Source organism: Myxocyprinus asiaticus, chromosome 44, assembly GCF_019703515.2.
Source record: "Myxocyprinus asiaticus isolate MX2 ecotype Aquarium Trade chromosome 44, UBuf_Myxa_2, whole genome shotgun sequence".
Classification (NCBI taxonomy): Eukaryota; Metazoa; Chordata; class Actinopteri; order Cypriniformes; family Catostomidae; genus Myxocyprinus; species Myxocyprinus asiaticus.
Genome location: NC_059387.1, coordinates 21544072 through 21787360, shown reverse-complemented (window position 1 = coordinate 21787360; position 243289 = coordinate 21544072). Strand labels below are relative to the sequence as shown.

At 38.1% G+C, this 243289-nt stretch overlaps 11 protein-coding genes across 22 annotated transcripts; 6 read left to right on the top strand and 5 right to left on the bottom strand.

Moving 5' to 3' along the window:
• Positions 1-20883: 20883 nt before the first annotated feature.
• Positions 20884-56986, top strand: boc (BOC cell adhesion associated, oncogene regulated). The gene is made up of 19 exons (XM_051686886.1): positions 20884-21327; positions 37291-37415; positions 38104-38385; positions 45872-46018; positions 46568-46711; positions 47252-47545; positions 50275-50547; positions 50850-51109; positions 51717-51882; positions 52027-52086; positions 52705-52914; positions 53257-53435; positions 53554-53653; positions 53741-53863; positions 53976-54158; positions 54567-54778; positions 55293-55381; positions 55468-55628; positions 55761-56986. The coding sequence occupies exons 2-19, from the start codon at positions 37307-37309 to the stop codon at positions 55892-55894; spliced, it is 3126 nt and encodes a 1041-aa protein (XP_051542846.1). The 5' UTR covers positions 20884-21327; positions 37291-37306; the 3' UTR covers positions 55895-56986.
• A 767-nt stretch (positions 56987-57753) lies between these two features.
• On the bottom strand, positions 57754-85697 carry LOC127434271 (basic helix-loop-helix domain-containing protein USF3). 3 transcript variants are annotated; one of them, XM_051686883.1, is made up of 8 exons: positions 85578-85697; positions 84748-84945; positions 83958-84046; positions 83802-83867; positions 83604-83635; positions 75533-75615; positions 75329-75425; positions 57754-65201 (listed from the first exon to the last, which is right to left on the bottom strand). In XM_051686883.1, exons 4-8 carry the CDS (start codon positions 83846-83848, stop codon positions 58339-58341), a joined length of 7122 nt encoding a protein of 2373 aa, XP_051542843.1. In that variant the 5' UTR covers positions 83849-83867; positions 83958-84046; positions 84748-84945; positions 85578-85697; the 3' UTR covers positions 57754-58338. The 3 variants fall into 3 exon arrangements, with proteins under 3 accessions (XP_051542843.1, XP_051542845.1, XP_051542844.1); XM_051686885.1 differs by lacking the exon at positions 84748-84945 and having other exon boundaries at positions 85578-85684; XM_051686884.1 differs by lacking the exons at positions 84748-84945; positions 85578-85697 and having other exon boundaries at positions 83958-84399.
• A 536-nt stretch (positions 85698-86233) lies between these two features.
• On the bottom strand, positions 86234-97943 carry naa50 (N-alpha-acetyltransferase 50, NatE catalytic subunit). 2 transcript variants are annotated; one of them, XM_051686911.1, is made up of 5 exons: positions 97601-97943; positions 90258-90391; positions 89994-90113; positions 89667-89733; positions 86234-87743 (listed from the first exon to the last, which is right to left on the bottom strand). In XM_051686911.1, exons 1-5 carry the CDS (start codon positions 97606-97608, stop codon positions 87566-87568), a joined length of 507 nt encoding a protein of 168 aa, XP_051542871.1. In that variant the 5' UTR covers positions 97609-97943; the 3' UTR covers positions 86234-87565. The 2 variants fall into 2 exon arrangements, with proteins under 2 accessions (XP_051542871.1, XP_051542870.1); XM_051686910.1 differs by having other exon boundaries at positions 90258-90394; positions 97601-97933.
• A 1737-nt stretch (positions 97944-99680) lies between these two features.
• atp6v1ab (ATPase H+ transporting V1 subunit Ab) lies at positions 99681-110595 on the top strand. Its single transcript, XM_051686909.1, has 15 exons — positions 99681-99914; positions 102405-102497; positions 102672-102800; positions 104912-105126; positions 105343-105480; positions 105570-105721; positions 105840-106002; positions 106090-106198; positions 107375-107497; positions 107587-107701; positions 107877-107940; positions 108092-108295; positions 109289-109383; positions 109515-109686; positions 109922-110595. Exons 2-15 carry the CDS (start codon positions 102416-102418, stop codon positions 110012-110014), a joined length of 1854 nt encoding a protein of 617 aa, XP_051542869.1. The 5' UTR covers positions 99681-99914; positions 102405-102415; the 3' UTR covers positions 110015-110595.
• A 779-nt stretch (positions 110596-111374) lies between these two features.
• gramd1c (GRAM domain containing 1c) lies at positions 111375-130691 on the top strand. Of its 3 annotated transcripts, none has more exons than XM_051687391.1 (18): positions 111375-111630; positions 115825-115923; positions 117180-117315; positions 117456-117556; positions 117704-117799; positions 117922-118002; positions 120963-121087; positions 122763-122919; positions 123032-123191; positions 123309-123455; positions 123683-123801; positions 124751-124893; positions 125002-125105; positions 126551-126715; positions 127324-127390; positions 127488-127607; positions 127727-127832; positions 129491-130691. In XM_051687391.1, exons 1-18 carry the CDS (start codon positions 111628-111630, stop codon positions 129557-129559), a joined length of 1998 nt encoding a protein of 665 aa, XP_051543351.1. In that variant the 5' UTR covers positions 111375-111627; the 3' UTR covers positions 129560-130691. The 3 variants fall into 3 exon arrangements, with proteins under 3 accessions (XP_051543351.1, XP_051543350.1, XP_051543352.1); XM_051687390.1 differs by having other exon boundaries at positions 111376-111962; XM_051687392.1 differs by lacking the exon at positions 111375-111630 and adding an exon at positions 114876-114934.
• Positions 130692-131165: 474 nt separating this feature from the next.
• Positions 131166-140270, top strand: zdhhc23b (zinc finger DHHC-type palmitoyltransferase 23b). 2 transcript variants are annotated; one of them, XM_051687343.1, is made up of 6 exons: positions 131166-131470; positions 134113-134265; positions 134710-134840; positions 135763-136458; positions 138338-138505; positions 138753-140270. In XM_051687343.1, exons 3-6 carry the CDS (start codon positions 134791-134793, stop codon positions 139024-139026), a joined length of 1188 nt encoding a protein of 395 aa, XP_051543303.1. In that variant the 5' UTR covers positions 131166-131470; positions 134113-134265; positions 134710-134790; the 3' UTR covers positions 139027-140270. The 2 variants fall into 2 exon arrangements, with proteins under 2 accessions (XP_051543303.1, XP_051543302.1); XM_051687342.1 differs by having other exon boundaries at positions 134662-134840.
• ccdc191 (coiled-coil domain containing 191) lies at positions 139481-154067 on the bottom strand. Its single transcript, XM_051687347.1, has 16 exons — positions 153990-154067; positions 153362-153400; positions 153101-153230; positions 152822-152980; positions 152224-152626; positions 150880-151015; positions 150595-150785; positions 150160-150409; positions 148159-148610; positions 147558-147649; positions 146673-146755; positions 146486-146587; positions 145984-146127; positions 143598-143750; positions 141133-141287; positions 139481-140504 (listed from the first exon to the last, which is right to left on the bottom strand). The coding sequence occupies exons 1-16, from the start codon at positions 154065-154067 to the stop codon at positions 140333-140335; spliced, it is 2739 nt and encodes a 912-aa protein (XP_051543307.1). The 3' UTR covers positions 139481-140332.
• Positions 154068-156783: 2716 nt separating this feature from the next.
• qtrt2 (queuine tRNA-ribosyltransferase accessory subunit 2) lies at positions 156784-174927 on the top strand. 2 transcript variants are annotated; one of them, XR_007896060.1, is made up of 9 exons: positions 156784-156896; positions 157371-157617; positions 158151-158206; positions 163004-163080; positions 163308-163517; positions 164050-164249; positions 166615-166766; positions 171416-171503; positions 173562-173658. XR_007896060.1 is itself a non-coding variant. In XM_051687367.1 (9 exons), exons 2-9 carry the CDS (start codon positions 157418-157420, stop codon positions 174298-174300), a joined length of 1224 nt encoding a protein of 407 aa, XP_051543327.1. In that variant the 5' UTR covers positions 156784-156896; positions 157371-157417; the 3' UTR covers positions 174301-174927. The 2 variants fall into 2 exon arrangements, 1 of the variants encoding a protein (XP_051543327.1); XM_051687367.1 differs by lacking the exon at positions 171416-171503 and adding an exon at positions 174069-174927.
• Positions 174928-194894: 19967 nt separating this feature from the next.
• On the bottom strand, positions 194895-224368 carry drd3 (dopamine receptor D3). Its single transcript, XM_051687781.1, has 8 exons — positions 224346-224368; positions 221812-222112; positions 215545-215657; positions 213358-213494; positions 210477-210670; positions 207993-208064; positions 198369-198732; positions 194895-195402 (listed from the first exon to the last, which is right to left on the bottom strand). Exons 2-8 carry the CDS (start codon positions 222097-222099, stop codon positions 195206-195208), a joined length of 1365 nt encoding a protein of 454 aa, XP_051543741.1. The 5' UTR covers positions 222100-222112; positions 224346-224368; the 3' UTR covers positions 194895-195205.
• A 1912-nt stretch (positions 224369-226280) lies between these two features.
• On the bottom strand, positions 226281-232835 carry si:ch211-161h7.8 (thiosulfate:glutathione sulfurtransferase). Of its 3 annotated transcripts, none has more exons than XM_051687782.1 (4): positions 232445-232835; positions 226964-227086; positions 226706-226868; positions 226281-226563 (listed from the first exon to the last, which is right to left on the bottom strand). In XM_051687782.1, exons 1-4 carry the CDS (start codon positions 232593-232595, stop codon positions 226512-226514), a joined length of 489 nt encoding a protein of 162 aa, XP_051543742.1. In that variant the 5' UTR covers positions 232596-232835; the 3' UTR covers positions 226281-226511. The 3 variants fall into 3 exon arrangements, with proteins under 3 accessions (XP_051543742.1, XP_051543743.1, XP_051543744.1); XM_051687783.1 differs by lacking the exon at positions 232445-232835 and adding an exon at positions 227855-229061 and having other exon boundaries at positions 226282-226563; XM_051687784.1 differs by lacking the exon at positions 232445-232835 and adding an exon at positions 227581-227847 and having other exon boundaries at positions 226282-226563.
• Positions 232207-242410, top strand: LOC127434793 (importin subunit alpha-5-like). 3 transcript variants are annotated; one of them, XM_051687773.1, is made up of 14 exons: positions 232207-232330; positions 233280-233416; positions 234229-234342; positions 234443-234542; positions 234638-234732; positions 235000-235131; positions 237629-237717; positions 237793-237892; positions 238351-238514; positions 238694-238772; positions 238898-239023; positions 239123-239250; positions 239866-240041; positions 240540-242410. In XM_051687773.1, the coding sequence occupies exons 2-14, from the start codon at positions 233291-233293 to the stop codon at positions 240725-240727; spliced, it is 1617 nt and encodes a 538-aa protein (XP_051543733.1). In that variant the 5' UTR covers positions 232207-232330; positions 233280-233290; the 3' UTR covers positions 240728-242410. The 3 variants fall into 3 exon arrangements, with proteins under 3 accessions (XP_051543733.1, XP_051543734.1, XP_051543735.1); XM_051687774.1 differs by having other exon boundaries at positions 232252-232330; positions 233283-233416; XM_051687775.1 differs by lacking the exon at positions 232207-232330 and having other exon boundaries at positions 234124-234342.
• Positions 242411-243289: the final 879 nt, after the last annotated feature.

Sequence of the window (243289 nt, the reverse complement as noted above, 5' to 3'; positions counted from 1 at the left end):
GGGGCCCAGGGCTCAGGTTACCAGGGGGGCACAAAAACATAGAGAGAGAGAGAGTGAGAGACATGGTAATAGAGAGAGAGACAGGGAGAGAGTGAGCGAAGAAGATTAAGAAAGAATGTGTGTGTATTTGTGTGTTAAAAGTGAGAAAGAGCTTGTGTGTGAGAGAAATGTGGGTTAACGGAAAAGAGGGTGGGTAGTTCTGCGGTAGGTAAATAGAGTTCTGACCCGGGCCCAGTCATTGGAACAGCAGGCCTTCTCCTCCATGGGATTTTCTCTGGGTTTTTGTTTCGTTTTTTTTTTTTTTTTCGGATTGTAGGGGGGAAAGGGGAGGTGGGGTGCAGCTATTAACGAGCACCATCGTTTTTCTAATTAGAGCATTGGGGAATATTTTCTTAAGGACTGCCGTCCCTCCCTGAAGGGCTCTCGAGAGAAAGTGTGTGTGTGTGTGTGTGTGTGTGTGTGTTGGAAGGCGAAGGGGAGAAAGATGAACTGTGCATGAACATGTGCTTGCAAATGTGTTCTTGTGTGTTTGTGCAAGAAATTCAGTTTTTGATTAAGTAAAGTTTATTTGTATAGTGCTTTTTGCAATACATAGTGTTCCATAGCAGCGTTACAGAAAACAAATAAATAAATAAATAAATAAATAAATAAAATAAAAGACAAATAAAAAAAATAAATAAATAAAAAACATCACATTTTAAAACAAGAAAGGTATAGTGGTAACACTTTACAATAAGGTTGTATTTGCTAGTGCATTAGTTGCCATGAACTATAAACTATTTTGTTGTTTTTTACAGCAATTATTAATCTTGGTTAATGTTAATTTATGAATATGTTCATTGTTAGTTCATGTTAGTTCATAATGCATTAACTAATGTTGACATATACAACTTTTAATATTAAAAATGTGCAAGTATATACTGAAATTAACATTAACATAGATTAATAAGTGCGATAAATGTATTGCTCATTGTTAGAAAATAGTCAATACAGTGTCAAAAAAGTATGTTTAGACATAGCAATGAGAAAAAGTAGGCTTGATAGAGTAAGATTATTATTATAAAAAACATTTTGTTATTTCTGCCACCGCATTTTTTGTAGCCTACCGTTTTTTGTGTGTGTCGATGCTTTGCCACTATTGTATGGCAAACATATTTATGCAGTATTTATGCAGTTTATCCATACATAAACAGACATTTGTTTCTGTTACAATACAACTTATTAAGGACACATGAGCTTAGTCATATTTCTAAGAGCACATTAGTGTTAATAAAGTTTTGGCTTTTTAATTGAGTTTTTATTTCTATTTAATATCAATCTGTCATTCCAAATTAGTTTTAATTTTCGTTAGTTTGCACAGTTTGTCTGTTAGTTTTAGTTTAGTTTTAGTTTTCTCAGTTTCAGTTTAGTTAGTTTTTATTTATTTTTATTTATTTTAGTTTTAGTGTTTTTCATGGCTGCCAAAGCAGAAGCATTTACTGTTATCATTTAAAATTGTCTAACATCATTACATTCACAGGACAGTCTTGTTGTTACCTTTATCTATTTGTATTATCGTGTTTAATTTGGATTGTAAATGTTGCAAATTTTATAACATAGGGTGAATATGGGTAAAGTGACAAAGAACATTTAAACTTGATCCCCATTGTATTCATATGAATTTCCTTAGATGATTGTAAATCATTTCTTAATTATTCTTTGTGAAGTAAACAAAGGGATAGTTCACCCAAAAATGATAATTCTCATAATTTACTCACCATGCCATCCCAGATGTCTATGACATTCTTTCTTCTGCTGAACACAAATTAAGATTTTTAGAAGAATATTTCAGCTCTGTAGTTCCATACAATGCAAGTCATCACAGTACAAAACCTTGAAGCTCCAAAAAGCACATAAATGTAGCATCCTTTTTTTACTGTAAATCTTGACATCAGCAGTCACATTGGCTTTCCTGTAGACTTCAATTGCAAGATGTACAGTGAAAAAGGATTTACATTTTGGTCTGTTCTCACCCAAAACCAATTAGATTTCTTCAGAAGACATGAATTAAACCACTTAAGGATTACTTTGTTACCTTTATGTACTTTTTAGTGCTTCAAAGCTTTGGACCCTGTGGACTCGTGTTGTATGGACCTACAGAGCTGAGATATTTCTGTAATATCTTTGCTTGTGTTCAGCAGAAGAAAGAACGTCAAACACATCTGGGATGGCATGAAGGTGAGTATATAATAAGAGAATTGTCATTTTTGGGCAAAATCTCTCTCTCTCTCTCTCTCTCTCTCTCTCTCTCTCTTTGAGGTTTTAAATTGATGATTTTTACATTGGGATATGTGACAGAGCTCATTTCATGACCACTGGTGGGAAAAGCAATGGTAAAGAAAATAACAGAAATTTGAGGTGTAATGTTTGTAAATGTTACATAATGATTTATGATGTAAAAGTGTTACAAAATATAAAAAAATAATTCTAAATACTTTGTAGATATTTTCTAGAGAATAATTTTTCCTCTGGGATTTGGTCAAAAGAGGGTCTTCAAAGGTTCTTGTGTCCTACTTTGCCCAAAACTAAAACTAAACTAAAACTGAAATGAATCCGAGATCATTTTTATTTTAGTTCATTTTGAAGTTAAGAAAAAGTATTTTCAAATAATTTCTGTTTTTATGTTTATTTTAGTTAACAAAAATGGTTTTAGTTAGTTTTTATTTTAGTTTTCATTAACTATAAAAACTGGAGCACACACACACTTCTTGATCTCATCAATAAAATCTGAATGTAAAAACACACCCGCCTAACTCTCGTCCATACACACACACACACACACACACACACACACACACACACACACACACACTGTTAGTTCATTAGGTTTTGATGGTTAAGATCCTCTCGCCTTGTGTTCTGTCGAGGAGCAAAGAATAATTTTCTTTTCTCTTTTCTTCCTTTTCCAAACCTTCTTTTCTTCTCGTTTTCTCCTTGTGCTGTTTCTTTTCAGTGAGTCTGCTGCTCTTGTCATGGCTTTGATCCCCCCCTGCCCCAACCCCCATTTGTGGGCCTCTACTGAGCTCACTGGAGCGGTTTCCTGAGTCTGCCTAGATTAATGAGCTTGTGTGTGTGTGTGTGTGTGTGTGAGATGCATAAAAAAAGTCAAAGAGAATGAGTGTATGAGGGAGAGTGTGTGTGAGCCAGTGTGTGCATAAGTGTCTGTGTTTCTCTTTTGGCTTTCCAGAGACCGCACATTATTTTTGTGAGGGTTTTTATCTTCAAAGTCACTGCGTCCACAGAGTGCCTGTGTTTGCTTGCTCGCTCGCCATTCTGAAACATTCGCAATCACAGGGCTGTTGTTGTGGATATGACAGAAATCATGCTTCAACTGTAAAAAACAAACACACTCGCTCATGCATACACACTTAAACTCACACTCTCACACACCCTCCGGCCCTCACAGAAGGCCAGTTTGGACAATGAGGTGTTTGAGTAAACAGTGTTAGTTCATAAATTTGTTGCTTTGTGTTTGTGGATACATGTTCCTTCCAAATAAATTTGAGTGCGCCTATCAGATGCTGCACAATGCGAAACATAATCAGATTCTGCAAACTGCTAAAAATAACTTTCTTATTGGAGCCATATGTGGATATGAGGGGGGACATGTTACTGCGGTGGGTCGTACAGAGTTTTTGCATGGGGGATGAATCAAACCAATGGAACAAAACAGTTTGTCTTTGCTGAGATAATAAAGCCACGTGAGCCCTGGCTGCTGCATGTTTATTTATTCTCACAACTTAGTGTGTGTACATTAATACCATACAGACACTAGACACATGTATATACAAACACACATGTTGTGTAATGCTCTTCTCACTTACACATAATTTTGCTCTTGATTACAAGCACTAATACTTTATATGCACACTCAGGTACACACACAATCTTTTGACCTTCTTTAGAATAAGTTTATTAAACTATTTCAAAGTCATGTTTATTGTGATTTTCTCTATGTAACGGGAGCCAGCTGGTGGGTAGCTGTGCAGTATGTAAACCTAACTCCCCTGGCCTCAAGAGGCGCACCCGCCTCCCATGCCGGAGATGCTGGTTCGAGTCCCGTTCGGAGCGGGTCGAGTAGGACCAGTTATATATGTCAGGGAATGCAGAGGCAGGACCCAAAGGCAGAATTAAAAAGGAGATTTATTTATATATAAAAAAAAGTTCCCACAAGGGGGAAAACAAACATAAACAACCCCGTAAGGGAAAACAAACAATTCAGGGCTAGGGCTGGGGCTAGGGCTGGGGCTGGGGCTGGGGCTGGGGCTGGGGCTGGGGCAGAGGGAACCAGGACTGACAGGGATGGGATGACGAACAAACAAGACCGACCGACTGGGAAACAAGACGAATTGGCACTGAACAGCAAACACAAGGAGACTAAAATAGGGAGAGAAATCAGGTTAACAAGACAGGGCAGGTGTGACTAATAAACTAATAATGGGCAAATAAGGAGGCGGGGTATAACGTAAGACAGAAAGACACACGGCGATACAGAAACAAAACAAAGCCACGTGCTCTCACAAGACAACAAAACACCTGAATGGCATAAGCGCACATCGCAAAGACAATGAGGCAGTATATGCCCATGCCAACCGACAAACAAGACGAGAGAATGCGTAGCAATGCCAAACAAAGCAATGCTATATATACAAACAATAGACAAATTAGGCATAAAAACAGAAAATAAAACATCCTGTAACAATGAGACACTGCAAGTAAAATAGCACAACCCTATCTTTTTTTTTTCTTTTCTTTTTTGCACATAGATATACTCTCACTCACACCAACACACACATTTGAGTAGAGAGAGTGAGAGCAGGAACTGCAAGACAGGTGTTTCTGGTTAGGGCAACTATCAGAAAAAGACGGAGAGCGGTTGGGATGGTGGAAGGGAGTCAAAAATTCTTCCTTTTTACTTTGTGGCCTGAATAGATTGAACTCCAGCCAGCTCTCCTGATAGGCTCATAAATACCTCCTCCAAACCGGCTTTCATCCCTTATCATACTGTTATTGCTCCACTGATTGCAGTGGTTACAGGGAAAAGGTCTGATACTTGTCACTCAGTGACAGCGCTGATGCATATCCTGAAGATTGTGTGTGTGTTTGGGAAAGGATTTGAAGAACCACAGTTTGTGTTAAAGGGATAGTTCACCCAAATTAGGAAAATTCTATCATCATTTACTCACCCTCATGTTATCTTAAACACATATGACTTTCTTTCTTAGATGGAACATAAAGGGAGATGCAATGAGAGATACAGTGAAAGTGTATGGTGACTGAGGAAAACTTTCTGCCTAATATCTTTTATGTCATACGGGTTATGTCAACATGAGAGTGAGTAAATTATGACAAATTTTTATTTTTGAGTGTACTATTTTTTTAAAGAAGTCTTAAAGATGTGTGTGAGGAACATGACAGAGTTTCAGAATTCTGGGTTGTATGTGTAACTTTTAAATGTTTTGACGTTGTGTTCGGGAATCCTTGTCTCTTAAGAAGGAGAAAAATCTGGACACAGTGGTGATGATTCATGCGGAGAGTTCTATGGTTAAAGAGTTGCACTGGCACATAACAATATCAACAGATGATTAACTTATTTTTATTTTTTAACTTAATTTTTTTAAATTTAATTATTGACTTTTTGGAGAACAGACAGACAGGAAAGTGGAGTAATGGTATATGACTCCAGACAGATTTGAGTCCCTATGACCACAATAGAACCCTAAATGTTTTGAGCAACACACTACCCAATGTGCAACTGCATAAAATAAAATAAAATAAATAAAAAAATTTAATTTGATAAACAAATTGCTTTTTTATAGTTTAATCATTTTAGGTTCTCTAGGCTGCTAATATCTAACCTGTGCATGATATAATATTACAAATAAGTGGAGTAATGAGGTTACAAATTAAGTAAAACCATAAATTAATATGGCTAAATGATACATTACACATTCAAACCTTATTTTGTAAAACCAAAAAACAACTTTTTGCAAATTTAAGTATAATTTTCCTAAATTACAGATACCTATGTTTCATTTATGTTACTGTTTAAAATTCCAGTGTTGGGTAGTAATGGACTACATGTAATCTGGATTACATAATCAGATTAAATTAAGTTTCTTGTAATAAGGTTACATTACATTTTAAATGTGCATAATCAGATTACAGTCTTGACTTTCAAAGAATCTTGGGTTCATCAAAACATGCAATAACTAGATTTTCATCAAAACATGCAACAAGTAATTAAAAAATAATCAGATTATATTACCTAAAGAATGTTATCTAAAAGATTATGTTACCAGATACATTTCAGAAGTAGTCTACCCAACACTGTTGATATCATATGAGTGTGAGAACTGTTTCCGTTACATATATTTGTGTGTCTATGTCTGCTTTTTCATCTGTGCTGACACCTGTATGTGTACGTGTATGCTTGAGTGTATGCACCTGGCATAGGGCTCCATTCTAACAGAATAGGCAGTCTATGAGTGTGTTTGTCCATATGGTCTTCTGTGCAGTTTTGGGGACTATGCATTCATTTGAAACACTGTACTGGAGTTAGGGGCAGAACAAGAGTGAGCACAAAAACCTGTTGTTGGACAACACATTGTAGAGCTCTGTCTGCTTATTTGATAAGAGGTCGTCTGTCTTGAAGGAAAATAAACAGCTGAGTGGTCTGCCGCTGAGCCTTAAGGAAGGAGCTGTTACCAGAGCACAACACAATATTTACATCACTGTTTACATCACATATTACACACCCCTCTCTCTCCTCCTCTCAGTCCAATTTCTGTCCTTCACATTGCTCTCTCTCACTCTCATTTTTCTCCTTAACTGTGTCTTAGAAGGGGAAATAGAACTATAATACTTGACTGACTATGGTCACACAGATATGCACATACAATGGCCCCGAAGGTATTTGGACACTTATTCACATTGCATGTTGTTGCAAAAGTGTAGTTCATTACATTAATAATGGATGTGTTCCATTAATGTTTGACAACCAGAAAATGTCCACATACTCATCTTGAATAATATATCTTTTTGTGAAAGGCTTGGTTTGATATTTTGTAATCTAATCCAATGACATTCTCACATTATGTGACTTAAGTGTTCAGTGTTCACTTCACTGTCTAGAAAAGTTGTTGGTTAGTAACTACGTTATTTAGCAGCAATAATAAATAACTGTAGCCATTATTTGTGTACAAGTTGTTTGGATGTGCAATTTCATCAGAAAAGGCTGGGATTGTTTTAATAAAAGTGACTGCATAAGAATAAGCAATGTTCGATGTATCTGATTTTGCAGCTTAAGCTTTTAAACTAATAAGCATTAATTTCCAGTTTAAAACAGTAATTGACAAAAACAAATTTGTAGGAAATTAATGCTTATTTGGACATTTAATGTGGTCTGATCATTTATTTTGCTGGCCAATCAAGCTCTACAGTGTCATTTGCCTTGTATTTGTAGCTACCTGCTCTGATAATTGCTATAAAAAAATGTGTACATTATTATGTATTATACTGAATGTGTACACTTTGTTAAGAAAGCATCCGACAAAGAACGAATGATATGAATGAATGTAAACATAATCAGTGAGAATGATAGCAAACAGAGATATTGTCATTATCTATGTGTGACAAGTCACAAACTCTCTTTGAAGGAGGAAGCGAGGGCCAGGTGAACAGTCAACGTAAATCTTTTTATTTTTAACACAGGTTGGCTTTTCAGCATAACACACATAAATAAATGCATACATCCACACTGCTGCGTGCAACTCTCTCTCTCTTTTTTTTTTGTATTTTTTTAGGGGGATTTTCTCCATTTTCTCCCCAATTTGGAATGCCCAATTCCCAATGCGCTCTAAGTCCTTGTGGTGGCGTTGTGACTCGCCTCAATCCAGGTGGCGGAGGACGAATCTCAGTTGCCTCCGTGTCTGAGACCATCAATCCCCGCATCTTATCACGTGGCTTGTTGAGTGCGTTACCGCGGAGACCTAGCGCGTGTGGAGGCTTCATGCTATTCTCCGCGGCATCCACGCACAACTCACCACGTGACCCATCGAGAGCGAGAACCACATTATAGCGACCACGAGGAGGTTAACCCAACGTGACTCTACCCACCCTAGCAATTGGGCCAATTGGTTGCTTAAGAAGCCTGACTGAATGAATGAATGTTACATTTATATAGCGCTTACCACACACCAGCTATTGGTGGAGAGGAGAGAGTAGAGTTATAGTGCCAGTTAATGGATGGGGATTATAAGGAAGCCATGATTGAGAACGGCCAGTGGGGGGAATTTGGGATGTTTAATGACCACAGAGAGTCAGGACCTCGGTTTAACGTCTCATCCGAAGGACGTGCCTTTTTACAGTATAGGGTCCCCATCACAATACTGGGGCATTAGGACCCACACAGACTGCAGGATAAGCACCCCTGCTGGCCTACCTAATGCTGAGACTGGAGTCACTGAGCACGCCCTGGATTCGAACTTGCAACTTTTACTTGCTGAGCTACCCAGGCCCCCTTGGATTACCTTTTTTAACCCTCTCCAGCTCTCACTGCAACACAGAACAGCTGTTAGAGATAATTTCCCACAGGTGTTAATCCTTACCGTTCTTCCTCTCCTGGCCTCGCTCCCTACAAACAACGCTTGGCCACGCCCCCATCACCACACTATGAATAGAGAACAAAATTGGTCCTAAGATTGAGCCCTGTGGGACTCCAGTCATCAGTTAATAGAACTGATGATAAACAAATAATTCTGGTGACAGTGTGATAAGTCAAGTTGTTTTTCTGGGAAGTTTTTTTAGCCTATTCAGCCCCTCACTCTCTCAATTATTTCCCATGTGTTCACCTAAATGCTTTGTGTGTGTGTTAATGAAAAGAGAGAGAGAGAGAGAGAGAGAGAGATGAGAGAGAGAGAGAGAGAGAGAGAGAGAGAGAGAGAGAGAGAGAGAGTTTTCATGTGTTTATTTACAATAGTGACTCTGTGCTGGTCTCTGTGACCCTGCCTCTGGCTATGAGTGACAGATAAGAGATCAGACAGGCTCTTATCAGACCAGCCGCTCTAAAATGGACAGACAGTTCTACAGCGTAGAGCCTCTGGAATTTGTTCTGAGATGTTATTATGATGAGTTCCATGCCAAGACTTAAATATCTCAACACAAAGGAACATTCACAAGTCTTCCACATTCAAAATAATTATGAATATGCAGATTAAAAGAAAACAGTAATTCCATACCTGAAAAAATTATATTCAAACACTCACACACATTCCATTGCAAGCAAAAGCATTGCAAGCACATTTGTAAAATAAACAGTCTAAGAAACTCCAAAGTAAACACACACACACATAGCCCTGAACACCCTGGGTGCATATGGCCAGCACTCTTAGATTGAATGCTTTGTCAAGAAGGTAATTTTGCTTGCGTGTGAGCCATTGCTCCCAGGTTGTGTGTAAGGCTCTGTAAGAAGTAATTTTCCGAGCCTGTTATTTGTAGCAGGTGAGATCATGCTCCATTGCTGACACCGAACATAAAGAGGCATTGAGTAAAAAAGAAGTCTAGGCCAAGAGTAAAGGTACATACACACGTACCATGAGAGATCCACACACACTCAGTCAGGTACACAACCGTGCATACACACACAGGGCTACATTTATTCATGTACACACATACACAGACTGGGGTGGACCGTCATTGTAGTGGAGAACGAGAGGGCCATGGGGACTATCGTTTTCCTCGTTAATTATGACCGTCTGGCAAGCCCAGGGTCCAGGAAATGTGAAGGGTGGAGAAATGGAGAGAGAGAGAGTTAGGGAGAAGGAGGGTAAGACAGGGAGGGGCAATGAAAAGAGACAGGAATCAAGATAGAGAGTTCTATGTAGGAGGACCGAGAATGTGGATGATAAAACCAGGTGCGTAGATGGAAAAGTCAAGGATATACACTACCGGTCAAAAGTTTTGAAACACTTATTCTTTATTATAATTTTTTTTTTCTTCACATTTTAGAATAATACTAAAGTCATCAAAACTATGGAATAACATATATGGAACTATGGGAATTATGTTGTGACTAAACAAAATCCAAAATAAATCAAAACTGTGTTATATTTTAGCATCTTCAAAGTGGCCACACTTTGCCTAGAATTTGCAGACATGTACTCTTGACATTTTCTCTACCAACTTCTTGAGGTATCACCCTGGGATGCTTTTTAAACAGTATTGAAGGAGTTCACATCTATATACTGGGCACTTATTGGCTGCTTTTCTTTATTATTTGGCCCAAGTCATCACATTTTTTTATTTTTTTTTATTACATTTTAGTTTTATAATGAAATAAATTAATATGATGGCACAATTATATTTTTGTCTACAAAACTAATTTCAAACATTTAAGCATACGCCTTCAGATCAAAAGATTTTTAAGATCATGAGAAACATTTCAGTCAAGTGTTTCTAAACTTTTGACCGGTAGTGTATATTCCAACATATTTCATCTCTTACTCCCCCCTAATACCTTCTACATTCCACCTTAAATCCTCCAGACTGCAAACTCCCCCAAACTTCCAACCTGGAAAGCAGGGTATCATCAATCACAGAGGAGACTTTCTCCTCTGATCACAGCCCACTAACCCTGAACACAATCAGTATTAAAAGATTGCTCAAGATAAGTTTTGTCTGGTATTATTTATTACACAGCAGAGTTTTAATTATTAAAGAATAAAGAAATAGTTCCCCCACAAATAAAAATACAAATCATTTCATCATCTGCTCACCCTTATGTTGTTTAAACCGGTATGTCTTTTCTCTTCCATGGAACACAAAAGGAGATCTTCAGCAGAAAAGTAGCCTCACCATTCAATTTACTGTAAAGGAATATTCCAGGTTCAGTACAAGTTAGCTCAATCGACTATGTCAACAAACCGTAAAACCCTAAAACGACTGTAAAAATGACAATTTAAACAACTTAACTGCTCAAATAACACATGAGTTTTAACAGAAGAATTAATGTAAGTGCTTTTATAAAATTTTAAGCTTCACATTTCTGCCTTTAAACCCTCCAAAAAATTGACCACATTCACTTCCATTGTAAGTGCCTCACTGTAACCTCGATTTATTTATTTATTTATTTATTATTTTATTGTATTTTTTTAAGAAAAGGAGGGACAAGCTGAAATTATTTTTTGTACTAATCAACAATATGCCACAAATGCTGTCGATTGAGCTTAACTCGTATTGAACCCAGAATATTCCTTTAAGGACAATCAACAGCATTTGTGGCATAATGTTGATTACCACAAAAATGAATATTGACTTGCCCCTACTTTTCTTTAAAGAAAAAGAATCAAAATCAAGGCAACAGTGAGGAACTTACAAGGAAAGTGAATGGGGGCCAATCTGTAAATGTTAAAGCACTCAAAATGTGTTAGAAGTATACCCACAAGATGTCAACAATATGCGTGTTAATATGATTTTAGTGGCTAAAATCGCTTACTAAACTTTTCAGTGTAAAGTTAAAAAAAACTTTACAACTTTGTTGTCATAATGAAACTGTAATCCTGTAATCCCACAAAAATGACATTTAAACAACTTTACAGCTCAAATTATACAGAAATTTCAACAGAAGAAATATTGCAAGTGCATTTATAAAAATTATAAAATTCACATTTCTGCCTTTAAACCTTCCAAAAAATGGACCCCATTGTAAGTGCCTCACTTTAACCCATATTTTCCTTTTTCTTTTTTTTTTTTAAGAAAAGGAGGGACTCGTCGAAATACATTTTTGTGGTAATCGCCATGATGCCACAAATGCTGTCGATTGAGCTCAACTTGAATTGAACCCGGAATATTCCTTTAATTTATTTTCTATATAATGAAAGCGAAGGGTGACTGAGGCTAGTATCTCCTTTTGTGTTCAATGGAAGAAACAAAGTCATTGTTTGAATAAACAGTAAATTATAACAAAATGTTAATTTTTTGGGGTGAACTATCCCTTTAAATGTTTGCATTTACAGAATGAATTGAAAGTGTATTTTTAATGATTTTTGTCTAAAAACATAGCTCTTATTTATCACACTACAAAATAAGCCATAAAAGCACAGCAGGGACACAATAACAAATAAGGCCCACTTGATGCTTCCATCCAGGCTGCAAATGAAAATGCCACCTTGCCATGAAAAATGAGAGAGGTCATTAACCCAGGTTAAGTCCAGGCCAGACCGGGTCAGGGTTATTCTGAAACGTTACCCCCATTCCTCTACTCAAAGTCTTGTGGAGCGACGCTGGGATTTGAATGGCTCCACATACAATTACTGCAGTTGGCCGCATCTGGAGCAAGTTAACAGGCCGATCCAATCCAACCACGCCACGGCAACACACACACCAGTTTTGACGACACAATCACACAAGGAATAATAACAATAAAAGCATATCACACACACACACACACACACACACACACACACACACACACACACAAACTCTTCCATCCAGAAAAGTAACAACATCAATAATATGGCAGGAAATGAAGAGTCCCAGAGGCCAGGGCACAGGATCACAGAGCTTTGTGCAGGCCTTGCTGTGTATGTACCAGCATGAAATGGGGCTCTGTGAAATGTTTCAGTGAGAGAACTGTGATTTATTTGATTTACTAGTGTGTGTGCATGAACATTTGAACAAATTTTTTGTTTACATGATATTTCTAAGGTTTAACAATGCAAATACAATATATTTATGCTACTCTGATTCATATGTGGTTTTAGTACTGTGTTTGTGTGGCCCTGTCCATGACAGACAGACAGACAGACAGACAGACAGACAGATAGATAGATAGATAGATAGATAGACAGATAGATAGATAGATAATGTCTAAGTCTAAAGTTTCTCAGTGTTTTAAAAGACAATAGTTTATGTGTAGTGTGGTATTCAGCCCACATATGTAAAAACTGTATGCATGCTAATGTTATATGGTTTGTTTTAAAAGCTTTATTAAATCATCAGACTGTGTTCTGTAAATATTTGGGGTGAACTACAGTATGTGTTTAAACGTGGTGTGCGTAGGTGTATTGGTAAGTAGTGTTGTTTAAGTGAATGTACTTGAGTATGAGGCACCGACTGCAACTCATCCTTAGTTTTGTCACACTGAGGAAGTGACACAGCTGCTAAGGTCAGCAGTAGGCACGGTGAGTGGGGTCGTTGTCATGGCGCCTGTGTTGAGAGTAATAGGGTAAGACCCAGTGCCAGAGAGACTGTTCTAGCATTCCTTCAAAAGCACACGTCCACACACACACACACACACACACACACACACACACACACACACACACACACACACACATCACACAATTGAACAGTGCCGAACACTCTCAGACCTGCCACACTGCACATACTTTTCCCCCACACAAATGCTAGAAGCCCACCGTGCCACACACACACACTTTTATTAGACAAAACTGCCTTCCATTGTGCGGCTTTGAGCAACAAGTGTGAAAAGCCTAGCCTTAGGCTACAAGAGCCCTGCAATTTTAACAGAACTTATCCTCTCCCTTTACCCCTGTAATCACAACTGCTATCATCTACATATCAATCTGTTGGTCTTTATTATGAAGCTGTGAAGTTGATGGAGGTATTGGTGTAAGGGAGCAGTGCATTCTGGGAATGATGCATGCTGAGCCAGAGGCATTCTGGGAGGTAGGTCCCCAGCAGGCTTGGCCTCTGAGACAGCAGCATGGTTAATGGCCCTTTCATGGCTAAGCCACAAAGGCTTTTGTCTGTGCCTAATTCAGCCTGTGGTGCATAGAGCAGGGAGGAAAAGTGGCACCCAGGGCCTTGAGTTTTTGCCGCACCTCTCTCTCTGGGTTGAAGGAGTAAGGGTACAACTTTGACAGGTCTTGAAAACATTGACGTATCACAGCCATGCTAATATTGGCCTTGTGCTGATACTTAACCCTATATCTAAGAAAAAAAAATCTATTTTACTAATAAATAAATTAAGATTTGTGTAAACAGCAGCATACATACAAATTTAACTGAGCAACAGTGCCTGCACATTTTTTCAGCCGTCTTGGTTCCGGAAGTATTTTTCTCATTCAATTTTCCAAAGGAATTTCTCAAAATTCTTCATAAAAGAGTTCTAAGCCATGAACCAACCAACCAACTCTAGGTCGAATCACAACATTACAAACTTTGATTAGAAGCAAAAAAGTATTTGAATGAACTACAATCCCATGAAACAGTGCGAAAGACAATCGGATTAAAAACAATGGAAAACATAAAACTATTGATTTAAAGTGGTTGATTATCATTATAGAAACCATATTTTTTAAGTTGGATTGCAAACTGCAAATATGCCGATATACACAAATAAATAAGCAATTTGAGAGTGTAGGAAGACTGACTTGATATAGTCATTTGCAGTTCATTATGGAAGTGCTTGGTCGCTGCTAGGCTCTTTTGCCGCCGTTTGTTTGCCATGATTCTGAATGGTGGATTTTTCTCTGCAGGATCATGGGTAGTGTAGTTCTTCACCAGGATTTCCCCTATTTAACATTATTTTTTTTTCAATTAAGTAGAATTATGTGAACTGATGCTTCCGCAGAGCATATACCATTAATTAATAACCTCAGAGCTCACGGTGGGTCTGTCTTTAACAGCCTGATCTCATGAAAACTACGTGACCGTGGCAACATTTCTACAAAACGAAATTACGTGCTTCATTACACGTTTCGCTGCAGTTTCCCAATGAAATGTCCAGCGGGGGGTTAAAAACAGTGAGTAAAATGGTGTAAGACAAGTTTTTTTAATGTGAATGTTTTCATGAGAAAATAGTACCTCCCTAATATAAAACTTTAACCTAAACCTAACAAATAGTGTTCTAAAAGCAAATGCGACATGAAAAGCACATTTTCTACAGCAACAATGTCATACTGTGTCACCTCTATGACTCTTTTGTGTCTCACTTGTCAGCTTGTGTTACTGGCTGGGCTTGTACCACTGTCTTCCATGTCTAAATTCCAACACTCTATCAGGTGTGCTACCATGCAGACTAACTGCATTATAATAAGTGTTTTAAATGTAGGTGGGTCTGTAATACAAGCGTTAAAATGTATTGTTTTTCAAGTGATGTATTAGAGTGAAGTGTTTTGGTATCATAAAATAGCAATGTGTGAGTAATAGTGCAAAAAAAAAAAAAGTGTTTATAAAGTCATAATCAGCCTTTGTATTCATGATTTGTGTGAAAGTGAATAAAACGCACAGTTTCTGTAGCAAATTTAGTATTTCACCAGGAAACTGCTCAAAACACAGAAGGCACCATGTAAAACTCAGTTTGCAAAAATTGTGTTATTGACCTGTTTCATGTGAAGTCACTGTATGACCGCGCCACCATGTTTTTGACCAATGTTCCATATACCTTCGTTGTGCTGCGCTGTGAGATACAACAAAAACCTTCTTCAGGAGCTAAAAGCAGCTCTTACATTCATGCAGATGGGATAATCACAGACGTTTTTTAATACTGTGACTATATCAGACCAGAAAACAACTCAAAAAACATTTGGAACTTCTGAATTAGAGATGTTTAAGGTTGATGTACCACTGGGCATGTGTACTCGTTGATCACACATCAGACTCACATGTGTCCGTGGATGAATCGTGGATAAAATATATTTAATGTCCACGAAAGTTCAATTTGGCAATATTTGTGCTATCTTTGGACCTGTATGAACTTTTCCTGGGACTTGTTTTTCTTGATATCTTTTTTCGGGTGTTTTTCCATTCACCGCCATTGTTTTCTCCCGCTGATGGTCACAAATATGGCGACTGCGGGGAGAAGTGACGTCACTGAAACAGGTCAACAGTAACGTTCATTCTATGTATAATTCACTGCTGTCCCAGGCAACTGATGTCCTGCATAGCTGTGCTAGTTGCATGTGCTAGTTCTCATATCGCTCCATAGTCTCCTTCTTCCTTAATAAAATTATTTTAACCCAAATTAATATTTCATGTCAATTTAAATGAATATTTCATGTCACTTTATTTATTTATTTAAAAAGTAGCTGACTTTAATAAGTGAGATGTACATTCAGCCGATCATTGTCACAACTCACAAGATTAACCTTAGGACCTTGACGCATAGTGGACATTATCACATACATCCTGAATATACCCCTTTACATAATAATTATAACTATCAGTATGTAGCTCACAGGTCACGAAAACATTAAGAAGCCCAGTGCACCACACACTGAATATATACTGTAGATTACCTGTAACTAGCGTTGAGACACAGAGCAGTGGCACTTCAATTTTCTAATGCTTTTTCTTTCTTTGCATAAACAACCTCAGACCACAGATGCACCCACATACAGTATATTTACACTCCAACTGTGCCAGATGAAGCTACATGCGCTGAACATGACCCATAAATTGCAGTACAATGTACACACTTCCAAACATCGCAAATCCAGTGTCAGACAGCTAAACCGTATACATCATGTTGATGTTCCACCAATAAACTTCACAAAAGCCAACAAAAAACACCCACAGCCATCCCTTTTTATTGCTGCCTCTCAGCAAACTAATAATACACTATCAAAGGCTGTATTTATTATCTGTTATCTCCTAGTAAAGGTTACCTGAGACAAACCAAATTGGGAATACAGGGAAACAAGCTGAGCTTGTCGTCAGTGCATCTAAAATTTTGTAATACTGATTACAGTAATGCCTCACTCAAAATGCTTGAAATCAATTTGCTTTAGCTAATTTTTTTTTTTTTTTTTTTTTTTTTTTTTGTGGTTTTAATGAATAAATACCTGTAAATCCAAACTACAGAACACTGGGCTCCATTCAAGTATCTAAAATTATCTTAAACTTATTTACTTACAAGTGTGATATCTCAAGATTGCCTGGGTTTTATAGTGTGTTACATCTAGATTCTTAAGATAAATAAAACTCAAGAAAAATTAAATGTTTCTTGAGTTCAACATGTTTAAATAATCTTTGAGAGTAGTGAGGTTTAACAGCTCTAGCTTGCAGTCTGTAAAGGAGGGTTTCGACCATGAGACACAAATCGAGTTCTCTTCTGGACTAATCAATTAATGGAAGTTAGTTAACATATGATAAAGATATTAGAAACAAAATGGATTTGGGGTGGTGGGATGCTGGCAGAATTTCCACATGAGTGAGGTGAGCAGCCACTTATCTCCCTGAACATTTGTTATAAAACATTTTATGAATGTACTAGTAATCAATAGCTTAGTAGCTTACACCCACCCACATATAGTCAAGACTGATGGCATGACTAGAACAATGAATAGTATTGAGGTTACTCTAATTACTGCTGCAATTACAGCATGTGTGCATGCCTGCTCAGTGTGTGTGTAAATTGGAGAGGGTCTGATTGTTGGTGCGTCAACTGCAGCTGTGTCCACATGGGCAGCGAGCCTGCAAAGCTAATAAGCATGGAAGTCTAATTCATCCTCTGCTATAACATCAGCTCTCATGCCAAGCAAACCAAAAAGAAAAACATGTGGCTCTGACACTGGCATGCAAAGACCAGGCAACACCAACCACACACATTGCCATAGAATAGACTCAGACACGTTAACTTTCACCTGAGGAACCACAGGTGACATGAAAACAAGAGCAACCGGGAGCTTTACATGGTGAAATAACCATTCAGGCACTGTAAGTGGTGGGAGGTCTCTTGGTGCCATTCACCACCAAACAGGCCTGTAATTATATGATGTGTGCCACAATGGTCAGATATTAATGAAGCCAGGGTCTCTGAGAGGCTCCACTCTCTTGTGGTCGCCTTCAAATGACCCTGCGTCCGTACACGCATACTAAACTACTATATATTATGCCAAAAGCAGTGCAAATCAAAGCATTTCCAAATCACAAAATGTCCGGAAGACCTACTCCCTGATAGCACAGATGTCTATTTGATGTGTGTGTTTACATGTGGAAGATGTTTTTTTTTCTCTCGTTGTTTGCTTATCTGCAATACGTCTATAAGATGTTTCCTCTCAGATGTCAATAAGACATTCAGCAGATGTCTTTGAGACTTTTATGATTTAGAATGTTTAAAGAATGTTAAATCTGATCTTTAGCAGATGTTAATTAGATTGTAATGCTTTTCAGATGAAAAGATCTAAAACAGACATCTCGGAGATGTGGGACTATCAGGAACTTCATCAGCTGAAATTCTACCCTAATAGCACACGTACATCACCCAGACATCTATTTGATGTGTGTGTTTACATCTGGAAGACATATTTTTTACATTGTTTATGTCTTGGATGTCAATAAGGCATTCAGGAGATGTCTTTGAGACGCTTATGATTTAGATTGTTTGTAAATCTGATCTTTTTAAGATGCTAATTAGATTGTGATGCTTGGAGATGTACGTGTGCTATCTGGGTAAAGCCCAAAGTATACTTCAATCAGACGTGAACGCTGAGTGTACGCTTACAGGACATGTGAAGTAAATTTCATCATCAGCAGAGAGCTTGAGCACTGAACTAATGCAGCCACACTCTTAAAGATTTTCCCATCAAAAAACAGTAAAGAACTGGCAGCAGGGTTGCCAGCATGTTACTGTAAAATTATCAGTGTCTTGCTGTTGCTGAAATTAACAGCTATACTGTTTTAACAGCTACAGTATACAACTGTAATTTAGCAGCATATAGCTGTCAAATTACATACTATCTACTGTTATTGAAATTAACAGCTATGTTCCCAGCATGCACTGTGGCATGAAGAAATTACTTACATTTTTTACTATTTACTGGTTTATCTTGACATTGTTCTTATTGTAGTCCAAGTTACTTGGATTTTATGTTCAGCTCTTACTTATTTACGTAAAAGTACGTTTGTTAATTGTCACCATTGTTGTGTTTTGTATGCCGAGAGTTGATATCTGTGTGTCTTGACAACAACTCAAGTTATGCTGTAAATTCATCAGAATCATCAAACACTCAATTTGCTGAAATCATTTTGCTGAAATATCCTTTATTGTTTTTGTTTTTATGTGTAATGCATCACTATTGCCACATATAGTGCCATTTGCAAGGTAGGATCAGACATTCAGGCTGACCTAAGGTTTTGTCTTGCAAGTAGCACAGTGCAACAACTTGTCTTTTACTTAAACGTAAATTGACTGGCTGAAAGAACATAATATAATAATAAAGAAGGTCCAAGGTGCCAGCTCAAGAGATCACTAATCACCATAATGGTGACTTCAATCAAAACACAACTATTGATAACACAACAACAACACTAATTAAACTAAGACTTCTATTAAGTCTGAATAAATAATTTTGTACTTGTTTTTTTTTGTAGCTCCAATGCATTTGCCAAAGCATACATACTTGTTCAAGCGCAAAGGCTAATGGATTTTTCACCATTATAACCCACAATGCAGTGCTATACTGTTATTTTACTGTGTACAGATTGTTGTTGTTTTTTCATAAAAAATACACTGCCCATTCCTGGCAAAATTGTACATTTAATATGTACATTGCTTCTAAGGTTGATTTTTTTTATTTGACTTCTCATTAGACAGACAATTGAAGGCTGATGTGAGATGATAAAAACAGAGGAGTTGGTCAGAAACATCGTGAACACTAACCATGTGCCACAAACTAAAATTTTCATTTCAAATTTCAAATTTCATTTTCACTAAAATATACGTTTCAAAATGTCACTATAGCTTTCACCAAGATGATATCATGATTTTAAATGTTCATTTTCCCCTAATGCCTTGCACAGAACAGCTATTTACTGTAAAACTAGTCACTTCACAGTGAGCCTGCTCTTGATCTCCCAGAATGCAACATTTTTAACAGCAAACTACTGTATTTAAGAATCACAGTAGATTACTGTAGGAATTTGGCCGTAAATTTACAGTAATTTTTTACAGTACAGTTTTTTCTTACCGCGCATACTCTGAACACACAGAATGCACATGTGCCTGGAATTATTTGCAGTACTTAGTGGGTCTGAAGGTGGCAACACTCACAACTGAGACTTTGCTGTCAGGAAGAAGCGCTAGAACATGTAATCGCAGCTAAACAACAGGAGACGAAGTTGGAAACAACAACATTAGATGTGCATGTCAAGAGCGTGTGTGTGAGGAGGTCAGGAGATGCCTGGATTTGTATAACTCGAATCTGAAGAAATATAAAGACACCTTTATGGGTCTAAAATTCCTGAAGAGAGTCCAGTATCTCATAGCAGTCGTAGTGCATGTGCGCCAACCACCTGTGTATGCGTGCACAGTAAATCGAGTAGCCTAAACTATACTTTGCAAGACTATGCATTTGACAGTATGCATACGCTTAGCGTTCACGTCAAAACCGAAGTGTACTTTGGGCTTTAAAGTGAATGTCCATTGGACACTTTATTATCCCATAATGCCACGGGAGCTGAGGAGCATAGGATTTAAAACTTGAAGTGCTATTTATACACTAGGAAAGTTGTTCCTTGTGGTTAAATTGTCCTTGTTTAACAAAACCACAGTAAATTTAGTTTTGTTAGTTCATCATACTTTCAGGTCACAGGACAAATGTCCACGTTTCCCAATGAAGTATGTTAGGGAATGTATTCATACTACTCCAGCATACCTAAATAACGCACTTTATAAACAACCAAGAAGTACGTTCTTAATCAAATGCACTGGGCTACTTTGAAAGTGCGCGAATTCGGACATGCGGGACTGTGCGCTTCAATAGACAGGGGTCAATTGCAAACTCTGAGGGGAGGAACGCATACCAATTCAGGGAGAACAGAAAAGGCAGAAGGAGGGGGGAGGAGGCTTCTTATCCTTGCACACATAACTTTTGGGAACATTTCGCTAAAGAACCATAAGCACGCGAAGAATACGCACGTTCTCCTCACGCGCGTCTACAAACGTTCCACTCAGACTTTAAATTATATTTCTTCATGCGAGACGAGCGTAAACTGAGCTGAAATTTGGGAAGGAATCTTTATTGTTCAGATCCCTCCTCCTTCTTGGGAAAGTGGGCGGACCCGAAAAGTTCTTCGCAAAAGGGAGAATTCAGTCATCCAAAAACGTCCTTTCAATGCGAGAAGTTGAGGAGTCGAAGAAAATGTCGGTGCTACTGCAGTAGTAAATTACTAAAGCAGTAAAAGATATTGAAGAATTTAGTGTTTTCTTTTTTTAAATTATTATTATTATTATTATTATTATTAAACGGGGGAAAAAACTTGGTGGAAAAAGTCGAGCACGATAAAGTAGTGGATTCAGCTCCAATCTACTGCACGTTTCTGGTAAGTCTCTCTCTCCTCCCCCCAAAACATCTCTTGTTTTGAGGAAACCCACCATGCTATTCCAGTAGCTTACTCGAGTTTCATTCACTTTCGTGTGTTTTGCTGCACATATGTGTTCTTTTGCGACAATATATCTTTTTTGAATCGCATGTTATTCGTCTTTTATATAGCCTATCCTATATAAAACAAAATGATGCGGGTGTTAGCTAATGGCTATTTTGTTTTCATCGTCCGCTTAACAGATAATTGTTGCTGTCGATAAGTGACAATCAGATGATGCATTTGTTGTTTTCTCCAGGGTAAACGATACAGTGACCAATTCGGGCGTATTTATAACCGTATTTCATTAAAAGTAAGTTAAATGCGCTTCCACTAATGAGAGTGATGCTCATCCATTGGTCCATCCCTAATTCTAATAAAAGGCGAGAATAAAATTAGGGATTGAATTTTAATTATCATGTTGTATGCTCACATTTATGTAGCATGACTGAAGTGTCAGTAAATTTATTGTGAGTTGTGAGAGCATATCTATGTAGGTGAAAGGTTTTGGGATAGTTTTACAGGCCTCATTCCGATGTGCTCGTTGACATTACTGTGCTCAACACCAAACCAAAACACATTTTTATATCATTCACTATTTTCATTCTCATTCTAATAATGTTTGGACTTTGGTGATATATTATATTATGAACTAAGCTGTTTTTCCACGTTAAAAATGTTATGAAACATGTTTCAGCCTATAATAAAAAATAGGGCATTAATTTTGGTTACTGAACAATTATATATATATATATATATATATATATATATATATATATATATATATAATTTAATCTCCCTTAGTTTTCTTTCAGTTTTTTAAAGCTGTTAAAGTTCTAAATATGTCAGTTGAGTGTAATTGTAGGGTGTTAACTTTATTATTTGTCCCCACATTACATTATAATATCCAGATAATATCAGTACAGCTTTATCTACAGATCTGATATAAGCAAATTGTACCTAGCTATGTGGACACCTTTCCTGGGTGGAAATGTTCATACAGCCTGTCAGTACCATCATTAAGTAACAACACAGCAACGTTACAAATTAGGCAATGAAATTATTCAGCTGCCCAAACCTGCATAGCCCAGGTGTTGTTTTTGTTCTAAGAATTAGTCTTGGGTTACACTATCTCCTATAATGAAAACAGGCCAACTGGGAATAAACTGAGGAATGCTGCCTGGACATGCAATTGTTTTAAACTAACTGATAGCTACAGATAGCTACACTCAGATGCCAATAATTCAATTTGAAGAAAAATTTGTGGTAGCTGGGTTTTTGCTAAAGATGATTGGTGGTCGGGTGGATCAAAGTTGTTTCATAATTGATTCCAGTCTGATTATCTTGTTGGCTTTCATAGTGCTCTGACCTTATTTGGGTATAATGTTTGGAAGGCCTATTAGCTGTGCACAGATGGATGCACAGATTTTAGATGACATGCCCTCACTGCTCCACATTCTTTCAGTGTAACAGGTAACCCATAGCTGAGCCAAAGGGGCCTGCCTGGGGATTTGGAAAGGTTGATAACGGCATATTAGATGGGAGAGATGAGGGCATCGGGTTTCATTGTGGCAGAAAAGTTGGGGATGTGACATATGTCTTTGAAGGCTCTTGATTCCTTAGAAAAATAGACGACAAATCTATGGGCATCAGAAGAATGTACTAGATTTGTTGTCATTGTCTCAAAATAAGAGCGTGTCATCGTTTGTCCTCACAATCATATAGATATGTGATTTTCATGTATGAACTTAGTTCATATGTGTTTTAGAGGATGGTTAAATGAGAGATGATTAATCTAACTGGGTTCGGAGGTTTCCTGGTACCGCAGAGGTTTTTGGAAAGACTTATTGTTTTCTTAAAGGGTGTAAGTTTTCTGTTAATTTGCAAAAGAAGACTGGGTAATAAAAAAAAACTCCTCCGGGTTGACTTTCATGTCTATAATAGCGGGTATGTTCATGCAGTCATAATAGCCTGGAGACAACAATCTGCGGGTTAGTGTGTAAGAGATGCTCTCCAATCAGGATTATCTTCTCCTAGTGGAATGCACACCTTGTCAGTCTGATATTTCCAAATGCATAAGCCCTGGTTACTCAGAATTATACAAAGCTCAAAAGTATGGCAGCTGTCAAGAGGCAATATTAAGCCTGCAGTGAGGAATAATTGCCTCTAAGTTGCTGTTGGGGCTGCACCTGGCTGAGGTAATTTAGTTTTAGACCTTTCTCCATTTCATTAGACACATGATTACACCTGGACATCCAGGTGGCTATTTTTTCCCTTTCACATTAGAAGCACAGTGGATTTACAGCTTGGGCTCTTGTGCTGCTCTTGTTGAAGAAACTAGAGCCTTTTTATGAAGAAAAAAAAAAACCTTAAATGATTAGTTCACCCCAAAATGAAAATTATGCCATCCCAGATGTGTTTGACTTTCTTTCTTCTGCAGAACACAAATGAAGATTTTTAGAAGAATATCTCAGCTTTGTAGGTCCATACAATGCAAGTGAATGTGGCCAAAACTTTAACGCTCCAAAATGCACATAAAGGCAGCATAAAAATAATTCATACAACCAGTGGTTAAATCCATGTCTTCTGAAACAATATGATAGATGCGGGTAAGAAACAGATCAATATTTAAGTCATTATTTACTATCAATCCCCACATTTGACCAGCCCTGATCAATAGGTGGTGATATGCACAAAGAATGTGAATCACCATAAAGAAGAAAAATGTGAAAGTGGAGATTTAAAAAAAAAAAAAAGGACTTATATATTAGGTCTGTTTCACACCCACACATTTTAGATTTCTTCAGAAGACATGGATTAAACCACTGAAGTCTTATGGATTACTTTTATGCTGTCTTTATGTGCTTTTTGGAGCTTCAAAGTTCTGGCCACCATTCACTTGCATTAATTGGACCTACACAGCTGAGATATTCTCTTTAAAAAATCTTTATGTTCTGTAGAAGAAAGAAGGGCATACACATTTGAGATGTTTGAGTAAATTATAAGAAATTTTCATTTTTGGGTGAACTATTCCTTAAAATGGATAGTTCACCCTCCCAAAAAAATGGTTCCTTCACGTTCTCGGCCTCATGTTGTTCAAAAATCCATACTTGTATGATGTCATTCTTCCGTGGAACAGAAAAAGAGGTGTTAGATGGAATTTTAGAGACTGACTTTTGATTTTTGAGTGAACTATCCCATTAAACATTGTCAAATTTTAAACGTAAAAAACCTTGTGAAATATTTCAGAAAATTTGCTTCCACATATAGTCTGCCATAATTAGATGCTGCTAATTTGTTATCTTGTCATTTCACTAGAAGTTGTTTTACTAATTGTTAGTACAGTATTATCGTGTCAAGCTCTTATTAGAGTTGTCTTTGACATCAATAGAAACACTCAGACATAGCTGCACATTGTTTTTTTGTGTAAGTGTGTCTTTTGCAAGGGAATGAGATCACTGATAAACTCCAGACTTGGGTAAGTAAGCGGTGACTGTTTGCAGACAAACAGCTCAGTGTGTGTAAAGCAGATATTTGTACAAAGATTAAGGACCATTTGACAAACCTAAAGTAATAGAAACACTCTGAGAGACCATTCACACTCTCTTGATAACTCACTTTCAGAGAGCAGTAGATCATACTGTCACATTCACACACATGCTCTGAATCATTCTTGCACACACTTCAAAAGTCCTCTTCATTGTCTATGGAGTATAGGTTATATGTCACTTTCTGTAATTTTTCGATAATTGATTTCAAGTTATCCATGTAAATTTGAGTCAAAATCATATTATGGAAGATACTTGAAAAAATTAGTTTTCTGTTACACTTGTTTTGTGTTTAAAGGTCCAGTGTATAATTTTTTTCAGTGTTAAAATGCTTGATCCTATCCCAGCTTAATATGGAGGGTCAGCTATTAGTAAGCCATTTGCAGGTTAATTCCCCTATCAAAACATTGCACTGTTTGTTTGAGGATCACCACCAGCTTGACATAGAAACATTGGCTCAAACAGTGACCTCAGGTCAGACTTTCTGTTTTGCTGTCCAGTGGGCAAATGTTTGGGGAAAACACTTTGAAAACAGGTGGTGACGCTAGTGGTGTAGAAATTAAGCATATTTTTTCGAGTTGCACTGTACTCAAAAGTAGCAAAAATATCAGTGTTATAATTTTGTTTAAACAGCTTTGCTTCAGCACAGCAGTTTGTGTTGTAACAGAAGCGGATGATGTTTTCCTCTTGGTATGACAATCTTCGTGCCTTTTGGACACCATGGCACATCCAATGCCAAGGGCTACTGTATTGTTTTGCAGTTCTTAGGGTTTATTTATTATGTGGTTAGTGTTGCTTTTGATGTGTCTACAAACTGTGTTGGTCATGGATGCTGCAGGAGTTTACAGCTGACGAGAGCTTCCCTGCCAAAGCCAGACCTATGGCTATTAAAGACCCAGTTGTTAGACCTTAACCTTCACTAACCTGCTGTTTTTAAAAGACATTTTAGATATGTATGTGCACTGAATGTCCTCTTTTGTTTGCTTTCCGACCGTTTTGTTTGAGTTTGTTATGTCAGTGTTGTTTACAGCCATTTTCTGAGGCAACAGAGCATTATTACACATGAGTGCTTTATAAACAGTTTATACACATTTTATTATTATTTCATTACATATTTGAATTTCCCTCCTTTTCTGGAGGTGTTTTTTCCTGATCATTGGAAACTTGCTGGTGAGCATGCAGGCAGTCTAAGCTCACTGAGTTCCTGTTGAATAATGTGGAGAAATTGCTTTAGATTTATAATTGGTTCCATTCAGGATGATGGAAAAGCTGCCAGAGCAGCAGGGGCCCCTCCACCCGCACCGTTCCCTCCCTTCTCTTCTCCATCGAACCGCTGCTCTGCACAGCTAATATGCATAAAGTGTCTGTTTTCTGTGGTTTTGCATAAAAATGTATTCTGTATTAATGTCCATTCTATATGTTCGAATGATCTTTACTGTTGTCGAATGACTGTTTATGTGTGTGTGAGTGTGTTTAGGCGTACATTGAATGATTACATTTTGAGCATTTGGTTTCCTTTTTTTAAGTTTCCATGATTTTAAAAGGTCATGGGTTTGAATCTTAGGGAACACACAAACTGAAAAAGTTGCTCACTCAAAAAATGAAGTCATTACCCTTATTTAATTGAATTTTTAGAATTTTTACAAGCAATTTAATTTATTTCATTCAGATTAAGTCAGTTTCATTCAGCCAGTTTAATTTTGTTGGATTAGGTCAAATCAATGTTCTATATTTGTTTTAAAATACTGAACTTTATCAGGTTCATCAAAATAAATTTACTAATGTTTAATTTAATACCTTAATTCTTATCAGAATCAGAATCAGCTTTATTGCCAAGTATGCTTACACATACAAGGAATTTGTCTTGGTGACAGGAGCTTCCAGTGTACAACAATACAAAAACAGCAGCAAGACATAGATAATAATAAAAAATAAAACTAATTATACACATACGTACATACACACACATACATACATACACATACGTAGTGCAAATCTAATACTAATCTGTTATTTGTTATGTACATTGCAAATGTTTTTTTGTTTTTTTTCCCCCAGAGGAATGAAATAGCAGAAGAGGTTGGATATGTTGGATAAATATAAAAAAGACTAAACTGTGTATTGCACATAGTTATTGCTCAATGGGGCAATTAAACTGTTCATGAGATGGATAGCCTGAGGGAAAAAACTGTTCCTGTGCTTGACGGTTCTGGTGCTCAGAGCTCTGAAGCATCGGCCAGAAGGCAACAGTTCAAAAATGTAATGGGCAGGGTGAGTGGGGTCCAGAGTCGGGGGGGGGGGGGGGCAACCAATAATCCTCTCAGCAGTCCAAACTGTCCTCTGTAGTCTTCTGATGTCTGATTTCGTAGCTGAACCAAACCAGAGAGTTGTTTTTGAAGTGCAGAGGACAGACTCAATGACTGCTGAGTAGAACTGTATCAGCAGCGCCTGTGGCAGGTTGAACTTCCTCAGATGGCGAAGGAAGTAATACCTCTGCTGGGCCTTTTTCACAATGGAGTCAATGTGTGTCTCCCACTTCAGGTCATGTGAGATGGTAGTGCCCAGGAACCTGAATGACTCCACTGCTGCCATAGTGCTGTTTAGAATGGTGAGGGGGGTCAGTGTTCCTCCTAAAGTCCACAATCATCTCCACCGTTTTGAGCGTGTTCAGCTCAAGGTTGTTTTGATTGCACCAAACAGCCAGCTGTTCAACCTCCCTTCTGTATGCAGACTCATTGTCATCTCGGATGAGGCCGATGACATTGGTGTCATCTGCAAACTTCAGGAGCTTGACAGAGGGGTCCTTGGCGATGCAGTCATTGGTGTAGAGGTAGAAGAGTAGTGGGGAGAGCACACATCCCTGGGGGGCACCAGTGCTGATTGTACGGGTGCTGGAAGTGAGTTTCCCCTGTCTCACAAGCTGCTGCCTGTCCGTCAGAAAGCTGGTAATCCACTGACAGATAGACTTGGGAACAGAGAGTTGGTGTAATTTATTCTGGAGTATAGCTGGGATGATGATGTTGAAAGCCAAACTGAAGTCCACAAAAAGGATCCTTGCATGTGTCCTTGGTTGCAGGATATGATGCAATCCCATGTTGACTGCATCATCCACAGACCTGTTTGCTCGATAAGCAAATTGAAGGGGATCTAGAAAGGTTCCAGTGATGTTCTTCAGGTGGGCCAACACCAGTCTCTCAAATGATTTCATGACCACAGACGTCAGGGCGACAGGTCTGTAGTCATTAAGTCCTGTGATTTTTGGTTTCTTTGGGACAGGAATAATGATTGAGCGTTTGAAGCAGCATTGGACTTTACACTGCTCCAGTGATCTATTGAAGATCTGTGTGTGAAGATGAAGATGGTTAGCACAGGATCGAAGACACGCTGGTGAGACGCCATCTGGGCCTGAAGCTTTCCTCGTCTTTTGTTGGTCCAACTTAATTTATTTTATTAATCATTAGTATGTGCCAGGTGAGCAAGTGTAAGCACTGTCAATTTGACACTAACTGCATATAGAGATACGCAGTACTCAAATCAAACCACAACGGTAACCCTCAAAACTCCAGCATAACAGACACTTTTTAAATACCAAACAAAACATTAAAAAATCTCCTCCTGTTCCCATCTTGCTCAAAAATGGATAAAATAACACTTAATTTCAACATTTGTTCACCCCATCCAGTCCTATGCAGAGCATGCTGGGAAATGGAAATCCCCTGCCCAGTTTCATCAATTCTACAAAAAGTATTCATGTAGTCCAAACATGTAGACCAAATGGATTAAGTTAACTTAAATTTGACCAATTTAATTTGATAGAACGCAATTAAATCAAGTGTTCTAGAATCAAATGTTCTAGAATTGTGTCGCTTTAGCTATAAGTGAGTGAATGTCTGCCAGATGCATAAAAGAAAATACATAAATTAAAATCTGTTGGATAGCTTTTGATTCTGAAAGTGGATTTGTTAAATTAGTGCAGCTGCTGAGTTCTTGTAAAAACATGAGGGTGTTAAAACATGATCACTTTGAGTGAAGAGAAACTGTCAACACACACCTCACATTTCACATTTTCTTTGCAATTATTCCAGACCTGGTGATGTCTTTTAATTTTTTATGATACTTATGCTGCATGTATATTTCCCTTTTAGTCATTACCACAATAATCAACTTTAGAGTTGATGCAGTAGCCTAAATATTTGACTACAAATATTTTTATTTTTTAGCCATTTTCCTATTCAAAGTGCATATGCACAGACATCAAATATCTCTTTGCTACTGAAGTTAGCCTAAATGTTTTTCAGTGTTTGTAATAAGTGTATGTAGTGATCTAAGATCACTGAGCCTATTCACAGATTGCATGACTTGAAAATATTTTTCCTAATAAGCATTACCAAGGCAGTTTGTAATGAATTTTTGGTGAACTGGACCTCTCATAATACATGCCTTGGTAGGAAGCAGCTTGAAAATAAAGTCAGTCTAATCCTAACTGACAGTTCCCATCATTTGGCCAAATGGAGGTATGCTGTCATATGACCATCCTGCTCGAACTCAATAATTAGCGTGCACTAGTTAATGTTGCCTTGTTATATGAATTATGCAAATATCGGTGTGCCTAATTGATTAGAGCCTCTGGACTTGGCTCAGTGTTTTGCTCGTTAATCCGCTGAGTGGGTCTCATTATTATATTTTTGGGCAGGGGTTGATGTTGCTCATTAATACACTGAAGGGTACTGTGATGACGGGGGTATTGGCCTTGTTAGTGCTGCGTTTGATGTTTAATGATCCGGCATGGGAACAACTGATGTCTGTGCAATGAATTGTTGGAGTCTAGGCGGAACTGAAAGAGATTCCGCTTTGCCTACACCTGCTAATCTGTTTTGAGAGCCATGAGAAAGTTCCAAATGTTTAGTGACGGTGAAGAGCCCTGCAAGTAAAGTAATGGCTTGGGTTGCAGGTGAACTTCGCCCAGTGCTAAGTAATAATAGGTTAGTGAGTTTTGATTCTATAAGCAAGTACACTGTACAAGTATATAGGGCTGAAACGATTAGTTGGCGTTATCGACAATGTCGACAATAAAAAATTGTCGACAAAAATTTACGTTGTCGAATAGTCGATTGATCTTATTTAACGTAACTTGAGATCACATTAAATTCTGATGAAGCACGAGAGCAGCACTGCAGTTCACGCCTGACTGAGGAGAAGAACAATTACACAGCTCACAGTCCAGATGCACTCTAAACTTTCCAAACAGCTTGAGGTGATGTAGATCACAAAGTATGAGGGAATAAGTTGTGGAATAAGCAGAGCCAGAGCTCTTTAAAGGAAACACCCCGGCGTTACATCTTTAATGCAGTTATATTAATTATAAAATATATTTCATATTTTTAATAGCTTTATTAAAGTTAAAATAATAAGGAAGCAGATCATGTAAATAACTACAAACTCTGAAACTGACATTTCTCTGTGCGGTCAGCACCTCTTCTATGAGCTGCGCAAAGTGTCCTGATCTAAGGGAGAGAGATTTAAACTTCATCCGGATGAGGCACAATCTGTTGCGGTGATGCTCATCCCTCAAGCGTGAGCGCTTAATGCAGCTAGATTATAACGTGATGGCTCACGACTTCGAATCATAATATATATCACTGTGCATTTCTTATCATGAAGAAAATTGGCAATACGCAGCTTTATTAATAAGAAAGAGTTTTTTTTTTTTTGTGAGTTAAAGATGGATTGAAGTGAACAAAAAGGTGAGAGAGGGTAGTCTTCGCCCTATTGTACACTGCAACAAATTTGTTTTTGTTTTGGCTTGTTTTCCAATATAAATATCTAAAACTCCTTTAAAACAATGTACATTTACTTTAGAAGCTATACTGCAGAAGAAAAAAATTGTTATCTGAGAATGTTGAATATAATATTAAAAATACAAATCCTTTAAAAAAGATGCATTCACCTGAGAAGCAGCATATAAAATATTTAGACTTGCTTTTAGTGAGTAGATCTTGAATAGAAGTATATTTAGTCTTTACTGCACTCGCAGAGGTATAGCCAAGTAAAAAATATACTTATATACAAAATGCACTCATATTTAATATACATTCTCTTAAAGCAAGTCTAAATATCTTATATGTTGCTCTCAAGTAAATGTATCTTGTTTTAAGGATTTTTAGACAATTTTAAATGGAAAACAAGACAAATACACTTGATAACAGTAGGATTTTTTGCAGTGAATTTCTTTACTAAATTAAACTTAATAAAAGTTTTTTGTTTTTTTTCCTTTAATTCAGTGAATGTCATTTAGAAGTATTTTAAAAGATGATTTTGTCCGCTTTATTATTAGTAAGCACGTTTAATACAACCTTTTAAGTCGGGGCACAAGCTGAATAATCGGTTAAGGGCTAATGATTAATCGTTGCAATAATCGCCTGAATAGTCTAATAATCGTTCTAATAGTCGTTAGATTAATCAATTATCAAAATAATCGTTGCAGTTGCAGTCCCACAAGTATATTAGGAAATCAACAGTGATCTGGCAATATTTTATGTCAATATCTGGGTTGTGATACAATATATATTGCGAATCAAAACTGATATTGTGACCTCACTGGGGTTGCACAATTTACACTTGTTGCACTAACAAAGTACTGCGATACCAAAAAAATTAAAACGGTATGATATCTTGTTGCTAATTTCGGTACTGTATTACAGTATGCTTTCATTAGCAAAATCATATGAGATTTGACAGTTTTGAGATGAAATCAATGACAATTTGAAAATAAAATAAAAAGCCTCTGGATATGGCCAAGTGTGATCTTTAAACAGCAGAAGATGTAATTTAATTAAATAATATATAGTCACATGCACTGCATGCTACAGAATGAACAGGAGGTGCCGCTCTGCTCTGTCATATGATTCTCAGCTCCAGAGTTGTGAAGGGAGTATCCCAGCATAAATGGGAAGCTTGATATAACTAACCCGAAAAACAGCAAGAACTCAAAATCTGTCAGAATAAAAGTCCCGCTAACATGAAAGCTTTATTCAAATGGATGCGTGAACTTGAAGACAAAAAAATATAACTACTGTTTAAAAATGTCATATTCAAAAAGTAGTAATAGAGAGTAATACTCATAATAACAATTATGTAATTATGTAATATTAAATGGTTAATATTACATAATTATTTATTATTATTATCTGTAAGCAATATCACAAATGCAAGCAGCCTTGTGCCACAGGTAATCAGATTTTTTTTTCATTAATGTTTTCATTAATACTGTGAATCTCTGTTGTGCAGCATTTTATTTTACCAAAAATAAAATTGCAATTTTTTGTAAATAAAATAAAAAAAAAGATATTTTTATTTGATTAAAACTGTATGTATCAATTTGATTAAACACCATTTGATCATAACATTTAATTAAAAAATTTAACTTGGAATCCAGAAAAATGTATGCAGTTCTTTTAATTAAGTCATTTTCTTTTTAGGCTTTTTATTTGTTGATTATAGTATCGATTTAGTATCGATACAGAAGTACCAGGGCTAAAATTAACTGGTTATAACTGGTTACCAGCATTTGAAAATAACGTTTTCTCCGAAACAATTGAAAATCACTTTGTTCCGGTTTTCGGTTAAACCAAAAACAAAGAATTGTAGTTTTTCACTAAAAAATTTTGGTTTTCGTTTTCGTTCCTTGAACCGTTTTTAGTGAAACCTGGCGTTGAAACTCTACTTTCCCGATTTTGCTGCTTCTGCAAAATGGCCAACATACTTAAACCATCCACCATTTCAATTCCCCCTCATGCCTGGTCACTAACCAGTTGACATCTACACTCTAATTTGGACCCCAAAAGCTCAGATACCCTCTACCCACCCCCACATCTCTAACTACTTTTGGCTAACCCCCCCCAACCCGACCAAAGCTCCAACCCTGACTGGGCCATTGAACCGCCCCTATCAACTCTTCCTCTGGCCCTTCTGAGAAGCATCTCTCCTTTCACAGGGGGCCGTGGGGTTATTGTCCGTGCGCCGGCTCACTGCTTTACAAAGACTCTCCACTCTATTAAGGTGCGTTCTGCCTGTTACCGTCTCCCAGAGCAACGGGCCTCCCGCATGGTAGATATGCGCTGCGGCATTGTGGGCCATGGGCCCACGCAGGCAGTTGAACCCGGCAGTCCTCACACTTGACACCGCATGTGTTTATCTAAAGGGGGGGTATTGTGATGTTTAGAGAATCGAAGATGGGTTTGGGGGTAGGCTTAAGGACATAAATTGGGTGAAGGGAGAGGGGCGATAAATATTCAGCAACTCAAGTTGTCCGAAGGAGCTAAAACCTACCTCCCCTTACTCCTCGATCCTCTCCTCCCCTCTGTGCGGAAAAGCAGATGGAATGTGAACTGTACGAGGGAGGACCACAGGCGGTAGAGAGAAGTTTTATCCAATTAGTAGGGTTGTCAAAATGAATTTCACAGAGGCTGGAGGACAATGGTGACCAGAGTGGCCCTAGAAGAAAGGGGTCCATTTACTGACAAAGAGGCATTATGAAGTCACTTCAGTGTTATACTTTTTGTCTCTCTCTCTCTCTCTCTCTCTCTCTCTCTCCCTCTCTCTCTCATTCTTTCTCCTTTTCTCTTGAAAACAGTGTCTAAACGCACATGCCTTTGTACAGCCCTTATCCAGATGCTCAGATCAATGTGATCCCAGTTCTCTGAAAGGGTCATATAATTGAACAGCAGCACATTTTTCACGTACAGTATTTTTTAATACTCCCTCTGACCCTAAATTTTTACATACACATTTTTTGATGGTAAAAACAAATGCATTTCATTGCTATGATGTATTTTCCATTACTGCTTCCATTATCTAATGTTCCTTCAGACATGGTTCCAAGTGTTTATCTCAAAGGCGATGACATGAGCTGGATTGCCCATGTGTGTTTGAATAAAAGAGTGTGTGTGTTCAAGGGGATAACTTTTGACGCCTAAACAGGTGGCTTGCCAGCAAAGGAGAGACTATTGCCTCCTTTCCTAACCTATAGGACAGTTGTACTGCTCATGTGGATTGCACTCTGACACACAACACTGCTTTGTTGGGTGCAAAGTTTTAATATCACAATTCTCGAGACCTAGAAACAGCAGTAGCAACTGATCTAGTAGAGGTATTAGTAGTAATGGCACCAGTTGGTGTAGTGGCTAAGGCTCAGGGATTGTAACCACAAGGTTGCTGGTTTGAGCCCTGCTAGGAAAATGCCATGAAGTATCACCATTGTGCCCTTGAGTAAGACACTTAACCCCTGGTTGCTTCAGTGGGGTTGTCCTTGTACTCAGTATACAGTAAGTTTCTTTGGATAACACTCTGCTAGTGACAATTTACTAATAACAGATATAATATGAATGTTTTCTGTAATTGTGGAAATAAATGTGATAGTACTAATAATACTAATATTAGAAATATTAACAGTAGCAGTGATATGAGCCAATCATTGATCTGATCAGTTTAATGTTGTCTGGTCAATTTTTCTATTAAAGTCAACATGAAATCAAAATGGACCCCATTTACTTTATTGGTGCACAGTTCTGGTCTTATTGTGACCGAATCTCATGTGCACATTATCCCAAAGAAAGAAAAACATTTTCTTCATAATTTAATAACTTGTTCCATCTATTAATTTTCTTTACTTTTCAGCTGGCTTAGTACATCAATTCCTGATGGATAAAAGTCCTGTTGTCTGGTATTACTGTGAAATACATCACACTGCGGAGGTAAAAACTAGATGTTCACTTAAACCCGGTTTAAACCTGGTATTAAGATTCATTTTGGGTGATCTGATCACAAGTGATCAGGTTTAAATACAAGTGTAAACCGAGTCTAAAACGTTTTGTGATCAGATCACAAAAACCACATACGGAGGTAGTCAAAAACGTATGTAACCACATCTCATCTGAGATGTAAACGATAATCCGTCCTGAATGCATCCCTGAACAGCCTTAAAGCACCACCCCTTACCTGTCAATCAACCACTGAGCTAAAACAAGAGTTTAAACTTTGCCGTTATGAGCGGCTTTGAAAGGAAATAACCGTCCGATCGGAAAAATTGAAAAAGCGAATACATTGAGAACTTAACCGATCAACATGCATAGACACAGATGAGAAGCATGAATATCTGAAGCTCCTGCTACAGGTACTCCACTAAAATAACGGACAATTCTGCATCTGGGAGAAACAGCACACCGGTTTTATTTGTGCTTTCTTTGTCTTTTATGACTTTTTTTTTGCAGTTTTTTTCATGGATCATTATCATTATCAGATGTATGATGTCATGAAATCAGAGACCTTCCGAAATCCACGTTGTCACAGGAGACGCATTTGAGCGACCAGGTGTAAACAGCGATGACCACATGTGATCAGATCACCCGAAATGCATCTTAATACCAGGTGTAAACGGGGTCTAAGTCTGGTAGAAACTATTTGATATACTTCTTAGGTTGACTGTTTGGTTGGGGCGATTTGTTATTAGCTATCCTGGTGTGCCGGGAATCAACGTCATGCCGTTTCAAATTCGAAGAAGAGAAACAAACAAGCTGGGGTTGTAACAGACAGGGAAATTGATCATCATTTTAACACATATGGTAATTAATAAAAAGACGATTCCAACTTTTTTGGACCACTCCAGACTAAATAACATCTCACTACAGCTCTATCCAGACAGCATGACATGTTTATTTTTGTGTTGGAATAGAAAAACATTTATTTAGGGCCAACCCCAGTAAAAATCTGTAAATGGAATACATTTTATTCTGACAGCACAGTCTGGCTAATAGCTAATGGCTATGCACCTACTAACTCCAGAAAAACAACTCAGAATCCCAAGACGCAGACTTCATTTATTTTTGCAAACGTTTTTTCTGGAGTTCTGTCCAGTGGTTCCCTCCCATGTTTGAGCTCTGAATCTTTCTACGAGACTTCATTAATCATTATGTACAATCGATGAGAGTAGACTTGTGAGTGTGTGTGCGTGTGAGAGAGAGAGAGAGAGATTTGCAGTCTGGGAGATGTGGACCACCCTCCTCCTCCTGACGGGAAGTTGTTAGTTTAACCTGACAGGAAAGAATTTGGGAAACTTGGCAGTGAGTGCAGAGGGAGAGAGAATTGCTCCCTTTCCTGCATTAACTGTTAATATACTAACAATCACTCTTTTTCTCTCGCTCTTTCCTCTGTTTGTGTCTTTGTAATAATCACATTACCCTGCTTATTATTTCCAGAAAATACAAATTATATCACCCCCACCCCCCACCCCATTGTTCTTTGTGTGCAGACCTTTTTTGTTTGAACCTGTGCCTGTATCAGTTTCACCTGACTGAGGAGACTCAGATTTCCCCTAGTTTATCTGGGCACCCGCCTCAACAGCACAAGCCCAGTAGATGTGGTTTCAAACGGATGTGTGTTTCAGCATGTTTTGGTGATGCCCTTAGCAGGGATTGTGAAGAATTTTTTTTTAGGAGTAACAGGACACATAACTTTACTAAAAGTCTGTTTTAGCGTTTTGTCTACCTTAGGATACAAGGTTGTGTTTGTGCTAGGGATTGGTTCAACATAGTCAATTTGATTTGATTAGAATTTTTGTTTTCTACATATATTTTGTTTATTTTGACATTTTTAGAGAAATTTTTTTTAAGCATTTTTGGAGTACTGGCGCTACAGCCGTACACATTCAGACAGGACTTCTTTGGTTGTTGCGTCTTGCACAGTTTTTGAGTGGCCCACCACAAGTGTCTACATTTTTAAGACTGTGCCAAGTTAAAAGTAGTTACACTTTTAAAAACATGTCTGAGGACCCCTGCATTCTGTTTCATTCGTTTGCGCTACATCTAGCTGTTTTTTAATTGCAAGAACACATTTTACGTAAAGGGCACCTAAAAAACGAACCTGATCAGGGGAAGGTGAACCCCAAATCAACTTAGTTATACAGGTCTTCCTTAATATGATCCATTTTGGAAATACATCGATGTGGCAGGGAGGAGGGCGGGGCCGGGTCGTGATGCTGCACACCCGGCTCCTAAACAGGCTAATCAAGCCCTCGAGAGGGATAAAGGCCACCGGAGGCGGCAGTTTCGGAGAGAGAGAGTTACGGGCAGCTGCCCGGCTTGTGTTTGTCTTTTTGTTTAAGATAATCATTAAATTATTATTTATGTTGTTAAGCGGGTTCTCACCTCCTCCTTTCCCTTTTACCTTGTTACACTCGATTAGCCGGGTTTGAAAATATGTAGTTTTGCACATCCCCAGTTCGTGTTGGTTCCTGACTATAGTCACCATACAAACAGTACAATTTAATGTTATTGTGAACCTTTTTTGGCTGATAACCTCTCTTTCTTTCTTGGTCTGCCAGGGGTAGTGTATGGAAGATGTCTGGTATATTGGATTGGATACCCTGGGAAAGGAAACGGAAGGTTCGAGTGCTCTGTGCCCTGGGTGTGCTGCTGTGCTGCCTGCAGGGTTGTGCTGCTCTCAGTGGTGAGTTTCTGGTGTCTTACTTAGTTCTACTCCATTGCTATAACTTAAGACATCTACCAACAAAAAGTTCATATAGTTTGCATATAATATAATTTTGTGTAGGTGGTATTAAATATACAGTGGCCCCAAAAAGTATTTGGACACTTAAGCCAAATTTAAACAAATAATGTTTGAATGACACTACACTAGATAACAATGTAAAAAAAGGGGGAAAAAAGTGACATTTATTATTAAGGAAGCACAAACACGCTTTAAGCAAACATTTCACAGACAGAAGTTTATTAGGTTTTAAATGATAAAATTATTGATACATTGTTCAAACTTGTATTTGTCAATGTATTTGTACACTTTCTGGTTGTCAGATGTTAGTGGAACAGTTAATGTGCTGAACTACACCTGTGGTTGCTTTGCTAGGACACCTGTGTGAACTTCAGGGGAACTGACTTCATACATACTGTACACTAAAACACACCTTAAGACCAGTTGGTTAAATATAACTGCAAAAATAACAATGGTGAAGCTAGTTCTGAGAAAAGGTCATTGTTTGCAGACATCATTTGTTTGCAGACGTCACTGCATGGCTTAAGTGTACAAAGTGGCCTTTTGGGGGCCTCTGTAATAGTTTGTTTTGGATAAATTATGTATTTATTCACCGTTCTTGTGTCTCTCCCATTTTCTCTGTTTCTAGATGACATCCCTGTCTTCTCAGAGGAGCCTCTCTCTGTGGTACAGAAACTGGGGGGCAGCGTGACCCTGCGCTGCAGTGCCCTGCCCAACCATGTCAACATCAGTTGGCGTCTAAACGGGCGAGAGCTGGCAGCTGGGGGCAATGAGGAGCTGGGAGTTCTGGTGCAGCCTGACTCTCTCTACATCCCCTCCCTTACTAACCTCACCGTGGGCAGATACCAGTGTGTGGCCACCACCAGTGTTGGGTCCTGCGCTAGTGTGCCAGCCAGTGTTACTGCAGCAAGTGAGTACACACGCACACTGTGACTTACACTATAGTCGGTCATGTTGTTGTTCCACACATATATATGTGTTCTTCTAACTAGATCTGTTGTGCAGTGATGTGAACTTTGATGATATTGTGTTGTGTTGAGTTCGCATGGCTCTAAAGTGTGTGTGTTATGTATTGTGGTTGTATTCCAGGCTGAGCAATACTGGTGGTGTTTTTGCCACTAAATCAGTGTTGGAGCGCGGGAAGGGGTGTGTAACGTGAGCCACCACAATGTATGTGTGTATGTGTTCGGGTGAACCACTGGCCCCATTAGTGAAGGGCCTCCTCCCTGTTCTCCACTGCTTTCCTCTTGATACACTGAGAAGGGGAAAGAGAGAGAGAAAAGAAGAAAGTAAAGAAAAGAAGAGATAGTGAGCGAATTTTGCGAGAATATATTTGTATAATGAGGTACAGTTTGAGTCTGGAAACCAGAATGTGAGTTTGTGTGTGTGTGTATATACAGTACAGTACTAGGGACAAGAAGTCTGAGACCAGTTGTGAAAATGATTTTATTTAGATTTTTTTCTTTATTTAATAATACAAATTATCGGCATAACAGTTTAAGTGAAATAAATAAATGAATTTTAGATTTCTTGTAGACTTGTTTGATAGACTTATGTATTTATTTATTTTTAAACTTTAAAATAGATTTTGAATTCTTGATTTTTAATGTGGTCTTAGAATTTTGGACCCCATCGTATACCAATCGGTGCCACATAAGAGGCTCTGAGGAACTATGTGCGCATGTATGCATGTTTGTGTGATAGTGTGAGGAGTGTAGGTTTAGTGGGGCTAGTCGAGGCAGGATCCTCTGTCAAGATGAGATGTGACGTTAGATTCTTGACACCATCTTCACCTCCGCAAAGCAAAAATGCTTTACATCATCTACTCCAAATCTCTCTAGCTTACTTTTTCTTAAAGGGATAGTACACCCAAAAGGAAAATTCTGTCATTATTTACTCCCTTCAAACCTGTTTGACTTTCTTCTATGGAAGGAGAAATTTTGAAGAATGACTTTTCACTCAAATTTCATTCTGTTCCTCACTCAAAGCTTTCAAATGGCTTCAGAAGACTTGTAATGTAGCACACAAGTGGTAAGACTGCTTTTATGGTACTACCATGGTTCTTTTGCATACTTTTTAAAGTCCTCATTAACTGGATTTACATGGATGAAAACAACCAGCCCATTCTTTAAAAGTTCTCCATTTGTGTTCCACTGAAGAAAGTTGTGCGGGTTTGGAACAACATTAGGGTGAGTAAATTTTTGGGTGAACTATCCCTTTAATCTCCCTTCTACCCTTCCTGGCATTTAATGGTGCATTGGATTTCACTTCTCTCAAAGCTCATTTGTTTTTTCTAACTTTCAGCCTCTTGTTCTCCCTTTCTGTTTGCCTCGCCTTTTTTTTTTTTTTTTTTTGTCATACTCTGTCTTTCTATCTTTTTTTCCTTTTCTTTGCTCTCCTGCCACATGGATGGGTTGGTGTACATGTGTGAGATGTAATTGATAAGGTCTCTCCCTCTATGAATTAAGAGCAAGGGCGACTAGGGGCACGCAGATGCGAGCTCTTAGCTGGGGGCCTGCCATGTCTGATGATCCCACATTGGCCCCTCATTCTAATTTAATAAAGACCTCCTCACTTAGTCAGGCAGGGGTTGGACGGCTATTTGGGGAGGGCGCCGCGTGTGTGATTGTGAGCACGACGTTGACTCGTGTCTCCATATTTCAAAGCTTTGCCCATTTGTTTTTGCTCTGTGAAAGAGTTTGGCTCTCCCTGGTATTTGTCTCCATAGGAATTCTGTCTGAAGCAGCTCCCATTAGGGAGGCCACTGCCTGCCTGAGCATTATTTCAAACTCTCATCTCGAATTCCTTCGTAGACAAGCAAGCCTCCCATATGCTTTGAGCCAAAAACATTTCTTCAGCACACTTTTTCTCTTTCTCGCACTTCAAGGGATAGTTTACCCCAAAATCAAAACTCACTTTATCCAAACAAGTATGACTTCCAAACCTGTACAACTTTCTTTCTTCCATGAAACACAAGAGGAGATTTTCTCAGTCACTATTCACTTTTATTGTATGGAAAAAAGATGTAATGAAAGTGAATGGCGACTGAGGCTGGCATTCAGCCTAACATCTTCTTTGGTGTTCCATGGAAGAAAGCCATAGGGGTTTGGAACAACATGAAGGTAAGTGAATGATGACAGAGTTTTCCATTTTTGTGTAACCTATTCCTTTAAACACAATTCTAAATTGTTCAGCATATGTTTTTAATACAGACCGTTGCTAATTCTCAATAAACTCTGATTCACAGTTGTGCACACTCAGTTGTATTTGTTTTTCTTGCTCATCATTTAAGATGACACATAGTCCAGCCAATGATGATTGCACACAATACTTACAGTATCATCTCAGTATGAGTTTTAAAAAACATACAAACTTGAACACAAATCACACTCACACAAGTACATACACACAGGCTTCACTGTCCCAGACATAAAAATGATGAATGCCAAGTAACCGTGCAGCATGTACGAAAGCATTGCCAAGTGGAGTTGGAAACGCGGCTGATCTATTTTATAAATACTATTAATCCTGCATGGCTCCCAGCAATCCCTGCTCTTCAGGCCTCCTGGAAACTCAGAAAGTACCGTGCACACACAAAGCACACATTCACCCTTTACCTCATCACACATACAAAAATAATAGAAGCATATAAATATTTATTTCACAGTTTGTTCCTTGTGGTCTATCATTCTTAACCACTGTTCGTTCTCTCCTTCGCTTTCTCTCTCTCGCTCTCTTAGTTTTCTATTTGAATTTAGCGTGCTTTATTGGTATAACAGGAACTGTACATTCATATTGCCAAAGTATTTGCAACATATCTGCATACAATGAGAAAATATGCAAAATAAGTAAAATACCAATAGTCCAAACAGAGTATACAGTAAGTAAATAAAAGTAAAGTGAAATGAATTGAAATGGAATAATAGTGTGATGTGATGGATGGACGTCAGCTGAGGAAGTGTTAAATACATGCATGTGTCACCTTTGTCTTTCGAAGCATGCAAGCAACAGCAACTAGCTTTTTCTAGGTCTGTTAGTCCGACTTCGCAAAAATTGGACTGGTACGATTTCGGTCTGACTAAAGCATTTACATGAAATTTTTTAAAGATTAATTATTGTTTTAGTCTAATTGAAATCAAACTTTGAAAGTGCATGTAAATGCAGTGAATGTTACACTTTTTGTTGAAATCAACCTACCAGTGGCTTGCATTTGTCTCTGCATATTAAGTTGGGATAGGAGGAAGTATTTTAACATCGAAAAATATCACACAGTTCAGCTTTATTAAAAATGAATAAATAATTGGAGTAATTCTGAAGGATAAACTAAAGATGAATAGGACTAAATGTGCCTATTTCTCTCTTTCTTCCCTCATTCCCCCACCACACCTGAGGGAATCATGCGGTGGAATGAGGGGAGGAATGCATTGAGGAGAGGGAGGTGAAGAGCCGGCAGGCGAGGAGGGGTTAAAGGTGCACGCGGAGGAATTTAGGAGTGGTGTGGGGTGGACGGGGGATGCTGGCAGTGGTGGGCTGTAAAAAGACCCTGATTGATTTAGCAAATGGATTGTCACACTAACCTCCCCAAACCTCCTCCACTCTGAACTCAGCACCAACATATCCTGGGTTTCTCATTTCCCAAAGAATGGTCTCAAAAACTCTTCAGCTAGTAAAATGTCAGGCAGTACCCTGATGAAGGCTTTTAGAGTACAAAATAACATACAAATCAGATACTGATTATTTACGTGCAGGGGTGTAAAAAGTACTCAGAAATTATACTTAAGTGAAAGTACGAATACTGAGTGAAAATTGTACTCAATTAAAAGTCCAAGTATCTAGCCAAAAACATACTTGAGTGAAAGTAAAAAAGTATTCACATTAAACTGTACTTGTTTTAAAAAAGTAAAAAGTTACTTTTTTTCCTAGCTAGAATGAAATAAATAGAGATGACTGTGTGAGAGAGAATGTTCGATTGGTTTGTTAAGTCACCTTTTTACTGTCTCCGACAAATGTCGCAACCTGGTCAAAGAATCATATTACAATAACTACATTTTTGCAAAATGATTTTTATGTGGCCTGTTGTATGTAACATGGCAATTTCCTGGTGAAATGAACACTAGAGGTGCTAAAACAACAATGACATTATCCCCTTTCACTCAAATCATGAGTAAAATGGCAGATTATCAGTTCATAAACACTTATCACCCTGTTCCTCACACTGCTATTTTGTGACATATAAACACTTTTACTATAGCACATGACTCATTTGAACATTTGCATTACATAACCAACTACATTTACAAGCTTGTTCGAGTGTGATCAACTTGCACGGTAGCTCAACTGATAGAACGTTACATTTGTGATTGTAAAGTACGAGTCCTGAAGAGCACGCAAGTCAACACGTGAGATGAAAGTGTCAGAAGCACCACAAAATGTTGTGGCTGTCATTTCACATTGGCTTTATCTGACACTATCGGTTAGGTTTAGGGTAGGGATGTTGGTTTTGTTGATTTAAATCTTGATAGAAGATTAACCTTAAAAACCTCATCTGTTTGAGAGAAACTGTCACTCACTTTTAGTGCCACACATTGGACATTTCACTTTGGAACTGCCCCGAGACGTGTAATGAACCACATAAGTTTATTTTGCAAAAACGTTGCCACAGTCACGCAATGTTTGTTGCATTGGAGAAGGCACTCACAAATTGCGATGTCAGAGCACCCAGCCCCTTGAGACACAGAGAAAGATAAAAAAATTCAAATGAAGCTTTGAAGAAAGTTAGTAATGTTATTGGTTTTGTTAATTGTTTTCAGAGATTTGCTACCAAACCTTGCTATTGAGCAGATGGAAGAATTCAATAAAATAAATAATTAATATTTACTCAGATTCCATTATTTATATTTTTATTATCATCATCATTGCTGGTTTTATAGTTATTATTATAATTAATAGTTGCCTAACAACAACAACAATAATTCAGCAAATAGGGAGTATAAATTTATAGATATGATTTAAATATGAAGGCAAGTGTAGAAAGAAATGACATGTACACATTTAATTACAAAAGCCTTTTGTTTTTATATATATATATATATATATATATATATATATATATATATATATCTGTAGAAGTAGCAGGCGTTTAGAATAAAGCTTAGAAAAAACATAAGTGTTTCTCACTTCATGCTCATAGTTTTGAATGAATACATCACATTCAGTCAGGCGGTCACATGCGGTCTAGTCGCATACATATTTCAATGTATCCGAAGCTCAAATCAGATCCGAAATTCCAGCCTCTCCAGATGGTCAGAACTCCGGAACTCCACACAGCCACTGTGGGACACTGCATTTATAATTACTGACCTCTGTCTGATGCAGTGAAATGGAGGCTTCAGTCCAGTAAGATGAAAGAAATTTATCTGCAAAACTTTAACGAGTACTTTTCAAGTTTAAATAAAATTGTAAGGAGTAAAACGTACTATTTTTCTTTGGAAATGTAATTAAGTAAAAGTACAAGTATTCTGTTTAAATTACACTCGAGTAAGTACAAATCCCAAAAAAGAATACTTAAGTATTCACCTTATTTTTCAGCAAAACTAGGGTGTTGCCATTATCAACCTTGAATGTGGACCACTTCCGGTATCAGCCACTTCCTTCTATTTTAGTGATACAAATAACTACCTTATGCTGCTTTATATTACAGGCTGGCATTATATGTCGTCATATTATTATCATTAATTATGATTTTCATAAACTCATTAGTTTTGAACGCATATAGTTTTACCGTATATCGCATTTTGCCATAGTTTTATCACACACTGTTGCACAGGCAGAAAGAATGAGAGATAAGGCACTGACAGGACGGTCCTCTGCGCTGTCCGACACGCCTCCACAAACTCTACACAACCAGCAGAGAGCAGAAAGCCGCTGGGTAAATGCTGCTTTAACTTTCTTTGCACCAAAACTGCATCTTGTTTCATCTTGGCAAATTAATAAATGCATTTTATTCTCCGTACTTGTCAGAGAGCATTCTCTCTTTCTTAGCAGTGTATAGTAAACAGACACGCAGATCAACATTCAGCATGGCTTATGAAACATGACCTTTGGAAATAAACAAATAAAGGCATCATTGGAGGTTATGCAGGTACATATAATTGGAGGTTTTCATGGAGACAAGAAACACTGCATCGTCACGATCTCAGTAAAGTAAGAAGCAGATTTTATTACCGTCTCTTCAATACAACAACACACAGCAACAAGTGAATGATTTACTTAATCTTTTACTATAAATGCTGAAGGTAGAAAATTATCCGACATTAGGCCATCATTCTGCTGTACATCCTGTGGTTGTGTGATAGTTTATAAACTTATATCACTAAATTCTGGTATTATTATCCTTCTGTTTATTTACATTGCGGTCAATAACAGCGGATCTTTTACACATTCGCCAGAAATGCAGCTGCTGCTTACTTCTCAAGTGCTTTTCTCAACTTATTCATCACTCTTCAGTTCCAGTGAGATTTCATGAAGAACCTATTTTAATTCTTAGCTCACAGATCTTTTAGCTCCGTTTCGCCTGTTGTACATAACTTAGAAACTTTTCAGATGCCAAGGAATATAACTAAACTCTGGAGAACAATGGAGCGATTTGATTTGTTAGAGTGATGAACAGTTGGGGAGGTATTTGATTAAGTTAGGGTTTTTTTCAGGACAGCGCTGTGCAATTTTCCCTCTGTCTTGCAGAAAATATTCCCCCTCACAGAATGACATGCATACGCAGACTCACTTAGGTGGAGTTATTCCATTTTATTGCAATCCAAACTGCTTTTCCTTGCCTGAAACTCAAGAGAACAGTCACCTTTGACCTCATTTTAGCCCGGGCTGACTTGGGCTCAAGGAAACTAGACATTCTGTCTCTGTTTTCCAGAGCTATTGGGTGTCTGCCCATATGATATCCAAGAAAAGTCCTAAGCATATGCACTCTAAAGCTTCTCCTGTTTCTTGAACAGAATACAAAGAGGCATTCAACTTTGGGACTCTCAAAACCGAGCCTTCGAAGTTTGAGATGTCCAATGTGTGTTTTTTTTTTGTTTTTTTTGTATATCCTTTCTTTGGCTATTTAAAGGGATAGTTCACCGATAAAAATACTTTCTTGTTGGGTGCCTGAACTTGGTATGGATTTTTTTTCGTCCTGTGTAACACAAAAGGAGAAGTTGAGCAGAATGTATGGGCTGCTCTTTTACATAGATTGGTCATCAAGCTCCAAAAAGTTCCAAAAAATCATGCTATATTTTAAGTCTTCTACAGCCATTGTGAGGAACAGACCGTAATGTAAGGCTATATGTTGGAGAAACTGTATTTGTATTATATTTCTCATGTTTTTATGTGTATTGGTCTAGAGCTGCGTGATTTTGAGCCAGATGACCAGCAGGAAATTGAAGTAGATGAAGGGAACACAGCAGTGATTGAGTGCCATCTTCCTGAGAGTCAACCTAAAGCTCAAGTCCGCTACAGTGTCAAGCAGGAATGGCTAGAGACATCTAAAGGTAATTCTTAAACTTAAAAGTCAACCAATTTTGTATCTCTCTCCCCCCCCCAATTCCTAAATACCCCTGAACCCATTTGCTGTCTCCCTCACATGTATCCATTTACTTTTATCGCTCCAGATTTATGGCTGTTTTTTCTCTCTCTTTGCTAATACTGGTGCTCTAAATACTGTTTTATTTGAGCCATCATTGTATCTCTTTCAAGCAACATCATTTGAATTCAAATACTTCTTCCCTTAATTTAATTCTGTCATTTCAAAAAGCACACTTGCTGGTTCTGGTATTTGGGTGTTTGACAGCTCTTGTCTTGTTGAGAGTCATCAAGTGTTCAGTGTTGTCTGGTCTTGTCCACTCTACAAGGTGCCGCCTGTTCACAGGATTATCTTTGTTGCAATTTTTCCATCTCTGTCTTCAAATGATCAGTTTAATGATGGTGTAGATAACAGCTCAGATTTCAGGAAATGACCACAAGAAGCTTTTGTTGACAAACCTGTTGTCTGAATAGCTGTAATCCAGATGCTAATCAGTGGTTCCCTGATTGTGTTGTAGGGAACTACCTGATCATGCCTTCAGGAAACCTTCAGATAGCCAATGCAACACGGGAGGATGAGGGTCCTTATAAATGTGCTGCCTACAACCCTGTCACGCAGGAAGTAAAAACCTCCACTTCAACAGATCGTCTGCGGATACGACGTAAGTGCACACAAAGCATGTACAATTGTAATTTACAATGTGAACCCGTTGTGTCAGTTGCTCTGTACCCACAGAAGCAGCATTCAAAGACATCTGCACACTCATAACCGAAATTATGCTGCCTCCTTGGATACCTTGTTTTTGTGTTCTTCATGGAGAAAGCAATCCCATAATAAAGTTTCCGAGCACAGTGAAAAAATTAATCTGAGATGGTGAACATACAATAAAGCAAGAGAAATATTGGTTTAAAATATATTTGTATTGCATTCAATACATAAAAATGAATTATTTTACCCAATATTTATGTGTATTTTTACCCTTATTAAAGTAAAACCATGTTAGCTTAGCAACATGCTAACATCAATCTCTGTAGAAATCAATTGCTAGTCAAGTCTTCCATGCGGTGCACTATTTTTATTGTGTGTGGATTTGGTGCACTATTTTTATTGTGTGGATTTGCTGCCTACTGTATGCAGTGGGGCAGCTCACTAGGTTTTGCTTGTGTTTGATTTAATATTGAATTTGTTTTTCCCTGTCTAGGTTCGACATCTGAGGCTGCACGGATCATCTATCCACCTGCATCTCGGTCCATTATGGTGAACAAAGGCCAACGACTTGTCCTTGAGTGTGTGGCCAGTGGCATTCCCACTCCACAGGTCACATGGGCTAAAGATGGCCTGGACTTGGAAAATCATAACAACACCCGCTTCCTGCTTAGCAACCTGTTGATTGACATGGCGAGTGAAAGCGACTCGGGCACATACGTGTGTCATGCCGACAATGGCATCGGCTCTGCTAGCTCTGCAAACGTGCTTTACGACGTGCAGGTGTTTGGTGAGTATGAACGCTTTAAGAGTGATAAATATACTGGGATTTGAAAAGCTGGAACCAGGGCAGTGATGGAACATTTTATGTGTGAGGTGGCATAATTTCAATTTCCAGTCATTTGATGGCTACATTTAAGGTAATAAGCATGTATCAGAACCAGAGGGCTTAGAGAATACAGTTGAATGCTGCTAATAAGAATCCAAAATAAACCCACAGTACATTTACAGAGCAGAATGAGTATGTATGTGCGTAGGATAGAGTTTCTGAGACATTGATGAGGTTGTTTTTTTGGGCTCGTCTCACAGCAGCTGTGATTAATTAAGACACTCTTGCTGCTGCTCTAATGAGCTCGAGCTGATTCACTAGCAGCCAACCATCAAATTTTGGGAGAGAGAGAAACCAGTCTGTCCCAGATTCCTCTGTGGCAGCAGGCCTTCACATACAGCACTCATGGAGACGCATTAATGCACCCATGCTTTGTGCTACAAGTTTTAACCATGAGCATCCATGTTGATTTGTGCTATTCAGCATTTGTATCACCCACTGCTACTTGAAGTGGGGGAGACCAGGCCAAATGTAAGAGGCAGCAATTTTAACAGTGAATTTCTTCAATTGCAAATAATCTGTGTAAAATCTTCTAGTAGTGCGATTGTTTCACTTTGTGACATATTTTCAACAAAAAATTGATGCATTTAAATTCAAATGATCTTTGAATTAAAAAACTGAATCTGAAACATATGAAATTAACATTATTTAATTAAAGTAAAGACTAGTTAAAGAAAATTTGAAAGGATTCGTTCACCCAAAAATGAAATTTCTCTCATCAGTGACTAAGTTTACATGGACACCAGAAAGCGGCTTATTGTGAGAAATCGTGTTATTGCAAGAAAACAGCATTCCGGTTTACATGCACTGTATAAGCGGCATACTCTTTACTGCCATATACGTCAGTAAGCGACTTTCTCCACAGCAACGTAATTTTCCCATGATGCTTGTGTAAATAACCAGCATGGGATTCGAGGAAGACTTTTCTATTTTAATCTCTGTTGCTTTGCTTTATTTCCAGCTATTCCAGAGTTGTTGCTGTGTTTGTTTCCTTCACTTTCTATCCCAACCTGCAGCAGAATTGCACTGCAGTAATTTCCCTCTTGCGTAAAACTCAGTGATTTCCCCAATGTATATACACGAATGTGAGGGACAGTCAATATTTTACATTGGTTTGTATAAATGGGTATAGTTTATAGTGTATGTGGTTTTCTCACTGTACTCCCAGTAATGTTGAATTCTTTCCGCTGTGTTAAAATGTTGTTGGCCTCCATCCTATGACATTTGTTATCCCAGTCTGTTCCACGCACGCTCACTCTTCAAACACCCATCAGAACGGCGCTTATGCGTTTACATGGCCACAATAAGCCACGTTCTTCAAGGGAAACCTAGCTGTGTTAAACTGCTTTCTCTTAATCCCTTAAACGGTGTAAGAAAATCAGCTTTCTAGTTTACATGATGTTTCAGAATGCTGCTTTCTGCTAAAACCCTGGAATAAACTGTTTTAGGTCCATGTAAATGTGGTCATTTACTCACCCTCATGCCATCACAGATGTGTATGACTTTCTTTGTGCTACAGAACATAAATTAAGATTTTTAGAAGAATATCTCAGCTCAGTCAGTCCATACAATGCAAGTGAATGGTGGCCAGAACTCTGAAGGTCCAAATATCACAAAGTCATCATAAAATGTATAAATGTGATTTAATGTCTTCTGAAGCAATCCAATTGGTTTTGGATGAGAACAAAAAAAAATGTCACTCCTTTTTCACTGTACATCTTGCCATTGCAGTCTCTATGATTCGATCATCGTTTCAAGCTTGATTACACTTCCTAGTGCTTGATGCATGTGCAGAGCGCTAGATGTTGCTAGGAAGTGTAATCAAGCTTGAAATCACGATCATCAAAGAGACTGCTTTCAAGATTTTTAGTGAGAAAGGAATTACATTTTGGTCTGTTCTCACCCAAAACCAACTGGATCACTTCAGAAGACATGGATTTTTCCACTGGAGTCGTATGGATTAATTTTATGATGCATTTATGTGATATTTGGACCTTCAGAATTTGGCCCCTATTCAATTGCATTGTATGGACCTGCTGAGCTGAGATATTCTTCTATAAATCTTTGTTTGTGTTCTGCTGAAGAAAGCAAGTCATACATGTCTGGGATAACATGAGTAAATAATGAGAGAATTTTCTTTTTTGGGTGAACTATCCTTTTAACTTTAGATCATTGATAATGTATGTCCCACTTACACTTTTGCTTTACACACATTATTCCTGACAGCTAAAATAATTATATTATTATATATTACATTATATAACAATTAAAAACTATTCAGTAAAGTAGCAAAGCAATTACCGGTATATTATTACTTTGATTTGCGCTCATTTGATTCAGTGGGTTTAGATAATTTATTTTTCAAGTGTATTGAGGGCGATTGCAATACTATGACTTCTTATATTAAATCAATAATATGATTTAAATCTTTCTTATAAGTCTATTAATGTTACCATAACTTCTGGCACATATTTGTTTCATATACCAAAAGATGGCAAGTCGATTTGTAGTAGTCTGTGTTATGAATGCAAATGTTGAAAATGTTGCAATTGGCCCCCTATACAAAAACACCTTTACAACCGCATGTTTTGACATTCACTTGTCTAAAGTTCTCTTGTTTTGTCTTTCAGAGCCTCCCCAGGTGCGTGTCAAGCTGCAGCAACAAGACGTTTCCCGGGGCGACACAGTGCGATTCAGCTGTCAGGTGAAGGGCAAACCCCCACCAGTAGTGGTGTGGCTCCACAATGCTCAGCCCTTGAGGCCGTCACCACGGCATCGGATGTCCTCGCAGGTGCTGCGCATACTCAATGTCGGGCCGCAGGACGATGGCGTGTATCAGTGCATGGCAGAGAATGGTGTGGGCAGTTCTCAGGCAACTACAAGACTTCTCACTGTCCCAAAAGGTATGTAACACATTAGACAATGTGTGCCATTTATATGCCATTTTATGATGGTGTAGTCTCACATAGCCCATTTATGTAAGAAATCGGTTTCGCAGGACAGTTTTTCAGATTATACAGTTTAGCGGACATTATACAGAAATATATGACTGTAGAATGCAGTGATTGACCAGTCAGAATCAGATATTCCAGAGAGCTGTGTAGGTTTGTCACATTGTTTTCCAGTGTTTGTCTTATTTAGCATCTCAGCTGTTCAGTCGTAGTGTCACTTTTCTCATTTATTGTGCTGTGATCTTTGATTTTAGTGCCGTCACGGTCAGGTAAGCTACCCTTAATTCGACCAATGAGCCCAGATAAGGTGTTGCGGGAACAGCCACCCCTGAAGCCTGTGGCCACCAGTGTAATGCTGCCTGTCGACTGCTCTGAGGTCCGAGTCTCTCCTGCTGAAGCTCCGGTTATCATGAGTCAGCCACGCACAGTAAAGGCTGACTATTACGAACTTACCTGGGAACCCCGTCATGATGGAGGAGCACCTGTGTTGGAGTACATTATCAAATATAGAAAGGTACAGCACTGCAATTCTATCAAATGCCACCTTTATTAGTGGTGCTTGCTAAGGCAAGCTTCACTATTACTTTTGCTTGTACTTTGAGTTTGGGATTTGAACAAACCCCAAACTCTTAATTATTTAACTTTGGTGCATAACTCGTCTCGCACTGTTCGTGCCACCTCAGATTTTGCGGCTTGTCGATGAGAGGTGTAACATAACTTTCTAAGCAGACAGACAGGTGAAGGCGGAATGTAAGTTGCCTAACCTGAGCCACATCTAGGGACCAGAATGTCATAAGAGATTTGAGGTTAATCTCTTTTGACTTAGGCCAGTAAGAAACCACAAAGCAATGCCCTAGCAACCATCTCGAATGCCCTAGCAACCACATAGAAACATAGAAAAAAAACTCAAAACATCTTACCAACAGCATAACAATGCCCAGGCAACTACCTAGCATCATGACAGCAAGTTTCCATGAACAAACATCACTTAAAATCGAATATGTTCTAAGTATTACCTGGTTCTATTCACTTTATACAGTATGTGCATATATGTTTCTCATGTAATTCCTGACACTGATTCATTGGTATTTGTGCATGCTCTCCTGTATTTCCTCTTGCAGGCTGGAGAATCTCCCAGTGACTGGATCACTAGCACTATTTCAGGCTCACAGCACAAACTGACTCTGACCAAACTGCAGCCCGCCAGCCTCTATGAAGTGGAGATGGCCGCTAAGAACTGCGCTGGACTTGGGCAACCTGCGATGATGACGTTCAGAACAGGCAAATGTACACAGCCGCATGACTGCTCTAAGACTTTTCAGCATTATAATTTGTGAAGAAAATGTTTATTGTGTATATCAGTCGAATGTTCAGGCTTTTTTATGTCTAGGAAGATAGTAAATTAAGTGGCTCTTTAATTTTGGTTTGCAGGGCGAAGAGGAGGACCCATAGGGGCTCCAAAACCACCAGTGGTGCAACCTCATTTTTCGCGTGAGTATATATTTGTCTGTATGATGATAATATGGTATGTTTGCTTACTTTCAGGGTTTCCACGACTATAGAATACCTGAAAATATCAGGGAATTTTATAATTGTGACTTCCAGGCCTGGAAAAGTCATGGAAATTAATAGTCTTCTGAAAATTTTTATAGTAAATCTAAGTTTTTCTAGTTTTGCCTTGATATAAACTATTTTTAGGTTAAAAGTTGTTTTTGAATGTGATCTCTAGAAAATTATTTGTAAAAATCCTTATCCAATAATCACAAATGACTGGAAAAGTGATGAAAAATTATTTGTCAGAACAAATGGGCACCCTGGTACTGGTGCAAATAGAAATAAGAAATTCTAATTGTAAATACAGCTAAAAAAAATAATTCAAATGTAAACAGCTTTATAACAGTCACCAATAGTTGATCTGATTATTATGCTATTATGCTATTATGATTTTTTTTTTTTTTTTTCAATCTTAAAATTGAAGGATGAGATTACATTAAATGCATTACGTGTAAGTATACATGTGTGTCCAGAGTGCATGCATACACACTCTCACTGTAGGTCTTTTATTTTATTACTTTTAACAACGTTGGTTTGTTTTTATTGTCATTATAGCTCCAGAAGCTCCAGACAGGCCCACTGTCTCCATGGCCACAGAGACCTCAACCTATGTGACGTGGATCCCTCGCGGAAACCACGGATTCCCCATTCAGTCGTTCCGTGTACAGTACAAGAAACTGCGGAAAGGAGGTGGAGACTGGGATGTGGCTGTGGACAACATCCCTCCCTCACGCCTCTCAGTGGAGATCACGGGCCTGGAGAAAGGTGAGCATTATATCAGCTTTACATTAGCGATCATCTGATGTGTGCTTTTTAGTGGCCAGTTCTGAATGCAATTTAAAGATGGCAAATGATTGCTGAAATTAAATGAACACTTGTTTTATGCAACATTTACTCAAAAGTCTAAAAAAAAAAGGACTCGGGAATGGTTTAAAATGCATTGACGAGGCTGCCGATAGATTTTGGAACTAATATTTGGCTGATATATCATTCTACCAATACTTTGTTAATCAGAAGAAATTTCTAAATTACTACATTTTGTTATTATTTTCCTCCATTCACAAGCAACTGACACTTTTCTGTCCTTTTCTTTCCATTGCATTGCAGGAACATCGTACAAATTCCGAGTTTTGGCTGTTAATGTGTTGGGAGCGAGTCCCCCTAGTGCTCCCTCCAAAGCCTACACGGTAGTGGGCAGTGGCCCACCAAACCGGCGTCCCATTGACGGACCCTATATCACCTATAATGAAGCAATCAATGAGACCACAATCATCCTCAAATGGACGGTAAGCACAAGGCATTCTCACTTCCTCACAACACCTTTTAGATGGTCAAATTCAAGAAATGTGACCTGTGTGTTCTCACAAAGGGCCCCTATACAAGTATTTTGTGTTTTCTCTACAGTACACACCAGTCAATAACACCCCCATTTATGGCTTTTACATCTTCTACCGACCCACTGACAGTGACAACGACAGTGACTACAAAAAGGACATTGTTGAAGGTAAGTCATCTTATTTTTACCCTGTGATTTGTCACTTACTGAATATTTAAAAGAAAATAAATTGTAACATTGTGTCGTTCTACTTAGGTGACCGATACTGGCATTCCATAACGGATCTACAGCCTGAGACTGCCTACGACATTAAGATGCAGTGTTTTAATGAAGGAGGCGAGAGTGAGTTTGGCAATGTCGTCATCTTGGAAACTAAAGGTTTGTATCCTTTAGCTCCTATTCATGATCACAACCAACTTCTCACCTAATCTACAAAACAGAGATATCTTCTGACATTTCAGATCTTAAATGTGAATGCGTGTACTTTTAGCACGCCCACACCAGAGGACTACACCTCCAGAGACATCAACTCCCAGACTTGAACATCCTGGAAACCCAATGCCACGACCTGGTGATTTGCCTTACCTCATTGTGGGTGTGGTACTTGGAGCGTTTGTCTTCATCGTCGTGGCCTTCATCCCAATCTGTCTGTGGAGAGTTTGGGCCAAGCAAAGTGAGTTTTAGAAACTTTAACAGAAACAAGCAAAGTGACAAGATACAAAGGTCAGCAATAGAATTTTAGATCTGGGACCAAAAATCACAATAAACCCTTTCTATGATAACCATCAGTATTATAATTTCCATGGGGCCAGATAGTCATGGAAAATGCAGAAATGTCTGGGAATTTTAAAATAGTGTTTTCCAGGCCTGTGTACATTCTTGTGTAGCATAAAACATGCTCCAAACAAGCCATAGTGATGTACGATTTGTCAGTGAATCGTTCTTCACAAGTCAGTTATTTTCAATAAATTAATCAAAATGATTTATTGATCTAAAGGATTCGTTAACAAATCTGTTTACACTTATGTCTGAGAACTTTGTGACATTCTGGGTCTGAGTTTGGAATTTCTCTTTATTTCAGAACAAACATTAGACATGCGCTTCCCAGTTTTGGCAGCTGCAGTCTCTCCGTGCCAGTACACCATGGTGCCACTGCAGGGATTGGCTCTTGGTCGGCCCTGTGCGGTCGACCCTCACCTGGCACCTCCTCACACTGTCTACACTCCAAAAGTAGAATACACCCCCAATGGGAATGGGAAACACACAACACAACACCTCCCTGGAGTACACCAGGTAATCTTGAGAAAGTTGGCACTTTGATTGACTTGGTATTCAGATTTTGGTTGATTTTTTGCAAAGTTTTAACCAGGGACTAAAAACAGTCTATGACAGATTAATCCACCACACAGGAAAAAAAATTAAGTGCTTATTTTTGCTTATTTTGGAGAGGCAAGTGGCTTATTTTGGGCTTGTTTTTCCAGACCATGTTGCTTGTTTCTCTTGCGAGATCTGGCAACACTGTAATTGGTATTTAACCCACCCATTAGTGCAGAGTACTGTAATTTAAAAAAAGAACGTTATTAACCGTTCTTTTATTTTGTTCTAACTGGTAACCTTTTGGAAAGGAGGCCATGGAACTTCTGGACCGGAATGAAAAAATACAGTTTTTGCTCAGAACGAACCAAAATGAAAAACATTTAGTTTTTAGTCCCTGGTTGTAACAGAAGTACTACTTTTGTATGTATGAATGAAGATTTGAAAGTTGATAACTGTATTGATGTTCATCAAACCCTTATCTCTCATATAGGATGATGCTGACTATGAGTTGGAGTGTGACGCATTGTTGCCTCAGAAATTTTCAAATCCACAACCACATATCCACAATTACTGTAATGGGTAAGAATTTGTCTTCAAGCGGCGATTTTCGTTTTTTTTTTTACTCCACTTGAAGTCAACTCAAAATGTATATCTGCTGTTCTTAGGGTACCTGGCTGTCCTGAAGAGAAATGCTGTAAACCTGATGACTCCCCCTTGCAGGTCCTTAGCCTTTCTGATCCTGCACAGCCATCTCAGAGTTCTGACTCCTTGCAGAACAATCACTCCCTCACTGAAGCAATTCACATGGAAGATGAGGTGACTGCCGGTGAGTTATTTTATGTATTTTTAAAGAGGACAATGCCAAATGTGACTTCTCACTCAAAACTCAGAGTGAGATGAAAAGATACAATCTGTTAACAGTATTTTGAAACTAAATATTCTGTTTTTCTCTTCATAGACTTGCCCTGGTTAATGACTGTTGACGCAGGCATAAACAGGTTGCTCCAAGAAGCTGAGCGCCATGAAGTTAGAACAACTCAGAACATAAATCAGCTTGAAGAACAAGGAACACACGATCCAAAAGATGGATAAAAGATAATAAAAAAAAACATTTTTTTAAAAAAGAGAGAAAAATATTTATTTTTGTATAACAGATGCTATATTTATATATTTATGTCTTTGTATATAGTACAGTTTTTAGAATGTGTTTGTGTATATATATATATCGGTTCTTTGAGATGTTACACATATTTTGGTATGTTTGTCAGTCACCACCACATTATAATTTTCATGCTGTAAAAATGATCCTCAATTGGGACTGGAACAACCTGACACCTCAATGGCATATATTTTTAATCTGTTTAACATATAGTTTCACAGTAATAAGCTTCAGATTTCCCACTGGCAAGCATTTCTTGATGTTTGAAGTACAGCTAGTGGAAATTGTATTGCTTTCAGGGCATTGTGATGATGAACAATTCATTAAGAATGTTGTAATGGGCAGAGTGTGGGAACAATTGACTCTTTAAAACACTTTGCGTCTTAAGTATTTATAGTATGTGTACGCCTTATATGCATACATATTTTATGCACAGTATGTTAAAGCCACATACGTTTAGTGGCTTGATGGCAATGTAGATCGTACTTTGAGGTGAAAACATTGATACACACACACACAAAAAAAAAAATTGTGACTTGTTCCAAATGCTCTCTGTTAAGTTGTGTGGGTCTTGTTGGTGCAGTGTGTTACAGCTTTGTACATAGGATACTAAGATTTATCTATTTTCATTATTAACAAAAATATTAACGGATATATACAAAGGATATGCATTCTCTGTGTAGTAATATTGACTATGTGAAAGAGACCATATATTGTAGGTATTTATATTTTCAGTGGCCTGGATATGAAACATTCTTAAAATAAACACACCTACCTGCAATATGCTGATTTTTATATTCAAACTGGTTTGATGTAGTCAGCTTGTATAGTGGTACTTCACACAGTCTTTGATGGATTTTGCTTTTGGAGGCTGGTAGTTCTCCTGCATCAGTATTAGCTTCTTTCCACGGTTGAAAAAACGAAACATGAAGGAAAAATCAATTTCCACATATTCTAGAAGTGTAGCTGCTTTGGTTACATGGATTGAGCATTATTGCCTGTAAATAAAGTTAAAGAAATTATAAGCCCTGTTGTCATTCTCATTCTTTATATTTGTGCATCCAAGAAATAGCATGGTATTTGACAGCATAATATGAGTTCTAAAGTGTGGCTAATGTAGGCACTTTTGAAAGGTCATAAATCTATTGTAACATGTATTCCTTAAAGATTACCAGACTACAACGTTCTGCTCCATATTTGCATATTGGTCAGTTAACCTTGCCTTTGCTTGTGCGTGAGAACACAGTCCCACACACTTTTTCTAACAATATATGATAGTAACCCAGCACACGCACACATAACCCACAGTTTTTTTCCCCCAATCGCCTATCCAGGGCACCAACACAGGAGCCATTGAAGAGAGCTAAAAATAATAACTGATATTAAAGATTAGATCAAGTGTGAATTTTGTCCTAAATATCAAATGCTAGACCTTGCAATGTAAAAAAACCCAAATACAGACAAAACTCTGCATCTAGCTTTTTTTTTTTTTTTAAATATAAGGTTAACAGAGCTCAGCATTTGCTTTCAGAAAACTGTGGTTCATAGCTAACTGACACTAAGGAATGTTTATTGTTCAGCTATTTTGAGCTAAAATCAAACCTAATGCCAAAAGAATCTTTGAAAGGTACTGACATCTGGTGGATTTAACATGCTAAAACAAGCAATCTGGGTCAAAAACAAGCAATCAAAAAGAGCGAATACTGTAGCTGATAGTTCCTCCAAACACAATGACAGCCTAAACAAAATTCAGACAGAAAAAAAAAGAAAAAAAGACATTGTCAATTTTTACATTAGAAAATTTTATAAACTTTAATTTTTACAAATATCTACAGACATTGCAATGTTTTTCATAAATAAGTGAAACTTTTTCAAAAGAAAACTATTTTAAACATTGGAAAACAACTGATACTTTATAGCATTATAATGCAAAGTTATAACTTTTTTTTTGCTGTGGCATTTCATACCCAGTCACTATTGTTGCTACAGAATAAAACAAGTTTGGAACATATTCATCTTCCTATGAAACATTGGGAGCTGCTTGTATGGAAAGTAACCTGGAACAAGTTGTACATCCTATAGAACCATGACAAGCCCCAAGAATCATCAGAAAAGCCCAGCAAAGGAAACCTACCAAAGGCTAACAGACATAACATGAAACATTTTATTGTTTTTTTTCCCCCATTCATTTTGGAGTTATCCTGACATGGGAGCTGATACCATTCCACATTCTAATTGCTTAAGAGGGATTAAAAGCCTTTACACCATGACTATCCTTTATAAAATCCATTTAATAATTTATAAAGAGGTGAGGGCATTTAAATTTAGGGGTGAGGGAGTAGAAATTTGGATTTATATCTGTCTAAATGCTATAGCTTTAAACAGCAGAAGTCCCATCATGTCCTAGAATATGACTGATGTTGTGGGCTGGGCGATTAGATTGTTTATTTGAGTCTGAGGAAGTAGTGTTAGCAAGGGACAATAAAGGGGACATTGGCATGGAGGAGCCATCCGGAGGCATAGCTGTGGCAATTTCAGGAAATAAAGAGGTCAGGTTGAAGTTGGGTAAATGAGGTGTGATGCCTGAGGAGTTTGCAATTGGCATTGGTGTTATATCTGTGAGAAGAGGGAAGCTGGCCTGTGCAAAGCCCACAGGTCGAGGAGGAGAAAGAATAGAACCAAAGCGATTGTTCAATTGTGCACTGCCACTCTTGTCAGTGCTTGGACTTGTAAACATCTGATTGGAAAAATACTGTAAAGGAATCTCGCTCGGAAGGCTGGGATGAGCTGCAGGGGAATATGATGGGTAAAATGATGGTAGAGTGTTCTGAGGTTCCACAGGAAGGAGGGCTGGGGTGCGAGAGGCACTGGGCTGTGTGACTGGTGGAATGAAAGATGCATTGGAATTAATGGGAGGTGGTGGGTTCATTCCTCCTTCAGCTATTAAGGGAAAGCCAAAATTCTGGGTGAGATGCTGGTCTGACACCAAACTGTTGTCAGTGCTGACCTGTGCACCTTCTGGCATAAAACGCACAATGCTACTTCGCCTAGCTTCATTTCCTGTTTGTGTACGGCCAAGGAGCACTCCTCCACTTGATGGAAGAGGCAGGGAGCTTTCTGGTTCAAAAGGATTACCAGACCTCAAGTTCCCAGACCGAGGTCGGTCTCCAGGACGGATCTTTGTGCTTTGTGGATCTGGTCCAATATGGTGGGGGCGCTGATTAACTGCTGAGAGTGATCTTGTTGAGCCTTGTGTGCGTCCTGTGTCTGAACTGCTGTGTGGTGTCGGAGGATGGGGTGGACCTGCTCTCACAGGTGGACCATGCAAATTTCCACTGACCTGAGAAATATGGCCTTTGTTACTGTCCCCTAGACGAATGTTAGCAGCTTTCTGTACAGGGTGCAAATTAGGACTAGAAGATTTAGCTTGAAGTTCTCCAGCAGAGGTCCCAGGAACACAGTTGTACTCTATACTCCCTGAGGTACAGCCCTGTACTACTCTTTGGTGCACATTTTGCTCAGGAATATGTGGTGCCAAAAGACTTTGCATGAAGCTCTGGTGACAACCCTCTTGTTCTCTCGTCAATCCTGCACCAATGTGAACACCTTGAGCAGCAGGATGTGGACCTGAATATGTCCCACGTGTACGCCCATCGCCTACTGGTCCAGTACCCATTCTGAATCCTGCTTGTGACTGAGGACCTCTATGGATTTGGGATACAGACTTGCTGGACATGTCACCACTGTGAGACACTTGCACTTCAAAGTTACTGAGTTGATGCCCACTAACCAGAGCCTTGAAAGGCCCACACTCTGGTATTCTCTGTGTGTCTGTGGTATTGGCATGCTCTGGTGGGAGCCTACTCTGAGAATTATGAGCAATATTTCCTTTGCCACATGATGAGTCTACATAGCCTCGTAATTCTGACTGGTCCTGTGCATTGTTTCGAGGTGCTTGCAGATGCACTCCCATACGTTGTTCACCAGTCGCAGTAGCAGGAGTCTTCCCTATAAGAGCCTCTGCTGAATAACTAGAGAGACGGTGGCGCTCCTGACGTGATGGAGTGCAAGCAAGATCTGAGGAACGAGAAACAGAATTGCTAGGCTGGGATGTCAGCTGCTGTTCCAATGAGCGAGACCCCATTAGTCTTTGCATAGCTCCATGATCCTGACCAGGTGGACGCTCTGGCTGACCCAAGTGATTATTTTGATGTGCCCTCTGACCTGACTGTTGGGCCTCACAATTTTTATCCTGTCGAGCCCCAAAGTGCTGTTGTTGCTGAATCTGCTGCTGAAGATGCTGATGACGCGAGTGTGAATTCTGTGGTGCCATTTGTTGCTGCTGTTGGTGTGACTGCTGCTGCTGCTGAATCTGTTGTGCTTTTTGTTGCTGTGATTGCTGCTGCTGTTGATGGTGCTGCTGTTGTTGTTGCTGCTGATGCTGTTGGGATTGTTGTTGCTGCTGCTGATGCTGTTGTTGGTGTTGCTGAGGAGGCTGCTGTTGTTGATGTTGCTGCTGCATGCCACTCTTTTCCAAATGATGTTGCTTCTGCAGACCAACCGTTGGTCCTGTCTGCCCACCACGCACAACTCTCTTTTTGTGCACATGCTGATCTTGCAGCAGGTTCCTCTGATGAATACTGTGGATCTGAGATTCTGGCTGTGTCAGATGATGCTGAAGCTGGTAAAGGTGCCTTTGTTCCTGCTGTTGCTGGTGTTTGAGGTAGGAGTGTCCACCTAAGTTCTGCCCAGACTGTGGAGAGCTATGCTGTGCATGCACTTGCTGCAGGTGCAACACACTTCGCTGAGTTTGTTCATGTGTTGGCACCTGGGTAGAGCAGTGTCCTTCAGTAGGGCGGAGCACAGTGCTCATGAAAGTATTACCAGAAAACAGAGCCCCAACTCCATCAGAGTGATTCCTTGTCATGACTGAAGAAGTACTTGAGGGCATATGACAAACCATCATCTGGACATGATCTGTAGCCTTCATCTCTACTCTTGCAACATTCCCTGCTGGGCATGGCTTTGAACGCTTATTTGGAAGAATAAGGTCATCTTGGGCAGACCTTTTTGGCATATTCTTCTGATGACGTTCAACCATTCCAACATTGACTTGTGATCGCATCAGAGCATTTTTCAAAGGCGCATATTCATTGGGTTGAGAAGGGTCAGAACAGGTTGGGGGAACTTGAGAGGAAGACTGAGAAACCATACTGGAAGCTCCCCCAGATGATGGAGCAGAGACCTGGTGTGCAAGATTAGGTAATCCTGGATAAGGTTGGCTGGAGCTTGGTGTGATGAGGTTATTAACATTAAGGCTAGTGACAGTAGTAGGCTGAGACTGTGAGTAAGCTATGGTCTGTGGAAGTCTGATACCGACAGTGCCACTGGCCAAAGGCTCAACTGGAGGTCCTCGACCAGAGACCTGAGATGAATTTTTTGACATGGGTAAATCCACCTGCTTTGTAGGTTTAACCTGCTGTCCCGTCATGCTCTCCTTGTTAGAAGGGATTGGGTGTATTTTTGGAAAGTCCCACCCTGTTGCAGCAGTGTTTGGGTTGTCAACACTGCAACCAGCAGCAGCCCTCTTACCTGGGCTGTCCTGTTCAAATATAGCCCTGGCAGCCATTGCTAACATTTCTGCCTGCTCAGAAGTGAAAGTGAATGCACCAAATGTATTTGGAGAAGCACTGATGCTGTGGCCTGCTGGGAGCAATGATGCAACAGAAAAGCCTCTGCCACCTGAACCTCCTGCCAGAGGTGAATCAGCATGTCTACTGGTTCCCAGTGAAGGCTCAAATGAATCATTGTCCAATGTACATTCCTGCTGTGGAGGAACTGTGTCTTTTTGAGCAAAGGGACCTACTTCTGTCACATGTTTCTCTGTGGCACAAACAGATTGTCCATCCTTGCCAGGTTTTGTGTTCATATTTGATTCAGTCAGCTTGAAATCCGTACAAGTTTCATGGTTAGTGGCTGCCATGGATATATTCATTGCAGATGTTCGTTTAAGGGATTTGAAATGGTCTGAAGCCTCTGGAAGCTGAACAGGTGGAGTTGACATAGAGGTGTCTGAGCTAGGAGTTGAAGTTGAGGATATACTAAATGATGTCTGAATTTTAGAAGAGGAAGTAAACTCTTCCCTTCTAGCAAACTTGCCTTGAATTTGTGAAATACTATGTTCTGGCATGATAGAAACTCTTGGTCCACTCTCTATAGAATCAGCACTAATGCCTAACTGTCTACTCGGTGTGCATATGCCACTTGATACTGGGGGTTGGCAAAGTGCAGAATTAATGGATTTAACTATTGAACTGTTTTGAGAAGAGCTTACTGCGGTCATTGGAATGGAACTCTCTGGTAAACTAGATCTTGAATCTATTGACCTGCCATCATTACTGGAGCAAACATTACTGGCAGTCAACTCATTCTGACTGGCAGTTTCGCTACAAAATGACACGCTGCATGAGGAATTAACATTAACTTCTGATGTGGTAACTGACAAAGATGCAACAGTGTCCATAGTGCTACATTTTGAAGAGAGAACAACACTATCAGCTGAACAATTAAGCTGGGGCCCAATATCTGGAGTGTATATGCCTTTACTTAAGCGGTCACAATTTGAAGAAATAACTACACTACCCTGAGTAGAACTTACTGATGAACTGACACTGCTAACTGTTACATTGTTATGCAAGGGGACAACACTGACAGATTTTGCTTTAGTCTTTGAGATTTGTCCACCAGCTAAGGCGGGCTTGACAATAGATTCACTGCCATACACCAAAGATGAGGCAGAACTCTCTGCTGATTTTTCACTGAAGGAACTGTTACTAATGACTGCAGAACTACTGGATGTAGAATTGACACTAGTGAGGGTTGGTGCACTCTGAGTATTTACAGAATTCAATATATTAACACCTGTTGCTACAGTGTATAACTCGGAACATGCATCATTTGAAACAGACGCTTTACTTTTTGCAGCATTTCTGTGCAAACTTTGTCCAAATTTTGGTTCTTTTCGCTTAACCATTCTGGTTCTTCTTACTGAGTTTTGTCTGTTTTGGTTTCCAGAAGTCACACTACCTTTCTTTGGCAGGATTTTAACTGCACTGCCTGCAGCACTTGATGGTACAGGAACAGAGGGGGAAAGAACAGTTTTACAAGTGCTGAAATCTGAACCACAGATTGGAGGTTGCACAGTAGTGTATGACGGTGGAGTAATCGTGTATATTTGTACATTGCTTTGACTTGTGATCTTTGAAATGTTCTGACTAAGACTAGTTAGAGCACCTAAACAATTCATGGCAACATTAGAGGTGGGTTCCTCAAAGCTTGGCTGAAGGATTTGAGTCACACTTTGACCAGATTGCTGAGAGTTCCCCTTATCTTGTGACTTTACTGACTGCAAAACATAAACTTGTCCATTCACAGTGATAGTCTGAGGAGCTTGTGCTTGCAATTGTGTTGAGGGGCGTGGAAGAATGTGTACCAGCTGTTTTGTCCCAGATGCCTGCATGTTAGTTGTACAGGTAGGGTGTGAAGTGGTCATTTGACTGGATAAAGTCGATGTTGTAGTTGAAACAATGGCAGTGTGATGGCTCTGTGATGCAGGTGTTAAAGCAGGTGCTTGAATTATGACAATGTGCTGGCATGGAGTCTGACTAGGCATATCCTCTCTGTGAACCTGTGGTGCTGGACATGAACTTCCCTGTTGTAGAATAACAACATGCGCATTATTTTGAGGAGAGGTAACAGCAACTGGTGTTTCGTCTGAATTCACCTGTAATACCTGCATTGTCTGTAACACTGGCAGTGTAGCAGCTTGAGGCTGAGGCACGAGGGCAGGTTGAGTTGGTGGATTTATGATTGGCTGAGCTTGAGGCACCATACTGAGATGCAGTTGAGGCACAACGGCAGACTGGGCCTGGGGCACTACTGTAGGTTGCAAATGAGGCTGAGATGGCATAGCAGCTTGAAGCCGAGGTTTAGGTTGTATGGAGGGGTTAGAGTTGGGAATAAGAGCAGAGTTAATTTGAGATTTTGGTAATAGTGCTGGCTGTGCCTGAACAGCAGATTGTGGATGGGTCAAATAGGCTGGCTGCGGTTCAGATGGCTGATGAACAACAACAGCTTGGGACACAATGGCTGGCACTGCTAAAAGTGAAGACTGTTGAGACACTGCTGTTTGAGGGTGTGGAACAACTGCTGAATATAGCTGAGGGGGTCTTGGCACAGATGGCTGAATAGGAATATGTGTTGATACTTGCAGTTGCAGAGGAACCTGTGTTTGTAATTGGAGAGAAGCAGGCTCCTCTAGGTGTTTTGTCCCCACTGAGCATACAGAGAGGTGCTGTGGATTCTGTGAAATGCTGGCACCATCTGTGACCAATGCCTGGGAGACAGGTTGCACTGTATTTCCGGCCAGCTGTAGTGTTGTCCATGTAGTCTGAGTGCTGCTAGTTGCACTGGTTCTAAGAAGAGTAGAGTTTGTTGGCAATATGGGGCAAACAGATGTGATTTCAGAATTTTGTGAGAGCACAGTGGTTGCAGTAGCAGGGACCACTGAGTTATTGATCACAACTTGAGGCAGAGAGGTTAGGCTTAGCATAGGCTGAAGTGTGAGAGGCATGGCTGGACTGGTTGCAGTAGTGAGTCTGGGAGTTGGGTTATCTGGTTGACGTTGTGGAGGGAGTGATGTGTTGACCGCAGGCTGGGGACATGAACCTTGAAAAGTAAGATAATCCATAGGAGGGTTCAATCTTGGAGTAGTCTGTTCCAGAGGAGAATATTGTTCCACCACTGTAAGACATGGCTTGGACACAGCAGGGATAAAAGTTGCTACAGGTATGTGGGAAGATGCAGAAGAGGCTATAACTTTGCTTACTGGTGCTGAATTTGTAATACCAAGAGTCTGGCCTGTGCTCAATGCAGAATCGCATGATGGTTGGACTGTTACAGCATTTGCTGGTTGTTTATCAAGGTGAGAAACTGGACTTGGTGGAATGGAAACTTTGCTTGTGGGACAGGAAGTGTTCTCATTGGAGTACACAATTATTCCCTTTGACATCAAATGAGTTGGAGTTACTTTGGCTACTTTTGCACAGCGCTGCTTCCCTTTCCAGTGTATAGTGGGGTCATTCAAGAAATTAATGCCATTAGCTTTGAGGAGCTCAATGTATTGAGCACTTTCCTTGCGCAGGTCCTCTAGCTGGCGCCGTAATTGCTCTATCTCCTCTGCTGCAAAGACACAGTTACCATAGACTTACTTCAGAATGGATTACTGCACATAAGCTTACAAAAAATGCATGTCAGGGATTTCATTCAATACTTATTCTATTCAGACAATATGCCCAATAGGAATACATCAACTGAAAGGAATAGTTTACCCAAAATTTCTGTCATAATTTACTCACCCGCATGTCATTTCAAACCTGTATGACTTTGTTTCTTTTGCGGAACACAAAAGGAGATCTTTTAATGTATGTCCCAGTCTGTCTTTTCAATACAATGACAGTTGAAAGTGCTACTTTAAAGCTTCAAAAAAGGACCCAAATGTATCATAGAAGTAGTCCATTAAACTTGTTTGTCTTCTGAAGACATAATAATATAATAAGATAATACGTAAGAGAAACAACCCAAAATACGGCGACATGCAATTAAAGGTATCTTTTCCATGTTAATCAGAGTTTCTATTATTACAAGGCATTCTATCTTTGAATTGGTTTCTATTTCTGCGATGCAGCTCCATCCGCAAATGAACTCTCATGGGTCTAAAATCCTTCTCATAACTAGGGTTGGGAACTGAGAACTGGTTCTTGTTCAGAACCGGTTCCATTGTTTAAAAAATACCAGAATCGTATGATCTTCATGACTTTCGGTTCCGTTAACAGATCTCCGGCGTCCAACTCGAAATGAAATAAGAACTGTTGAAGTCTCACAAGCCTGAAGTACAAAATTAAGCTACATGACACAGTCTAAACTGTCTCAGGAACTGTTAATGTTTTTTTTTAATGATGACCTGTGTCTCTGTTAAATCAAGCAATGCAGTTAGTGACTGATTGTTCATATGACAAAGTATAATTAAAGATAAACAAGTTTTGTTGTAATAAGTGGAATTTTATAAAATAATAAATGAATTAATGAAATATGTCATCACATTTCTTATTGGTTTAGATTTATTTAAAATATAGTTAGGCTCAATTATTGGGTTGTATTTATATCTCTAAAAAGTTTGCAAACACACCTTTTACAAGAACTGTATTAAATTGCAATAAGAATTTCATTCCTCATTTCCAAATAATTCTTTAAAAAAATGTACTAAAAGAATGACTGGAATCGTTACTGGAACCGTTGAGGAACTGGAATCGTTAAGAGGAATCGGAACCGGAATCGTAAAAACCTTACGATTCCCAACCATACTCATAATAGTATATTAAAGCCGGCATCTTACTAGCCAGTTCAGAACAACTTAATTTTGGCCAAGGGTGTTACACCTACCGACTGTTGTGCTAAGGTCTCACTCTTTTTAGTCAGAGGTCTGTCACACACATTTACACTGATTCAGAATGGAGGACTGCCTCTGAATTTCTCTCTGATACTCTGCCACGTGTAGATCGGTGAAATAACAACAGGAGTACAGAGTGAACAATGGTAATAGACTGAATTAGGATGCGATTCTTAGAGTATCTTTACCCTGCGTATGTGTGTGATTATGTTTTTATCCCCTCAGGGCCTGTCGTAGAAAGCATATGTCCATGCACATCTTCATTAAGAAAACAATTTATGTTTAGTAAAGATTTACGTTCATCCTGTGTGGACAGACAAATTGCTTGTTGCTGGAATCTTGTCGTGTCTGGTTAGGACATGGTGTAAGTCATTTTTCAGTTACCGTATTTTCCGGAAATAAAGTCGCACCTAACTATAAGTCGCACCGGGTCAAAATCACGTTGTTGAGAGAAAAAAATCCCCCACAAATAAGTCACATCTCTGTATAGGTCGCACTGACAGAGGTTGCATGCGGCAAGCACTAGACCCGGGAGCAGCCGCCCGACTTCCCTTCATTGGTTCAGATGTCAAATGCACTCACTGAATATTACAGTACCTCAGAATCTACACATCGTATCACACAGTTTTTGGGCTTGTATTAAACGGAAGAATTTGCTTTAAGTAATCGTGTGTAACAGTTTCTCATATTCTGTTTATGCTTCATGAAAGAAACATGACAAGTAAGCCACATTGGTTTATAACACCTGTAACATGCTGTGCACAAATAAACAGCTTTTAGTCCGAGTAAAACAACATGCCTGTTGTATTCTATTCATTCACTAACGTTAGCGACTACGGATATTTCTGATATTTGCAACCCTCTTTACTATGCATTAATTATCCGGTTCACTGACTGAATGTTTTTACTACGAGCGTGATGAAACATCATTTTGTGGGCATTTGAGGAGTTGTGTTTGACAGCGGTTTAGAGTTTGTTAGAAAAATAATGTTACGATGGACAAAATATTTAAACTGGTTGCACAAAGTACTTTGTAAAGGCAAAATATTCTGAATCTGCAACTTTAAAATGCTTCTATAGTCTCTACGACTGATGTTTTCATCTGTTTTGGTGCGTGTGTGTTTGACCAGCTGACATCAGTTACGTATACATTTTGAACATGGGTCAGTCCATCTAAAGTGGTCCAATAATTGTAAAGTTGATTGCCTGGCCATTTTTAATTTTCCTAATTTGTTTTGATTACCTCTATGTATTGGTATTGCAAAATTATTGTACTTGGTTTAACCAAGGCGGCCATCTTTGTGTCATGGCACACAACAAATTTTGATTATACAGATGTTTACAGAAACTAGGGGTGGGTAAAAATATAGTTTTCCAGATGCATCGCGATTGTCATTTGAATGACCTTTCACTCAATGCGCAACCCTCCACTACAATGAGAGGAAATCACTCGCATTTGCAACCACATTTCACACAATGCGACTAAAATGAATATATCTGATAAATATTTACATTTCACTCACCAGTAATTGTGTAGTTTAGTCGTAAAGTGCTCAGCAGTGAGATCCTTTCACAGCGTGTTGAGAGTAAAAGTTGTTCCATGTAATGTGTGTCCAAGACGAGATCCACGCAAACCATTTGTCATTAAATACTGTCTCTTTTAATACCCTTTCTGTTCTTTACAGTCAGTTGTTGATCAAAAACAACTACAAAAAACATTTAATTTTAATCGCACAGATTAGGTAAAGCCATTCAAGTCCTCTCTAGTTAACGTGTGCTCATTTGAAGGCACTGTTTACAGAAATGCCATTTTTTGTTAGAGATAGTACCGGTTAAGCACGTGTTCAACAAATCAATGTAAATAGTACAAATTATGCATTTTGACAATAAATATGTGACAAAGATATTATATTTCATATATTATTTTATTTACTGATTAAGTACATTTATTTGTATTTATATATAGCCAAAATGTGACCAAAATGATGAAAAAGTAATAAAATATAATTAGTAAAATTTATATTTTCCTAATGAACCTAGCAAAAAGGTCCCCTTTATAATTAACAGCATTAGCTGGGAAAGAGTTTCTTTTATATGTAAGCCAAAGGGACATTACAACTGAAATAAACCCATATGAATCGATATTGAATCAAAATCGAATCGAGAGCTTGTGAATCGGAACCGAATTTAACCGGGAAATCTGTATCAATACCCAGCCCTAATGGAAACCTCAATATCTCAGCTCAGGATGGTCCTAGCTCCTTGGAACAAAAACTGATCTCGAGAGCTGATCTAGTGCACATACAAGGTACATGTACATAAAATATATAAACATTTTGCACATTATTGTTCCTTAGAATTAGAACGTAGGTCCTTATGATCAAGATCACTGAAAGTTCCACTTTTAGGGTCAATTTATGATGACAAGGGTTCAAGTCTCAGTCCAAAAATGTTTTAAGGGGTACCTAGGTAAATATAGTGTGTATGCAGGGAGATGGGGGTGAGAAAGTACAATTTAAAATTTCCCTCTCTTTCGGGTTGATAATGTCTGGTGGGGGACCAGATAGGAATCTGAAAATTTCACAGATATAAGTCCTCTATAGTGGCATTCTGCTGTAAAAATGTTGAGTTTGAGATTCTGCTGGTTACAGAGCTAGTGCTGGTAGAAATATGGGGAAAAGCCTACTTAATTCATGCATTTTGAGAAATGAACAGATGTGTTGTTTCAAGCATATGGCTGAACCCAAAATTATGTATTAATAAGTCCCCTTTCTGCTGGACAGAGCGGATTGTGAGGGAGGTTATTACACTCGGTGACCTATATGAGAGTGGAGTGTTGAGATCCTTTGAAAATATGGTGAATAAACATTTTTGGGATTCCCAGGTCTCAATTCTTTAGGTATTTACAGCTGTGCCACCTGCTCTGTACTATTTTTGGGAGTAGCATACACCCCCCTAAAGTGGCTGATACTCTGGGAGTGGTGATTACTGCTTTTGGAAAAGGTCATGAGGCATCAGGTCATGAGGCATCAGTGTATTACTCCCTGCTAATTCAGAGTCTGGGGGACGGAGCTTCAACTTCTCTCAAGAGATTATGGAAGAAAGATTTAAACTTGGTATTGGAGGAGGGAGTGTGGGCTAGGATTCTAAAAAACGTCAAGTCTACATCTAGAGATGCAATGGTGCGCCTTATGCAATTTAAGATTTTACATCAATTCTATTGGACCCCCTCTAAATTGTATAGGCTTGGTCTTAAAGACACACCCACCTGCAGGCGATGCCAATCAGAAGATGGGGATACAACCCAACCCATACTTTATGTATGATGTATTGGGCACTCAAATTTCATTTTTACCCACACTCCGAATTTTAGGCGATGGGGCGATCATTAATATAGGGGATAAATTCATAAAAAATTGGGTCCTAGCCAGTGTTATGATCGGCAGACAGGTCATTCTTAGGGGATGGAAGTCGGCTGGAGCGCCTTCATTTCAAAAGTGGTACACAGAGATGGGCAGGGTATCGGCATTTGAAGAAATGTCATATAGAAGGCTAGGCAACCTGGATTTATTTAATAAAAAATGGGGCAGCTATTTAGCCTTTTTAGAAGGCTCTCGAGGAGGGGCAGTGGAGAGAGTTTTGTAGTTTTAAATGTGTGTGATTATTTTAAAATATATTATATATATATATATTATATATATATATATTATATATATATATATATATATATATATATATATATATATATTTTATACTCAGGCTTTGACCACAGGGATATTTGTTGAGGGTCAGGGTGGGGTTGGTGATTGGGAGGGGGAAAGGGAAAGGGAATAATGGGGGTCAAAAGTTGATTCTGTGTATATATGTTTTGCTTTTCTGTTTCATTTGTAAGAATCAATAAAAAGTGTTAATCAGAATTTTTTTTTAAATGTGTAAAGAATGAAGTTATGTACAGAGTATAAAAAGCATCTATACATTTAAACCAAAGGAAATCAAATAAATGTACATATGTACAAATGTACACACAAATGATCAGATGTAATATAATCATTACAAATAATAAAAATGAACAGTATTCACTGACAAAAATGCGTGTGACGGGGTTGGAGGAACAACTAAGTGGGAAACAGCAAAAGCCAGTTTGCAGAGGACAACAGAGGGTCAAATCCTCACCCCTGAATATATGTTCCTCTTTTGCAACGAGAAGATTAAGGGGGTTACATACATCTATATCAAAAGCAAGGAAGTAACTGAACTTCATGAACTGAAACTCAAGGACAGGTTCGATAAGTGTGAGAGAATTCCGGGTACAAGAAAAAAATCATAGTTTTGAGGCAGTATCCATCAGGTGGTTCTTTACATCTGCATCGCAAGAGTTCGAAGATGCAGTGATGAAATCTGTCCCCCTGATCCTACGGAATAATGACAAGTGTTGCTTGTGTCTATGATGACCACTGGTGGTTAGGCTTGGTTGAGGACATCAGCAAGGAAAATTGTGATGTTTTTGTAAAATCCTTCCACCCACCTGGACCAAGAACATCATTCAAGATATCTACTGAGGACAAAGCATGGATTCCCATGAACAATGTTCTCAGAAAACTGATACCTGCCGAGTTGACTACTGCCACCGGACACTCCCACAACATTTCCGAGAGACTGAGTAAGGAAATCTTACAGCTTCTAATAAGACATGTAGCTTGAAATTGTGGAGTCAATCATAAACATCACTACTGTAAAATGCTGTTCATTTTTATTATCTGTAATGCTTATATTACATCTGTTCATTTCTCAAAATGCATTAAGTAGGGTTTTCCCCAGATTTCTACTAGCCATAGCTCTGTAACCAATGAATCTCAAACTCTTTACAGCAGAATGCTAATATAGAGGACTTATTTCTGTGAAAATGTCTGGTTCCTATGGTCCCCCACCAGAGATAATCAACCCAAAAGTGAGGGAAATGTAAAAAAATTGCACTCTCACCCCCATAAAAATAAATAAATAAGAGAAGTCTCAAACCTGAAATGTTTTGCTGCACACTATACTTACCTAGCACTTGTAGGTTGTCAGGAATGGTAACAGAATAGCAATGGCACGGTCTGAAAGATTTGGGTATTGCTGTGCTACCCGCAACCAGAATGTGTCAGGGGCAACTCGGCAACGTCAATTTTAAGTGTGCGATCTTCCTTCAGTTCCGCAAATTCCTCTTGTTGTCTCAGTGGCAGTTTCTGTGCAGATGCGGAAGAGAGTGAATGGAATGGTGCGCGGACCCAATCGTGGTCTTCTACATTTGCAGAAGGGAAATAGGTGAGGAACCTCTTTTCCAGCGTGTCCAGGTGTTTGCATATGAGATTGCGCAATCCCGTTTTACCCGCGGTGTGCGCCGATGTTAAGGGAAACATTTCAATGGACCCACCGACCACCCTCTCTTGCCAGAGGGCCAGTTTTGACCGAAATCCTTGCAGATTATCTGTTGCAGTCAGAATGGTTTCGTTTTTCCCCTGCATTTTATTGTTCAGCTCATTCAGGTGGCTGAATATGTCAGCGAGATATGCCATCTTTGCCCACCATGAGTCATCTCCAATTAGATTCTTGTGAGGCAGTTTGTGTTCCATTGCAAATGGCAGCTCATATAAATGGGACAGCACTTTACCCTGTGAGAGCCACCTCACCTGTGTGTGCAGTAACAAGGTCTGGTACTCCGCTACCATCTCTGCGCATAGAATGGAAAATAATCGTATTTTCAGGGGACGTGATTTAATGAAGTTCATGACCTTCACACTCCGTGCCAGTACCTCAGTTAATTCAGGTGGCATTGTTATGGCTAAAAAAGCTTTGCGATGCAAGAGGCAGTGAATAGCTTTGATGGCAGGATTCTGTTCCTTCACCTTACTCACAAAGCCTTTGACTTTCCCCGTCATCACAGCTGCCACCTCTGTGCAGAGGCTACCACACATAGCCCAGGTGAGGTTTTTTTTCTGTCAAGTAGGCATCTGTCACACAAAATATCTCATCCCCTGTTGCGTGACTGGGCAGCTTCTCACAGAGGAGGAAATTCTCCAAGATTGAATCCCCATCCACATACCTAACATTTGCAATCAGATGGCAGTATCCACTGATATCAGTTGACTCATCGATCTGCAGGGAAAACCTGCCACTAGTAATACATTTATCACATACAGCCTCCACTATGTCAGCTGACATACACTATATTGCCAAAAGTATTCGCTCACCCATCCAAATAATTGAATTCAGGTGTTCCAATCACTTCCATGGCCACAGGTGTATAAAATGAAGCACCTAGGCATGCAGACTGCTTCTACAAACATTTGTGAAAGAATGGGCCACTCTCAGGAGCTCAGTGAATTCCAGCGTGGTACTGTGATAGGATGCCACCTGTGCAACAAGTCCAGTCGTGAAATTTCCTCGCTACTAAATATTCCACAGTCAACTGTCAGTGGTATTATAACAAAGTGGAAGCGATTGGGAATGACAGCAACTCAGCCACGAAGTGGTAGGCCACGTAAAATGACAGTGCGGGGTCAGCGGATGCTGAGGCGCATAGTGCGCAGAGGTCGACAACTTTCTGCAGAGTCAATCGCTACAGACCTCCAAAGTTCATGTGGCCTTCAGATTAGCTCAAGAACAGTGCGTGGAGAGCTTCATGGAATGGGTTTCCACGGCCGAGCAGCTGCATCCAAGCCATACATCACCAAGTGCAATGCAAAGCGTCGGATGCAGTGGTGTAAAGCACGCCGCCACTGGACTCTAGAGAAGTGGAGACGCGTTCTCTGGAGTGACGAATCACGCTTCTCCATCTGGCAATCTGATGGACGAGTCTGGGTTTGGCGGTTGCCAGGAGAACGGTACTTGTCTGACTGCATTGTGCCAACTGTGAAGTTTGGTGGAGGGGGGATTATGGTGTGGGGTTGTTTTTCAGGAGCTGGGCTTGGCCCCTTGGTTCCAGTGAAAGGAACTCTGAATGCTTCAGCATACCAAGAGATTTTGGACAATTCCATGCTCCCAACTTTGTGGGAACAGTTTGGGGATGGCCCCTTCCTGTTCCAACATGACTGCGCACCAGTGCACAAAGCAAGGTCCATAAAGACATGGATGAGCGAGTTTGGTGTGGAAGAACTTGACTGGCCTGCACAGAGTCTTGACCTCAACCCGATAGAGCACCTTTGGGATGAATTAGAGCGAAGACTGCGAGCCAGGCCTTCTCGTCCAACATCAGTGTCTGACCTCACAAATGCGCTTCTGGAAGAATGGTCAAACATTCCCATAAACACACTCCTAAACCTTGTGGAAAGCCTTCCCAGAAGAGTTCAAGCTGTTATAGCTGCAAAGGGTGGGCCGACGTCATATTAAACCCTATGGATTAAGAATGGGATGTCACTTAAGTTCATATGCGTCTAAAGGCAGATGAGCGAATACTTTTGGCAATATAGTGTATCATCAATTCTGCGTTTGACGGTGGAGTTTGAGAGAGGGATTTTCTCAATCTCTTTGCCTGCATATGGCACCATCATGACACTGACTATTTTCTTGCACGCAGGTTGGATAAGTGTTTCAGCATTGGTGTGTGTTTTTTTTGGTCTTCGCATTGAGCTCAGCTATGAGGTAGCCAGCCTCTTGGGATTTATCTGAAACTCGCATGCAGTCCATCATTCATTGGTTCTGTCTAATATTGACTCCCATCAATCGTATGAAGTACTCAGTGTCTTTCTTTAAAAATGAAGGGTGCTTTGTAGTCAGGTGGCGTTTTAACTTACTGGGTACCATTGAATTGTTTGCCAGCTTCTCTCTACAAATGAGACATTTGAGTTGTGGAGAAGCAGCATCGCCCGTCCACGTAAAGCCGAAGGCGATGTAGCTGTCATGGTATATTCTGTTGAATGTTTTCTATATTTTTTCTTTTGGTTCACTCTCGACTGAAGTTGAAGAGGATGTTTCGGGGTCGCTTCTTTTTCCTGCTGTTAAACTTAAGTAAATATCCATGATGCTGGACTTATTAGCAAAGCCTTGTTAGTTTACTCGCTAGCTGCTACCAATATTGTTTACTTGAAAAGCATGCCATGGGAGTGAGGAGTGAGCGAGAGGAAGTTACAACTTTTTCATTTTAGGCTATTTAGGTAGTTAGATTAGGACTACTTCATTTTCTTTGATTAATTTCATTTTAAAAGTTACATCTGTGGAAAATGTGTATACGTATATAAAATTGTACAATACACATATCATGGAATAATTGAAAAGGGTTATTTAGTTTGTAAGGACAAATTCCACGGCACACCAACCCACTTCCCACGATACACCAGTGTGCTGCGGCACACCGTTTGAGAACCACTGCTCTAGAGATCAGTTTTTGTTCCAAGGAGCTAGGACCATCCTGAGCCGAGATATAGAGGTTTCCATAAACATCTGTTTAACCAAAATTTGTTGTGTGCCATTACACAAAGATGGCCACCGTGGTTAAACAAAGTAAAATAAAATAAAAAAAACTGGTGGTTTTGCAATACCAATACATAGAGGTAATTACTCAAATAAAATTAGGAAAATTAAAAATGGTCAAGCAACCTATATTGGACCACTTGAGATTTGGATTGGATTAGACCATAGAAGTCGCTTTGGACTATAAGTCGTAGGACCTTTCAGAAGATGATATAAAATACAATTTATATTCCGGAAAATACAGGAAATCTTGCATTGCGCTAAAAACAAAAAAGTTCTCGCCCAAGTTCATGCATACGGTTTGTAACGACATAAAGGTAAGTTATGATAATTTCCTTTGATGTGTGAACTATTTTTTTAATGCACCCAGTAAAGTTATGCAGTTACCCACTGTAATGAGATCATGACTCACCTTTGACTTTGTCTCCCCCATTAAGCAGCATTTCATCATTTTGTCGCTTTAGCTCAGTGATGTAACGAAAAGCCTCTTCCAAAATCATATTTTTACTCTATAAGCAGAAGCAAAACATCAACCAGTGAGAACTTTGCTGGAACATTAATAAAACAGCCCCTTTAAAAGTGTGCTTAATTTTATACTTTATTATGTGTGTATTACCTGTTTTAAGGCCTGAGAGCACGGCAAAAGGTCTCCAATCCGATTGATACCAGCATTGATTTTCTCTTTACGGTGCCTTTCCACTGAAGGATGAGGGAAATGGGGAATAAGATATTACAGTAATTAAAATAGGACTTCACGATTATGACAAAATAATCATAATTGTTGATTATTTCCCTTGATATTGTCATTGCGATTAATGTTGATTTATTGAATTTACTTTAATAAACTTCTTTTGTGCTATGTGTATGTATGCCACATTAGACTACACATCTAAAACAAGCTGATAACAGTGTCCCTGAATTACTTTGTTGTTTTATACATCAGTAAATCTCTTTTGTGCTCTATGTATGCCATATACAGTTGAAGTCAGAAGTTTACACACACCTTAGCCAAATACATTTAAACTCAGTTTTTCACACTTCCTGACATTTAATCATAGAAAACATTCCCTGTCTTGGGTCAGTTAGGATCACTACTTTATTTTAAGAATGTGAAATGTCAGAATAATAGTAGAGAGAATGATTTATTTCAGATTTTATTTATTTAATCACATTCCCAGTGGGTCAGATGTTTACATTCACTTTGTTAGTATTTGGTAGCATTGCCTTTAAATTGTTAACTTGGGTCAAACATTTTGGGTAGCCTTCCACAAGCTTCTCACAATAAGTTGCTGGAATTTTGGCCCATTCCTCCAGGATAAATCAAAACTATGTTATATTTTAGCATCTTCAAACTGGCCACCCTTTGCCTAGATTTTGCAGAAATGTACTCTTGGCATTTTCTAAACCAACTTCTTGAGGTATCACCCTGGGATGCTTTTTAAACAGTATTGAAGGAGTTCCCAACTATATGCTGGGCACTTAGTGGCTGCTTTTCTTAATTATTCGGTCCAAGTCATCCATTTCAAAAACTTATTTTTTTAAAATAAAATTTTAGTTTTGTAATTAAATATTGTAAATAAAATGTTGACATAATTATATTTTTGTCTACAAAACTAATTTCAAACAATTAAGCATAAGCATTCAGATCAAGAGAAACTTTTCAGGCAAGTGACCCCAAACTTTTGCATGGTAGTGTAGATATAGGACTTGTTTTACTGTGGATATAGATACTTATCTACCTGTTTCCTCCAGCATCTTCACAAGGTCCTTTGCTGTTGTTCTGGGATTGATTTGCACTTCTTGCAAAAAACTACGTTCATCTCTAGGAGACAGAATGCGTCTCCTTTCTGAGCAGTATGATGGCTGCGTGGTCCCATGGTGTTTATACTTGCGTACTATTGTTTGTACAGATGAACGTGGTACCTTCAGGCATTTGGAAATTGCTCCCAAGGATGAACCAGAATTGTGGAGGTCAACAATTGTTTTTTTTCTGAAGTCTTGGCTTATTTCTTTTGATTTTCCCATGATGTCAAGCAAAAAGGCACTGAGTTTGAAGGTAGACCTTAAAATACATCAACAGGTACACCTTCATTGACTCCAATTAGCCTATCAGAAGCTAAATTAGGCTTGACATCATTTTATGGAATTTTCCAAGCTACTTAAAGACAGAGTTAACTTAGTGTATGTAAACTTCTGACCCACTGTAATAATGATATAGTCAATTAAAAGTTAAACAATCTGTCTGTAAACAATTGTTGGAAAAATTACTCGTGTCATGCACAAAGTAGATGTCCTAAATTACTTGCCAAAACTATAGTTTGCGAAATCTGTGGAGTGGTTAAGAAATGAGGTTTAAGGGGAGGCGCGTGGCACCATGCGAGGTTCGGACGTGTGAACAGGAAGCTCTGCGCATTTTGCTAGTTTTAATACTTTTTGTGTCATAAACCGGTGAGATTCGATACACCCTGATTCTTAACTGTTCTAGGAAGACAATATGTCAAAGAATTCAAAATCCTCTGGCTCTGGATATATTAAAAGACACTTATGCGCTCAAGCTGGAGCATGTCTGGGAAAAGTTGGAAGACCTGGAGAATCGTAACCGGCGAAACAACGTCCGAATTGTTGGAATTCCAGAGGATGAAGAAGGCCGAAATATGGTGAAATTCCTAGACGGGCTCTTCCCGAGTCTGCTTGACATAACAGGCCATAAGCTGGAAATCGAGCGAGCTCATAGAGTTCCGGCTCAGAGATCCGCGGAAGGAGACAGGCTCCGATCATCTGGCCAAATATCTGAGATCATCCAATAAAGATCTTGTGTTATGCGAGGCGAGGAATAAAGAAAGGTTTTCTTGGAAGAACCACAGCATTTTCTGGTTCCCAGACTTTGCGAATTCAACAAGAGAGAAACGTGATCGATTCAAGGAATGCAAGAAACTCTTACATCAACGGAAGGTCGCTTTTGCACTGAGGTTCCCCACCAAATTGAGAATAGACACTAAGGATGGCCGCAAAATATTTACATGCCCACGGCAAGCCATGTCTTTCATAAAGGCAATGACTGAGTAAGTTATTTGTGGTTCTTATGTTGCAGCCTAGTGGGCCTGACTCACTGACCATTCACTTGACTGTCCGAGGAAACCGAGCGCCTTCTTTGTTTCTTTTTGTTCTGGTTCTGCCTAGTGGCTTGAGTTTGTTTTGTGGAATAACACTCCTTTGGGACAGTTTGTGGATGAATCTGCACGTTCTTTGTGCTTATGCCTCCTATTGGCTGGAGTTTGTTTGGTGGAATATTTCTTGCAGGACATTAGGTCACTGGTTGCACTCATGTAACTGCCTCCTATTGGCTGGAGTTTGTTTTATAGATTATCTTCTTTTGTGTAATTCTGTCTCACAAAATTTTGTATAGAAGCACTGGACTTGAGCAATCCAACTGCAAATTTGTCGCGGGGGCTCTCGTAGGCGTACATGGCCTGTTTGAGTTTAGAGGGATGGACGCCAGTTGGCGCTGTCGTGCTCAGGGTTAATGCACACGTTTTTGTTTTTTCTGTTTGTTTGGTTCGGGGGGAGGTACAGGGTTTGATTGTTGCACTAATGTTGGAATGTGGTTGTTATATCTTTATTTTTGACACACAATCTATTTTTTCTACTATGTCAAAATGTCAAATGTTAATATGAGTGGATTGTCTCTCTCCATGTGGAATGTGAATGGGTTGGGGCACCCTATAAAAAGAAGGAAGGTTATTTCTTTTCTTAAACGTAAGAAATATGATATAGTGTTTCTTCAAGAAACGCATCTTTCCCTGCAGGAAGCTGAAAAATTTGGAAGATATGGGGTGGACATGTTTTCTTAAGTGCTGGCTCAAGTAAGAGCAGGGGAGTCATTACATTGATAACACTATGTAACACAATTTTTGTTCCTGGGTAGTAAGTGTTATTTCCTAATTGCTTATGCCTCAAAAGTACAGAAAATGGCTATTATTCCCCACATACTTTGCTTTTGTGACCAGGACTGTGATATTTTGAAATTTACGGGCAAATTTGTGTCTTTTCGTTCACAAAGTCAGAAAAAAACAACAACATATGAATCCAAAATCCTTCTTTATCTGTGGTCCGACGAAGACACCGGCTTTGACCTTTGCCTCAGACAGCTTAGGGAAGAAGTCTTGAAGGTACTTGAAGGCTGCCGACTCCTTATCTAGAGCTCTGACAAATTGTTTCATAAGGCCCAATTTGATGTGCAGTGGTGGCATCAGCACCTTCGGGGGTCCACCAGTGGCTCCCAATTGACGTTGTCCCTCCCCACAGAGAACTCGGTCCGCTGTGGCCAGTCCCGCCTGTGGTAGTGCGCCTTGGTGTCCCTGCTGTCCCAAAGGCAAAGATAGCAGGAAAACTTGGTAAAACCACCTTGGAGACCCATCAGGAATGCCACCATTTTGAAGTCTCCTGTGACCTCCCAGCCATACTCATCATACTTCAAGGCATCCAGCAAGGTCTTGATGCTGTTGTAATCCTCTTTGAGGTGCACCGAGTGAGCCAGGGGAAGAGACGGGTACTGGTTACCATTATGGACCAGCACGGCTTTGAATATTACTTTAGTATAAATACATGTTCATTTGGATTCATATGTTGGTTTTTTTCTAACTTTATGTGAACGAAAAGACACAAATTCACCCGTTTTCTCATTGGAAATAGGTACATTTCAAAATATCACTGTCCTGGTCACAAAAGCAAAGTTTGTGGGGAATAATAGACATTTTCTATACTTTTGAGGCATAAACAATTAGGAAATAACACTTACTACCCAGGAACAAAAAAAAAAAAAATTTGTTACACAGTGTAAGCAAGCATCTACAATTCAAATGTCTCAAACAGATTAAAGATAAATTAGGAAGATTCATTATTGTTTTAGCAGAAATTCAGGGGCAAAGGTTGATTTTGGCTAATATTTACGCACCTAACACTGATGATCAGGGATTTTTTTATAGATCTTGAAGGGATGTTGCAAGCCGCTGACACCCCTCATGATGTAATATTGGGAGGAGTCTTTAATCTTTTGATGGACTCAGTACTTGATCATAGTGAAGCAAAAGTGTGTAAGCCCCCTAGAGCAACATTGACGCTTCTTGAAGATTTTTTTTCGATATCCAAGTCCCTCATTTCATCTTTTGTGGATTGCTCAGTTGGAAACATCTTAGTCTCAGATCACACCCTGGTGAGGTTAGAGGAGTTGCCACATACGGAGGAAAAGAAATTATATAGTTGGCGCTTTAATGTATCCCTTTTGCAAAATCCTGAATTCCAACAAATGTTAAAGGCTGAAATCTTGGGCTTGGGAGGCACTTAAAGCAGTTCTTAGGGGTCGGATCATACAGTATGCCTCATTCATCAAAAAATCCAAAGCATGAAAACTCATGGAGTTGGAAGGATATATTAAAAGTGCCGAAGAAGAGCTGAAGCGCCGAATGTCATCTGATGGCCTCAGAGAATTGACCCGATTGAAATACAGATATAACACTATTTTGTCGCGGAAGATGGAGTTTTGGCTATTCAGAGTAAGACAGTCATACTTTGAGTCGGGAGACAAAGCAGGAAAACTTCTGGCTAGATATATAAAGCAGAGAGAGTCTTTTTCTCCCATTCCCTCGGTGAAATCTGCTGGTGGTGAAATATTTACCTCAGCCATTGATATTAATAATGCTTTTAAAGAGTTCTATCTTGATCTCTATAGCTCCACGTCTTCATCTACTGATGAAGATATTAGAAATTTTGTGGAACCATTAGAACTCCCTAAACTGACGACTGAGCAAAATAATTATCTTGATTCTGAGATAACCTTGGAGGAGCTTGGTGAGATAATTAAGGCCTTGCGGCTTTGCCGCTGAATTTTTTAGATCATATGCTACAGAACTGGCTCCACTTTTGCTAGTTTATATGGAATCATTAAAGAATGGAAAGCTTCCGCCAACCATGACACAAGCCCGGATCAGTCTGATTTTTAAAAAGGACAAAGATCCAAGCGAGTGTAAGAGTTACCATTCAATTTCCCTGATCCAGCTAGATGTAAAAATATTGTCAAAATTGTCGGGAATGTCGGATGGATTAAGTTACTTTATAGACACCCGGTAGCAGTGGTACAAACAAATGGATTAATTTCAGATAATTTTACTCTGGATAGGGGCACCCGGCAAGGTTTCCCTCTTTCCCCATTATTGTTCTGTCTTGCCCTGGAACCATTAGCAGCCGCGATAAGAAAGGAAGATGATTTTCCAGGGGTGGTGGCGGGAGGTATGGTGCATAAGCTTTTGCTTTACACAGATGATATTTCATTATTCGTCTCCAACCCAATTAGATCCATGCCTTGCCTCCACAGGATTATGAAATCCTTTTCTAAGTTCTCAGGATACAGAGTCAATTGGTCTAAATCCAAAGCTTTGACTCTGACACTGTACTGCCCAGTGACAGCTTTTCAGCCGGGTGTCTTCCAGTGGCCCAAACAGGGCATTAAGTATTTGGGCATTTTATTCCCAGCAAATGCGTGTGATTTAGTTAGAGTTAATTTTGACTCCTTAATAAAAAGGTTTGAGCGATGTGGGCAGGTGGGCTTCAATACATTTATCTATGATTGGGAAGGTTAATGTTATTAAAATGAATTGTATTCCAAAATTCAACTACCTGCTACAATCTCTCCCTGTAGATGTCCCCCTCTCGTATTTCAAGCAATCGCATAGCAAAGTCCTTCATTTAGAATTGTAAACGTCCCAGATTACATTTCAACAAGTTACATAGGCCGATTGACAAAGGTGAGCTAGGCCTACCCAAGATTTTGTTTTATTATTATGCATTCGGTTTCAAACATTTGACTCATTGGTTGCTTCCACCTGAGAGAGCCCCTCCCTTGTTTTGTATTGAACAGGAAGTTCTTGCCCCTATTTCGCCACTGCAAAGCCTTTCTATTAAACTACCTGGAGAAGTTAAGTTACACCTGTTATCTCGCAATTTCACGCAGAATGGACAAAAGTGTCCAGTGTTTAATTCGGACATTTATTTAAATGTTGCCTCGAGCATATGGCTGAACCCAAAATTATGGATTAATAAGTCTCCTTTCTGCTGGTCAGAGTGGATTGTGAGGGAGGTTAATACCCTTGGTGACCTATACGAGAGTGGAGTGTTGAGATCCTTTGAAAATATGGTTCAACATTTTCGGATACCCAGATCTCAGTTCTTTAGTTATTTACAGCTGCGCCACCGGCTCTGTTCTATTTTTGGGAGTAGCATACACCCCCCTAAAGTGGAAGATACTCTGGAAGTGGTGATTACTGCTTTTGGAAAAGGTCAGGAGGCAGTGTATAACTCCCTGCTAAATTCAGAGTCTGGGGGACGGAGCTTCAACTTCTCTTATGAGATTATGGGAGAAAGATTTAAACTTGGTATTGGAGGAGGGAGTGTGGGCTAGGATTCTAAAAAAACGGCAAGTCTACAGCTACAGATGCAAGGGTGAATCTTATGCAATTTAAGATTTTACATCAATTCTATTGGACCCCTCTAGATTGTATAGACTTGGTCTCAAAGACACACCCACCTGCTGGTGATGCCAATCAGAAGACGGGGACACAACACATGTTTTTTGGTGGTGTGTTAAGGTCCAAGAATTTTGGTTGAGGGTTCAGAGTTTTATGTGTGATGTACTGGGTACTCAAATTTAATTTTGCCCCAGACTCTGTATTCTAGGCAATGGGACGGTTATTAATATAGGACATGTGTACATAAAGAATTGGGTCCTGGCTGGGGATGTAAGTCAGCTGGAGCGCCCTCGTTTCGGAGTGGTGCACGGAGTTAGGAAGAGTGGCGGCATTTGAGGGGATGATATATAGAAGAATGGGCAACATGGGTTTATTTAATAAAAAATGGGGCAGTTATTTGGATTATTTGGAGGGCTCTTGGGGGGAGACAGTGGAGGGAAATAGACAATGTTAAATGTGTGTGTATTTATTTATTTTTTTTTCTAAATACTTTGTTGATTTATTGTTTATTTATGTGTCATTATTAATTTATTATCAGACCACTGAGGTACGCGTTTGTGTCGGTTGGGGGGGGGGGGGGTGTTCGGAGGGAAGAGTTTTAAGTTCATATAATTTTATTCCGTATTTTCTGTCATGTTTATTTAATCTGTGACTGGAATCAATAAAAATTGTTAATAACAAAAAAAAAAGAGAGAGTTTAATGACTTTAACCTAACTGTATGTAAACTTCTGATTTCAGCTGTATGCCATATTCTTAATTAAGACTACACATCTAAAACAACCTGATAACAGTGTCCCTGCATTACTTTTTTGTTTTATACATCAGTAAATCAACACAAAAGAGTGCCTAAAGAGTGAACTTCACAGTGGACCTCTAAGCAACATTGGACCTCTTAAGAGAAAAATCTAATTCTGAATAAATTCTACACTGAAAACGAGTGACAAACATGCCTGTGATTGGTTGCAATGCTCAACAGCAAGAAAACACATACACTGAAAATGTTGATGCATCAGGGGTAGACTTATTAGATTAATTGCTGTAAATGACACTTTTTACTCTAGTTGTAAAAGTAATCTTGATTATTTGATTAATTTGGCAGCCCTAATTGAAAACACATATAAGATCAATAACAGTACTCACATTATTCTGTACCATAGTACTCTCACCTGCATTATGAATCTCTTTGTTTTTCTTCCGCCTAACATTTTACAAAAAAAGAATTAAACAGTAAATAACTTGGACTCACAAGTAGACATATGAGTAAACATCTGTACACTTCTTTCCTAGCTAATATGTTTGGGTTAAATAAAATAATAATTAGTAGTTGTGACAAATACATTCTTTAAGCAGGAATTGATCAGTACCGTGGCAGTCTTGGGTTATTTGCCTGAGTCTGTACTATCTCCGGCATCCTGGCACACTCTTACAGCCTGTTAATACATCAACAAAATCAGAAAAATGAAACTTATAGTATATACGTATGTGCATATGCTGAGGCTTGGGGATGAACATAGCTTTACCTTCCACCATTAAGTATGCAGTTATCATGTGTGTGAGCTCAGCAATGTTGGAGACCATAGATTTAGGCACTTCTATGCACCATAACAAACTGCAGCAAAGAGAGGGAAAACAAAACATTAAAATACACTACAGTTACCAGTTATGTCTGTGATTTAATGGCAGATTCATGAAATGGAAATTTTGGCCAACATCAGGACTGCCCAGTAGTATCAACAGTAGACAGCCTAAATACGCAGAACTGTGGCAAGTTTTCAAAGATGCTCGGAACAACCTATCTGCCAACAACCTTTAAAGACATAGGCTGGTCACACCAAATATTGATGAAGTATTTTATGTTTACTGCACTTTGTATGAAAGTTAACTGACATTTATTTACCATTTAAAAATTATGCCATTTTAAAAAAACATCAACAAAAAAATACATTTTCATAACCACACACACACACACACACACACAAAAATAAATAAATAAATAATGTTCAAAAGTTTGGAATCACAAAGACATTTTTGTTCTTAAAAAAATTAATTTTGTTCACCAAGGATGCATTAAATTGATCAAAAATACTGCAAAAAGCATTACCAATTTTTAAAATTATTATTATGGTTTGAAATAGCTGTTATATTTTTATTCATTTAAAAATTACATTTTTGCCCATGACTGGAAAGCCTCATTTTCAGCAGTCATTACTCCAGTCTACTAAGAAAAAAAAAAAAAAAACTGTCACCTATTCCATGAGAATCCGTTTTAATGTAAATTAAGAGACGAAAGCTATTCGATGCAATACTGACTTGAAAGACCTCAAACTGGATCTATCCAGATGAGGAAAAGTGGACAGCCCAGATGCACAACAGGAAGACAAGTACATCAGAGTCTGTAGTTTGAGAAACAGGTCCCTCACAGGTCCTGAACTGGCAGCTTCAATTAACAGAACAAGCCAAACACCACTTTCATCAGCAACAGTGAAGAGAAGACTCATAGATGCTGGCCTTTCAGAAAGAGTTTCGAAGAAAAGGTTAGAAAGGGCAAAAGAATGTAAAGACTGGATTGTCAATGGTTATTAATTATGGATGGATTAGTGTAAATCTTGAGCTGTTGTCAAACAAGTGTGTTCATAAGGACCATAAGAAGTGTTCTACAAACAAACTAGATTAAAAAGTTTGTAGACAAACTTTAGGTTGGCTTTAAAAGCCTAGTCTGGAAGTTTAAGATAGATAGACAGATAGATAGATAGATACATAAATGTACTACATGTTAGCAAGCCTTACTTTGACTAGTCACCAGTACTAATATGTTAAACTCAATAACACTTGACTGGCTAGCAGGCTTAGCGTGTTAGCTTTAAACTTAGAATGTAATCTGTTTTGTTCGGAGTCTGAGTTCAGTAGTTAAACTCAACAAAGAGTAAGGGAAACATAGCCAACTGCGCACACACAGTGCAACTCATAGTGGCTGATTTAGCATACTATTATAGTGCAAAGATGGCTTTAGTTGATAACTGACAGAGAGCTAACACGACAGCTAACAACTCTGCTTGGCTTTCGATTATTGGATAACTTATTGTATCACTTTCATCTTTCTCACGACGTGTCAGCAAAATTGTTAATTACGCATGACCTACCGACTGCTTGTCCATCCTCTGGACTGACGATAAACCAGTCAAAACTTTGTTGATCCAAGACAATTTACTCAATCTGTGACCTAGCATACAACTGCCAGTCCCAAAACAATGAGGCGGGATCTTCGTTTCGACCAATCGCAGTGAAAGGCGAACAAGACTCAAACCAATCAGATCACGAGCTCGTGCTGGAGGGCCGTCATTGTTGGTGAGGTAATCATAAGGCAGGAGATGTAAAGGGCCGTTCACGCCGAACACGTTGTGCCTCTGTCTGCACTGTTTTTCCAATTGTTGTCCTATATAAACAATATGCGCTAGACGGGTGTATTTTACCGTTGTGCCACGTTTTTAGAACGCAGTATCAAGTGAAAAGGCTTCTCGAGTCACCTGTATTAGTGATGCTGCGTCTAGCTTTTTTTCTTTTTTTTTTTTTGCGCAAGGACATGTTTGGTGTGAACGCCCCCTAAAGCATGTTTGTTGTTATTGGCTTTCGCAACATTTAGAACTTTGTAACCTGGTTATAATCATCATCATCATCTTACTATTAGAGCATCAAACTAATAGTGTCAGCATTGAGATGGAGTACTGAAATACTATGGCTTGCACATAGAAAAACATTAATGGTATGCCCCTGCCCCAAAATGAAATAACATTAGAAATAATGCAAATAGTAATTTTATTTAGAGGTTTAAAAGTCATACAATATAGAGCTCCAGAAAAGATAAAAATTTTCAAAGAAAGGAGGGGGAAAAACATGCTTTTACTACATTGAAGATGGCATGTCTCCCCTGACATGCACCGAGTCTGGGATTTTTCTGGGATCCGATTCTGTTAAGTCCTATAAAATAAACTTGTAGAAGTAACCTGCAATGCTCCCATACTGTGCATGGGAAAAAGGTGGTAGTCAGTGAACATCACTGAAATGTAACTGTTACATTGTGGGAGGACATATGTATTTTTGCTGCCAAAGTGTTACCTTTAGTGAGAAGCTAGGATTCAAATTTATAAACACTCACATCAAAAACTGCTAAACTCTAACTTGAGTCCTGGTGGACTAAAAATTATTTAAGAACTCGATCCACCATAATCAACACAACCCTAAAAGGCCAATAAAAGCCATACATGTTTGCTATCTGAAGCCTTTACATCTCACCAGCAGCATTATTACAAACCCCAGAAAAGGCCCAGACTCAATCCATAGATTAAAAGAAAAACAAGATGGGGATATTAAATATTGGGCAGAAAATCAAAAACATTCACAAACGAGTGGAGTTTATCCCCCCTTGACCTCCCCCATACCAAAACAGTTTTACCACTCTCTTAGTTGAGGGGGCTCTACGCTCCTTTTCCTCACTGGGTTAGCCTCAAGACAGACAGAGGCGGCTGACATCAAAAGGAGACACTGCATCACATGCAACACTCCAACATTGCATATTGCCTGTATGGTGAAACAGGAAGTTTCTGCCACCAGTAGTTCCCTTGCCATGTGTCCGAGGGCTCAGGTGGCGGGGTGCTCGAGTTCTGAGGACTCCATGTGTCCCTAAGACGATTCAAACAAACACTCCAAGGTTGCCAGTTGGGGAATCTCAGGTCAAGAACGGTCATATTTAGAAAGACTTTAGTTCTATTGTTTTGTCCAAGCAAAGCTATGTCCCCTTACCTTTTTCAAATCTACAACAAATGCAAACAGTATGCTTTGCAACCATAACCGTCACCATGTCAGATCAAAAAGTAGTCAGCAGCTTTCTGGAGCACTTATGGATTCTGCTTGAAAACCTCCATCTAATTTCAACTCTCTTAATGAAGAAATGGAAAAAATGAGAACACAAATTTGGGGGGACTAAAGTTTTTGCACAATAAATGCAGAAAATATTTCATTGACTTTTTCTGTCTAATATGTCCTCTGAAGAATGTGGTGAGTGTGTCAACCCTGGGGCATCGGTTACAGTTCCATTTGGGGGAATAGACCAATCTGTGTCACGCCTCAACCTCTAGTCGGCTTTTTGTATCTCTCCTGCAGGGGGTGCACATGGGCTGCACAGGCTTTTCTGAAGAACGTGGGCATCTGCTGGCTCTATCCTCTTGTAATAGTTCTTTTTTGTCTCAATGATCTCAAAGCCAAATTTCTGATAGAAGTCGATTGCAGACTCATTGCTGATCTGCACGTGACTGTGGAAAGAAAAACAGAAGAGCATGTTATTTCAGCATGTAGAAGATTCCTTACATCACTTATGTCAGGGGTGTCAAACTCGGTTCCTGGAGGGCCACAGTCCAGAGTTAAGCTCCAACCCTAATTAAACACACCTGCAGCAGCTAATCAAGGTCTTCAGGAGTGCTTGAAGATCACAAGGAGGCATTTTGGAGCAGGGCTGGAACTAAATTCTGCAGGGCTGCAGCCCTCCAGGAACTGAGTTTGACACCCCTGACTTATGTAATATGCAGGGACCAGATTGGCAGGGCAACGTTTATGTATACAGGTGCATCTCAATAAATTAGAATGTCGTGGAAAAGTTCATTTATTTCAGTAATTCAACTCAAATTGTGAAACTCGTGTATTAAATAAATTCAATGCACACAGACTGAAGTAGTTTAAGTCTTTGGTTCTTTTAATTGTGATGATTTTGGCTCACATTTAACAAAAACCCACCAATTCACTATCTCAAAAAATTAGAATATGGTGACATGCCAATCAGCTAATCAACTCAAAACACCTGAGCCTTCAAAATGGTCTCTCAGTTTGGTTCACTAGGCTACACAATCATGGGGAAGACTGCTGATCTGACAGTTGTCCAGAAGACAATCATTGACACCCTTCATAAGGAGGGTAAGCCACAAACATTCATTGCCAAAGAAGCTGGCTGTTCACAGAGTGCTGTATCCAAGCATGTTAACAGAAAGTTGAGTGGAAGGAAAAAGTGTGGAAGAAAAAGATGCACAACCAACCGAGAGAACCGCAGCCTTATGAGGATTGTCAAGCAAAATCGATTCAAGAATTTGGGTGAACTTCACAAGGAATGGACTGAGGCTGGGGTCAAGGCATCAAGAGCCACCACACACAGACATGTCAAGGAATTTGGCTACAGTTGTCGTATTCCTCTTGTTAAGCCACTCCTGAACCACAGACAATGTCAGAGGTGTCTTACCTGGGCTAAGGAGAAGAAGAACTGGACTGTTGCCCAGTGTTCCAAAGTCCTCTTTTCAGATGAGAGCAAGTTTTGTATTTCATTTGGAAACCAAGGTCCTAGAGTCTGGAGGAAGGGTGGAGAAGCTCATAGCCCAAGTTGCTTGAAGTCCAGTGTTAAGTTTCCACAGTCTGTGATGATTTGGGGTGCAATGTCATCTGCTGGTGTTGGTCCATTGTGTTTTTTGAAAACCAAAGTCACTGCACCCGTTTACCAAGAAATTTTGGAGCACTTCATGCTTCCTTCTGCTGACCAGCTTTTTAAAGATGCTGATTTCATTTTCCAGCAGGATTTGGCACCTGCCCACACTGCCAAAAGCACCAAAAGTTGGTTAAATGACCATGGTGTTGGTGTGCTTGACTGGCCAGCAAACTCACCAGACCTGAACCCCATAGAGAATCTATGGGGTATTGTCAAGAGGAAAATGAGAAACAAGAGACCAAAAAATGCAGATGAGCTGAAGGCCACTGTCAAAGAAACCTGGGCTTCCATACCACCTCAGCAGTGCCACAAACTGATCACCTCCATGCCATGCCGAATTGAGGCAGTAATTAAAGCAAAAGGAGCCCCTACCAAGTATTGAGTACATTCCAGAAGGCCAACAATTCACTAAAAATGTTTTTTTTATTGGTCTTATGATGTATTCTAATTTTTTGAGATAGTGAATTGGTGGGTTTTTGTTAAATGTGAGCCAAAATCATCACAATTAAAAGAACCAAAGACTTAAACTACTTCAGTCTGTGTGCATTGAATTTATTTAATACATGGGTTTCACAATTTGAGTTGAATTACTGAAATAAATGAACTTTTCCACGACATTCTAATTTATTGAGATGCACCTGTATGTATCTACATTTGATCAAAACCCTTCCAAACAAAACACAAGACACTTCACGGTCTTCATACTTACAGGTAAATGTTGTCAAAAGTGCCATCCTTCTCACAAATGTTCAACACATGGTTCAGCATTTTCGTTCCTTCAAGCAAACATGACAAAATAATGATCAGTAACTGGAAAAAGTGCCAATAATAAAAACTAAACATCAATGCTCTAGTAGCTTCATTGGAAACACATTATACAATCTTTGCTAAAATGTCAGGCATCCCTCAAACCAATCTAATTTTTCAATTATGCAATCCCAAGAGAATCTGACCAGAGATAATTACATTTCTTCAATTTGAATAAGATCAGCACATACAAGCACCTAAATGCATGAAGACATTCTAAAAATCGTACCTATGCCGAGTCTGCGGTAAGGTGCTAGGCAACCCAGTGTCATGATGTAGAGTCGCTTCTGGTTCTGAGAGTGATCCACTCTACAACACACGGCACCAACTGCAATGTCGTTGAAGTATGCTGTAAAAGGTTTCACCATTGGTTAGCAGGAATCTCTTCAATTTATAAAAACCGAACAGGTTCTTTAAAAACTGACTACACAAGTGAACCTTTTGACCATTATCGAAGTTTCATTAGGCTAGCGAAAGAAGTTTAGTATCTTACCTAGCTTGGCGAGCTCTCCTACCTCCAGAACATCTTTGTAGAACTTGTCATTGTAGCTGACAGGGAAGATCACTTGGTTGAGACGCTTCAATTGTTTAATGTTGTGGGGAGTAACATCCCCCAACTCGATCCGGCTACTAGAACAAAAGCAGAATGGTCAACTGGCCGTGCAAGGATCAACAAACTCCATTTATATGTCAGGACCAAATACAGTCTATGAAAAGTGTCACACCTTTTAAGATTCTTCTTTATATGGGTGATATCCAAACAGTGCACTCACACAAGTCCTTTAACTACCATAAAATCACCACCCCATTTCATTAAACAAATTATGATCAGTTAACCAGCAGTGGTACCCATTGATACCATCAGCATTGTTGCCTCCACTTGACTCGGGCTGCAGAACGAATGAGGTATTTATAGGAGAGCAGCATACTGAAGTCCAGCACCAACACAACAGCTGCTGGTCATGTGTTCACCACTGCCACATGGTCAACCAATGGCAGGATGAGTTGACAGGAGAAAAACAGATGCTAGTTTATTCAGGATATCTTTACCTGTCACACACTTACCATTCCTAACACAATCAGATGAACCCTGTCATTCCTTCCTAATCATTGAATAAAAGTGCCTTGTTTAAAATAACTGATACTAAAAGCTATTATACTGAAAGGAATATGATACTAAAGGAATATTCCAGGTTCAATACAAGTTAAGCTCAATCAACAGTATGTGTGGCAAAATGTTGATTACAACAAACTCATTAACATTCTCAATTTCAAAAGTTTAGCCACAAGGTGTAAACAATATGGGTGTTTTTACATTTTAGTGTGCTGAATCACTTACTAACCTTAGTTATTCAATTTTACAACTTTGTTGCCATGACAACGTAACACCATAAACCCTAAAACAACTGTACAAATGACGATTTTAACAATTTTATAGCTCAAACAATATAATTTTTATCAGAAGAATTCATATAACCATTTTTATAAAATTATAAGCGTAACATTTCTGCCTTTAAACTAGGGATGCACCAATCCGATACCTGGATCGGTATCTGCTCCGATACTTACGTTTTTAATTGGATCGGGTATAGGGCTGGGTATTGATACAGATTTCCAGTTTAAATTCGATTCCAATTCACAAGCTCTCAATTCGATTCAATATCGATTCATATGGGTTTATTTCAGTTATAATGTCCCTTTTGCTTACAAATAAAATAAATTATCTCCCAGGTAATGCTGTTAATTATACAGGGGACCTTTTAACTAGGTACGTTAGGAAATTATTAATTTGACTAATTATATTTGATTACTTTTTCATCATTTTGGTCACATTTTGGCTTTTTAAAAATGAACAAATAAATGCATTCAATCAACAAATAAGATATTATATTTCATATGTTCTTTTTGTTACATATTTATTGTTAAATTGCATAATGTGTATTATTTACAAGTATTTACAGTGATTTGTTGAACACTGTGAAACTGGTACAGTCTCTTTTACAAAAAACTGCATTTCTGTAAACAACGCTTTTAAATGAGCGTATGTTAACTAGAGGACTCGGATGGCTTCACCTCATCTGTGCAATGCATAATTAGATTTAAATGTTTTTTGTAATTGTTTTTGATCAACAACTGACTGTAAAGAACAGAAAGGTATTAAAAGAGACAGTATTCAATGACAAATGGTTTGCGTGGATCTCGTTTTGGACACACATTACACGGAACAACTTTTACTCTCAACATACTGTTAAAGCATCTTGCTGCTGAACACATTACGACTAAACTACATAATTACTGGTGAGTGAAATGTAAACATTCACCAGCCAGTTGCCAAATACATTCACTTCAGTCGCACAGCGCAAAATTTTGTTGCAAATGCGAGTGATTTCCTATCACTGTAGTAGAGGTTTGTGCATTAAGTGAAAGCTCGATCTTGGGATTTAAGAATCGATATCGTTCAAATGAAGATCGTGATTAATTGGAAAAACAATATTTTTACCCACCCCCAATTGAGTATCAGTCCGACAAGCCCGATCCAAATCCGATACTGTGTGTTAGTGTGTTATTTTTTTTTTCAAAGTTCCTTGAAGACAAACGCTAACTTTGTGTAAATATATAGTCTACATGCGCATTGCGTTTCAGTGACTGTGTGCTGTTCTGTTGACACACTCATAGCACGCATTGCTGTTTTCAGAGAGCGGCATGCATTATGTGAGCACTGCTCTTGAACATCTCAGATGTAGATGCTCAATAGTTTGGCTCACCAGTAACATGCATCAAGAACGGCAGTGGAGGAGCCTTTCACCAGATTTTGAATAAGCATATTAAAATACTGTGAACTAGCCTATACACACACAAACACACACTTATGTTGGTATAGCTATCCTTATGAGGACCCTCCATAGACATGATTTTTATACTGTACAAACTATAGATTCTATCCCCTAACCCTACCCTTAAACCTAACCCTCATAGAAACCTTTTTGCATTTTTACATTTTCAAAAAAACATCATTTAACATGCCATTTCCCTTGTGAGGACCGCTGGCTGGTCCTCACAACGTAGTTGATCTCAGGTTTTACTATCCTTGTGGGGGCCAAATGTAGTAAAACCTGTACACACACACTCAAAGGACTTCCTGGAGTGTTCTGACCATCAAAATAAAAGCCCAAGTGTTTTAAAGACTGAATATATAATACTTTTGTATAATACATTTCTAAAAGTTAATAAATAACAATAATATAATTATTTGTATTGTTTTATTACTGAATCCTTTTAAGTCCAGATAGGAAAAAAAAAATGTGCAAAGAAAACTGGCCTCTATTCTACTGAAGACTTAATAGCTGTTAATATTGCTGCTGCATTATCCAGAATCATAGTTAACCATTTTAATAAGTTTTTCTTGAAAGGATAAACATTTATATTGAAATAATGTATTGTTAGAGGTTTGTGTTTCTTTTCATATAAAAGAGTGCCCCCAATCAGTTCCACACAGTGAGGTAAAGATATTCTACACAAGGGGTATTCAACTGAAGTTCCAAGAGGTCCGGTCTCTAGATTTCCTTCCTATCAAAGGCCCGGACAATAACTTACATGGTGTTAGTAGTCACTATAGTTATGAAATGACAAAAGGAATGCCCATTTTTTGAAATAGTAGGCCTAATTGTAAATTTCCAAGTTGGCAGTATAGCACTTTGTAAAAGAAGGGGGAAAAAAATCATCAAAGTCAAAACAGTCTCTTTAAACTGGGCAAGGATTGGGACAGTGGGGCTCCAGAGACAAAGCCAAAGTAGTGGGGTTTGGGGGATGTTCTACCAAAATATTTCATATAGTTCATCAACCAAGAGCACTTCATTACAAATATTAAAAGATAAAATCAACTGTTCATTCTGAAGCTGAATGACAACAGTCCAGTATTTGTGTTTGAATATTTTTAGATACTCAAGGGGCATAGGAGGCCTAGTGACTATTAAGGAAATATATTGTTTGGGGGTTCAGGGGTATCCCCTGAGAGAAAATTTTGAAAATGTAAAAGTCTGAATGGACCATTTTTATATTTTCCTTAAAATGAAAATCTACCAACAACAAACAATGTATAGCACAATAATGAAGCTTAGAAATACTGTTAGCTTAAGTTAAGTAGGCCTATAAATGGTCAGACTATCAAATAATGGAAACGTTCTCATGAGAACTCCAATATGCTACTAGTAAAATCACATTTTTGGTTGTTTTTACTTGCCATTTATTTGAGAGATGATTTTTGTTTAATTTTCACAAAAATAATCTGTTTGTGAAAGGCTCGAAACATGCTGATTAATAAAAGGTAATTTTAGACGGGAAAAACTTATATTTTAAAGGCGCTCTGGAAGCACACTGTCCTGTCACAAACCTGGTTTAGCTGAACAGTCGGATTCATTTCAGACACGTGAAGTTGAATTAACTTCGCTTCATTCTTGTTTTCTGCAGTGTGTTTTATGAAAGATGCCAGTATCAATCTATATTGCTGCTCACTGTATTTCTCCACTATGGTCTACTGAAAGATCAGCGCTATCTGCACCCCAGTGCTTGCGCTGTACACAGCTCTGTTGTTTTGTCGCGCTGATCACTTGAAGTATAGAAACGGTGAGATGGGGCAGCAAATGTCAAGATGTCTCGTGGTCCGGATGGAACCAAACCGAGGTCCAGACCTGGTCCAGTTCTACACTGTTTAGGAAAAAAATTACACTGGTTTTGGATCAGGAGGGGTATCGGCAGATACAGAGATTGCAGGTATCGGAATCGGATTGGTAGAGAAAAAGTGGTAGCGGTGCACTCCTACTTAAACCCTCCAGAAATTGGCACCATTCACCTCCATTGTAGGCTAAGTGCCTCACTGTGACATTGCTTATTTTAAAGAAAAGGAGGAACGAATCAAAATGTTTTTTTTGTGGTTATCAACCTTATGCAACAAATGCTGTCAATTGAACTTTACTTGTATTAAACCCATACTATCCCTTTAAAGGTAAACTTTAAAGTTAATTTTTTTTTATGTCATTTTGCACTTAAATGGACAACAAGGGGCGTGATTGCAGCATCATTCAAAAGCGACAGTTTTTAATTACAGATGCCTTTGTAGAAATACATTCATTTTAATTTAATCTGTGAGTGAAAGTGTCCAATAAAAGGGCAGTTACTGAGATTAAGCAAGCAATATTCGACTGGTCATGTGATCCTAACATGGCAGCCTCCATGAGTGGACCCTCTCCATTTAAATAAAACAGCTTTTATTAGGCTACTGATATGGCCGGAGTATTCATCTCATGAGAGTTGTCATAGTTTTATACATGTTTCAAAATTACTTCATTTCTTTAGAAGTAAAACTCTTTTAATAAGGACAAAAATAACTGAGTGCACCCAGGGGCGGATTATGACTAGCAAGGGCCCTGAGGCCAATTTTCATTTAGGGCCCCCCCAGGCCAATTATCTTTCAGACTGAATTATCTTTTAAAGCTGAGATCCACGCAATCCATTTCCGCTTAAGTATCTTTTAATACCTGTTCTGTTATTTACAGTCAGATTAATTCAAACACACAGTACAGATGTGGTAAAGAAACCGCTGAACTTCACCAAACACTTTGAATATTTAAGAAAAATAAAAATTAGGCTCTTACAGCATCTAAGCATGGGTATGGTGAAACTCAGCAAAGAGTTCAGGTAGTTCTGGCTTATTTCTGGTAGTTCAGGTAGTTCTGGCCTATTTAAAACTTTAAGACAAGGTTTTGTCAAACCAACATAATATTTTGTCTCGACAAACTTTACAGACCTAGTTAAATCAGCACTTTTGTACCACACAAAATAAAATATAAAAATCTTGTTTTTCCCAACTACCAGAGCCAAGTTATTTTTTGTAATGTAGGGCAAACATGCAATTATAGCAATGAATAGTATATAGTTTATGTATCTTAAGAGGACACCCTGGGCTTTTCAGCGATGCCAAATGTTTTGGAGTTTGGCCATGACAATTTCCTTTCCTTGCTCTATAGAAATGTATAACATTACAATTCAGCACCTCAAATGCAATATGATTTTTTTTTAATCAATGGTTTTATAAACCAAACACTATATTGATGTTAACAAAAAAAAAGTTACCTTGTAAAACCTTTTTTCATAGTAAGATCACATTATAATAACAAACCATGAGATATGTATAAAAACCATGAGATCTATATGACAGCAAGCTGCATATGTAAAATAAATCACACTTCAAATATATCTTTAAAACTTATATGTCAGTATTTTAAAAGCTTTTTTATTGCGGTGGACATGAATGGAAAGATGATTGAGAGATATACCTAAAAAGCCTGTTATATCATATTTGATACACACATTTTCAACACGATTTGTCTATAAAATTATTACATTTTAAGTGAGCACATGTTGCTTCAATTCAATAAATACTCATTTTGAAATATCAGTAAAAATATAAGGTATTGTACTTTTTTCCTTTATCAAAATCAGCAAAGATTTCACATCAAAAAGACAAGTGCATCAAAATGTGAAAATATATTACTAGGTCTTCTACTTCCAGAAGAGCATGGAAGAACTTTCACCAGGAGGCAGTAAACATCTAGTACACAGCATACAACAGTTTTTTCAGCTAAGTTTTAATCATGTTGATGATGTAGAGGCTCTAGAAAGTCATGTATCAAATATGATTCAAGCAGCATTATAGGGTTAAAGTGTGGCTCAAAAAATGTAATTAGAGACAGGAAAGCAAAAGGGTTCTATAAGAGGACTGAGGGCCCTCTTAGTCACAGGGGCCTTTTTAGGGGGCCTTGTATAAGCTGTGGGGCCCACATATTTAAGCTTAAATTAAATATTTGTTTTCAAAGTAGATGGGCTGTAAGACCTTGCAGCCCAGGGCCCTCCTGGGCCTCTGGTATTCAAAGGCCCCTGGGCACTGGCCCGGGCCGTAATTCACCTATGAGTGCACCTTTATGTGCAGCAGATCTACAGAAATAGACAGTCCGTTCAAATACTAACAAGACTGCATGTCATTATGTTCGACTGTTAAAGAAGAATGTGGATTTAAAACTTTTAAAATGAATTAAACTTTTAGTGGAAGGCATTTGTCACATATAAGAATCTTATACAGGCAACTAAGATTTCTTAAACTTTGTCACGTGGATGAATTCTCATCACTTCTGTGAACACCCATTCAGATGGTCATCAAACGCCACATGGTTTGCCGTATTCATTTCATCCGCCAAATTTTTAAATGATCAGTAACAGCCACGAAACCTGTTCATTCGTAGTGTCATTTTCAAAGAGGACATGCTAGGCAACTGAGCTCATTCCATCACGTGTGTCACACCCATCAATTTCTACATGAAAATATGCACACATATGACAAAGCTACAGGACAGCAACACGCTTTAATGCCCCAAACTAACAGCCTCAGGATCCGTGTGAGCTGGGGAATATAAGCGTGACTGGCTAACCAAGATAGCAACTTGAAGACTGACTCAACATTTTCGGATTTAGATTCGACACACGATCCAGTTTGGCACGCACCTAACTCGTGCCCTTTATACTTGAATGGGGTTTCATCTGCCGTTAAGTCATCTGTACGTTTTTAAAACGGTTTTCGGGACACGGACGAGAACAGGCAAAGCGAGAACTAAAGGCCGGGTGTGAAAACTGCGGCGCAAATGTATCTCCTCCACATTAAGCGCGCAGAGAGCTAGCAGCTAGCATTAGATCAACTCCACCGCCCCCCTGCTGGAAAAAAGAGAGAATAGAGAGGAGGAAAACTTTACTTGTGATGAAAAGACCCTTCTCGGTGCGTTTACTCACCCTTTCATGTTGAAGAAAACACGTTTGTTGTGAGGGAGACAGGGCAAGTTGGCGATATTTGGCAGTCTAAGGGGAATTTGGGCAGAGTTTGGGATAGGATCCCCTCCACATGTATGTTGCTAGCACACTAGCTAAGCAGTCCGCATTTGCCTCTGAGTCTGTGCTATGGCCGAAGGTTGCCAGGTCTTTTAGATTAAATCACCCCAAACAGTTTCAGTCAGGACGAGAACCTTAATATAACATAAAAACATAAGTTTTTAAACATCGTGTATTTACGAGGATAGTTAATGTAATTTAGGTAAATATGATTACGTATTAAACTTTTCGAATTGCTATTACGATCGCACTGCAATTAACGGTCGTGTTATGAAGCCTGAGGATTTGGCAACACTGGTTCTGTGAGGCTGCTGTCAACCTTCACCGCTGACAACAAGTAACAGGAAACAGACAAAAGGGAAATTACGTTTTTCACATTGTGCCTTGAAAAAGTCCCTTCTATACTTTTACAACCAATCTTTATCAAGATTTTATGATATTGATTAAAATATTTGGTTTTGTATAGAGCAACCTGAAACAATAGTACATTTTCCCCTGCTGTTACTCTCAGAGATTTTGGAAAGAATTATCAGATTATTTTCAGTTTACATCTGGTCACGCTCTTGATATAAATGCAGAGATGTGTTTATTTATTTTGAGTCCAAAAATGTTATCTGTGGATTTTATTGCTAACTTTATTATTATTATTATTATTATTATTATTATTATTTATTTATTTATTTATTTATTTTATCCCCTTTTCTCCCAATTTGGCATGCCCAATTCCCACTACTGAGCAGGTCCTCGTGGTGGCGCGGTTTCTCACCTCAACCCGGGTGGTGGAGGACAAGTCTCAGTTGCCTCCGCTTCTGAGACCGTCAGTCCGCGTGGCTCGTTGTGCATGACACTGTGGAGAGTCACAGCACGTGGAGGCTCATGCTACTCTCCGCGATCCACGCACAGTTTACCACACGCCCCATTGAGAGCGAGAACCACTAATCCAGACCAAGAGGAGGTTACCCCATGTGACTCTACCCTCCCTAGCAACTGGGCCAGTTTGGTTGCTTAGGAGACCTGGCTGGAGTCTTTCAACACACCCTGGATTCAAACTCGCAACTCCAGGGGTGGTAGTCAGTGTCAATACTCGCTGAGCTACCCAGGCCCCCTATTATTATTATTAGTATTATTATTATTATTTGGTAAAGTGTTCTGCAATGAAAAAAAGGCCCCTTAAAGGTGCACTCAGTGACTTTTTGCTCATGTCATCTTGGACTAACAGTGACACCTAGTGGTGTGGATGCAGCATCATTTAAAATCAATAGTTTTCAGTTACAGATGCCATTGTAGAAATTCACTATTCACAATCAGCCATTATTGATTTAATCCAAGAGTAAAAGTGTCCAATAACAAGACGGTTACTGAGATTAAGTGAGAAGTATTCAGCTGGTCATGTGATTCTAAAATGGCAGTCCCCATGAGGGTGCCCCTCCCCCATGTATAATAAAACAGCTTTTATAAGGTTACTGATATGACTAGAGTCCTCATCTGATGTGAGTGATCATGATTTTATACATATGTTTCAAAATTACAGTTCATTTATTTAGGAGTAAAACTTTTTTTATGGGGAAAAAAATTAGAGTGCACCTTTAATTCAAGAAGCATGCAAAGAATAAAATAAGAAAAATCTAAATTATTACTGGATGAAAAAAAAAGTTTCTCAAAAAGAAAAGCATGTTTTAGTATTATAGAAATCGAGTCTCTTGGGTGTCATGGTTGAGAAAAAGTGCTTTTGCAATATGTGTGCTATCTAATATGCCTCATAAAATGCTCTGTACAAAAATACGTTTGCATAGGATTATGAAAATGTAATTATTATTGTTGTTGTCTGATAATGTAAAATTCCAAATCCAAAATCTTGTCCTTGTATTCGTTTCCAAAAATAAGTAAAAATTACTAAAAAGAAACTAAATAAAATTATTTCCCTTAAATTATGAGACCAAGTATTAAACACAACCCAATATTCAGTGCAATGCAATATAAAATGAATCTACAACACAGTTCAAAACAACAAAGCACAATAGAATGTATGAAGCAAACAAAACTCATAAAAACAACAATGACCTCTAGTAAACTGTAGGGGGCGATATAGAGTTTTCTGCGCACCCTGTTCAGTCTGCAGAGGGAGTCCGAGCACCGAATGAAGTCAGCTGACTTTACTCTTTGCTCACATCTCATCTCACCAAAAGGATCCGGACACAGGACCGTCTTATTTTCTGAGGTATTTACACCTTTTTAAGATAATAATCATACCGAGGTTTCATGCATGCGCCGTTCTATTGTCTGTGTAACTGTTAGGTTCGTCAAGCAGAAAATGATTAGAGAGAAATAATTCAGATTATTCCCAGATCACCCTTTCCAGTTGATTGATCTATTATTAAAAATAATATAATGTGAAAAAAAAATAATAATTTTTTTACTGTAATGCACACTGTGTCCTCCATGTGGCCAAATCATTTTCATCTGCGTCTGCATGGACCTTTATCATCTTGTCTCGTTACATGTTTTTATTTCTCCCTGCAGTTCTAGGAATAAGCCACTTGGATGCTTTAATTTAATTAAAATATTAAAAAGATGCCTCAATTAAGACCATGGCATAAGCATTAAATTATGGGAATTACTTGAAAAGAAGACAGATGATTAAACCACACAAATTGTTTCAATAATATAAGTAACTCAACGGTATATGTGGTCGACCTCATCACGGTTTTCTTAAAACTGAGATACTGTAGGGCTTTAATCAGTGGGATACATATATCATACTAGATCAGCAGCAAAGGTCAAATTCTGTCAACCATCATGATCACGTGATCATGCAGCGTCTTGCTTCTCGGTGTCTAGTGCAAAATACAACCGCTACATTTAACAGCTCAGAGCATTAACATACATTAACGTTTTTTCTCTTATTTTTGATCCCTAAAAATAGTAGAAATCTCACATGTTTGAGACGCAGCCGTTTTCCAATTAACAACTGCGTGTTAGAACTGCGCCCCTCTCTGTGGTGGGCTTTTGCAGACCACATATCCATGAAGAATTTCGCTGAATGCAAGAACAGTTCTTAATTTTTTATGCAAATGGGGCTGGAATGTCTATTTAGTAATTCTGTTTCCTATCACATTCATTATTTACATAATTATAAGTGCTGTTAATCCTATAGCAAACATTTTTTAATACCAAATGGACCCCAGTCGTCCCTTGTAATCTCAGATGTCATATGAGCATCATGTGATGTAAACTCACAAAAACATGGAAGTAAGACTGGTTTATATTAAAGGATATAAATTGTGTCCTTTTGTGAGTTATTGTGCCATTATGGATCACATAAGTTAGTTTGAAGTTGTCAGTGTCATGTACTGGATTCTTATTATGGGGGTGTTCAGTTGACTGGACTTAAACTAAACAAGGGTTTGTTTGGAGATTCACAGCTTGTCATAAAGTGCCACTACAACACACATTATTAATAAGATGTGAACATGAGTTTTCCAGATTTGCTCAACTGTCTGTATTCCTCACGTACTTCCACGGTTCGTGTTTTACAGTCAGTGTCATGTGCCGTGGTCATGTGGCAATGTTCTATGGTTGTCCCATAACTATGCCTATGGATGTTGAATAAATGGGGTTTTTAACACACTAGAGATTGGCCACAGAGCCGGTTTTGTTATAGAAAGAATCATGAATAGCATAACTACTACAAACTATTCTGAAACTATACTGACCAAGGATAAAGACATATTCAACATGTTTTATTATGTACCTGGATATTAATAAATGAGTGAATCCTCTGCTAATGTGGTACTTGGATAAGACCCATTAGCAGGCCCAGCCCAAAATGCACCTATTATGGTTTTTCAAATGTTACCTTTCATGTAGTGTGTTATATAGCTGTTTGTGAATGTAAAAAAGTCTGCAAAGTTTCAAAAATCAAAGTGCACAACAAAAGGAGTTATTGACTCCCAAAAGAAAGAACCAATTCTGAACACCTGAAACGAGTCGTTAGTAATTCCAGACTTACTTCCTGCACTAACCTACATAATTTGGTAACAAAAAACCCGCTTCTGGTCTTCATTGGCTGCTCACAAACAGCTTTGACTAACCCTCAAACACTACACTAAGCGGTAGAGCAATCACAAAAGACTGGGACATCTGACCAATCAGAGCAGAGTAGGCTCTCTGAAAGGAGGAGTTTAGAATGAATCCTTTAGAACGGATCATTGAACGAGTCGTTTTTGACACTGGGAAAAAAGGTAATGCTGCAATTTAAATTATGAGCAAATTAAAGTGTTTTTTGACCTTGAATGCATGTAAATCTATTGTATGAAACCTTGAAAACAAAATTAGGCACAATTAAAAACTATAATAGGTGCTCTTTAATATTTTCAGAATTGTAAAATGTGTTAAATGGAGCTGAGAATACTGTACTCTTATTGTTAGCTGAGAGCATCATCAAATTAGTCAAAATATTTAATAAACAAATATGCAAGGGGTGGAGGATGTGTAGTAATTTTGGGAATGGATGTTGCAATTCTGCAGATTTATATGCGCCCAGATTCCATCTGGGCCTGCCCATTAGATATTTGATAAGTCCAGACATGTAATGTTGTAACTTCTGTTATGAGACTGATGATTTTAGGGTAAGAAAATTCCACATTTATTGGCTGTTTTCATCATTTATCCAAACACTTTTTTTCCATTTTGACCTAATTTGTGTCAGACACATTCAAAATGGACTTCTCCAAGCTGCCCAAGATCCGAGATGAGGACCAAGAGGGACAGTTTGGATATGTGCATGGCGTGTCTGGACCTGGTAAGTAGGAACCAAGATGTCATGCCATTTTTAATTTGGCATAATGGGTTTTTCTCATGTTGGGTTATTGTGTAACCACAGAAACCCAGATTTTAAGACATTTCTGGCAGTCCACAAATCGTTGTGAAGATTCATTTACTGTATGTTTACTGACTTACTAATTACGTCTTGTAGTGGTGACGGCCTCCAGTATGGCAGGAGCTGCCATGTACGAGCTGGTGCGAGTGGGCCACAGTGAGCTTGTGGGAGAGATCATCAGACTGGAGGGGGACATGGCCACCATTCAGGTGTATGAAGAGACCTGTATCCTTTAAACACTTCAAACATTTATGAAGCAGACCATCCAAGCACATGTGCGCTCATTTAAAAGTCCCTTATACATTTTAATAGAGTTTTGTCCCTCATTAAAAAAACTCTCTAAAACACAGGTTGTCTTTATTAAGTATTTTTATTAATAAAAGCATGTAAAACTGGCGCCACACTTGCAGACTCCAAACAACTTGATTTTGCGTGTCACACATGCAGACTGTTTTGCTGAGATCTCATTGTCTTCATTCGGAGGTATGACACTTGCCGATACAAAATGGTAGAGGGGTGACAAGCATACCAACTCATCCCAAAACTCTCTGATTCCCTGTAAAGTGGAGCTCGCTGAAATAACAACAGGAGTACTATGTGAACACAAGCAATTGCTATAGAGTAAGTTAGGATGTTTTCAGACCTGTAGCTTGCTTGATTTGTTCCAAGACGGGCTAAAATAGTTACAATGTTGCATTTTCTTCATGGTTCAGTTTGCTTTCACAAGGTAATATGTCAAAACGGACCAAAACTGTAAATTTTCTGTTGTGGTTATTTTAAGGGTAAGGTTAAGGGTATATGATTCGAGCAGAAAGCCAGCTTACTGCAAGGCCATTGGACAGTATGGGAAGGTGCATCTAATAGAGTTTTAGGATGGGCTGACCTGTGGAAGATATCCCAGGCCAGGCTAAGTTTCTAATAAAATCCACCTTTGACACTCTTCTAAGCCCTGGAAATTTGTCTCTCTGGTATGGTAAAGAGGAGAGTTTTCCCCTCTGCGAGAGGCAATGGAAAGGATCCGGTGTCCAGCTGTAGGGGTGGCAAGGAGACGCTGCCCCACCACCAGGAGATGTTCCGGGATTAATGGGGCGAAACATCTGTGATAGGTGGCTCCCAGTTGATGGCCCCATAGCTGGACAACAGAAGGCAACGGTGGAGGTGCGGCAGGCAGTAATGCCCAGCAGGTTTAGAAATTTACCTGTGCATCTGATTGATTGATTTTTATCCATCATTAGTTGCTTTTGCATTATTTCTGCATTGAAAAGTACCTGTTCTCACGGTCACGGAGCTTCCTCTCTCTGTGCACGCACACTTGCACACACTCATATACACACAGAAAGAGTGAAGCCACGTTTTTACCTGTGTCTTTTCTTGATCGTGAAGATCAACCTATATCTAATATAGCCGCCAAAAAGCTACAGTATATCTGCGTTTTGATGATGAATTACAGTGACGAGCTGACCTACAGATTTCTTCTCATTCCAGGTGGTCTCGGGTCGATTGTTTTTGTGCGGATCTGATTGTTGTTTTCATAAATGCCTATTCTAACCGAACCAAGGTAGAAAACACCAGGTTCTGATACAAATGGTCCAAACGAGCCAGGTGTGAAAACGCTTTAGGTTGTGATTCATGGAGTAACTTTACCTTGTGAAAGTGTGTGATTGTGTATTTATACCCTTGATGCTTGCCGTAGAACACGTATGTCCATATGCAGCTTTCAGTGAGTAAAGAAGTTATGTTCAATAAAAACAGACTGTTGTAGCTCCGCTTTCTGATGTGATATTAGTATAGGAAAAAAAGACAGGAAAAATGCTTGGAGACAGAGTCACTGTGGATTGCTGTTGCGTTTGTGATGATATGCAGCTGAGTTTGATGAAAACGTTCAGATCAGCTTGACGTCTTGTCAGTTCTTCAGTAAAAGAAGAAGCTCATTGGTCACTTGACAAGAACACAAGAGCCGACCCGGTGACAGAATGATTTTTTCAAGTAAGCCGGGTGTGCTTTTTCATTTTTTGAAGCCATTAACTCAGCAGGGAGTCCCAACAGTCAAATGACTAACGACCTTCCGCTGACAGACGCTAATGGGTGCTTCGTCTCCCTCCGCTTGGCCGTCGATTATGTTAAGGAAGCTGACACCTGAACATCGCTAGAAAAATCAGCTAGTGTAACGCCGGCTTAATTATGCTCACAATCCATGCTCTTAAATAAAATCTAAATTATTGACCATGTCTGTCAATTCTTAACTCAGTGCAATACACAATTTTTCATCTAGCTGTAATGTAAACAGTGTGGATAATCTGTTATATAGTATTGTAGTTTTCTTGAGCTATCATCAGCTGGTGTGTCCGTTGGTGACCCTGTTCTGCGCACAGGGAAGCCCCTCTCTGTGGAGTTAGGACCAGGAATCATGGGCTCCATCTTTGATGGTATTCAGCGTCCCCTCAAAGACATTAATGACCTCACCAAAAGTATCTATATTCCCAGAGGAGTCAACATCGGCGCCCTTAACCGTGATCTGAAATGGGACTTCTCTCCATCAAAGAACTTGCGTGTAAGTGAATGATTTTTATTTTATTAAGGTTATGAATTATTGATGTGTTACAAGTTCATGCAAAAGGGGCATTTACATAGAAGTCTTATGAACTGTATAAGTGGGAAAATTAAATAAAAAGAAATTATGATATGACCCATTTAAAAGTACACTAACATTACAGGTGTCAGACTGGTAATTAAAATATTGATGAATTTGAACACTTGTCCATCACAGGTTGGCAGTCACATTACTGGAGGTGATATCTATGGCATGGTGTTTGAAAACTCTCTTATAAAGCACAAAATAATGTTGCCTCCAAGAAGCCGGGGAACCGTTACTTACGTGGCGCCACCTGGCAACTACGATGTCTCGGTAAGCCAAGTAACAGGTTGTATTTTTGGAAGGACAGTACGTGTTACTACCATGACACTGGAGTCAATGTGTATGTGTGTGTTTGTTAGGATGTGGTGTTGGAGTTGGAATTTGAGGGAGTGAAGGAGAAGTTCACCATGGTGCAGGTGTGGCCAGTGCGTCAGGTCCGGCCCGTCACTGAGAAACTTCCTGCTAATCATCCTCTGCTGACTGGTCAGAGAGTACTGGACGCCCTCTTTCCGTGAGTCACACTTCAGCTTGTGCATGTGTATTGTTTTATTGTTTGCGTAATTCTAAATGTCTTTGAAGTTCAACAGATTATTCAGGTGTGATTTTTATTTATTTTTTTTTTTTAACAGGTGTGTACAAGGAGGAACCACTGCCATCCCCGGTGCTTTTGGTTGTGGTAAAACTGTGATCTCTCAGTCCCTGTCTAAATACTCTAACAGTGATGTCATCATCTATGTGGGCTGTGGTGAACGTGGTAATGAGATGTCAGAAGTACTCCGAGATTTCCCTGAGGTAAATAGCATCAGCTGTAATAGCCATTGACACAGCACATAAACTGTGATTGGTGATTGGGTGATTGACAGTTCTCTTGCCCTATAGCTGACCATGGAAGTTGATGGTAAGGTGGAGAGCATCATGAAGAGAACGGCCTTGGTTGCTAACACGTCCAACATGCCCGTGGCTGCCAGAGAAGCTTCCATTTACACAGGTATGTTGGGATTGTTGAACAGTTGAACAACAAAATAAGAAATGTATCAGTCAGCAGTTTTTCTCTTATCATTTACTCACCCTCATGCCATCACAGATGTGTATGACTTTCTTTGTTCTGCAGAACACAAATTAAGATTTTTAGAAGAATATCTCTGCTCTGTAGGTCCATACAATGCAAGTGAATGGTGGCCAGAACTCTGAATGTCCAAAAAGCACATAAAGGCAGCATAAAAGTAATCCAGATGACTAGTTGTTAAATCCATATCTTCAGAAGCGATATGATAGGTGTGTGTGAGAAACAGATCAATATTTAAGTGTTTTTTAAATATAGATCTCCACCTTTGATCAGCCCCAACCAGTAGGTGGCGATATGCATGAAGAATTGGAATCACCAAAAAAGCAAAAGAAGGTGGAAGTGAAAGTGGTGATTTATAGTAAAAAAGGACTGGAATATTGATCTGTTTCTCACCCACAACTATCATATTGCTTCAGGAGACATTGAACTTAACCACTGGAGTTGTATGGGTTACTTTTATGCTACCTTTTTGTGTTTTTTGAGCTTCAAAGTTCTGGCCACCATTTACTTGCATTGTATGGAACAACAGAGCAGAGATATTCTTCTAAAAATCTTAATTTGTGTTCTGCAGAAGAAAGAAAGTCAAAATCATCTGGGATGTCATGAGGGTGAGTAAATGATGAGAGAATTTTCATTTTTGCGTGAACTATACCTTTAATATTGAAGCATCTGGTTGATACATGACTTCATAACAAATAACAAAACTTCAGCTTGATATCATGCTTCCAATGTCCTATGTGAAAAATGTTACCTTATGTTTGTGTATTGATCTGAAACAAATAAATGTAATGAATTTTCACATGCTTTGATTCTGGAGCCCTTTATTGTGTTTTTTTTTTTTATTTATGTGTTTTTGGGGGTTTTATTTTTGTGGTAAAACAGATGATAATATCTGCCTACTGGGGTTTTATGTAGTCAGAGGAACATATTAAAATAATTTGAAGGGATAATATGATGGTAATTTGATGTTAATATCTACTGTTGTTATATTTATATGTACATCTTTGGGGTCCAACAGTGAAGTCAATCTCAGCAGAACATGAGGATTAAATCTGGTGATTATGTTGTCATCATAAATGGGTATGTATCTACTTTCAGGAATCACACTGTCGGAGTATTTCAGAGACATGGGTTACAATGTGAGCATGATGGCTGATTCAACCTCTCGATGGGCTGAGGCTTTGAGGGAGATTTCTGGTCGTCTGGCTGAGATGCCTGCTGGTACGTGTGCTGTGACCATCTCTGAAGAATTTCTGTGTAACTGGTGCTGGAGCATAAAGTAAATAAATCTGTATTGCTTGCATTCACAGATAGCGGTTATCCTGCCTATCTTGGGGCTCGACTGGCCTCATTCTATGAGCGTGCCGGCAGAGTTAAATGTCTGGGTAACCCAGAGAGAGAGGGCAGTGTGAGCATTGTGGGCGCGTAAGTAGACCTGTCAGACAGCCAACAGAAAACTTGACTCCCCGCTTTTGTCCCCCTTCGGTCTTCTTTTACATTCTTTGCATGTTTGCATTTCATTTTATGAATGAACATTAAGAGATATGAATAACTGCCCTATTACTACTACTCAGTAAATTGTGTTCTGTTTTAATGGCAGTGTGTCTCCCCCTGGTGGAGATTTCTCAGATCCTGTAACTTCTGCTACTCTGGGTATTGTACAAGTAAGTGAATATTTCTTTCTCAATGTAATCTTCACACACAGCATCATGCAGTACGATAACAACAGAAAATGTATCCATTCTCTTCCAGAAATAAATATTCTCTTAATTGTCCCCTTTTGTTATTTCATTTTGTCCTTTAATTCTCCATCAGGTGTTCTGGGGTCTGGATAAAAAGCTGGCTCAGAGAAAGCATTTCCCCTCAGTGAACTGGCTCATCAGTTACAGTAAGTATACACGAGCTCTGGACGAGTACTATGACAAGCACTTTCCTGAATTTGTGCCGCTGCGTACCAAAGCCAAAGAGATCCTGCAGGAAGAGGAGGACCTGGCTGAGATTGTGCAGCTTGTGGGCAAGGTGAGCTTGTGTGTGCAAACATGTTTACTGTTTGTGCCAACATTAGAAATTCACTTTTTATTAACGGGAAACATTTGCCCCCTGAAATTGTTTTTGAGCATTTGGCATTTTCTTTTTTTCTAGATATAAAAACACAAGTTTACGCCTTTAAACTTCAACTGAATCATTGAATTGAATTCTAAGATTGTGGCTGTTAAATATATATGTCACATTAACAACAAATACAAAAGTAGCTACAGTACTGTGCAAAAGTTTTAGGCACTTGTGAAAAATGTTGCATAGTGTGGATGTCTTCAAAAATAATGCCATAAATGGTTTTCATTTATCACTTAATGTCATACAAAGTCCAGTAAACTTAAAAAAGCTAAATCAATATTCGGTGTGACCACCTTTGCCTTTAAAACAGCACCAATTCTCCTAGGTACACCTGGACACAGTTTTTCTTGGTTGTTGTCAGATAGGATGTTCCAAGCTTCTTGGAGAATTTGCCACAGTTCTTCTATCTATTTAGGCTGTCTCAGTTGCTTCTGTCTCTTTATGTAATCTCAGACTGACACAATGTTCAGTAGGGGGTCTGTGGGGGCCATGACATCTGTTGCAGGGCTCCCTGTTCTTCTATTCTATTCTAATCTTTTCTATTTGCAATAGTAATGTTTGTGAGTCTAACATTTATATTTCCTATAAAAAATGTCCACACTAAAGCTGAAGATATAAATAACCATCTTAAGACAAATGCTTTTGTGAAACATCTTATGTGCCTAAGACTTTTGCACAGTACTGTATATAAAAGAACAATAGAATAGAATAATATTGAGTATAGTAAATGCTATGTGTTAAAATTGTAAAAAGATTTTCCCATATTTTAAATATCTGGGGCATTTTGCCTCAAGCCCTGGTTAATTTCTGTTCATTGTTTGTTTATAGAATTGTTTCTGTAGTTATATTATGGACGTTCTTCAGTGGGGAAACATGCTTTTTAAATTTTGTTTTAAGGCTTCATTGGCTGAAACAGATAAGATCACTCTGGAAGTTGCCAAATTGATCAAGGATGATTTCCTCCAGCAAAATGGATACACACCTTATGACAGGTAGTGAACACACTGTTACCTAGTGACATGCACATACTGTATACACATGAAGCTTGTGCTCACACTGTCAATTTCACAGTTGAATTTGACTCCAGCCTAGATTACCAACAATAAGCTCCATTCAATTTCAGGTTCTGTCCATTTTATAAGACAGTGGGTATCTTGTCCAACATGATTGCCTTTTATGACATGGCACGTCATGCAGTGGAGACCACTGCACAGAGCGACAATAAGATCACCTGGGCCATGATCCGTGAACACATGGGAGAAATCCTCTACAAGATCAGCTCCATGAAATTTAAGGTATATAACCAGATCCAGCATGTAAAATTGCTTGTGTTTTAATCTTCCATAATATACACCAAAATGTCATTATCTTGGTTTGTTTTATTCAAAATGTATTCAAAATTGTCATGAACAAGCCACATCTGATCACGTTTATGCCCGGTGGTTGATTATTGTGTAATGCCTTTTCTATTATTTATAAAAGTCTATAACAGTAATAGATGTTGTTTTCCTAATGTCTGCCTGCATTCAGGACCCTGTAAAAGAGGGTGAGGAGAAGATCAAAGCTGACTATGCCCAGCTCCATGAAGACATGCAGAATGCCTTCCGTACACTTGAGGACTAAGTTTCCTTGTCTCAGCTGTCATTCTCAGGGCAGGGCAGCAGCCACCCTCAAACACACACACAAACACACACACACACACACACACACAAACAGAGACAATGTACTTTTTCTTCTTTCAGTAGACTACATTCCACTGCTTTATTTATTGTTTTGTTATAGATGTGCACTAGTGTTTCTCAAATACAAGATCTTTGTATGTGTGTGTGTGTGTGTGTGTGTGTGTGTGTGTGTGTGTGTGTGTGTGTGTGTGTGTGTGTGTGTGTGTGTGTGTGTGTGGGCGGGCAGGTTTGGTTGGTTTACGAGGACATTTCTAGGTTACAAACTGGTAATTACAAGGGTATTATACTATAAATGTGGTTTATGAGGACATTTCTAATGTCCCCATAATTAAAATAGCTTAAAAAACATACTGTTTTTTTTGTGTGGAAAAGTTAGGTGTAGGAGTAGGGTTAGGGGATGGAATCTATAGTTCGTACAGTATAAAAATCATTATGTCTATGGAGAGTCCTCATAAGGATAGCCGCACCAGTGTGTGTGTGTGTGTGTGTGTGTGTGTGTGTGTGTGTGATCTGTATTTTTTTCCCTTAAACCCTCTGCTCTGCCCCATCTCTTGCTTATATTTCACAGATCATCCTCTCTATAGATACGTATATATGTTATTAAATAATTTGATGTAATTATTGTTCTATTTTTATTTTTATCTGTACAGAAGATTGAAAGACATGACTTCAGAGATTCACTATAATTACTGCTTGTATATTTACAGTTTTAATGGCTGCCAACATTTGTTTGTTTATATGGATGTTTTCATTATGGCTGTGTTTATTGTAGTGTTGTCCTGTGTATTTGTTTAGGAGGATACAGTACATTTCCTCTTCATTGCTCTCATGAAAATGTGTTTAAAAAAAAAAAAAGGATTAATTTACAAGTGTTGTGAATTCCAGTATTTATGTGTGTATGTTTGGGGACTCCTAGTTCAATTTGAATGCTTTTTGTTTTTCACTTTCGGTAGTAACCAAAATTAAGCAACTTTAATTTAACTATTGTCTCTCAGTATTCTTGGGTCTTTTAATCATTAAATTACTAAAACTCCTGCTGATGCAGAAGGAATAACTGAGCTGAATATATAAACATTTCATAATCAATGTAATAAAAATCTTGTATTTGTAATGCAATTAAGTAAATGAAATCTACTCTTTAGAATTTGTTTTTCTTTTTTTTTTTTTTTTTTTTTGCTTTATTGGCTCTCTTTTAGTAGAATCTCATTTAATGAATTCATAAATTCCAGCTTTATAGTTAATTTACTGATCAAGAAAATTCACAACCATTAAAAAAAAGAAAGAAAGAAAGAAAGAAAAAGAAAGACGGAACCTCCTCAGTGTCGCACGTGAAGTATGCATATGTATAAAGCTCCTAACTCTCAACGGCGAAAGGCATGTTCCTTCACGAGCCTGTAGAAACGGACTGTACACCTGTTGTCAGGTGTGAATAGGGTAGTTTCAACAACGTACACGACCAAAGCCACATCATACCAACGGGGGTAGGAAATATAGGCAATGCTACTCGCTATTGAAGGTTTATGAACATCTGGAATATCGCCGACAATAAAAACCATGGTAACTTTCTAATAATCCCCATTAATAACCACATGGATCACGTTTTATCTGGACTTATAACCCGCTCAGGTATGAGAACATTCGCCTATTAAAGATATACATAGAATTAAAAACTGATATATTAGGTTATTTCAGAATTTTAAGCGCTTTGATTTCTGACTTAAAGAAATAATAATAAAAAAACATTCTGTCTTTCCCTGAGCCAAAGTTTCTCTAGCAAGTCTGTCCACTGTCGGCAATCTTTGGAACGCTCTCGGGAGGCTATTTCCACTCATGCCAGTGCAGCTCCTTTCTACTTGAATGGAGAAAGACCAAAATCTCAACAACTGATGGTTAACATTACTTTTAAAGAAATATTTCAAATCAATAAAATATGACAATACTGGTAACATAAATTGTGATTCTTTACCTCATATTACGCAATAAAAAATAAAAACGCCAATTGTCCTGGCTTGACTAGCTAATGCGCATGCGCGTTCTAGAGTTGACTGACAGGTGATGTCTGTATCTAAAATGTGATTGGCTCTTTTAACTGTAAGGCGGGACTTCCTTTCTACATCCGTTGACCGTTGGGCGCTCAGAGCTTCTTAGTTGAGCGTTCCAATTTCTCCCTTCATTTTAATAGAAGTGGCCCTTCTCTACTAAATATTCTCTGCCTGAGCTCATGAGATGTTTTAACTTTATTATTATTATTATTTAACAATAATACACATAATATAAACACAATGGAAGACAAACACAGGGACAGATAAGTAGCTCAGATAAGTTTGAAATTTTCTGAGGGGAAAGAACACAAATACAAAAAATAGAGGGGGAATAACATTTGCAGATATGCACTGATATAATATGTTGTGAACATGTGTGTCTGTGTGTGTTTTGCATACAGATTAAATTGTTTTGCTTTGTGTGGAGTATTTTGTATCTTTGGGTAAATATGAAGTGCAGTTCTGGTGTAGAGAGCTGGACCATGTCTTCAGAGAGCTGGACTGTTATCCTTGATTTTAATTGTGGTTCATGAATATTCAATAATTGTTAAGTTTCTCCTTCACCGTGGCCAGTACCGCTGCTACCAGGGGAAGTCCACTCACTGCATGTAATTATACATGTGGCTTCTAACCTTGAAACTCATGGATTTGGGAAATAGCAATGGAATGGGCTAGGACGAAGTGAGGCGTGGCTATTTCTCCCAAAAAGTGTGTGGAGGCTATAGTGGTTCAGACAGAAATCTAAATATGATTATCCCTTCCAATCAAAGTATGTGAGGTACAGGGTGTTAATGTGTTAATATTAATGTTAATATGTTACTTTTTAAAGATGTTTTTTCCTCCCTCTTTCAATTTTTTCAAAGATGGTGCAGATGGTGCAGATAGTACAATAAACAAATCAGTATACAATACAACCAGAAAAACAAAAACAATGACAGAATAGAGAGACAATGAAAGAGAGTGAAGAAGAGTAGAATTTTATCTAAAGAAAGATAAGTGATTGTGATCTGGCAAGATAAGCTACATATGCTGGGCTAAAATAAGGGCAGAGCATTGAAGTTGTCATGGGTTTATCATGATATGGAAAGAGGAATCAGTTCTCCAGTTTAAGTATTAAAAAATGGGGACCAGTTTTGTGTAAAGGATTCATTGTTATTGGGTATAGATGCAGTTAATTTTTCCAGATTGGAGTGTATTGATAACAAATTGAGCCAGTGATTTGTTGAAAGTTTTGTTCTGTCTTTCCAGTTGAGTAAAATGTTTTTTTTTTTTTTTTTTTGGCCAAAATCAATGAGATTAGTAAAAGTGGTTTAATTAATAATAATTCCTTACATTTATATAGCACTTTTCTAGGCACTCAAAGTGCTTTACATAGTATAGGGGGAACCTCCTCAACAACCACCAGTGTGCAGCATCCACCTGGATGATGCAATGGCAGCCATAGTACGCCAGAGCGCCCACCACACACTAACTATTGGTGGAGAGGAGAGTAGAGTGATGTAGCCAATTCAGGGATGCAGATTATTAGGAGGTCATGATAGATAAGGGCCAATGGGGGAATTTGGCCAGGACACCTACTCTTTTACAAGAAGTGCGCTGGGATTTTTAATGACCACAGGGAGTCAGGACCTCGGTTTAATGTCTCATCCGAAAGACGGTGATTTTTTAGAGTATACGTAGTGTACCCGTCACTATACTGGGGCATTAGGACCCACACATACCGCAGGGTGAGCACCCACTGCTGGCCTCCCTAATACCACTTAGTTTTCCCCAGGAGGTCTCCCATCCAGGTACTGGCCAGGCTAAACCCTGCTTAGCTTTAGTGGGCTTTAGTTTGTTTGAGATATTTAGAAATCTTTAATATAGACATGTCTCCAAGCAAAGCTATTATGGGACACACTGGAATGCTTAGGCCAAGAATGTCTGAAAGCCTCTTCATGACCTCCGACCAAAAACACTGTACATATGGACACAGCCAGAGTGCATGAAAATAATCATCAGTGGAAGTTAGGCAATGTGGACAGTTGTTATTTTGTATGTAGCCCAAGCGGTGAAGTTTGTATGTTGTGTTGTGTGTTCTATGGATGATCTTGTATTGGATCATCTGAATTTTAGTATTGCAAGACATGGAGTATATATTGTTGCAAACTATTTGCCAGTTGATATTATGCTCTGTGCCAATGCCAGTAACCCATTGTTGAATTGGAGCTACTATGTTTTTGTCTGTAGATATTATTAATTTATATACAGTATTTGTGACAGTAGTTTCTCTGGTTTTAAAGATACAATGGCTTGATAGATAGGAGAGTTACCGTATTTCAGAGTACCGGAGCCAACTGATTATTTAGAACTTCTTTTAATTGTATTTATTGAAAATAAGCTTGATTTGGTATGTTGTATATTGACTGAATAAGGTCAAAGGTCATGAGCAGTCCATCTTTATATAGATGGCCCAGGCTGGTCACTCCTCTTTGACTCCATGTTGAAATATTTAAGGTTTTATTATTGATTAAAAACATTGGGTTGTGCCATATCGGTGTGTGGTTTGATGGTTACAGTTTGCAATGTAATATGTTGTGTGTCTTCCACCAAGCATTCATGGTGGTGTTAATGGTAATATTGTTTTTATAACTAGGGAGAGTTTTTATAGATTTGTCTGTTAATGGATATCTAAACATTGAACCAGATCATTTTCAATATCTAACCAGGGAAGGTCTGAGTTATGGATCCAGCGATAGGTGTAGATTAGCTGCTGAGAGAGAAAGTAGAAATAGAAGTTTGGGGCCCCAAGTCCTCCAAATTGTTTGGGCTTTTGGAGGGTGAGTAATTTTATTCAGGGTTTTTTGTTTTTCCGATAAAAATTAGATATTGCACTATTTAAAGAGGAAAACCAGCCCGGGGGTGGGGTGACAGGAATCATAGGGAGTGAGTTCATTTTATAGATAATATTCGGCCAATTAAAGATATGGGCAATTTATTCCATCTCTCTAATGTGTTTTGTATTTTATGCAGAAGGGGTACATGGTTGAGCCTAAACAGATCTTTGAAGTTGGGTGAAATGTAAATTCTGAGGTATTTTATTGTTTTGGTTAAACGTTTAAAAGAGTAATTCTGGACCTCAGCATCCCAGTTCAATTTCGTGATAGGAAGAATCTCAGATTTCATGCAGTTGATGGAATAACCTGATACTCTGCTAAAATCACTAATCAAATTATGGACTGACTGGAGTGATGACAATGGATTTGTGATGTGTAATAGAATATCGTCAGCATATAAACTGATTTTATGATGATGTGATTTAGATTGGATTCCAGAAATATTATGTGATTGTCATATTGCAGCAGCCAGAGGTTTAATGAAAAGTGCAAATAATAAAGGTGATAATGGGCATCCTTGTCGAGTGCCTCGAGATGTTTTCACTTTAAGGGGCCGTGATTCACGGCAAACGTGTTTTTTCGTCAGTCTGCGCTGGCTTATTTTTTTATTGTATTTTTATTTTTTTTAAGTAAACATGCGCTAGTTAGACTGACGTCTTTGATCATTGCACCTGTGTGCAGCTTTATTTTAGCGCAAGAACGAAAATATTTTAGGGGTTCAGAGGAGTTAATCCAGATTTTGAAATGCCAACCTGATATTTTGGTGGGCTCAAGTTTATAGAAGGCAGCAGATCAACCTCATTCATCAAGCTAATAAGTTGTTTCTTCACCAGGCTAAAACCATGAGCCATTCGCCCAAGCAAGTGACAGCCAGTGAGCTCACACTAGAGAGTCAATCTGGGGAAGCCAGATGGAGTTCAGAGGAACAAGAGGTGAGAATCCAGTGTGCTGCATTTATATTTCTTATAGACAGTTTAACACTTTAAGAACTTTTTCAAACCAATGACTCTCGTACATCTTCACAGATCACATGGCAGGACTTTATTAATTTGCTTCCTTCAGAGTATAGATATGGCTTGAAGAAGAACTATATTGGAATGTTCACTGTACTTTGTCCTGCAAAAGATTACAGGCACTATATTATGATTAGATTGTAAAAGACAATTACATTGATTGCTAAATATTATGAGGTATTATTAAAGGGATAGTTCACCCAAAAATGAAATTCTCTCACCATTTACTCACCCTCATGCCATCCCAGATGTGTATGACTTTCTTCTGCTGAACACAAACAAAGATTTTTAGAAGAATATCTCTGTTGGTCCTTACAATGCAAGTAAATGGTGGCCAAAACTTTGAAGCAGCAAAAAGCACATAAAGGAAGCATAAAACAATCCATATGACTCCAGTGAATATGAATCCATATATTCAGAAGCAATATGATAGATGTGGGTGAGAAACAGATTAATATATAATTATTTATTTTATTATACCTTTATGTTCTTTTTGGAGCTTCAAAGTTCCGGCCACCATTCACTTGCATTGCACTGAGATATTCTACTACAAATCTTCATATGTGTTCAGCAGAAGAAAGAAAGTCATACACATCTGGGATGGCATGAGGGTGAGTAAATGAGAGAATTTTTTATTTTTGGTTGAAATATTCCTTTAAGCTCTAGAGGATGTGAAACTGGGAGAATGTGGAATGTACTGTATATACACTCTATAAATGCTGAAATTTTTTTCAGCTTGTGAATATACAGTATTTCAAAACCTTAAGTTGCTATTAGCCATACTGATGTTGTGATATTTTACAGGTCTTTCCCATTCTTGAGTGTTACAGACTTAGTTCACCCCCCAAAAAATTCTGTCATCATTTACTCACTCTCATGTTGTTCTACACCTATATGACTTTCTTTTGTGTAACACAAAAATTAGATGTTAGGCACAGCCTTAGGTATTTACTACCCTTATTTAACTGAATCATATGCAGGCTCTCAATTATTTTGTGCCCTTTATAGTTTCTGTGATGATCTCAACATCTCAGCACCCTCAACATGTTTGTTTGCATGAATATTTGTTTGGCCGTGAAGCATTAGGTCGGTAATCTTGTGCCTTTATACAGGTTGGGATGTGTAAAAAGAATAAATATCTTTTTTTTTTTTTTGTATCTCTGTTTACCTCACAGGGCCTGGAGGTGACTGGGCAATGCATAGCAACACCCCAGTCACCTGAAGCATTGCTTTACACTAGTTATAAACAGAGGAGTGATGAGTTTCTGAAGTTTTTCAAAGAGCTGCCAGACAATGAGAAGCTAATAGCAGGTAAGACTGATAGAGGGAAACAGAGAGAAGGATAAAAAATAAAAAATAAAAATATATATACTCAAAATGTTTGCTGTCAGAGCCACAATATTTGTGTGACAATATTAGGTCTTGTATGAATGAATCATTTTTCCCCGTAGATTACACCTGTGCTCTCCAGAAGGATATCTTGTTACAAGGACGCATCTACCTTACAGAGAATTACTTCTGTTTCTACAGTCATGTTTTTCGTGGTACAAAAGTGAGTTCTACAGAAATATTATGTATTTGTTATCTATAAATGCCATGACATTAGTGTGCATTGTTTGGTTGCTTTATTGTGAATTGTAATGAAATATTCCATTGTTCTGCAACATAAAAAATGGCAATAAACCTGCCTTTAACTTAGATCACGTTAAATATGAAAGATATCACCGCAATATCAAGAGAGAAGACAGCGAAATGGATACCAAATGCCATCCAGATCAATACTTTTTCAGAGAAGGTGACTACATTGTTTTCTAAGATAAACATTTCTTATTTCTTGTCTTTTAAAGTAAATATATAGGTTAAATTAATATTTCTGTTATTAAAAAAAATATATATATATTTCATAATTTTCCACAGCTGTTCTTCAGTTCATTCTCAGCAAGGGAGAAAAGTTATCTTGGTATATTTCAACTTTGGCAGAATATTCTAATGGAGAAGGTAATTTCTTGCTTTTTAAAAAATACACTGTAAACCCTAATGTTGTCATTACTAGAAAAATCTTGTCTTAATTAAAAATTACTTGAAATGTCTAGTCTAGGGCTCATAACTCAAATATCTATGTTCCTTGAACTTATCTTAAAAATCTATATAGACTTAAGTTTAAAAGTGTTAATAACTCTAAATTGAGGCTATGGGGAATACCCATAATTCCATGCACTTGAATTATTTAAATATGTTTTCTTTGTCAAAGAGAACATGCATTTAATTAGGTGTGATTAAATATTCATAGAGGTTTTAGCTCTTTTGTAGTATTATTTATGCTGTTTTTTAATCGTTTTTTTTTTTCTTCATATGATGGCAACATTATGGTGATCTGTGTCCCTTCTGGTCAAGTTTGACCCTGTTAACACTATATCGGTTCACCTTGCGCAGGTGCAACTGAAGCACCGACATATATTTGTGTGGAGTATTAACTTTATTAAATGATTGACCTAGAATCTGTTATAATCTTCTGTATTTGAGCTGCGTTATTGTATGATCTAAATTTGAGTCAATTCAGCCAAAACATCAATATTTAAATAGCCAATCTGAGTCTACTTGCATCTAGTAAATAGTTAAGTTCATTCTATATGAACACCAAGTTAAGTGTAATTAATTTCATAAGTTTTGGAGACACCATTATGCAATTCAAATGAGGAATGAGTTTACTCAATCAACTGAGTAAAGTCAACGTATACCTCTGTCGTACTGAAATAATCATAATTGTTTTTTTGTTTTTTAAACAGTATTCATCATCTATACATACATGTTGGTTGTACTTCACTGTACATGAAATCTCATATTCGAAACAGAAACAGAATATGGCTGGGGGTGTCAAAAGTAAACCTGTATCATCCATTATCAATTTTACTGTGTTCAGTGAGCCTTGTTGCACAAACTTGGTAGTCTAAGCTAGTTACTAATGTGGCATATTAATACCATGTGAGGAAAACAGACAGAATAATACCCTTTAGACATAAGGTCAGGGATATGTTTCAGTGTAAACAACCTAAATCAGTAGGGGACACGCCAGCAAATGAAACGACAGTGTAGTTCATTGACCCCATCAAGGCGTGGCTTTCTTCATCTGAGAAAAATAAAATACTCTGCACAGTAAATTCTCCTTTTTAATCTCTTAGACATTTCAGACTGCAGACCCGAGGAAAGGACAATTAGAACGGTGATATGATAATGAAGGCTCGTGTTAGTTCTGTAAATGAAGAGCACACCACTAGGAGGCGCAGTTGTGGCTCACTGGGCTTCCTGAGTTCAGCATGAGTAGTTCACTGAGAGCGCACAGGTTACTCGCGTTCAGGTAGGTGGTCAGCAAATAACCATTATTGACAAACTGCCGCGTAACAAGGAAAATGATACAGTAAGATAATTTGGCGAACGTGTGATTTAATCGTTAAAGGGTGTGAGCTTCTGAAGCGTTGCAAATTCTTAAAATGTTTTCACTTGAACCCTCGGTTTGGTTAAATGTGTGCGTGCCATTCGGCCTTGTTGGAACAATGTTTTTCCATTTTGTTGTATGTGTTTTTTCAACGATACGGCTGTTTGTGAACTTTTTATTAGAAGATGTCGTTCATATGCCTTTTCTGAAAACTTTACGACACTGTTTTTTCATCGAGTTGTCTATTGCGTATGTCTACTGAACCGAATGGACGCTGATCACGTTTATTTACATTTTTAGTCGAGGGAAGTCTCTCCTCTTACGAAAATTCACCATGGTAACCATCGTTTCCGCCAACATACCATAGTTACTACTGTAAACCCATAAATTTATATGGGATCTCCTTCAAACAATGTTAGAAGCTTTCAGAAGCTGTTTTCCTTTTTTTTTTTTATGACTGTTGTGGTAACCAAGTTGCCTCTGTTTTACTGTAGGAACTTGCGTTGTAATTTAGCGAAAACAATGGTGTTCAAGACAGAATGGTCTGTTTGTTGCTAATAATTTATGTATACTGTATCTGCATCGGTGTTAAAAGTACTCTGCCAGTTGCCTTCACAACAAGTCTGATCCCTGGTCAATATTGAGCAGGTTTGGGCTGTTTCATGTGCAGGTCTAGATGAACATCAGAGAGAAACTCAAGGAGAAAGGGTTAAAAGAATAAAGAAATAAAATCATTTACTCACCCTCATGCCATCTCAGATGTGTATGACTTTCTTTCCTCTGCTGAACACAAACGAAGATTTTTAGAAGAATATTTCAGCTCTGTTGGTCCATCCAATACATAATGCAAAGTGATTGCTGGCTGGAACTTTGAATCTCCTAAAGCTCACAAAGGCAACATAAGTGTAATCCATACGACTCAAGTTGTTTAGTCCATGTCTTCTTAAGTGATATGATAGATGTGGTTGAGAAACAGATCAATAGTTAAGTGCTTTATTATTATAAATTCTCCTCCCTGCCCAGAGGGTGGCGATATACATGAAGAATGCAAATTGCCAAAGTCAAAAGAAGAAAAACTCTTAGGAGAGAAGAGCGCTTAGGAGGGCTGTTTGAAAGTGGAGATTTATAGTAAGACTATATGACTTATTTATTGATCTGATTCTCTCCCACATCATATTGCTTCAGAAGACATGAATTTAGCCACTGGAGTCGTATGGATTGCTTTTATGCTGCCTTTATGTGCTTTTTGGAGCTTCAAAGTTCTGACCACCATTCACTTACATTGAATGGACCTACAGAGCTGAAATATTTTTCTAAAACTCTTTATGTTCAGCAGAAGAAAGAAAGTCATACACATCGGGAATGGCATGAGGGTGAGTAAATGATGAGAGAATTTTAAGTTTTTGGTGAACCATTCTTTTAAGTGAATTGTTTTGGTGTGTTATCAGACAGAAGCAAAAGTGTAGAGGGGAAGGGCAGGGACACATGAGTGCAAAATTCTCAATGTGGCTTTCCTCTCTTGCAGAAACTGACCAAGCTTGAGTTGTTTCAAATGGTTAAGCAGCATTATGGCAATGACCTGGGGTTGAGTCATGATGAAATGGAAAGCTTTCAGACACCAGCATATACTGTCACAGCTACCCAGCCCAGGTTAACTACACACACACACATACTGTACACACACCAATTCATTAACATCTTCACATGTCAGGATTAGGGCTGAAACGATTAGTCGACGTTAGACAATGTCGACAGAAATTTTCGTTGTCGAATAGTCATTTGATCTCATTTAACGTAACATGAGATCACATAAAATTCTGATGACGTGCGAGAGCAGCACTGCAATTCACGCCTGAGTGAGGAGAGGAAGAATTACACAGCTCGCAGTCCAGATGCACTTTAAACTTTCAAAACAGCTTCAGGTGATGTAGATTGCAAAGTATGAGGAAATTATAATGCAAAAATACAAAATGAGTGAATACAGAAGCACTCCCGTTGTGAAATACAGCAGAGCCGGAGCTGCCGTCCCACTGAAGCAAAACTTGCATGTCAGAGCGTCTTTAAAGGAAACACCCATGCCGTTATATCTTTAATGCATCCTTTATTAAGGTTCAAATAATAAGGAAGCAGGTCATGTAAATAAGTGTAGACTTCGAAACTGGCATATCTCTTTGTGGTCAGCGCCGCTTCTATGAGTTGCGTGAAGTGTCCCGATCTAAGGGAGTGATTGAAACTGCACCCGGCTGAGGCACACTCTGGGGCAGGGCACTCTCGTCCCTCATACATGCTTGCTGCAGCTAGATTATAACATGATGGCTCACCACGAAGTGAATCATAATACAAATGTGTTGTGGTGTGTATCTTATCATGATGAAAATCGGTGATATGCAGCTCTATTAAGAAGAGAGAATTTGTTATTTCTGAGAGTTAAATAGGGATCGATGTGAAAAAAAACGGTGAGAGAGGGTAATCTTCGCCCCATTACACACTGCAACTAAATACTTTTTTGATTTGTTTTGGCTTGTTTGCCAATATAAATATCTAAAACTCCTTTAAAATAAAGTATATTTAGGAGCTATACTACTATACTATACTACAACTATACTACAGTGTCGAAGACAAATTTGTTGTCTGAGAATGTTGAATATAAAATTAAATATTTTAATATTTTAAAATATCTAAAAATCCTTAAAACAAGATACATTTACCTGAAGCAACATATAATATATTTTGAATTAATTTCAGAGAATATATCTTGAATATAATTATATTTTGACTTTACTGCACTGGCAGATGAATAAACAAGTGAAAAAATACACTTATATACAAAATGCACTTATATTCAAGATACATTCTCTGAAAGCAAGTCTAAATATATTACATGTTGTTTCTCAGGTAAATGTAACTTGTTTTAAGGATTTTTAGATATTTCTAAATGGAAAACAAGACAAAACACTTGATTACAATATGATTTTTTGCAGTGAATTTTATTTTACTGAATTAAACTTAATAAAAATCATTTTTTTCCTTTAATTCAAAAAATGTCATTTAGAGGTATTTTTAGAAGATGATTTTGCCCTCTTTATTATTAGTAAGCACATTTAATACAACCTTTTAAGTCAAGGCACAAGCTGAATAGTCGGTTAAGAGCTAATGATTAATCGTTGCAGTAATCGCCCGAATAGTCGAATAATCGTTCTAATAATCGTTAGATTCGTTGATTATCAAAATGATTGTTAGTTGCAGCCCTAGTCAGGATAACAACCTATTTTGGACAACTGAGAGATCAGTTACTTGGTTTTTAGGTCCCATCTCTCTGTTGCAGTCTGAACATGCATGGAGAGTATTACACAGGGAGGCCAGAAAGGCCCACATCACTTCGTCTTCCCCAGGGGGAGCTGAATTCTTATGAGGCTACGACACCACTGGCAGATGACACACAATCCTCAGTTGGACTGCAAAGCACATACTCAGCTAATGGGGTACATCCATCAAATTTTTTGCATGGCAAATCGTTTTTTCCTAAAGTGTTTTATAGAGGAGCATGTCATTAACCAATCACTTGTAAAGTTTTGATCTTTGTGTACTCAACAGGACGACACTCTCAGCACCCCGTCCCGTCAGCACAGTCCAAATCTGTCATTGAACCGTTCAGGGTCCGAACGAGTGTCGAAACGTTCCTCTCTCTCTCTGGATCTGAATGCCAATGAAGACCAGCTCTCAGATAACAGCAGATCTGACAGCCTGGATGAGGGTGAGAGTCAGTGTTTTGCTTGTATCTGAAATGTGCATGCTCGTGTGTTTTTCTTTGATGGGTTGATGCCTTTGTTTACATGAGTAAACAGGTGTTAGGTGTTTTCTTCTCTTGTAGTGGAGGAACATGAGACTGTGTCTCCAGTGTCTCAGGGAAGGCTTTTTGTAAACAAGGTCTTTCACATCAGTGCTGAGAAAATGTTTGAACTGCTTTTCACTGATTCAGATTTTTTACGGAGGTTTTTGGATATCAGGAAGATCACAGGTTAGTATTTCTACATCTATTACTAATTATCTACCTTGGTAGTGTGTACCATTCCTTTATTTTAGATCTTTATGATATAGAAAAGTGATTGGCAGTGGAAGCAGTACTTGCTATTTTAATATGCAAAACATCAGTGTTGACTTTGGCCATCCTTAAATATTATGTCACTCCTTTGCATATTTTGCATTGTAAACTGTTTATGGTAATGAGTGACTATCATCTGGCAGGTGCAAGCTCTACCTCTTGGCAAAAGGAGGTCTCTGGCTGTATGAAAAGGACTTTGAACTACACCATCACCATCAATAACCCCCTAGTCGGCAAGTTCTCCACTGCCACAGAGAACCAGGTTAGAATGGCGACTGTATGTTTGTATTTCTTATACTGTTAGGGCTGTTGCGATCATTGCATTTTATTTTATTTTTTGGTTGATGATTAATTATTATACAAATAATTGCACGATTGAATAATATTTTTTATTAATTTTATGTCACCATAGTAGTATAAGCTTAATATCAACCTAATCCTAACCTTAAATTGAAGACCTTCACAAATATAAACATAAATAATGAGAATTATTTTCATTCAGGCTGTAGAAGCAAATATTGCACAGGGCAAAATGAGAATGAATGTTTTGAATGTACAAAGCCAATTACTAAAATATGTTGATGAAGAAACAAACAAAAATAATAAGTTAAATTAATGACCAGGCCAAAGCTTTTTGCATCACTTCTTTAAATTATGTTTTAATCATATTGAAAGGCTTTATTTCTTAAGTTATATTCTGCGTTACACTGTCAGATAACATGCTGCATTTGGTTATGTCAACATATTTATTTGTATGTATGGTTTGCAGGAAAGAACTGTTTCTGTGGTTCTGCGAATTCGGTGGGGTGATGGGCCCTTAAATAATTTGATTGTTTGGTTTAAAACCAAAGTGTTGCCTGTTGTGTTTGACTGTGAAACAAAATAAATTCTGTCTGCTACAATTGAGTCAATGGGGTAGTTGCAAGAACTTCATGCACATTGTGTAAAAATATAGTTGCAGCCTACACTTGTTGTCTTGTCTGTGTAAGATAGTTAATTAGACATTAGCTATTTAGTCAAATTTTTTAGTGCAGTGATTAATATGAAGAAAATTACAGACTGTAGGAGTGTCATCGCCTGCTCACAAATATTTGATTTAATTGCAACTATTTGAGCTAATCACAATCATTTCTGTAAATAATCGCAATTAAACCAAATAATCACAATCGGGTAATTGTGTAATAACGCTGACTGTTCTTTTTATATTCTAGACACTATATAAAGAATCGAGGGAGGGTCAATACTACATGGTAGATGCAGAGGTCTACACACACGATGTTCCATACCATGACTACTTCTTCACTCAGAATCGTTTCTGTATCATCCGTAACTCCAAGCACAAGTGCAGACTCAGGTGAGCAGTACACCCAAATCTGTATGTCTGACCCTTTTTTTTTAACTTGGACATTGAATTGATAATATGAATCATCCAGAAAATGGTTCTACTGGTCTCTCTGTGCAGGATTTACACAGATGTGAAGTACAAAAAGCAACCCTGGGGTCTTGTTAAGTCCTTTATCACCAAAAACTCGTGGAGTGGCCTAGAGGACTACTTTAAGCACCTTGGTTAGTGTAATGTTTTAATACTCTCCCTAACCCTATTTTCCCTCTCAGCTCATTGGTTTAATCTCTTACTCTATGGCAGCACATTTGAAACTGGGGTCTGTCTCATAAAAAATCTTATGAAAACAGGCCAGTCACTTTTTAGCCACCTTGGTTCCAGAAGTATTTTTCCCATAGGCATTTAAAAAATAATCTCAGTAAAGTTCTCTAAGCATTGAACCAAACTGTCCAGCTTTGAGATTAATCATAATCCTGCTCTGTAGGATGTGACTGCTTGATGAAATTACATTGCTCCGCTTTTTCTAATGAATCCTTTTAAGTCTGTGTTGCTTCACTTCATAGTGCAAGTTCAACATTCTGCCAGTCTCCAAGTCCAAGGCCTGAACAAATCAGATCAGAAGGGCATCTACAATACTTTACATAAAACAATTACCTTAAAGGGATGGTTCACCCAAAAATGAAAATTCTCTTATCATTTACTCTCATGCTCTTCTTTCTTCAGCAGAACACAAACGATGAATTTTAGAAAAATATCTCAGCTCTGTAGATCCATACAAGTGAATGGTGATCACACCTTTGTAGCTCCAAATATCACATAAAGGAAACATAAAAGTAATCCATATGACTCCAGTGTTTAAATCCATATCTTTAGAAGTAACAGTGTAGGTGAGAAACAGATCAGAATGTAAGTATTTTTTTTTACTATAAATCTCCACTTGCACTTTCATATGTGAAAGTGAAACTAAACAGGCATCACATGTGAATTTTCAGAAAGTGGAGATTTAGAGTAAAAAAGGACTTACATTTTTATCTATTTCTCACCCACACCTATTATATCGTTTCTGAAAATATGGAGTCATATGGATTACTTCTACGTTTCCTTTGTGATTTTTGGAGCTACAAAGGTCTGATCACCATTCACTTGCATTGTATGGACCTACAGAGCTGAGATGTTTTTCTAAAAATCTTAATATGTGTTCTGCAGAGGAAAGAAAGTCATAGACATGTGGGATGGCATGAGGGAGAGTAAATGATGAGAGAATTTTCATTTTTGGTGAACTATCCCTTTAGGTTGCAGTCGAAAGCCACTGTAGAACTGCAAACTCTGCTTAATGTTTTTCTAATCGACTGGAAAAAAAAGAGCTGACTAATAGCTTCTCAGCCATGGTTGAAATATTGGAGGCAAAAGAGTAATGAACAGCACTGACTAGATCAGAGTGTCTAGGCAAGGCTATTAGCAGCATGCCTGTGTCAGTTGTCTATTGGTGAAATGCATCAATTGGATCCATTTCCTGCAAGGCTATTTTCTCCTTATAATTACCGAATTACAGTGAACCCAAAAGCCAAATCCACAATCGATCCACTGACCTTGAAATAACCACTCAGGGCTCTCAGATTAATGCAGTTTCAATGCTTTTCACGTCCACCGATCACAATGCACATCCCAGAGGCAGAACTTCTTGAAGAAGAGGCAGAGTTGACTCAGGGAAGTGGGGATGCTGGGAAGACAGGTGGATTGCGCAGGAGGCGAAGAACCTACAGTCGCACTCTACAGGAACACATGAAGCCGGGCAAGCAGTACGGCACAGAGACAGATCAGCAGAGAGGCGGCAGTATGTGTATACAAATTTTTTTTTTTTTTTTTTTTTAAATATGAACTGATAATGTATGTCTAAGGCATCTGTTTGTCATTCTGTGATACTGGCACTCAGTATTTTTTCTTCATTAAAAAGGGTTAAACATAAAGAAATGAATAACACTTTGTTTCAAATATGTTTGAAATTATGTACATTCACTTCACCAGTCATATCAGTGGCCTAAAAAAAGGTGTTGTATTCTACATAGGGCAGGTTGCTTCATGTCATGATCACATATTAAGATAACAAGCCAAACATAACTTTTTTGGTAACCCCCTTGTTATTAGACACTTTCAGTCATTAAATAAATGAATCAGGTCTGACTGCAAATAGGGCATATAAACTACTTTTACAAGATGCTGCATCCATGCCAATATGTTTTAGTATAAAGTTCAAGACCACTGTTATATCAGCCAGTGCAACATAAAATACATTTAGTGCTTCTTTTTAAAGTTCTTATAAGCCAGCATTGAGGCACTGAACTGATATCACTATAATCTGATGTGAATATTTGGCAGTTTATGCACTTAATTTGCAAGCAAACATCACAATACTGCATATAACAATTACATCTTACATTACAGGTGCCATGGACATGAAGAACACACAAAGATGGAACATCACTACCATTGTGGTTGGGATGAGCTTAATGTAAGACTTCACTCACGTTCTGTCTTTGTTGATTTAAAATGATCATGTATGACAGATACTAATAGTGTGCTTATGATTGTAAAATTTGGTGTCTTAGTCTTTTCATACTGGCGGTTCTGAACTTGGGGCTGTTCTTTAAACTTTGGGCAATGGAGGATGTCGCCCACCGTATATATCTGAGCACCAAGCACAGGATGAGAGAGAGAACAGAGTCCAGGTAAGAGCTCTTTCAGCTGACATTGTCTTTTTTTTTATTTTATTTTTTTTTTATTATTCATTGTATACTTATCCTCTTAGAAGCTTAGGTAAATGCTCACCACTGTCCATGTTCTGTAGTTTGGCTCCTGACCTAGGACCAAGACATGGACTGCCACACAGAAGTCGAGAGGATGTACACTTACTGAGGGCAGTACTGCAGGACTCCATTAACCTTCTTGAGCAAGTATGTATGGGTGGCATCCCACCTAAAGGAATGTTCCAACAACTTTGGTTAATGATATGTATAGGTTAGGAACAAAAATTGATACAAATAACTTTAATGGGACATCCTAATGATGTTATTAGTATTTTATAATGTTTGGGCAAAATGTTCTTTATGTAATGTTTTTAGTGCAACATAGATTGTACATCCTTTAAACTAGATTTCTTCTTTTTACTGATAGTTAAAACCATGGCCATAGCAAGGAATTCTGGACCCCATGACTGTATATTGGTCTGAGCCCCTTTCATATAAAAAAATACAGTTTTCACAAAATGTGTTGTGGGCCCCTAGAATCGTTACCACCTACCCCATTAGCTACGGCCCTGGTTAAAACTGAGAAAATGTAGTTTTTTAGGAATGTTATACTAGCCTTTAAATAAAGTTATATAAAGTTCTGCTCATGTTAAGAAAATTTGACATTTTCACAGTTTCCACAACCACAATATAATGTTTGGAGAACGTTTTAGGAACATAAATGTGTTTGCTGGGATAATACGTTTAATGAAGTTTACAGTCTTAAAGGGATAGTTCACGAAAATTCTTTCCTCATTTACTCGCACTCATGCCATCCCAGATGTGTGACTTTCTTCTGCAGAACACAAAGATTTTTAGAAGTATATCTCTGCTCTGTAGGTTCATTCAATAAAGTGAATGGTGGCCAGAAATTTGAAGTTCCAAAAAGCACATAAAGGCAGCATAAAAGTAATCCACACAACTCCAGTGGTTAAATCCATGTCTTCAGAAGTGATCTAAGTGGCCTTAGGTGAAAACAGAACAAAATGTAACTCTTTTTCACTGCACATTTTGCCATCAGCAGTCTCCTTGGTGATCATGATTTCAAGCTCAATTACACTTTCTAGGGCTTGATGCATGCACAGATCTTTAGATGGTGCTAGGAAGTGTAATCGAGCTTGAAATTATGATTGCCAAGGAGACTGTAAATGTCAAGATTTACATTGTCATTTCGCAGATGCTTTTATCCAAAGCAACTTAAAAATGAGGAACATAACAAGCAATTTGTCATACAAAAGTCAACAGTATCAGCAGTATCACACTGCCAAGTGGCTGGAGGAGTACAGATGCCAGTGCACAAGAAAGAGTCAGACAAGGAGGTTTTTTAAAAATTTTTATATTAAGTGTGTTTAGTGTGGATTGGTTAAGTGCTAGCAGAACAGATGTGTTTTCAGCTGGTTTGTGAATGCTGAGATGGTATCAGCTGATCGCGTGGAGGTTGGAAGCTCATTCCAACACAGAGGAACAGAGAAAGTGAATGATAGCATCAAAGTTTTGGTCACCATGCACTTGCATTGTATGAACCTACAGAGCTGAAATATTCTTCTAAAAATCTTACTTTGTGTTCTGCAGAAGAAAGAAAGTCATACACATCTGATATGGCCTGAGCGTGAGTAAATGAGAACATTTTAATTTTTGGGTGAACTATACCTTTAAATATTGTAATTCACCTATGCCAAGCTTAATGGCTTAATCTTCTCAGTAGCTATAAACTTAAAATATGTGGGGGATGGATTACCATGTTTTGTAATGTATAGTATCTATTTGGCTGAGAAGTCTTTGTGTGATTAATGTTTTACTGGTAGTAACTGCTCCCTTCTCCACAGCTACGCAGCTCTCTTTTGGTACTTCAGCAAAACGTTCAGGTCTACAACAGAACCTCTTCTCAGCTTTAAATGCCTTTCAGTCTGGTGACCCACGAACACAAGGGTAGTTTTCCCATAGGACCTGCTCTCGATGTTGAGTGTTGCCATAGGAACTGTCACCCCAGGGCAGACTCGTAGCCATGTTCATTGTCTCTCTGGGCCTTTTTGCTGTGGTTGGATATTTGTTTGTTTTTGTATTTCAAAGTTTTTTTTTGTCTTTGAGGAGATCTTTGCACTGGCACACTAAATTTTGCAAGTTTCCTCTTGGATTTGTTAACTTGTACCTGATGACCTTGAAACCGAAAGAGAAAAGCTACAGTGTCTTTTTCTCATTCTTCATAGTTGGTTTTGATTAACTGTAACACAACTGAATTAAAAACAGCAAAAGAGCAGGTTAAAAAACAAAGCCTTCTCATGATCCTGTTCTAAAATCGTGGATGCTCATTTGCTGGACATATTTTTTTCTGCACTACACAGAAGCCTTACAAAACAGTGGATTTAATGCAGTTGTACAAGGGTTTGGGGCAATGCAGGCCCATTGCCTCTGCTGATCAATAGCTCACATGTTAAAGTTCTATCTTACGTTCATTCACTCACGTGACCTTTATCTCTTGATTTAAACAACATGTTGTCTTAAGGTACCTCTAGGCATTTGTTAACGATTGCACCTTAAAAACTTAATGAAAAATGCATTCAATAAAATTATTATTGAAATTTGTAGAAGCTTTGTAGGTTCCAAATTCTCATTTTGAAATTTTAATAATGTGTAACACTTCAGGTTGATCTAAAGAGAATAAAATATCTGAGAATTAGTTTAAATAATGAGTGATGATCACTTTATAATGTCTTGCATATAGACTGTTTACACTTGGCTTTAATACCACTTTTGGCTGTACAATGGCTTTTAGGGACTGTATTGTCACTGTTGATGAAGTATGTTTGTGACACATCCATGTAAATTCTTTACAGTGGGGGAAAAATACTCATGTGGTACTTCATAAGAGAAAGTAAAATGTTTTTAAATTTTCACAGGAAACAATGTAACAGAAATTGATGTATATAAATCTTTATTTTTTGTATAGATTAAAAATTATTCTGTAATCTTTTATTACTTTTCTTCTGAGACTATTTATTAATAAAACCCTGTCATGGCATTACAACATTCATTTTGTGAAGATTCTCATTTTAGGGGGGGAATCACTGTTGCTTTATCCTTCAAAAAAGTTGCTGTTATTGGATAAGTGAGTATTTGGGGAGCAATGTGTACTGCAAACACCTACATAAAATAGATTGTTCTATATGGATATCAACAGGCAAACTGATCATGTGATCATTATGAAAATAGTGGGGCTCAAATTAACTTTGGGTTCTTATAGTTTGTGTTTGCTGTTGGCTAAAGAAGTAAATAACTAAAGATTGTCTACAAAATGTTTGTCTTTTGTCTAAAGATTGTCAAACAAAATCATTGTCCTATTTCAACATGTTTGAAACAAAACCATCTGGAAACAGTTATCCTAGAACTCACCATGGCATTCTTTCAAAGTCAAGTTCATCATCAGGAAATTAAGGGGTTAATAGTCTGCTTTGACGTCAGACAGACTGAGGAAAAAGCCCATTTCCTTTCAGCGCGCGCACATGCAGGGTGGTCAGGGGCGCGTGCGGCGTGGCTGGCTGTTCAGGAATTTAAACGAAGCGACTTCCTGATGCTCTTGTTCAGAAACTTTTGAACTGTTTTGCGTTGTTATTTATGTCTCCGCGACATCATTTCATCTAGACTCTATGGAGTAAAAGACAGTAACCTATAACATGCAGTGCAGCAGCGGGACAAGAAGACTCGAATGTTCCGAGACCGAAAATGATACCTGACAGCTTACGGTCGCGCGCTGGCTATTTGCCATACTAATATCCGAAAGGAAGAAGTTACCTTTAAATAACAGACGGGTAGGTTGATGATTGCTTTGTGTTGGAAGTCCATATCATCGCATGCGACACCACATGTTAAGTTTGACTTCGCCTTATTTGTTTATTTACTATTATCATGGTTATTTTTTTATTTATTTTTTGTAGTAGCCCGTCCAATGGGTGAGTAGGTCGTTTGTTTATCATGCTCTCATTGCTTTATATCTGATTCCGAATTAGTTTGCAGCTGAAGCCTATATGGGTATAGCGTGCATCATGATTTTTGAAAGATCCAATGCATTCAGTGGGGAGTGGGAACTGGAAAACGGGGTGAATCAAATGTGGGTATTAAACCACTGCCACTGAATGTTATGGGGTCTAGAATACCAAAAGCCATTCCTTCTAAGTACTTGGCTGTCAGTCCTGTACGGCCAAAACACTAAATATTGTCAAATTGTAAGATGTATGACCTTTAAAGGGGTCATGACATGCCTTTTTTATTATTTTAATGTTCCATGAGGTTCATTTATAATATCAGTAAAGTTTTTGCACTATAAATATATAGGCCTATATATAATATAATATATATGTCATATATTTGTAAAACATGATCATTTTCCACCCTCAACCTGAGCCTTTGTCAGAAATGTACGGTTTTGGTGCTGTTCTACTTTAAGACTTGACAGTAAACGCCCACTGTTATGATTGGCTCTCTGCTCTTGACTGAGTGCAAAAGTGCCAGCCCCCTTTTTCAGCCACCTGGGTTGCAGGTGTTGTGTCGAAGTCTGTTTCCCCGTCGGATTCTGTTTCCCCTTAGCCCCGCCCCCGTCCTAACGGCGAAGGAAGCGCGCGTTCTGCGCGCGATGCTGTGCTCGTACCACTGAGGTACTACGGAGAGCGCTAAGGCTCAAAACTAGAGTTTTGAAAGAGTTTTATCTGTAGAATGTTGTATTCTAGAAGTGAAAGGCAAATTTCATGACTGTCTAGTTATATTTTGAAAATGGGGTAACAGAGCCTCTGTTTGTTGCATTTTTTTATGTCTTCATGAACACAACCACCTACTGTTATTTCTGTCAATAAATAATATTATATTTGTGAGAGTATTCATTTTGAATATTGTAGACTTTTGGAATAAATGTGTGCTCACTCACATTAATGTGATTTTATAGGCTAAATATGAGACTGTTCTCACATGGCACAATACCTGGACATATTGATCATATTTCTCCTTTTTTCCCCTTAGCCCAGCTTTTTTTTTTTTTTTTTTTTTTTAGAAATGCAATTGCGTGATTTGGCCACAACAGTGCTCCATTGTCCAGTTTAGTTCAGCTGTTTAGAGTAAATTAAATATGATGGTTTTCTGCCCACCACAATTTACTGAGAAAAATATTGTAGAAGTACAAATTGTAGATAAAAAAAAATTAAAGTTTGTATTATTGTAGATAAAAGTTTTTAGGTTTTATCTTTGTCTTAAAACCACCCCCATTATAGCAGGGGGAACGCATCCTGACAGCTGAGAACGTTACTGTCAGATACTGTTCCCCCTGTGTTCAATATGAAAGCTCATACATGTGTCAAATTCATACTGCTGACTTGATTCCCCACAACAGATAGGTCCTGTGATTTGTAGCCTTCTATCCCAAAATTTGTCCATTATATCAAGGGGAACACATCCTGGCAGCTGGGAATGTAACTGTCAGATACTGTTCCCCCTGTGTTCAATTAGAAAGAAAGCTCATACAAGCATTACATGGAATACTTTAATAACATAACATAAAAAAAAATGTGCATACCTTTTAGAATATACAATACAGTGCACTTTAGTTGAAACCAGCATGGTAGCAGCTTGCCTTGCTGTCTAAATGTTTTTCACAAAAGATATAGATGGTGATATTTTGTTATATTTCACTACAAATTTCAGTAAATACAATACAAAACTAAATGGCTAAATGGACGATATATAACACATTAACAAAAAATTAAGAAAACAATATACCATTTAAAACGTGGGAATTAAAGAAATATTACAAATAAAAAAATATATATGGAAAAATCAAAGTAATTCCAAAGAAACATTCAAAATCAATGAAAAACAATATCAATCTCAAAATTACAAGTATGTAAAAAACATTAAACGTTATCAATTTTTGGTCTTTTAGTTCCTTATGTCTCACTGAGATTCAGCATGCTACACACAGAAATTTCTCTATCTTTGGCCTTCCTGCACACATATTTCACAGGTATCACAAGATATTTGTAGTGCAATAACATTTTAACAATTGCGTTATAATGTAAACATCAACATTAATTCCTTCACCAATATTAGCTTAAGGAATAATAGTGTTTTTTAAGCCAGTGCTTCAGCGCTTGCCACTTGGGGAGACTACTTTCAGCCAATGAACTAAATGTAAAAAGAAAAAAAAGAGGACTGTAGCCTAATTTATTATATCTAAGAATATGTAGGCTAGATAGGTCACAAAAAACATATTCGTTCATCACGTGCTTGTGAAGTCAGCACACCTAAACATATCTTAGGAGGAGCTCATTGATTGGATCAACCAAACACCCCAATTAAGTCCCAGTTTCAGTATTTGCATAGGAGAACAGATGATGCCATTAAACATAAAGACTGTGTCCTGTTAAAATCCCTGCTGCACAATGACCTCGCTTTCTTCATTGTACAGCTTTCTCCTAAGGTAACTCGTGCTGCATATACATACACAGTAGAAGATATTGTCCTAGTTTGTGGATCCTCTTGGAGCTGTCGACCGTCCTTGTCTCTTTACATAGAAGACATTCTAGGACACTCCCACTGGATATGATTTTCCAATAGTGAGGTACAGTAAGATATGTTTTGTTGCTTGCTTTGCCATCACATGTGTGCTTTCTAAGCACCAGGACCATGTATGCCACTTATATAAGCTTGTTTCAGACACATACACATGCATTGCACACTGTATTACATTAAAGCATATAGTGTTGTTGTCTCTGCGCAGACTTGTATAATTACATTTTTTTTTAATATATATATATATATATATATATAGACAAAGCCACAAGCAGATGCATTAGCACACCTTTATTGAATTGAGAGGGTGCAATCTGAAATTTAAGACAACAGACATTAACAAATTCCTTGCTGAGAATGTAGAGTTGATGAGGTTAAGGGCTGTAAATTCCTCTCTGTCTTTTCTGAACACTTATGTTATTTGAATTTATCATTTTGCTCACAGGAATGTAATATCTGCCTTTACCTTCATTTATTGGTTTCCATCATGAAGAAAAAGTCCAATCGAACTCTAGATAAGGATGACTCTCTGTGCTGCTGTGAATATGTGGATCGTCATGGTGGGCGCAGCCACATGGCAGCATGCTGTTGTGACTGTGAAGACCTGGATGAGGCCTGTGACAGGTGAGAAAGTGGCCACTAATACAGCACGATGGATTCATAGCTTTCAAAATAATTTCAATAGTGCAAAATAATGTGTATATTCATGATGACTCAAAACAAGGCCCAGACAGAATCTGGGGAATCTCACAGACATATTCTGCACTGATTTTGGGGGAGAATCTGCTGAATTCTGCAGAATGGGTTTAAATCTGGTAGAATAGCTAAGATTATAACACCTCATTGAAAGGTGAAAACTTAATCAAATAATCTGAAATGTTTAAAAGAATAGTTCACCCAAAAGTGAAAGTTCTCTCAGCATTTACTCACCCTCATGCCATCCCAGATGTGTGTGCCTTTCTTTCTTCTGCTGAGAAAAACAAAGATTTTTAGAAGAATATCTCAGCTCTATAGGTCTATACAATGTAAGTGAATGGTGACCAAAAACTTTGAAGCTCCAAAAAGCATATAAATGCAGCATAAAAGTAATCAACAAGACTCCATTGGTTTTATTCGTGTCTTTTTAACCAATCTAATTGGTAGAACTGGTAGATTAAACCACTGGAGTCATATGGATTACCTTTATGCTGCCTTAATGTGATTTTTAGAGCTTCAAAGGTTTGGTACTCATTCACTTGCATTGTATGGACCTACAGACCTGAGATCCAAAAAATCTTTGTTTGTGTTCTGCAGAAGAAAGAAAGTCATACACATTTGAGATGGCATGAGGGTGAGTAAATGATGAGAGAATTAAACATTTTGGGTGAACCATCCCTCTAATAAACAATGGAATGTGCAGAACTTTTTTGAACATAGGGCGTTGAAATCTGCAGGCATCTGCAGGTGCAAATTCTATGTGGGCCTGCTCAAAACATTAGTCTAGTCTAGAGTAGAAAGATGTTTGGTTATGTTTATATTTAAATATATTTGACATTTTATTTTCCAGGTGGATGAAGAAGGAGCCTCAAAAACCAGACTGTCTATCTCGGGTGGTGGACACAATTAATGATCGTCTACGGGTGCCCTGGATCTCAGGGGCCAGACAATTTGACCTCTCGTTAATCCCTCCCCTTATACTGCTTCCTGTTTTTTTGCACATTGCAGCTTTGCACTACCTGCTTGGTATTGTAGTTCTAACAGCATTACCTGTTGTGGTTCTTTGGTACTACTACTTCACCCACCGAAAAAAAGGCCGCACTCTATTCTTCCTTAGCCTTGCCCTCTTCTCCCTTTTCTACATGTTCTACCTCTTCCTGACTGAAGTCGTCCCTCGAGGCGATGTAAATCATCTTCAGTTAGGTGCTGTGACGACAGGGGTTGCTGTCACAGTCATTTCCCTTATAAACACCAAGAGGGGACCAGGCTATGTCAGGCCACACCCCACTGACACTCATAGTACAGTGACCTATCACAGCCCACATCCTGATATTGATGCCACTTATCTAAATGGAGCACGGCACCAGGTGGTGATAGCCAATCGTACAAGTCCTCCTGAACAAACTGGTGAATCTGGAACAGGACAGAAGAGTGTGGAACAGAGGAAGAACTGGTGTGTGGTTTGCAAAGTGGTGCGCCCCCCGAGAGCTGGACACTGCAGGGTCTGTGGTGTCTGCATCCTGCGTCTGGACCACCACTGTGTCTGGTGGGTTCGTTTTAAACAGCACTTCTTTTTCCCAGACTGTCTCAGCCCATTATTCTAACCACAACATTGTGATAACACTAGAACAACCACAAAGCAAAGTTAGGATCATTAAACACCTGTTTTATTTTCAGAATCCTCAGTAGAATCAAAGAGTGCACACAGATAGTTTAGTTTCCTTTAGTTACTCTTTCATCAATTGGATTAACTAATATGCATTGTACTGAGTATGCTCATTGGTGTGTCTGTGATAATCTGAAGATCTACTGTATTCAGGTAATCTCTATTGATGGATTTATTTTGATTAAAGGAATATTCCAGATTCAATACAAGTTGAGTTTATTCGACAGCATTTGTGGCAAAATGTTGATTACCACAAAACAGAATTTTGTCTCGTCCCACCTTTTCTATAAAAAAAGCAAAAATCTGGGTTACAGTGATGCTCTTGCAATGGAAGTAAATGAGCCATTCTGGAAACGTTATAATACCCACTATTTCAAAAGTATAGCCACAAGTTTTAAACATTATATGACAATTTTAGTGTGATAAAATCGCTTTATTGCCATGACGACGCAAACCCTAAAACGAACTTTACAGCTCAAATAATACATGAGTCTTAACAGAATAGTTAAAGTGATAGTTCACCAAAAATTACAGTTCTCTCATCATTTACTCACCCTCATGCCATCCTAGATGTGTATGACTTTCTTTCTTCAGCAGAACACAAATTAAGATTTTTAGAAGAATTTCTCAACTCTGTAGGTCCATTCAATGCCAAAATGTTGAAGCTCCAAAATCCACATTAGGGCAACATAAAAGTACTCCAGACGACTCTGGTGGCTAAATCCATATATTCTGAAGCAATATGATAGGTGTGAGTGAGAAACAGATCCATTTTGAAGTCCTTTTTCTTTCAAGTCAAGTCATTTTTATTTGTATAGTGCCTTTCACAACACACATAGTTTCAAAGCAGCTTTACAGAAAATCAGGCATTAACAGAAGATAAAACTGTAATATCTATAATGTCTTAGAGTTTCACTTTCCCTTCCTCCTGTTTTTGGTGATTCACATTATTTGTACATATAATATTAATAATATTGTACCCTACTGGGAAGGGAGGAGAATTTATGATAAAAAATTATTTATCTGTTTCTCACCCACACCTATTATATATCGTGTCTGAACACATGGATTTCTCTACTGGAGTCATATAGATTACTTTATGCTCCCTTTATGTGGATTTTAGAGCTTCAAAATTTTGTCACCCATTCACTTGCATGGTGAGGACCTACAAAGATGAGATATACTTCTAAAAATCTTAATTTGTGTTCTGCAGAGGAAAGAAAGTCACACACATCTGGGAAGCTAGGAGGGTGAGTGAATCGTGAGAGAATTGAAATTTTTGAGTGAACTATCCCTTTAATGTAAGTGCTTTTAGAAAATGATAAGCTTCACATTTCTGCCTTTTTAAACCCTCAAAAAATTGGCTCCATTGACTTCCATTGTAAGTGCCTCACTGTGACCTCGATTTTTGAATTTTTATTTTTTTTTAATTATAAAAAGAGGGACTAGTCAATAATTTTTTGTTGTAATCAACATTATGCCACAAATGCTGTCGATTGAGCTTAACTTATACTAAACATTTAATTCCTTTAATTTAGACATTTAAACATTGTGTCCATTGCAGTGTTCACAAGCTGCAGAAACAGCTCAGTGAAAAGGCTTATATGCAAATATATGTGTAATGGAAAACATGAGTTCATCTCACCCTATATCTATATATTCCATTTGCATTTGTCATACTCCGGGTGTGTCTGTGTAACCGATATGTGAATCTCCAGGTCTCAGTGAGGTGTCTTGTTTGTCATTTTGCTTGTGTTAGGATCAACAGCTGTGTGGGACAGGCCAATCACTGCAGTTTCCTTCTGACGCTTGTTTTCTTTCTGTTGACGTCACTGTACGGGATCGGGTTGGTTCTTCGAAGTGTTTGTCCACACCAGAGATTGATGATTGCCTTGTTCTACTGTCCTGATGTCTACAACCAGTACAGGTGTGGATCCAAAAAGACACTTGCGCAAACACAATCCAGCCAAAAAAACCTATAAACTATTCATCTACTTAATTTAGTTTTTACACCGTATCTAAACATTTTCTGGTTCACCAGTTCTGTTCCTTCCAGTTGATTAGTTTTTAGATTTTATTTGTTTCTTGTTTTTGATCGTAACCTAAAATGGAAACTTAGATGAAGGGAACCTCAGGGAATAAATCATTTCTGTTGCTATCTTTCTGTTCCTCAGTTCTGCTCTGTGTTTCACCTGTGCCTGGTACAGCAGTATTGTGACAGGAGGTTTGCTGCACCTGCTGGTATTACAGCTTATCAATGTCAGCTACAATGTGACCGAACGGGAGGCACGTCTCGCTCTGAGACAGAAAACTGGACGCAGCCTGCTGTGGGGCCTGATCATCGACACTGGCGTTTACTCTCGAGGGTTCCTTAGTAACTGGACTGAATTCTTGACCATGGGCAAGGCTTTGGAACCACTAACCCCTAAACCAACAGACTTGGTGTAAAAATTAAATTCTACACCAGTCTCTGGAAGTCTCTGTTAAAAGATAGTAAAATGGTGTGCTACTTAATGTCTTTAACTGCTGTCAGTTTTATGGCTCTGATAACAATGATGAAAGTCTCAACAATGGTCATGATCCAGTTTGCTGCATAGTCATGCGAGTGTTGGAGACTGTCTTTGTGGACCACAAGATGGCAGTGTTGTCGTGTGCTACATCTCTACAAGTGTATTTCAACATCCATCATTACTCAGGTGTGGTTCAGCTGAGAGGACAATTGGACTAGTGGAAAAGCCATATGACATGATATCACAATAAAAACACACATCATGTGCTCTCACTAAATGCTGTGTTTTTATGATTGATGATTAAAGCGGCAGTGTGTAATTTCTTTGCCATTAGCGTCACTGAACGGAATTGCAAAAATAATGATTGTTGTCAAACTCCCCTTGTCTTCCATTGGATAGCCAAACAGATAGTTCCTTCCCAAACTCATGCCATTGGTTGAGCCAGTGCTGCTTTGTCTGGCTGGTTGAGATGCTCAAACAAACAGAGCAATGTCTTGATCGCTCCACATTGTTTACAACATACAAACGGCTTTCTTATAGTTAAAAGGGGATAGTAGAAAGTATTTAAACTTTGAAAAAATTACACACTCTTGCTTTAAGAAACTTTTTTCTTGTTTGTATTTACTGCTCGTTGGATCAATTTTGGATTGCACTTTTGTCTAATATTTGTTCTCTCAACTCCAAAATGTTCTCTTATAGTTACCGTATGTGAATGCACATTCATTATCAAGCCTTATTTAGTGCCTTTGAGACATCAGAAGTTATGAGAGATAATCTACTGTATATCCAGACAACACAGCTTTACAACTCTCATCTCAGCTTAATAAGCATAATGTTTGTTGCTTGAGGTCTGTATCTGTGGGTGTGCTTTTTTCTTGTTCTTTAACTGGGGACGAATTTGTGCTGCTTAACATCCTGCCATGTTTCAATGTGCAAGAACAAGTTGTATATCTTTGAATCAAAGTGGGTTTAATTTCATTTAATGCCTTCTTTTTTACAGAATCATTCACGAAATAAAATACCAAGGCACTCCAAAATCCAGATGTTTTTTTTGTTTCCATCATGCGCTGCTTTGTGAGCCGATTCTTCATGGTACTGCACTTCACCCATTATGTTGTGCAATTAAACTGTATCATGAAAAATAAACAAGCATAGAAAGATTAAACATGGAAGCTCATCAAATTGCACGTCTGTTTTCAATGTCTTGTATGTAAAGCTTGATAGTTGCAGACAGTGTGTGATGGTTAAAGAGGATTTATTGAGCTCCACGTGGAGTCAACAGGGGAGCTGCGGAAGTCGGGTAGTATCTCTGCCACTTTCCGTCTGAGCTGCTCTCTACGTGCCTCTCTTTCCTTTTCTTCACGTAAGAAAACTGGAAGAAGCCTCCATCCCGCAAAACACTTTTTGACTGCTCTCCTACAAATCAGAGAGAAGCAAGTTAGACTATAGATCCTCATATATACTATCCAAATATACCAGGTATTGTCTAAATCTGAGCTAATCTCACACTATATTGGCACAACATTCCATCTAAAGTCAAGTGCCTCTCATGGAGTAGTCACAATTTTCTCTCTAAAACTCCAAAACTGTTGTGTTTTATTCTGTGAGACCTCGTCCTATAAGCATAGATTCTAAATACTGGGCATATTTTGTATGATGTTCCTAAAGATCTTAGTTCCTAGTCTTCTATTAGGTTTCACTTCACACATCACTGAAGTTGTTTAGCAACTTACAACGGGTCAATTGTGGAGTCCTTCAGCAGAGGTAGAAGCTTTTAACCTCATAAACCCTGCAGCTGCTTGCTCAACCCAAGCAGACTGAATGATTAAACATTTACCTGTCAGTGATGTACCATAACACTTGCTCTACAGCTACGTTAGATGTAGCCAACATAGTGCAAAAAATGTACTGCTTCCAGTATTTACAAGTTCATAAGAGCTCATTTTTGGAAAGAAAATGGATGGCTTAAGTGCAGTAAAACTGTCACATTCACACATATACAAATTTGAAGTCTAGGAAGAAAGAGACAGGGACATATCTTTACCTGCCGTTGTGTTCCTCTGCCCGTTGCTTGTTGTCCCAGGCTGTCAGTCGCTCCTCTGTGGCATGATCCAGCAATACTAAGAACACCTTCTTCTGGATCCGATTTCTGTAGAACCGTTCGGCTTGTTCCTCCAGTATAAAGCGCATATCTTTTATCTGTGGAAAACACAGGAATCAGATTGCTCATTCTTCTGGTTAGGGATTAAATTTCGGCATGGCAACCAAATAGCAACAAAAAGAAAAAAAACACATCAATGCCCTGGTAATCACCCACACACAGGGATGAACTGGGAATTAAAACAGCCCTATGCCAGCCCATCACAACCCACAACAGATAATCTCTCCCTTTATCACAAAAGTAAATAATATTGGCTGCTGTACTATCTAGTTGTTATAATGATGTTCACTGTATGTTTACATGTCTGAAATAGTGGTTTACACATTGCAACTTAAAGGAATATTCGGGGTTCAATACAAGTTAAGTTCAATCAACAGCATTTGAAGGCATAATATTGATTACCACAAAAATTTATTTGGACTTGTCCCTCCTTTTCTTTCAAAAAAGCAAAAATCAAGGTTACAGTGAGGCACTTACAATGGAAGTGAATGGGGGCAATTTTGTTTTTTGTTAAATACTCACTGTTTCAAAAGTATAGCCACAAAAGGATATGCGTGTAAAAATGATTTTAGTGTGATAAAATCACTTACAAACCTTTTCTGTGTAAAGTTATAGCCAATTTTACAACTTTGTTACCATGAAGATGTAATGTCAACCCTGAAAACCTAAAATGACTGTAAAAATGAACATTTAAACAACTTTTCAGCTCAAGTATTATATGAGATTTAACAGAATAATTAATGTAAGTGCTTTTATAAAATTATAAGCTTCACATTTCTGTGTAAACCCTTCAAAAATTGGCCACACTCACTTACATTTTCCCCATTCACTTCCATTGTAAGTGTCTCACTGTAACATAATTTTTTGCTTTTTTTGAAGAAAAAGAGGGAATTTTTTGTGGTAAGCAACATTATGCCACAAATGCTGCCGATGGAGCTTAACTTGCATTGAACCTAAAGCATTCCTTTAAATATTGAGATGGTTAAAAGGAAGTGTCTTGCAATTAAAATCTTGGCTGATTTGACAAAAATTTTAAATGAAATATGTAGCAATTGATTGCATTTTTTTATTTAAGCAACTTGATTAAATTGACCTATAGGCTACTATATAACATCCATCCCTCCACCATGTTTGGCTTCCAGCAGGTGAGGAGACTCGTCGGCAGAAGTGGGATGTGAGGAAGGAATATAGCACAGGGAGCTACTAGAAGAAAAATATTTTCAATGGCAGGGAGGTCTAGTCACGTGAAACTGCCATGGAACTAGAAAACAATGCAATTCTACTTCATCTAAGGCAGAACTTTTCCATAAAATAACATTATCCTTTTATGTCATATACTTCAGTTTAATAAATTCATTAAAATAAATTTACATTTGAATAGATATGCTGTTACCCTTATAATTATATGGGCATCAAATTATTTAATTCAGTAATCTGTATAACTTGGCCTAGAATAAAATATTATAATTCACAAGGAATGCATTTTTCGCCCCCGCATTTGTAATTTCTGGGGCATTTTCTGTCCCTTTCAGTGGCATTTGTGCCCTGAGCCCCTGTTCATTTCTGACCCTGGAGAACTCTTTTTCATTGTGTATATTTCTGTTGTACTAAAAATTGATTTTGATAGTTGGCCCACCTGTTGACCATTCCATCTGGAAATTTCCCAGATTGCCACATGGCCAGTCCATCCCTACCCATGACACCTTAGCGTGTGGGTGGTAACTTTTGCATGGGCAAACGCATCACATTTCCCTCTTTAAAAGACCGGTATTGCTGGTGACAAGCATTTGTGTTTTGAATGCTGGTCTCCAGCATGGGATGTGGTTGTACTGGTTTCCCCACCTGGCTTTTTAACTTTTTAAGACTTTCTTGGTCAACCAGCTTCATCAGAAAAGCCATGCTGGTCTGTTTTTATTTTATTAAATTTTTTACATTTTTTTGCTGGAAAATACCATGGCAATGCTGGTCCACCAGCTAGAAAAGCACCAAACCAGAATAAACCAGTCTGGACCAGCATGGAAATTTATGCTGATCTAAGCAGATCTTTTGTGGAATGGCTTCTTCAAAAAAATGTCAAAAATCTAGTTTACATTTTTATTTGTTTATAATGAGCCTAAATTTACGCTAAACCAGATTTCAATATAGATAAAAGATCTTCTGAAAGATTTCCTAAATATCAACAAGAAAGACCTTCAAGATGTGATCCTCAAGATCTTATGCTTCTCTTATCAGTTGAAGTCTACTGCAGGAGGGAACCATTATACTTTTTGTGTGTGTGTGTGTGTGTGTGTGTGTGTGTGTGTGTGTGCGCGCGCATGATTCTGCATTATGTGTGTGTGCCGTTTTACCCTTTTCCAGCTACACAAAGCCCTCTGAAGCAAGATCCGCTGATACAGCTGGTTGGCGGTGGCTTCTCTCTTTGCGTGGGCTTCATTCACAACCTGGAGCCAAGAGCAGAAGCAGCTTCTCTGAAGTGCCAGTGTGTAATGATCCACTGCTCTCTGGAGGAGAGAGAAAATGCAAAACTACTACAAACATAAATAACTGTCTGCTATAATTAACATTGTCATCTCAGACACTTCCACTGTTTATTTAAATCGATAGCAAACTTTCTCTGCAGACTTCCTGCTGGTATTGTCCGGATGTAGAGATACAGGAGCTTAAACTGCTTTTGCAACTAATTGTACCTTGTGGTTTGTCCTCTCATGGGTATGAATCAATATCTAAAACAGTGTTTATCAGTAACTGTAGGGGTACAAATGTTCCCCTTTATCGACACCAAACTAGAAGTGTGTTCTTTGTAACTCATAATATACTGGATATCATTTAGCGTAATCAATAATGTTACTAAAATGGCCACAATTATAACAATTCACTTTTAAACTAACAACTATCAATACTCTGAGTGGAAAGAGACTCACTAAGTAATTTCTTCCCCAACTAAAGCAATTTGAGAAACAGAGAATCTGAAATTTTACATTTTAAACTAAACTGCATTTAACTTGATATTGGTTTGACTGGCTGAGATATTTAATGGGACAAAACTAGGAGAGTGTTGAGTTGTTTTAGAAACGTGACACGAGTAAAGAGGACTGTTGCAGAAATCGATCTGTCATATACAAAAACTGACAAAACGTACACCTATTTTCTTTCCTTAAAAAGCTGCTGAATGTGTTGTACTATAACAAAATATTACTAGATAATCTTTTTGTTAATTAAAATAGTCCTAATATTTTTGTTAAAATACTAATTGTTCATAATTTTACAAAAAAAACAAAAACTGAATTATTAAATTAATATTATTACAAATGAATTGTTTCTGTTTAATAGGCAGTGTTGGGTAGTAACGGACTACATGTAATCTGGATTACATAACCATATTACAAATATCAAGTAATTAGATTACATAATTAGCATAATCAGATTACTGTTAAATGTTTATGTAATTCAGATGTATTACATTACCCAACAGTTCTGATTTTCAGGGACTCGGAGACTGGCAAATAGCAAACTGATTTCATGTTTACTAATGTTTAATGAAATGGGAGTAAATTGGTACTTAATACACTTAATATTGTTTTTCTTTAAAACATGCAACAAGTACTCCAAAAGTAATCCATGTAATCAGATTAGAATACCTAAAAATTCAATCTAAAAAAACTGAGTTGTGTAATTTGTACCAGATTACATTTCAGAAGTAATCTTCCCAACTCTGTATATACAGTAGGTTTAACAAAGCAAAATCAAGTACAAGTACACTCTGGAACCTGATTGGGTTTCACTAACCTTAACAACAATACAAAATCTTAATTCATACATTCAAAAAATAATTTTAAGATTTATGCATTTCAATTTCAAAACAAAATTCCATCAAACTTAACTGACTAATCTTTAACAAAAACAAATAAAATAAATGAAATATTTTATGTTTTAATAATTGGCAACACTTTATGTTAACACTAGTTAACAACATTAGTTAACATGAACTAATAATGTACAATACTTATTAAGCATATATGAATCTTAGTTAATGTTAATTTCAACATCTATTAATACATTATTCAAATCAAAAGTTGTATTTGTTAACATTAGTTAATACACTATGACCTAACATGAACTAACAATGAACAATTGTATTTAACAAACATTAACAAAGATTAATAAATGCTGTAAAATTAAATTGTTAATTGTTTGTTCATGATACCTTACACATTAACTAATGTTAACGAATGGAACCTTATTGTAAAGTGTTTCCTATTAATTTAATTTAGATAAAAAATTACAAAATTTAATTTGATGGAATCTTGTTATGAAATTGAAATGCATAAATCTTAAAAGCAGACTAAAATATTTTTGGAGTATAGCCATTCTGTCATTCTGTTCTCTCTCTTGCCTTAATTCCTCTACCACGTCACTCTTTTGTGTTTTTTACAATCTCTCCCTCTAAATCACACAATCTCCCTCTTGGATCTCAGATATCAGCTCTCTGTTAATTCATTTTGATAACAGGTGGTTAGCCAGGTTGAACGGCAACAGTATACTGTAAACATCATTCAAATTTGGGGACTGGACCAAGAGTTTAATACAGGATAACAGCTGGTCTTCCTCTGGGTGTGTGAGCTAGCCATAACTCTTCAGATGAATAAGTGAGTGAGTGAGCTGGAGAGCAGGTGAATGACCTGCATTTTTACTATAGGGCACAAGTGAGTGTGTGTTCGCTGTGGTGCTACTGACCTGTGTGTTGACACGGATTTGCTCCAGTAGATGTTTCCATGGCGCCAGGCCTTTGTGTAGTACCAGGGTTCTGAGGTAGTGCTGGGCCGCCAGCTCCATCAGTTCCTTTTCCTTCTCTGCTCTCTTCTGCTTCTCAAGCTCTCTCTAAGTTCACACACACAGTTCTTTAAAGCTTACTATTATAACTGAATGTTGTGTGCATACTTATGAAAAATAAATGACATAAGCAGCCATAAACTTGAAGTGATAGTTCACCCAAAAATTACAATTATGTCACCATTTACTTCCATTGCATATTTTTCCATACAATGAAAGTGAATGGTGACAGAGGCTTACTTTCAATGTCTTTTTTGTGCTCCACGGAACAAAAGAAAGTCATATGGTTTGGAACAATACAAGCGTGAGTAAATGATGACAGAATTTAATTTCTGGTTGAATTATGTCTTTAATCAAATTATTTAAAACCCACTATATCCATCATAATGCATGTTTCACCACATACTTTCCTCTGTTGCCTCTTCTCCTCCTTCTTTCGCTCTGCCTCCTTTTGTTTCTCCTCTTCCTCCACCCTGAGTCTTTCCTCCTCTGCTGCCTTCATTTGAGCCTAAAGAATAAAAAAGGTAGAAAGACTGTTATCATCACTTTTACTCATTCACATCCTTCCTATCTTCATGAGCACCAACTCTCACCAGTTTCTCCTCTTGCCTCTGTCTCCTCAGCAACTCCATCTCTCTCCTGCGCTCGGCACGCTGCCGTGCTCTTTCCTCCATGGCTGAAAGAGAAAGAAGTCATCATTTTAAGGCAAGATCAGAGGGTCACAGTGAAGTTCTGCACTGTGAAGATCCGATTCATAAGTGTGTTGCTTGAACTTGTATTTAAGGCGGTGTCTCACTAGTCGACTCAAAACTATTCGATTGTGGTAAGAGACGTCAAACCCAAGGGGTCAGGTCAGGTCAGGAGGACTCTTAAACACATGGAATGGAATTGACTTTTGCCCATTCTACTGCCTTTGATGTCACTGCTCAGAAAAGTTGCCATTGAAGGGCTTGGGACTGTGGTGCCTTCAGCCAATCATTACCAAAATGTAATGCGGCTTTGCATTCGCTGAGGGAAAAGTCTGGATGAGATCCAAGCAGTACAATGGCTTGTGAGAAGAAGCTCATTGGCCATGAGAGTCTGACTGCCAGTGATAATATCAAACATTTTGAAGGTTGTTGGAAAGTCAGCAGGGCCAGCAGGGAGTTGAGTATGCTGGGGTTGTTAATGCTCCCCTGTTAAGAGATGTGCCTCTGATTCTTGAACAGCTTGAATCTTGAATGTGCACTCAACAACAATGAAGCTTATGAGGTTTAACACATGGAGGAGCCATTCTGTAGGTGTGTATTGTTCTAGGCTTACATATTGTTGGCACTAAGTGGATTAGGAGTGTATGGTCACATCAGTCAACCTCCATTTCAATGCATTCAGTATCTGCAAGGATTTAAAACTAGGGCATAACCATGAAAATGTATTTAATATGCTGGGCACCACCACAGTGACAGTTTTTCCAATTGGCCATTGTGTGTATGACTAACCTTGTACCGTCTGATGGCGGAGTGCTGCGGGACCCGAAGCTGCTTTGTGGGTGGTGTTGCTGGTGGCATTTTCCCTCGAGGCACTTTTTGGTCTAGAATTGTGTGAATATCTTTGTGACTAATAATGCAAAAATTTGCTCTCATTTTGTCTCGCATATACACAAAGATAGGACAGCAGTGGGAAGTGAGACATTGGGATTACAATTCCTTTGGGTGTTACAATGATTACAACTGATCACAACCCAAAAATGAAAATTATGTCATCATTTACTCACCCTCACGCTGTTTCAAATCCAAAGCGAAGTGGAAGATTGGAGTCCAATGGACTATATACAGTTTGTGATACTTTATTATGCTTTTTTGTCATTTTAGAGCTTGGAAGCTCCAGTTGCCATATACTTTTTATAATATAGAAAAGAGCAGCCAGAATATTCTTTAACATTTATGTTCTACTGAAGAAAGAATGTCACACAGGTTTGGAACAATATGAGGGTGAGTAAATGATAACAGAATTTTCATTTTGAGTGAACTATCCCTTTAATTTGGATTTCCTTGTGCCATGCCACATGTCTCATTCAGTGGAAACTGATCATTTTGGTACCTTGATTTTTCTGCACATCCTCTTCCTCTGCCTGACTCAGTGTTTGCTATGGGTATGCAATGTGTGCGTACAGCTCCAGGAGGCCCTGCTGCTAACAGTGTTGTTTTCTCCACCTCGTGTTTCAGCTCCAGCATGTTCTGTCTCTCTTGCAGATGCGAAATCTGTTCCTGTTGCTCTTTGAGAAGACGCCTCTGCTCAGCTATTGTTTGCTGCAGGGCCGCATGACGGTGTTTGAATTGTCCACCATTCAGATCTGCACTTCGAATTCGGGTGGTGGTGGTGAGTTGTTGTAGCCCTTGGCAGGCCTGTCGATGCTCAGCAGATGAAAGAGCGGCATGACGACGTGTCACCTGCCAAGCCTGAATGGGCGGGGCCTCTGATCGGTGGCCAGTGTTGTCATTCAAAGTGTCTGGTTCTACAAGTGAACAGATTTCTAGACTTGCTGGCATGTCCTGAAGAAGGATGAGGAGAGTAAAGTCAACATTAACCCTTCTATTTCATTCAGAATGTACATAGACTTTTGTTTTGCATAAGCGGGTCAATTCTGACCCGGTGGAATTTAAGTTTATAAAACATTCATCCCAATGGATTTCATCTAAAACCATATTGTAAGTCATTAATAACTTTTAAACTGTGTTCATACATGTAAAATTATGTATTATTATGCCATTTTCCTTAGAAATTATAACATTTTTTAAATTCTTTGAAATTTCAAAATATATATTAACTACATATAAACGAGGTGGAGAAAACAACACTGTTAGCAGCAGGCCTCCTGGAGCTGTACGCACACATTGCATACCCATAGCAAACACTGAGTCAGGCAGAGGAAGAGGATGTGCAGAAAAATCAAGGTACCAAAACACATGTAAATAAATGTTTTTTTTTTTTTTTAGCAAAATTAATATGACATTTTATATGAATATAACATTATATACCATTTATATGATCTAAAGTGAGAATTACTAATAATATGAATGAATTTCCTTTGAACTCATGGCTCATAAATGCTCAAAACAACTTGGCAGGCAAAATTCATTAAACGAACATATACTTTTTCTAACTAAACAACATCAAAACAACTGTACTGCTCAAATATACAACATCAATACTTCTATACCATGATTTTAAACAAAATCTATTCTGTACTTGCATGAAAATCCAAATGTAAATGTGTGAGTATGCTGCAGTGCAAGCTGGTTCATCATCAGATGGCTGCAGAGTAAAATGTCGACTATTGTTTTTTTAAGGCCTATTTTAACTGTGTACATGAACTTTTGCTCTTGCCACACCCCCTTTAGACAGTAGTTACTTTGATGCAGTTTTTTTGTTATGTCTGTTACATCTGTTATGTCTGTTTTGTGTGTGCCTGTGTGACTGTGTATGTGTGTGCATATTTGTAAACAAGGTAAAAATAGTACATTTTTTAAGAAAAATTTAATTCATAGATGTACAAAAATCTAAATAATATCATGTGTAATGCCACAGTTGATGCCTGGGTAAAAATTGACACGTGAACACAATCAATGTTACAATTTGTTTTCAATGGTTATAAATCTCATAGGGCACAAGTTTTATTAACAGTTTTTATATTAAGAGTTAACAGTTTTATTAAAAAATCTTTAAAAAATATATTATATGTCTTTTGTTAATCTTGACAAAGTTTGGTTTTCATACTAAAAACTCTATTATTTAAAAATTCTTATTTACCACTAGCGGGTCAAAAATTACCCGAATGTAATAGGAGGGTAAAATAGCATTCGCAAGTTCGCAGCCCATTTTAAGTCCGTAATATGACGTATTTCTAAGTGAAAAAGGATAAGGATGGTTTTAGGTTTAGATGATATCTGTCAGGAATTGACCAGAGCTAGCTGGAGGTGGTCTTTTTTATTACTAGTGTTTGGTTATAAAATTATTCCACTACAGTACAGTAATCCACTTCAAATGAATAATCACTTTTCTAATAGAGTAAATAAAAAGGATTATAGTATATCTCATCACCTGGTGGTTGATGTTTTCTGAATGAATGACTGTTTCAGGTGGGTTGGTTATTGGTGGAGGTGTGGAATTCTCTGTCCCTAGTTTCCCAGAGGCTGCTGCATTGATTAGAGCCGTCATTTTACGCCTGGTTTCCTTTTGTTGTTTGAGAAGCTCCTTGCGTTCGCGTTCCATCCGGCACCACACACGCCAATCACTAAGGCAACGCCTCAAAAGCCTCCTGCGGTCACTCTCCACTGCCTGCTGACAGCGTCTGTGTGAATGACAGATATGACTTAAAACCAGACTATCACTGTTACGATGAAATAAACCTTTTTAAACAATTCTAATGAACTTTTAGTCTAATCTTGTGGTTTAAGAGCCTTAAAATAAGGGTGTTTCATTTTTAATGTTCAGTATGACATGCTCTATAAATGGAATTGTTTTGAGCCCCCCTGCCTGTGTTCCTGTCTCAGCTCCTTTTCAATTTTCTCAGCTTCTCTCTCCTCTCTCCTGGTCCATACCAGAGCCCGCCATGCCCGCCACGCACTCAGCTGCCTCCTCCAATCACACAGTGCCGCTGCTTTGCCCATGCGTACCCTTCTCTCCAATATCACTGAGTACCAGCCGGAAAAATGGCTGTGCATGCACTAAAACAAACAGAATCATGTACGCAACCAGTGAAAAAACACATAAGTGTGTACTGAATAGAATGTCATTAAATTACTGTCCTTGTGTTCTAACCTGCAAATTGTGAAGATGAACTTTGGCTTCCAGCTTCTTCAGCCTGAGTTGAAGGTCTTTGTCCTGTTTCTTCAGTGTGATGGAATTATGAGGTTTTGGAATGACAGAGTAGTGTTTCTGAAGCCGGTCCCTTTCCCTGTTCAATATTATTACAGTCATGCATCATTTAAAAAAAATAAATAAAATAAAAATTCTAAATAGCTTTAAAATTAGAAAACTATGTTCAGCAGCCCAAAAAGGTATCTGTCCTCTTAAGCCATATTTAAGAATTTATGAATATCATTGCATTAGATAACAAATCAAGTGGCATTTATATTAAAGATAGCACAAGAACACTTTAAGAAAAAAAAAATCATAAAAAGAAGTTTGTTAGGTTTTAAATAATTAAATAACAAATATAATGATAAACTGTCTAAAATTATGACAAAAAGTATTTGGAAACTATACGCGTGTGAACTTAAAGGAATAGTTTACCCAAATATGAAATTTTCATATTTCATTTTCTCATCATTTACTCACCCTCATGACATCCCAGATGTGTATGATTTTATTTTTTTCTGCTGAACACAAACAAATATTTTTAGGAAAATATTTCAGCTCTGTTGGTCCATTCAATGCAAGAGGGATGGTGAAAGTGGACATTTATAATATAAAATGACTTAAATATTGATGTGTTTCTCACCAACAGCTATCATATCGCTTCTGAAGACATAGATTTAACCACAGGAGTCGAATGGATTCCTTTTATGCTGCCTTCATATGCTTTTTGGACCTTCAAAGTTCCGGCCACCATTTACTTGAATTGTGAGGACCTACAGAGGTGAGATATTCTTCAGGTCATTGGCCTCATCCATGACGGTGACGAGTTTGCATAGAGAGGTTGAACAGCTGCCTGTCTGGTGTGGTCACAACAACCTTGAGCTGAACACGCTCAAAAGAGTGGAGAAAGTTCTACACATCTGTGCATTTTCATTTTTGGGTGAACTGTTCCTTTAAGGTGAACTGACTTTGTACATCTACAATAAATTACTTTGGGAACTTGATTAAAAGAATTGGCAAAAACGGCTATGTATGGCTAAATTAGTTAGTTCTGAGAAAAGGTTCAGCATCATTTGGTTTAATATGTTGTTATCTAATTCAATTCCATTTATATATTTATAAATGTGGCTTCAGTGTTCACATACTTTTTGGGGTCAGCATATTTGTTACTGCTATATAACATGATATTCTGACTGGTCATAACAGGGCAAGGAAGACCTTTTCATTTTAGTCTATGGGTATTAACTAATCAATACTATAATGCTAGCTGAACATTTTGTCGGGGTGAAAATGTGATTGTTGTACATGTTTCGTGCAAGCTGCTCCACATTCCTCTTCTCCTCCATCTCTTTGCGCAAGCGAATCATCTCCAGCTGTATCATCTCTTCATGCCTATGAGCCTCCTGTCTCTTCTTTCGCTGCTTCTCTAGTTCCAGTCGCCACGCCTCCTCTCGCGCCTTCCTTAGCACTTCCTTCTCTTTGCGCATTTTGTCGCCCTCCACATCTCTACATGAGCGGTTCTCCTTTACCTGCTTATGACGCATCTCCATGGTAATACTGGGGTCCCTCCATTTCTTCCTATTTTTGTCTGAGTCCACTTTGAGGTCCTCCAATATCCCCAAGTCTAACACCTCTGTTTTCATCAGGTCCTGGAGGAAATTGTGCACTACAGATTTATCTTCTTCCTTCACTAGATGAGAGTACATGTCTAATAAAAAAAGAGAGAAAAAGAATGGATTGAAAAAAGCTAAGTTAAAGTAACCTTGAAGACCTCATGAAATTTCTTGACAGTTTTTTATTTCCTGTGATTTATTACCTCCTGTGTTAATTTTGATAAAAGTAAATAGTAAATAGTATGAGGATAAAATTGAAAGAAATTTAAGGAAAACTGAAGAATTTGTACCATCAAAGTTATTATAGCTGGGTTGTGTAATCTTAACAAATTGTGTGGATTCTGAATTGTCAATTTTTCTGGAATCCATTTCCTCTTCATCCTCATCATCATCCATTTCAAGCTCCAGGCGTAACTTCTGGTTCATCCACTCGCTTAGAATGGACTGAGCTATAGAATAAAGCATAAGGACGCAAACCATAAAAGCATCACCACATTAGTATGGTTTTATGCATTATGTCATTTTAAAAGTCTGCATTAAGTGCAGGATTTCAGTTGTTTTAAGTGCACCTTCACTGTACGCATCATCATGATCCTGTAGCTGCTCTATGCTCTGCAGCGCCATACTGTGTTTATCACTATGCGGTTTCTTCGTGGAAAACACCTCAGCTACAGCAAACTCTGAAGCCATCTCCACCCTCTGAGAAGAATAAGAATGCAACAGAAAGTTGATGAGAAGAAAATAATACCCACAAAATAACAAACACAGAAGCATGCTTTTTTCAGCATTACACTATACACACAAATCACTAAAATGTATATCAGCCTTACCTTTACCCAATGTTTTATGTCATTCTCATTCAGCTGCACCTGCAATATTAGAAACAGTAATTAAGCTCTGCCCACTGTATCAATTCAAATAGAAACATGGGTTTAAACCAATAGGTTACTAACGTTGCAGATGCCTTACTGTTAATATAAACTGATTTGAATGTTTGTCACACTAGCCTTACACACATCTAATCCCTGGATTAATGTCCCTGTCTAACCCTAAACTGCCTCTATTGTGGATACATATGTTGGTTTGCATAACACATTTAAGCTAAATACTTCCGCTGAGCCACAAATCCATTCATTACTTGTTATAACTAATGTGCATGACCAAATATGAACTGGGTATCTCTTGTATTTGGATGAATACCTCCGGCTTAATATTGTAAAATGGAAAATAGATTGGAAATGAGGAAAACGCATTATTAGTGAGCTAAATCTGGTGAAAGCTCCAGTTATCAAAACAGTGATGAGTGTCAGCTTCACTTTAAAGGACACAATGTTATGAAATGCCACACACCTCCGTTGTGTAATTTAATAGCACATACTGGCTTTTAATAGCTTCTATTTAAATGAATGGTAGACATGGAAATAAACAAAGTAAGATAAAAAAAAAGATTTTACTTGCCTTACGGTTGCCTGCTGTTTTAGTCTTTGTACTTTTTTTCCAACGAAAAACATCTGGTCTGTGAATGGGAAATGCCATGATCGCTAGTATGGACATGCGTTTGGGTAACAGAAGCTAAAAGATACTTTCACATGTTTGCATTTTATCTTTATAAAAAAGCACCATTACAATATGGATTATACAAATGTAAGGTTTCTCTTCTATAAACACCTCGTGAACTACCGTGAGAAACTTTACACCCCAGGTAGGAACATTGGGATGTGTAGTTTGCGCAGAGCAGCGTAACATCTACAAGACGAGTCAGTGCGCAAAAAGAACTACAAATCCCAACAGGAACTGGTGCGGACTGAAGCGTCTACTTTGTAACCACGGAAACAGTAGCCGCGCGTATTCACGTATGAAAGCAGCAACAACATTACTACAGATACAAAAGTGTGTTTGTGTAGTATATAATATGTTCTTTACAATCAATAGATATTTGGCCTGATGTTAACGGCCAATTTCACTTGATTTTTAACTGAGAAAATTGCTCAATGTTATAATAGATTATAACACAATAAACAGACATAGGTTAGCGGGTGTGTAGGCTACGTAGTATGTAATGTAATGACGTTACATGACGCCTAATTATTAATCATCAAACATGCGACTGAGTAAACGACTTCTCATTAAACATTACGTGGCTATTAAATTTCAGATGTAACAAATAAGTACTCAAAGATTTAAATAAGATGTTTAAAGCTTTGTCGATTAATATTATAATGGGGACGATGTCATATTGCATAATAATATTTCAAATTAACAATTAGAACAAAGTGTTAGTTCACCCAAAAATGAAAATTCTCTCATAATTAACTCACACTCATGCCAACCCAGATGTGTATGACTTTCTCTCTTCTGTAGAAAAAAACGATTTTTAGAAGAATATTTCAGCTCTGTAGGTCCACACAATGCAAGTGAATGGTGACCAGACCTTTCAAGCTCCAGAAATCACATAAATACAGCACATAAGTAATCCATATGACTCCAGTGGTTTAATCTGTCTTCATAAATAAAACAATATGTGTATAAATCTACACTTTCATTTTCATTGAAAGGGAAAGTGAAAGTGGAGATTTATAGTAAAACAAAAAAAGATTGAAATATTGATCTGTTTCTCACCCAAAGTGATTGCATCACTTCAGAAGCCATGGATTAAACCACTGGAGTCATATGGATTACTTTTATGCTGCCTTTATGGGCTTTTTGGGGTATCAAAGTTTTGGCCAGAATTCACTTGCATTGAAAGGACCTACAGATTCCAGATGTGTATGACTTTCTTTCTTCTGCTGAACACAAACAAATATTTTTAGAAAATATTTCAGCTCTGTAGGTCCATACAATGCAAGTGAATGGTGACTAAAACTCAGAAGTCTCAAAAGCACATAAAGGCAGCATAAAAGTAATCCACAAGACTCCAGTGGTTAAATTCATATCTTCAGAAGTGATATGATAGGTGTGGGTGAGAAACAGATCAATATTTAAAATCTTTTTTTTTTTTTACTAAAGTGAAAATGAACGTGTAGATTAATGGTAGAAAAAGGACTAAAATATTTTTCTGTTTCTAAGAATATGGTAAGAAATAATTGAAGTTTTTATATTTCTTGGCTTACAGAAAAGTGAGAAATACACTGTCAACTGTGAATTAAAAATATTGTTTTACAACCTTGCTATCTTATAATTATAATAATGCACCTGACTCCATATATTATTCAATCAATTCAAGTTCTGCATTAAATTGAATGAAATTACCTTGAAATATTTTCAGTTCCAAGGGTGGCTATGTGCTTACCATCAATTCACTGTACTTAGCAATACTGCAGTCAGAACTTTGACAAAAATAACAACATTTACATTTTGCAGACACGTTGATCCAAAGCGACTTATTATAGGGACAATCCCAACTTGTAGTTATAAATGCCTTGTTTAAGGACACAATGGTGGTGGCTGTGGGGATTGAACCTGTAGCCTTCTGATTACTACTTAAGTACGTTAGGCCACTACGCCACCACCAACAAGCCTATATACAATACTGCTGCCTGGCTTCAAATTTAAGCTTCCTCCCATATGCAAATGAACAACTGTTTAATTTCACTTTTACAATAAATAAATAAATAAATAAATAAATAAATAAATAAATAAATAAATAAATAAATATTTTATTATTTTTTTATTTATTGTTTTTTTTTTTTTTTAAGATAAATGGCTTATTCTGTAACTATAGGCACTGATTTTTATTTTTCAGTATAAAAATAAACATTTCCATACGGTCTTCTTTCTTTCTAAAACGGAATTTCTTTACATTCCATCTCTAAGCAATAATGTATTTATTTTCCACAGCATTTTCAGAAAAGTCTGAAATAGTTAATAAATAAAAAAAATAAAATAAATAAATAAATAAATAAAAACATATTCTCTCATGGGAAGTGATGGTTTCCTTGATATTTTTTATATTCTTATATTTGGCATACAGTGAAACCATAAATGTGGGAGCCAGGCAAAATCGGTTTCATATTACTCATTACTGTTCAGGACAAAGTGGTCACATATAATTAATTATTTTCTTTTCAGTACAGTTACTATAAATACAAATAAAAACACAAACAGTTTTTCTACTGTCGGAACGGCAAAGTGTCAGAAGTTTTAGAATTGTCTATGTCTTATATTGAAGGTGGATAGACAACCATCCAATCAAAACGCGTCGTCAAGCTGGTGACGTATAGACAACTTTCGTCCAATCATTTGACGTCTAAATATATCAATAGCTGGAGATACCGGAATACGGGTGGGGGACCAAGCGCTGCGAAATAATTCTGCGACTTGAAGTTCTCACATGTTCTGGTTTCTGAAGCAGTAAACATTTAATTGGTAAGCGTGAGAGGCTCCTACTTCGTTTAATTTGTTTGTGCATGGGTCGTGATGTTTTTGTTTTTTTAACAATACAGATAATATCATACTGTTCCTTACTGTGTATAAACGTATACATCCATGTTGGAAAGCTATAGAGTTTTATCTTCCTTCTGTTTATATCTAATTGCTGGATTAATGTCCTTCTCTTGCCTTAAACTGGCTCTGTTGTTGATACATCTGTTTGCATTACACATTTGTGCTAGAAGCTTCGCAGACACAAATCCATTCATTACTAATGTAACAAGAAAACGTGGGTGGTGCTTTTATTTGGATGGATACCTCAGTCTGAATATTGTGAAAGGGGAAGCTTAGATTTATAAGTCAAATATGTACATATTTGCTTTTCATAATCACTAATGTGGTTCTCTGGAAAATGTTTCCTATAGAAAATATTGTCTCCGCAGTTGACAAACTGTCATTTCCTCTGTCTAGATCCCAGTAACACTCGCATAAGGAAGAGACAGTGTTCCACTGGTGCGATGCAGCTGGAATTGTCTCGAGTGGTGCAGGGATGTCGTCTGGGGCTTTTGTCTGGACTGGGGAAAACAGGGCAACACTCACTAGAGGTGCCTGGGTGTCTTCTGTACACACGATGTGCAACTGTGCCCCATCTGACCCAGGACACTTTACACACTTTGAGTGACCTGCCAGCAGTCACACAAGTGACTGTGGATAGTTTGTAAGAATCTAGTTGTACATACTCTTTCAAAGATACATGGATTGATTCTTTGGCCAGTAGTTAAATATTTTAATTTAACCAAAAGTCTGAAAAATCTTGGATCAGTTCACAACATTTGAAAGTTCACAAAGCAATGTTGTTGTTTTTAAGGGTACAGACATGATTAGAATTGTAATCACACTTGGAGTTCTTGGTTCTCTTTCTCGGTACCAGTGGACTGAACCCTTAATGTTTGGAAAGCTAAGTGGCCCTTACAGCTGAAGTGTGTAATTTTTTGGATGTTAAAGTACTTTCACCTATTCCAGCTTATTGTTAAAAAAAATTTTGAAGTAAGCCATTCATAGGTTGATTTCCTTTAAAACTGTTAAGTGTGACTCTTTGGCGCTATAAAAATTGCTCTGTTTTGAGAGGCCCGTCTAGCCCAACACGGCAAACTAAAAAAAGCTGTTGGTGGTGCAGTCATTACACACTTCAGCTTTAACCATTAGGACGTCACCTCACACAACACTTTCTTATTGGTTGTTTCTTTTCAGTGCAGAGCATCATGAGGTCCTGGAGGAATTCAAAGAAGGTGTCAGAAAGTTTGCAGGTTAGCAGTTCACTCCGTTACATCCTAGTTGTTATTTGCTTCCACTTGGTTTAAAATGTTTCAAGACACTATGTCTGTATAATGTTTCTGCTTGTGCTTGTTGCAGTTGCAATGCATTGCTCTAAACATTCACCGTTTGCAGTGGTAATCAGTGGACTGACAAATTCTGCAGAAGAAATGTATTGTCACTTTAGACAGTAGTTTTCTAAGATCTTACCAAGAAGATCTTTGTTACATTAAAAGCCTATTTATTTGGACAACATTTTGAATGTAAACATTTTCATAAATTTGCTGACAGATCTTGGGTCAGATTGCACGGTTTGAAATTTCACACAACAGTGCGTTAAAAATAAAGAGATTCTAGAGCTGACACTGTGGAAGAGGGAAGTGATTATGTTTTTGTGGTGATGTCCTAGCATAATTGTGTTGTCATTTGACAGGTTTTGGTATAAATCCTGTAAATACATGCTCAAGCTCTGAGACTTTGAATCAGTTTCTACAATCAACTCTAATGCACTCAGAGACAGAGGGTTTGTGATATTGGTGAACTCTTAAGTTCATCAGTATTCCAAAATCTTAAGCATTTGATACCCTACGGGACCCAGCAAAACAGATAACAAATGTAGTTATTTTTTTCATCATGAGTCTTGAAACAAGTCAAAAGTTTTAAATACACTATGTGGGCAAAAGTTTGTGGACACCATATGTGCTTGATGAACATTTAATTTAGAAAACATAAGCATCAGTTCACTGATTTGTCTTCACTGGAATTAAGTAACCAAACTTGTTAATTAGAATGGGGTGTCCACATTCTATTGGCCATATAGTGTAATATTATAATAATCATTGTATTAATATTTTATTGTATGACATCTGTCGAGGACACCGGAACTCCTTTATCAAGGCATTAGGTATCAAGGCAAGACATTTTAGGCAAAAAATAAATATGCAAGTAAATAAATAGCATAAATAAATTTTAAGCTTTTATAAGACTACAGTTGAAGTCAGAAGTTTACATACACCTTGGCCAAATACATTTAAACTCAGTTTTTCACACTTCCTGACATTTAATCGTAGAAAACATTCCCTGTCTGAGGTCAGTTAGGATCACTACTTTATTTTAAGTATGTGAAATGTCAGAATATCAGTAGAGAGAATTATTTATTTCAGCTTTTATTCCTTTCATCACATTCCCATTGGGTCAGAAGTTTACATACACTTTGTTAGTATTTGGTAGCATTGGCTTTAAATTGTTTAACTTGCCTTCCACAAGCTTCTCACAATAAGTTGCTGGAATTTTGGCCCATTCCTCCAGACAGAACTGGTGTAACTGAGTCAGGTTTGTAGGCCAACTTGCTCACACATGCTTTTTCAGTTCTGCCACAAATGTTCTATCAGATTAAGGTAAGGGCTTTGTGATGGCCACTGCGATACCTTGACTTTGTTGTCCTTAAGCCATTTTGCTACAACTTTGGAGGTATGTTTGGGGTCATTGTCCATTTGGAAGACCCATTTACGACCAAGCTTTAACTTCCTGGCTGATGTCTTGAGATTTTGCTTGAATATATTCATATAATTTTCCTTCCTCATGATGCCATCTATTTTGTGAAGTGCACCAGTCCCTCCTGCAGCAAAGCACCCCCACAACATGATGCTGCCACCCGCATGCTTCACGGTTGGGATGGTGTTCTTCGGTTTGCAAGCCTCACCCTTTTTCCTCCAAACATAACAATGGTCATTATGGCCAAACAATTCAGTTCCGTTGTTTCATTAGACCAGAGGAAATTTCTCCAAAATGTAGGATCTTTGTCCCCATGTGCACACGCAAACTGTAGTCTGGCTTTTTTATGGCTATTTTGGAGCAGTGGCTTCTTCCTTGCTGAGCAGCCTTTCAGGTTGTGTCGATATAGGACTTGTTTTACTGTGGATATAGATACTTGGCTGCCTGTTTCCTCCAGCATCTTCACAAGGTCCTTTGCTGTTGTTCTTGGATTGAGTTGCACTTTTCGCACCAAACTACGTTCATCTTTAGGAGACAGAATACGTCTCCATCCTGAGCGGTATGATGGCTGCATGGTCCCATAGTGTTTATTCTTGCGTGCTCTTGTTTGTACAGATGGACGTGGTACCTTCAGGCATTTGGAAATTGCTCCCAAGGATGAACCAAACTTGTGGAGGTCCACAATTTGTTTTCTGAGGTCTTGGCTGATTTCATTTGATTTTCCCATGATGTCAAGCAAAGAGGCACTGAGTTTGAAGGTAGGCCTTAAAATACATCCACTGGTACACCTCCAATTCAGTACACCTCCTATCAGAAGCTAATTGTCTAAAGGCTTGGCATAATTTTCTGGAATTTTCCAAGCCGCTTAAAGGCACAGTTAACTTAGTGTATGTAAACTTCTGACCCACTGGAACTGTGATATAGTCAAACAATCTGTCTGTAAACAATTGATGGAAAAATTACTCGTCATCTACACATTATGTAGATGTCCTAAACGACTTGCCAAAACTATACTTTGCTAATATTAAATCTGTGGAGTGGTTAAAAACTGAGTTTTAATGACTTCAACCTAAGTGTATGTAAACTTCTGTCTTTAACTGTAAATCTAAACATGTTTATTTGGAAAACAATTAGAAAATCTAATGGAATGATAATAGCAAAATACTAAAAATAACATACTCTTCCAATGTTTCTGTTGTGTTATTTATTTTTTTATTTTGTATTTTTATTATTTTTTATTTTGATATCTGTTATAATGGCCAAACCCCCAAACATCTGCCATTTGTGAGAACCCAATGAGATCCTTTTTAAGATACATCAGAACTACAGCAGGTCTAGTCTCAGAGAAATTCACTAAAAAGAAATGTCCTCTACAGAGGCCAAAAATAAGCTGCTGGGCCCCTAGAGGATAATAAAATGTAATCTAAAATAACATCTTCAAAATTCAAAATTCAGTTCTCATTTTGCAAGCAGGATTTAAGGAAGGTTTCTATTCTGTTTCGGACTTTGCCTTCAGCAATCCACATGAAATCAGAAATGTAATTGCATTCACAACATTAAGTTGTAGAGCTGTTGAGAGTGTGACATTTCAAAGTGTGACCTGGGGCGGCTGCAAATGACCCATTTCTTTAATTACCAAAAGAAAACATGATGTACATTTTGTTGTTAGTCACTTTAAAGTTCACTTCTATTATTTTCATACATCCAGTGCTACCATGGGCTTTAGATTCCTTTATGTTCCTTTCATACATGTGCCGTTTCACCTAATCTACAGTGAAAACTCAAGCACTAAAGTTAAATTAGTTTGGACTCGCTATGCAAATATATACTCCAGTGTGTTCTAATCTCCATATAAATGCATTTTTATATCTTCAGAATGAGTCGAGCACTTTGTTGTTTATTTTGCCTCTAAACAGTGTTGTCATAATGAGCCAGTGTTCTGCCTGATTGCATTTGACTATACTCAAGTATTCCATCACTGCTGAGTATTTACTAAAAGATGAACATGGATGTGTATTTTACAGTTTGTTGCAGAATTTTGTCTGTTGCTTCGAACTCGACTTTGATATCTTTGAAATGGCAGATTTATACTGCTGTTCCCTAACCTGACGATTAAATGCAATCATTTTAGTTTCATTTCCATCCCGAGACAAGACGTGTTGTTTTGATTCAAGTAGCTTCTCGAGTTGTGCTAGTTACAAAAGAGGCCTAATCAGCTATTACACTGAAGTGATTCATATCAAAGACGTTATGAGGAGTAAGACCACTCATAGAAAAACAAAAGGGAGAAATTGTAACATTAAATATGGTGACTGTGGAAATAGAAGTCCAGCCTTTCAGCTAAAATAGCCAATCACCTTTTTGATAGAGCGGTTACTCAAGATTGTGCATGCACGTTAACTGAAAAAGCCTTAAAAAAATAAATAGGATTTTTTTGTTGTTGTTGTTTTTGTAAAATGTTTTAAACTAAAGAAGCACAGTTTATGATGCAATATTTTCAGATTTTATTGCTGATTTGAAATATGTTATTGAGACGTAATCTTGACAAACAGCCTTCTGGTAGTGTTACCAAGACGGCCACAGAATTAACTGACTTGCCTTAATATTAAAGGGTTAGATCACCCAAAAATGATTATTGTGTCATCATTTACTCACCCTCATCCCATCCCAATTGTGTATGATTTTCTTTCTTTTGCAGAACACAAATGATGATTTTTAGAAGAATATTTCAGCTCTGTAGGTCCATTCAATGCAAGTGAATGGGTGCCAAAATTTGCTCCAAAAAGAACATAAAGGTATATTAAAGTAATCCATAAGACTCCAGTGGTTAAATCAATGTCTTCAAAAGTGATATGATAGGTGTGGGTGAGAAACAGATCAAAATTTAAGTCCTTTTTTGCTTGAAATTCATCTCACTGCCCAGTAGAGGGCGTTATGCATGAAGAATGTGAATCAACAAAAACACAAGAAGAAGAAGAATGTGAAAGTGATCTGTTTCTCACCACTCCTATCATATCGCTTTTTAAGACATTGATTTAACCACTGGAGTCTTATGGATTACTTTTATTCTGACTTATGTGATTTTTGGAGCTTCAAAATGTTGGCACCCATTCACTTGCATTGTATGGATCAAAAGAGCTGAGAAATTCTTCAAAAATCTTCATTTGAGTTCAGTAGATGAAAGAAAGTCATACACATCTGGGATGGCATGACAGTGAGTAAAGGATGAGAGAATTTTCATTTTTGAATTAACTATTCTTTTAAGTTAATATGAAGTTGATGGTTTCTCTCCTCAGGTCTTCATGATACTGTGCTTTTCTGCTCTCTGCATGATTCTGCAAACCCCAGCCCTGCTGGTCACATCACCAACAAGGTTAAAGAACCATATCAAATGAATGTTCTTGGCTTCTTTTGTCACTGAGACCAACTCAAATTCCATTTAATCACTACAAATAGTATAAAATGACATTTAGTAAAATCTCATTGCGTTTCAACTACTGCATTTTGGCTTAGAGATTAAGCTTCTGTGTCATGGAAAAGCTCTGCCAGTGTTTTACTGCTAATTGTGAGGGGCTTAATGGTTTGTGTATTATTTAACAGACAGTGTCAGTATGGGGCAGCGGTGGAAGGATAGAGCTGACAGCAGCTCGCTTCATGGCGATTCAAGCAGCTATCCAGCCCGACTGCTATCAGAGCATGGCAGACGGAGAAACCTGGCAGACTAATACCTCTCGCAAGAGAGTCCGCAAAGCAGTAGACAGGACTCTGGCCCATCTGGATGAGTGTCTGTTATTGCACCAGAAAAGCCAGGTCTATATGCACAAACAGATTTTTAGAGTACTTAATACCTGTCAGTGACTGCAGGACAAATTTTGGCTTAAAAGTGATGTATGCCACACTCATCCTATACCAGTGTCAAGTGTTCTGTACTATTAGTGAAAAGGTGCAATTTACAGTTTTGTTCACTTTGCAGTTTACAAATTTACTTTGCAGTTTTTTAATTGGCCAGCTTATTGTTTTAATTACATTTGAGTTATATCACTAATGGCATTAAATGGATCTTGGTTTTTATTTTGAGATCTTAATTTCTTTTTTGTCCTTTGAAAGTTAAAAGTTTTTGCAAAGATGGCAGGTTCATACAAAATTGGCATACTTTTAAATTACGCAATATCAAATATAAGTGTGCTGTGGTACTGAATATGACTGCTGAAAAATAATTAAAATCAAGAAAACTGCTGATGTGTAAAATACTTAAAGGACTTGAGAATGAACAGTTCTAAATGCTTGTGACAGGTGGGTTCATAAGTGCAATTGTGTTTGCAAACTCACAATTTGTCCACAGGAATTAAAGCAGGCTGTGATATTTGGAGTTGTGGAGGGTGGAGACATTATGGAGGAGAGGCTCAGATCAGCACGAGAGACTGCCAAACGTCCTGTGGGTGGCTTTGTCCTGGACGGATTTCATTCTCCCGCCATGGACCAGGATGTAAGGAGCCAGTTGATCAAAGCAACAACTGCAGAGCTTCCCCAAGAAAAGCCAAGGTAAAGTAGTTGTCTATGCAAATTTCCACCTCATACAGACTTACTTTCTTCTGCTGAACACAAACAAATATTTTTAGGAGAACATTTTAGCTCTGTAGGTCCTTGTGTGAAGCTGCCCACTGTTCTTCAAAAAAATCCTCCAAGTGCTGCACGTTTTTTGGTTTCCCAACATCTTCTGCACATTTGAGTTTTTCGCAACCGTGGCTATTTGGCTATAGATGTTTAGCTTTTGACACTTAGGGAAAATGAGGGACTCAAACACAACTATTTCAAAAGGTGCCAAAATGTATTGATGCTCAAAAAGGCAACACACTATATTAAGAACCAAGGGGATGTAAACATGATGATTTTTGTAGCTTATTATCTTGTCTTGTGGGATATACAGTATGTAAATATTTCTTATGTATCTTCTGAAGGGTAATACTAAATAAAAAAATATGATCTTTTATCTCATATTTGCTCATATAACTGTTGAAAGTGGTGTGTAAACTTAAGAGACAATAGATTATAACTGTATTATAAATGTACCTAATCACATTTCATTTAATTTTAAACACTCTAACAGTCATTTATCACTAAACTTAATTGTTTAGAGGATGACAAATTATATTAATTTAATATGTAATGTATATTTATATAAGCATGCTTGTCTTTTTTAAAATTCATAATATAACACACACATATTATGTTATAATGCCCAAAACTCCTAACATGTGCATTCTAAATGAACGAATTCCAAATGAACAAATTTGTCAAGTGAAGTCAACTTATACTGATATCCGCTGCTGAGTGTGTAGGGAGGAGTGAGATTTTCAGCAACCATAGCAACACTCTATCCCTTTGGGAGTCATAGCAACCACCTCCCCCTTCTGGGGAATCTAGGATTGCTGGGGTTATAGTGGTTTCAGGAGCAAACTTCCTAGTGCTGTAATGATTGATTTCTCTGATATCAGGTTACAGAATCACACAGAGAGAACGAGATAAAGACAGAAAGAGAGGCACTATGGATGTAGATGTGTCCTCTTTAAGAGGGCTGCCTCTCACTGGAATTTATAGTGTTGTTAGAAACAGACATTTTCATTGGCTTGCAAACCGGCTGGATGACAGGGTACATTATTTAGGTTTAGAGTATGACACGAGGTTCAGTGTAATTTCGGTATTTGTGTTTGTGCTACAGAATTTATTCCATTATTGGTTAATTATGTGATTTCATGCTGTTCTGCAGTGGGATTCAAAAGTCCACTCATGATAATGCTTCTATTTTGCATATTTCTAATTGAACAGTTTTATTCATGCCAAATTATTTTTTATAAGCAAAACAGTGTGAATGAAAGGTTTATTTGAAAAAATGTACATGAATTTCAGAATTTCTCTGTTTGTCAACTTTTGCTTTAATCATAGCATGCATTAGAGCTGTTATGGTCTCCTCAAGTTTGTGCAAAAACAGACAATCCATTTTATCCCAGAATGATTTCAGAAGAAGCATCTTGTGTGTTTCAATGTAAGCAAGGAAGTCTGATCTTTTCTATAAAGGAGTTTACATGGTCAGTGTCACAGATTTGCTCGTTTGATTAATGACTAAATATTTCTTGTTCATTTTATGTCATAATGTTTCAGATTTTTCCAAATCCTAATACTTTATTTAGACCCTGCTGTACGACCAGCTTGAGCTTCTCTGATTTAAGTTTCATATAATTATGTTTTATATAAGAAATTATATTTTGTAAGCCTCTGTAGATGCCACAAAGTACTAGTGGTCCTCATTTTACTTGTTTGTTCACCTTTCCAAAACTTAAAAGTCTTATCTCAAAAAGACTTTCCATGTTTCCATGTATGATTTTGTTGTCAAGTTTGAGGTATAGAATCTCCAATGAGCCTTGTTGTAAAGGACTGCATAAAAACTGGACATTCACTGGTTTTGTATTAATGCTTAAAGATTTACCCTGGGCAGATCTGAGTTTTGATTTATCACTAAGGTTCACTGTAATTTGTCTTTTTCTGAGGTTCACTGAAAAAGTATTCCCAAGCCAATAGGAACAATGCACTTAATAGATCCAAAGCTTTAGAATTACCTGTTGACTGCATAATAGCATGATTAATTCTTCATATTAACACAGTGAAGCAATTCATACAGAACATTTGTGTGTACTGCTCTGGTTAACAAATATAAAGTACATTGTCTGCTGCTGTATCATTTAAAGGGGTCATATAGTGAGAAATCGACAATGAAATGTGTGAGCGACCCCTTTAAATATTAATTCAACAAAACATTGTATGCCCATGTGCCTGATATATTGAGAAACTTTAAATGTTATCATTTGTGAAGTATACAGTACGTTGACACTGTTTGCTGTTTTTGTGTCAGGCTGCTGCTGGGGGTCGGCCGTCCCGATGAGGTGATCGGCTGTGCTGAAGCAGGAGTCGACCTGTTTGAGAGCTTTTTCCCCTTCCAGGTGACAGAGCGAGGCTGCGTGCTCTCCTTCAACTACACGATTGATCCTGACCCTGAGACGGCAGGTACATTACTCCCTACAGGTTTGCTGCTGGCCATAGTCGTCAATGGCAAGATTAAAATACTTGCACCTGTTTTACACTGCACGCCGAAGCAGGACAGAAGCAGAGCGTTTTCTGCGCTCATGTTAACGAATAAGTGTATTTACATCGAAAGCAGAAGCAGTGCGTCAGTGCGAGACAGAAGCAGCGCAGAAGCTCCAGTGCAGTGATAGTCTATTTTTGCTGGGCTGCTAACGCTGAATTAAAGTGACAGTGCACTGTTGATGGATATCATGAAGATTAATTGACACGAAAAAGTAGATATTGCACAGAATAAGCACGTATTTGTTGGCTAGTGTGTTTTTATATTTATTACAGCTCGTAGAAAGTGTGACTCTGTGGCAGTATCAAAACATATTTTTTTGCTCAACCAATGTTGTGAGTTTTGGGCGGGGCCTTTTTATTGCTGACCAATGGAAGATGGGTGGAGTGTTTGAGAAACCTGTTTAAAAACAATTATTATTTTAAATTCCATTTGGTGCTGCTAATTGTGGAGAAATTACATACTTTAGCCAGGGCTCGACAGAAAGGACTGCCTGATTGGGCCAGTGCAGCACTTATAATGTTAGTGCAAGCAGACAACAAGCGAGAGAGCACTAAAATTGCGGAATTCCGTTACAAAAAAACGGTCTTCTAACCGAGCACTTGGTGACGAGCGAGCATGATTATAACGAGAGCGTGCATTATATACTGGACGTGGCGAGGCACGGTCGCGTGAGCACATGGGCGGTCTGACACCGAGTGCACTCTCCCAAAAACTGTCCTCACTCTGTTCCAAGTGTCTTTGCAGTATCTATTACTAATGTGTCGAAAATTGCAGGGGAAACAAAGCCCACTTCCTTAATTTCGGAGCAGGATTGCACGTCCTGCGCAACATATTAATGATCCCTGCACATTCCACATTCACAGTGCAGGAAATTCCCACATTTTTTCATTTGAACATGTTGGTGTTAATTATTAATGCACACATAAGAACACAAGAAATAATAGATTCTTTCTATAGGACCATAATTAATAATAATTTTCCTTATTTATCACACATTATACATTTGCACATATACAGTGAAATTCTTCTTTTTTTCACATATTCCAGCTAGGCTGGGGTCAGAGTGCAGGGTCAGCCATGATACAGCGCCCCTGGAGCAGATAGGGTCAAGGGCCTTGCTCAAGGGCCCAACAGTGGCATCTTGGCGGTGCTGGGGCTTGAACCCCTGACCTTCTGATCAGTAACCCAGAGCCTTAACCGCTGAGCTACCACTGCCCCCGTGCATCATCTCAGTGCAGCGTAGAAGCTGTTTAACATGCATGCGTCCCCAACGACCCCAATATTTTTTGGGGGGGGAGGGGGTTATAGTCTCATGGTCTTAATTATTGATCAGCATAGATCAGCATTAGGTAGCCCGTTTGGATTAAATGTCATGTAAGGCAATCAGATTATATTTTGTGAAACCAATTTTGTTTTTACCCACAGAGCACATACACATGTTCTTCTGGAGTAAATAAAGTCCTGATTCAACTTTATACTGCTTTAGTAATGGCTATTGGGATGAAACAAAAGGGAGCACACACTTATTGCTCTTTACAGGGTTCCCACTGTCATGGAAAACCTGAAAAAATCAGGAAATATTAAAATATATATTAATTCTATAATAAATACATATAGTTTTCTCAACTCTAAATATTTCATGAGCTTGAAATTGTTTATGTGTAGAATGCATCTTGCCAATCCATAATGATGTCTCATTTGTCAGTGAATTGCTCTTTTGTGTCAGTAAGTTTGTATAAAAACAACATGGACGTTCATAGGTAAAAAAGGGTGGGAACCTGAAATGTTATAAACTAGCTGAAATTGAATGTGGTCACAAATTAAGGCTTGAATAAAAATATAATACACAAATAATTTTAATTACAGGTCTGGTTCTCTTCCAAAATCCAGTAAAATCAAATCTGTATTAATGCATTCGGCTATAACTAATGAACCAATCAGTGACTTGGAAGCAATGGAGAAATGAACTTTTACCTCTATTTTCCATGTATACTCTATATCTCTTTAGTCATTATTGCCGTGATTGCCGAGGAAATGAACTGGGCTGCCCTGTCACTCACAGACCCATTTTCAAATTAAAAGCATGTATACGCGTGTATGTGCAAGACTGCAGGTGCAGAATTCTGCCGTTGTGCGGGTCAGATAACTCTTCCACCGGCTGAGTGTTTGACACCACTGATGTAGAGTGCGGCTTGAACAGTAATGGGTTATTTGACAGCGACTATTAGTAGTGGTTCGCAGTTTATTTTACTCTGGAAGCCCAAGCATCATCATGCCCAAAAACGCAACTACTCTGGAAACAAGCCCAAAAAACCTTAACCCACGACTTCCTATATTTATAAGCATCTTCATGAAAAAACAAGCCCAAAGTCACTTATAATAAGCAGAAATGACAACACAGGCTAGTATTGTTCCTACAGTAAAAAGAAAAGCATGCCTTTATGGAGCGCTGGATGAAAAGAAAATTTTGTTAAAACCCAGTTATATATGTGACTGGAAGTCTGAGCTGCTCAGTATCCAAAATGTAAGTATACATTAACTTGGTTATGTTTCAAAATGTAAACATTAATTCGACATGCTATTGGCATCTGATATGAAAGAACCAAAATCACAATGGCTATTATTATTATTATTATTATTATTATTATTATTATCAAAGCTGTGCAGCTCGAAGATGACATCTAAAACAGTCTACTTTACATCATCCTCATAACACACCTGTTACATTTCTTATTTTTGGACTGTACAGGTATTTTCTTTCTGTGCTTTGTGTATCAGTCAGTTTTGGTCTTGTTTGGGTCGTCTAATTTTATGTTTATATCCACATTCTTCATAGGTCAGGCCTAATGTCTACCTAATGTCTGGTATATTACACATCACAACCGATTTGGTAGCAAGAACTCCTCTCTTAGGAATTTCATATGTTTATTACATACAGCCAACAAATAAAATCTTGAACTCAGGGACTAAATCTTTGATCCTGGTTGTAAAAACATTACTCATGGCCCAAAAGTTGACAGCATGACTAAACGGGTGACCGAAAAGCCATCATTTGCTCCACTGAACTCTTCGATGAAAAACAACTGTGTAATTGGCAGGACGGCTGAGGTTACATCATGTATTTATGAATTTTAATATGTATAGCGTGTATTTGGGGTTATTGTGCAAGGCATAAAGCTGTCATTTATAACTATCTTGCAATTTATAAATGTGATACAGTTTTGGGGGAAAATTGTCTTATAATATAAATAAAATATGGTATATTTAGCTCCAGAGTATTTTTTTTTAAAGCCATGATGGTAAAAACAGCTATTTTTTTATTTGTGTGTTGGGACTAGTGAACATTTTGGCAGGGCAAGTACAAATCTGAACCGACCAGGCCAATAGAAAAAATCTTTCACATTGATCCCTGCTTTAGTTTTAAAAGTGAAATGTTTTTTTTCTGCACCAGTAGTGGCAAAAAATGGAACTGCAAAATAATGAATGTTTTCCAAACAGGTTTCCCAAACACTTCTACCATTTTCCATTAGACAAAATAAAAAGCCCCACCCCATTGGTTGAGGCAGCTGACATGTCAGGCCACTCAAAAAATGCAATATTTTGATAGTGCCACTGTGTACTCAAATTGGAGAAGAGAAGACATTTCAAATTCTGTCAACGTGATATAAAGTGGCTGGTTTTGTTTTATAAATTAATAACGTTTTTAGTGTGTCAGCAGCCAATAGGGACTATTGACTGCTGAGTTGAAAGTGGGGGATTTCCACAAGTTGTTGCAGATAATTTGATTGATAAAAGTTTGAGTTTAATGAATAAAGATTTAGATAGAGAGCATGTGTGTTTGTTCAGGCTCCAGTCAAATTTAATTATTGACTCCTTATAAACTAAAATAAAGCCCTGAGCATCGGTCTTGCCGTCTCCTGTCTAGGCAAGAATATGTACGAAATCAAACCTCATTATGGTTTCCACATTTTGGTGTTACTTTTTACTTTCGTAAGCATAATCTATGAGAGTTGATTTCAATGTATGTCCACAAAGTATCTGGGTCTCATGAAGAGATATAAAAAATTCAATACTGGGCATAAATAATAAATTGTGGGCTGTTTGGTGCACAGTGGTGCGTTTCGAGATGGAGTTAATCGATGTGTTAGGATGGTAATGGAATTCAGGACTGGTGCTCGAAGAATCAGTGAGGAAAGTAGATATCCCCTGAGCCAATTAAGAGAGCTCTGCAGGGGCACCGGCCGCAGCCTCACCGCTATCTGCCACCTTCCGTCACGGCAGGTCTTAAGTTTTATTCCACACTGCTCTTGTCCTTTGCTACTTTGTAGTCTTTATTTACTTTATTCTGCCATTCCAATGAGTCCGTCTCTACTCCCTATTTTGTTTCTTCTTATCTCACCATGTTTCTGAATATTTGCCAAGCTCTTATGGTACATATTTTTGTGGAAATTTATTTAAATTACATTTTTGGGATATTATAATATGTACTCAAAATAAGCTGCATCAGTTGTAAGTAAGTACATTTGCAAGTTAATATAACTACTGTTGTTTTGTTTTACTTTTACAGTGGGTTCCGAATGACTGAAACCACATCTGGGACTCAAAATCTAATTTAATTTTAAATGTTAAAGATTAAGATTCTGCACATTTTCTAGGTAATTAGAAGCAAATTTGAGTCATTAACCACATTAAAAGAATATTCATGTTTCCATAGTTCAAAAGTTAAGCTCAATCGACAGGAATGCATTAGGTGTATAAGGTGGTATAATGGTGATTACCACAAAAAAAAAAAAATTGTCGTAAAAAGAAGCAAATATCATGGTTACAGTAAGGCACTTACAATTGGAGTGAATGGGGCCAGTCCATAAACGTTAAAATACACACTGTTGTTTAACCCTTGTGCATTTAAGAATCACACTCAAGCTCTTGACCCGAAAACAATAAAGTAGTAAATTTTTATTTTTAAGAAAGAAATGTAATAACACTAACTTCAGTGAAGTAAAAAACAGTAAAGTTGTACATTTCTGGGAGGGATTGTGGGGGATTTTTTATGGTATTTAGACCTAAATTATTAAATTTCACCATTTATTTTCATATAAAATAAGCACATTTTATGTTATCTTCACTTCAAAAAAACATTAATTTAAAGAGTGTCAAAACATCAAAATATGTCATGTTTTAGACGTCCCTGGTGACATCTGCTGGTATAAAAATAACAATTACGTCTAGTAGAATAAAAGTCACCAAACCTTGAACCACTCAAAGATACCATTTTTATTAAAGAAACAATATGAAAATGGGTCAAAAATGACCCGAGGAGAGAATGAGGGCTAAAGTATAACCACAAGATTTAAACATTGTACGTATTAACATGATTTTAGTGTGATAAAATCGACCAACCTTATTGGTGTAAAGTTATAGTCAATGTTACAACTTTTTTTATCACACTAAAATTATGATAACATATACAATGTTAATGTCTTGTGGCTATACTTTTGAATCAGTGTGTATTTTAAGGTTTATGGACTGGCTGTATTCTCTTGAAAGGTAAACACAATGTATCCCATTCACTGAAAACCCTAATAAGTTCATTGCACTCATTTGATTGAGTAAACTCGTTCCCTCAATTCCATTGAGTAATGGGATCTCCCAAAACTTGAGTATTTAAGTTCAATTAACTTGGTTTTCAAGTAGAGTGAACTTAACTATTTAAGTTGAGTTAACTACATGCAAGTAGACTTAACTCAGATTTGAATTTAAATGTTGTTTCTACTGTTGTACATGTTAAATGAATTGATTCAATTTTAGATCAAACAACAGTACAGCTCAAATAAAGATGATAACTGATTCTAGGTCAGTTATTAAATAATTCTTTACAGAAATGCATATATGCACTTCAGCTGCACATGCACAAAGAGAACTGAGATAGTGTGACCAGGGTCCAGCTTGACCAAAGAGACACAGATCACCCTAATGCAACTATTTGTAACAAAGCATAAATAATACAACAAAAGAGCTAAAACATCTATGAATTCTTAATAACAATTATTTAAATTCCCCAATCTGTTCCGTCTGACCAAGGAAACACAATTCAAGCAGCAAGGGATTGTGGGTATTCCCCGTAGCCTCAATTTTGTACTCAGTAGTTTGAGTTATTAACACTTCAAATGTTAAGTCTATGGATTTTTAAGAAAAATAAGTTCAGTGAACTTAAATATCAGAGTTATGAGTCCAAAACTTGACATTTCAAGTAATAATTAAGACAACTTGATTTTTACAGTAATGACAACATTAGGGTTTACAGTGTTGTAAGCTTCTTACTGTAACTGCTATTTTTGTCTTTGTTTTTTAAATGAACGAGGGACAAGTGGTTTACCCACATGGTTGATGCCGATATCTAGAGAGCAGGCTGGCTAATATAATGCACATGTCTATAGAGAGGCTTTCAGTCTTTGAACTAATGTTTTTGGAATAAGTCAGAAGGAAGCCATAATGCAACCGCCTTGCTTTTAGTGTATGAGGATTTTCCTCTGAGATAAACTAGATTGACACACATGTTCCTATGGTATGTGCACCCTAGACATGAAAAATGCACTCGATCCTGATAACGATCTGGTCATGATATGTATATGTAATGTAATGGTGTTTGTCTTGTGATGAATGTTCCTTTGTGTGGGGGTGTGTGTGTGTGCGCGCGCGCACGTATGACACAGTGTTGGAATCAAATGGAGAGACGCCTGCTGTCAAGAAGCTAAACGGAAATGGAGATGAAAATATGACGCCATTCGAAATGAACCTCAAGGATAAAAGGTGTGTGTGTGTGTGTGTGTGTATGTAGCAGACAAGGACATACCCTTTCACCTCCATACTTCTCTACTCTTATCAGATGAGGGCTAATGCTTCCGTGCACCTGTCTCACTATCTCAATCACCTCTACTGGGAGGCAAGGATAAATGAATGCAATATGTCAGTAATTCAGTAAATCATGTGCATTTCCACAATATTGCCTCTATCACTGGAGTCAGATCAGATTAGCGGTCTAAGGAGCCATGAAGGATAAGTTCTAACCTCCATGTCTAGAAACGTTTGCCAAAATACTTCAATGTAAAATAAACACTGACTAGCTGACCAGTAAAACTGAGTAAAAATACAAGCACTACTGTACAGTATCCCACTGATGTATGAAAATTTACTCCAGAACAATGCGTTTACCTTTTCAGGTATCAAGATGATTTCCGCCCACTTGTGGAGGGCTGTGGCTGTTACTGCTGTAAAAATCACATGAGGGCATATGTCCATCATTTGCTGGTGACCAATGAGCTGCTTGGTGGCGTTTTACTAATGCTGCACAACATGGCACACTACCTCGGCTTCTTCAAAGCACTCCGGGAGGCAATCGCCAATGATCGTCTGCAGAACTTTAAAAATAGAGTACTCCCTTGCAGAGAATGAGATGTATATTGAATGACTGAAGGACATTTGGGGCAAAAAAACAAACAAAAAGAATGACCAAAAGAGCTTGTACTTCAATCTCTGAACTCTGAGCCATAAGATAGCTGATTTCAGAGTATGTGTGTTTACATGCATATAATGTTGGATGTTCTTGCACATGCCATAGGCATTCAATTGACAGACATGTAAAATGTGCTACTGAAGGTGACATTGCAAACGTTTGAAGATTTCCATGGCTCATCTCAGAGTTAGCATATGGATTTAAATTGACAGTGTCTTCCACCAAATAAACAAATTTATGTAGAAGGACCATTAATAATGGAGAAATTACCTTTTTATAGGAGCAGGCCTTTTGCTCAAATTCACTCTCTAAAGCCCTCCAGAATTATTGCCAGCTGTTTGACTTTGCTCTCTTAAATTAAATGTTTAATATTGGAAAGTAATGCATTTTTTTATTTCTGTCTTTTGCCAAATTTATACATTTTGAAATAGAGATTCTGATTTAATGCCTTGTCTTATGTTCATCCAATATGTTTTTCCAATCTTCACATTCATTTTAATAAAGTGTTTTTAACTACATAATACTCATAAACTTGCAGTGGAGTGCCTTTAATCCTTATAGACGTAACTGTGTTTACAATATATCACAGTCTTGGTTGCCTTGCCTTATGTCTTTAATAAAACAATTACTTCATAATAAAAATATTAATAGAACTATTTTTGATTAAAACAGTTATTGTATTAACCAAATTCATAATGCACTGTCATTAGTCTATATTAATTTAGTCAGTAACACTAAAATAAGGTTGTATATGTTAAAAAGTAAATTCATTAGGTTTCACAAACTAAGAATGAACGTTACTTTTTAACAGCATTTATTAAGCTTCGGTAATGTTAATTTATAAAAGTACAACTGTTTATTTTTTAGTTATATCTTAAAATAACATTTATTACATTGTTAATTAAGATTAGTTAATGTTAAGTAATGTAGCAAACTAATGTCAACAAATACAACCTAATTGTAAAGTGTTACCATTTAGTTCTTGACATTTATACAATAACAAAACATTATTCTATGGTGCTGCACAGTGATATACACACTAGCTAGGTGTTACTATAGTGTGTTTTTTTTACCATGTTTGAAATGCTGAAATGACCTATCACAATCAGCATCCAGAATCGAAACTATACGGTTTTAAATGGTTTATGTCAGTAATAACTAAGGATATGTGAATGTGTTTGTAAGTGTTTGTAACTGCTGCGTTATTACATTAATTTGTTATAGACACTTTCATCCAAAGCAACTTGCAAAGCGATTCATCATAGGAGACCGTATGATTGTGTGCAAGAAGTGCTGCAATACACAGTTCCAAAGTTGGCCAGGAAAGTACAAGCTATTACTGAGATGTAGGTTAACAGCAATTATACCATGTATTTTATATAAATAAGTAAGGGAGAGAGTGTTGTTAGAGAGGGAGTGTTTTAAACAATGATGGTGGCAGAGCTTGGCTATTGGATATGTGGGTGCAAGTGAGAAAGCTCCAGAAATTAAATAAAGTCTGTATCAGGTAGGAAGTAAATGTAAAATGGCCTGATATTGTTCATGACACTGTATATACGCAATTTGTGTGAACACATTTGAGCATTTACTTGGGATGTGTGTGTCTGTGCTAGGACTCTGGGCTTGTATGAGTGACAGCAGGTTGCAGTTCCATTTAAAAAATGTAGAGCGACAGGATCCCAGCAGGTGGGTTTCTCCCCACATTTTAGCCAATTACCTTTGCCGAGGAGCCAGGAGAGATCATTAAAAAAAGTTAGAGTCACTGGACAACTTTCCCTTAGCTTGCTTGAGACTTCAATTCAGATGATTATCCCAACCCAACTTCCAACACTCATATTAAAAGATGTTTTAGTTATTAACTCAACACAGACCTGCAGGCCAGAAACGGAGCAAAAGCTTTTGAGCTTTATGTAATTAGATTGTTCCCTGTAGACTATCAGAACCAACTCATAAAAGGGATAGTTCACCCAAAATTCACCCATTAAATGAAAATTAATTCACTCACCCTCATGTTGTTCCAAACTCATATGACTTTCCGTCTTCTGTGGAACGCAACAGGAGATGTTCACCAGTCACCATTCTCCTTCAGTGCATTTTTTTTTCCATTCATCTTTTGTAATCCACAAAAGAAAGTCATATGGGTTTGAAACAGCATGATAGTGAGAAAATTATGACATTATTTTCATTTTTCGATGGACTATCCCCCCTATTTTTTTTAAAGATTTATTAAGACTTATTTTTTTAGTTCTTCTCTAATGATTCTTAATATTCACTTTATCATATGGATTTAAATTTATCATGTCTTCCACCAAATAAACAAATTTATCTAGAAGGACTATTAATAATTGAGAAATTACCTTTTTATAGGAGCAGGCCTTTTGCTCAAATTCACTCTCTAAATCCCTCCAGAATTATTGCCAGCTGTTTGACTTTGCTCTCTTAAATTAAATGTTTAATATTGGAAAGTAATGCATTTTTTTATTTCTGTCTTTTGCCAAATTTATACATTTTGAAATACAGTTTCTCACTGATTAAATGCCTTGTCTTATGTTCAACCGATATGTTCTTCCAATTTTCACATTCCTTTTCACAGTGTTTTTAACTACATAATAAACATAAACATGCAGCGAAGTGCCTTCAACCCTTATAGATGTGACTGTGTTTACAATATATCACAGTCTTGGTCACTTTATCTATTTCCACCTTTTCATTTTTATGTTCTTCCACTTTTTCTACTCTTTAATCTTGTTTGAGCTATTTAGCAACACAGGAGTGTTTGAAATTATATTGAAAACCTACACTTGAGAAACCCTGCAAATGTATTTATTTATTTAAATTTACTGCTTGATTGCAATATATTCTCAGTGGCTTTTTAAGGACCCAAGGTGATATTTCCTGAAAAATGCTGCCCTTTTAAGTGTCGTTCAAGTATGCACATTGGATAAATGAAGAGGTGCTGAGTGTATAAGGTTCCTTCCTGTCTCAACATGTTTGAATTTCGCTGTGGATCACAGTATTGGAATATACTGTGTTTCAATATGTAATCTTGTTCTGTGCTGTATAATACTGTATGGATATGAATTTTACATCAATGCCAGTGATGTTCCTTGCCAGATTTACATAAGAAGAAGATAGACAGCTACAGTTGAAGTCAGAAGTTTACATACTCCTTAGCCAAATACATTTAAACATTCCCTGTCTTAGGTCAGTTAGGATCACTATATTTTAAGAATGTGAAATGTCAGAATAATAGAGAATTATTTATTTCAGCTTTTATTTCTTTAATCACATTCCAGTGGGTCAGAAGTTTACAAACACTTTGTTTGTATTTGGTAGCATTGCCTTTAAATTGTTTAACTTGGGTCAAACATTTTGGGTAGCCTTCCACAAGCTTCTCACAATAAGTTGCTGGTATTTTGGCCCATTCATCCAGACAGAACTTGTGTAACTGAGTCAGAATTGTACACCTCCTTGCTCGCACACGCTTTTTCAGTTCTACCCACAAATTTTCTATGGGATTGAGGTCAGGTCTTTGTGATGGCCACTCCAATACCTTGACTTTGTTGTCCTTCAGCCATTTTGCCACAACTTTGGAGGTATGCTTGGGGTCATTGTCCATTTGGAAGACCCATTTGCGACCGAGCTTTAACTTCCTGGCTGATGTCTTGAGATGTTGCATCAATATATCCACATAATTATCCTTCCTCAAGATGCCATCTATTTTGTGAAGTGTACCAGTCCCTCCTGCAGCAAAGTACCCCCACAACGGTTGGAATGGTGTTCTGCGGCTTGCATCCTTTTTCCTCTAAACATAATGATGGTCATTATAGCCAAACTGTTCAATTTTAGTTTCATTAGACAGAGGACATTTCTCCAAAAAGTAAGATCTGTGTCCCCATGTGCACTTTCAGCAGCCTTTCAGGTTATGTCGACATAGGACGCACTTTACTGTGGATATAGATACTTGTCTTCATGTTTCCTCCAGCATCTTCATAAGGTCCTTTGCTGTTGTTCTGGGATTGATTTGCACTTTTGGCACCAAACTACGTTCATCTCAGATGGAATGCGTCTCCTTCCTGAGTGGAATGATGACTGCATGGTTTCATGGTGAGTACTATTGTTTGTACAGATGAACGTGGTACCTTCAGGCATTTTGAAATTGCTCCCAAGGATGAACTAGACTTGTGGAGGTCCACAATTTTTTGGTTGATTTGTTTTGATTTTCCCATGATGTCAAGCAAAGAGGCACTGAGTTTGAAGGTAGGCCTTAAAATACATCCACTGGTACACCTCCAATTCAGTACACCTCCTGTCAGAAGCTAACTGGCTAATTGTCTAAAGGCTTGACATAATTTTCTGGAATTTTCCAAGCTGCTTAAAGGCACAGTTAACTTAGTGTATGTAAACTTCTGACCCACTGGAATTGTGATATAGTCAATTAAAAGTGAAACAATCTGTCTGTAAACAGTTGTTGGGACAATTACTTGTGTCATGCACAAAGTAGATTGCCAAAACTATAGTTTGCTAATATTAAGGCTGTGGAGTGGTTAAAAAATTCGTTTTAATTACTTTAACCAAAGAGTATGTAAACTTCTGACTTCAACTGTACGCAGTAGCATTAAGGGGTTGTTCTTGCGGGGAAACTTGACCTTTCTGTTCCCTTAACGGCTAGGTTAAGTGCAAATCCCATCCTTTCTATTGCTCTCTACATGGCTTGAGAGATGAAGGCTTGTGGCAGTGTATATATTTGTCAAATTGATGGCTCAGAGCGAATTCAAACACTCTAAATCAAAGAGTGACTTTTTTCTGCTTAAATTCTCCCTTCACTGCATACGTTGTCAAGGCCAGTCATATTTGCTACATATTTTATTAGGAGCAGTGTCAGAGAGAATTAAATTCTTTATGTATATTTTAGGGTTTGATTGAAATATTTAAGAGTTTAGAACACTGAAGCATTGGGATTTCAGGATGAAGTGATCCCATGGCTTCTCACATTAATTAGAGTTCACTGAATTTCATAAGAACAGATGGAGAAGCTCCACCATCAGTTCTTTTGCTCATAAGAACCAGAGACAGCCAACAGCAAGTTTCAGATTCAACAGCTGCTATTACAATGTCTATAGAGCACAACAATCTGTTTCTGGAAGTAAAAATCCAATTCATTTTACCCATAGAGAAACTGAATTTAAATGTAATGTATAAACCTTTCAAGACAGACCTACCATGAGCTCTGGGATGGTTAAGCGATGATATATGCTTCTGTAAAAGTCAACTTTGTTGAAAAATAAACAATTCACTCCCATGAAACGTTGTGAATAATGAAATCGAGTCATTCTCACTGCATTTTACTCTTAAACTACTTGTTTATTTGTGTATATATATATATATATATATATATATATATATATATGAACATGTTGTCCCAAGCTTAATGTATATATATATCAGTCAAATATATATATATACATCGGTCAAAAGTTTTGAAACACTTGACCGAAATGTTTCTCATGATCTTAAAAATCTTTTGATCTGAAGGCGTATGCTTAAATGTTTGAAATTAGTTTTGTAGATACAAATATAATTGTGCTATCATATTAATTTATTTCATTATAAAACTACAATTTTATAAAAAATAAAAAATAAAAGTTTTTGAAATTGATGACTTGGACCAAATAATAAAGAAAAGCAGCCAATAAGTGCCCAACATAGATGGAAACTCCTTCAATACTGTTTAAAAAGCATCCCAGGGTGATACCTCAAGAAGTTATTTGAGAAAATGTCAAGAGTACATGTCTGCAAATTCTAGGCAAAGGGTGACTACTCTGAAGATGCTAAAATATAACACAGTTTTGATTTATTTTGGATTTTGTTTAGTCACAACATAATTCCCATAGTTCCATTTATATTATTCCATAGTTTTGATGACTTTACTATTATTCTAAAATGTGAAAAAAAAAAAAAAAAAAAATTATAATACAGTGTTTCAAAGCTTTTGACCGGTAGTGTGTGTGTGTGTATATATATGTATATATATATATATCAAATCAATAGTTTTACATTAGTCCACAGTTTTCCTAAACAATCATTGGGTGGCGCCATTAAGATTCTTGCAAGTTGCCGCTGGACTGTTTTCTGGTTCCAGTAATGATATCAACGTAACTAACCTCGGACCATCGCTATATGTCATCTACCCACTCCTTAAACTTTAGCGAGTTAGGCACTGTCAGAAGACTGTTATTGTGACTGGAACTTTGAAGCTACACACTCTGAAGCAAGTAAAAACTCGAAACCCGGGAAATGAAACCATCGTAGAACACCTCAGATTTCAGAAAAACTATATATATATATATATATATATATATATATATATTTTTTTTAATTTATTTATTTATTTTTTGATTATGTCTAGCACATAAAATAATTCAACAAGGTCTTGTACTATTGTCTTTTTTTCTTCTGATTTCCATTTCCTTTTTTCCATCAAATCAAACTTTGTAATGTTTTAAATCATCTTAAGGCTGGTTGGTTTGATTTAAGGCTCTTTATTGAATATTTGTTTTTAAGTGCCTGTGGTGAATATGAATGAGAAAAATACTTCTGGGAGCAAGACTGCTGAAAATGTGGGTTGTCACATTTGGGCTGTATTCAGAAATCCATTACAACACTGGTTCAAATGGGATTTTGTAGTACCATATATAGTGTCTTTAAGGTGCTGCTGCTCCACTTATGCTTGCCCTACTTTTCCATGTTGTTTTGTTGGTAGACTGTAAGGTTAGAGATAGTTGAGGTGAAGATCACTGATGCCTGTTGTGGTGATAAATTGAACTGAATTAAGGATAAACTGGAAGGTCTGACCTTCCCTCAAGCCTTCATTCATCTGTTATCTTTCTTTGGTGCAAATCGATTTCTCTTTTCCACCCTGAAAGATTTCAGAACATTAGTTTTGATTAAATGATTTAAGGTGGTGAATGCTGAACTCCTGGAAGTGACAAATGTGTCTCATGTTCTTTGGAAAGTACTAAGTTGTTGAGGTACATGGTGCTCGCCTAATGGGGTATCAGTTGAATAAAATTATGAGCTCACCTTGTAAATTATTTGGTCTGGTGTCGTTTTACTGCAAAAATTTATGTTAGCATGAAATAAATGAAAATTCTAATTCTGCAGATGGTGTGCTTGGCAGAGAGGCCTGTTGAGGTCCTCTCATGAGTGATTTTGTGAGTTCCCTCACACTACAGAGGGTCTTGTGAGTGCACGTGTGTCAGAGAATCAAAAACAAGAAAAACATCCTGGGCCAGATTAATATTTCAGAGTTGTTTCACTAGGAAATTCACCTGGCTTAACAGGGTCAATTTTATTTTTTTGAAGGACATACCAAAGACCAAGTATTTAAATGAACATATTATCGTCAGCAGTCTGGTCAAATATTCGCATAAACATGGTATCATCAACAGTCTGTGACCTTGCAACCACTCTGTCTCATTTTAATGTTTTGGTTAGACACTATCAGGGGTTCAGCCAGGAAGAAAATATAGATGATTATTTAGACGTGTCTGAGCTTCAAAATCACCATATCACCTTGAAGAGGGCAAAACTGGTCTCATCATCCACAGATAATAAAATGTCCTGGATTTCACATGAAAAAAATAAATACAAAATAATAAATGTAAGGGTAGATTTAAATGTGGACTCAGTAATTTTTTCCTCATTAAATTTTTTTTTTAACTTCTTAAGAAATGAATTGTCATTTTGAAACATACTGTATAAATGTATAAAATCATGAGCACTCACATGAGATGAAGACTCCAGTCATATCAGAAACCTTATAAAAGCTGATTTATTCTGCATTGAGTGGGTCCCCTCATGGGGGCTGCCATTATAGCATCACATGACCAGCTGAACACATTTGCTTAATTTCAGTAACTACCCTGTTATTGAACACTGTCACTCATGGATTAAACTAATCATGGCTAACTGTAAATAGTGAATTTCTACAATAGCACTGGTAACTGAAAACTTTTGCATTGGAATGAAAACAAACAAACAAACAAACAAACAAAAAAAAACAACACACTTTAGCTTTAAGAAAAAGCTCTGACTAGTGATACGGCTGGCCATTTACTGTATGATTCAAGTTAAAACTGAGGTGAAGTTGGGCATATTTCCCATGAGACAGCAATGGGGTGGAATGGGTAATGTTGTTAGGTTGAGGCTTTGGAGGAAATGTCCCATCTGTGTAAATTTGCATAAAATAGGACAGTGAGTCCTCCATCATTGGCTGCCCTCTACTTTCTTCTCTCTCAGTTTTTCTTGTTTTCTTCTCTTTTTTCATCCTTTGTAAGGTCTTAATGGCCAAAGGACTGAAGGTTTAGGATGGTATACGAGGAATTTAATATTTTTGTCAATGCAGAGTGAGGAAAAAGTCTGAAATGTTGGAATGTGCTCATGTTGGCTTGAGTTTATCTAAATGAATAGAAAATGAGTTTGAAATAATCCCCTCACTACTTTTATCTAGCAGAACAGGTGAATTAATGTTATTCATAAGGGCTTAGGCAGAAAGATATTCAATAAGCCTGAAGAGGGACAATAAGGGATTTGAAGAGATCAAAAACAGCATATTTGGCCAGACTGTGAAGCATGAAATAAATTCTCTAGATGATTTTAATCAAACTGTGACCTGGATTGGAGACCCCATTATGGATTTTTCTTTAGCATTCTTGTGAACAGACTAAACATGGCAAACCGCTTTAAGAATTTCCAGTGTAGCATGCAAACATGGTTTTCCCCTTAGGGATCAATAAAGTATTTCTGTCTGTCTGTGCAGTTGGCATAACCTTTCTCAAAGGAACATCAGAATTTACAGCTGTGCATGACCTAAAGCTTAGAGCTATATCAAGTAGGTTTTATGTTACATTTTAAATCTGTGGCATGCTTGTAGTCTAATTTTAAAGAATTGTTTGTTATTACGAAGCTGATCTAGTCGCAATTCGAATACAGGTCGTGCTGAGTGACTCCAGTCAGGCTTCCTAAGCAACCAATTTGCCCAGTTGCTAGGGTGGGTAGGGTCACATTGGGTTAACCTCCTCGTGGTCGCTATAATGTAGTTCTCACTCTCGGTGGGGCATGTGGTGAGTTGTGCGTGGATGCCGCGGAGAATGGCGTGGGCCTCCACATGCGCTATGTCTCCGTGGTAACACGCCCAACAAGCCACGTGATAAGATGCACAGGTTGACTGTCTCAGACGCGGAGGCAACTGAGATACGTCCTCCGCCACCTGGATTGAGGCGAGTCACTATGCCACCATGAGGATTTAGAGCGCATTGGGAATTGGGCATTCCAAATTGGGGAGAAAAGGGGAGAAAATACCCCACCCCCCAAAAAAAGTCCATTTCAAGGCAAGTAAGTTCATGCAGCGGCCATCTTTGGAATACTCCCAGGAAGGCCGGGCAGCTATTTTCAATGTAAACAAGTGGCATAAAATTACAGCTCCTGTAAAAAATACAATCTCTAAAACATTTGGTCAAGATTACGATCAACTAACATATTTAAAATCAGCAGTAAAATCTGACAACAATCGTCTCCTGCTGAACGCGTTTACATACACGCCCTTCCGAGAATGTAGACGGGGGAGAATATTGCGACAGCAAGGATTGCTCTTAGAAAGAGAGTGGCTTTAAGCTCAGGAGTCAAACAAAAAGGTGGAATAAAATCAGTGGAAAGATGGTGAGAGATTCCATCAATCACCTCTATATAAAATTCACTTTGTGTTTACTATGTCCTTTCAAGTTCCCTATAAACAAGCAATGCCCTGAGAACCACAGGGCAGATAGGCATAGACAACCTAATAAATTGTAACAGATGGGTCCAAATTCATAGTGAAGTCTGTCTAGACAGGAAAAACTTATGCTTAGCCTTTTTGCAGTTCCTCAGGCTTTGAAGCTCAAGGTGTGCAGGCAGAATAGAGAGTATTGAAGGGGGTAGACTTTCTAATTAGAATTTTTGTCAGTCCAAAGGTGTTAATAACTGATTTTTCCTCACATATAACAAAAAAACAAAAAACAAAGCATATACACAAGAGGAATGTATGATTCTGCTTGTGGATATCTTGTTAACTTGCTTCTAACTGCCTCAAACAATACAGTCAGCAATGCTGAGCAGCATGAACCATTCAGCAACTTGATCTGAGTCAATCTTGAGCTGTCTCAGACACTGAAATATGTTAAGCCTGTTTTATATAATCACCACATGATAGTGTAGCAAAGCACCGATAACGCCAAACTGCTGCAGCCAATAACATCTTATCAAGCCACATTTTGATCATTTTTTAAAAATTATTGTAATAAACTAACAAGAAAGTCCCCCCCCCCCCAAATAAATAAATAGACTGAGTATACTTGTCATTGTGCACTGTTTTATTTACCTCCAACTCTTTTTGCAAAACAGACAGCCCTTGCTGCCCTCATCTTCTCAACCATTGTTTCTGATATATTTTATTATGCTATGAGTTATTTGTGTACAGACAACTTGGACAGCAAGCTGATCATGACCCTCCGTTTCTAGTAAAATCCTGTGATCACTCTCATTTCTCGTATGAATTTATGTGAGAAACCGGTTTTCTGCTGTTTGTTTACCAGAGATGCCTCTTGGCCAAAGATCACCTCGTTGGTCACATTGTCAGCGATGTCATATGTGCGCTGCTATGACAATAAGACGATGGATAACAAGAAATCTGAGCTCTCTGAGTTAAATGTGAACTCTACAGCAATTCAGGTAGTCTGAGAGCATGGCTCAGTCGTGTAGTGAGAGCATGGCTTAACCTGACAAACTTTGGCAAATCCTGTGATTAGTTCTTCCTCAAAACACTCATTGTAGCGACCAGGGACCTTTTAAACATGACTCTGTTTTCGAACAGACTGGTAAAACCTGTGCACCCCATCTCCCAGAAGTTGTGTTAAGCCAGCCAAGAAGATCAGAACTTGCCAGATTGAGAAAATGCCAATCATTATGTTATACTCATAAAAAATGCTAAAAACCTCTCAGAGCAATGACAGGCTCATCGACGTTGGTGATGAATCTGGAAGAGTATGTCATGTAATTAACACGGTATTATGAAAACCTTGAATGTGACTGCATGGTAATTACATAAGTTATGGATTCTCACTATTTGCTGCAAGAGCATGAGCCGAGATTTGTTGACTCAAGATAAGTGAGGAAATTAGTGTGCCAGGACCTTATCAAGGCTGCTTAAAGAAGCACTTCCTCCTACATTTATATGCAAACACATAAAAAATTATTTCTCCTTTGGTCCTTACACACATTCACACACTATGTCACTGTGACAAAGGTGCCCTACATTCAGGGGGTGAGGTATATTGACAGAATGAGGGTTAGCATTGGACATGAGGACCAGAGGTGATGCACATGCCTCTTGTGCATGTTAACAGAGTACCCGTATGAAAATGACAATGTTTATGCATTGTTTATTCCTGTTTGCCATGACACCCAGAGGCAAATCTTAAAATGGCTATCTTGAAATGTAAATGCCCTAAAAAGACTTTTCCCTTACCCTGTAAGGGAAAGATAACAAAAAGTTGCCATGGTATTACCATGTTTTTGAACATCCATGATACTTCTATGGCACTTTGGACTACCACATAAATACCATGGTAGCCTACTTGTCCAAAAATATTTTAGTACCTTGACAATGAATATGATCACGTTTTGGTATCGTGGTGTATTCAAAAGTACCTTGATATTAGGCTTCCACCTGTTACCATCACTATACCATGGTTCTGCCACACTTCTTTTTTTTTTGTATAGAGATGATGATGAAGTCTTTCACATTTGCTTCTCTTGCTCATCTGAGAGCTGGCTTACTGATTATTCCCTCTCAGGAACACCAGTGCATTACTCCTGGAGGATAATTACCTGAGCCAATTCTAATGCAAATCTGTATGCTGATATAGTAGCACTCCTAAACAGACCTGCAAATGTGGTTAATTGAAAACTGCATTCAGACGAAAAGAATCCGCGGGGCTGTCCACTGGGAGCTAAATTGTGTTTGACAGTCTCTCGCAACTTTGACAAGATCTCATTTCATTTCGCTTGTCAGCTACTGTCACACACTGCCATCTGCTAATGGTCAGTTCTAATCTTGTGTTGGCAAAATGAAAACCAGCTTTGTTGTTGTTGGGCCAACATAAAATGAGAATTTTCCCTTTTATTCAAAATGTGCTGTGGCAAACACTTCTGACTGAGCGATCATTGGGTCAGTTGTAAAACCAAGGGCGTATGCTAACCAGAACTTGCAGTCAATACAGTTTGTCAGTGGAAACCTTGAGACCACAGAGATAAATGGGTCTTTAAATTTTTCTCACTGCTCAGCAACCAATGAATCACTTTAAATGCATTGTTTTAGAAAGTTTGAATGTTAGTCACAGAGAGAAAATAGATCCGGCTGTTTCCACTTTTTATCACACTAAAGATATCGGATAAAGTGGGAGAGTTGATGAAACAAAAGCTGTATTGGTGAAGGTGTCTCACGTGTTAACAAGGGCATCAAACTGAGTTATTTATAGCCATTCACAGTTTTCAAAGGGATAGAGAGAGATTTGCATAATTATCAGAAAGTGCATGACACTGCTGTAGCAGATAACAGTAGCAAACGACTAGAGTCGTTCTGACTCCCGACAGCGAAGATTTACAGTATAAGCTCACCACGGGACACTTCATGAAGGAAGGTTATAACTGCCTCCAATAAAGCAGTGCAATATATGTGCAGCTCTCAACACTGAACAGCTGCGACACACACACACACACACACACACACACACACACGGCTATCCTAATGAGGACTCTCCATAGACATAATGATTTTTATACTGTACGAACTAAAGATTCTATCCCCTACCCCTAAACCTAACCCTCACAAAAAACTTTCTGCATTTTTAAATGTTATTTTGCATACTAAAATCGTTTAGTATGTTTTTTTAAGCAATTTGAATTATGGGGACACTAGAAATGTCCTCAAAACCACATTTATAGCATAATACCCTTGTAATTACCAGTTTGTAACCTAAAAATATGTCCTCGTAAACCACCCAAACCCGCCCACACACACACACCCTTTGTAGATGGTTATATGTTAAAGGAATAGTTCACCTAAAAGTGAAAATTTTGTCATGTACCCACCCTCATATTATTCAAAACATGTATGGATTTCTTTCTTCTCTGGGACATGAAAGGGGATGTCTAGCTGAAAGTCACCACCATTTACTTTTATTGTATGGGGAAAATATGCAATGAAAGTGAATGGTGACTGAGGCTAACATTGTTGCTAAACATCTCCTTTTGGTAACACTTTATAATAATGGCCCATCATTAATAGGTAACTATGCATGAATTAATGCAGGACAAATAAGTTGTTCTACATTAACACTTTAGTTACTACTATTAACTAATATGGAAACATGATTAACCAATCAGTAAGTAATAGCGAACTGATGACTGAGGTAGTTCACTGTTAGGTAATCAATAATTACTGAGTACAGATTTGCCTATTATTAATGAATATACACTTGAATATATATATATATAAAAATTCTGAGAAACTTGATGGATCCAATGAAAAAAAAAATGAAAAAAAGAATGAGTGTCATGTCCATCAAGCTTCTAATCCAATCAGGGTTCGCCATATTCAGTGCTCGTGCTGAAACTGAAAGAAGAGCGAGTGCAATTTTGCTCCGCCCTCCTGTCGATCCGCCTGCGGTAAACTTCAACATACATTCTGTTCTGTTCAGAATGAACATAAGCAAAGTAGGAAATGTGTCAAATTAATTTGATAAAAACTGAATGTATTTACAGAGTGGGCTGTCTAGGGGGGGGAAGTACACATGTGGAATTGGCCTCATAGCTGCACACCGATTTTCTCTCCGTTTTCTATTGAAGCCTTGTGGAGATCAACACACTTGTCCTTTAGACACATCATTTTATTATTTTACTTTATGTTAAGAGATGACTTTTTCAAAACATTTGTTTCTGGCATTAAATTATGAATCATTGAAATAATTGAACATAATTACATAGGCAACAAACTGTGCCTTTAAGCAGCTTGAAAAATTCCAGAAAATGATGTCAAGTCTTTAGGCAATTATCCAATTAGCTTCTGATGGGCTAATTGAAGTCAATTGGAGGTGCACCTGTGGATGTATTTTATGGCCTACCTTCAAACTCAGTGCCTCTTTGCTTGACATCATGGGAAAATCAAAAGAAATCAGCCAAGACCTCAGAAAAACTGTTTGGCCATAATGACCATCGTTATGTTTGGAGGAAAAAGGGTGAGGCTTTCAAGCCAAAGAACACCATCCCAACCATGAAGCATGGGGGTGGCAGCATCATGTTGTCAGGGTGGGGAGTAATGAAATACATGTAACGGGATTATGTATTTAAAATACAAAATATAAGTAACTGTATTCCCCTACAGTTACAATTTAAATCATTGGTAATTAGAATACAGTTACATTCAAAAAGTATTTTGATTACTGAAGAGATTACTTTGCATTTTATTGTCATTTGTTTCATTTAATATTTAGTCCTTTCAGATGGAAAAATTTATACATATAAATGATGTGATCCAAAGTGCATTTGAACAGCGGTGAAACACTTTTTTATGATGTGTTACATTCATACGAGCAGACAGAGAAGTAAGTTTGAAGTAAGTTTGGAGCAGAAGAAATAGAAATAAACCTTGTGTAAATTGTCAGCTTTACGCTAAGCTAAAATGCTATTTCTAGCCATTTTACATGCACGTTACCAGGCACGATCATATTTTTTTATCAAGAAAATTCACATTGGATCATAATTTCTTTTTTTCTAGTAAGACCTTTGATATTAGGGCAAAAATCATATTCTTGATAATAATTTTTGTATTGTTTTCCTGTAAAAATATCTAAAAATCCTTAAGACAAGATCAATTTGATTTATCTTGTTTTAGAAACAACACTGCATAAGCATTTAGATTTTTCAGAGAATGGATTATTAACATGTGTATTTTATCTTACTGTACTGGCAGAGTTTTTATAGTCAAAACAAGTGAAAAAATCTACCAGTGCTGAAGAAGTAATCCAAATTATTTAGAATACATTACTGACCTTGAGTAATCTAACGAAATATGTTACAAATTACATTTTACAGCATGTATTCTGTAATCTGTAGTGGAATACATTTAAAAAATAACCCTCCCAACCCTGCATGTTTTGGGGGTGCTTTGCTGCAGGAGGGACTGGTGCAATTCACGAAATAGATGGCATCTTGAGGAAGGAAAATTATGTGGATATACTGAAGCAACATCTCAAGACATCAGACAGGAAGTTAAAGCTTGGTTGCAAATGGGTCTTCCAAATGGACAATGACCCCAAGCATACCTCCAAAGTTGTGGCAAAATGGCTTAAGGACAACAAAGTCAAGGTAATGGAGTGGCCATCACAAAGCCCTGACCTCAATTCAATAGAAAATTTGTGGGCAGAACTGAAAAAGCATGTGCGAGCAAGGAGACCTACAAACCCGACTCAGTTACACCAGTTCTGTCTGGAGGAATGGGCCAAAATTCCAGCAACTTATTGTGAGAAGCTTATGGAAGGTTACCCAAGACAGGCCCCTTTTCCAGCAGCCATCACTCCAACACCTTATCCTTGAGTAATCATGCTAAATTTCTAATTTGGTACTAGAAAATAATTTGCCATTATATTAAACACAAAGATAATTGCAAAGATAAAGCCACTTTTGAAACAGAAAAACAAAAAGAAAAGGTTAGAGTGGGCAAAGAAACACAGACATTGGACAACAGATAATTGGAAAAGAGTGTTATGGATCTTAACCCCATTGAGCTTTTGTGGGATCAGCTAGACTGTAAGGTGCGTGAGAAGTGCCCGACAAGACAGCCATGTCCATGGAAAGTGCTACAGGAAGCATGGGGTGAAATGTCACCTGAGTATCTGGACAAACTGACAGCTAGAATGCCAAGGATCTGCAAAGCTGTCATTGCTGCATGTGGAGGATTTTTTGATGAGAACTCTTTGAAGTAGTTTAAGAAGTTCTGAACATTTTTTTCAAATTGTAATTGTAATTTTTCACATTATTATTGTCCTGACTATACATTGTGATCAGTTGAATGCCACTTTGGTGAATAAAAGTAACAATTTCTTTCCATAAGAGCAAAATCTGTACATTCTTCCAAACTTTTGGCCACCAGTGTATATATTGCTCTTCAATAAAAAAGGTAACTTTCACACTGTCTGTACCCTCACAATGCACACTCATACATGTTTGAGTATGTGTGTGGCTGGATGAGAAAGCCAGGATTCCATCAGTGCCATTGTCCTCCTGTAGTTGGGTTACTTTTCTTAGTTGCCTTTGGTTGTCTACACTACATGCATACGTTAAATCCAATAGTCATTAACCTGTCGCTAGGAAGACAAATACGCACTACTGTGCTTATCTGTTTCAATGTTAAATCAAACCATGAGGTAATGAAGACATGTAGGCTTCACTATAGTGCTTTTGTTTAGAGGCAAACTGGGCATTAAAATCTTCTTTTAAATTAAAAATGTAATATCCTTAAAAGCAAACACAGATTTTGTCACATGTATTGGACAAACTCAGAACACTAAGTACTGTATTAAACTTTGGCACACAACTACCTCAGTGATACCTCAAATTATGCAGCTTGTTGAGGAGACGTGTGATTTTACTTTTCAAAGCGATTTGACTTATGATTTTTACCTGGTGGATGATAAAATGGGAAAAATACCATATAGATTATATATAGGGACCAAAGTATCATTGAGACTCGGGCTTTTTTGACTTTGCAACCTCCCAGAACACCCTAGCAACCATACAGCAATGCAACCACTAGACACCCTAACATCTTGGGGACCACTTTTGTATGGGCAAGTGTAACTGGTCCTACTCAACCTGTTCCGAGAGGGGTTCAAACCGGGGTCTCCGGCATGGGAGGCGGGCATGCTAATGAGGAGGCTAAAGGCTACAGCCTCTAGCGTCAGTTGCTAGTGCACCTCTTGAGGCCAGGGGACTGAGGTTTACACACACTGCACAGCACATACCAGCTGGCTACCGTTACACTCACCCCCTTAATCCTCACTCCCGTCTGGGTCACGGCATCACTGTAACCGGTCCTGCATGACCCGCTCAGAGCAGGATTTGAGCCGGCGTCTCCGGCATGGGAGGCGGGCACGCTAATGAGGAGGCTAAAGGCTACAGCCTCTAGCATCAGTCGCTAGTGCGCCTCTTGAGGCCAGGGGAGTGAGGTTTACACACTGCACAGCTACCTACCAGCTGGCTACCGTTACACTCACCTCCCTAAACCTCACTCCCATCCGGGTCACGGCACCACTGTAACCAGTCCTACCTGACCCGCTCCGAGCATGATTCAAACCAGGGTCTCTGTCATGGGAGGTGGGCACGCTAATGAGGAGGCTAAAGGTTACAGCCTCCAGCGTCAGTCGCTAGTGTGCCTCTTGAGGTCAGGGGAGTGAGGTTGACACACACTGCACCAGCTGGCTACCATTACACAAGCACCACCAAATTATCTTCAGAAAGTTTACAAATCTGATTGAAATGTATTGTTTAACTATAATTTATGAGAAAAAAATCAGACCATTGGCCCTTACTGATTAATTATTGAATTAAAATATATAATTTTTACCCTAATAGTACACATCACCAAGATGTCTGTTTGATGTGTGTGTTTACATCTAGAAGATGTCTTTTTTTAGGTTGTTTACTCATCTTCAATATGTCAGGAAGATGTTTCCTTGTGGATGTAAAAAAACAACAATAATAATAATAATAATAAAAAAGCCAACAGATGTTTTGAGGCATTTATGATTTAGAATGTTTGTAAATCTGATCTTTTTAAGATGTTTAGCAGATGTTCAGTAGATTGTGATGCACTCTTAAACACTCTTAAACAGACATCTCAGAGATGTACGTGTGCTATCTGGATTCTAAACCTAATAGTACTGCATGTTTACAGAAATTTAATAGTTCTTACTCTATGTGTGAGATGTCATTGTTGGCCTTTTATGTTTTGTTCTTTCTTTATGCAATGTTTCTTTATATGATGTGTAGTGATGTTAGTGATGGTGTGTGTGTGTTTATATATGTGTGTGTGTGTGTGTGTGTGTGTTTGTGATATGGAAAGGTCCCATATGGACCTTGTATCACAGGTGTGATTGAGTTGGCCTGGTCTGTCAATAGAATGAGGGTCTGGTGGCTTGACAGAAAACATGATGTGAAAGGCAGAAGCTTAAATAACATTTCACAAACAATCCATCCCTCCTCCATTTTGATCCTTTATTGAATATAGCTTAGCGACTATCTTGGTACAAATGCCGGCAGGGGTTCGGCCACAAAAACACATCCACGCTCACTCTTTTCTAAAGAAATGATTAGAAAACTTACAGGAAACCTTTGTGTGTACAATCCAATCCACAATGCACCCAGCTTAGGATCCGCAGTGTAAGCGAGTGTGTTCGACAGACACAACAGGGTAGAGAATGGAAAGACTCAAAGATCACAAGAGTTTGAGTGCGGACCAGCAATTTTGAATTCATTAGCTTTCACTCGCTCTGACAGCAAGTTAGAGTTATAATTCTGTCAGTGTGTGTGTGTGTGTGTGTGGACCACACATTAAAGTAGAACTCTGGCGTTTAGTAATTAGCGAGGGGAGGCCATCACTCACACTGTCATTCTATTGTATCAGCACTCACACAAACTCATTACGGCACACATTCAACGCATGCATGCCCAGGGTTGGGAGGGTTACTTTTGAAATGTATTCCACTACAGATTACAGAATACATGCTGTAAAATGTAATTTGTAACATATTCCATTAGATTACCTAAGGTCATTAACATATTCTAAATGCTTTGGATTACTTCTTCAGCACTGGTACATTTTTTCACTTGTTTTGTTTTGCCAGTACAGCAAGACAAAATACACTCTGTGAAAAAAGCCTAAATATATTATGCACTGTTGCTTCTAAAACAAGATAAATCAAACTGATCTTGTTTTAAGGATTTTGATATATTCTTACAGGAAAACAATACAAAATTATTATCAAGAATAAGATTTTTGCCCTAATATCAAAGGTCTTACTAGAAAAAAAAGTTATGATCCAATGTGAATTTTCTTGATAAAAAAATATGATCGTGCCTGGTAACGTGCATGTAAAATGGCTAGAAATAGCATTTTAGCTTAGCGTAAAGCTGACAATTTACACAAGGTTTATTTCTATTTCTTCTGCTCCAAACTTATTTCAAACTTACTTCTCTGTCTGCTCGTATGAATGTAACGCATCATAAGAAAGTGTTTCACTGCTGTTCAAATGCACTTTGGATCACATCATTTATATGAATAAATGTTTTCCATCTGAAAGGACTAAATATTAAATGAAACAAATGACAATAAAATGCAAAGTAATCTCTTCAGTAATCAAAATACTTTTTGAATATAACTGTATTCTAATTACCAATGATTTAAATTGTAACTGTAGTGGAATACAGTTACTTATATTTTGTATTTTAAATACGTAATCCCGTTACATGTATTTCATTACTCCCCAACCCTGTACCTGCCCCACACACAGCATACTGAATTCCTGTATGTTTGTCAAGAACAGCAACAATTTGGGTCAAGCTACACTTGAGAGTGACACTTTTTCTCACTCACTCGCTCTTATTCACTCAATTTCTTTTTCACACAATCTTTCTCCACATAATCAGCTGGATTCCAGCTGAGCACTCTGTCAAATGCTGGCTGAAAATTCAAAGTCTCTTTTTTCCATTTCTGTTCAAAGCTCTTAAATACATTCACGGCCTCTCTCTCTCACAATCAACTCACTTATTTTAATTCACCCAGTTGTACCTTTTTACTTACTTCAAATCAACACACTGACTTATCTACTTTCACACAGCCTTGTAGTCTTGGCTTATGTTATGTTTTTCTTCTTCAACTTCCTCTTTTATTTTATTTCCTTTCCAACTCGGCATTTGTGCATGTATATATTTGAGATGACAGCTGAGCTCATGGTGAGTCAACTTAGCTTTAATTTACAACAGAAGATATGTTTCATTCATAACAATCCTACCCGCCTCTTGTTTTCTCCCATTATACAGTCAGATCACGAAACCCAGGACTTTAGGGAGCAAAACCATTAAAGGCACAACACTTGGATGTTTTTCTTGCTTAATGCTTGTTTGGTCGACCTGCTTTATGGTCCCTTTGACAAATGACTAGTCTTTGTAGTTACATAAATTGTTTTTCTTGCGGTTTTACAACTGGAGCTTCCGATAAATCTCAATTCAGATCCATTTGATGGTATGACACATGCTGACACATGATGACATCAAAATTCACCTGCATGCGACAAGCTGCTGTGACATTTTAGGATGTGTTGAAGGATGTGAAGCACCGACTGGATCCTGGAGCTCAATGTGGCTTAACTTTCAATCTAAACGCTGGTTGTATATGGAATCCACATTGGTCTATATTCTCAAACTGAACAGTAGACTCTGATGATTATTTGAATGAACTCTACTGCCCTGTGTAGTTGACTGTGCAATTAAATGGTGAAAAACCCAACCAATTGCTAGTTTCATGTGTCATGCACTTTGTAGTGGTTTTGAGGTCATTTTGAACACATTCTGACCGTTCAAATCCTTTAATGTCCTCTGTGTTTATGGCACTTTGCATCCCAAAATGAATTCCACAAATAGTCTGGTTGCTATCCAGTCCACTGAGAAATGTATGTGAGTATGCCCAATGGTTTAGCAGCTCAGGATTTTAATAAAGGCCCGGCGGAACTCTATGTTGAAAGTGGTGTAGATGACTGGATTGAGAGCGCTGTTGACGTAGCCAAGCCAGGTGAAGGCGCTATAGAGCTCAGGTGGAATGTGGCATTCCCTGCAGTGAGTATTTAGGATATGAGTCACAAAAAATGGCAGCCAGCAAATTAGAAAGACCCCTGCAAGATACAAAAAAACACATGCAAAAAGTGAGAGTTGCCATGCATAAACTCAACATTATAAAATCACACAATAACAGCCATTATCAAAGATTAAGTGTGTACTATTTTCAAAGTTAAAATACTTTCTCCTTTCCCAGCTTCATATGCAGACAACTTTAAGTAAGCCATTTATTGGCTGACTTCCCTGAAAAGTGAAAACGCTGTGGCTCTGTGGCACATCAAAATACTCCTTTGTTTGTTTGAGCATCTTGACCAGCCTGACATAGCAACATTGGCTCAACCAATGGCATGAGTTTGGGGCAGGCTTGGTTCTACAGGGATGCTTGAGGGTGCTAAGCACCCACAAACATGCATTAAGCACCCTCAGTTGAGCAATATTGGTACTTTATTGCATTTTCACTTTAACTACTAAAGCAGCCCCATGTAATTCAGAAGCACCCTCATAGCCCTGTTCCACTGAAATTGTGATGGTTCTTGTGCCGAGCATGTGCTCCGCTGGTTCACGGCCGGGGCAATCTGGAGCTTATCGTAAACTGGCCGCGCTTTTCCACTGACCTGAGAGCAGAATGGTGACATAATGGGTTACTGTCTATGTGGTAGTTTCACATGACTACCTCAAACATAAACAAACATGGCACGTCACAGTGTGCTTGAGCTTTTACTCTTGTTTTTGATTTATTTAAACATACAGATTAATGCAATCCATCGTTATTACACCGCTCAGTAAGATTGTCAGAGATAACATCTACGCTAAAGAAGACAGGTAATGTAAATACATTATATTGTATGAACTATGGCTTAAATTTCTAAGTTATGTAAACTGTTACAGTGGAAACATTATTAACATTGGTGTAGCAGATGGTTGTATTTGGATTTTTGCCATAGCATATAATATTATTGATTGAGAATCCCACCGTTTTACTTAAAAGATAGCCGCGATCTTTCAAACTTAGTGAGTAGCTGGTAAAAATCCCCTTACAGAACAAAACAATGTAAAAAAAATAAGATGACAACAGTGTAAGAAAAGCTAACAAAGTTGGCAAATATAACAACTTACTGAGATCAGCTGCAGAGGGCATGGGCGATTCTGTTTATCACGAGCATTACTGGCTGAATTCAATGCCCCGTTTAGTTAGCAGGCTGGTCGGTGTCCGAGTCCAAAACATCGCTGCTCCATCCACTGTCGCTTTTGCTTATGTCCTTCTTATGGTCCCTGTACTCCCTTAAGTGTTTTTCAATTTGTTTATGATTTGGTCAATTGTCCAATTGAAGGCAGCGTGCATCATTTTGTGTTGTATCTTCATTCTCGTAGAGTATTTTTTCCCTTTGCGATCTCTCTAGTTTATCTCGGATCTTTGTAAATACCATATTGCAAGTAGAGCACTCGTTTCGTCGTGTTACCTGAATGCTTTTGATGTCTGATAATTTTATGGGTTTTTTATTGTTGTTATAGAGCGAAGAAATACTCCTTGCTGCAGACGGTAGCTACTGTTGTTGTTTGGGAAAACTTTACCATGGTGTCAAAACATTATCCCACCCTCCGTCCCCTGAACTAATCGGTTCCTACGTAGAGACCAGCAAGCTTTTGGGGCTGGTGCAGAACCAGGTTTTCGGCCCCGGAACGGCCTTTTCTGCGGTGGAAATGCGCAGAACAGTTCGAGAATTTGTACCGGCCCAGGAATCTGCACCCAAAGCATGTAGGTGGAAAAGGGCTAGAGATTTTTATCTGGAACCGGGCCTGGTTTGGGGTGGGACTATGTATGTTTCTGCCCAATGGAAGACTGGAGGAGTGTTCTAGCAACCCTCATTGAAAACAACCATTATTTTTGCAATTTTGTTTGGTGACACAAGTGGCACGGTAATAACATGCTTCACTTTTAAATTCTGCTTTTTAGAAATAGGATTATGTAATATGGATACACTAAAGACTAAAGGTGGATGAGTTTTTGTAAATGACAAATGTCTTGGATTGAGATGAAAAGAAAATGTTGTTTTAGCATTCAAACACCTTGATCTCTGCCACGGCATAATGGTCATGTGACAACCTTGACCAACTGACTTTGAACTAAGGCAGCTAAGCCATTCACTCATCCCAAGACATTTGTCTCCATGAATGTGATTTAATTTGTTCTTCAATTAAGCAGACATCTCACATTAGCATTAATGTCATTTATCACTCTATGTAATACTGATTCATGGGGAGACAGTCATCACCAATTGAGCCAAATTGGTGGCTTGGTACTTTGGGTTCCATAAAACTAAGATCCTGGAGTCTGACTCTATTCTGTAGGTGTAGGATGATGCCATTGCCTCAGCATCCCCAGGTGGCCACTTGTCGGCAAACTGACAAGTTCTGGCACATGCCAGGCATACACTGAGGTTCCGAGAGCAACTCTGCAACCCACTTTCCAAATGTCAGATGAGAAACTAACAGGTGAAGAAATGAATCATTGATTGAAAAACACTACTGTGACACGTCTAAAGATAAACACTTAGAATAGTCATTAAAATTCTAAGTTTCCTTTGAAATGTAACAATTCCTTAAAATAGTTTTGTACTTAAAAACTTCCTTAATTTTAGTCCATATGTTGTCAGACCTGGCAGTTTAATCTTTACACAGCAAATTACAAATATAAATCACTTTTGGCCAAAACAAGATGGATGTATAATAAGACACTAGTCAAGTTCTGTATAAATGAAATGCCACATCACAGCCACCATTGCCATTGATATGACATTCAGAGTGAGTCTTGATTTCTTTCGGCTGTGTATGAGAATCAACACATAACGTGCCACCGTTGTAGTGTTAGTTGTAGTAAAGATTATTTCAGTTGTTGGCTGTGATAACAACTTGAAGTTGTTAATGATATCAAGGTAACTAAGCTTGGTCCATAGCTTCACATAATCCACCCACTTAAACTTTGATGGGTGAGGACTGTATATATACAAGCAGAGCTTCTCACCGAGAACGATGGCCAACATCTGTGTGGCTTTCTTCTCCTTGGAGTGCATACTCCTACAGCGAACCTGACTGGGGCACACCATGACATGAGCAGGCCGTGGTGGGTGCAGGGTGGTGTGTGTACTCCCATTTGACAACTTCTTCACCTCACAGCTCCTAATCGTCACCTGGTCCTCTTCACCAGCCTCATCTTCCTCACGGTTTGAGACATGCTCGGTGCCAGCAAAGGATGCTTGGCTAATAGTGCAGTAGTTCAGTGTGACCACAGGAGGCAGCACTGAGTTCTCTGCAGGGACGGTTTGAGGCCGTTTATGCCACAGGCAGCTGCCAAGGAGCCGGGGACGGATCACTTGCTCTGTGGTTTCCTAAACAGACAGAGAGATTAAATGTTAGAGTAACAGCGCAAACTTCAAGGTGCACAGTACATCATTATTCCTGCAAGTGTGTCTGTTCTATAATTAATTAGCACCAGGAGGTATACTGTCCTCATATCTTCTAATATAATGAACTGTTCTCAAAGATTACTGAGTATTTTTTTAATGAAACATACATGTTGAAGGGATACTTTACCCAAAATAAAAATTCTGTCATTATTTTTCATCATTGGATATAAAATGCAATGGAAGTGAATGGTGACTGAAGCTAACATCCTGCCTAACAACTCATTTTGTCTTTTACGGAAGAAAGAAAGTCATAAGTGTTTGTAACAACATGAGGATGAGTAAATGATGACAGAACAATTTTTTCTAATTTTTTTTTTTTTTTTTTTGCGTGAACTATCCCTTTATGTTGATTAATGTGAGCAACACTGATTTCATAATGCTTTTGGGCTAGTTAAAGGAATAATACCGATTCAATACAAAGTAAGCTCAATCAGCAGCATTTGTGGCATAATGTTTATTACTGAGGTTACAGTAAGGCACTTACAGTTGAAGTGAATGGGGCCAATTTTAGTGGGTTTAAAGTAAAAAATGTGAAGCTCATATTTTTATAAAAGCACTTGTATTATTTGAGCTATAAAGTTGTTTAAATTGTAGTTTTTCCAAGATTACAGGGTTTATGACGTTGTCATCATGGCAACTAAAGTTAAAATTGTATATAACTTTTATCACACTAAAATCATGTTAACATATATATTGTTTATGTCTTGTGGCTATACTTCGTAAACAGTGAGTATTTAAACGCTCAAAAATTGGCCCCCATTCACTTCCATTGTAAGTGCCTCATTGTAACTCAGATTTTTGCTTTTTGTTTTTTGTTAAAGAAAAAGAGCAATAAGTCTCAATACATTTTTGTGGTAATCAACATTATGCCACAAATGCTGTTGATTGAGCTTAACTTGTATTGAACCTGGAATATTCCTTTATTGTTTGCTCTTTTTTTGGCCTAGTTTTATTTATTCCCCAAGAAGGGCAATGAATTAGTAACCCTTTGACGACCACAAGTTTGCTGTTTTACAACCTTGCCATTGGATGTAGTTTAGCAAAATATAAACAAAATATTTTTCATTTTGGTTCGTTCTGAGCAGAAACAGTATTTGTTTGTTCCGTTCTGGTCTTCCGAAGCCTCCTTTCAAAATGGTAACTGGTTAGAACAAAATAAAAGAACAGCAAATACATTTATTATTTTATTTTATTTTTTGACAATATTCTGTGCTAAGTGTGGGTGATATACCAGTTACAGAATTTCCAGATCTCACAAGAGAAACAAGGCACCTGCACCAGCTATTACATTTTTTCCTGTGTGGGGGAATTTTCAGGATAGAAATCATAACAAGCATAGTACAGAGTAGCCTATATAAAGAAACATCTTTTCAATAACTGTATTCTTAATATTAATAATAATATCCCCAAAAATATTTCAAGTATTCAGTTGACCACCTAACATCTATTAATAGCACGTACACACTGCGTGGGGTCGTCTGGACTAAACATCACCATTTGCGGGCCGAACGATTTTTGTTTGTAACATTGGTTTTAAGGGGTGTCCTTCAGATTTATAGCACATGCTTATGTTCTACTGAAATAAGAGAAGAATGGAATGAAATATGTGATGTTGGGACTTGAACTTGAATTAGAAACGTTTACTTGAACTTGAATGACATGAAACTTGAAATTCAAATGTATGTGGCAAGAATTCAGGTCGTTAAATTCAGATAAAAAAAAAAATTAATACACTGATTCTGGTTTTATAAACAGATTCGGGAAAATTTGACGAAGACATCCAGGGTAAGCAGGAAGAGCAATCGAGTCTGTATGTAATCAAACTCCTTAGACTAATCACAACGTAGCTTACTGTTCACATTGATACAGTCTGCAACGCGTCATACTCTGGGGGCGTGGTTTAATGTTGGGGAAATCGATTCTCCGTTACCATAGTTACTCATTATATACAATGAGAAAAACGGGCAGAAATATCTGGCTATTTTAACAACGAAAAGCATGATGAAAAGCTGTTGGATAGTTTTTCACACAGACAAATCCAAAAATCCTGGAACTGATTTTTTATCGCCTTCGAACCGACAAATAGAAGCCAAAAGAAGAGCGCTGTGGCTGTAGTCAACCATATGCTGGATACGCTGTTTAGAGTGTTTGAGAAACATCCAAGCAGATTCAAGACTTAACCGATCATCATTTCATCACAACAGCGGTTCCAGCAGAAACATAATAAGTTAACACCAGAGAACAAGCCAAGATACCTAAGAAAACTTGACATGATCGGAGTGGAGTACTGCTTATATTGGTTCCCTTACGACTCAGTACACTTGACCTTGCGTTTATTAATGCATATGGGGAGTGCCTTCCACAGGACCTAGCTGAAACCTCTCTACAATAATGCTAATATTCTAGTACTGGCTATGGTGTTTGAACCCCGTCCGTTTTGGCACGAAGCTGTCTGCTATAAAAGCAGGTGCACAAACACCATTTTCTCAGAATTTCTTCCTTCAAGACAGTGATCATCTCTTGACTAGAAGCCCTTTACCTTTGCTGTCGATATCCACGTGTCAGCGGGCGGAATCTTCGCGGGAAGACTTTCCACTCCCCTGCAGTGCTCCGGTGAATATCACACCGCCTTGCCGCTTCGCTGGTGAACGGGCCTCAGCGTCCTGATTAACTACAACGCTTCAGCAGGGTTTGTGTATCCTTACAAAGCAATTGTATGTATATTGTGTGATACAAATATATATTTATATATTTATATATATAATAGAGTCACTTACATGTTCATGTCTTTTTAAAGATGTCGTTCTGTAAGTGTTCCTTGAGCGAGAGGCACATCCTGCCGTCAGATCAGCATGAAAGCTGCCTTTACTGTCTGGACCACGCCCACGCAGAGACAGCTCTCATGGAGACAGACTGTCCTCATTGTGAGGGCATGAGTCTCAAGACGCTTTGCTCGTGAATCACCCTCGTTCTGAGGGATGATTCAGCCTCACGCGCCCTCACACCCGCCTCTTCTGTGATACCCGAGGATTCACACAAGGAGGCATGGCGGGGCCATGAGGTCGAGCAGGATGACTTTGAGGTGGTCCACGTGGCAGCACATGCCACGCAAGCCCCTCAATCTCTTCGAAGCGCATGTTTTCTGATTCACTATGTGCGAGACGAGCTTTGGCCTTCAGAAAGAGCGGGCGACCTTGTCTCGTTCAGCGGTTCTGACACTGGGGATAATAATGACAATGTCATGTTTCTCGCTGCATCAGGCGAGTGGTCAGTGGATGATGCTGCCGCCCCTCCCCCCAGCGAGGGCGAGGAACGTGCACGCGCCACTGACAGGGAGATGCTCTGCGTCCTTACAAGGGCGATCGAAGAGCTTCATCTTGAGTGGTCTCCCCTAGAGGAACCTCTCGCCTCGGTGAATGGTTCATGCAGTCCAGACACTGTCAAACGGCAGCATCTCGCAAATCTGCTCCATTCTTCCCTCGAAGTTCATAACGAACTGTCTAAGTCCTGCCACGCGCCCTTCTCGGTGTGCTCGCGCAGTGATGCCACCCTCTCTAATGTGGATCATGGGGAATAAAATGGTTACGCCCAACTACCCCCTGTGGGGGAGGCGGTAGCGGCACAACTCTGCCAAGAGAGTAAACGGCCATGGAAATCACGCGCCATACATCGTTCCAAACTGTGTCGACAAATGTCCGCACTGGCAGGAAAAGCTTACTCAGTGGCAGGACAAGCTGGATCAGCACTCCACACAATGGCAATGCTCCAGGTACTTCAAGCCAAGCTCCTCAAGCAAATGGACAAGCACGGCTTCGATCCAGAGACATTCAAAGAGCTCCGCACCGCTACAAACTTAGCACTGCATGCCACGAAATCACTGTGTAGGCCATTGGCAAGTCTATGGCCAACCTGGCAATTCTGGATCGACATTCAGGTATATGGCTGACCCTCACAGAAATGAGTATGTGATGAGGAGGAGGGCGGGGCCAGGCCATGAGTGTTCATGGCCAGCCCCCAATTGGGCTAATCAGCCGAGGAGAGGGATAAAGCCGAGCCAGATGAGGCAGTTCTGGAGAGAGAGAGCCACAAGCAGCTGCCGTGTGTGTGTGCGTTTATGTTTTTTGTTTAAGTTTTCATTAAAATATTACTTTGATGCTTCATCTGGTTCCCGCCTCCTCCTTGCCCATTTGAATCATGTTACATTGGTGCTGAAACCCGGGAGGGATGTGCTGTCATGGAGTCCTCACTACTGCCGTCCGCCCAAAGGAGCAGCTGCGGCCATCCACCGGGGGATGGAGGAGTCGCTGCTGGCCGCCTGGATGCGGAGGAATGGCCGCCATCCATGAGGGGAGGAGGGGCTCGCTGCCAGCCGCCTGGAGCAGTGGAGCCGCTGCCAGGGGCAGAGAGGCTCGCTACCGGCCGCCAGAACGCGGAGGGGCGTTCCATCCGCCAGGGTCAGAGGACTCGCTCCGGTCCACCCGGGGAGGAGTGGCTGTTGTCCACCAGAGGGTGGAGGAGTGGTCGAGGACCAGGCGATGGCGTGTTGGGGAACCAGCAAGCAATTTTTTTTCTCTCTCTCCTCTCTCTCACTGTCACTCTGCTTTGCCCTTTCCCTCTCCTCTTTTCCCTCCCCTTGTCTCCCTCCCAGGCCTAGAAAGGCAGGTGCGGCCGAAAGGGTAACGCCCCCCCCCGACATATATGGCTGACCCTCACAGAAATGAGTGTGTGACGAGAAGGACGGTGGGGCCAGGCCGTGAGTGTGCACGGCGGCCCCCAGTCAGGCTAATAGGGCCAAGGAGAGGGATAAAGCTGAGCCGGATGCGGCAGTTCAGGAGAGAGAGAGCCACATGCAGCTGCTGTGTGTGTGTGTATTTATGTTTGTGATTTTTGTTTAAGTTTTCATTAAAATATTACTTTGATGCTTCGTCCAGTTCACGCCTCCTCCTTGCCCATTTGAACCACACAATAGATCTGAAGTATGCATACTTTCATATCCAAATTGTACGATATCACAGGATGTTTTTGAGATTTGTGTTCAAGGAAACAGTGTATCAATTCAAAGTCCTGCCCTTCGGACTGTCTCTGGCTCCTCGCACATTCACAAAGTGCATCGATGCGGTTCTTGCCCCTCTGAGACTGAGCAGCATGCGCATCTTGAACTACCTTGATGATTGGCTGTTACTGGCACAATCAGAGGCTCTGTTATGCCAGCACAGAGACTTACTGCTTTAGCATCTAAACAGCTTGGGCCTCAATGTGAACTAGGCAAAGAGCACGTTCTCCTCCAGCCAACAAATCTCCTTTTTGGGAGTCCGCCTCGACTTCACGAGCGGGCACGCGCACTGCACAAGCGAGCATGTTCAGGCCATTCTACAGTGTCTATCTCAGTGCAAACTGGGGAGAACACTTCCACTGAAGCTGTTTCAGAAAGCATTGGGATTTATGGCGGCAGCATCCACTAGGTCTCTTACACATGAGACCTCTTCAGTGCTGGCTGATGCATCGTGCGCCATGACATGCTTGGTGCCAAGGGCGCATGCCCATCACTATATCCTGCCGCTTTATAGCTGCTTTAGCACCATGGACAGCTCCTGTGTTTTACCAGCGAGGTGTCGCGCTGGGGCAAGTTGTCAGGCAGAACTGGTGACTATGAGTGCTTCCAACACAGGTTGGGGGGCGGTGTGCGATGGACGCCTGACTTTCGGCACCTGGACAGGGGCGAAGAAAGTGTGGCACATCAACTGCCTAGAGCGATCGGCTGTATTTCTAGCCTTAAAGGCTTTTCAGTCAGAAATAGCAAACTGTCATGTCCTGGTTCGCTCGGACAACATGACAGTTGTGACATATATAAACCGCCAAAGTGGAATTAATTCACCACCACTGTTGAGACTGATGCGTTGTCTCCTCCTATGGGGCAAGCATCATCTCATCTCCCTGAGAGCGACATATGTCCCATTTTACAGGCCAGAGCGCCGTCCACGAGACGCCTCTACGCACTAAAATGGAAGGTGTTCACTGTTTGGTGTCTCACACATGGCAAAGACCCAGTAAACTGCCCCATACATTAAATTCTCATATTTCTTCAAGAGCGATTAGACGCAGGACTCTCAAAGTGTATGTGGCAACTATATCTGTGTATCACGCACATGAAGCTGGCTCCTCTATAGGCAAGCATGATTTAATCATAAAGTTCCTTAAAGGAGCAAGACGACTAAACCCACCTCGGCTGGCTACAATCCCAACTTGGGACTTAACTTTAGTCCTAAAAGATCTCGCAGGGCTCCCCTTTGAGTCTTTGGACTCTGTTGATTTGCACATGCTCTCCTTTAAGACCGCACTACTGCTGGCTCTGGCCTCAGTAAAATGGGTAGGTGACTTACGTGCACTATCAATCGACAATTCATGTCTGGAGTTTGGCCCTGGTCTTTCAAAAGCCACTGTCAAACCCAGAAAAGGCTATGTGCTAAGCTCCTAACCACGCCCATCAGAGTGCAGGTAGTTCACCTTCAGGCCTTCTTCCCTCCTCCATTTAATTCAGATGAGGAAAAATCATTGCATTTTTAATGCCCTGTGCGGGCACTACACGCATACATTGAGCGTACACACCAGTTCAGACTGTCTGATCAGCTCTTTGTGTGCTATGGAGGATGCACAAAAGGAATGTCCGTCTCCAAGCAAAGACTTTCTCACTGGATTGTCAATGCAATTGCCCTGGCTTATAAGTCGCAGGGTAAGACTTGCCCAATTGATGTTAAAGCACACTCAACTAGAGGCATGGCCTCCTCTTGGGCATGGACAAATGGTATGTCCTTACAAGACATATGTTTTGCAGCAGGATTGTCCTCTCAAAACACATTCGCAAGATTTTACAGCCTAGACGTAACATCTCAATCTTCACAAATCCTCTCTGTTTAGAGCGCTTGCTATCCATTGGCCAAATATATATACTTATGCTCCTCCCTTTTAGGATGAGCTCCCCATCTTTTACACAACCACCTGCATTAGGCCGTTGTAATTTACCATAGGTCATAAGCACTTACATTATAAATAAACTCCCTTCCCAACTGGGTTTGTGAAAGAGTTGATACATACTATATGACTATAGTTCATATATTCGTCCTTAGTGCTCCTCTCCTGGCATACTCATGTCGGTTGCCATCCCACGAGACTACGGCTTCATGCTTCCTTTCTGCGAGGTTATGTCATGTAGTGCGGCATGATGGGATTCTGTTCCCCATATGCGTTCATAAACGCAGTGTCAAGTGTACTGAGTCGTAAGGGAACATTTCGGTTACGTACAAAACCTTGGTTCCCTGAGACGAAGTGAACGAGACATTGTGAACGCTAGCCGCAAGATTTCTTGAGGTACGAGCGATGCCCTCCTTGTTCTCTGTCAGAAATTCTGAGGAAATGGTGTTTGTGCACCTGCTTTTATAGCAGACAGCTTTGTGCCAAAACGGGCGGGGCTCAAACACCATAGCCAATATTAGAATATTGCCATTATTGTAGAGAGGTTTCAACTATGTCGTGTGGAAGGCACTCCCCATATGCGTTAATAAACGCAGTGTCTCGTTCCCTTCGTCTCAGGGAACTGAGGTTACGTATGTAACCGAGACGTTTTCATGCTTTAGTGAATCAAACTTCTCAGGGGATATTGTGCTTACCGTTTGGTTTGGTGAAGTGTTTAATTAATAAGGTAAAGTTGCTGTAAAATGTTCAGGAACACAGTACTTGGTATGAATGCATACTCCTCTCCATTAGCACTGTTTTTACTACCACACACAAAGTACTTATTAAGAAGAAATAATAATGAAAACTGCTTATTATCGTAGGCTTAATTGTTGTTATATTGCATATTACTGCATATTTTCTTGTTTAATTAAATTTATTTCATCCCCATTATTATTGAATCCCCCTTCTTTGTGTCTTTTATAGTTTTATTGTGTGTCTACTATTTTAACCTTACCAAAGTCTAAGTATAAATGTGAACTGTAAGCTACATTGTAATTATTCAAGAAGGAGTTGGATTATATACAGGCTCGATTGCTCTTTCTGAGTACCCCGGATGTCTTCGTCAAATTTACCCAAATCTGAATCTGAAACCTAAATCAGTGTATTAAAAAAAGGTAGTCTGAATTTAATGATCTGAACTCGTGCCACATACATTTGAATTTCAAGTTTCATGTAATTCAAGTTCAAGTAAACATGTTCAAATTCAAGTCCTTAAATTGAAGTTCAAGTCCCATAGAAAAGCCTAATTTTTTGGAGCAACAGGAAATGGTGTAATTCCGAAAATTTACTGAGATGGTCTTTGGTTTCATGACAAAAAAAATTTCGGAACAAAATGTACCTGTTATTAATCGGTTACCAGCATTTAAAAATTATGTTTTCACTCAGGAACAATTGAAAGGGATTTTGTTCCCCTTTTTGGTTGTGTTCTGACAAAAACAAATTTCATTTTCAGTTTTCGTTTTCTTTGCTTGAACCGTTTTTAGTCCCAATTTAGTACTGAGAAATACACTACATTATTGAAAATGAGACTTTCAATCCCAGTGGATAACTGAAAAACTACAGTATATTTCAATACAACAGCTTTTGGCTAGATTGTGCTACGGAAATCTCAAATCAACAGCATTTTGAAATTTGAAAGGCTCTAGAGTGTATTTTTAGGGCCAGTACAAGTTACATTAACAGTATCTTATCAATTTTTACAGTAAAATTTTATTCAAGGGCTTCTGATAAGAATTGATTCAAGGCTTAATCAATTCCTTATCTCTGCACCTCCTCTTTTTTCTCAAATAATCAATATCATTCCACTTTTTGTATCCCAACTCTGATCCCAACAACTGTATGGCTCCCGTAGTTTCCTCCTCCACCTTTGAAGGAATATGTGACAGGGTCAGTTTTGACAAATGGAGTGTGACATTGAGGGGAGAAAAATCTCAGCAAAATCCACAGATTTACAGCTCACAGCTTACAGCCCCAGGGATAAGTCTGTGGAGGCACGAGAAACACAAAAGCACTTGCTATGCTAAAAAAGGAGGGAGAAGGCTGCCAGGAATTTCAAAATACCTTCTAAGATTCATTAACAGTTTGTTGCTCGAGCAGGCTCATTTCATGCAATATTAGAGTAGTCGCACACATTTCTGTACACACAGGCAGTCACACAATGGTATACCCACATTTATCACGTTGATCCTAATGGGGGAGAGGTCTTGTTTGTCTTTGTGAGTGCCGTCTTGTAAATAAGTTTCCTGTGGAGAGATTTTAAAGAGTCAGCAGGTGAAAATTAAAGAAAGAGCAAAAAAGGTCAAAACTAATTAGGGGAGCAGAAAAAGACAGGGAAACGTGGCAAGCATCAAGACAGTGAATGAAGTGGGGCATTGGAACAATGAACGGCAGGGAGGAGAAAGAATAAAATGTAATTCTCTAATAGTGCCCTGCTGAAAAGACCAGCTTAGACTAGCATGAATTTCCTTCACTCTATCTGTTTTTTGCAGGTAAGTGCTGGTCTGGTGCTGGTTTAGCTAGTCCAAAACTTAGCTGGAGAAGCTAGTCAACCCATCATGGTCTTTGATGCTGGCTGATGTCTTTGGGCTAAACCTAGTTTAGAAGCCTTCTGGGAACACCAGCACACCAGCATCACATGCTGGCAAACAACACTTAAAAGACAACATAGCAACATTTTTGCAAAATAATATTATGTGGTTTCCTACGTCTTACGACAGTTCCGAGATATAAAGTCAACTGTGTGGCGTTAAAACCAAGTGAAATGTTCTTCCAAACAGATGAGGTTTTTGAAGTTAATGCTCTATCAAGTTCTTGGCTTGCATGCTCTTCTGGACAAGTATCCCGGTCATTGCAACGTAATATCATTTGAGCTATAGCGCAATTTGATGGTGCATGAACAAGCTTATAAATGTGGTTGGTTATGTATTGTAAACGTTAAAATGTATTTCCTTACAAGTCTTTACACTATAGTAAAAGTGTTTTGATATCATAAGACAGCATTGTGTGAGGAACAAGGCGAAAAGTGTCTATGAATTGATCATCTGCCCTTTTACTCATGGTTTGTGTGAAAGGGAATAAAATTAATTGTTGTTTTAGTGCATCTAGTGTTAATTTTACCAGGAAAGTGCCATGATGCGTGCAACGAGCCATGTGAAAATCATTTTGCAAAAATGTTAGTAACGAGATTCTTTGAGACAAGATTGCTATATGCTGGTCTTTTCAGCAGAATGGGCCGTGTTGTTTTCATTGAAACTTATATGACTGGAATGGATCACTTTCCCCACTTAAACAGAATGTTCATTAATCAGGCCAAGTCTGAGTTTTCATACTCTAATTATGCCTCTAAGGCTTTTATTATGGTTACCACTGTTTTCTATATGGATATTCAAGACTATATGGATCCCTGAAGTAGTTTTGACATTGACGTTAAGTACTATTCCTCTGATTTGCCCCACACTGGAAGATTTATAGATGTAAAGGTGAACTTATAAGGGCCTGTGGCAATACTTCCGCAACTCTACATTTTTTACACAACTCTTTCATTACTCATAGATAGATTAGTCTTCATCACAGTCACTTATTAAAGTTTGTTATAAGGTGCTTTGGGCACTACTGATTTGTCCCATACATTGCTCTCTTAGGCTGTGTTGGTGTAATATTCTTGACACTTTTGATACATAACAGTGATATTCCAATCTCTTTTTTCTTTGCAAATGAAAGTTTCTTTGGTATCAGGTTGTTCATCATTGTTGAAATCCAAGTATTAACTTTTCATGTGGTTCATTTCCATTATGCTTTTGAAAAGCTCTCACCCCATGAGGACCGTCTTTGCAATGGTATTCTATAAGTCACATTGCATTTGCTCCATTACAAGTATCCAGTAATGTTTTATACAACTGATCTTCAAGAAACGCTGAAACTCTCTGTGACTGTTTCATTTAAAATCTGAACAGTCCAAAATTAACAATGAAACTTTTACTGCTCAAATACTTTGTAAGTCTGAACAAGTTATTTCCAAACTTAAGCCTCTGTGACTTTATTAAAATTAGGATGAGAAAAAAAAAAACTTTCTTTCTGTCTTTTTAACAGAAAGAAAAATATTCTGGGCACCCTAAAAAGCTTCTCCATATCACAATTTGCTCCAGTTAGCTGGAACTAAACCTTGCAATAAAATTCCTAGGGAGTGCAGCAGAATGGCTTTGTTGGAAGTTTTCCAAAGACCCAACTGTGTGCGTCTCACTTTCACATGAGACAATGATCCAAAGGCTCTATCCACAGATCGGGAATGTTGTTTCACTGAATAAAACAAACCAGTAATGTTTTCTAACAAATTCTGGCAGGATTCAAAGCCTCTTTGAATTTATCTGAAATGTAATACTGTACTCTGTAAACTGTAGTTTCGATTGAAGATAGCTCCTTAATGACCCGAATTGAAGCTTAGATGTTTTTCTAATCCATACTTACCACCTGTAATGGATACTTCTTTAAATACATCTAGCCATTAAGCACTATTATGGGTGGATTATGTTGTTTATAGCAGTCTTACTGAGACAGTTGACAGTAATCCCATAATCCAAAATAGTCTGAATAAGTTATACTGCATGTAGATGTGTCGCTCAGATGGATTTTTGAAATATGAGAATGTCTACTCTTACCACTGATGGTGGTGCGGATGCTGGTTGAACTTTGCCACTGCCTTGACGGAAGGCAATTCTCTTTCTTCTCCTTCTAAGGAAGATGTAGATGCGTATGTAGACTAAAAGGGTCACCACAAAAGGCAAGTAAAACGACACCACGGAGGAGTAGATGACAAAATCAGGATTTGAAATCGAACACACCGCAGGGTCATCTGCAATGCGTATACATGAAACTTATCATCAGTACCTTGTATACAGTCACAGAGATACTTGAAAAAAACAAAAAAAAACAATCTTACAATATTCTAGTAACATTGGAAACACTTTACAATAAGGTTGTATACATTGACAAAAGTTAACAAAATAGTTAATGAACTTACAATGAACAATAATTTTACAGTGATTAAAAGCCTATTTATCTATTGCTAATTTCTAAATATAGTAATTAATTTTAACATTGTTTTCTTTAACATCAGATAATGCATTATGAATTAATATGAACTAACAATAAACATTAGTAAATTAACAAATTTTCTTTATCCATTAATAATAAATAGTTCATTATACTGTACCTAATTCAGTAACTAATGTTAAAGGGATAGTACACTCTACATATACATGTAGAGAACCTTAAAGTGTTACTGGAAAAATGTTTCCAATGTTGTACGATTCTTTTGTTTGCCACAATAACACCAGCTAAACATTCCACTGTGTAACAAAGTAATTATGATTGAATATTCCAGATATTAAGTAATAAATCAGTGTGGATGTATGTAATAGAGCCAGCTGTGTCAAAACTATAATCAATATTCTTATCGGCAGTAATCTGTGTCATATAAAACTGTTTCTGCAGAAACATAATTACATCCTTAAAGTCCTTCTCTCCCATCTGCAGTACACAGAGCCGAGGCAGAACGAATCTCATGCATATCTAGGAGGCTTGAGTGTATGAGAGAGACGTCATTCATTATATCTCACCGTGAAACTAATTAACTGATTAGTCTAATTTAATGGATGGTTAATTCCTTCCACAAACGTATTTATCACCATCTGAGGGAAGGCACATTGAAAGCTACATAAAATTACCCATCACTAAAAAAAATCTGTGGTCCTACATTGTATTTTAAAACTAAGTTTCAATCACATCTCATGATTAAATTTGTCACTTACAATTCCATTAGTTAGGCACTTACAAGGTTTCTGTGTAGTGCTTGGGTGGGAAGAAGTGGCAACCAAGCACCGTACCATTACTGTTTAACATACAAAAGTTAACTACATTTCCTAGGTCAAACATTGGAACTTAATAATATTAAATGTTTTGACAATGAGGGCATTGAAGATGGTATCGGAATTGTTCAAATGCATTTTGTTTGCAGATGATGCAAATTATTTTACTCTGAAAAAAATAGATAATGTATTAAATGTAATGGGAAAAGAATTGAAGAAGGTAAAAAAAAAATGGTTTGATATAAATAAATTGTCCTTAAAAATTGGGAAAACAAAGTACATGATATTTAGTAATAGAGAGATTAAAACAGATAGAAATAGACACTGCAATAATTGAAAGAGTAAAAGAAACTAAGTTTCTAGGAGTTATTATTAATGGTAAATTAAGCTGGAAAGGACACATAAATCAAGTGAAATCGAAAGTAGCAAAATTGATTGCACTTTTGTATAAAGTCAAGGATTTGTTAAATGAAAATGCTTTATAATTGTGCCTTATATTGCATATTGTGTTGCAGTATGGGGTAATGCTTACAAGTCAAATTTTTATGCTTCAAAATAAAGCAATAAGAATTATTACTAGAAGTAATAATAGAGAGCCATCAAATTATCTATTCGTAAAATTACAGATATTGAAATTTAAAGAATTGGTGGATTTCAATATTGTTCAATTTATGTATAAATCATTCAAGCATTTATTACAGAAAAATGTTCAAAATATGTTTGTTATGAGAGAGAGTCATTATAATTTGAAAGGAATATGTATATTTAAGAGAAGTAGAGGACGGACTGATTTGAAAATTAAATTGTGTAAAACAATTAACAAATTTAAGAGAATGTTTAAACATGAGGTGTTTAAAAATATGAAAAAATGGGTTAAAAGGAACAGTGTGTTTAAATAAATGTATATGTGTCATGTAGAGAAATTAAAGTTAAACAAACTGTATATTTTGTTCAGTTTGATTCATATAATTTATTTGTTTAGATGAAGTTAAATGTATAAATGTAATATAGCCATCTTGTTCTTATTTGTTTAAATTTTTCTCTCTTCTATTTTCTTTGCCTTTTTCTTATAAGTTGTGAAAATGGACTGTGGAAATATTGAAGAGAGAATATAAAAATGAAGAGGTAAAAAGGGTAGGCATAATAAGCTTCGCTTCAGCCTATTCCTTTTCAGCAATTTTAAAAAGATATAGCTGGCATGAACTGTATAAATGCCGAAATAAATAAATGAAACAAAACTGACATGCAACCTGTCCATGTTGGCCAGATGAATTTGTGCCAAAATAATGAGTGTGTGACTGAATGCACAGCTTTTCACATTAACACAAAAAAACATCTTTTCCTCCATTTTAAAGGAAAAGTTCATCCAAAAATGAAAATTCTGTCATCATTTACTCACCCTCATGTTGTTCCAAACTAACAAAAGAAGATGTTAGGTGGAATGAGAATCTGAGTAACCATTCACTTTCTATATTACATTTTTTTAAATGAAAGTTAATTTTGACTGAGACTGCCAGTCCTACACATTGTGTATAACATCTCTTTTTGTATCCCATGGGGAAAAAAGAAAGTAATTAATGTTTAGAACAACATGAGCGTGAGTCAGTGATGACACCATTTTTATTTTGGGGTAAACTATACCTAAATTGATATGCTTCTTAATTTTGCTCACCTGTAGTATTGAATCCAAAGAGAAGGGGGCAGGACACTGCGAAGGCGAGGACCCACACTGTAGCAATCATTACTGAAACTCTTTTGCGGGAACTGTGTGTGGTGTTGTATAGTACTGGCATCACCACAGCTGTGTACCTATATAGATGGAAGAGTTAATCAGATGGGAATATACATATGGCCAAAAGTTTGTGAACACCCCCTTCTAATTAACGAATTTGGTTACTCCATTAAATCCAGTAAAGAAAAATCTTAATGTTTCTTTATGTAATGGCTTGGGCTTTGTGTGCTTCCAAATTTATGGCAACTGTTTGGAGATAGCCCTTTTCTGTTCCAGCATGACAGTGCCCCTATGAACAAAGTGAGGTCCATAAAGAAATGGTTTACTGTGTCTGGTGTGGAAGAAATTGACTGGCCTGCACAAAGCCCAGACCTGAACCCCACTGATCACTTTTGGGGTGAACTGGAACAACAACTGTAAGTCAGGCCCCATCGCCCAACATCAGTGCCGGACCTCACTGATAGCCTTGTGTCTGAATGAGAGCAAATCCCTGCAGCCATGTTACTTCATACAGTATAGTGGAAAGCCTTCCCAAAAGAGTGGAAGCTGTTATTACAGCAAAGGGGGAAATCGATGCCTAAGGTTTTGAAATTAAATGTTCATCAAGCACATATGGTGTCCACAAACTTTTGGCCATATAGTGTACATAAGAAAAAGGTCACACTCACTGAAGCACAGAATGTAAGAGTTTTGTGATTAAATAACAACTTCTGAAAAAACTTTTGAAAGACTCCACTAAGTAACTTTTGAATACACCACAGCAATAATCTAATATGATATGTAAAAAGATTAACTTCAAACTCAATTTTAGATAAACTTTCACTATGAAGGTTTTTTCATATTCTGCCATGAAGTGTATTACTAAAATGAAAATATCTGATTAAAAATTAATTAGCCTCATGTATGCCAGAACTTTGAATGAGCATGTTCAAGAAAGACTTTGCCTGTACATAGAAGAATTAATTATGCTCAACCCCATCAGTAGGGTGACACAAATGCAGATGTATTAGCTAGCCTTGTGTAATCAGTTATGTCTATAATACAAGCACAGAATATCAGATCTGACAGAAAAGTGGGGGAGAATCAGGCCAGTCTGAGAGGGTTAATCAACCTAAATATGTTCCTTTCTCTCCCCCGGCTGAATACATCTATTTCCTGCCCTCTGTCTTGTTTTCTCCTGAATACTTTTAGCTGAGCTCCTCCATTTCCTTCTGTATGATCTCAATACTTACACTGGCCCCTGTTACACTAATTCAAATTCTACTTATAGGTTTTCACACTCATGCTATGCGACCAAAATTAAAACAAGGGCCACACTCTGCTCTATGTATAAAGGTGTTAATGATACATCCGTCACTGTGGGGATTTGCTGATACCATAAAAATGAAAAAGGTTTCCCATGATAAAAACAATGATCATATAATGGAAACATACAGTACTACAATGTGCACATGGACACTCACACTAATAACTACAGTTTTGGTCCATACAGTGAGTGTCTTTTGTTTTGAGTTCCATTCTTCAGAAACACTTGTCTTTTAAATAGTAAAGCAGTGATCTGCAATCTAGGGGTCTGCCAATTAGTGTTTGATCCAAACACATCATTAAAATACGCATTAAACAAAAATATAATATTAAGTTAGCACCAAACAAAGCTTTCAGGAGCTAAAGTTCAGTTTTGCCCCACCCACATTAAAATGTACCACATAAAATTAATGTAATGCTCAAGTATATGACTCGGCACAGCAATAATGATTATTTTCATGACTTTCTGATGTAAGCATAAAAAAGTATGTAAATAAATTAATTTATTACTATATGCATGTTATTATAGCCCAGGTTTCAAATGGAACAATCAATTTTATACATAGTATGTAACCCGCTCAATCCACCAAGTGGCCCTTGGCCTAAACATTTTTTGAAGATCCTTGTATTAAGGAATACAACTACTGTCACTAAGCAAATTCATTATGCAAGATCTCCATGAGTGCACATAAACAAAGGCCCATTTTAAGTGAAAGATGGAACATATTGTTTGAAAATGAACATTTTAGCAAAAAGCAACCTAAGTTTCCATATAGAGTCCTTGGAGGCTTAGACATGCATGTACATGCACAAACTCCCTACCTGTCAATGCTGATGGCACACAGGTTAAGTATGCTTGCGGTGCACATCATCACATCCAGGGTCACAAACACATTGCAGTACAAGCGACTGAAGAGCCAAGCTCCACCAACTACCTGCACAAGTAAAACATGGACATGCTAAGGGTACTCTCAGTGCCACAGTCAATAAATTGGCATATTTCCCTGTTCAACCACAGCTGGGACTGAAAAAAGCTAACTGAAAGGAAATAAATGAAATTCCGCACTGCCTCGTTGAGTTTTTCCATGCCACTGCAAAAAGAAAGAACTCTTTTTGAGAGTCACAGCTTTTATCTCTCACACTCGCTTTGCAAATAATGAGTGTTCCACAGGCAAATAGACCCTGAGACCCTCTCACAGGAGGCCTACAGAGATAACGCCCATCTGAGTGGAGAAGGAGGTAATAAGGCTCTGGCAGAGATGAATGGGCTGTATGCTATACTGGATCATTCAGAATGCTAGGTGTTGAGCTTCATGACAGCCATCTCTTTTTTTCTCCTTCCTGGCAATTATCAGGAGCAATATAATTTCTCATACTGCAGCCATTCATGAGATGTAGGGCAAAATATTACTGAGTTTGAATGCTGTCTCTGAGTGAATGTTTTTCACTACAAACCAACTTAAAAGCAGGGCAGAGAGTAGGAATATATCAGCCTCCAATTCTGATGCCATCGCTTTATGAATGCAACCTCCAGATCCAGAATAATGACAATGACTGCGGCACTAGAACCAAACAGAATTGCAAATACAGTGTTATGATTGTTTTTCAAACAGTTTTCCCGAACACCATCCCCCCCATCTCTCATTGGTCATCAAACAGACAGTCCCCCCAAACTCATTCCATTGGATTGAGCTAAAGTTGTTGCGTCAGGATGCTCAAATAAACAAAGAAATATTTGATATTGCCACAGAGTCACAGTGTTTACACTGGGGAAATAAATTAAATATGATTTATTATACTGTATATATTGATTACTTATTAGCAACAACTTTAAATCAATAGTTTTAAATTTTTCTATTGTTTTTAATTCGATTACGTCATCTGCAATGCTTCATGAGATTGTAGTTCATGCCCTGATTAAAGATGGTAGGTACACACTTGTACCTTTGTATTTTTGTCTGAATTTCTTTGCTTCAAATCAAAGTATGTTATGTTGTGATTCAGCACGGAGCTGGTTGGTTTGGTAAGTGGATTAGAACTCTTTTATGAAGGATTTTATTAAATGGCTATGGAAGAAATGAATGGGAAAAATACTTCTGGAACCCAGACAACTGAAAAGGTGGGCGGACACTGTTGCGCTGTGTGAAACATAACTTGACACAAACAGACTTGGGTATCAAATCCTTTAGTTATCCCCTGTCTCTTGCTCTCCAGTCTATAAGCTTTCCAAAAATATTGGTTTTCAGTGAGTCTTGTTTCTCCTGTCATTGTCAGGCAATCATCTATTGATGGAATGAAATGATTGTCCTTAACCTCCTGAGACTGGAGCATAACTACTGTGTGCATTTTACATTTCCCTTTTTGATTTTTAACTAATGCAAAAAACAAAGAAACAAACAAACAAAAATCTAGAGCAAATATTTTTCCTAAAAATGTATGTCCTCATATGTGGACAGCAGGACTTTTTAAATAATACCGAGCTATAGAAAGTCAGATTTCCTTTTTAATCAAATTGTTAATTATGTTTCCAGGAGTGTTGGTTAATCATGTTTTTTGAGATGTTACAGACAATGCAGCTGATTTTCTGTAAAGCTGCTTTGGAACAATGTGTACTGTGAAAAGCACAAATAAAAAACTATACAATAAAAATGATTTGAATTGATTTGACTTTTATGTTACAATATTTTTTTCTACTTTGGCAACAAAATCTCAATGTTCTCTCTTTGCACTGTCAAACAAACAAGTGATAGCCAGTGCTGAAGCATTTTACCAATCAAAAATTAGCATAAATAATTCTGATTCAAAGTAATAGTCAGACAAACTGCATCCAATCACTGCCGACCATGTTAAAACAAAATTATACATTATTAATTCTGAATCTATGTACTGGTTATCATTGTCCCATGTCTGCCAACCATGTTGAGTGGTCCAAACATCATCTGCAGCCTGAAGCTGAACTTTTGGTCGGATTTTAGGAGTGAATGCACTTAGCTGCATAGGAAAGCTGTAGGATGTTACCTTGCTCCTTTGGTCACTATTTAGTGAATGACTTAACCTCCAGTGTGCTGTATGGCTGCACTGGTCTCAGAACAGCTCCTTATTTTCATCCTAACTCCATATAAAACCCATATAAAACCCATATAAAAAGCTTTTGGATGAACCCATTGATTCTAACTGTGATAATGCACAGTGAAAATAAGATTTCTTAGGAAAAATAGTGCTGAAGTACGCATTAGTGTACACTGTGTTTAGCAGCATGGTGTTTCAAGCTGCGACAGCTTGAGTTAGAGGCAGAGAAGGTTGTTGCTGGCTCGGTTGTGCAGCCTAGCCGGGGTCAGGTCTCTAATGTGCCTCCGTTAGGTGATTTGTCTGCTGTCACCTTTGATGTTAGCAAACATATTGCATTGGTGCCGCAATTTAGAGAATCAGAGGTAGATTCATATTTGAGTGCGTTTGAGCGCAATGCTTTAGCTCTTCGTTGGCCAAAGGATGTTTGGTCTCTTTTGCTACAGTGCAAATTAATATGAAAAGCTCAAGAGGTATGTACTACTCTCTCTGAAATATGAATCAGTGAAATCCGCTATTCTCCGTGCTGATGAGCTGGTTCCTGAGGCGTACCAACAGAGGTTTAGAAGTCATAAAAAAAAGTACTAACCAGACTTATATGGAGTTTGCAAGGGAGAAAGGGATTTTATTTGATAAATGGTGCACCTCAAGTAAAGCTGATGATTATGAGTCATTAAGGGAGTTAGTATTGCTTGAAGAATTTAAAGGGTGTTTGCCTGAGCATGTGGTGGTTTATCTTAATGAGCAAAGGTAGCCTCGTTGTCACAAGCAGCAGTATTAACAGACAAGTTTGTGTTAACCCCTAAAAATGTTTTCACTTCGACACATACAGTTCACTCATTCCAATTCCAGTGTTCCCCATCCTAAAGTAGTTCAGGAATGTTTCTATTGTCATAAACAGGGACATGTCATCGTGGATTGTTTTACTTTAAAATGCAAACACCTACCGCAAAGCAAAAGCATTGGGTTAGTAAAACTCTTAAAAAGGTTAGTAAGGTAGCCAGTGAGGAAATTCCTGATGCTAGTTATCGTCCTTTACTTCTGAAAGGGTTAAACTTGTTAACTGGAAAATGGAAAGATCAAAAAGAGGTCCAGATGCTTAGAGACACGGGCGTGGCACACTCATTCATTGCTATTGATGTGTTACCCTTGTCTAATGAAACTTCCTGTGGTTCTAGTGTAATAGTGCAAAGTGAACTAGTAACTGGATTTGTGAAAGTTGCTGTCCTACTCTCTCCTATTCCGGTGATTGGAGAACCTTTTGAACACATAATAGTGGATTGTGTTGGTCCGTTGCCTAAGACCAGATCGAGAAATCAGTTTATGCTTACCATGATGTCCGTGGCTACTAGATTTCCTGAGGCAATTCCTTTACGAAAAATCACTGCATCTGTTATTATTAAAGCGCTGGATAAGTTCTTCTCCACATTTGGACTGCCTAAGACTATACAGACAGATCAAGGTTCACATTTTTTTGTCAAAATTGTATGTACAAGTAATGAATTCTCTCACCATAAATCATCGAGTTGCCAGTGCGTACCATCCCGAAAATCAGGGCGCACTGGAACGCTTTCATCAGACTCTGAAATCGATGTTGCATAAATACTGCCTGGAGACAGGTAGGGATTGGGATGTGGGAGTTCCCTTGGTTCTGTTTGCAGTATGTGAAACTGTACAAGAAACTTTGGGGTTTAGTCCAGCAGAACTTGTGTTTGGTCACAATGTTAGAGGACCTTTAAAACTCCTAAAAGAACAGATGTTAGAGGTGGATTAGAAACCAGAAACTAATGTATTGGAGTATGTTAGTAAGTTTTGAGACCGATTACATACTGCCTGTTCTCATGCTAAAGAGTCTCTAGCTACAGCGCATACGGGAATGAAAGCCCAGTTTGATCGGAAAGCGGTTGCTCGATCTTTTCTGCCTGGTGATAAAGTACTTGTGCTGTTGCCTGTTCCAGGGTCTGCTCTATCTGCTCGTTTCCTTGGTCCTTATGTTGTTACAAAGAAAATAAGTAATACGGATTATGTGATTCGTACTCCAGATAGAAAATGCCAGACTTGAGTTTGCCATATCAACATGTTAAAGGCATATCATACCAGAACTAAAGCTCCAGCAGGAATTACAGATCGGACTGCAAAGCCCGTTATTTCTTCTGTGGCTGTAACCTTGGATGCAGCATTCTCTCCTGGTATTTCAAGTATTGATTAGGATGAGGAGATTATCAAATTCAGAGATACTGAGAAATCTTCCATCTCATTTTACTCATTTATCTGTAAAAAACAGTTCTGACATTATTCAACTAGTCAATAATTCTCTTACTCTTTTCGGTGATGTTCCTACCCAAACCTCTGTTTTGCAACATGACATTAATGTTAACTGTGCCAGTCCTATTAAGCAACATGCTTACCGTGTTAATGTCATAAAGTGGTCTCTTATGAAATAATAAGTAAGTTATCTACTGGAAAATGGACTAGCCAAAAGCAGCTGTAGTCCTTGGAGTTCTCCATGCTTGTTTTTCCCAAACTTGATGGAACATTCAGATTCTGTACTGATTACCATAAGGTGAACGCTGTAACAGTGCCCGATATTTATCCTTTTCCCCGCATGGAAGACTGTATAGACAATGTAGGTTCAGCACGTTTTGTGAGTAAATTGGATTTATTAATGGGGTACTGGCAGGTTCCACTCACTGCCCGTGCTATATACTACCATGGCTTTTGGGTTGCAAAATGCACCCGCAACATTTCAGCATCTCATAAATATCATACTAGCAGATGTACCCAACTGCAGTGCATATTTAGATGACGTTGTTGTATATTCGTCAGATTGGGATGAACGTGTGTCTTTTGTGAATGGTGTTTGAAAGATTTGCAGCAGCTTCCCTAACCCTCAACTTAGCAAAATGAGAGTTTGGGCAAGCTACTGTAACATATCTTGGTAAGGAAGTTGGTCAGGGTCAAGTTTGCCCTGTGGAAGCTAAATTAACAGCTATTGTTGATTTTCCAGCTCCTATTACATGCTGAGAACTGCGTAAAGTCCTAGGGATGGCTGGGTATTATCGTAGCTTTTGTAGGAACTTCTCTACTGTCGTTCATCCCCTCACACCATTACTGAGTCCATCTAAAACTTATATTTGGTCCAAAGAGTGTCAACGTGCTTTTGACAGTGCGAAAGCCCTTTTGTGCTATACTCCTGTTCTCACTGCTCCAGATTGCGCTTTACCTTTCAAATTGGAAGCTGATGCCATTGCAGTGGGAGCCAGTGCTGTTCTACTCCAGGAGGATGGGAATGGAATAGAACATCCTGTTAGTTATTTCTGCTGCAAATTTAACAAAAACCAACTGAATTATTCTACCATTGAGAAGGAAGCTTTGGCTCTGTTGCTCGCTTTGCAGCATTCTGAGGTTTATGTTGATTCCAGTAATCTCCCTGTTATTGTTTATACCGATCATAATCCCTTGTTTTTTTTTTTGTCCCGTATGTGTAATCAGAATCAGCGCTTGATGCGGTGGTCTCTGATTGTACAGAGTTATAATTTAGAAATTAAATATAAGAAAGGAGCAGATAATGTTATTGCGAATGCTCTTTCTAGAGTTTAATCGTGTAATGTTTGATTATTGGATTAATTTGAACAAAACATATATATTTGTTCTTAAGGGTGGGGGTGTTACATTCCAGTGTATGTATGTGTATGCATGCTTGTATTTTTTTACTTTTGTATTATATGTAAATACTCATTATCCATTTATTATTGACTTTTTCCGTTATGGTGTTGTACTTAATAAATTACTTTTGCACTGTATACTTACCTGGTTGCTTTTGTCATTTGCCAACCCCAAAACACAAAAAAAATCAATCCACAATAAAAATGTGACAACCACAGGGTTCATAACATATTGCTATTGTAATTCTTGTAATGTCATATAATTAGTGTAATATGGATGCTTTACTGTAAAATGTTTCCATAAAATCAAAACCAAAACATCCTACTCTATTTAGTAGGTTCTAATCTGTGTACTCACTTCTAAATAGACCGCCCAGGGCATGACCAGGGAGGCAACCAAGAGATCAGCTACAGCCAGGCTGACCACCAGGTAGTTGGTGGTAGTCTGGAGAGCCCTCTCTCGAAGCACAGCTATGCACACTAGAACGTTCCCAAAGACAATAGCCAGAATAAGTAGGGAATACAGCATGGCGTAGTAATTCCTCTTCCCTTCTTCTAAGCCTGGTGCCAGGCTGGAGTTTCCCCCAGGGGTGAAAGAATTGTCTGAGTCATTCCAGAGTAATTCAGTGCTGCTTAACAATGCCATGAGTGTTGAAGGTCTGGGGAAAGAGAACAGCTGTTGATTAGGGGAGCAAAAACACAAACATCAGAGACACCAGAAGTCATGATTACATAAATTATAAGTTTTCTAATGTGTCTATATCTGTGAAGCTATTTGAAGCCTTGTCCTTGTGCTGGTGTCCCTGAATTTTATACTCTGCAGAAAGACTTCACAGCATGAGATATCACAAGGTGATTTTATATGCAACTGACAAAGTACAGCTTTCAAATCAGCCCAATCAGCTGCTCAAGTAACTGAAATTTGTGCTGATTGATAGCAACAATAGAAAGAACAATATATTTTTATATATGTAAGAGAAAGAGTATTTTACAGGATTTCTATTTTTCCAGAATTACAGCAGGTGTTTTAGAATGTGAAGGCTCAATTGAACTAAAAAACTAAGGCCAATTATACAGCACATTGATTCAAGTGAAAATATGTCCTGTCCTGAACAAGCATAAATCTTAAAATTATATGTCAGATGGTATGCAAGAATAAGATACTGTAAGAAGGGGAGACTGGGGTTGGTTGGCAAACTTTTCATACGTTGCTGAATATCTCTGGGGGAACAAATGTTAAGATACCCCAATTACACAGGTGCAAATTAAAGCTTATATTTTAAGTAAAAAAACAAAAACAAAACAAAAACACATTCAACATCACAAAATATTTATTGACTTTAAGTTTAAGTGGTTTACGAGGACTTTTTTTAGGTTACAAACTGGTAATTACAAGGGTATTCTGCTATAAATGTGGTTCATGAGGACATTTCTAGTGTCCCCATAATTTAAATCCCTTAAAAAACATACTAAACGATGTTTTATTGAAAATGTAAAAATGCAGAAAGTTTTTTGTGAGGGTTAGGTTTAGGGGTAGTGTTAGGGGATAGAATCTATAGTTTGTACAGTATAAAAATCATTATGTCTATGGAGAGTCCTCATAAGGATGGATGCACCAACATGTGTGTGTGTGTGTGGGGGGGGGGGGGGGGGACAGGTTTAAGTGGTTTACGAGGATGTTTTATTGAAAATGTAAAAATGCAGAAAGTTTTCTGTGAGGGTTAGGTTTAGGTTTAGGGTTAGGGGATAGAATCTATAGTTCAAACAGTATAAAAATCTTTATGTCTATGGAGAGTCCTCATAATGATAGCTGCACCGTGTGTGTGTGTGTGTGTGTGTGTGTGTGTGTGTGTGTGTGGGCAGGTTTAAGTGGTTTACGAGGACTTTTTTTAGGTTACAAACTGGTAATTACAAGGGTATTATGCTATAAATGTGGTTTATGAGGACATTTCTAGTGTCTCCATAATCCAAATCGCTTAAAAAACATACTAAACTATGTTTTATTGAAAATAAAATGTGTGTGTGTGTGTGTGTGTGTGTGTGTGTGTGTGTGTGTGTGTGTGTGAACAGGTATTGTGTTTGTAAATAGTGTTTACGAAGGTAATATATTCTTTATTGTTCCCAATTTGCTAACTTACCCAAAAACCAATGTGCCAACCAACCCAAAGTCAATGTGCCAACCAAAACCACTCACACTCATTTTTTAAACAATGTTAGTCAGCCAGCATAGCTTATCACTGGTTTACAAATCTTATATGAAAATATAACTGATACCCATCACTATTAATTAACCATAATTCATATATTTTAAAAATCTTTCTCTGTATTATTTCAATAATATTTTTAGCAGAGATCTTACATTTCTGTTTTGACATATAAAAGGAAAAGTTTTCTTCACCTTAACAGATTTTAACATCAATCAGTGTAGATCAAGAGTGTCAATAAACTGTGTGCCAACCAACCCCTGTCTCTCCAAATTGTCATATCACAGGAATATCTTATATATCGCCTATAGCTACAATAGCCTCAAACATCATTTATATTTATTAATCCAAAAATACAAACTGAAATATAAATACAGTCTTGGTGTGATAATATAATGGTTATGATATGTTATATTATATGAAGTCCTTGATATGGATGGTTGATGTTCCAAAATGCATCGATCGATTATGAAAAAGTTGTTTCCTCAGTGCTAATTATAAGGTCACACTCACTGACGAAAAAAAAAAAATAAAAATATGCTGTTGATAATCTGCAAAAATGCACCCTGAAAATGGCAGTGTGAAAGCATGCGTTTAATGAGACTGCCTTGGATAACATCAATTCATATTTATCATTTCTGTACTGGGGCATTCCAGCAGTACATTACACAATTTACAGTGTGTCTACCTGTTAAGCTTCTCCAATGAAGAACCGAAAAGGAACCTCTTCTGAATGAAATTTGTCCGAGATTATATTTGTCCGTCCATTCGTTCTACGGTCAGCAAGGGACTCCATCCTCAACGCGCACCGGGTGAGCATCGCATATGTGAAACTTATTAAAGCACAGCCCCAGAAATCCAGAAATACTTCCACTCTCGGTTTTTGTGAATTGAATACGTCTTTGCAGCCAGTCCCCAACTGGTTTCGCAAAGAGCTTGACTCGCTCGGATGGCTTCAGAATACGTGAGACAGCTTCACTCCATCTCCAAGCGGTCTTTTACGCACGAAGCATGCTCTCCTTAGTTCCAATGGTTGCTGTCAGATCAAGTTTGAAGGTAAAATATAACATGTAATGTACTGGATCCAGTTAGGTGAAAGGAAAATAAATTAATGTATTAATTAATCCAAATCATGTTATAGTTATCAAGGTAGCCTATTCGCGTTCCACTGGCACACTCACAATGTGATCATTAAAGGAATGTTCCGGATTCAATACAAGTTAAGCTCAATCGACAGCATTTGTGGCATAATGTTGATTACCACACAAATTTATTTAGACTCGTTCCTCTTTTTCTTTACTTTCAATGGAAGTGAATGGGGGCCAATTTTTGAATGTTACAATACTCACTGTTTTAAAAGTATAACCACAAGACATAAAGGATATGCGTGTAAAAATGATTTTAGTGTGATAAAATCACTTACAAACCTTTTCTGTGTAAAGATATAGCCAATTTTACAACTTTGTTACCATGAAGATGTAATGTCAACAAACCCTAAATCCCTAAAAGGACTATAAAAATGACAATTTAAACAACTTTACAGCTCAAATAATACACAAGTTTTAACAGAAGAATTAATGCAAGTGCTTTTATAAAATTATAAGCTTCACATTTCTGTGTTTTTAAACCCTCCAAAAAATTGGCCCCATTCGCTTCTATTGTAAGTGCCTCACTGAAACATCAATTTTTGCTTTTTTTTTTTTTTAAGAACGATTCGAAAAAAAAAATTTTGTGTGGTAATCAACATTATGCTACAAATGCTGTCGATTGAGCTTAACTTGTATTGAACCCGTTACATTCCTTTAACAACTGGTCTAAAAATATCTGTTACAGACCAAAGCGACCAGTTAACAGGACCCACACCTGGTCGTGAACTGAAAATTGTACGTTAAAAAAATGCATTTTATAATTTGTACTAAAAGACAACTGCATATGTGTGTGTGTGTGTGTGTGTGTATATATATATATTTATACATACATACACACACACATTGGGCATGTTCAGGTCCCCTGTGGCAAACAGTGATTTATTTTTTTACAAACTAGCTCAATGGTGTGGACCTCATTATGACTAGGGTGAAAGTGACACAGTCACATACTTACCATAGTCTGTTCTCATCAATCATTCAGGAAGAAAAAGGCCCAAGCTCAGATTAAACAGATACTGTGTGCCAGATTCAATCTGATATTATGGACTACCAATAACTCTGATTCCTGAATAACAGTAACACCATAAATTGATGGCATTCAAATAACTCTCTCCAAGATGAATCGGGGAAGGCCTGTTGATTTGATTGCAGTCCAGTGAAAAATGTGCCAGCCTTGATCTGTGCTGAGTAGGCCTATCAGTCTGACAGGCTATTTACCAAGGTGTAGCCGACCATTTCCAACCAGCTACCAGTTTAATGAGCATCTCAGCACCTGTGGCCATAAACCTTTGCTTGCTGGCCATAAACCTTTCCATTGCATTTCCCTAATTGCATTACTGCCACCTTGTGGTAATCATGCAGTGCTGAAGGACAACCCATATTAAGCACAGTGCTTAAAAAATTCAGCTGTTGTTTTTTTCTGCACAAATAAACTAGGCTTTTTCCTTCCATTTTCTGAATAGGTTTAACAAAATATGATTAACACTGCTGGTCAGCTGTACTGCAGTTTATTTAACAATGCTTTATTGGTTATAATCATTTATGAGTCATTATAAAATTACATTATTAATGATTTTAATACACTGAGTCATTCCAAATCTTTACATCTTTCGTTTAGTCCATATTAAAAGATCAGATTAATAATGATAATAGAGTGATATGATTTCAAATCTAAGATTAGAGTAGAGTTGAACTGCTCAATACTGTTACTTCTCATGCGCTTCCCAATCAATGTATCCACCTGCATAATGCCGTGCCCTGAAAAAGATAAAGAAAACAAGTAGTGCCTCTAACAACAAGGAATATTTTGTTAGATGGATTATCCACATACAGTATAATGTTTTCTGGGTGCATAATAAGATCAGTATAACATTAATAATTTGTGTGTTCAGTTTCCTACTTAATGAATCCAAGACGATGAGCAATTTCAAGAGCAGACAAACTCCTTTTCCCACTTCGGCAATGGAAAACTATGTTATCATCTTCCTTTTTTGGGGCCTTCACCTTAAACTGCACTTCAAACTGCTGTGGTGGTAGCTTCAGTGACTCCTCAAGCTGTCCCACTGAGAGATACAGAAAGAACTGAATGTAAGTTTGCACACTGAAAAAAGACATTAATCTGTTTTGAATGACACATTCATTATGTTCAGTAACTCACATGGAATGTTGGTGGAATCAGGAATTCGGCCAGCCTGGAATTCATCTGGATTCCGGACGTCAAATAGCTGTACGCTGTGATTGGCCAACATAGCTTTGAGCTGTTCGTATGTCACATCTGTCACTGAAATTGTAAAAGTCGAAAAGTTAAGTATAATACTAAGACCAAGGCAAAATGATACCATCACAACATCAGAATTTACATTCTATTAATTCCAATTAATTAATTCTCATTAATTATTAACAGTGTAAACATTAAATAATAACAATAAAACATTTTACTTCAAGATCCTAGTAATAAAAGGCAATAAACACATAAAAACACAAAAGACTGTACAAATAGTTCCCGAACTATAGCTTAGTTCGGCTAATGGGATAGAAAACTGGACTTAACAATCAATGTGCTGTTATCAGCAGAAAAACAAAAACAAAAGAATTGCTAGTGTTTTAGTTGTTACAATTTACTACACTTTAATCACAAGACAGTCTGTTCATTAAAGGACCCTTAACTTACAAATTTACTACATTGGTATTAGTGTGTTATAATTAGCATAAATACTGCACATTAGTAATAGTATTCTTAGACCCAATAAATAAAATAAACGAAAAAATACATACTTTGCAGTACGCCATCCATCGTTGACTATCAAGTAGAGATAATTAACTGGAAATTGAACTTTGGCTTTCCGAACGAAGTCTAGTTCTTATAATAAAAGTACTTTACCTGACAACGAAGACACTAAAATACGGACTCATATCGTTGACTATCAGGTAGAGAAAAAAATGATCTATATCAATCTGCCAATATCTGATTAAATTAAATCCACATATTTTGAGAGAACATAATTAGAGACACATTGATGGAACCTGCCACTTGTACTTGCAGCTCTACCTGGATCAGGTTGTCTGTCACTGTGATTGATGGTGGAAGTCCTCAGTCCACATGCTGTGATTACTCTACCATGGTAAACCGGTTTGGTGACTGCAAACAGACACAAGCGCCGTAGAACCTGATATGATGTCATCTCTAACAGTAGTACAGAGACAGCCGTGCACAGTGACAGTAGAAAAGTTTATTGTGCCCCACTGTGTTTCCAGTGTGTCTGTGTAGACCTACGAGCTCTAAAATACCGGTGTGGACTAGTATCCGCTGCCCTCTGGCGACCAAACATGTGGTTAAAGACACTTCGAAATTTTTTGAGGGTTCGTGCTACTGTTACGTGCTTCGAAATTAAAACCAATAGACGTATTTATATCTAATATCACAACGCTAAATATTCCAAGATTTGACTGGACTTGATGAGACTTTGTTGCGCATCGCATTATTTCATTAAAGTTGCCAGATTCATTTCTTTATTTTGTTGGGATGGGAAGGATTGATTGTTAGCTTTTGGAAGTATGGCTCATTTTAACGAAGCGGCTCATTCGAACCAATGAATCATTTTTCAACAAACTGATTCAGCGATTCTTTTTCTGGTTGTTAAATGTGAATTTACGAATGTGGCGCTTAGTTCTCATGTTACTATACTTATAGGCCTACAGTTTTGCTCCTGAAGTGTCTCTTGTAAACAGTAAAAAAAAAAAATAAAATAAAAATAAGCCTTACACAACCACAACAACCCAATATAATCTTTGTGCTCGTTTTTTGCAACTTTCCATTTTATTTACAATAGTCATAAATGAGATAATTAACAACGCACACCCATTTATAACCTAAGTTCCAAAGTACAGTAGTATTAATGGAGTAGGCCACAGTTGTAACACTGAATATTTCCCTCCAAATGCCTGTTTGAAATGTCATTATCGGTTTGCTCATTCACATTAACATCTTTCTGTATGGAAAATTTGAAGAACATAGTCCACACATTGATGAGATTTTTTAAATTACAGTATTACAGAGAATAAATATAAAAACTGTACCCGTGCCATAAGAAACATGGCTGTCAATGCTCCTTCTAGAGTTTTGTTAGCTTATATTCAGTCAGAAAGCTTAGATAAGTAAGCCAGGCAAATGAATTAATTAACTGGTAGTAAGCCAGATATACAGTATTTCATACATTGGTATGTATGTATGTATAGATGGATGGATGGATGGATGGATGGATGGATGGATGGATAGAAAGAAAGAAAGAAAGAAAGAAAACAAAGTACAAAGTAAAAACAAATACCTGGGCCTTAAGCATGCAGCTCAATTTTTCAAACCACACATCCTCAGTCCACATATTCTGAAACAGACATCTTTATGGGTCTAAACTCCTGAAGAGAAAGTCCAGTACTGCATAGCAGTCGCAGTGCAAATACGTTGACCGTCTGAGATTGTGCACATGGCATACTTTGGCAAGAGCTTTCAACTGTACCCATACAAATAAAACAAAGTACATTTTGGGCTTAAAGCCTACCAATGTATACTTTGGTTGTCCGCAATGCTAATCGCTCCATGACCGGTAGGGTACAATGGGGCTAAAGGCTCTGCGGAGTAAAAGGCTCCTTTGATTTGATTTTATCCCACAGAACTTTCCTAAACACCTGTTTGTCACTATACACTGGAACTTTTCCTGTTCTGTGAGATCTTTGCGTGTGGTGTCTAAAAGTTGATTTTGAGGCAATCTGATCTAATTTTAATTATTTTTTAAAACATTGCAAATTTATGTGGCTAATGAAAATCCCTGAAATTAACACACTTCTTTTAAGACAAAATACGTATTTATCATTTTCAGTTTTGTTTAAGGTCATTAAATCAAACATTTTTCAATAACTGTCCAATAAGTGTAAGGATAGCATTTGGGGTAAAAAGACCCCATGTTGCTGGGGTTAAAGACCCCTATTAAACACACTGGGGTTTTTTTTTTAAAGTGGGGCGAATAGATTTGTTATGAAAAATGTTCAAAGTGGGCTCACATTGACTCATCCAATCATAATAGAGATTAGTTTGTTTATAGAATACTTGAGATGTAATAAAATGCCAAATGTGTTTGAAATTTACAGGTTGACTTTTTCTGAAGTAGTTTTTTTGAGAAACATCATCTTAATTTGTTTCTCAAAAAAAGCAGTCTGTCTCAAAATTATTTGCATTGGTTGAGAAATTGTGCCCTATAACTATTGCCCCGGTATCTACACGATATCACTTTCAACCCCCTAGAGGCCTTTTACCCCAACCGTGCCTTTTACCCCGATGTACCCTATGTGTGATGCAGATTTCGTCATTATCACAGTCTGCACAGACTGTCTGCGTGCAGTCCAGATTTTCTCGACATGCGGACAGTCTTCGTCTGTGTGAATCGTCGCCGCATGCACCTGCCGTTGACTAGTAAAAGAGTATCATAAATCAGTCATAGTGTGACTATGTACCGAATGCGTTCCTATTCAACAGAGTATAATTTGAAAGGCATTGAGGTCAAAGCCAGTCTGGAACACAGAAAAACAAAGTATACCTGGACCTTTAACATCAATTCAGTTCAGACAGGTCTTTGCCATTCTTTTAAATGATGGTCGGGTCTAAGGGGTTGCTTGTTTTCAATGGATTCTTGAAAAGAAACCGTTTAAAATAAAAGGGTTGTTTGCAAATATATACTATTGAGCGGTATGCAAGCAGAGGGGTTTGTATCTTCCCCGCAACCCTCCTCCCCAGACTCGAAGCTCACGCGGGTTGCCAGGTTGACGATACAGGAACGAGCAAAATGACAATGGCAAGCGACGAGCCTTACACTGTAATTTGATCAGCTAATGTATATGTTTGTAATGTTTTAATTGTTTGCTAACTATTAATTTTTTATAACTCTGTCAATGTTAACTAGATGTATTGCTGGCTTCCATGGCTGCAGCGCGCCAATAATATCCTTTGCCTACTAACTTGTTTTAAATCTGGCAACCCGGGGTGTCGAAATACTATTGGGAAATGGGCAGTGGGCGGGATCACACAGGCCAAGCATAGCTGTTGCATTGTTTTCGGAGAAGCCAGTATTTCAATTTAGCATGTTTCCTAAATCTCTGATAACATATTATGATAATTTTATGCTGTAGTACAGTAAATATATTACATATTGCACCTTTAATTCGAACTTTTATATTTATAATTTAATTTAGATGTTCTATATATAGTCATGTACGCAATGAAACTGTTTAGTTATAAAAACATAAACAAATTATTAATTTAATTTTATCTGCATCGTTATTTTTCATCTAAACAAAAAAAGAAAGAAAATAAAGAAGAGGCTGATATTTAATAATTGATCAAGGTGTTTTTCAATAATTCCTGAGGTAATTTACTCACACCACATCCAGTGGTTCTCACGTCGTGTTTGACAGCGAGACAACAACATTAGTTATGTTTAGTAAGAGGAGCCCAAGTATAGGTTGGACACTTTTCTCGCTAAATGTAAAGCGATTGAACGCCCATTCCCAAAATTTTTTTTGCATAACTGTGACAGAATAGATACTCGGAAATGAACTAATATTTATATTAGCTGGCCATCTGTAGCTTTTGGCAACATTAAATATTGGTTAAATTCAAGTGATAAAGTGATAAGTTAAGCATACCAATCTCTCTTTATCCACCTGGGCATTGTTTTCTTAATTGTAATGCACTGTTTTTCATTTTCCATCTTTCATTTTTCTGTTCTGCTCCCCAGGCCAGAACGTATGCCACCTCTGACCATTTTTGTAATGTGACAGTCAGAGCAACGGTAAACAGAGGGTGAGCGGTAGCTATGAAGTTACCTCTTGATAAAATAAAATAAAAATTAAAATACATATTTGAACCCTTTTAAAATGCTCTTTTTTAATTTTTATTTTTAATTTTTATTTTTTACATTTAATAAATCAAATAAAAGTTAAATAAAATACATTCTTTCATTATTGTGGTTTTGGTGATTTGTAAGGTATTAGCCTATAGGGGATTTAAAAGGTATGATTTTGGCGCCCCCCTTCCCCCCTCGTGTGGCGCCCCTATGCACTGCATATGTTGCACACCCCATTTTTGCGCCCTGTGTGTGTGTGTGTGTGTGTGTGTATAGAGAGAGAGATAGAGGGAGAGAGAGAGAGGGAGAGAGAGAGCAACAGTTTCGTTAAAAATTACTTTTATACTTTTTTAAAAAAAATTATGAGAGTGACTATACCACAGACAAAGTATGGAGATTGTGTAGATTTTGGTGAATATCTACTACATATCTACATACATTTCTTTAAAAGTGAACACAAACACAAAATCACCCTCTATTATTCACTAGCCTCCTTACACAAAACTGGCAACCAGACATGCGCTTCGAACACGATGTCCTCTCTCAGTGCGCATGCGCAGTATCACCATACCGGCGGAGGTTGAACGGTAGCAGCTGAAACGACGCAGGAATAAACGAGATCGTTTTCACAGGTCAGTGCGTTTAAATGGGTTATTTTTGTTTAGACTGTTTTATTTCCTGTAAAGGATATACAAATAAAAAGATACTTTTTTAAAAACATAAATAAGAACAAGAAGTCGGACAACCTTGTTGTGGGTGGGTTAGCAAGGGAGCTAACAGAGGCTGCTGCGCAGATCTGGGAGGGTGAGGCGAGTCTGGTGTTAAGACTATATTACTAACAAATCTGCCCTTCAATCGATGATCTCTATTTGGTGAACACCTAAAATAAAATTTCATTGACTTGTATCGATGGTCTCCGCTTTATAGACGGTATGTGGGGCTGAATTTGTGTGTTTGGCGGGGTGTTTTTGAGGTGTAGATTGTTGGATTGGTCGCTCCCCTTCACTGCGGGATAAAGCGCCACTGCCAATAAGAAGACATATTGGCAGATTATTTTGGCGGTGTTTCTTACTAATATCAAAATATTCAACGTAGTCGGTTAAGAAGTGATGGTGGAAGGAAAGTTAAAGCCTTGACCTGTGTTGATTATGTATTTGGGATCTGCGTTTCCATGTGACAAACTGACACAATATGAGATTATTCAGACTGGCTAAATAAACTGGTGGGATATTGTTACAAAACCTCGACAGATGCTTCAGTTTGATGGTTTAAAACCGCACTGAAGTGACTGACAATGTCGTTTGAGTTAGCTACAGCTCAGACAGCGTCAACATTCAGCGTTTCCTTGTTGCTGTCAGATGAGTTAAGTGTCAAACAACGATGGATGTATAATGTATATGTTGTCATTGGTGTATGTGTCCACTGCTGATGGAAACAAGTGACATTCAGTGATGTTTTTTTTTTAAACGATCTGTCAACGCAGTCATCTAACTGAGATCAAGCTGAAATCCTCATGCTACTGTTTTAATGAGGCTTGCTGATTTCTCTTGTGTTCATTTTGCTTTGATCATGTCTTTCCAGTAGGCAACACCATGAGTCAGGGGAAGGACAATGCACGTCTCAAAAGCTATAAAAACAAATCGCTCAACACAGACGAGATGAGGAGGAGGAGGGAAGAGGAAGGCCTGCAACTTCGCAAACAAAAGAAAGATGAACAAGTAAGAGAATTGAAGAAGTGACTGTGGGTTTTCAGATCATCAACTCTCGTATGCATTTTTATTTTACCCTGGGTGGTTATTTTTATTTTTTTTAAAGGAATGTACTGTATATACAAGGTAAATAAGATCTGAGATTTTAAAATTAAGCAAAGTCTCCTTGAAGAAGGCAAGTCATTCCATTCCGTGGCCATCTTTGGAACACTCCTTGGCAGCTGTTTTCAAAGTAAACAAGTGGCATAAAAGTACAGCTTCTATCTTCTTGAATGAGGAAAGACAGACATCTCCATAACGACTGGTAAAGATTACGATCAAAGAACATTTAAAGTCAGACAACAATGGTAGCATAAATTGTGCATGTTTAACTCAGATCACACTAAAAAAGGCAATTTTTCAGGCTGGTTCTGCTAATGCGCATGCACATTCTCAAGTTGACTGACAGGCAATGTCTGTATCGAAAAGAGGATTGACTCTTTTACCTGTAAGGTGGGACATCCTTTTCTACATCCGTTGGGCTTACCAATTTCTCCCATTAATTTTAATACCGTTGGTCAGTTTCTGCTAAACTGTCTTTGGAATAAGGTCTTAAAGTGCCATTTAAATTGGTCAAAGTCTATTTACAGACATTTCATTAAGTGCAGGTTTTAGTCATAAAAGAGAAAGTTGTGTCGATCAAATTTGGAAACTGTGTTGCTTTTGACTGGTAATAGGGTTAAATGTGTTGGGGAAGGAAGTGCAACATATCAGGAGTCAGATGTGTGGCACAGCTTGGTATTTTTGACCACAGTGGCCTGAGAATCGCTTGGTTCTTTCAGCTGTTTAAGCGCAGAAATGTGGCCACAGTTGAGGAGGATGGAACACTGGAAGAGGATGGAATGTCAGACAGTGGATACCTGGAATCACAGGCCAACAACATGGACCAAATCACGGTGAGAATGTTAAACAATAGTTAGTCTGACTTGTACATTGTTATTGATAAAAATAATCCATTGACTTCATCTTTTGTGTTTCTCTCCATCTCCATCACAGGGAAGCATTATATCTGAGGACATGATACAGATGATCTTCTCTAGCTCTCCTGAACAGCAGCTTACAGGCACACAGCGCTTCAGAAAACTCTTATCTAAAGGTGAAAAACCCATAAGAATGAAATTCAAGCATGTACATAATCATATTTATGATGAAAAGGACTTGCTAATTAATTTTTTTATAACCCTTTATTAGAACCTAATCCCCCAATTGATGAGGTCATTGCCACCCCTGGCGTCGTGGAGCGTTTTGTCGAGTTCCTGAAAAGAAGGGAGAACTGCACACTACAGGTAAGCTTAATAAGCTGGATCTGGGTTATAATAAAACTAATCATACACCCTAGTGCCAGAAGAATAGCCTGTGAGACTAAGCACCAAGTCACAGCAGTGAGACAGTGAGTCATCAAGCATGGATCACTCCCAGCACAGGCTCATTCTGTTGGAATGTGTAGATTTTGCAAGTCTCTTCGTTGTCTGTATTTAATCCCCTTTGCTCTTGTATGGTGCATTAGTGGATGGCTCTCTGCAGTATGGTGACAGGCGTCTGTCTCTTTGCAGTTCGAAGCAGCGTGGGTTCTAACCAACATCGCTTCAGGCACATCCCACCAGACGCGCGTGGTCATCCAGGCTGGGGCAGTGCCCATTTTCATTGAGATGCTCAGCTCTGATTTCGAAGATGTACAGGAGCAGGTATGATTCCCAGTAAACTCAGTAAAAATGCTCATATTTTTTATATGTATATAAGGACTGAGCAATATAGCTAAAAATGTATAGCTCTGTGTTTTTCAGCCTTTTCACAATGTTCAATATCAGTATTTATGTATTTTAAGTGTGTAATTTCTTCACCACTGAAGGGAATTGCAAAAATAAATATTCACTGCATCTGAATATCCATACTTCCCTACTATATCCACAGTTTTCCTGGGCAACCACTGAGCGGCGCCATTAGGGTTCTAATTGCCTGTTTTATGTTTCTGGTCTCAAGAAGCAATGTAAAAACTACCAAAACAAACGATCCAGATGGATAACATAAACCATTTAAGTGTTAGATGGAGTAAAAAATTAATTTCTGGCTCAACTTGTGCAGTTGTTGGCTGTCATAATAACTCAAAGTAGTTAATGATATCAACATAACTAACCTTGGATCATCGCGTCATGTCATCTACCCACTAATATAGAGCCATGTATTTCTTTTGACAAGTTTTACAATTGTAATACTCTAAACATCTCATTATCCACTTAGAACGTACACCGATGCGAGTGAAACACTAGAGACCGGAAATAGAAAACAGGCATCCGTTATGAATCATGGAACACTTCCGCGTTTAGGAAAAAGGTGGATAGTATGCCAAAAACAGTTTGCCAATGGAGGAGTATGTCTGAATCTTTAGTATTCATTCAGTACCCTGATAACCTAAATTTTCCGGCGAGATTCTGGACAATTCTACATGAGATTTCGTGCGGATCGACTGGACACTTTACAGTCCCATAATGCCATGGGAGCTGAGGAGACATTACGTTCAAAGTGCTGGATTTAAAAAACCGGTGGAGAATCGTGAATCGGACGGCTCTTTTCAACTGTGAGTTCGATATATACCAAGTAAGTTGTTTCTTGTGCTTAGTTACTAAAAGTTAATTATTTTAAGTTAAGAGTTAAGTATTTTCGTGGTTAGTGTAATAACATCAGATATTCGGGTCACAGGACGATGCCCACATTTCCGGATGAAGTATGTCCGGAATCTATTCATACTACATTCATGCATACCTAAAGAACGTACTGTTTCATCGACCAAAAAGTGCGTCTTTCATCAAAAGCAGTACATACTCTGACGGTACAGATTTCTGAACACACTTTTCACCTCTCATTGGCCGAACCAACAGATAGTCCCGCTGACACTTTTCAGGGAATTCAACCAACAAATTACTTACAATTGTTTCTGCATATTAAAGGGATAGTTCACCCAAAAATGAAAATTCTCTTATCATTTACTCACCCCCATGCCATCCCAGATGTGTGTGACTTACTTTCTTATGCAAAACATAAAATCTTTTTTTTTTTAGAATATTTCAGCTCTGGTGGTCCTCATAATGCAAGTGAATGGTGACCAGAACTTTGAAAGACCAAAAAGCAGTATAAAAGTAATCCATAACACTCCAGTGGTTAATTCCATATCTTCTCAAGCAATATGATGGGTGTGGGTGAGAAACAGATAAAAAATATTTAAGTCCTTTTTAAACTGTAAATCTACACTTTCACTTTTCACTTCCACATTCTAGTGTGGAAGTTACTTTCACATTCAACCACCTACTGATTGGGGCTGGTCAAAAGTGGACATTGATAGTAAAAAAGGACTTAAATATTGATCTGTTTCTCACCCACACTTATCATATAGCTTTTGAAGACATTGATTTAACCACTCGAGTTCTATGGATTATTTGTATGCCTCTTTCATTCATTTTGAACCTTCAAAGTCCTAGTCACTATTCACTTGCATTGTATGGACCGACAGAGCAGAGATACTCTTCTGAAAATCTTAATTTGTGTTCTGCAGAAGAAAGAAAGTCATACACATCTGGGATGACATGAGGGTGAGTAAATGATGAGAGAATTTTCATTTTTGGGTGAACTATCCCTTTAAGTTGGGATAGGAGAGTGTTTTTTTCCATATCAAAATAATTACATCCACTGTAAATGGCTTTAAAAATCCATAATTTTGACCATTGTCGCCAAATGGTTTCAAAATGTTTAATGTAAGAAGTCAAATACACCAAAAATCTCTGTCATAATAATAAAGGCATGTTTTCCACACAGTTTTTCACTGCATGAACAGAAAGAAGAATGATATTTAAACTGTAATATTTCCCAGTCCTAATTATATTAGGGTTTTTAATGGAATTAAACTTTTCTATTTGAAGGGGCACAAATAGGCCTAATTAAGGAAAGTTCAATTATTTGTGTATGATAGTAGGTTAATTTAATTGCTAAATTATGTTTTCCAATTGGCCTAATTCTAGACAAGTTTATAGTATAACATTAAGAGGAAGCCAAATTGCCTACTTTAACCACATCAGCTGTTGATTTATCTCTATGTTTTGGTTGTACATGCTTGTTTGAAGCATAGAAAGCTGTAAAATGGTAATAGGGTCAATCATTGTTTGATGTTGGCGGCCTTTGTGTTTGCTGCAGGCGGTGTGGGCTTTAGGCAACATTGCAGGAGACAGCACAGAGTGCAGGGACTACGTTCTGGACTGCAACATTCTGCCCTCTCTAGTACAGTAAGTCATGCAACCATTCGCTTTTGAAAATGTACTGTTTAGTGGTCGTCCTAATAATGCAGATTCTCCTCGCAGGTTATTGGCAAAACAAAATCGTCTGACTATGATGAGGAATGCAGTGTGGGCTCTGTCTAACCTGTGCAGAGGGAAAAACCCACCTCCAGATTTCACCAAGGTACAGTCACCCTCTCTTTTCATAAGTTAAGTGATGTTAGCATAGTGGTTGGTCTGGTTTGGAAATGTAATCGTTACAGGAAGAGGCAACCCTCAAACAAGGGAGCTACTGTGATAACTATTGTGCCTTTAGCTATTTGAGTAAAAGACAACAGTTAGTTGCTGTCAGAGGACTATCTTTACAGCTGGTGCTGTTGGCTCCTAATATGACTAATAACTTTTGTTGCACTTATAAGTTGCTTTGGATAAAAGCCCCTGCCGAATGATATATGTAAATGAGGAGAGCTTGAAAGATGAAAAGTCAATTCTGACTTCTCTTCAGTACCAACAAACTTAAATGGTGTTACATTGTGGGTGGTGTGTGTGGGCGCTTTATTGTGGTTATGTTGGCTCAGTCCAGAACATGATATAAATTTATGCTCAAGGCTGTGTGTGCATTGTATTTGCCTTTTAATACAGGTATCACCGTGTCTGAGTGTTCTCTCCTGGCTGCTCTTTGTGAATGATACCGACATTCTGGCTGATGCATGCTGGGCTCTTTCTTATCTCTCTGACGGACCCAATGAGAAGATCCAGGCTGTCATTGACTCAGGAGTCTGCCGCAGACTAGTGGAGCTACTGCTGTAAGAAAATATAGATGGAACAATTAAGTGCTGGGACAATAGAAACAAAAATGAATAGCTTTGGATTAAGTCCATTTTAATGGGACTTTTCTTGAATAAGTATTTTTGTGGCTGCTATTTAAAATTTAAATGAATATGAACCGCTTTTCAAGGTATTTTTTTTTATATATTTTTTGCAGACATGCAGAATATAAAGTGGTGTCCCCTGCTTTAAGAGCTGTGGGGAATATTGTCACGGGAGATGATCTGCAGACTCAGGTGAAACAGTTATTGACACTTTCTCATATGCTCTTTACTCTAATGGTATTGCTATTGCATCAACTTCAGTTTGCTTTGGGCTTAACACATCTGAAGGTTATTACTTTATGGCATCTCATGAACAGGTGATTCTTAACTGCTCTGCCCTGCAAAGTCTCCTTCACTTGCTGAGTAGCCCAAAAGAGTCCATTAAGAAAGAGGCATGTTGGACTATCTCCAATATCACAGCTGGAAACCGTGCGCAAATACAGGTATGTCCAGATTTGAACAGCTGAATGTTTTGATTAACTGAATGTTCATCTTAGTGTCTGGATGACCGTATTCTCTCTTTTGATCTGTGTAACCTGTAGATGGTGATCGATGCAGACTTGCTTCCCCCATTGATCCATATTCTACAAGTTGCTGAGTTCCGTACAAGGAAGGAGGCAGCGTGGGCAATTACAAATGCTACATCTGGTGGCTCTGCTGAGCAAATCAGGTGAGAGGGGTGCAGGAGTCATGTCTCAGCATGAGACCCCCTTCCGTTTGTTAGTGCTCATGTTTAGGTTAATATGATGGTAAAATTAAAGAGTCTCTAAAAAGAACTGGTACAATGGAAACCAGTAACAACTGAGATTTCCCTCAATTGGTACAATGCTCATTTGCAATGAGTGCAAAGAGCTGGTCACAGAAAACCTAGGCCTGGACAAGTCATGGAAATAATAAAATCTTAATCTCCTGGATATTCCTGTGGTAAATATAATAGTTTGAGTTATTCATGGCTCTAAAAGATTTCATTGGCTAAAAATAACTTTTTGTGAGTGCAGTTTCTATCAAATGATTTGTAAAATCATCTGTAATTCTAAGGTCTAGTAATCACGATTACCCGGGCAAAAACATAAATATCATTGGTCAAAGAAACAGGAACCTGGTTAAATTACATTTAGCCGGGACTTTTTGCAACTTTTACTTGTATGGAACATATTCAGTTTTACTGACAGATTTACAGTACATTCAGAAGTATTGTAATTGTAAGTTAAATGTTCTCGTAGACTTTATCAAAGGGGGACAACCAAGGCAGCTGTATATTTCAATGCCTTGATTCTTTCCTCAGGCACCTTGTTGATCTTGGTTGCATCAAACCCCTATGTGACCTCCTGACACTGATGGATTCAAAGATCGTACAGGTGGCCTTGAATGGCCTGGAGAACATCCTAAGACTGGGTGAGCTAGAAGCAAAACGAGGAGGTGGCATCAACTTCTACTGTGGCCTCATTGAGGAGGCCTATGGTATGTTTGCAGTCACACTTGATGATAAAGAGACATCTACCTCACTTGTGGAAGTCAACATGAAACGTCATTTGCAACCTGTTTTACTTGCATAATGCGATGTATTTCTGAGCTAAATGCCATGTATTTCTGGGGGGGGGGCGGTGTTGTAAGCATTTTAGCAGCTAGATGGCATGGTTTCTACATGACTGGTGGTTGAAGGAGAGATTTGGAAAAATAATGTGTCTTCCGGAAAATACATTTGTTCCAGAGGCAAAGCAAAATGTTATATTTTGATGAAAGATTATAAAAGCGCTTTTTTTCCCTTTGGAGTAACAGGGACTGATTAACCATGAACAGTAAGACCAGGAAAGTGTAATAAGAAAGTCAATGGAAAGTTAACAAATTCCATAAGATATTGCTATATACAGATGGATAAATTATTTTAAAGGTGCAGAATCTTGTTATATATATTTATGTACAGTATATATTTTATATTTTTATTTTGCATTGTCTCAGGACTGGATAAGCTGGAGTTTCTTCAGGGCCATGAGAACCAGGAGATCTATCAGAAGGCCTTTGACCTGATCGAGCGCTACTTCAGCACAGATGATGAAGATCCGGCTCTGGCCCCTGCTGTTGACATGCAGCAGCAACAATTCCTGTTCCAGCAGTGTGAAGCTCCCATGGAGGGTTTCCAACTTTAACGTCTCCCACCCCCTTTTCTCCAAGCAGTCCACCCTGGGGGGTGAGAGATGCCCCCTGACACAACAGAGCGAAGGATTCAATAAATGAACATTTTAAATTAGAGTGATATACAAGAGCTTGTGTTGCCGGTCAACCCATTTTCCCCTCTTGTCCTTCTTCCCTGGTGTCGTCTGCCCTACAGATGGCTCCAGGACAATGGCGACATCATGCCCAGATGCAGAAAACCTGATGAAAACATGAACAGTAGACCCTTAGAGATGACCTAAATATCTTACACTGATACTTGACTCTTTCATATCATGCGTTAATCTTTCTTTCAACTCTTTAAGCATCAGTCCCTGAACCCGTTTAAGAAAAACAAGCAACAAGAGCACTGTACCAAGAAATCAGGAAAACTGCATCCAGCAATGAGTTAAAAGAAGCTGGGAATGCACAGCTTCTGACATGACTGCAATACTGAATTTGACAAGGGATCTTCTTTTCTGTTGTGAAACAGTGGACTGACCGTGTGACTGTGTTTGCATGTCCCCAAATTTCCCCCACAAGTCATGGCCAATCTGCGCTGAAGAACTGAAAAGACGTCTACTGAATGCAAGGCACTTTTACCTTCTCATTTGACCCATACAACTCAAAGACAGCCAGACTGACTGAGGGGTCCATGCTTTCTGACTGTTAGTGCCAGTCAAACAGCCTCTTGCTTTTGACATGCATTAAACATGCATTCCGACAATGACTGAACTGTACAGGCTCTGCCTCTCCTATTAGGGTTACACATTTGCACCTTTGGAATTCTCGGAGTCGGAGTCTTCCCACTCACTGAGACTGCTGGACAGACAAAAAGACAGGAAAGACAAATAGACTTTCTGTTCCTAAATCCTGTGCATTAGACCATTTGATACATCAAAAGGACAATTTCACATGAGCATCACCTTCATTGGCACTTTACATTCAGAACAGACACCCTTTGTTTTAAAACTTCTGTAGTGAGTTTAAGCCCAAAATGGCTTCTCAGGATTTTGCGGTAGAAAGGTATGATGATGCATACCTTAATAATTACAGGATGTATTTACAGAAAACACTAAGTATTTAAGAGTGTGATCTCATTGTCTCATTCTGGCAGAGCAAAAAATCAACCCCTTCAAAGCTTCCTCCGTCAATAAGTGACATTTTAACAAGCTGATGAAAATTGAGCTGAAGGCTTAGCTTCCCGACATGTGTGTTTGTGTGTGAGACAAACTTTAATATTAATGTCTAATCATGCTGAATGCACACAAACACATTCAGACATCATTTTCTGAAGAGCTAGAACTATAAGAGAAAAATACAGAGCAAAAAGCTGTGTTCAATTCAAAACTGCTTTATTTTCTTGTATTATTGTGGATATTAGAATCTCTTAATACCGAAGGTGCCATGATCCTCATTTTAAAATTGAGGTGGAAAATGACAAACAACAAAACAAATGGACAAACTTTTAAAAAAAAGACTGAAAATATATCAGCAATTTAACACTTAAAAATGACTGGGTATTAGCTCATAAGATATGATTGTTTACGAAGTTGTTCTTATTTCAATGTCAGATTATTCCCAAGAGATGACCAGCTCTTTGTGTTCAATACTGCTGTCGTATTGAGATTGTGTTACTGTTCTCTGTTACGCCATTTGCATAAATGCTGTTTCATGAATTCCAGTGGTCGAGTTATTTAATTTAGTGTCTGTTGGCATTACACAAGTCTTTCATTCATCATTGATACTTTAACAAAAGGGCCAGTTCTTACACTTTTATTTTTACATTCACTTGTCAACTTTTTTGGCTATGCAAACATTCAGTATACAAACTCTGGTAACACTTTACAATAAGGTACTATTTGTTAACATTAGCAAATGCATTAGTATTATGAAGTAGCAATTAATTTTTTTTTAAGCATTTATTAATCATGGTTTGTTCATTTATGAAAATACGAATTCATGTTACCTCAGTGCATTAACTAATGTTAGCCTGTATACATGTTTAAAAAATATTAGTATATGTTGAAATTAACATTAACCGAGTGCTATATTTATTAATTATTGTTCATTCTTAGTTCATGTTAGATAATGTTAATTAATACAACCTTATTGTAAAGTGTTACACAAACCTTTTCACACAATTGAGGAATGTTGTTAACAGAAAGATTACCTAGCTATTGTTTTCCTTTAGGTTTGTCATTTTAAAAAGGCAGGCACATAAAATGAACATCAGCTTTAGGTGTTCCTTTGTGTAATTAATGTACTTTTAGCATTATTATTAAATAGTAATTATAAATTAAAGTTCGTCAGGACAAACTTTATGTTGGCTTGATAAAGCCTTGTCTGAAAGTTGAAAAAAAAAAAAAAAAAAAATTTTTTTTTTATTCATTTACTGAAACACGAAAAACTTGAACCAAAGACATTTCTAAATTAAAATTGCACTTCAGACAAAATTAAAAAGCATATAAAATAACGGTGGTTAAAAAAAATCGTATTTAGCCACCTCTCATTTTCTGTCACACAAGTATTGGTCTACAACAACAGGTGGAAAATTA

Coding starts and splice junctions, on each gene's coding strand:
- boc (XM_051686886.1), top strand. CDS start 37,307: ATGTCTGGTATATTGGATTGGATACCCTGGGAAAGGAAACGGAAGGTT. Junction 46,712..47,251: donor AGATCGTCTGCGGATACGAC/GTAAGTGCACAC, acceptor TTCCCTGTCTAG/GTTCGACATCTGAGGCTGCA. Junction 53,864..53,975: donor CGTCATCTTGGAAACTAAAG/GTTTGTATCCTT, acceptor GTGTACTTTTAG/CACGCCCACACCAGAGGACT.
- LOC127434271 (XM_051686883.1), bottom strand. CDS start 83,848: ATGCCGGAGATAGTACAGACTCAGGCAAATAACCCAAGACTGCCACG. Junction 83,636..83,801: donor AATAACCCAAGACTGCCACG/GTACTGATCAAT, acceptor GTAAAATGTTAG/GCGGAAGAAAAACAAAGAGA. Junction 65,202..75,328: donor TGGGGGAGACAAAGTCAAAG/GTGAGTCATGAT, acceptor GTGTCTTTGCAG/CAGAGGAGATAGAGCAATTA.
- naa50 (XM_051686910.1), bottom strand. Junction 90,114..90,257: donor AGGAGAGCTCGCCAAGCTAG/GTAAGATACTAA, acceptor AACCTTTTACAG/CATACTTCAACGACATTGCA. Junction 87,744..89,666: donor ACTTTTGACAACATTTACCT/GTAAGTATGAAG, acceptor TTCTTTCCACAG/TCACGTGCAGATCAGCAATG.
- atp6v1ab (XM_051686909.1), top strand. CDS start 102,416: ATGGACTTCTCCAAGCTGCCCAAGATCCGAGATGAGGACCAAGAGGGA. Junction 106,003..106,089: donor TACTCCGAGATTTCCCTGAG/GTAAATAGCATC, acceptor CTTGCCCTATAG/CTGACCATGGAAGTTGATGG. Junction 107,941..108,091: donor CTACTCTGGGTATTGTACAA/GTAAGTGAATAT, acceptor ATTCTCCATCAG/GTGTTCTGGGGTCTGGATAA.
- gramd1c (XM_051687391.1), top strand. Junction 123,192..123,308: donor ATCTGACAGCCTGGATGAGG/GTGAGAGTCAGT, acceptor CTTCTCTTGTAG/TGGAGGAACATGAGACTGTG. Junction 127,391..127,487: donor GTGGTTGGGATGAGCTTAAT/GTAAGACTTCAC, acceptor TTGGTGTCTTAG/TCTTTTCATACTGGCGGTTC.
- zdhhc23b (XM_051687342.1), top strand. CDS start 134,704: ATGAAGAAAAAGTCCAATCGAACTCTAGATAAGGATGACTCTCTGTGC. Junction 134,841..135,762: donor CTGGATGAGGCCTGTGACAG/GTGAGAAAGTGG, acceptor TTTATTTTCCAG/GTGGATGAAGAAGGAGCCTC. Junction 136,459..138,337: donor CTGGACCACCACTGTGTCTG/GTGGGTTCGTTT, acceptor TGCTTGTGTTAG/GATCAACAGCTGTGTGGGAC.
- ccdc191 (XM_051687347.1), bottom strand. CDS start 154,067: ATGGCATTTCCCATTCACAGACCAGATGTTTTTCGTTGGAAAAAAAGT. Junction 153,401..153,989: donor AAACAGCAGGCAACCGTAAG/GCAAGTAAAATC, acceptor CTAATATTGCAG/GTGCAGCTGAATGAGAATGA. Junction 147,650..148,158: donor GGATGTGCAGAAAAATCAAG/GTACCAAAATGA, acceptor ACACAATTCTAG/ACCAAAAAGTGCCTCGAGGG.
- qtrt2 (XM_051687367.1), top strand. CDS start 157,418: ATGCAGCTGGAATTGTCTCGAGTGGTGCAGGGATGTCGTCTGGGGCTT. Junction 157,618..158,150: donor CAAGTGACTGTGGATAGTTT/GTAAGAATCTAG, acceptor GTTTCTTTTCAG/TGCAGAGCATCATGAGGTCC. Junction 164,250..166,614: donor CTTCCCCAAGAAAAGCCAAG/GTAAAGTAGTTG, acceptor TTTTTGTGTCAG/GCTGCTGCTGGGGGTCGGCC.
- drd3 (XM_051687781.1), bottom strand. CDS start 222,099: ATGGCATTGTTAAGCAGCACTGAATTACTCTGGAATGACTCAGACAAT. Junction 210,671..213,357: donor CTTTGGATTCAATACTACAG/GTGAGCAAAATT, acceptor TACGCATTGCAG/ATGACCCTGCGGTGTGTTCG. Junction 195,403..198,368: donor GATGTTGGCCATCGTTCTCG/GTGAGAAGCTCT, acceptor TGTATCTTGCAG/GGGTCTTTCTAATTTGCTGG.
- si:ch211-161h7.8 (XM_051687782.1), bottom strand. CDS start 232,595: ATGAAATTTTATTTTAGGTGTTCACCAAATAGAGATCATCGATTGAAG. Junction 227,087..232,444: donor GCTAACCCACCCACAACAAG/GTTGTCCGACTT, acceptor TTACAATTTCAG/TGACAGATGTGACATACGAA. Junction 226,564..226,705: donor CATCGTCTTGGATTCATTAA/GTAGGAAACTGA, acceptor TATCTTTTTCAG/GGCACGGCATTATGCAGGTG.
- LOC127434793 (XM_051687773.1), top strand. CDS start 233,291: ATGAGTCAGGGGAAGGACAATGCACGTCTCAAAAGCTATAAAAACAAA. Junction 239,251..239,865: donor GGCTCTGCTGAGCAAATCAG/GTGAGAGGGGTG, acceptor TTCTTTCCTCAG/GCACCTTGTTGATCTTGGTT. Junction 240,042..240,539: donor CCTCATTGAGGAGGCCTATG/GTATGTTTGCAG, acceptor GCATTGTCTCAG/GACTGGATAAGCTGGAGTTT.